Source organism: Gorilla gorilla, chromosome 11 (genome assembly GCF_029281585.2).
Source record: "Gorilla gorilla gorilla isolate KB3781 chromosome 11, NHGRI_mGorGor1-v2.1_pri, whole genome shotgun sequence".
Taxonomy (NCBI): domain Eukaryota; kingdom Metazoa; phylum Chordata; class Mammalia; order Primates; family Hominidae; genus Gorilla; species Gorilla gorilla.
In genome coordinates, this window is record NC_073235.2 from 130,651,134 (window position 1) to 130,939,491 (window position 288,358).

General features: G+C 38.4%; 1 protein-coding gene and 1 non-coding gene across 4 annotated transcripts; one reads left to right on the forward strand and one right to left on the reverse strand.

Moving 5' to 3' along the window:
* Nucleotides 1-25,940: 25,940 nt before the first annotated feature.
* On the reverse strand, nucleotides 25,941-232,798 carry SPHKAP (SPHK1 interactor, AKAP domain containing). 3 transcript variants are annotated; one of them, XM_004033306.4, is made up of 12 exons: nucleotides 232,322-232,798; nucleotides 182,669-182,774; nucleotides 159,543-159,650; nucleotides 79,358-79,417; nucleotides 77,270-77,404; nucleotides 73,598-73,853; nucleotides 68,298-72,048; nucleotides 41,472-41,657; nucleotides 39,498-39,584; nucleotides 37,247-37,299; nucleotides 36,973-37,157; nucleotides 25,941-27,848 (listed from the first exon to the last, which is right to left on the reverse strand). In XM_004033306.4, exons 1-12 carry the CDS (start codon nucleotides 232,351-232,353, stop codon nucleotides 27,705-27,707), a joined length of 5,103 nt encoding a protein of 1,700 aa, XP_004033354.4. In that variant the 5' UTR covers nucleotides 232,354-232,798; the 3' UTR covers nucleotides 25,941-27,704. The 3 variants fall into 3 exon arrangements, with proteins under 3 accessions (XP_004033354.4, XP_030864724.2, XP_018878385.3); XM_031008864.2 differs by lacking the exon at nucleotides 39,498-39,584; XM_019022840.3 differs by lacking the exons at nucleotides 25,941-27,848; nucleotides 36,973-37,157; nucleotides 37,247-37,299 and having other exon boundaries at nucleotides 39,505-41,120.
* Nucleotides 220,538-220,640, forward strand: LOC115933799 (U6 spliceosomal RNA). The gene has a single exon (XR_004069654.1). It is a non-coding gene; the product is annotated as a U6 spliceosomal RNA (small nuclear RNA).
* Nucleotides 232,799-288,358: the final 55,560 nt, after the last annotated feature.

The window sequence follows — 288,358 nt, forward strand, 5'->3', positions numbered from 1 at the left end:
TGTCTAATATGTGGCAAGTGGTTTGTAAAGGTTATCACTTTTAAACTTCGCAGACTGTCTGGAATTTAAGAACCTAGCTAACCAACCCTAAATAACCCAACTAGTGATGACAGAGTGCAGATTTGAACCCTGAAATGTCTGCTTTAAAATCTTATACACTTTCCAATACGCTGTACTACCTCCACTAGTTAAGAATCACCCCTCATGTTGAAATTTAATATAGATGGCCTTGAGATGCCAAAAATGAGATATCTATAACTATGTCTATATCTATAGTTTTTTAGTGTTGAATACATTTTTTCTTAATCTTACAACTTCTTGAGGATAGAGTCAATATTTCATGCTCTTTATGTCTGCTGCAAACATTGATTAGACTTGTCAGGAGCACAGTGCCTTGATGGTATCTGATAGACTAATTGCTTACAGTTCATTGTTAATCCCCAGGCTTCTTCATTTCCTTGGTTCAAATAAGGTCAATGTTAATAATAATTGTTCAAATTCCACTGCCTTCTTATCTTCACTTGTATTCTGAAGGATCTCAATTTAAAATCTCTCCTAATGATTTCTAGGGGCCCCTGGAGATATTTCATGTCAATGCAGAGTTTAGTTAAGATGTTTAGTTCTAGACTGCCTTGATTATGTCCTTGGACTGAATCTGAGAAATACCACTCACTCTGTGATATGGTTTGGCTCTGTGTCCCCACCCAAATCTCATCTTGAATTATACTCCCATAATTCCCATGTGTTGTGGGAGGGGCCAAGTGGGAGGTAATTGAGTCATGGGGACTGGTCTTTCCCATGCTATTCTTGTAATAGCAAATAAGTCTCAAGAGATCTGATGGTTTGAAAAAGGGGGGTTTCCTTTCACAAGATCTCTCTTCTCTTATCTGCTGCCATGTGAGACGTGCCTTTCACCTTCTGCCATGATTGTGAGATCTCTCCAGCCACATGCAACTCTAAGTCCATTAAAACCTCTTTTTCTTCCCAGTCTCAGGTATGTCTTTTTCAGCAGTGTGAAAACTGACTAATACACTCTGCAAATCATTCAGTCACCTGGTATTTTTAATTTTTTTTTCCTTTTTGATCCACCACTAAGAGTCATGGCAGCCAGTATTTGCATGTGTGTTTTTTCTTTTTCTTTTATTTTTTTTAGAGACAAAGTCTCACGCTGTCACCCAGGCTGGAGTTCAGTGGCACGATCTCAGCTCACTGAAACCTCTGGCTCATGGGTTAAAGCAATTCTCCTGTCTCAGTTTCTGGAGTAGCTGGATTACAGGCAAGCATCATCACATCCAGCTAATTTTTTGTATTTTTAGTAGAGATGGGGTTTCACCATGTTTGCCAGGCTAGTCTTGAACTCCTGACCTCAAGTGATCCACCCACCTCGGCCTCCCAAAGTGCTGGGATTACAGGCATGAGACACCATGCCCAGCTGCAGCCAGTATTTTTTAATGCCTCCATAGTATGTGATACAGGTACCAGTTACTGGGAATGGGTAAAGGGTAGGTTTTCCAGAGTTTCCAAAGCTGCAAGTCCTGATAAGTGGCCTTTTCCTTATACTCCTGTGTCTCATGAAACATGAACGTAGCTTCTTCAGCTTTTATCTACAACCTGCCCTCTTCAGGGCTTAAATACCTGTTTGTGAGAAGTAGAGTAAGGAGCAAGTATTTTACTATCCTCTATAAATTCCTCACTCCTTGCAAATCATCTCCACTAAAACTTCACCATTGCATCAGGTACTCTCAGACATGCTTCAGTCTCTAGGTACCTCGGTATCTAGGTTTTAGATATCTAGTATATTAGATCTAGATATCCAGGTATGTAGATATCTAATGTATTGCAAAGGAAAGGTTTCAACATGTTTGACTTGGGGCACCATATTGTTTTATACAATTAAGTTGGCATATGTTTTAATTCCGCCAACTCTCATGTAATATTCCTATCCAGCTTTACAATGTATCTGCCTTCTTCCTATTCAAAGTTTAGCATTGCCTTCATCTAGGAGCTTGTTAAAAATACAGAAATTTGGTCATTACTCCAGGCCTACTGAATTGGAATCTGAATTACTGTTGACAGTTCCACTAGTTAACATCAAAGTAATTCGTATTCATGTTAAAGTTAAGAGGTCATGATCTCTATTAGTCTACCATGCCCTGAACTTATTAGGTAACGATGAGCTAGGTAGTTTGAACAAAACCTCCAATGAAACAACTAAAATGAACTGGATAAAATATAAAATTATCTTAAGGAGGTCTCAGACTGAAAGATTTCTCATGTGCCTGGCAGAAGCAAACAAAATTTGCCACAAGAGAATGGTTTCATCATCACAGGACTAAAATTACTTGTATAGATAGTTTTTAAAGTAGATATCTAACATGCTCTCAAAGATACCAGATGCTCAGAGAACATAGGGGACATGAATGAGGTCCAGCAAGACAACAGGCCACAGCAATAGACTTTAGATCAAGAAATTATTAGACACAAACCAAAAGACAACTGACTATGCTTATTTGAAGAAATATTTAAAATATCTAAACTTGGGTTCAGCCTCCATGAGTCAAATCTGTAATCTTAGCACTTTGGGAGGCTGAGGCAGGCAGATCACTTGAGGTCAGGAGTTCGACACCAGCCTGCCCAACATGGTGAAATCCTGTTTGTACTGAAAATACAAAAATTAGCTGAGTGTGGTGGTGCACACCTGTAGTGCCAGCTACTCAGAGGTTGCAGTGTGCTGAGATCATGCCACTGCACTCTAGGCTGGGCAACAAAGGGAAACTCTGTCTCAAAAAAAAAATCTATACTTGGAAATGTATTTAGTGAATAGAGAGCTGTAATAAAAAGTGACATAATAGATTTTTTAAAGGACCAAATAGAACTTCTACAACTGAAAAACAGTAACTGAAATTTAGACACAATTGATGAGTTTAACAGCAGGCTAAGCTGAAGAGAGAATGTGTGAACTGAAAAATGGTCAGAAGAAATTATCTAGCATGGGGAGATACTAGAAGGGTGGATGAAACACAGTGGAAAAATCTGCCATGTTTAATTGGAGACATGGAAAGGAAGGAGAGAGTGAGAAGGGTACAGAAGTGGATGAGAATTTTTCAGAACTATTTAAGAAACTAACCACAGATTCAAAAAGTTTCTTAAATCCTAAGTATAATTTTAAAAAACCATATCTACACACACAGTAGCTGAAACGTATCAAAGAAAAATCTTGAAATCTATTCTTGAAGAGGAATAAAGGCAAATATTCCTGTTACTATGTGGCATAACACATCACTGAAAACATAATGGCACAAAAAAACAACCTTATGCTAACAAATTCTGTGGCTTAGGAATTTAGATAAGACAGAGCAGGGATAGTTTATCTCTGATCAATGGCATGTGTGAGTGGGATGGATGACTTGAAAGATAGGCTCGCTAGGACTGTCAACAGGAGAGCCTGCTTGGTTTCTCCAACGTGGTAGTTTCAGGCTGATCTGTTTGGTTTTGTTTTTTAAAACATGGCAGATAGATTCTTTCATGGTGAACACCCAAGAGCAACAGGCAGAAGATGTACTGTGTTTGATGACCTAGCTTTAGGAGACACATTACCTCACTTCAACCAAACACTTGTGTGTGAAGAAGTCAGAACCCCACCTAAATTCAAGCTTAGCGGACATAGACACTAGTCAACTGGAGAAGTGTCGAAAAATCAGCTGCATTAAAAAAAAATCACCTTGGGCTGGGCACAGTGGCTCACACCTGTAATTTCAGCACTTTGGGAGGCTGAGGCATGTGGATCATTTGAGCCTAGGAGTTTGAGATCAGCCTGAGCAACATGGTGAGACTCCCTCTCTAAATAAAATAAAAATTAAAAAATCACCTTATCAAAACTAGGAAAAGCTGTATGCACACTAAGGACAAATCTCCTTAGTAGCATGAATTACTGCAATAACTTAACCAAGTTGTCTGATATGATTTTCATGGTGCTTTATTGACCACCTATTTTAATAGATTTATGGAGCTACCGGTTACTAGAGGAGATATCCCGGCTTATGCAAATTTCATTCTGCAGCAAAATACCAAGACTTCTTGGAGAGACTTTTAATCACTTTAACTTAAGCTCCAATATTAGTTGAACTATATAAACAGATGGTCAGAATGATCTTCCCAATATTTAGAAAGAAATACATTTTAGTCCCAGGAAACCCTAATTCAATAGAACCATGTGAAATGCCACAAATACTCAGTGAACAAGTTAGAAAAATGGAAAATAAAAATAAAGAAAAAAGCCCATTTATCCTGACCAATCAATTTAATTAGACCACAGTAGTCAACAAAATCTAGCCCAACCCTCTAGATTTGGTCATATGTTCACTGTTAAATCAACCTCTTGTCCAAAGAAATATAATGCAGTGACTGGTCTAATCTAGGTACGTATCTACCCCTCTAGGCTGGAAAGCCATTAGTTTCCCTCTTAAGCAAGCAGATACATAGATGAAAGTTAGCAGTCATTGGGATGTGACAAATAGACGCGAGTAGAGTCACCTTCAAGTGTCCATGATAGGAGAAGGTGTATTCCAGGCAGAGAAACAGCTTATGTAAGGTTCTGCAAGATCATTGATCATTTGGGGGAAAATGGCAAGGAAATGTTATGACTGGAGTAAATAATATCTAACATCCTTGGCCACTGAAATCACAGGAACCAGACTATAATTATGTCACACTCAAAGGAGATTACCTAATTGTTTCATTAACAACACTTTTTCAAAATAAACCAGAGACCTGTATTCTTATGGAACTGAGATAGGAGAAATCTCATAAATATTCTCTGGAAAAATATAGAGAATGAGAGGGTACAATGCAAACATATTATATAAAGGCTTAATTCTTAAAAACCTTATTTATGTTCTCTAAGATCTTAGTAACTCAGCTTCAAGCTAACGTTGACTACCCTCAATTATAGACTCTATTCATGGGTCCATGAACCTGACACTTGAAAGCTTCCCTTGAAAATTACCTGTCAAAAATATGCTTTATCCAAGTGAAAACTAGGTTTATAAATACTTCAGCCTGTTTTTAACTCTGTCTCTGTAGACTAATATGTCATTTTCTGAGCAGACATCATTTAGGGTGACCGTTTCAAAATAGAGTCAAGGGTTCAGGAATCACATTGGCTTTGCACCTTGCTGCTTACAAAGTGTGTTCGGGAATGTTGTTGTATTGATTACTTACAACAACGCTGTAATTGAGGTATACTGATACCCCTTTTACAGAAGGATAAACTGAGGCTCAGGAAGGTCAATAATTTTCTCAAAGATACACAGATGGTCAGTGACATATGAGAATCAAGGTCACATTTCCTACCCCAAGTCCAACCCTCCTTTGGCAGGTGCTGTTTCATGTCATCAGTAAAGCAGATGTTAGCCGGGCATGGTTGCTTACACTTGTAATCCTCAGCACTTTGGGAGGCCGAGGCAGGTGGACTGCTTGAGACTAGGGGTTCGAGACCAGCCTGGGCAACATGGCAAACCCCATCTCTACAAAACATAGAAAAATTAGCTAGGTGTGGCAGTGCATGACTGTGGTCCCAGCTACTTGGGAGGCTGGGGCAGGAGGATCTTGAGCCTAGGAGGCAGATGTTGCAGTGAGCTGAGATTGTGCCACTGTACTCCAGCCTGGGTGACAGAGTGAGACTCTGTCTCAAAAAATAAAATAAAATAAAGCAGACATCACTAGAGCTTCTCATTTATCAAAGTACAATTTGAATCACGGAACCCACATCATATATTAAGCTACTCTATGTAACTGGAATTATGGCAATAGTTTGTCTATACCCAGAATACTAGAATAATAAAAAATATACATTACCTATTTTTATTGTATAATTGATCCTTGAATAATTCATGGGTCACCAGTGCTGACCCCCAGGACAGTCAAAAATCCATGTATAATTTTTGACTCCCCAAAAACTTTACTAACAGCATACAGTTGACCAGAAGCCTAACAATAACATAGTCGATTAACACCTATTTTGCACAGTATATGTATTATATATGGTATTCTCATAATAAAGTAAGCTAGGGAAAAGAGACTGTTATAAGATAATCATAAGGAGACTTCACAGCCTTTAGAACTGTAAGAAATAAAGCTCTGTTCTTTAAAAATTAAATAAAAAGAAAATTATAAGGAAGATAAAATACATTTACAGTATTGTGCCCTACTTTTTGATACAATATGTTTATGCAATCTGTTTATAAGATGAATTGTCTGTCTGAAATAGTGGGCAACCACAGTTGTAGACCTCCATCTATGATACATATCAAGAAATTCAACTTTTTCTTGTAATGTCATGACTTTTCTCTACTTTTTGCAACCACTTCCAGCATCACTAGTGGCACTTTACATGAGTCCCATGCTGTTAGTGAAGGTTTACAGTACTGAATTAAATACAATGAAAAATCTAAGAGAGATCGTTTTTTACTGTGCTTTGCAATTTGCTGGAGAGATGAACTGCTCACACAGAGATGATTGGCATCACTTTCACACGGCTTTTTAAGAGGCTACTTGCAACACTTGAGCTATCTCAATAACAACAGGAGGTGAACACAAAATTGTTATGGTAGCACAATAAATACTACAGTTATTTTTATGCGGTTATGATTCAATACTGCATCTTTATGTTTGTTTACATTTTTCTTGATGGTGAAAGACATCACGTACAATCTGTGTGCGTAAGTTTTGATAAATTTTTTTATAATAGGTTTGTGTATATTTTATGCTAAACAAATGATATAACAAACTAGTATTTATATATATTTTATGCATTCATAACATACCTGACTTCTTAATTGTGTCCATATTTCTAGGTTATGCAGTTTGCACGCTTTTTCAAATTGTCGCAAAACTCCAAAATAAATATATTTTCCAATATTTTTATCGCATGGGTCCACGTATAAGCGGACCCAGGCAATTTGAACCTGTGTTATTTGAGTCAACTGTAATTTTTAGTTGAACACTATAGTTTCAATAAAGAAAATTATCAAAACACATACACAAAGCAAAGCAAAACAAAAACCACACAAGTGTGAATAAAACACTGCATTGTATGGATGGATCCTACGTTCTTAGTTGTTTGTTCAAGGCTGCCTACATTTAGACTCCAAGCACTTCTGAATCATGAGTCCTCCCATTCTCCCACTCTCTGTGTCCTATATTGTCTCAGCTTTGAGTCCCCCTACTGTGACTTACACTCTTTCTTTTGTATCTTCGCTACACCTCTTCCATTTCTGATTTCCTACATCTGACTTGAGCTTTCAGGCTCTAGTCATTAATAGACTCTAACAGTAACTAATAATAGACTCTAACAGTCATTATTCCCCACTGATCCCTCAAACTATCTCACTGTAACTCTATGTCTAATCTTTGTCTCGGAATGTGTATGTGATGAGAGCAAGGCAGATGGCAGCTTCATGGTTTCTCTGGCGTAATTCATAAATTACCTTTTTATTTGTCTTCAAACCAAGCTTCTTGGCTTAGGTTGCAGAAGTAAGTCCAGCACTGCCAACCAGGCCAGATGGTTCTTAATTGGTTAAATGTAACTTTCTATAAGAGGTATAAAGTTATTTGTTTACGTATCTTAATAATGCTGCCAAAATGTCCCCCAAAGCTTTAGCATTCTGCATTTCCATCAGCATTGCATGAGAGTGCTTGTTTCCCTCTACCTTTGCTAGCACTGAATGTTATCAATGATTTAAATTGTTGCTAATCATATCTTAGTTTTATTTTTATTTGCATTTTCCTGATGGCTGAAGAAGCAGATAATTTTTCTGCCTGCTTTTTGGTCTTTTTCTTTCACTATTTATTAATTGTCATTATTATCTTCTATCCAGTTACTGTGGAGATTTTTTAATTTATCAGTTGTAGGAGCGTTAAATAGCATGATTTGTTTTTGTACAATATGGTATACATTATAAATATAGTGTTTTGTTACACAGTTTATAACATTTTAACTAAATTTACCTAAATATACAATTTAACTGAATTTATTTAGTTAAATATGTGCTTATTCTCTTGTATCATTTAACAGGAGTACCTCTGACAATATAACTCAAATTTAAACAATAACTTCCATTATTTTAAAGATATTTGAAATATTTACATTTTATTCAATATTTTTCATTTTTTATGGATAACTGTGATTTGGTTATCAATTGCTGAGTAACATACTGTTTTACCCCCAAACTTAATGGTTTTAAATAACACCATTTATTTTTTCTCATGATTTGGTGGATGAGGAATTTGAGCAAGGCTCAGCTGATTAGTTCTTCTGCTCCATGTGGCATCAGCTGGTCACTGTGTTGGCAGCATTCAGCTGACAACTGGGCTGGACTGGGATGGAAGATACAAGAATGAGTCCCTCCCATATTTGTCACCTCGGTGCTCCTCCCCATGACCTCTTTTTTCACATGCCCAGCTTGGGCTTCCTCATAGTATGGTGGTCTCAGGATAGTGATACTGTTACAGTAGGTAGTCAGACAGAAGCAGGGCAGGAGACAGCCCCCCTGCCCCCACCCGACAACTCCAAGGGATGTCAGGCAACCATCAGGTGATGGTCAGGTGGTCGTTAAACTGCCTCTCTGAAATAATAGTTGGGTCACAGCTGGTGCCAGGGAAAGGTAGGCTCCCAATAGATAGAAACACCAGGAACGGATGATCAGCAGCTTCCAGATAAGATCTCAGGAAATGGGTGAGTAGGCTCAAGCATATGCACTAAGAGACAAAATGGCGGAGTTTAACTGGTAACTGGTAACTTGACTGGTAAGGGAAAAATGCCTCAAGGGAACACGTGCATAACTTCAGCAAGCACTGTGCACGAGGCCCCTCCCAAGTGCTAGAAGGCCACTGTGCATGTGGACAGCCCACCCTAAGGGAAGAGTCAGGGGAGAAGAGATGCAACCCCCTGCACCCATGCCAAGGTATAAGCCACATGTCAAAGGTCAAACCGTGCACTTGATCTCTCAGGTTGCCCACTTGGCCCTGTTCCAAGAATACTTTACTCCCTTTGATTCCTGCTCTAAAGCTTTTTAATAAACTTTCACTCCCACTTTAAAACCTGCCTCGGTCTCTCACTCTGCCTTATGCCCCTTGGTCAAATTCTTTCTTCTGAGATGGCAAGAATTAACGTGGCTGCAAACCCTTGTGGATTCACCGCTGCTAACATACTTTGGTGCTGCGTGACTCGGATACATTTCCCTAGTGCTAACAATACTTATATTGCTGCTAGTTTTCCCCAAGAGAATATGAAGATTGGCAGGCCTTTTGTAGGCCACAATCAGAACTGTGTAACATCATTTCCATTGAATTCAAAAAGTTACCTCACTGAACTGGTAAGCGAGGGACGAATAAACTTACATTACTTTGAGGTTCATTTTTTAGAGTAGTTAGTGATACTAAAATATATGTATTTCTACTTATAAAACAATAATGAAGACTTTTATGATTTTATATAGGTAGACATAGGGCAGCTCTGAGCAGGGTAAGTTGAGGGTTTAGATCTGATCCTCTGTAGTTTTCTCAGCAGTACCTGTCCCCAAATTTTCAGTCTTGACCCCCTCTACGAACACACTCATGCCCAGAGGAAATTATTTAAAGGCATTTTGTTCTTTCTTGTCTTCCTTGTAATTTGTAGATGAGCTGATAAATTATCTAAAATGTTATCACAAGTTGCATTTCTTAAATGTGGATATTGTCCTCAAACTGATTTCATGCATTTTTAATTGGGTTTATTAAGCAATATGAACTCTGCAGGCTACAAACATACAAGTATTTAATTGTTGTCCATTTACCTTTCCAAACCAATTTTAAATACCTGTCTTACTGCCTCCTCTTATCACTCAGGTTTGATTATGGCCTGAAGGAACTATAAGGAGAAGAGGGCATGGTTTTATTTGTTCCTTTACTTTTCCGCAGGCTTCATGGGTGTGCCGCCCGTGTAGCCACCTAGGCCCTACACTTTGTGAAATCATGCACTTGGTTTAATGCTTTGCTGTTGCCATCTTGAAATTCTTAATAATTTTAGAAAAAGGGGCCCTACACTTTCATTTTGCACTGGGGCTTGCTGATTATGTAGCTGTGCTGTTTTCTTGGTTTCAAATTTCTCCAACAGGTTGGAGGGAAAGGGAGGCAGAAGAAAAAAGAAAAAAATTCTACTTATCTAGCCAATTTTGAAACACTCTGTGTCACGGTTGTCACTGTTTCTCTGACCATTGACAGTCTTCTCTGAACATTGATCCTGTTGACCTAAGAAAGAAACTAAGGCAAAATTAATATAAGTAGAGGGTTTATTTGGGCCAAATCTGAGGACCACAACACAGGAGAAACAGACTCAAATTGCCCTGAATATATTGTCCAATTAGCAGCAGTTACAAGTGGGTTTTTAAAGGAAAAAATAAGGGACAGTTCTCATATTGATTCATTAAAATAGCATAAGCTATTGATTGGCTATACACTGTTCTTTGTATCACAAATTTCAGGAACATGAAGATAATGGGTGAGGGTCACTTTATGCAACTCTAAGACAATAAACAACAAATGCCTTTAAACAATTGACCCTAGGCATAGGTGTGTATGTGGAGCGGGTCGAGATTCAAGTCTCTTACTTATGCCACTCTGGGCATGATACATTTTTCATACCTCATGTAGCTCAGACTGCTTTGAGCTAATTTTCTTTTCTTTTTTTTTATTTATTATACTGTAAGTTCTAGGGTACATGTGCACAACATGTAGGCTTGTTACGTAGATATACACGTGCCATGTTGGTTTGCTGCACTAATTAACTCATCATTTACATTAGGTATTTCTTCTAATGCTATCCCACTCCCTGCCCCCACCCCACGACAGGGACTGGGGTGTGATGTTCCCCACCCTGTGTCCAAGTGTTCTCATTGTTCAATCCCCACCTATGAATGAGAGCATGTGGTGTTTGGTTTTCTCTCCTTGTGATAGTTTGCTCAGAATGATGGTTTCCAGCTGCATCCATATTGCTACAAAGGACATGAACTCATCCATTTTTATGGCTGCATAGTATTCCATGGTGTATATGTGCCACATTTTCTTAATCCAGTCTATCATTGTTGGACATTTGGGTTGGTTCCAAGTCTTTGCTATTGTGAATAGTGCCACAACAAACATGTGTGCATGTGTCTTTATAGTAGCATGATTTATAATCCTTTGGGTATATACCCAGTAATGGGATCTCTGGGTCAAATGATGTTTCTAGTTCTAGATCCCTGAGGAATCGCCACACTGTCTTTCACAATGGTTGGACTAATTTACGCTCCCACCAACAGTGTAAAAGTGTTCCTATTTCTCCACATCCTCTCCAGCATCTGTTGTTTCCTGACTTTCTAATGATCACCATTCTAACTGGTGTGAGATGGTATCTCATCGTGGTTTTGATTTACATTTCTCTGATGACCAGTGATGATGAACATTTTTTCATGTGTCTGTTGGCTGCATAAATGTCTTCTTTTGAAAAGTGTCTGTTCATATCTTTTGCCCACTTTTTGATGGGGTTATTTGTTTTTTTCTTGTAAATTTGTTTAAGTTCTTTGTAGATTCTGGATGTTAGCCCTTTGTCAGATGGGTAGATTGCCAAAATTTTCTCCCATTCTGTAGGTTGCCTGTTCACTCTGATGTAGTTTCTTTTGCTGTGCAGAAGATCTTTAGTTTAACTAGATCCCATTTGTCAGTTTTGGCTTTTGTTGCCATTGCTTTTGGTGTTTTAGTCATGAAGTCCTTGCCCATGCCTATGTCCTGAATGGTATTGCCTAGGTTTTCTTCTAGGATTTTTATGGTTTTAGGTCTAACATTTAAGTCTTTAATCCATCTTGAATTAATTTTTGTATAAGGTGTAAGGAAGGGATCCAGTTTCAGCTTTCTCCATATGGCTAGCCAGTTTTCCCAGCACCATTTGTTAAATAGGGAATCCTTTCCCCATTGCTTGTTTTGGTCAGGTTTGTCAAAGATCAGATGGTTGTAGATGTGTGGTGTTATTTCTGAGGACTCTGTCCTATTCCATTGGTCTATATCTCTGTTTTGGTAACAGCACCATGCTGTTTTGGTTACTGTAGCCTTGTAGTGTAGTTTGAAGTCAGGTAGTGTGATGCCTCCAGCTTTGTTCTTTGTGCTTAGGATTGTCTTGGCAATGTGGTCTCTTTTTTGGTTCCATATGAACTTTAAAGTAGTTTTTTCCAGTTCTGTGAAGAAAGTCATTGGTAGCTTGATGGGGATGGTACTGAATGTATAAATTACCTTGGGCAGTATGGCCATTTTCATTATATTGAGTCGTCTTATCCATGAGCATGGAATGTTCTTCCATTTGTTTGTGTCCTCTTTTATTTTGTTGAGCAGTGGTTTATAGTTCTCCTTGAAGAGGTCCTTCACATCCCTTGTAAGTTGGATTCCTAGGTATTTTATTCTCTTTGTAGCAATTGTGAATGGGAGTTCACTCATGATTTGGCTGTCTGTCTGTCTGTTATTGGTGTGTAAGAATGCTTGTGATTTTTGCACATTGATTTTGTATCTTGAGACTTTGCTGAAGTTGCTTATCAGCTTAAGGAGATTTTAGGCAGAGACGGTGGGGTTTTCTAAATATACAATCATGTCATCTGCAAACAGGGACAATTTGACTTCCTCTTTTCCTAACTGAATACCCTTTATTTCTTTCTTTTGCCTGATTGCCCTAGCCAGAACTTCCACACTATGTTGAATAGGAGTGGAGAGAGAGGGCATCCTTGTCTTGTGCCGGTTTTCAAAGGGAATGCTTCCAGTTTTTGCCCATTCAGTATGATATTGGCTGTGGGTTTGTCATAAATAGCTCTTATTATTTTGAGCTACGTTCCATGAATACCTAGTTTATTGAGAGTTTTTAGCACAAAGGGCTGCTGAATTTTGTTGAAGGTCTTTTCTGCATCTATTGAGATAATCATGTGGTTTTTGTTGTTGGTTCTGTTTATGTGAATGATTTTGTTTATTGATTTGCGTATGTCAAACCAGCCTTGCATCCCAGGGATGAAGCCCACTTGATCGTGGTGGATAAGCTTTTTGATGTGCTGCTGGATTTGGTTTGCCAGTATTTCATTGAGGATTTTTGCATCGATGTTCATCAGGGATATTGGTCTAAAATTCTCTTTTTTTGTTGTGTCTCTGCCAGGCTTTGGTATCAGGATGATGCTGGCCTCATAAAATGAGTTAGGGGGGATTCTATCTTTTGCTATTGATCGGAATAGTTTCAGAAGGAATGGAACCAGCTCCTCTTTGTACCTCTGGTAGAATTTGGCTGTGAATCCATCTGGTTCTGGACTTTTTTTGGTTGGTAGGCTATTAATTATTGCCTCAATTTCAGAGCCTGTTATAGGTCTATTCAGAGATTCAACTTCTTCCTGGTTTAGTCTTGGGAGGGTGTATGTGTCGAGGAATTTATCCATTTCTTCTAGATTTTCTAGTTTATTTGTGTAGAGGTGTATATAGTATTCTCTGATGGTAGTTTGTATTTCTGTGGGATTGGTGGTGATATCCCCTTTATCATTTATTATTGCATCTATTTGATTCTTCTCTTTTTCTTCCTTATTAGTCTTGCTAGTGGTTCTATCAATTTTGTTGATCTTTTAAAAAAACTAGCTCCTGGATTCATTGATTTTTTTGAAGGGTTTTTTTGTGTCTCTATCTCCTTCAGTTCTGCTCTGATCTTAGTTATTTCTTGCCTTCTGCTAGTTTTTGAAAGTGTTTGCTCTTGCTTCTCTAGTTCTTTTAATTGTAATGTTAGAGTGTCAATTTTAGATCTTTCCTGCTTTCTTTTGTGGGCATTTAGTGCTATAAATTTCCCTCTACACACTGCTTTAAATGTGTCCCAGAGATTCTGGTATGTTGTGTCTTTGTTCTCATTGGTTTCAAAGAACATCTTTATTTCTGCCTTCATTTTGTTATTTAACCGGTAGTCATTCAGGAGCAGGTTGTTCAGTTTCCATGTAGTTGTGTGGTTTTGAGTGAATTTCTTAATCCTGAGTTCTAATTTGATTGCACTGTGGTCTGAGAGACAGTTTGTTAAGAATTCTATTCTTTTACATTTGCTGAGGAGTGCTTTACTTCCAACTATGTGGTCAATTTTGGAATAAGTGCAATGTGGTGCTGAGAAGAAAGTATATTCTGTTGATTTGGGGTGGAGAGTTCTGTAGATGTCTATTAGGTCCGCTTGATGCAGAGCTGAGTTCAAGTCCTGGATATCCTTGTTAACTTTTCTGTCTCATTGATCTGTCTAATGTTGACAGTGGGGTGTTGAAGTCTCTCATTATTATTGTGTGGTAGTCTAAGTCTCTTTGTAGGTCTCTAAGGACTTGCTTTTTGAATCTGGGTGCTCCTGTATTGGGTGCACATATATTTAGGATATTTAGCTCTTGTTGAATTGATCCCTTTCCCATTATGTAATGGCCTTCTTTGTCTCTTTTGATCTTTGTTGGTTTAAAGTCTGTTTTATCAGAGACTAGGATTGTAACTCCTGCTTTTTTTTGTTTTCTATTTGCTTGGTAGATCTTCCTCCGTCCCTTTATTTTGAGTCTATGTGTGTCTTTGTACGTGAGATGGGTCTCCTGAATACAGCACACTGATGGTTCTTGACTCTATCCAATTTGCCATTCTGTGTCTTTTAATTGGAGCATTTTGCCCATTTACATTTAAGGTTAATATTGTCATGTGTGAATCTGATCCTGTCATTATGATGTTAGCTCATTATTTTGCTCGTTAGTTGATGCAGTTTCTTCCTAGCATCAATGGTCTTTACAATTTGGCATGTTTTTGCAGTGGCTGGTACTGGTTGTTCCTTTCCATGTTTAGTGCTTCCTTCAGGAGCTCTTGTAAGGCAGGCCTGGTGGTGATGGAATCAGTCTAAACAACATCTCAAAAAGCCAATCTTAGATTCTACAATAGTGATGTTATCTACAGGAACAACTGGGGAAGTTACAAACCATGTGACCAAAGCCACATGACTCCTGAGACTACAGAAACTATGCCTACATTTTAGCAGAATTCTGGCCCCTTCCATAAATCTAATCTTGTGGCCTTTCACTAGTCTTACAAAAGCAATTCAGAACAGGCATGGTGGCTCACACCTGTAATCCCAGCACTTTGGGAGACCAAGGCGGGAGGCACCACTTAAGCCTTGGAGTTCAAGACCAACCTGGGCAACACAGAAGGACCCTGTCTCTCCAAAAAGAAAAAAGAAAGCCAGTCATGGTGGCACACACCTGTAGTCCCAGCTACTTAGGAGGCTGAGGTGGGAGAATTGCTTGAGCCCAGGAGATCAAGGCTGCAGTGAGGTGTGATAGTGCCACTGTACTCTGCCCTGGGTGAGAGAGTGAGTCTCTGTCTCAAAAATAAATATATAAAAAATAAAAATAAAGGTGATTCCAGCTCTGGAAAAGGGAGGTAAATTTTTTTTAGGGAGGGACTTTATTATTCTTGATTCAAAGTTATACTGTAAATTCCTCCCACAGTTAGCTGGGCCTATGACCAAGAATGACCAAGGACAGCTTGGTGGTCAGAAGCAAGATAGAGTCAGCTATGTCAGATTTGTCTGTCATAATTTTGCATAGGTGATTTCAAGAAAATGGATATCTTTCCATTCCTTCACCTTTTTGTTCTATTCAGGCCCTAAATGGATTGGGTGATGCCTGCTCACATTGGTGAGGTGGATCTTCATTATGCAGTCTGCTGATTACAATGCATATCTTTTCCAGAAACACTGTGGCAGACACATGAGAAATGATGTTTTCCCTATCTGCATATCCCTTAATCCAGTCAAACTGACACATAAAATTAACCATCACACTGTGCATGAGAAGTTTTGTGGGTATCCTGCCCAAGAGGGCTGCCTATTGGGTATTGGGGGAAATGGGAGATGGGGATTGCTGGGTCATCAGCTGCAGGGAGAAGGGGTAAAGCTGGAGTTGGGGTAGTGTCTCCCACATCAGAGAAATGGTAAAAAAGTGACCCCACAGGGCCCTCCACAAAATGCATACACATATTCATGAGATGGCAGACATTTCACTTTCCGTCCCAAGGAGAACATTGCCAGCAATTGTATTAACCAGGGAAGCAATAATGGCTATCAGAGAATTGCAGTTGCATTTCCAGATAAAGAAAGAAATATTTGCTCTATTTCCCTTCTGTCCCCCCAGTGCCCAATACTAGTGGAAATAGAACTAGAGAAGGCAGGAGAAGAACAAAACCACAGACACCGCCCCTCTTCCTATTTTGAGCTCCTCAAGCCAAAGCCAGCCGGGTACTTAGGAAAGGGAGACAAGAGCGATAAGCTGCTTGCAAAAGCCAAGTCTATAAATTGGATTAGACTGACTGAAGATTTTAGTAATGCAAGTGACCAGAAGATATGGGATCTGCCATAGATTCATAATACAATGGCAGAAAAGAGATTTGACAGAATACGGTTGGCCTTATAGTTGGTGAAATTTAAAAATGCATCATATTTTTGTCTGCCTCACATAATTCGAGTTGTTTAATAAACCATTTACATTTGCAAGCTGACTGCTGAGGAAATGATTCCCTGTTCAGTATTCCCAGGGAGTTGGAGTAAGAGGGGAAAGAGAGAGAGAGAAACACACAGAGAGAGAGAGAAAGAGTGAAAGAAACAGAGAGAGACAAAGAAAGAGAGAGGGAGAAAGAGCAAGAACCTTCTATCTGATTCCTTCCCTTCAGATCGGGACAATTTAGGTCCTATGTCTATTTCTGGGCTAAATGCTCCGATAAGGGAAGACTCTGGTGGGCTTGTTCCAGCCTGCATCCACCCTGGGAGTTGGGATACAGTCAGCTTCTCTTGCATCACATAGGTTATGTGCAGGAAGGTGGATGCCTACAAAAAAAAAAAGGTAAAAAGGAGAGAGAGAAGGCATGCTGCTGACTAGCGGACAAAAAGCCTCTACTACATGGTGTCACCGTATGTGATAATCATCTGCTTCCATTTTGGCAATGACCCATGTGGCCCTTGGCAGTGTAACCAATTTTCTTTGGATTGCTTCACGCCAAAGATCCCCTCCATTACTCACAGTCACTATGAATGCCCAGATTGGGACAGGACAGTTGTCATTTTCAGTGTATAATTAGTGACCAACAGGTCTGTGTACTGTGGTGACTTTGTGCATACCCTCTTTCCATCGGCCTGTCTAAAGGGAAGATTCCTCTAACTCCTAGACGTGTAATGAATTCACGTTGGCATTTGTTACTTTGAAAAATAACCTCCTGTTACTTTTTCTCTTTTCTCGTTGCCTCCTGGAGTCAAGTTCTAAAAGGAGAATTTGAAAGTCATCTCCCAGTGTGTTTAGGATTCGTTCATTCTTCCCATGCTGAGTGTTTGGCTCACGCACACTTCCTCTGCGATCCACTGAAAAATTCTGCTTTTTGGTTTGCTGCTTAATTTTCCATTTTGAACAGATGAATGGCACAGCATTATTCATTGAGTATTTAATATAATATAGCGTTTTAAAGGATACATATAATATAGCATTTTTAAAATACTTCTAAAAGCATTATGAGGGAAGCCAAACTTTTTTTTTTGGTGCCTTACGAAGAAACTTTTATTTTAAATTGTAAATTTCAAAGTTTTGGATAACATAACCTGGTGTTCTTCCAGACTGTGGGCATCTTTACATGTTGCAGTTAAATGCAGTGTTTGCCTGGAGGCAGCTTATATGAATGGTCTAGAAGTAGAGGCTCCTTCCCTAGGGGTGCTCTCAAACAGTCAACCCAACCGTATAAATAGCCATCAGCTCCACTTTCCCAGCCTTAATTGTGCTCAATGTCAAGTAAGTAACACAGTTTTATTCACTGTTCTCTCTTCTTACTTTAGAAGAGTCACAGTGGCTGAGAAAATACATAATACAATCGAGAAAGAATGATTTGTGGGTTATGACTCTGCTTCTTTTTCTCTCTGCATTGTCCGTCCTCTGACCTCCCTTGCTTCTCATGCCTCCAACTTATGCCAGTTAACAACCTTGCAGCAGAAGCTAAGAGTGCAGCCTCTGAGGCTCATCTGCCTGGGATCGATCCTGCTCTGCCTGTTTCTGGCTCTGTGACCTTAAGCAAGCCACTTATTCTCTTTGTGCTCCAAGTTTTTCAATAACGAAGTGATAATAATAATACCTATTTCAGGGAGTTATGGCGGAGAGTAAATCAGTCAATGCACATACAGCACTTCAAATCATGTCTGGAACATGGAGCAAGTGCTCACATAAATGCTAGTTGTTGTTGTCTCTGCTTCCTTGCTCAGGTCCTCTCAAATCTCTGCATCTTGATTTGCTTACCTATAAAATTACATTCAATTTTTCCCCCCACATTCAAATAAGTACGTGGACCTGAACAAGGAGCACAGAGGAAGAAATCATTAATAAAACACTGGCTAATTAGCATTGGTAAGCTTCTTGTCAAGGCTGTCCTGCTTTCCAGAACTATTAGAAGTAGACCCTTCTCGGACTTCTGTGAGATACTCATTAGCGGATGTCACTGTCTTAACTGAAGGGCTGGCCAAAACTTCCATGCTGAGTCAGGAAACTTCATTTTCTTCCATGAATAAATTTATTTATTTATTTATTATTTTTTTGAGATGCAGTTTTACTCTTGTTTCCCAGGCTGGAGTGCAATGGCGTGGATTCGGCTCACTGCAATCTCTGCCTCCCGGGTTCAAGCGATCCTCCTGCCTCAGCCTCCCCAGTAGCTGGGATTACAGGCACCCGCCACCATGCCTAGCTAATTTTGTATTTTTAGTAGAGACAGGGTTTTACCATGTTGGCCAGAGTGGTCTTGAACTCCTGACCTCAGATGATCCACCTGCCTTGGCCTCCCAAAGGGCTGGGACTACAGAGTGAGCCACCGCGCCTGGCCAAATTTGTTTATTTTAAAATGACGTTTATTCATCAGTCAGGGGAGTTCCAGCGATGATGGTATTGCCCTTGACATTCTGAAGGATGGGACCCCATGACTCAGGCAACCTGCGCTTCTGTGTCACCCACCCATGTGGCAGCGCAGGACAAATGAATGCAGCATTCAGGGACAGAAAGTGCCGGAGACAGCTGGAAAATGTCAGGAGAGAATAAAGGTGGGAAAAATACATCACCAAAGAGACATGGGGCTGAGAGGAAAAACTGTCCAAAGAATAGAGATGTATTGGCTCCGTGTACACTACCGTCCTTTGATATATAGTTTACTCTTTCAACCCCGCTTCCAGCATTGTTCTCACGGTTATAACAAGCAAGCGCAGACCCTCTCAGCTGATGAAGTGCAGGCAATAGCTGGCTTTCTCACCACCTCTTTACTTGGTACCAATAATCGCATGCTGAGATTGACTAGTGAGTCAGTCCTCAGGGACCATCTCAAGTGTCACTCTTTGACTTCTTCAAAAACTTTTACATTTACTCAAAGGCCCTTGGAACCACTGAGGGGAGGCATGACCTAAATGAACACTTTTCACTACCCTTTAAACCTTACTCTGCTTTTAAATTAAAGTTTTTTTTCTAGCATTTTTTATTGTTGCTATATGCCCAACTAAGTTTTATATATTATTTTAATATATTTTTGTTATGGCTCATCATTTATGTCCTTTACTAGAGTGAAAATTCTCAAATGTCGAAAATCCTCTCTGCTCTCCATTGCATTTCTTTGCATCATCTAGAACAGTGCTCAGCATGCTTGGTGTTGAATAAGTATTGGTGGAATGAATGGCTAATGAATGGAATGAGTTTTTCTCCACAACCTTGCCAGCATCTACTATTTTCTGACTTTTTTATTTTTATTTTTTTTGAGATGGAGTCTCACCTTGTCACCCAGGCTAGAGTGCAGTGGTGCAGTCTTGGCTCACTGCAACTTTTGTCTCCTGAGTTCAAGCAATTCTCCTGCCTCAGCCTCCCAAGTAGCTGGAATTACAGGCAAGCTCCACCACACCCAGCTAATTTTTGTATTTTTAGTAGAAACAGGGTTTCACCATGTTGGCTAGGTTGGTCTTGAATTCCTGACCTCAAGTGATCTGCCTGCCTCAGCCTCCCAAAGTGCTGGGATTACAGGCCTGAGCCACCATGCCCAGCCCTGACTTTTTAATAATAGCCATTCTGACTGGTGGTATCTCATTGTGGTTTTAATTTGCATTTCTGTAATGATCTTCATGAGAACATGCTCTACACACACCAAAAAACAAAAATCTTTAAAGTAGCATTACTTCCGTTCAGAATCTGACTTTTTTGATCTGCCATCCTCATAGATGAGGGTGGGGTTTCTTCAAACAAATAAGAATTGATGATAGGAACCAGAGGCAGGGTCTGGAAGGTGAAAGCAAATGAAGAAGACATGAGCCCTACTATTCAGAAACTAGAACCGAGTTATGTAGAAGGCTTGAACAGCTCCCTGAAGTTCTACCAATAACCCCTAAATTTTGTGTATTTGCAGCTTTCCTCAGGTTTTCAAAAGAGCCTTGATATGGTTTGGCTGTGTCCCCTCCCAAATAATCTTGAATTATAGCTCCCATAATCCCCATGTGTTGTAGGAGGGACCTGGTGGGAGGTAATTGAATCATGGGGGCAGTTACCTCCATGCTGTTCTCATGATAGTGACTGAGTTCTCACGAGATCTGATGGTTTTATAAAGGGCTTGTCACCCCACTTCGCTCTACACATCTCCTTGCTGCTGCCATGTGAAGAAGGATGGGTTCTTCACCCATGAAGGATGGGTTCCACCATGATTGTAAGTTTCTTGAGGCCTCCCCAGCCCTGCGGAACTGAGAGTAAAACTTCTTTCCTTTATAAATTACCCAGTCTCAGGTATGTCCTTATAGCAGCATGAGAAAGGACTAACACAAGCCTATGCCATAAAAATGTTAAGAATTATAGCTACATTTTTTCTTTGTCTCACTCAACACTCTCAGAGTTTTCCTCACCTCTTTGGGAATAGTTGTTCAAAATTTGATTTCTCTGCCTCTTGTCCGAGACATTTAGAAAACAAAGAAACAAACTGTTTCTGGATGTTTAGGAGCAAGCTTCTTCTAACCTTCCCGTTGTTTAGACACCGCACCCCAGACAATTGCTTTGTTCCTTCCTTGGTATCATCTCTCTGATAGACAGCAATATACAAAATGTTCAGTTAGAAATGGTCTTATATATCAGATTATTCATGACTTGTTATATTAAAACATACATTAAAAAATGAAGTATCAAAAGCATTTGGTAAATATATTGGAGAGCCTAGAACTCTCCAATACTATATACTTGCAATGAATATTTAAAATAAGATTCTGCTGTCAAAAATGCAGAGGGTAATGACTGATCTAATTCAGTGAGGTGGGTTTTTTTTTTTTCGGCATTTCCGTGCATTTCGTAAAAGGTCATCATGTGGTCTACTGCCCTGATTAGTAAAAATATTGCTAGGTTTAAAATAATTGGGTCCTGTTGCTTGACATAGTCGGCAAGAGTATCCTTCACAAATGTCACACATGGGCCTGGAGAAGGATCCATGGCACTTAAAGCTAGAGGCTGTCTTGGTTTCATCCGCCTTTATTCTGTCTCAACAAAGAGCCATTAATTCTACTTTTCTCTGCAAGAACAGAAACTCTTGTTTCTGCTTTATCTGTCCTGCATGTTGTTGTTTGTGACATACTAATAGAGAGACAGGTTGTGTGTGTATAAATATTTGGGCCAGATGTTCAGCCCAAGGACATCACGATTTGCCATAAAACAATCTGTGCACCTGGGTTTTGAGTGCTCAGAGCATCATTGTAAAATCCGGAGTCCCTACCATGTTCTAGATCTGAAACTGGCAGAATGAAGGGTATAGTAATGGGATGGAGTTTAACAAAGTGGTGGGAATCTTCCAAAAAGGAATAAAAACATGTTGATAATTGTTTAATGGAAGGCCATCTCCAAGGAACGGAAGGGCTTCCCTTAGCTTTTTGCAGAAAAGAGCTGTGAACACTGAACAGAAGAATGGGAAATTAGAGGACTTTCAAGAGGGCATTTTTGAAGGAACTATTCAGGAAAAATTTAGTTGGTTAAAGGATCTCTGCAACAATAAAAATAGATTAACATTTTGTGCACAAACAAGTTTTGCTGGGAGCAAGGGAGGCTCAAAGGATGTTTTTCTTCCTCTGTTAGTTTCATTCAAACCTGCCTGCACTTGATTGGATTCCAAGTTCTGCTGGTAATGTCCTGGATATCACTTAAATTCATTCTAATACCTCTAAAATATTCTCAGTTTTGTGGTATTAAAATATTTTACGTCAAACATTCTTATACAATTCCAACAACATGCAAATGTTTGTAGAACGCTTCACTTGCCTGAATCCAAAAGTAATTTCATAAGAAATTCTGAGCAGCTTTATATGCCAGGTAGCAGTCTCTAATAAGCTAAGAAGAGCATAAAAATAAAACTGTAGTTTTAGAATTAATGGCTGAACTTTATCAGATATAAACCAAGGCCTCAGTTCCCCAAGGTCTATTAGTTTTCCAGGTCTACATAACATCCGCTATTGTGCTAGGGACTATGGCAGAATTCATAGATGAGTAAAATGTGGTTTCATCCTCCAGGAATTCACAATCAGCAATGGAGACCACCTGTACGCAATGTGCCATGCTAGAAGGCAGATGGTGATAAGTGCTTGGGCAGGAAAAGGTTAACTCATGATGCCTGGGTTGTTCCAACCCTGCACATTCCCCAAAGAGGTCTATTTCCAGGACTGACTTTTGGCTGGTTCCTAAGAGCTAAGCATTGAGCCTTGGGAATGTTTTGCCTGGTAAGAGTGTTTTGCACGCCTGAGGCCTTGGACCATGCTGTACAACTTTGGCCACATAATTTACTCTAATAATGGGATGTATCATAAACATCCATTTTTGGTGTGTAGTGGGGGCTGGAGCATGAGTAGCCGAGGTCCGTCACGTGGGTGCTGCATGCCTACATGACTGACCTCCAGTACCAAACCCGGACACTAAGGCTTCCCTGGTTGGCGACACTTCACATGTGTTGCCATGTATCATTATTGAAGAGTTAAGTGCATCCTGTGCAACTCTATTGGGAAGGGACACGTGGAAGCTTGTATTTATTTATCCTGGACTTTGCTCTATGTGCCCTTTCCCCTTGCTGAGCTTAATTCATTCCTTTTTGCTGTGATAAATCATAACCATGGATACATGGCTTCTGAGTCCTGTGGGTCCTTCCAGCATATCATTGAGTCTGAGGTTGGTCTTGGACACCCCTGATGCAGAGTGCTGTATGAGAAGAAGAAATCATGTCATAGAACTGTGGAGAACCCCTCTACCCATGAACATGCCCATGAACAAAGCTGTCTTCCATGGCATTGTCTCAAATATAAGATAAAACTCAGTGGCCCACACATGTATTCACATGTATAATTTTTCTTACATGTACATCTGATTTTCCATCTCCTTTGATTAAAAGGATTCATGCTCAAATAATACATTTTGGGACAAATAGAGGGGCTTATGCTTGTACTCTCTGCACTTTGGGAGGCTAAGGCAGGAGGATTGCTTGAGGCCAGGTGTTTAAGACCAGCCTGGGCAACATAGCAAGACCCTGTCTCTATGGGGGAAAAAAAGAGAATAATATATTTTGGACTCCTTTGCATAGATGGAGAGCCTCTTAAAATGCGGCTTTGATTTCTATTCCCAGCTTCACACCTGGTACCTCCCTCAGCTCATAGCTGTGTTGCAATTGCATCAAATTTCCAGCCGTGTCTCAGGCTGCATATCCAGACTGCTGCTAATTATCTTTCTGCTCTGAATGTCTTCTCTTCAGCAGTTTGGGGTCTCTTCTCCCTACTTATTAAATGACTCCTTCATACCCCAAAAGCTGAGCTGAAATATTTTCTCCACCACATAGCAATGAATATTCCCCAGTGTTCCCTGCCTTGCCAGTCCATATAGAGTTGCATTATAGCCATTATTATGTTGTTCTGTTAGACTTTGATGTGTATATTTCCCCTATAGTCTGTGAGCTCCTAAGTGCCGTGCCGCGTGATTCAGCTCTTCATTCCAACTGTCTAGCATGGTGCCCAGCACCCAGTAGTTCCTAGGAAAATGTTTATTAAATGAAGGGACATGTGCTTACACTGTGAAAGGAAGACAGTGGGCCCCAAGAAGATGTCAAGGACAATGGTTTCCTAAGGACTATCTGCTGAGTCTTTGATATGGACAACTGAGATGCTGGTAAACAGCCATGGTTAGGGAAATTCCCCCAACCAGTATGTTCTAGAAATAGCTTAGTGCAAGGAATCATCTTTCCACAGACGACTTAAGACTCGTGGATCACTCTCTGGTTTAATTCTAACAAGGCCAGACACAGACCCTCCGAATTTTCATTTTTTATCTCATAAAGAATTAGCCAAGCTGTATCTATTGACTAACTGGAACAAACGTTTGTAACGAAACTTTAGTTAAGCTTCTCTCCCTTCCTTGGTTCCCTGAACTTTGGCCCCTTCTCAGTATAAGAAGAGACCCCTCCTGAGACCAGGCTGATCTCAGGATAAAACATTCTCTAATCTACTGTGTGATCACTGGCTCACCCTGTGCATCCCATTCCCCACACCTGGTTCATTGTAGCCTTATTTACTCCTCTTTCTAACAAAACAAAACAAACAAACAAACAAAAAACTCCTTTTTGCCTAACTAACCCTTAACACATTTGCAGATCTTGTGGTTGGAGCATTCTTGTTATTGCAATAGTTCTATTCTCCATTGAAAGAGTCCCCCAACCCCGCTTGCCATAACAAGAGACCCCTCCTGAGACCAGGCTGATCTCAGGATAAAACATTCTCTAATCTACTGTGTGATCATGCCACCTCACTGGCTCACCCTGTCCATCCCATTCCCCACACCTGGTTCATTCTAGCCTTATTTACTCCTCTTTCTAACAAAACAAAACAAACAAACACAAAACTCCTTTTTGCCTAACCCTTAACACATTTGCAGATCTTGTGGTTGGAACATTCTTGTTATTGCAATAGTTCCATCCTCCACTGAAAGAGTCCCCCAACCCCGCTTGCCATAATCTGTTTAAATAAAGCCTCTCTTTGCCAATGTCCAGAGTTTGTTTTTATTTAACAGTATCCCCTGACTGACTGGAGAATTCAAAGCATGTTCATGCCTCCTTATTAGTGAATAAAACAAAGTGCCCATGATTCTCAATGTTCTATTTGCATATATTCTAATAGTTTATTTCCTGAATTCAAAGAGCATCATCCACTTACCTCTATCACTGATGAGTTTACTTTGAGTTTACTTGAGTCTAGGTTAGTTTATCCCCAGGTTTGTAGATTCCTTGTCTGTCTTGTGCCTCTTTCTCCTATTCCCCAGATTTAAGGTAAAAGCCACACTCCATGGGCCTCGGGTAGGGAAATGCCCGGTGTTCAGGCTCCTTATGGGGATTCCCTAGGCGGTTGAAGGCACGTCCTCCTTTAACACCTCATAGAGACTCAGGCCCTGGTCCTTCAATGCATTCTTGACAACAGTGGTCCTCAACCAGTGATGATTTTGGCCTCCAGGAGACATTTGGCAAGGCTGGGAATATTTTTGGTTATCACACCTGTGAGGGGTTAGTTACTAGCATCTAGTGGGTAGAGGCCAGGGATGTTGCTAAACATCTCACAATATTCAGGATAACCCTCTGCAACAAAGAATGAGGTGGTCCCAAATGTCAACAGTGCCAAGTTTGAGAAACTGATTTCCATGAATATTACTGATTTTAACAAATTAAGCCAAGAACATTTACTTTTTCAAAAAAATGAGAGCAGGACAACAAAACTTTTCTAAGGGATATATAGGCCTTTATCCAATTGTACTGGGACTGTTTTTTCTATGAGGTGCTTAAAGCTCTTGCAGAAAAAATAATCAACAATCTGACAACAGAGATTTATTGATTAATTTGCAATGTTAGGTACAACATAGATAACTTCATCACATGGTTACAATCCAGTATTTGTGCTTTGTGAGATAAGTAAACATTTATTTGAGCACAACAAAAGTCTACACACAATATTCTGGGATTGTTTAAAAAATAAGTGTATTCTATTCCATTTGATAGCACAAAGAAGCACATTTCAGCGTGAATTGATGGATATATTTTAAAACTGGGCATTTGGTTAATGTGTCAAATTAAGCATAATAACCTAAATTTGGACTATCTGAATAAGAAATGCCTAATGAGCACTGGGCAAGTATCCTAGGATGGGAGTGGGGAAGGAAGTATGGCTTACAAGGGAGCTTTCTTTGCATTTCAAAATGTAGATGATAGAGAAGGTGAGGCCAGCATTCATGGTATGCGAACTTGTTCACATTTAAAATTACTTTGTGATCTTTAAAAATAGAGTAAAACTATAGTATATCCAGAAATCCTTAATAGACACCTCTTTGATCAAGAAAATAAAAGTCCGTGTAGGTCATTTAGTTGGAAGGAAAGAAGACTTACTAGGGAGACATTAGATACCTTTATTTTTCAAAAGAGTAAATCTCTGTTATTAAAATAACTAAAATGTGTCAAAGTCTTCTTTTCCCCCAATTCAAGGCTAATATCTAAGAGTCAGGGAAAGTCTATGATCTAACTGATCATGTCAAACACAGGACCATTACCCTGCTTCTGTCATTATAAATGTCACTGGAGCGGCATGTCTGCTGTACAGGTAGCAGCACATACGTGATGAAACAGGCCACCGAGCTCAATGTCAATATGTGACTTTAGACAACAATCTCTTCATATTTTAGGAAGCTCAAAGCTAACTCAATATATTATTTAAGACAATAATCTCTTTATAATTTACAATAAAATAAAGTGAAAGTTTGTATTTCATATTATTCAAGACACAAGCAGATTTTATCTGAAAAGACTTTTTTTTTAAATATGAAAGCTTTCTCTTAGGATAAGAATTATGTAATCATGTTACACAAGTAATACAGTGATGGAAACAAGACAATCTTTTATCTTCCTCTTCAGTTGAATGACAATTGACAATAGTTTTCTGCTTAGCTGGGAGTCCACATACTATTTGGGAGAAGTGGGATATTTATCAGTGGGCTGCAGGGAATAAATGAAATCACCTCACTAGAGGACGCTGCTATACTTTTATCAATGTCTACTGACATTGATTTGAAAGTGGAAATCTTTTGTATAAAAGTCTGGGGATTTCTCACCCATATCTTAAGTATTTCTCCGGGCTGGCAGCCCCTTAATATAATCAGAAAAGTAAAATATAGGTTACAGAATACTTTTAAAAATTATTTTGACCACTGAGTTTGTTTATAGTTGATTCATCTAATTAGAGACATTACAAATCATTTTATATGATTAAACTTATGTGAGTGTTGTTTTCCTGGAGATTGGGTCTCATTATAAGCATTCTAATTTGGGCCCCATTGAATTCTCTCTTTGTCCAGCCCTTCTAATCCAAGCTCTTTGGAACTCACCCACAAGTTGTATGAATTTGGACAGACCTATATTTTGCTTTTCCTCTGACTTATTCTGTATGCAGTGGATCTGAGTAGCAGATTTTTTTTACAGTTCTGCTAATGTGATGTGATGTTTTGAGAATGTTTAGAGCATTTAGAACAAACCACTGTAATCTAAGTTGGAATAAAGGGAAGGAATGATCTATACGGCAGACTGCCTTATTATCCCAGTTCCAAGAGCCAGTCAAAGAGACTCAGTCTCCCATCCTTCTGCTCCTCATGCATTTTGCAGTACTGGACAACTGCATGGAAGATATCACCCACTTTCCAGGACTTCCGATGAACCAGCTGCACGACATCTAGAAACTAAAATAAAACGGAGAGTTAGGGCTCACAGAGCACAGAGGGTCCTCAAAGCCACCTCATTCAACCACCCTCGCGAAGCCAATGGCTCTCCAGTCTCTCTTTAAATGTCTCTAGTGTCAGAGGACTGTTTTCCAGGATAATCTATTTTCTTTTTAAGAATTTCAGATTATTACCGAACTTCATCAACTGAATTTTTTTTTTCACAGCAGTTTGCCATTCATTGACTGCAGAGGATTAGGTGGAATGAGACTAATTCTTTTTTTTTTAGAGCCAGTCTTTTAGATATTTAGTGTTTTCTTGGGTCTGCTTTTTTCTCAGTTAGACTTTCTGTAATAGGACTGTGTATTACAGCTCCCAGTCCCTTCTATTTCTATCACAAATAAGATCTCATTAGGTGTGTAAATTTAGGCCAAATAAATCAAGTGGTAAACTTTGAAGCAGGACCACCTATTGGTTCTTCATTCCATCCTGAGAAGCAACTCCCTCACCCTCCAGGCTAAAATCAAGGATCAAGAAAGCCTGGCTTTCCACAGCCACAGGATCAGTAAAGATGGAGGAAACACCTTAGATTTGTCACCTGGGTATTGGTACCAGTTCTATTGGCCACAGCCTAGAGAGAAAGTCTGGACTGCAAGTGAAATTGAGGGCTTGAAGGGAGGAAAAATGGGGAAATAATTATAAGTCATTCTCTTCATGGAACTGATGAAGTCCAGTGTGAAGGACTCTCTAACTCCTTAGGTACTTTTTTGAGGAAAGATGTAATGAAAGCCAGGAACTGTAGGAAACATTTTAACACATGTAATCTCATTCAATTCTGTCACAATTCTATGATGTGAGCATTTGCAATGAAAAAGATGTGGGCTTGAAAGATGAAAAATTGTCAGTAGGATCATGGTCTTCTAACACTTCCGTACAATGCTCTTTCTACCACCGCACCTTTCTGCATATTGGTGGCAAAAGAACTATGCCTGCACATAGTAGGGGCTCCATGCATATTTGCTGAACGACAGAAGGGTTGCAAGACCAAGCGTGAGTCAAATACATTCAAAGATCTCAAGAAGACTGTTTGGAATATGGATAAGTAAATTCTATGTTCTTGATATTTACTTGGAGCACTGGGAGAAAAAATAGGCTGGAAATTTGGCATTGTTTTAGGAGGAGGAGAGCCTTATTTGCTAAAAAGATGAGGATTGTGGTTCAGTTACTATTTCCTCAATTTTTTTTCTAGGATTTTTAAAAATTAATTAATTATTATTATTTTTTTTTTGGTATTTGTTTGCTCAGACTTCAGAGATCAGCCAGGAACTGGAATGCTAATTTCTTTCCAGTTTGAGTATGTTAATTCATTTCAGTTACTGAGAAGTTGTCTCATAGAGATCCGCTGTTAAATGATGTTTCTTCTCCCAGCTGTGATGGTACCAACTATTTGCACAGTTACAGTAATCAGTGCTTTATTGTACTCATTTGGCTTGTATTGGCTGAATCAAAATAAAGCAATTTCCTAGGCTGGAAAATGACATCCTTAACTTTTAATACCTGGAAATATAAACATTGTCTTAAAGAGTGTTAGGATGTTGTGAAAAGGGAGACAGATGGGAGGCAGATGGCAACTATAGACAGCAATCTCCCAGCAGAAGGACATCTTAGCCATCTTTTCATATCTCGTGCCTGCACATAGTAGGTGCTCCATGCATATTTGCTGAATGACAGAAGGGATGCAAGACCAAGCGTGAGTCAAATACATTCAAAGATTTCAAGAAGACTGTTTGGAATATGGGTAAACATTTAGCATCATTGAGGATGAACTTTCACTAAGTATTCATTCTTGAGCTTTAGGTAATGTATTTTCGCATATATAATTTAAACATGCATGTCTTGAGGCCGTTGCTCAATAATTTTCTACTGCAGGAGTGCTCCTCGAAAATGACTGGAGGTTATAGATCTAGGAAAAGGCTGAACAGAGCCTGGAGTAGGAGAGTGGTGGGCAAGCAGCAAAATAAAAGCTGGTCATGGGGCACGTTTCTTATCACGTGGTGACTGAGTGGGAATATACGTTGTGGGGGTGAGATGTGGGGCTGCTTCATGCTCATGGTAACAGCCACGGTGGGCCAGCTCATTCACTCCCATCAGTCTCAGTGTTAGAATTTCAGAGAGGCTGGGCACGGTGGCTCACGCCTGTAATCCTAGCACTTTGGGAGGCTGAGGCAGGCTGATCACGAGGTCAGGAATTCGAGACCAGCCTGACCAATGTGGTGAAAACCACGTCTCTACTAAAAATACAAAAATTAACCGGGCGTTGTGGCGTGCACCTGTAATCACAGCTACTCAGGAGGCTGAGGTAGGAGAATCGCTTGAACCTAGGAGGCGGAAGTTGCAGTGAGCTGAGATCTCACCACTGCACTTCAGCCTGGGTGACAGAGTGAGACTCCATCTCAGAAAAAAAAAAAAGAAAGAAAGAAAAAAGTTTTCAGAGAAAGTATTCATTGCCTGGGACCTCTCACCACCCTTCTTAGCTTCTTGTCTGATTCTTGACATTTTAGGAACAGACTATAAACCCTTTAGGTTAAGGCTTTGTTAATAAGGAAAATACTCTTGGGAAGGGAACATTTCAAGCAGCTATTAGTGATTTATGGAGATACATAAAAATAATTTTGTGAGCTGTTACTTATATCTAAGAGTGTATGTAAGATCCAAGCCATGATTTTGATTGAACAAAGGGATGATGACATGTGGCTTCGGAATAGCGGTCTTGAAGGGAATGAAGGGGAGAAAGGCTAAAATGACAGCTTTTGTATGATTCCACTAAGCAGGCTTTTCCTCACTCTCCAGCTCTTACTGGAAATCTAGAAAGTAGAGTTCCTAGTGCAGAAGGCCTGGACGTTGAGTTTCTGAGGTCTCACTGGGAGAGGCTCACAGGTTGTTGATTTGTTTCTCGAGACTTCTCTAAGGTATCCCCAGTAGTCTTGGCGCCTCCTTTCACTTAGCAAGTCTGTAAAGATTCCACTGATGGAAACATGACATTTGCCTTGGCTCCTTTCTGTAAACCGTGGCTTACGGGACCACCACCTTATCCCCAACTTTTATCTCTGAGTCATTTTCTGGGTGGGGGAAGAATCAAAGCTCTGGAGCAGATGCCAATATTTGCTAAACTCTTCCCAGAATTCTCTCTGCCTCATACCTTTCTGGAAGCCCTAACACCAGTTTCTTTCCATCTATTTGGGGCCTGTGAAGGAGAGTCTCTCCAAAGTTGTCAAAATAACTCACCAGCTAGGCCACTCTGTGTATAGTTTGTGGTGTGGTCACAAGCTGGAATCTGTCATAATTTCTAAGTCCAGGCTGATATCCCAGTAAAGTGGCATTTAAAAATGGTCTGGCCCCACTAAATAGAGCATGCTCTGAGGCCGTGACGACTTAATCTTGGATATTGAGACCTGGAAACATCTTTGGGGCTGATGAGCAAGAAGAACTCTTGTTTTCTTTTCTTCCATTAAAAAAAGGTAAGAATGAAAAAAGATTGTGAAGAAGTCAGAAAAGGACATTCTAGTTCTTTACTGGGCTTTTAAAACCACGTTTTATTTGGCAGCAAGTCCTAGAGCTCTCATTGTGCCTGTTCATGCTATTGCCTGGGTATTTTCACAATCAGCTTTAGCAAGTCACGATCTGAGTTTTTCTTTCCGCTGCATTGAAAAATAAAAATGAAAATAATTTCATTTTCTGCAATTTCACAATCAGTAATAATTAGGTTCCCTTCCCATAGATCATAGTTGGCATTTCTTTGAGCAAATATTTTGTCTTAAGAAACTATATGATGGTATATCATCTGTAGACTCATTTGAAGAAAAGTATAAGATAGGAGATAACTTTTATATTCTTAGGTGCATTTAATAAATTAGATTAATTGTTTACAAAACTATATCATGAAATCTATGGGAGTTGTTGCAAGTTGTGCAATTTTTTGGAAACAGTCAACTTAGATTTCTGAAAGCAACTACCTTCTTTTGCTCCAAGGCAGAATTAGATTGCATTAAGCATAAGTGAGTTGGTCCCTATATTGCTCTGCAATTAAGGCCTGTAGAGCTATCAGCCTGAGCCTTGGCTGCACTCTGGAACCCCAGGCACCTTTACAAAACCCTGATGCCTGGGCAGCATCCCCGGAGAAGATTCTGATCTAATTGGTTGGAGCACTGGAGTTCGTAAAACCTCCCCACGTGACTCTAACGTGCACTAAGTCTGACTAAAGGACTCAGTTTAAGGCACTTTCTTATGATTACAGATGAAGCGCCTCAGTATCAAATTCTTCTAATTTTCCCCTCCTTTCCAATGAGTTTCTTTGAAACTGATAACCTTAACTGTAGTTTTTTTGTCTTTGTATTTGCAAAGGTAAGTCAAAAGTCAATACCATCAAATTGGAGACTATTATTCTAAGTTAAGTAACTCAGGAATGGAAAACCTAACATCGTATGTTCTCACTCATAAGTGGGAGCTAAGTCATGAGAATGCAAAGGCATATGAATGATATAATGGACTTTGGAGACTTGGGGCAAAGGGTTGGAGGCAGGTGAGGGATAAGAGACTACAAATTGGGTTCAATGTATACCGGTCGGGTGATGGGTGCACCAAAGTCTCACAAATCACCACTAGGGAACTTACTCATATAACTAAATACCACCTATTCCCCAAAAACCTATGGAAGTAAAAAAATTTTTTAAAAAGTCAATACCATCAACATTTTCTCCTTCATTTTTCTTCCACCACTTTGTATGTAAAATAGAATAAGAAATTAGAGGGAGGCACTCCTCTTCTGACGCCCACTTTCTTAGGAAGGTAAGCACATACCCATTTCCTCCTTGGGCACATTCCTTTCTCTGCACTGCCCCCATAGAAAGGAAATAATTCTCAATGCAGGCTCAAAGATGAGAAAAATACCAATTTACTGTGAGAGGCAAGTCATCAGCTACCCCAGCTCAGAGAAGCTCACTGAATTCAAACAGAGAAGAGCTGGAGAGCAATGATCTTTGGATCTAAAAAACCAGGACCATTAGCCATGTGCGTGTCTTTTATTGGCCTTGGATTAATTACATTCAAGTTAACTGATGTCAAGGTTTACAAAGTGTTTTAGATTATTGGATGTAGGATTTTCAGCAATCTTTCCCCTGGGATTTAGGATACTTTAAGGCCACCTCAAATTCTGCTGCTCGTCTAAGATATTTCTCTGGAAGGAGGTCTCAAACTTCAGTGTTTATCAGAATCACATCACTTGTGGGAAATTGTTAAAAATGCATATTTCTAGGCTCCACTCCCAGAAAGTGATCAGGTCCTAGAAGGGATCTAGCAATCCAATTTGTGAATAAATGTCTGTCCCACATGACTGTTTCATGCCCACATGGCTCATGGTAACAGTTTGAGAAATACTATTCTCCATGTGCTTCTTATTTCCCTTGTCCAGAAAAAGTCCCCATCATATCTCAAGGTTGCTATTTACCATCTGAGCTTCTCTCCGTTTATATTCTTCTTACCTTTGGTCTGTTCTAAATTAGAATGTAAAATCTAAGAGGGTAGGAAGTGATGTCTCTTGCTCACTGTATCTCCAGGGTGTATAACAGTGCCTGGCATTTGTAGATGCTTAAGACCTGATGAATGTTCTGAATGTATGATTTTCAGGTGCATTTAGCTTTTTAATAACTAGATAAAACACAAGTGAAAGGGAAAATTTGAAAATGAAGTACCATTTGTCACGAGAGGAGTATATTGGGCATTCAGAATGTTTGGAATTTGCCTTTTAAGTTGAACAAAGGATGGAATTAGTGGTGAGTTGCCTTTAGGTGCCCTCCAACTCCAAGGCCAAGTTCCTGGGCAGTGGTGGGAAAGATGAGCTGTTTCATTATGAATTCCTGAGACCCTGTTCCCTAGCACATACCTCTCTTTTCACAAGGCAAGAAGGTTAGTAAATTGGGAACACTGTAAAATAAAACACATAGACTAATTAGCCCCCAAAAATTTTAGGATTCACACAAATAGGAACTCAGGGATTCATCTGTGAATATTGTCCAATACCCTAGTGACAGTGGGAAGATGACATTTTCTGGACTTTGTAGAGACATTTCTTTAACCTTATCTAAGCTGATGAGAAGCTAACGAGACACCGCTGTTCTCGTATGACACAGCCTCCGTGGAAGACGTGCTCTCTTTTGTACACCACTTGAAAATGGCCACTTAACTACCTGGCTAATTAAATAACATCCAGAATAAGGCCCCCAAAAGTACTATTGATAAAAGAAAGATTATCAAAATGTTGCTTAAGGGTTTTTTTTCTTTAACCAGTTCAGTCACAGACAACAAATGGTACTCGTATTCGTGGAAAAGCCACTATGTGCAGAGAGTCTTAGATGACTCAAAAGAAAAATTAGGAGATTATGTTCCTAAAATTACATTATTTAGAATTAAGGTTCTTGAGCTGGTGCTAATTGAATGAGTGAAATATCATTTAATATCCTTCTTAATAACATTAGCGTAATGTCTATTTTCTCAGAAAAATAGTTGTATCCAAAAACAAGCATTCTCTTCGAGAATCGAAAATCATGTCGGGATAAACAAATACCAAGTCAGGGCATGATTTGTGTAACTCAGGTGTTTGTGAGACACCTCTTACCCTTGTACCGAATGGGGATTTATGAGACATATATTCACATAACATTGTTTTTTCAAGAAGATACATTGTACAAACATCTATTCCATTCAGATACCACCTGAAAATCTACCATGTCATGCTCTTATTCAGGGAGTGGCAGGAGATAGAGTTGGAACCAGCTCCTCTTTCATTTTCCCATGAGCCTGGGAATGTATTCCTGAGAATGTTTTTCCCTCCTCTACATAGCAAGGGGTCTTTGGGACAGTGTATGGCATGGGGGTAGGGTCACACATGATTATGCTTTTTTATTGCACCCTTTGCTGCTGAGTTGTAAGGTCAGAGGAGAATTTATCAAATAGTGAACCGCTCAACACCTTGTAAATGAAAGTATGACAAGTATAGGAAGGTGCCTAGAATAATTTTGGGTAGAACAGCAGGCAGACATAGGCATGAAGGGAAGTGTTAATTACCAGTTGGAAAAAGGTTGAAGTGAGAAAGGGTATGAAAAATGAATTAGGTCTCCTTTTCAATTTTTCCTGTAGTCGATCCCATGGACTAGTGATGCAGAAATAGAGAAGCTGTTCTAACTACTGTAAGCAGGGGCAAGAAGGTAAAGAACATTTCATTTCAGGCTGCTAGATTTTGGCACTGAGAATTAAAATGCAATTACACAGTTAAAAAAATCCAGATTGTAAGCCCAAGGTCATTTAACTTGAGAAAGATCCTTTTAAAATAAAGAACTACTGAGAAGTATTTTATGGAGAAAACAGGGCGCAGGGGCTTGGCCTGGGAAATCGCTCATGTACCCGATTTGCTCCTAGTCAAAAAGGGACAATAATATCTGTTCTGTTTTTTCACAGGCTTGTTGAGAAGCAAGTAGGATGAGGCACATGGAGGCACTTTGTGACAATAAGACATGAAAATCCTACCTGGTGGCTTGATAGGCAGGATCCTAAAACAGTACTCAAGGTTTTTCACCCTAATCCCTGGGACCATGAATAGGATGCGATATCATGCCCTTATTACGCTACCTTACATAGCAAAAAGGATTTATCAGTTACCTTTGAGTTAATCAGAAACCTATCAGGTAATTATAATCTAATCACACTTATTCTTTTTTGAGACAATGTCTGACTGCCACCCAGGATGGAGTGCAGTGGTGGAATCTCGGCTCACTGCAACCTCCACCTCCTGGGTTCAAGCGATTCTCCTGTCTCAGCCTCCCGAGTAGCCAGGATTACAGGTGCCTGCCACCATGCCTGGCTAATTTTTGTTTTTGTTTTTTTTTTAAGTAGAGATGGGGTTTCACCATGTTGGTCAGGCTGGTCTTGAACTCCTGACCTCAGGTGATCTGCCCACCTTGGCCTCCCAAAGGCCTGGGATTATAGGCATGAGCCACCGCACCTGGCCTAATCACACAAACTCTTTAAAGACAGAGCTTTTTCTGGCTGGTGGCTGAAGGTATCAGGGAGATTGACACCAAAAGGACATAAAGGAGCCATGTGACAGAGAATGTGGGTGGCCTCTGGGCACTGAGAGCGGCCCTCTGCTGACAGCCAGCAGGGAAAAAGGACCTCAGTCCTACAACCACATGGAACTGAATTAGCACAACAATCTGAATGAGCTTGGACTCTTTCTCTTCCCTGGAACTTTTGGATAAGTGCCCAGTCAGGCTAATGCCTTAATTTCCACCTTATAAAACCTAAAGCAAAGATTACAGTAGAACTCACCCTAACTTTGGACCTACAGAGCTGAGTGCTGTTTTAAGCTGGTAAATTTGTGACAGTTTGTTACACAGCAATAGAAAACTAGTATGTTATTATTAATTTGAAATCTTTTAAAATGAGTCTACTTTTAAATTATGGAAAATTGAGCTTGAAGACATTGGGAGACAGATTCATGCCTTACTCTTAATAGCTAAGATTCTACCGCAGTTAATGGTAGGTCTTAGAGATATAGAATTAGAGTGATAGTTACTATTAATTTTGATGTTGGCCAAGGATCTCTTCCCTAGCTTTATATTTCTGGTAGGTGGAGAATAATAAATAAAAAGTCTTCCTAACACGAACCTGTTTGGAAAGGAATTAAAAATGCCTTCTCTTGGCCTGTTTTAGATGTCAGTGTGGCCTCACTTTGGTTTCTGTTATATATCAGGTTCTTCTTTCTTTCTTTTATTTAAAGGAGTACTATCAAGAAGTTTGTCCCAGAGCAAGAAAACACCAAAAAAATAACAGACTCTAAAAAAGTTCCCATCCCCTCAATTTACTTTTCTCACGACCACCTACTACTAGCCAAGACAAAGTAAGGATCAAAGAAACGCTAAGTATATTATATTTACACAGGTGGAAGATTTCAATGTTCTAGCCACAATTTTAAGATCAAGAACAGTCAGGATCAAATAATTCAAATGGACATAGGTTTACTGAGCATTTACTGAGTTTCCAGTGGTGATGAAATCACAAAGCTTTATTGTGTTCCAAACCTGGTACATGATACCTTTTCAATTCTGTTTTCCTGAGATTTCTTAAAGTAGATGGTGGGAATCCCAAGTTCGGAGGCAGCTATCCACTGCAGAGTGGCTCGGAGCTCGGCATCTGGACACTCTGGTTCCAGGTCAAAGTTGATCACCAGCAGGCTCCTCCGGGGGCTGGCTGTTCCCATAGGCAGTCCAGATGCAGGTGCTGAGAACAGACACAACCACAGCCTTATCCTTCTTTCCAAAGGGACAGCCCAGGCAATTGTGTGTCAAAAGTATGGGAAGGTGGCTTACCCTCTATGCTTTCTGACTGTTCTTTAAGAATCTCCTTTTCTTCTACTAATTCACTTTGGGAGAAAACAACAGTATATGGTTGGTAATGTTTAGAAGAGTAAGCTGTAAATGAAAGATGAGGCGATGGGTCTTACTGATCTAAAAGCTTCTGAAGTTCATTCTGGATTTATTGTTTTTGTAGAGTAGAGTAATGCTGGGAAAACACCAACGTGGCTATTATGTAAGATCACTGGGTCTGCAATAAATGTCCTCCAACAACAACAACAGGCCAGATAACTCAAGTTACTTTAGTTAGGATAGCTGGTGTGGGAGACTGAGAGATGCAACCTTCTCTTCAACCTCCTTACCATAAACCTTCATAGGTTTAAACAATGAAAGAGAGATTTTGTGGGTAACTAGTTCTGATTTGGAGATTTATTCTTTTGCATTTTACTTTCATCTTAATGAATCATATGTTCCCATCTTGTCACAACTTTTTTTCTATACTACAATAGCAACATAGCTTTTATTTAAAAAATAATTTTACATGTATATGGTTCTTTGATCTGAAATAAGAAAAAAGACAACCAACAAACTGCAGAACTTAAATTTGACAGCAAAATATCACAATTAAAATTTTTCTTTTTCTTTCTTTTTTTTGGGGAAGTGTAGCAGGCTGGGTGGTTTAGAATGAGGGACTCATAACTGAAGTATTTCATTAGATATGGTAGAGTTTAATATTGGAGGTGTTTTCATATGGTGTGTACTTATTACAGAACCTTGCATGTAGTGGGAGGACTTGGTAAATGTTTCTAAAGTAAGAACATATGGCCAGCAGCTGAAAGGAAGTGGCTATCCTGGGAAGCCTGTGGTTGTCCTATATTTTTGTCGTGTCTAGAAATTAGAGTACAGGAGCCCTCAAAAATGTGTTGTTTGACGATAGATGATTCTCTCATTCTGCTACTGCTAAGATATGGCTGAAAAATTCCATTGTGTTCCTGATGTTGAGAGAAAGAGTATAGTAATTCTTTCATTCATACCTATTTATTTGCAGAAATGCTAATTTTTCAAGGATCTAGATTTTCTTCTAGATCTCTATGCAAGTGACATAGGGGGTATGACAAATGGGAGGCACAGTTTCTGCTGTTTTGGAGCTGCAGGATGCTGACCATGGAGGTGATTTCTTGGCTTCCTCAGAATACAGATTTTCCCTGGGGTTGTAGGGTCATAGGCTCATATTGCAGAGAAAGTTGGGAAAAGTAGCTAAATAAATGTTTCCTGAAAGAGAAAAATAAATTTACCCCAAGGTAGTTTTTGTTTGTTTTGGTTTTTGGTTTCTCCTTAAAACAAAAGAAAACAAAACAAAACAAAAAAACAAGATAATGTGTATGCTCATCTCTACTTGTGAATAATGGCTGTGTGGAGCAACAAAGGAACCACTGTCACCCTCAATCACTGAGGAGCACAACTAGTTAAATGGTGAAATAAAAGTGCTGTAGTTATAGACAGTGATTGAGAAAATAGGTCAGGGAACAACTTTAGCCTATACTTATTTATCATTGCTCTGAAATTTCAGAAATCTCCAAATCATAAGCTAAATCACAATGGTCAAAAATAGATTTCAATCATTTTAATTTTCCAGAATAACCACATATTCTAGAAGTAGTCCCGACCTCATGCTGCCCTCTCTTTTTGCGCCATATTTTAGGATGTATGTACTTCCTAAAAGTACTTGTCCTTCTCTAAGTCCTTTTTTCCTTTCTTCTTAAGGAAGTCCCCATATTGTGGAGAGCATAGTCACTGGGTGGGAATGACACATATCCATCATGACAACCATGTAATATTAGACACATTTAGTAGTGATAATTCCAGGTTTCTACATGTAAAGGAAAAGCCATTCACATTTGATTTTATTGAAATGATTATGTTTTATAGTGAAGACTATTGAGTAGTCTTCTTTAGTTGGCATGGTATAATTTAAATGGATTCTTGCTTCTGTTTCTAGGTAGGTAAAATGACATACACTTCAGATTATATTGATAAGTTTTATCTGAAATGATTATTTCACAGGGGGCAGATTTGAAACCCAGAAAGCAGGTGGTGGTAGGGCAGGGCCTATTCTAGGCTTGAATTCTTCCTCCAGTGACATGGAACCACAGCAGTACAGACATGATGAGGTCAGTGGTTGGGCACAACCTGAATGATCAAAATGGATTGCCAGATGGAATTGGAGTAGTGGTCTCACAATCACTGCATCTCAGTGGCTACTTACTTAATCATGGGAGAAGATGGCATGCTTTCCTGATAAATGTCCAGATCCATAATGCCAAGACTGCTAGTGGCACTACTGTTGCCATTGCTGACAAAGCAAAAGTTTACATATTAATGCCCATCTCCACCCTCTAACATGCTGCTGACAGTGATGTTCCATTGTTGTACAAGCTCCTTCCTTTGGTCCCCAGAAAAATATCGCTTTGTGCCTAGGACACCTCAATTCATATTTATTTCTGACCAAATTAAGAGAAATCATAATAAGACATAAGCCTAACCAGCTCAGCAGATAATAATAATACTAATAACAATTTGTGAATAATAATAAGTTGTGATACCACTTTCTGAAGTGGTATCACAACTGGTAGATCACACCTAGGGGGTAACAATCAGTCTGCCTCTTTTCTTCATTCTAGTTACGGTGAAGGTATTTATCTACCGGCAAGAGATTTCTTGCTGCTGGGGACACCTGCAGAGATGAAGGAACTTCTGAAAACATGGGCTGGCAGGAACCAGTTTTGACAGAAACCAGTGGACTCATGTTCTCCCTTTGACATTTGGGGGATTTTCTCAGGGACATTCCATAGGATTTCATAGGCTGAGCATCTGGCTTGCTATTTTCCCATGAGACTACAGAACCATAAGAACAAAGCTGGGCAATGTCAATGTTTTATCACTCCTTTATCTTACAATCTTCAAGAAAGAGCAACACCTGGTACCTTTTTTACTGTAGAGAAGGAGGACCGCAGATTGCATCGTGTTCATAGGCTGCACAATCAACATATGGTCTAGTTACTAGCCTGGAACTTACTGACTGAAACACAGCAAAGTTGAGCCAATTTCTAGGCTCTGTTTGTGCTTGTGAAATGAAATATATCCAATTTCACCAAACCACTCAGTCTCCTCACACCTTCTCTGTTTCCAGTGATGTCTCTTTCAAGCAAGGCTTCCAAAGGGTGAGTGGTGGTGCGTCGTGTAGTGGGACAGCTTTCTCCTGGATATACCAAGAGTAGATGGTACTCTAAAAGTAGAAAATATCAACTGGATGCCCTCGAATTTAAATTCTTGTCTTAGCTTTTGAGGGGGGCACCAGGCATATTCATGTATTGAAACCTGATGGCTCAAAATTGCACTGGAGATAATCAACCCCATAAACCTTACTGTTTAGCCCAAAGATTCGAGTTCTCTTTGCTTTTTGTTTCTATCTTGTAATACTTTCTGCTAGTTTTAGAAGTTTTGACAAACTGTTTAACATTGTGAAATGTTAAGTCTAAACAGACTAAACTCCCAGAAATAAAACTTTCCAAGAGTCATACATACACCCAGATGCTGATCCCATTTTCCATTTGGCCTCTGTGCAAAGTTTGTGGTTCAGTATCAAATGAGATTTTGGGCAGAAACACAGGGAGTCTTTTAGAGGTTCCACCTCAGCAAGGAATAGATTTTAGTTAATGTCTCCTGACTGGCTTGAGCCCTTCCAAATCGGATGTCTCTTAATCTCCTCTCTAGCTTTTTGGGAGGAACAATACAGAGGGCAGGGGAGATAGAGGGAGGAACAGTCAGGCCAAACAATACAACACAGTGTGGAAACACTTGCCTCGTGTAAACCCAGCCTGTGTTGCATCTGAAATACAAATGAACCAGAGACAGAGTATCAAACACACCAGGTGTAAAAGCAGCTCACCATTTAAAAACATTTACAGTTGTCATCATTGAATGTTCTAGCTAGGGCTTGCAGGGAAGGGAACACAGCTCATTCTTAATCACGGCCGAAGTAATTTAAGCCATAACTGGATATTAAGATACGTCTCAGCACAAATCATGACAGGCAGGCCCTCGACATAGTGGGAGCTTTCCGTTTTTTGTTCTCTCCTTCTCTCTTTATTAGGGACCCTTTGCAGAGAACCATTAAAATGCATTTTTAGAATCTGTGTTGAGACCAATTTCCCTGGGAATTCAAGGGAAGAGCAGGTACCTCATGGATCGCTCACTGAGCTGGAGAAAGCTACTTGTGTCATCTGGGTTGTCCTCCTCGTTGGCAAGCTGGGTCCAGCTGCCTGTGCTCTCCTCGCTGCTGCTTGGAGGGTTGGGGGCCTCATCGGGGGCTCTGGCTTCTGTGGAGGCTTCAGCCTCTGGTACATCTCTGGTATCAAGGCTGTCACTGTAGAGGGCAAGATATTATTACCAAGAGAGGCAGCACACACACACACACAGAAACTTCACAGAGCCACTTTGTAGAGTCCCAAAAAACAAGATGTCACTGGACACAGGCAGTCTCCCTGGGCTGATCCTTCTGCTGTGCCCTAGGTCCCATTTGCCTTTTCAGGATTACCCCCCATCAGCCAGCTTTTCCATCTCTTCTATTAATCTCTTTCTACTGACTCCCTCCAATCATTTGAAAAACAGGTTGAATGTATGTAGCCTGGCCTACACACAAAAGAATTATTGAGGGACAATGATGTTTAAAAAGAAGATACACAAAGCATTCACCAGAGAGATTATGATTCAGTGTTTCTGGAAGGAGGTCCACAAATCTGCATTTTTATCAATCACTCCTAGTTGATTCTAATGCAAGAGGATCATTAGAAAAATACCTACCCGGTTTCTGGTGCTTTTTACCAAGTCATTTTGCACTGACTTGGTAAAAAGCAAGCTGCCTCTATATTTTGATATGCATGCCTCTGTATTTTGCACTTGCACTATATTTTGTGCTGTATTTTACCCTATCTCCTCCCTCTGAAACCCCTGATTTATATCAGCACCACTCTTCTGGATGAGCACTTGCATTTTTAGACCAAGGAGCTCTCCAGAGCATTTAACCCTTGATCTGACAGGCCTTTGTTCTTGAAGCTTCTCCTCCCTGGCCGCCTGTGAATTTCTGTCTCTCTGGTCCCTTCTTGCCTGGAACCCAGTTCTCTGTTTTTCCTTTAAGTGTAGCTATAGCTGGCTCTGATTGATTTCCTGTCCTCCTTTCCACAGTCGGTTCCTAAGCAATCTCATCCACTTGCCTGTCTGTGAAAATAGCTTCCAAGTCTGGATCCCAGCCAGGACCCTTCTTCTGGATTCTGGGCTCCTTTACAAGCGGGTCTTCTGCATATCTCATTAACATCTCAAAATCAATACATCTAAAACGAATTCTAATTGCCTTCCCACCCTCTTCCCGGGCTTCTTATTTCCATTGACTTTTCTGTGTGCCTAGGCTTAAAATCTTGCAGTCTTCCAATTTCTCCTCTTTGCCCTTTACATTCAATAAATTTCTTTGTTCATTCAGTTCCAACTCTAAAGCTTTTGCAATTACTTTTAATGGCAAAACCCTCAATTACTGTTACACCAACATACTTTAATTTGTCTTTCTAAATTGCTAGAATTCCAGATTTGGAAGGAAGATTTCCTGTAGATGAAGATCCAGAAGCCCAGTGAGATTGGAGGGCTTATCCTGAAACACGAGTTGGTACTAGACATTTAGACCTTGTGTGCTTGCCTGGACTATAGTGCACCAGCCTTCCAACGGTTGTGCTTCAACTAGTCATCCACTTTCAAAACCTTCTTAACCCTGGTGCCAGATTAAAGTTCCTAAAGCATATTGTTGGTTGCTCTTGTCAGGAGCCTTCAGGAACTTCCTGAAGCCAAACTCTGTCAGTCGTGGGCTCCCCCTGCTTATCAAGTTTCATGTGCCACAACCCTAATCACTACTTAACAAACAAAACTATCTACTGTTTTTCAAAAATGCAGGGATTTCTTGCCTCCCAGCCTTTGCCTAGTTGAGTCCTCTGACCAAATGGTGGAGAAGTGTGCTTTGAGCATACTTTCTGCCATCCAACTGCTGTAGATTCCTGTTCCACGACTTGTCACCTGTTCAACTTAAGTTAATAAATCTCTCCAAGAAAAGTAACAACATCTCATAAAGGTTTTTGGAAGACATAAATTAGAAAAAAAATCATTTAATGCATTTAGCTTAGTGCCTGTATATAAGTATCCAATAAGTATTTTTTCTTTATTAATAAATTATATAATTCATTAAGTCTAATAACATGCTTTTGTTAAGAATCACGTCTAATAACTCGCTGTTTTGATCTTTGCTTCTCACTACCCCTCAAGCCTCAACCAAGACACTCCCACCTCCCCAAGGCCTTTCTTAATCTTCTTAGCTGGAGCTCTCTCCCTTGAATGGTTGAAGCAATCTATTTTTCTTTCTTTTTGGTGAAATGGAGGGCTTCCTGAGTCACATTCTAGTACATATAGTTATTTGTGTATATAATATTCGTTATTAAGAATGTTTGCACTTGTTTGTATTTTAAGAACAGAGCTGTGAACACATAAACTATTCTTCAGATGAATATGTTATTGCTAAAAGTGTCTAGTTTCATAAGCAGAGCCACACTCTGAGTCTAGAGAGCTCCACTTGTTAAGTTGTAAACTGTGAAAGATCTGAGATGTGGCACTACTTGCAAGCTGGTAGTTTTTTGTTTGTTTGTGTGTTTGTTTGAGACAAAGTCTTGCTTTGTTGCCCAGGCTGAAGTGCAGTAGCATGATCTCGGCTCACTGCAACCTCCGTCTCCCAGATATAAGCAATTCCCCTGCCTCAGCCTCCCAAGTAGCTGGGATTACAGGCATGTGTCACCATGCCTGGCTAATTTTTTTATTTTTAGTAGAGATAGGATTTGCCATGTTGGCTGGGCTGGTCTCGAACTCAAGTGACCTGCACTCCTGGGCCTCCCAAAATGCTGGGATTACAGGCATGAGCCACCGCGCCCGGCCTTTAGGGTTAATATTCAATCACCCTTTAATTCAGGTATCAGTGCCCTTTGCTCAGGAAACTCTGATGGACAGAAATGTAAACATGTTCATGGAAATTTGTCTGCAGACTACTTACAGGGTCATCAAAAACTAACAGTATTTATGTTTTTGACATTAACAGACATAAATGACTACAAACAAAAAGCAACAGCGTATTTTGCTATTGACAGTAATAATAGTCACTTGATCTAGTAGATGCTGGATTGTTTTACTCCAGGCCATGGTACCCTGACTGTGGAGAACACAGGCTGCTGACTGTACACACTGGGAATTACCCTCAGTGAAGGAATTGCCTTGCCAAGGTTAGACCCTTTCCCAGTGAGGATCCTAATGTCTGGCTAACATAGAGATACAAAAGCCCACTCCTTGCTTCCATTTGCATAAAAACTGACAGCCCATCCCATCTTCGGGGTTTCCTGCAGGATGTGCCGAGGCCTCAGTTGCAGACACACTTGGGAAGGACCTCTCCTCTTGGCCAATCCTGCCTTTCCCACTTCCTTACATGGGTATGCATATATTTCTGCAGAGAACACCCTGACAAATTATCTGCCTGCAGCTCTCCCTCTCAGAGTCTGTTCCCAGGGAATACAACCTAAGACGGGTGGCCTCTTTCATTTAAAGTAAAATATTGGCTGCAGAAAGGTCTATGTAATTTTCCTCAATCTTAGAATTAGTACTGTTATCTGTTCTCTGAGAATGGTTATATTTTAACAATTTAAAAAAGTTCTCATATAGAGAGCAGAGTTTCAAATGCATAACTTTTTGAGTGTGATTAAAAATCTCCTTTTTGATGTGCGAACTTGTCACCTAAGGAATTTTACAAAAGGCTTTGGATGCTTGATCCTGACCGTCCTTCTCACAGTGTTCTGGGTAGGTTTGGCATTGAGGTGTGATTATTTCTAGTATGCTATGCTGCTAACACTTTGTGAAAGAAGGTCCTTGCTTGGTTTTTCTTGTTGAAATATTGAGATTTTTCCAAATCGTGTAGGGAGGAAGGAGGAGAATGGTGCAGCCAAAGAGGCGGCATGGACTTAAATTCAAATGAAAGAAAAGTTCATTGATGACAAATGGAAATAATACACATATCCCTAACACAGTGCAAATGAGCCAAGAACCAGATACAAAGGAGAAGGTTCCCAAACCATTCACTTGCCTAGGTAAAAAGTCATTTCCTGGACCAATTTCTTATTAAGTTAGAATTTCATGTTATTAGAAACATTTATTCCAGGCTATTTCTTACTAAAGAAGTTAAATCTCACTGATTGACATCCAACATCCTTATTAAAAAATGAGTCTGTCAGTGTGTTTTACTTTATCTCAACTTCATGCTCTATTTAAAGTAAATCTCACATTCCATGTCACATAACTAGGAGTTCAGAATGAATAATCATTATCCACAACACTAGTTTTCATTTTGAGAGAAATTGAAATTTATAGTTCTGCTCATTTATTTATGAATAATGCACAGAGGTGTTGTGCAGATGCATGCAAATGGCTTCCCCCTTCTTATCTTACATATCATCCACAGAGATTCAGAAGATTATGTCATATCAAATTCCATCATAGAATCTAATCTCCCAGTTGGCAGAGATTTTAGAGACCATCTAGCCTGTAATTTCCATTAGGGTTCACTCTTGATGTTGCATATTCTATAGGCTTTGACAAATGTATAATGACTAATATCATACAGTATAAGTTCACTGCCCTAAAAATCCTCTGTGCTCTACCTGTTCAACCCTCCTGCCCTCTAACCTCTGACAACCACTGATCTTTTTATTGTCTCCATAGTTTTGCCTTTTTTGAGACTGTCATATAGTTGGAATCATATAGCATGTAGCATCTTGAGATTGGCAACGTTTGGCCAGGAGCGGTGGCTCACGCCTGTAATCCCAGCACTTTGGGAGGCCAAGGCGGGTGGATCACCTGAGGTCAGGAGTTCAAGACCAGCCTAGCCAACGTGGTGAAACACTGTCTCTACTAAAAATACAAAAATTAGTCAGCCAGGCACGGTGGCTCACGTCTGTAATCCCAGCACTTTGGGAGGCCGAGGTGGGTGGATCACGAGGTCAGGAGATGGAGACCATCGTGGCTAACATGGTGAAACCCCATCTCTACTAAATATACAAAAAATTAGCCGGGCATGGTGGTGGGCGCCTGTAGTCCCAGCTACTCGGGAGGCTGAGGCAGGAGAATCGCTTGAACCCACGAGGTGGAGGTTGCAGTGAGCCAAGATGGCGCCACTGCACTCCAGCCTGGGAGACAGCAAGACTCCATCTAAAAAAAATAATAATAATAAAAATAAAATAGGAGTTGGAGAGCCAAGATGGCCGAATAGGAACAGCTCCGGTCTACAGCTCCCAGCGTGAGCGACGCAGAAGACAGGTGATTTCTGCATTTCCATCTGAGGTACTGGGTTCATCTCACTAGGGAGTGCCAGACAGTGGGCGCAGGCCAGTGGGTGCAGCGCACCGTGCGCGAGCCAAAGCAGGGCGAGGCATTGCTTCACCTGGGAAGCGCAAGGGGTCAGGGAGTTCCCTTTCTGAGTCAAAGAAAGGGGTGACGGACGCACCTGGAAAATCGGGTCACTCCCACCCGATTATTGCGCTTTTCAGACCGGCTTAAAAAACGGCGCACCACGAGACTATATCCCACACCTGACTCGGAGGGTCCTACGCCCACGGAATCTCGCTGATTGCTAGCACAGCAGTCTGAGATCAAACTGCAAGGCGGCAGCGAGGCTGGGGGAGGGGCGCCCGCCATTGCCCAGGCTTGATTAGGTAAACAAAGCAGCCGGGAAGCTCGAACTGGGTGGAGCCCACCACAGCTCAAGGAGGCTTGCCTGCCTCTGTAGGCTCCACCTCTGGGGGCAGGGCACAGACAAACAAAAAGACAGCAGTAACCTCTGCAGACTTAAATGTCCCTGTCTGACAGCTTTGAAGAGAGCAGTGGTTCTCCCAGCACGCAGCTGGAGATCTGAGAACGGGCAGACTGCCTCCTCAAGTGGGTCCCTGACCCCTGACCCCCGAGCAGCCTAACTGGGAGGCACCCCCCAGCAGGGGCACACTGACACCTCACACGGCAGGGTATTCCAACAGACCTGCAGCTGAGGGTCCTGTCTGTTAGAAGGAAAACTAACAAACAGAAAGGACATCCACACTGAAAACCCATCTGTACATCACCATCATCAAAGACCAAAAGTAGATAAAACCACAAAGATGGGGAAAAAACAGAACAGAAAAACTGGAAACTCTAAAACGCAGAGCACCTCTCCTCCTCCAAAGGAACGCAGTCCCTCACCAGCAACGGAACAAAGCTGGATGGAGAATGAGTTTGACGAGCTGAGAGAAGAAGGCTTCAGACGATCAAATTACTCTGAGCTACGGGAGGACATTCAAACCAAAGGCAAAGAAGTTGAAAACTTTGAAAAAAATTTAGAAGAATGTATAACTAGAATAACCAATACAGAGAAGTGCTTAAAGGAGCTGATGGAGCTGAAAACCAAGGCTCGAGAACTACGTGAAGAATGCAGAAGCCTCAGGAGCCGATGCGATCAACTGGAAGAAAGGGTATCAGCAATGGAAGATGAAATGAATGAAACGAAGCGAGAAGGGAAGTCTAGAGAAAAAAGAATAAAAAGAAATGAGCAAAGCCTCCAAGAAATATGGGACTATGTGAAAAGACCAAATCTACGTCTGATTGGTGTACCTGAAAGTGATGCGGAGAATGGAACCAAGTTGGAAAACACTCTGCAGGATATTATCCAGGAGAACTTCCCCAATCTAGCAAGGCAGGCCAACATTCAGATACAGGAAATACAGAGAACACCACAAAGATACTCCTCGAGAAGAGCAACTCCAAGACACATAATTGTCAGATTCACCAAAGTTGAAATGAAGGAAAAAATGTTAAGGGCAGCCAGAGAGAAAGGTCGGGTTACCCTCAAAGGGAAGCCCATCAGACTAACAGCGGATTTCTCGGCAGAAACCCTACAAGCCAGAAGAGAGTGGGGGCCAATATTCAACATTCTTAAAGAAAAGAATTTTCAACCCAGAATTTCATATCCAGCCAAACTAAGCTTCATAAGTGAAGGAGGAATAAAATACTTTACAGACAAGCAAATGCTGAGAGATTTTGTCACCACCAGGCCTGCCCTAAAAGAGCTCCTGAAGGAAGCGCTAAATATGGAAAGGAACAACCGGTACCAGCCGCTGCAAAATCATGCCGAAATGTAAAGACCATGGAGACTAGGAAGAAACTGCATCAACTAATGAGCAAAATCACCAGCTAACATCATAATGACAGGATCAAATTCACACATAACAATATTAACTTTAAATGTAAATGGACTAAATTCTCCAATTAAAAGACACAGACTGGCAAGTTGGATAAAGAGTCAAGACCCATCAGTATGCTGTATTCAGGAAACCCATCTCACGTGCAGAGACACACATAGGCTCAAAATAAAAGGATGGAGGAAGATCTACCAAGCAAATGGAAAACAAAAAAAGGCAGGGGTTGCAATCCTAGTCTCTGACAAAACAGACTTTAAACCAACAAAGATCAAAAGAGACAAAGAAGGCCATTACATAATGGTAAAGGGATCAATTCAACAAGAGGAGCTAACTATCCTAAATATATATGCACCCAATACAGGAGCACCCAGATTCATAAAGCAAGTCCTGAGTGACCTACAAAGAGACTTAGACTCCCACACATTAATAATGGGAGACTTTAACACCCCACTGTCAACATTAGACAGATCAACGAGACAGAAAGTCAACAAGGATACCCAGGAATTGAACTCAGCTCTGCACCAAGTGGACCTAATAGACATCTACAGAACTCTCCACCCCAAATCAACAGAATATACATTTTTTTCAGCACCACACCACACCTATTCCAAAATTGACCACATAGTTGGAAGTAAAGCTCTCCTCAGCAAATGTAAAAGAACAGAAATTATAACAAACTATCTCTCAGACCACAGTGCAATCAAACTAGAACTCAGGATTAAAAATCTCACTCAAAGCCGCTCAACTACATGGAAACTGAACAACCTGCTCCTGAATGACTACTGGGTACATAACGAAATGAAGGCAGAAATAAAGATGTTCTTTGAAACCAACGAGAACAAAGACACAACATACCAGAATCTCTGGGATGCATTCAAAGCAGTGTGTAGAGGGAAATTTATAGCACTAAATGCCCACAAGAGAAAGCAGGAAAGATCCAAAATTGACACCCTAACATCACAATTAAAAGAACTAGAAAAGCAAGAGCAAACACATTCAAAAGCTAGCAGAAGGCAAGAAATAACTAAAATCAGAGCAGAACTGAAGGAAATAGAGACACAAAAAACCCTTCAAAAAATCAATGAATCCAGGAGCTGGTTTTTTGAAAGGATCAACAAAATTGATAGACCGCTAGCAAGACTAATAAAGAAAAAAAGAGAGAAGAATCAAATAGGCACAATAAAAAATGATAATGGGGATATCACCACCGATCCCACAGAAATACAAACTACCATCAGAGAATACTACAAACACCTCTACGCAAATAAACTAGAAAATCTAGAAGAAATGGATACATTCCTTGACACATACACTCTCCCAAGACTAAACCAGGAAGAAGTTGAATCTCTGAATAGACCAATAACAGGAGCTGAAATTGTGGCAATAATCAATAGTTTACCAACCAAAAAGAGTCCAGGACCAGATGGATTCACAGCCGAATTCTACCAGAGGTACAAGGAGGAACTGGTACCATTCCTTCTGAAACTATTCCAATCAATAGAAAAAGAGGGAATCCTCCCTAACTCATTTTATGAGGCCAGCATCATTCTGATACCAAAGCCGGGCAGAGACACAACCAAAAAAGAGAATTTTAGACCAATATCCTTGATGAACATTGATGCAAAAATCCTCAATAAAATACTGGCAAACCGAATCCAGCAGCACATCAAAAAGCTTATCCACCATGATCAAGTGGGCTTCATCCCCGGGATGCAAGGCTGGTTCAATATACGCAAATCAATAAATGTAATCCAGCATATAAACAGAGCCAAAGACAAAAACCACATGATTATCTCAATAGATGCAGAAAAAGCCTTTGACAAAATTCAACAACCCTTCATGCTAAAAACTCTCAATAAATTAGGTATTGATGGGACGTATTTCAAAATAATAAGAGCTATCTATGACAAACCCACAGCCAATATCATACTGAATGGGCAAAAACTGGAAGCATTCCCTTTGAAAACTGGCACAAGACAGGGATGCCCTCTCTCACCGCTCCTATTCAACATAGTGTTGGAAGTTCTGGCCAGGGCAATCAGGCAGGAGAAGGAAATAAAGGGTATTCAATTAGGAAAAGAGGAAGTCAAATTGTCCCTGTTTGCAGACGACATGATTGTTTATCTAGAAAACCCCATTGTCTCAGCCCAAAATCTCCTTAAGCTGATAAGCAACTTCAGCAAAGTCTCAGGATACAAAATCAATGTACAAAAATCACAAGCATTCTTATACACCAACAACAGACAAACAGAGAGCCAAATCATGAGTGAACTCCCATTCACAATTGCTTCAAAGAGAATAAAATACCTAGGAATCCAACTTACAAGGGATGTGAAGGACCTCTTCAAGGAGAACTACAAACCACTGCTCAAGGAAATAAAAGAGGATACAAACAAATGGAAGAACATTCCATGCTCATGGGTAGGAAGAATCAATATCGTGAAAATGGCCATACTGCCCAAGGTAATTTACAGATTCAATGCCATCCCCATCAAGCTACCAATGACTTTCTTCACAGAATTGGAAAAAACTACTTTAAAGTTCATATGGAACCAAAAAAGAGCCCGCATTGCCAAGTCAATCCTAAGCCAAAAGAACAAAGCTGGAGGCATCACACTACCTGACTTCAAACTATACTACAAGGCTACAGTAACAAAAACAGCATGGTACTGGTACCAAAACAGAGATATAGATCAATGGAACAGAACAGAGCCCTCAGAAATAACGCCGCATACCTACAACTATCTGATCTTTGACAAACCTGAGAAAAACAAACAATGGGGAAAGGATTCCCTATTTAATAAAGGGTGCTGGGAAAACTGGCTAGCCATATGTAGAAAGCTGAAACTGGATCCCTTCCTTACACCTTATACAAAAATCAATTCAAGATGGATTAAAGATTTAAACGTTAGACCTAAAACCATAAAAACCCTAGAAGAAAACCTAGGCATTACCATTCAGGACATAGGCGTGGGCAAGGACTTCATGTCCAAAACACCAAAAGCAATGGCAACAAAAGCCAAAATTGACAAATGGGATCTAATTAAACTAAAGAGCTTCTGCACAGCAAAAGAAACTACCATCAGAGTGAACAGGCAACCTACAACATGGGAGAAAATTTTCGCAACCTACTCATCTGACAAAGGGCTAATATCCAGAATCTACAATGAACTCAAACAAATTTACAAGAAAAAAACAAACAACCCCATCAAAAAGTGGGCGAAGGACATGAACAGACACTTCTCAAAAGAAGACATTTATGCAGCCAAAAAACACATGAAAAAATGCTCATCATCACTGGCCATCAGAGAAATGCAAATCAAAACCACTATGAGATATCATCTCACACCAGTTAGAATGGCAATCATTAAAAAGTCAGGAAACAACAGGTGCTGGAGAGGATGTGGAGAAATAGGAACACTTTTACACTGTTGGTGGGACTGTAAACTAGTTCAACCATTGTGGAAGTCAGTGTGGCGATTCCTCAGGGATCTAGAACTAGAAATACCATTTGACCCAGCCATCCCATTACTGGGTATATACCCAAAGGACTATAAATCATGCTGCTATAAAGACACATGCACACGTATGTTTATTGCGGCATTATTCACAATAGCAAAGACTTGGAACCAACCCAAATGTCCAACAATGATAGACTGGATTAAGAAAATGTGGCACATATACACCATGGAATACTATGCAGCCATAAAAAATGATGAGTTCATGTCCTTTGTAGGGACATGGATGAAATTGGAAATCATCATTCTCAGTAAACTATCACAAGAACAAAAAACCAAACACCGCATATTCTCACTCATAGGTGGGAATTGAACAATGAGATCACATGGACACAGGAAGGGGAATATCACACTCTGGGGACTGTTGTGGGGTGGGGGGAGGGGGGAGGGATAGCATTGGGAGATATACCACCAGCATGGCACATGTATACATATGTAACTAACCTGCACAATGTGCACATGTACCCTAAAACTTAAAGTATAATAAAAAAAAAAAAAAAAAAAAAAAAAAATAAAATAAAATAAAATAAATAAAAGATTGACAACATTTAATAATATGCACTTAAGGTTCCTCTGTATCTTTTCATGGCTTGACAGTTCTTTTTTGTTAGTGCTGAATAAAATTCTATTGTTTGGACGTACCACACTTTATCCATTAACCTACTGAAGAATCCCCTCTTGCTTCTAAGTTTTGGCAATTCTCACTAAAGCTAGTATAAACATCTGTGTGCAGGTTTTTATATGGGCATAAGTTTTCAACGTGTTTGGGTAAATACCAAGGAGCAGGATTGCTGGGTTGTATGGTAACAGTATCTTTAGTTTTGTAAAACACTCCCCAAATGTCTTCAAAAGTCGCTGTTCCATTTTGATTGGAAAATCAGTAATGAATGAGTTTCTGTTGCTCCACATCTTTGCCAGCATCTGGTTTTGTCAGTATTTTGAATTTTGGGATTCTAATATGTATGTGGTGGTATCTGATTGTTTTGATTTGCAAGTCCATAATGACATAATGTTGAACATCTTTTTATATGCTTATATGCTATCCACACATGTTCTTTGGTGAAGTGTCTCTTCAGGCCTTTTGATCATTTTTCTTTTATATAAACATATATATATATACACACATATATATAAATATATCTATACATATAAATATATCTATACATATATAAATATATATACATATATAAATATACACATATATAAATATATATACACACATATATATACACATATATAAATATATATACTTATATAAATATATACTATATATATACGTATATATATATTATATATATAAATATATATACGTATATATATATACACACACATATATATTTATTATACTTTAAGTTCTAGTATTCATGTGCACAATGTGCAGGTTTGTTACCTATGTATACATGTGCCATGTTGGTGTGCTGCATCCATTAACTCGTCATTTACATTAGGTATATCTCCTAATGCTATCCCTCCCCCCTCCCCACAGCCCACAACAGGCCCTGGTGTGTGATGTTCCCCTTCCTGTGTCCATGTGTTCTCATTGTTCAATTCCCACCTATGAGTGAGAACATGTGGTGTTTGGTTTTTTGTCCTTGCGATAGTTTGCTGAGAATGATGGTTTCCAGCTTCATCCATGTCCCTACAAAGGACATGAACTCATCATTTTTTATGGCTGCATAGTATTCCATAGTGTATATGTGCCACATTTTCTTAATCCAGTCTATCATTGTTGGATATTTGGATTGGTTCCAAGTCTTTGCTATTGTAAGTAGTGCCGCAATAAACATACATGTGCATGTGTTTTTATAGCAGCATGATTTATAATCCTTTGGGTATATACCCAGTAATAGGATGGCTGGGTCAAATGGTATTTCTAGTTCTAGATCCCTGAGGAATCACCACACTGACTTCCACAATGGTTGAGCTAGTTTACAGTCCCACCAACAGTGTAAAAGTGTTCCTATTTCTCCACATCCTCTCCAGCACCTGTTGTTTCCCGACTTTTTAATGATTGCCATTCTAACTGCTGTAAGATGATATCTCATTGCGGTTTTGATTTGCATTTCTCTGATGGCCAGTGATGAAGAGCATTTTTTCACGTGTCTGTTGGCTGCATAAATGTCTTCTTTTGAGAAGTGTCTGTTCATATCCTTCGCCCACTTTTTGATGAGGTTGTTGGTTTTTTTCCTGTAAATTTGTTTGTGTTCTTTGTAGATTCTGGATATTAGCCCTTTGTCAGATGAGTAGATTGCAAAAATTTTCTCCCATTCTGTAGGTTGCCTGTTCACTGTGATGGTAGTTTCTTTTGCTGTGCAGAAGCTCTTTAGTTTAATTAGATCCCATTTGTCTATGTTGGCTTCTGTTGCCATTGCTTTTGGTGTTTTAGACATGAAGTCCTTGCCCATGCCTATGTCCTGAATGGTATTGCCTAGGTTTTCTTCTAGGCTTTCTAAGGTTTTAGGTCTAACATTTAAGTCTTTAATCTATCTTGAATTAATTTTTGTATAAGGTGTAAGGAAGGGATCCAGTTTCAGCTTTCTACATATTGCTAGCCAGTTTTCCCAGCACCATTTGTTAAATAGGGAATCCTTTCCCCATTTCTTGTTTTCATCAGGTTTGTTAAAGATGAGATGGTTGTAGATGTGTGGTATTATTTCTGAGGGCTCTGTTCTGTTCCATTGGTCTATACCTCTGTTTTGGTACCAGCACCATGCTGTTTGGGTTACTGTAGCCTTGTAGTATAGTTTGAAGTCAGGCAGCGTGATGCCTCCAGCTTTGTTCTTTTGGCTTAGGATTGACTTGGCAATGCGGGCTCTTTTTTGGCTGCATGTGAACTTTAAAGTAGTTTTTTCCAATCTGTGAAGAAAGTCATTGGTAGCTTGATGGGGATGGCGTTGAATCTATAAATTACCTTGGGCAGTATGGCCATTTTCACAACATTGATTCTTCCTACCTATGAGCATGGAATGTTCTTCCATTTGTTTGTGTCCTCTTTTATTTCCTTGAGCAGTGGTTTGTAGTTCTCCTTGAAGAGGTCCTTCACATCCCTTGTAAGTTGGATTCCTAGGTATTTTATTCTCTTTGAAGCAATTGTGAATGGGAGTTCACTCATGATTTGGCTGTTTGTCTGTTATTGGTGTATAAGAATGCTTGTGATTTTTGTACATTGATTTTGTAACCTGAGACTTTGCTGAAGTTGCTTATCAGCTTAAGGAGATTTTGAGCTGAAACGATGGGGTTTTCTAGATATACAATCATGTCATCTGCAAACAGTGACAATTTGACTTCCTCTTTTCCTAATTGAATACCTTTATTTCTTTCCCCTGCCTGATTGCCCTGTCCAGAACTTCCAACACTATGTTGAATAGGAGTGGTGAGAGAGGGCATCCCTGTCTTGTGCTAGTTTTCAAAGGGAATGCTTCCAGTTTTTGCCCATTCAGTATGATATTGGCTGTGGGTTTGTCATAAATAGCCCTTATTATTTTTAGATACATCCCATCAATACCTAATTTATTGAGAGTTTTTAGCATGAAGGGCTGTTGAATTTTGTCAAAGGACTTTTCTGCATTTTTGAGATAATCATGTGGTTTTTGTCTTTGGTTCTGTTTACATACCTGATTACATTTATTGATTTGTGTATGTTGAACCAGCCTTGCATCCCAGGGATGAAGCCCACTTGATCATGGTGATAAGCTTTTTGATGTGCTGCTGGATTTGGTTTGCCAATATTTTAGTGAGGACTTTTGCATCAATGTTCATCAGGGATATTGGTCTAAAATTATCTTTTTTCGTTATGTCTCTGCCAGGCTTTGGTATCAGGATGATGCTGGCCTCATAAAATGAGTTAGGGAGGATGCCCTCTTTTTCTACTGATTGGAATAGTTTCAGAAGGAATGGTACCAGCTCCTCCTTGTACCTCTGGTAGAATTCGGCTGTGAATCCGTCTGGTCCTGGGCTTTTTTTGGTTGGTAGGTTATTAATTATTGCCTCAATTTCAGAGCCTGTTATTGGTCTATTAAGAGATTCAACTTCTTCCTGGTTTAGTCTTGGGAGGGTGTATGTGTTGAGGAATTTATCCGTTTCTTCTAGATTTTCTAGTTTATTTGCGTAGAGGTGTTTATAGTATTCTCTGATGATAGTTTGTATTTCTGTGGGATGGGTGGTGATATCCCCTTTATCATTTTTTATTATGTCTATTCGATTCTTCTCTCTTTTCTTCTTTATTAGTCTTGCTAGCGGTCTATCAATTTTGTTGATCTTTTCAAAAAATCAGCTCCTGGATTCATTGATTTTGCGAAGGGTTTTTTGTGTCTCTATCTCCTTCAGTTCTGCTCTGATCTTAGTTATTTCTTGCCTTCTGCTATCTTTTGAATGTGTTTGCTCTTGCTTCTCTAGCTCTTTTAGTTGTGATGTTAGGGTGTCAATTTTAGGTCTTTCCTGCTTTCTCTTGTGGGCATTTAGTGCTATAAATTTTCCTCTACACACTGCTTTAAATCTGTCCCAGAGATTCTGGTATGTTGTGTCTTTGTTCTCGTTGGTTTCAAAGAACATCTTTATTTCTGCCTTCATTTTGTTATGTACCCAGTAGTCATTCAGTAGCACGTTATTCAGTTTCCATGTAGTTGATTGGTTTTAAGTGAGTTTCTTAATCCTGAGTTCTTGTTTGATTGCACTTTGGTCTGACAGACAGTTTGTTATAATTTCTGTTCTTTTACATTTGCTGAGGAGTGCTTTACTTCAAACTATGTGAATTTTGGAACAGGTGTGGTGTGGTTCTGAGAAGAATGTATATTCTGTTGATTTGGGGTGGAGAGTTCTCTAGATGTCTATTAGGTCCACTTGGTGCAGAGCTGTATTCAATTCCTGGATATCCTTGTTAACTTTCTGTGTCGTTGATCTGTCTAATGTTGACAGTGGGGTGTTAAAGTCTCCCACTATTATTGTATGGGAGTCTAAATCTGTCTGTAGTTCTCTAACGACGTGCTTTATGAATCTGGGTGCTCCTGTATTGGTTGCATATATATTTAGGATAGTTAGCTCTTCTTGTTGAATTGATCCCTTTACCATTACGTAATGGCCTTCCTTGTCTCTTTTGATCTTTGTTGGTTTAAAGTCTGTTTTATCAGAGACTAGGATTGTAACCCCTGCCTTTTTTGGTTTTCCATTTGCTTGGTAGATCTTCCTCCATTCCTTTATTTTGAGCCTATGTGTGTCTCTGCATGTGAGATGGGTTTCCTGAATACAGCACGCTGATGGGTCTTGACTCTTTATCCAATTTGCCAGTCTGTGTCTTTTAATTGGAGCATTTAGCCCATTTACATTTAAGGTTAATATTGTTGTGTGGGAATTTGATCATGTCATTATGATGTTAGCTGGTTGTTTTGCTCGTTAGTTGATGCAGTTTATTCCTAGCATTGATGGTCTTTACAATTTGGCATGTTTTTGCAGTGGCTGGTACCAGTTGTTCCTTTCCATGTTTAGTGCTTCCTTCAGGAGCTCTTGTAGGGCAGGCCTGGTGGTGACAAAATCTCTCAGCATTTGCTTGTCTGTAAAGTATTTTATTTCTCCTTCACTTATGAAGCTTAGTTTGGCTGGATATGAAATTCTGGGTTGAAAATTCTTTTCTTTAAGAATGTTGAATATTGGCCCCCACTCTGTTCTGGCTTGTAGAGTTTCTGCCGAGAGATCAGCTGTTAGTCTGATGGGCTTCCTTTTGTGGGTAACCTGACCTTTCTCTTTGGCTGCCCTTAATATTTTTTCCTTCATTTCATCTTTGGTGAATCTGACAATTATGTGTCTTGGAGTTGCTCTCCTCGAGGAGTATCTTTGTGGCGTTCTCTGTATTTCCTGAATTTGAATGTTGGCCTGCCTTTCTAGGTTGGGGAAGTTCTCCTGGATAATATTCTGCAGAGTGTTTTCCAAGTCGGTTCCATTCTCCCCGTCACTTTCAGGTACACCAATCAGATGTAGATTTGTTCTTTTCACAAAGTCCCATATTTCTTGGAGGCTTTGTTCATTTCTCTTTATTCTTTTTTCTCTAAATTTCTCTTCTCGCTTCATTTCATTCATTTGATCTTCAGTCACTGATACCCTTTCTTCCAGTTGGTCGAATCGGCTACTGAAGCTTGTGCATTCATCATGTAATTCTCGTGCCACGGTTTTCAGCTTCATCAGGTCCTTTAAGGACTTTTCTGCATTGTTTTTTCTGGTTAGCCTTTTGTCTAATCTTTTTTCAAGGTTTTTAACTTCTTTGCCATGGGTTCAAACTTCCTCCTTTAGCTCGGAGAAGTTTGACCGTCTGAAGCCTTCTTCTCTCATCTCGTCAAAGTCATTCTCCGTCCAGCTTTGTTCTGTTGCTGGTGAGGAGGTGCGTTCCTTTGGAGGAGGAGAGGTGCTCTGATTTTTAGAATTTTCCGTTTTTCTGTTCTGTCTTTTCCCCATCTCTGTGGTTTTATCTACCTTTGGTCTTTGATGAGGGTGATGTACAGATGGGGTTTTGGTGTGGATGTCCTTTCTATTTGTTAGTTTTCCTTTTAACAGTCAGGACCCTCAGCTGCAGGTCTGTTGGAGTTTGCTGGAGGTCCACTCCAGACCCTGTTTACCTGGGTATAGCAGTGGAGGCTGCAGAACAGCGAATATTGCTGAACAGCAAATGCTGCTGTCTGATTGTTCCTCTGGAGGTTTCGTCTCAGAGGGGTACTCAGCCGTGTGAGGTGTCAGTCTTCCCCTACTGGGGGATGCCTCCCAGATAGGCTACCCGGGAGTCAGGGACCCACTTGAGGAGGCAGTCTGTCCATTCTCATATCTCCAACTCCATGCTGGGAGAACCACTACTCTCTTCAAAGCTCAGTTGGAAATGCAGAAATCATCTGTCTTCTGCATCGCTCACGCTGGGAACTGCAGACTGGAGCTGTTCCTATTCAGCCATCTTGGAACTGCTTTTGATCATTTTTCAAGTTTTGTATTATCTTTAATGGACAAATAATAATTACATCTATTTATGGGGTACAATACAATAATTTGATATATGTATACACTGTGGAATGATTAAATTGGGGTAATAAGAATATCCATCATGCCAAATATTTATATTTTTGATGAGAACATTTAAAACCTTCTCTTTTAGCTATTTTGAGATATATGATACATTATTATTAACTGTAGTCACCTACCTTTCTGTGCAATAGAGCACCAGAACATGTTCTGTCTAACTATAGCTTTTTAGCTATTGACTAGAATCTTCCTTTCTCTGTCCACCTCCCCCAGTCCCCAGCCTCTGGAAATCATCATTTTACTCTCTCCTTCTATGAGTTTGACTTTTTAAGATTCCATACATGAGATCAGACTGTATTTGTCTCTCAGTGCTTGGCATATCTCATTTAACATAACGTCCTCTAGGTTCATTCATGTTGTCACAAATGACAGAATTTCCTGATTTCAAAATATATTACAAAGCAATAGTAATTAAAACAGGATGGCAATGGCATAAAAACAGACACATTGACCAGTGTAATAGGATAGAGATTCCAGAAAGAAACCCACATATCTATGATCAACTGATTTTTGACAAAGGTGCCAAAAACACATAATGAAGAAAGGATAGTCTCTTCAATAAATGGTGTAGGAAAACTGGATATCCACATACAGAAGACTAAAAATGGACCCTTTTCTCACCTCATATAAAAATCAACTAAAAATGGATTAAATACTTAAATGTAAGGACTAAAACTATAAAACTACTAGAAGAAAACATAGCTGAAAAACTCCTTGACTTAAACTGATTTAAAAATGAGTTTTTAAAGTTTTTATCTTTATGTTGTTGAGTTTTAAGAGTTCTTTGTATATTTCAGGTAATAGTCCTTTATTAGATATGTATTTTAGAAATATTTTCTCCCAATCTGTGGCTTATCTCTTCTCATTCTTTTGTCAGTGTCTTTCACAGAGCGAAAGTTTTTAATTTTAATAAAGTCTATCTTATCAAGCCTTTCTTTTATAGATTGTGCCTTTGGTGTATCAAAAATGTCATTGCCATACCCACAATCCATCTAGATTTTTCTCCTACATTATCTTCTAGGAGGTTTTTTTTTTTTTTTTTTCCTGCGAGAGAGTCTTGCTCTGTCACCCAGGCTGGAGTGAAGTGGTGCAATCTCAGCTCACTGCAAACTCTACCTCCCAGGTTCAAGAGATTCTCCTGTCTCAGCCTCCCAAGTAGCTGGGATTATAGGCATACCACCACACCCAACTAATTTTTGTATTTTTAGTAGAGACAGGGTTTCACCATGTTGGCCAGGCTGGTCTCAAACTCCTGACCTCAGGTGATCCACCCACTTTGGCCTTCCAAAGTGCTGGGATTATAGGCTTGAGCCACTGCACCCAGCCATTCCAGGAGTTATATAGCTTTGTGTTTACATTTAGGTCTGTGATCCATTCGTGTTATTTTTTCAAAGGGTGTAATGTGTCTGGATTCATTTTTTTTGGCATGTAAATGTCCAGTTGTTTCTGTACTGTTTATTGAAGAGACTATCTTCTCTTCAATATATTGCCTTTGTTTCTTTGTCAAAGATCCATTGACTGTATTTGTGGGTGTCTATTATTGGGCTCTCTATTCTGTTCCATTGCTTGATTTTGCCAATACCACACTCTCTTGTCTACTATAGCTGTAGAGTAAATCATCATGTCAGGTAGTCTCAATCCTCTAACTTTGTTCTTCCTCTTCAATCTTGTGTTCAATATTCTTGGTCTTTTGCTCTCCATACAAACTTTGGAATTAGTTTGTTGATATCTGCAAAATAACTTGCTGGGATTTTGACTGGGATTGTAATGAATCTATAGATTCAACTGGGAAGAACTGACATCATGAAAATATTGAATCTTCCTATTAATGAATAGCCTTTATTTTTGAAGGAATTTTTGCTGGATAAAGTATACTAGGCTGACAGTTTTTTTTCTCCTTCAGCATAGTATAGTTGTCATACTTTGTCTTTTATCTTACATTGTTTCTGATAAGAAATCTGCAGTTTTATTTGTGCTTCTTAGTATATAATGTTTCTTTTTCTCTGGGCTGCTTTTAAGACAATTTCTTTATGATTTGCTTTTAATAATTTGATTATCATGTGCCTTGATGTGATTTTCTTTCTGTTGATCCTGCTTAGAGTTCGTTATATTTCTTAATTTGTGGGTTTATAACTTTCATCAAATCTTACATTCATGTGTACCTTTAAATCTTTTGGCATATTTATGAGATATTTAATCTCTTTATCATGTTTGTTTCCCTTCACTCAAAGTCCTTGTCTGCTAATTTCATCTTCTCTGTAATTTCTGAATATGTTTCTTTTGATGATTATACTCCTTATAATGAGTGATATTTTTCTTCTTTGTGTAGCATTTTTTGCTTGGATGTTACATTACAAATTTATGTTGTTGAGTACTAGATTTTGTTGTCTTTTCTTTAAACAATGTTGAACTTTATTCCAGGTTAAATTAGTTTCAGTTCAGCTTGATCTTTTGATGCTTGCTTTTAAGTTGTGTTAGAACAAGTGTAGATTAGCCTTTATTTTTAGGGCTAGTTTAGCTTTAATTCTATGATGTGATGTTTTTAGGGTCTCTACTAAGTATTGTGTGTATGTAACATGGATTCTTCACTCTGGCTAGTTGGGACTAAACATCTTCCAGTACTATGCGAGCTTGTGGCATTGTCCAGCTTACAATTCTCTAGCGTCATGGGGCTGTACCTATAGATTCATGCCTCAGTGTCCAGCAACAGGTCAAGGGGCTTCCTGTGCAGATTCCTCTTCTTTCTCTGCATATCTCCCTCTAGTCTGTGTCTCCTCACCTCATTGTGCCCACTGAACTCTGCTCAGGATTTCCCTCTTGGCATTATTGTCTGAAAAGGCAATCCAGATAGAAAGTGAGGGCAATTATAGGGCTAATCATGTTTGTTTCCCTTCGCTCAATGTGCTGCTTGTTGTACAACGTATGAAATCAGTTGTTTAATTCTGACCATTAAAAAAATTATTCATGGATGGGCCAGGCACAGTGGCTCATGCTTATAACCCCAGCATTTTGGGAGGCAGAGGCAGGTGGATCACCTGAGGTCAGGAGTTCAAGACCAGCCTGGCCAACATGGTGAAACCCCGTCTCTACTAAAAATACGAAAGAAAAATTAGCTGGGTGTGGTGGCATGTGCCTGTAGTCCCAGCTACTCGGGAGGCTGAGGCAGGAGAATCGCTTGCAGCTGGGAGGCAGAGATTGCAGTGAGCCGAGATCGCACCACTGCACTCTAGCCTGGGTGACAGAGTGAAACTCCAACTCAAAAACAAAAGAAAACAATTGTTCACGGATGGAGGGCAAGTTGAGTTTCAATAACTTCATTGTGAGTAGAAACAGAAGACCTTTCACATTTATCTTTAAAGCTCTCTCTGTAGGTATGCCATTGTGATTTTGATTTCAATAATTAATATGTTTTTCTATCTAGTGGTTTTTAATTTCATTATACTTTTCATCTTTGCAGTAGTATTTTATTGATTTTTATATCTACCTTATTCTATTCTGATGGTAGTTTGTTTCTTGCTCCTATTTTGTATGTCTCATTTTTTCCAAATATTAAACATAAGTACTTTACATTCTGTATTTAATAATTCCAGTGTCTGAGAACTTCGATAGGGCTAATTCTGCCTCTTCATGTTTGTGCTGAGTCTTTCTTACAGTGCCTTGATTCCTTGTGTGTCTTTCAGTTTAAGACTCTGAGCTTATACTTGATGGGGCTTTATTTGTTGAAATCCTTTAAGACTGGGCTTAACTCTCCAGAGATTTTACTTTTGTCTCTGCCAAGCTCTCACAGGGTTGTTAACCTGAGATTGCTTTAAGGTAACTTACCAGCTTGGGATTTCCTGGACCACAAGTATAATGCAAATTAGAATGACAAAAATGCATTAGGGTAAGCTGTGGTTATAAATTCTCAAGGGGATTGTTTTCTCCTTGTATCCAGAGCCTGAACCCTGAAAGATGCCTTTTTTTTTTTTTTTTTTTTAATCAGTTCACTCTTCTGGTGGGTGAACTTTTTCCATAGTTCACACCTTTACTGAGGTTGTAACCCTTCAGGATGTGGAGGTCTGCCTCAGTTCCAAGTCTTCACCATTCGCAGACCCTCATTTCCTGGTTTCCACTAGCCTTTAGAAAATAAATTTTTAGGCTACAGAGACTGGTAGATGCCCTCAAGGGCAAGCACAGAGTCAGCTTTAATTTACTACCTTTTCAAATTCTTTCTTTTTTTAACCTCTGAAATTTCTATAATTACTATTGTTAAGATTAGCCTTGCAAATAAGGGTAAATAAAATAATTCCTGAGAATATAGAAATGAGGGTAAATCATAAATGGCAGACAGCATTCTGTTTCCATCTCTCCAGATAAGGGTTCTTAGGGGCTGCTGTTTTAGACGGGGGTACCAAACATCCAAATCCATGGTGAATATATCACACTTGCTTGTCAATTTTTTTAATTGACAGTAATTGTATCTATTATATGGGGTATACTGTGATGTTTTCATATAGTTTTACCTTGTGGAATGATTAAGTCATGCTAATTAAAAAATCTAGCACCTCACATACTTATATTTTGTTGTGGTGAAAACATTTAATATCTAATCTTTTAACAGTTTTGAAATATACAGGCCAGGCCCAGTGGCTCACACCTGTACTACCAGCACTTTGGGAGGCTGAGGTGGCAGGATCACTTGAGCCCAGGAGTCTGAGACCAGCCTTGGCAACAGAATGAGATCTCCATCTCCACAAAAAAATTAAAAAAATTGGGCAGGCATGGTGGTGCACACCTATAGTCTCAGCTGCTTGAAAGGCTGAGAAGGAAGGATTGCTTGAGCCCTGGAAGTTGGGGCTGCGGTGAGCCATGTTTGCACCACAGCACTCCAGCCTGGGTGACAGAGACTCTATCTCAAAAAAAAAAAAAAAAAAAAAAAAGAAAGAAATATACAATGCATTGTTATTTATTACATTCACCATTCTGGGCAATAGATCACTAAAGCTTATTTGCTTATCTTCCTTTAAAAAAAAAGATCAGCTTCATACCTAAAAGGATGTTTATTATACTTAATCCAGGGTTTCTAGGTGATTCATAGTGGGAACATTTTTCAGGCTGGCTAGATCACTATAATGCTTAAAATGCAAATCTTTCACTCTCGTTCTTCTCACGGCTGGCACCTTCTCTTCATTTAGGTCTCATCTCAATGCCAACATCCTATCTAAGTAGCCACTTTCCCTACCAGTCATTTGCTACCACATTATTTTTTATTTTTTCTCTCATCACACTGTACAATAATATTTTTTCAAAATGTTTTCCTATGTACTCTCCCTGTCTCTCCCACTAGTGTGTAAGAACTATGAGAGTAGATATCAAGTCTTTCTATTTTCTTCTGTGTTTTCAGCCCCAAGGCCAACTGCTTGTCAGAATAAGCACTCAAATATTTGTTGGATGAATAATTTTTTTCTTGAAGCAAATATAAATGGATACACCACCTAAAATATGTTTCTAAAACTTAAGATTATGTCAGTAAGTATAGCATGTGAATGCCCAGAATTGTCAGTTTGTTGCTTATACTTTGTGGTCTCAACTTATCAAGAAGTCCAATACATTCTGAAGTTGTTATTCTTTTATCAAAAAAGTAAGAAAGTGATTTTTATTTCAGTATATTGAGCGTAAATAACTTTTTTTAAAGTAAGAATCATGAAAACATGCCTAAAGAAAGTAGTCTAAAATTATTTTCAGGACATGACACCTCCCCATCTCCAAACAAAATTAAGAGTGCATATGCCACTTACCTTGTTTGTGTATAAGGGAGTAGAACTGTTTCACAGAGAAGTTAGTTTTGTACTTAGCTATTTGACTAATCAAATCCCATAACATCTCTGAGCTTAGAAAATGTAATCTAAATATGGTTAATTTTCCCTCTAGCAAATCCTGGAAATCCTCGTTTTAATAAGATCTTCGCAGTGTTTGTAAGATATTCCTTTTCCTTTTTTTTTTGAGACAGAGTCTTGCCCCGTCACCCAGGCTGGAGTGCAGAGGCACGATCTCGGCTCACTGCAACCTCCACCTCCCAGGTTCAAGCAATTCTCTGCCTCAGCCCCCCAAGTAGCTGGGAAGGTGCCCTCCACCACACCTGGCTAATTTTTGTATTTTTAGTAGAGACAGGGTTTCACCACATTGGCCAGGCTGGTCTTGAACTCCTGACCTCATGATCCATCTGCCTCGGCCTCCCAAAGTGCTTGGATTATAGGCGTGAGCCACCGCGCCCAGCTTTTAAGATACTTCTTTTGGAAAAAATTCCTGGAATAAGGGTAATCATATACCCTAACTCCAAACAGCAATGACAACAACCAAAAAGCAAGCATTTATTACAACAGGCGAGGCCCTGAGTTGAGAGATTTATGTGCATTTCCTTATTAAAACCTTAAAGATCCTCTTATAATTATTATTCCTACCTATAGGTGAGTAAACTTTGGTAAACAGAGAAGTTGCTCATAGTTACAAGGTTAGTGAAATCCATGTTCTTTAATAACTCTTTATATTGTTCCACAAAGAAAAACATTTTCAATATTTAGTCCTTGTGTTTTGGAAGCAGATGTAGGTCTTGAATTTCTAGGGTGGATGACTCCACATTCTTTCCTGTTTTATTGGTGGAAAACCAAGCCAGAAATCATGATTTGAGAGGGTGTGTTCTTGGGCCATTCTATGTAATACAAACCTAAGTCATTTGGGGACTTTATTCATACATATTTCCAGTATATTTTGGAAAAAGCATTGAATTGTACCTATTTTAAAGATAATATCAGTGACATTTAATTCATAATTGTATTATGAATTTTATTCAACTTCAGTGACAATTGCTATTTGATCTCAGCCTACAACCATAAATCTTGTTGAACTACTATTTCATGAACATTCCCTAACTAGCCACTCTTTGGTTAAAAATCTCAGCTGGGTTTAAGATATCTGTGTTAAAGAAGACTGCAAGTCAGGCATCTGGATTCTCTAAGAAGGGTTTTCCATTTTCTTGTATTTCAGGTTAAGGGAATTCTAAAGAATTACACATGAGCTGATTTGTTGCTTTAAGTCTGATCACTTTAAAAAATTTGTAATTCTCCAAACGACCTAGATAAAATGCTTTGATAAATATTGTCTATAATTGGAGAACTACAAATATTGTCTATAACTGGAGAACTACTGATGTATAAAAATGTGTCTTTTTGGTTAGCTCTGCGTACGTCATTTGATTTAGCTTTGTGTTCTTTTGCTTTTACGTTTTCATGCTTTCTCCTTATTCTTCCAGGATTTCATCCAATTGGAAAGTTAAGTTCTTAGTACTGAGTGGCTAAAAAAGAAATATTTAAATCCACCTAGACACTATGTACCAAATACACTCAACCATAACCACACCAGTAATGATGCCCTCTAATGCGGAGCACTGGTACCTGAGGATGAATCCCTTCTCCTTCCCTGGTGGAAGTGGAAAAGTATCAAGGATTTTCAGAGAGCTGCTGAAATTTGATGAAGGCTGTGTTCAACTTGTTGGCTGCCACTCTTGGTAAATAATAAACAATATAGGCATATGTCTCTGAAAAGACTTCTCCAACTTAGGTTTTCCAAGCCCAGTAGCTTAATTTTTTATTTTGTTTTCCTGTTTTTTTTTTAAATTTAATTTTATTATTATTATTATACTTTAAGTTTTAGGGTACATGTGCACAAAGTGCAGGTTAGTTACATATGTATACATGTGCCATGCTGGTGTGCTGCACCCATTAACTCGTCATTTAGCATTAGGTATATCTCCTAATGCTATCCCTCCCCCCTCCCCCCACCCCACAACAGTCCCCGGAGTGTGATGTTCCCCTTCCTGTGTCCATGTGTTCTCATTGTTCAATTCCCACCTATGAGTGAGAACATGCGGTGTTTGGTTTTTTGTCCTTGAGATAGTTTACTGAGAATGATGATTTCCAGTTTCATCCATGTCCCTACAAAGGACAAGAACTCATCATTTTTTATGGCTGCATAGTATTCCATGGTATATATGTGCCACATTTTCTTAATCTAGTCTATCATTGTTGGACATTTGGGTTGGTTCCAAGTCTTTGCTATTGTGAATAGTGCTGCAATAAACATACGTGTGCATGTGTCTTTATAGCAGCATGATTTATAGTCCTTTGGGTATATACCCAGTAATGGGATGGCTGGGTCAAATGGTATTTCTAGTTCTAGATCCTGTTTTGTTTAACTACAAACCAAAGCTAAAGAAATGATACAATGGTCTCATATTCAAGAATCTTATAAATTTTCTACAGAAAATATAAGGTGTAAAAGGAATGGAGAGTTCTTTAAGCAGCCTCAGAGAAATTATTACCTTGCGTCAAATTCAAAATGGATTGTCAACTATGTCATAATTTTCTGGAAAAAGCTGTTTAAATAACAATACTTCAGTGTTGCTTTGCATTTACACTGCCAGAATTATACCAGGCATCTAAAGGGCAGCCCTTGTGGGACACAGTGTCCTTGGCAAGATCTTTAGAAAAAGACAAAAAACAAAAACAGAAAGCAAAACTTGAAAGGAGAGACTCTATGGAGAAGAAAAATGAGAGGAGAGAAAAATGATGCCAAAATATTTAATGTCAAATGCCAATACTAATATTTATTTAACTGTTTTCAAATGAATAAGTTGCATCATTTATTATTAATACTATTGCATCATATATTATTAATATTATTATTTGCTTAAAAATTGCCATGAATGAATTTTAAAAGGTAGGAAACCATAGGAGATTAATTTTAATGGGAGGAATGATATCTTACTTCTTTGGTTATATAGATGAGTTTAGTTAGTTTTGGAGATTTTAAGAAGAGATTTACTTTCAACTCTCTATCATAAATGCATATTAACCTAGGAGATCTTTTTTTTTTATTACACTTTAAGTTTTAGGGCACATGTGCACAACGTGCATGTTTGTTACATATGTATACATGTGCCATGTTGGTGTGCTGCACTCATTAACTCATGTTTTTTTTTTGGTCTTGAAAATTTAGTTCTTGCACCAATCAAATCCTTTATGTCTAAAATTTAGACTGAACACTGATTAAGACGCAAACTCCAGTCACATGCACCCTATGTAGTCTAAGAGACGATTCACTCACCTATGGATTTGACAAGCGCTCACGGCTGTGTCTCCACCTCTCACCACATCTGGGATGTTTTTGTCATTCGAATGCTCTTCTGCTTCCTCTAGGAGGCTGCTTTTGGAAAGGAAGGGTTCAGGTTCCCCAGCACAGGCTTCTCTCTGATCTGTTTCAATCTGAATCAAAGGCACTTCCCTCGAGCAAAGTGATCGCCTTTTGTGGTTTATTGGTACAGGGTCCTGGCACAAGGAAGTTTCTTTTTTAGAATCTAAAGGGCTGTGGTTTGTAAGAGAAGCAGTTTTGCTCAAAGATGACACTGGGGGCTGTTTACATTCGGTAACAGAGTCTTTCCTCGGGCAATCGAGAGACTCCTGAACAAGCAGAGTTAGCCCACTGCACATCCCGCTCGCAGCTAATCTATTTGCACACTTCTCTGCTTGCGAGGGAGAGCCACCAGAAACAGGCTCAGTGTCAGCTTCCCCTGCATCATCCACAATGATTTTGTTCTTGCGCATGAGAGCCTCGATGGAGCTAGCCCACGTTTCATGAATTAACATGCTGGTGATGTGGTCAGTCCCACCTCTCCGATACAAGCAAGAGTCAGATTTGCAGAGACCGGATGAGGACGCGCTACTGACCGGCTGCACGCTTGGGAAATCTTGTGGGCAGTTCTGAGCAAAGCCATCTAAAGAGTTGGCTTTGATGGGCACATTCACTGTCAGCCTGGAGCATGGGGATCTGCTGTCTGGCATGGACGACTGTCTGTGGCACACTGAGGATCGCAGAGAAGGAGACAGCAGGCCGGCTGTCCAATCCTGGCTGCTCCGTCTGGAGGAGGCACTTTCTCTGCTGTCTCTTTCGATGTCCCTCAGCATGTACCTGTAGAACTCCTCAGTGATGCTCTCTGTGCTGGACTGCTTAGAGGGACAGCTAGGCCTCACACTGAGGTGGTCACTTTTCCGGCACGCCTGTTGCATGGCTGAGTTCAGAATGCTGCTGGCGTTCTTGCCAGCATAGTAATCCAGCAGTAACTCAAATCCTCTCCCTTCATTTTCCATCTGGTTCACCATGAACCTGGAAAACTCATCGGTGATGCTCTCACAGCTCGACTGCTTGGAGACAGAGCTGGCCCTGCTGACCGGCTGGCTCAGCGTGCTCATTAAGCCCAGGCTGTTGACATACGCCCTGGCCTCGGAGTCTTCCTCAGGAATGCTTTCGCAGCTGGAGGCCTTCAGCCGGCTCCACCTGTCGCCACTCAGTAACCGATTCCGGGGATAGCCCTGCGCCTGCCACATGCCCTCCACCACAGAGAACTCCGTTAGGTTCATGATCTTGGCTGCCACTTCATTGGCAAAAAGATTGACAGAATCTGGGACATCTTCAAGGTTCATGGACTCATCCACAACCCTGTTCATCAGCTTTTCTTTAAGCTCAGGGTGCTCGTCCGTCTTCCTCTTGATCTCACTGAGCCGGGGCGGCTTGTGTTTCCTCACAGCGGTCCCGCTCCCCTGGCTCTCTTTCTTCCTCTTCAAGGATCGGCAGGGTACATTGGGTGTCATGAGAAACTCACTCCCTCTTTTCCATGCACAAAACCAGGGTTGTTTTCCACTGGAGTTGTCAAGGCAAATCGCTGCAATTTCAGTTGCCATGGAGACGACCGTGTCTGCTAATTCTTCCGCAAAGTCTGTAATGCAGTAGATGTCTGGATGCTTTGCTTGAAGCGTGGATTGAGCAGGAAGCAGCAAGTCATCCCCTAACAAGGACAGGTTGACTTGAACTTCGTTGATGCGAGATGTGGCACAGTTGTACTTTTCTTGGGTGTTTGGGTGGATAATCTCCTCAGCCTCCTGGGAACCACTTCTGGACTGGCTGACCGTTGGGGACCTTTGTCCTTCGGAAGAGGCTCTGCATTCATTCTCACTGTGATGAGGGCTTTTTGTATCCTCTCCTGCTATTCCTTTCAGATATATTTCCTTGGAGGATGTTGTAGCAGTCGAAGAATCGGGCACTCTGTGACTACGTGATAATTCTGACTGCAGCGTGGGGTTCTTGAAGAAGCCTGGCCTCACTCCACCCTTGTCTTGTTTTGAATACATGCCATCCACAATATTGTTGATGACAAGACTCGTGTTGTGTGAATTGCTAAGTGGAGAGCTGCTGGAGGATTCAGTGGCTTTTGTCCAAGCTTGACTAGCACCCAGATCAGATGGCTGGCAGCTTGGTTCTGTCTCCCTCCTTCTGATGGTCTCCTTAGAAAGGACAGCAGGACATTCACCAAGCCGTACAATATGACTCATCTTCTTGAACGTGAAGCATATCACATCTAAAAGCAGTTGATTTGTACTTTCCATTAAGGTGTCCAGAATTTCAGAGGAATGCCTGTTGTCATTGGGGTCAATTATCATATTTTTGTGGTGAACTTCATCAATGGAATGCTTCAGGATAACATTGGACAGGGTATGTGCCAGTTCATTCCTGAGGACATTTTCTGAGCACAGGGTCTGAGACTTTGAAGCAGTTTCCATGATTCTCCTGTTCATGGAGTCCAGAAAGTCTCCAATGCTGCTGTAGGTATTAGGCCTTGTTAAAACCAGAGCAGCCTCCTTGAGCAATCCCTCGGCAATGGCTTCCTTGCCAAGCTCCATGCTTGCTAAACCACAAAGTGGGGGCATGGCTTCAGAAGCCTCAGCTGCAGGCGGGAGGCTACCACTTGGAGCCACTGAGCATGTCACCTCTTCTCTTTCACCCAGACCACAGACAGCCACAGCACTGGCCACCTGAGTCATGCCACACAAAGCAGATGGAAAGGAGTACTCATTGATGGAAGGTTCCTTGAGTCCTTGGGGTGCTTGAGTTTGCAGTGCACCACTGCCCCCTGGGGGAAAGTTTGAGTCCACTTGCTCCATTTTGAGTCTTTCTGTGGCCTGTGGACTGGAAATGGTTCCAATCACAGTGGCTGCACAAGCTAACGCCACTTCTAGAGCACTCTGGGGTTGTCTGCTGGAGTTCTCTCCAGAGAGGATGCTTGAGGTTTCAACAGAGACTTCCATCTCAGGCCATGAGGAGATGCCTGGCTGTGGGGCAGCATCACTGCCATCTGGACTCTGAACAACGACGATTCTGGGGAGCTCATTCCATGACCGAGAAACCACTGTATCTTTTGTGGAATAGCAACTGGGAAGCAGAGAACTTCCTACAGAAACACTGACTGCAGATTCCTGGGGTAATGTGGACTGAGATTGAGATAATCTAATAAATGCATCCTGCAGCACGGATTCGGCTAAATTTGTAGCATACTTGCCAGTGGTGACTTCTCCATCTTGTCTAGGAGGGAGAGCGTTTCTTGTGTCTTCATGGTCTCCTGGGTTTAGGTTGCTTCTCTGCTCTGCCACAGCATATGCAGAAGGTACATCTTTATCCATCATGGAGAAATAAGCATCTTTTGGAATATACAGTGCCTGTGATTTTTCCATTTGACCTTTAAAAGCTTCTGAATGATAATAATGTGTGGCTTGTCTCCCATTCCCCACAGCTTCGCTTTTCCACTGTGATGGCTTGGCTGAGGGATCTAGACTCTGCAAGGCTGTGTTCTTTGTTAGGTTTTCTGTAGATCGTTCTGTTTTAATCAGTGGTGTGGGATATTTGTTGATGTATTTGTCTTCCAAAGCATAAAGCCACTTTTCCTTGTTGCAATTCCATTCCGCCTGGGTGGCTCCCTTTAGCTGTTTACTTTCCAAAACATTGGCTGAGACATTTATATTTTCATAACCTAGTGAGGAGAGAATGAGGAGCACTATTACTTTTTGAATAGCAGGTTACCATAAGTCTTAAGTAGTAATTACTTTCTAAAAATAAAACATCAATAAAGACACATGCACACGTATGTTTATTGCGGCACTATTCACAACAGCAAAGACTTGGAACCAACCCAAATGTCCATCAATGATAGACTGGATTAAGAAAATGTGGCACATATACACCATGGAATACTATGCAGCCATAAAAAAGGATGAGTTCATGTCATTTGTAGGGACATGGATGAAGCTGGAAACCATTATTCTGAGCAAACTATCACAAGGACAAAAAACCAAACACCGCATGTTCTCACTCATAGGTGGGAATTGAACAATGAGAACACTTGGATGCAGGGTGGGGAACATCACACACCAGGGCCTGTTGTTGGCAGGGGGAGTGGGGAGGGATAGCATTAGGAGATATACCTAATGTAAATGACAAGTTAATGGGTACAGCACACCAACATGGCACATGTATACATATGTAACAAACCTGCATGTTGTGCACATGTAGCCTAGAACTTAAAGTATAATAAAAAAATAAATAAATAAAAAGAAAGCATTGACTTTTTTTCCCCCTTCAAGAATAACAGTTTGAATGGTTTTCCTCAAGAAAAATGAATCTGAAAAGGCTTTCAAATTTCATGATAGAATGCCATCCAACAAAATGGCTTTCCATATGGGATACAAATGCAAGTAGGAGGTGTTTGAGGGCTGAGGGCTGCCACCATTTTTCAGGGGAAAGCAACCCAGACAGTTGCATCTTAGAGCTTCCCATTGGGTACAGAAGGAGAAGGGAGGATGTTTACAGCAACCTCAGTAGTGGGACTTGCTGCAAAGATTTGTTCTAAAGTTTGCATGAGACTTGTCCCAGGGACAGTGGCAACAACATCTGGGGTACCCCTTCCTCTGTGGCTAAAAGTGGGGAGGAGGAACGCATTGTTCATTGAGCTCTGTGAATGGGTCAACAGGAAGAGCTGAATAAATGGGTACTAAGCACTTTCCTGGATTATCTCTTTCTGTCTTCACAAAAATCATTAGCTATAGGCATGATCGTACTCCCAAATTAGACAAACAACTAGGCTAGGAAAGATTAGATAACTGTCGCCAGATCTCACAGCCTCAATGTGGCAGTGCTGGGATTCAAATCCAGGCTGGTCCAACTTGGCTTCAACGAATATATGGCTTTTATGGAAGTCTGAGGGAAGTTAACTTTCCTCCCAGTGATAGCCTCCATCTCTTGGCAGGCAGGAGGATTTTCCTTTAAAGTACACAAATTCCCTTCAGTATGCCTAAGGCATCTTTTGGGAGTCTGGATCCATCCAACCATTAAGTCCGCTAAGTGAGTTTGTCAGTATCTTCACCAGTGTTCTCATATCCTCCTTCCTTCCTTCCTTAAAATTCAGCAAGTAAAGATTGTGATGTGTCAGCCAAACTGATGTGGCCTGGAACTTTTCTGAAATCTCACCCAGACATTTTTATATGGGGACTAATTTCAGGAGGCACTAATTGGAAAGTTCTCACCGTTCCTAGATTCATCCACCTCGCTTTCCTCCTCCAAGTGCTCAGAAGCGGTTAGAAAGTCTTCCTCGATTGAGGATAAGGAACAGTTCGTGTCATCCTCCAGTTTCAAGATGTTTCTTTCCAGGTGGAGCTGTCGCTCCTGCACCAGTTCCAGACCAATCAGAAATTTGTTGATTTCAAAGATGATGCAATTGGTACTGTTTGGTCTGTTCCCTCTTGCACATTGGACCAAGCAGATATCTGGCAGCCAAGGACACTAAAAGTGGAGAGAAAAGAAGGCATTTATTCAAAAGGGAAAATAAAAGAGTATTGCCTCTGACCTTTCCTTTTCCACAAAGCTCTCCTGTTAATAGGAGTGGGGACCTTTAAAATATTTGAAATGTCTTCTGGGATTATATTAATAAACTGCTTGAAAAAAATTCAAGTGATGTTTGGAACACAAGGTACTTAGGAGAAAGCCTGACTTAGGGGAAAATAGATCGGCTGTATCACATATTTTAGTTTCCCTTGGTCAAAGCAAAAATTCAACTGGGTAAAGTTAAACAGGCAAAGAAGATTTTTATTCGAGGCTATTAAAATAGGGAAGAGAGGCCAGAATTAAGTTGGACCACAACTCCACTGAAACAAAAGGCAATAGGGTTTTAAGGGCTAGAGTGATGGGGGAGATCATAGGTCATCTGTGTTTGATAATGGGCTTTACCCAAAGAAACAGTAAACTTCCTTGTATCTTTATGACAGGAGGTAGTTTTACAACCTGGAGCAAGATGCCCAGTGAAGTTACGTTCTCATGCTCCCATAAAGACTGGGGACTTTAAGGGAACTATCTTCCTTGATGATTACATTTCAAAGAGACAGCTCCCAGGTCCTTGAGAAAGACATTTCTGGGTATAAAGCTGGCAAGAGGCTTTTACAAAAGGATTTACATCTCAAAAAGGCATAGGAGGAATTTACAATTATAAATTTTCTAGATTAAATGCTCTAAGAAAAGGGAAGTCAGGGTCTAGAGTCAGGAAGGAGCCTGTCTAAATTTTGGTCAAGCTGAAGGGAATGTCAACGCTGTCTTGGTTACCTCTTCTGATTAAATTGAGTCCCAGATTCTCAGATCAGTATCTTTCCCTGCCTTGAAGATACTCAGTAAAACCTCTACTAGTAGAGGTACAGTAAGTGTTCTATCAACTACAGTTAGATTCTATAATTTGTATTGCTTATCTGAAGAAGCAGTCAACATGAAATTAAATGAAATCCATAGGAAGTGAACTAATTATCTCTAAAAGACCAGTGTATGGGAAAAACAGTGATAAAGAGGCCCAAATTATACAATCATGTACTAGTCAGACCTGTTAATTCTGTTCCGTTCTAGGGTTACAAACCATATCCTCATTCTCCATTACACATTGTCACTATTCATATTATTTATTGCTCATTGGAATCGTAATAAAAGGTTCCAATAATTCTAGGAGAGATGATTATAAAATGAAAAATTCAATCCTTCTCCAAGGGGTTTAGGAATACCCTGGGGGCTCAAAAATAAAATTCCCCTAAATGCATATGTGATTAGGTCTGTTTTTCAAAGAAGGTGGTCCATTGCCTTGCTTTTCTAAGTGTGGATATGGACCTGCAGCCATGGCATCACCAGGGAGCTTGTTGGAAATATTTACTCAGGCCTCAACCCAGATCTACTCAATCAGAATCTGCATTTCCAAGGAATCTGTTGGAGATGCGTACATGCATTAGCATTTGAGACCCACTGGTCTATAGCTTTTATTGAATTCACAAAGTATCTGTGATCCCCCGAATGGAGAGGAACTGCTGTTGTAGAGTAAGCAGAAGTTGGCTTAATTTTCTTTCTACTGAATTTAGACACACTACACTAAACTGAAACTTACCCAGTATTTTCCGAGTGCCTATTGCATGCAAATTATGCAAGGAGGTGCATTTTCCGAGTGCCTATTGTATGCAAATTATGCAAGGAGGTGCAAACATGAATCAGACAATTGCTCTGGGGAGAAGGGCACACTATATTATCAATGAGTCAACCTCATCAGAGTCCAAGTGATTCACATGGAGTTGATTCACCTCCAGTGCCAGGGGTGATCATGTGACTTAAGCCTGGCCAATCTGAACAATGCATTCCTTGGGTCATAGTGATTGGTTCAGAAATGGGCATGTGACATATGAAAGCCAATAGGATGCAATGAGACTTCTGCTGAAAACCACCTGGAAATGACGTCCCATGCACTCTTTCCCGACTTGAACCCAAAAAGATATTGCTTCCTTGTGGGAGGAGCTTGTCTGATAATGGGGCCAACAGAAAGAAAACAGGAAAGAGGCCACAAGAGAAAAATCCATGTCTTGATGACATTGTTTAAGTCTCTAATCTACTCCTGGATTTTTCTGGTTACATGAAACAATATGTTCTCTTTTTGCTTAAGCTAATTTTCTGCCATGTTAAATTAAGAATCCTAACTGGGATTAATCAGGGTCTAGTAAGTTAAACTCAAGGTCAAGTCCAATTAATGTCAATACCAATTTTCATAGAGATATTGAAAGAAAGCTGGAATTTCTCAGTAATACCTGTACTTGCCAAAAGCTAGGAAAAGTGTTCTATAATGCAGAGGCAGTTTTTTTTTTTTTTTTTTTTTTTAGATCTGTGAATTCTAGAAAGAAAACGGGAATAAAGTCTTCACTCTCAAAGACATAATGTACAATTATTTGACAAGCCACAAATTACCTAGGATTCATGTAAAACTTATAGGACACAAGCCTTGTTAGTAGCTACAAAGTCAGGGAGATGTGATTACCTGGAAATAAAGCCTCTTCGTTTATTAATTGGTTTATCACACTGTATTATGTTTCTTGAAATTTGGAGACTTTTGGGATTTTTGAGATTTTGAAGAGTTGAAGGATAAAAGAAGACTTTAAAAATTGACAGTGAAATTAAAACCCAAGGAAGAACAATTTGTGGAAAACAAATGCTCATCATTTTAATCTGGAGCTGTTACATATCACTATAATATACTTTATGTGTATTTTTCTTGTAAATTAATTGAACAATTTTACTTACATATCTTTAAATAAATAATGTTATAGTGATTTATATAATAGGAGTGAACATGAGTGCATGGAATGATAATAGTAGTATTTTAGTTACTGTTTATTTTTAATAACGTTTGTTTTGGAGGAGGGATATTTTATTTATTGGGCCCAAGACACTCTCTTTCCATCCTTGAAGCTGCCATCCTGGATTTACTAGCTTGGCTAGTTTGGTATCTCCTAAGGAATACATAACATCTGAAAGATGATATTGTGGGATTCTGAAATAGAATTTTCATACTGCTCCTAAAAGAGAAGACGATTCTGTTTTTGTTTATCCAGTAGATTTGTAGAAAACCAAGCTAAGTAACCAATGCCTACTCTATCTGCTCTAGTTCAAATACAACTTAGGAATTTGAGAAGATAATAGAAATTAGGAGTTGATGTAAGAAAAGCTCTGTCAAACTCTAAGTGGCGCTATTTAAGAGAAATACAAATGCAGACTTTTCTCAAATATAAAGACACTTTGATTCCTATGTTACAGAAGCTTATGTGTAGCATCTGTTTGGGGTTTACACTGATCTGTGCTGAGCTAACTATAGATGTAAGTGAATGGCTTATCAAGAACTTATGTCTTACCTGCGAAACTTCAAAATCTGCCTGGAGATTTCCAGAGGCTAACCCACTTAGGACAACAATTTCATTTTCTTTTGGTTGTTGGACATTCATGGAACTGATAAGTTTTGGAAGATCTGGTGAAACGTTGACCAGTTTCTGTAAAGCAAGAATCTTTATTAGTTTAGCTGATTTCTTTTCACCAAATACTACTCACAAACTACTTTACCTTCAGAAATAATACTCATAACTGCTCATACATATAGACTGCTTAATCTACTAAGATTCTTACTAGAAGAAATTCTATAAAATGGAAGCATGCAAGTTTAGATTGAAAGAGAAAATATAAGCTTCAAAAACTCTTTAGTTCTACATTTTACAAAAGTAAACATTTTACAAAGTAAACATAAAGTAAACATTATGATAGTAATTACTATCATACCACAGGTATAAACAGTAACTTGGAAAAATTTTCCCTTTTAAGACCTTGCATAAAACATTTTTTGTTTTAACTAATAATCTTCCGATATGGCTTGGCTCTGTGTCCCCATCCAAATCTCATCTTGTAGCTGCTGTAATTGCCACGTGTTGTGGGAGGGACCTGGTGGGAGATGATTGAATCATGGGGGCGAGTCTCTCCCGCACTGTTCTTGTGATAGTGAATGGGTCTCATGAGATCTGATGGTTTTAAAAAGTGGGAATTTTTCCACACAAGCTCTCTCTTTGCCTGCTGCCATCCACGTGAGATGTGACTTGCTCCTCCTTGCCTTCCGTCATGATTGTGAGGCCTCCCCAGCCAGGTGGAACTGTAAATCCAATAAACCTCTTTCTTATAAGTCCAATAAACCTCTTTCTTATGTAAATTGCCCAGTATCGGGTATGTGTTTATCAGCATCCTGAAAATGAACTAATACCTCTTCTTTTCTAATTTTGAATAATAATAATAAAATTGTGACTAGCATTGATTTTACTCTATGTACTAAGCACTATGCTAGAGCCTGTATATATGTTAAATCTGACTACATTTAATCTTCACAATAACCCTACATGGATTAGGTACCATTATTCCTTTCATGTTATACACAAGCAGCCTCAGGACCAGGCCCAGTAACTTGCACAGTTCATGTAGCTAAATCAGTGCCAAGGTGTCTGTATGCTCTTAGCCATAGCAGACAATTATTTCAAATCACTCACGTAAACTCTTCAAACACACTACTCTTAGATGCCAACTTGCTTTGGCCCTCCCTGCTCTCTCTTTGACAGACTCCGCACCATAATTCTATCAAATACAATTGTATGTGTAATTTCTTTTGAAAATCCCATAGTACTACACATATGATGATATTTGGGGCTCGGTGAAAATTTGTAATCAATTAGCTGTGTGGGAAACTGGGTTTGAGAAGCTTGAAGTGCAGCATTGTCAATATGGGAATAACTGTCAGTAACCGAGTAATTGCAGGTCTACTGTTCTGTGAAAATCAAGTGGCAAATCGTGTGCTGTTATACATTAAACAGTATTACACCAAATGGTAAATTCAAACCATTGTCAGGTTTTAGCATGGAATGGCAACCTTATTACAGCACTTAATTCTTCCCACTGTATCAGCAGGCTCTAGTTCCAGAGGACTGAATAGATCTTCAAGTCCTTGCATACTGTCAAGCATTTACATCAGGGACCTCACTGCCTTGGAAGCACTTGGGGAATTTTAGCTGCAACAGGATGCAAAAAGTTCAAGCCAAGGGTACAGGTAAAGCATTTGATGAAAGCAGCAGGAAGAAGTAAATCTGAGAGACAGAGGGGAGGGTTGGCTGGTATCAGCAGGTTTTGGAAAATTCTTAGAAAAGTCATCTACAAATAGTCATTTTAAGGCACTGATGGGCAAGAGGATGTGTGCCTGTTTGGACAGTTCTGCCTACATGGGAGAGCAAGTTTCACAAATGTAAAAAGGGCAAATGGTAGAGGGTAAGTGCTAGGGAAAGGGTTGGGGAAATGGCCTGTAATGAAACTATCTAACTAAAGAGTCTCCTACAAAATGAGCATTATTTACAGATGAAATCAAGTTGAATAGTCCTTGTAATGACCTCCTGGACAGCTTGAGTTTCAAATGTTACCTGTTGCAGGTGCTCTGTGCTGCATTCATCCTTGTTCACATCAAGATTCACAAAGCAGACCTGGGAAAGAGGGCAAAAATAGTACGTTAAAGTCAAAAACCTGACTGTCTTTTTAGAAGAAAGAAAGCAGGAATCAGTTGGGGCAAATGCTTTGGGAGTCTTCCACATCTTAGACAGTTTGGCATAGAAATAGTCATTTCAGGGCGGGTGCAGTGGCTTATGCTTGTAATCCCAGCACTTTAGGAGGCCAAGGTGGGCAGAGCACGAGGTCGGGAGATCGAGACCATCCTGGCCAACATGGTGAAACACTGTCTCTACTAAAAATACAAAAATTAGCTGGGTGTCCTAGCTAATTGGCACGTGCCTGTAGTCCCAGCTACTCGGGAGGCTGAGGCAGGAGAATTGCTTGAACCTGGGAGGCGGAGGTTGCAGTGAGCCGAGGTCATGCCCACTCCAGCCTGGCAACAGTGTGAGACTGCATCTCAAAAAAAAAAAAAAAAAAGAAAAGAAAAAAGAAAGGAATAGTAATTTCACTTTTGAGCCTCTAAATAGCTCTCCAACACCCTGCTCAGCTTCCCACTGGTTACAACAAATGCCCGCTTCCTTTCATGGCCCAACATACTAAAAAAGTCTGCTTGTATTAGAGCCAATAGAACAGTTACAACAAAATCTTCAAGTTTATAAGGTGTTATCAGATCTCATGAAATAGGAAAAATAACTTTTTATGCTCTAAGCCTCTGTTTGTAATTGCAATAAATACTTTTCTCTATTTTCTCCTTTCCTCTTCTCATTTTTGCTCCTTTTCTCTACCCACTTTTAATGTAGTGCATAATAAACCAGGACTCCTCTTTGCCACATTGTTTTAGTTCATTTTACTTTATTTAACCTTGTTATACAATTTGCCTCTTTGTTAGCTATGTTGGATAAACATCTGAATGGGTTAGTCTAAAAACAATAGCCATAATATTAAACAATAAATCTGAACAACAATGAAACATTGTTATAAAGTCATATGTTGCATAATGAACAACATTTTGGTCAAGAACTGATCACATATACAACAGTGGTCCTTTAAGATTATAATACCGTATTTTTACTGTTTTCACCTTTTCTATGTTTACATATGTTTAGATATACAAATACTTAATGATTGTGTTTCAGTTGCCTGCGGTATTTAGGACAGAAACATGCTGTACAGGTTTATAGCCTAGGAGTAATAGGTTATACCATATAACCTACAGGTACAGTAGGCTATGTCATCTAGACTTGTCTAAGTACAGTCTGTGATGTTCAAACAGTGACAAAATCACCTAATCATGCATTTCTCATAACATGTCCCCAACAGTAAGTGACTCATGCCTGTAATTTAAATCCCAAATATATCACATAGTTAGAAAACTACTATGAGCATTCAGATGGGGTTGGAGAAAAGAAAGTTAGAGTTTTCAAAGAGGTTAGCTATGTTTTTGAAAGATAAAAAGACTTTTGTTGGGTAGGGAATGGGTGGGGACCATCACTAGTGGGTTGGACAGACAGCATGATTAATACTTTGAGGTGAGAAAGTGTAACGCTGTCAAGCCACAGGGAATAAGAGAATCTGACTGCAGGCAGGCCTAGAGGAAGGGAAGTGTTGGTAATTAGGTCTAGTTAGGTTTGGGCTAAATGAGAAAATGCAAATGAGGTTCTCTAATACTTTGCTAGCAATCATCCAAAGGTTTTTATTTCTAACTAGTTGATTTGATGTTACAAAACTGAGAACATTAATTACCTGGAATTTAGTTAGACATTTGAACTTTCAGATGCCTGCAAATATATGGGGCTTTCTGATCTTAGTTACTTTTTGGGATCATGGTTTCTTAGTCCATCTTTTTTCTTTTTGAGGTTAAAAAAATAATGGAAAGGTTTTGAGAAAGATCTTAAAAACTGAAATAGAAGTGTAAAGATCACTACTGCTTTAGTCCCAAAGAATAGGAGATTTCTTCAAGTTTCATGGACTCACAAGATCCTTGAAGTGCAACCCTAGGATGCACCATCTGCCTGTTAAGAATAACTTGATGGGCATTAGGGGGAAGAAAGGGCATGAAAGGACCCACACTCCCATTCAGAAGTTCTTTTTGCTCTGGGTTAATAAGATGGAAAAATAGGAAGAAATTGGCATGAGTCCCTTTGCAGACAGTGCAAATGGAAGCATAAATAGAAGATGGAGCTCAGAAGCAGTTCATGATCTAGGGAAGTTTGAGAATATTCATATAATAATTGAAACTTTGCCCTTGGAAAACTAGTTCAATATCCATCAGTCCTCAGGGACTTTTAATAACATGCAGCTGGCACTGGTGGTATTGAATTGATGAGAAGATTTTCCATTCACCTTAAAGAAAGGCCCATTACCTTGCCCCTGGGCATGACAAAGCTTTTATTATCATGCATCACAGTGGCAGAGGGCAAAGCAGAGATCAGAGAGCAAAGAAAGGCCTCTGTAGTAGCAATTTGTCTGCCCTCCAACATTTTCTTTAGTTTTCTGAGGATGAACTCTCTTTTCACCCATTTTAGGCTACTATATGAAACTCTACCTACACCTGGAGGACACTCTCCACATTTGCTAGCTGAACCAAGATAAAAACAAAGCAAGACACAAACCAACTTCTTGCTTATACTTCTCATGCACATCTTGCAATATCTTCATAGTAGGGGATGATCCAGGCTTCTTAAGGCCTGATGTGCATGCAATGCGGGGAGGCCTTCTTTAAGAAATGGAATAACGGCTGCGTACGGTGGCTCACGCCTGTAATCCCAGCACTTTGGGAGGCCAAGGTGGGCGGATCAAGAGGTCAAGAGATTGAGACTCTCCTGGCCAACGTGGTGAAACCCCGTCTCTACTAAAAATACAAAAAAATGCCGAGTGTGGTGGTGCACACCTGTATTCCCAGCTACTCAGGAGGCTGAGGCAGGAGAATCACTTGAAGCCGGGAGGCAGAGGTTGCAGTGAGCCAAGATCACGCCACTGCACTCCAGCCTGGCAACAGAGCAAGATACCATCTCAAAAAAAAACAAAAAACAAAAAACAAAAAACAAAAAAAAAGAATAACAAAATTAAAATATTCTAAATTAGGTGTGAGACTGAATATTTACTTCTTTAGAAGGAAAAAAGGAATGACAAGAAAGCTAGAACTTAAAAGGGCTGGCAAATACTAAAAACATAAAAACTGCCAGGAATATGATAGCTAATTGACTGCCCAATGCACCTCCATAATATTTTTTTTTTTTTACATTTTTGACTAACTACTCTTTGGTCACCTCTTCATGTGAAAGCAATATTGAAATATTGTCTTCTCTAGAGAAACTAGAAAAATAAGCTAGTTTTCCTCTGATATGGTTGACTGATTTTTTAACTTCCAGATTTTTATTGAAAATATGTTTTTCGAGGGTGGAGCCAAGATGGCCGAATAGGAACAGCTCTGGTCTACAGCTCCCAGCATGAGCGATGCAGAAGATGGGTGATTTCTGCATTTCTATCTGAGGTACCGGGCTCATCTCACTAGGGAGTGCCAGACAGTGGATGCAGTGCACCGTGCATGAGCCAAAGGAGGGCGAGGTGTTGCCTCACTTGGGAAGTGCAAGGGGTCAGGGAGTTCCCTTTCCTAGTCAAAGAAAGGGGTGACAGACGGCACCTGGAAAATCGGGTCACTCCCACCCTAATACTGTGCTTTTCCAACAGGCTTAAAAAACAGCACAGCAGGAGATTATATCCCGCACATGGCTCAGAGGGTCCTACGCCCACGGAGTCTCCCTGATTGCTAGCACAGCAGTCTGAGATCAAACTGCAAGGCAACAGCAAGGCTGGGGGAGGGGTGTCGGCCATTGCCCAGGCTTGATTAGGCAAACAAAGCAGCCAGGAAGCTCGATCTGGGTGGAGCCCACCACAGCTCAAGGAGGCCTGCCTGCCTCTGTAGGCTCCACCTCTGGGGGCAGGGCACAAACAAAAAGACAGCAGTAACCTCTTCAGACTTAAATGTCTGACAGCTTTGAAGAGAGTAGTGGTTCTCCCAGCACGCAGCTGGAGATCTGAGAATGGGCAGACTGCCTCCTTAAGCAGGTCCTTGACCCCCGAGCAGCCTAACTCGGAGGCATCCCCCAGTAGGAGCAGACTGACACCTCACATGGCCAGATACTCCTCTGAGACAAAACTTCCAGAGGAACGATCAGGCAGCAGCATTTGCAGTTCACCAAGATCTGCTGTTCTACAGCCACCGCTGTTCTGTAGCCACCGCTGCTGATACCAAGACAAACATGGTCTGGAATGGACCTCTAGCAAACTCCAACAGACCTGCAGCTGAGGGCCCTGTCTGTTAGAAGGAAAACTAACGAACAGAAAGGACATCCACACCAAAAACCCTTCTGTATGTCACCATTATCAAAGACCAAAAGTAGATAAAACCACAAAGATGGGAAAAAAACAGCAGAAAAACTGGAAACTCTAAAAAGCAGAGCGCCTCTCCTCCTCCAAAGGAATGCAGCTCCTCACCAGCAACGGAACAAAACTGGACGGAGAATGACTTTGATGAGCTGAGAGAAGAAGTCTTCAGATGATCAAACTACTCCGAACTACAGGAGGAAATTCAAACCAATGGCAAAGAAGTTAAAAACTTTGAAAAAAAATTAGATGAATGGATAACTAGAATAACCAACGCAGAGAAGTCCTTAAAGGAGCTGATGGAGCTGAAAGCCAAGGCTTGAGAACTACATGAAGGATACAGAAGCCTAAGGAGCTGATGCGATCAGCTGGAAGAAAGGGTATCAGTGATGGAAGACAAAATGAATGAAATGAAGCGAGAAGGGAAGATTAGAGAAAAAAGAATAAAAAAAACGAACAAAGCCTCCAAGAAATATGGCATTATGTGAAAAGACCAAATCTACGTCTGATTGCTGTACCCGAAACTGACAGGGAGAATGGAACCAAGTTGGAAAACACTCTGCAGGATGTTATCCAGGAGAACTTCCCCAATCTAGCAAGGCAGGCAAACATTCAGATCCAGGAAATACAGAGAACGCCACAAAGATACTCCTCGAGAAGAGCAACTCCAAGACACATAATTGTCAGATTCACCAAAGTTGAAATGAAGGAAAAAATGTTAAGGGCAGCCAGAGAGAAAGGTCGGGTTACCCTCAAAGGGAAGCCCATCAGACTAACAGCTGATCTCTTGGCAGAAACTCTACAAGCCAGAAAAGAGTGGGGGCCAATATTCAACATTCTTAAAGAAAAGAATTTTCAACCTAGAATTTCATATCCAGCCAAACTAAGCTTCATAAGTGAAGGAGAAATAAAATACTTTACAGATAAGCAAATACTGAGAGATTTTGTCACCACCAGGCCTGCCCTACAAGAGCTCCTGAAGGAAGCACTAAACATGGAAAGGAAAAACCGGTACCTGCCACTCCAAAAACATGCCAAAATATAAAGACCATCAAGGCTAGGAAGAAAACTGCATCAACTAACGAGCAAAATAACCAGCTAACATCATAATGACAGGACCATATACACACATAACAATATTAACTTTAAATGTAAATGGGCTAAATGCTCCAATTAAAAGACACAGACTGGCAAATTGGATAAAGAGTCAAGACCCATCAGTGTGCTGTATTTAGGAAACCCATCTCACGTGCAGAGACACACATAGGCTCAAAATAAAGGGATGGAGGAAGATCTACCAAGCAAATGGAAAACAAAAAAAGGCAGGGGTTGCAATCCTAGTCTCTGATAAAACAGACTTTAAACCAACAAAGATCAAAAGAGACAAAGAAGGCCATTACATAATGGTAAAGGGATCAATTCAACAAGAAGAGCTAACTATCCTAAATGTATATGCACCCAATACAGGAGCACCAAGATTCATAAAGCAAGTCCTTAGTGACCTACAAAGAAACTTAGATTCCCATAAAATAATAACGGGAGAGTTTAACACCCCACTGTCAACATTGGACAGATCAACGAGACAGAAAGTTAACAAGGATACCCAGGAATTGAACTCATCTCTGCAGCAAGCGGACCTAATAGACATCTAGAGAAGTCTCCACCCCAAATCAATAGAATACACATTTTTTTCAGCACCACACCACACCTATTCCAAAATTGACCATATAGTTGGAAGTAAAGCACTCCTCAGCAAATGTAAAAGAACAGAAATTATAACAAACTTTCTCTCAGACCACAGTGCAATTAAACTAGAACTCAGGACTAAGAAACTCACTCAAAACCACTCAACTACGTGGAAACTGAACAACCTGCTCCTGAATGACTACTGGGTACATAACGAAATGAAGGCAGAAATAAAGATGCTCTTTGAAACCAATGAGAACAAAGACACAACATACCAGAATCTCTGGGACACATTCAAAGAAGTATGTAGAGGGAAATTTATAGCACTAAATGTCCACAAGAGAAAGCAGGAAAGATCCAAAATCGACACCCTAACGTCACAATTAAAAGAACTAGAAAAGCAAGAGCAAACACTTTCAAAAACTAGCAGAAGGCAAGAAATAACTAAAATCAGAGCAGAACTGAAGGAAATAGAGACACAAAAAATCCTTCAAAAAATTAATGAATCCAGGAGCTGGTTTTTTGAAAAGATCAACAAAATTGATAGACTGCTAGCAAGACTAATAAAGAAGAAAAGAGAAGAATCAAATAGATGCAATAAAAAATGATAAAGGTGATATCACCACTGATCCCACAGAAATACAAACTACCATCAGAGAATACTACAAACACCTCTACGCAAATAAACTAGAAAATCTAGAAGAAATGGATAAATTCCTCGACATATACACCCTCCCAAGACTAAACCAGGAAGAAGTTGAATCTCTGAGTAGAGCAATAACAGGCTCTGAAATTGTGGCAATAATCAATAGCTTACCAACCAAAAGAAGTCCAGGACCAGATGGATTCACAGCCAAATTCTACCAGAGGTACAAGGAGGAGCTGGTACCATTCCTTCTGAAACTATTCCAATCAGTAGAAAAAGAGGGAATCCTCCCTAACTCATTTTATGAGGCCAGCATCATCCTGATACCAAAGCCTGACAGAGATACAACCAAAAAAGAGAATTTTAGACCAATATCCCTGATGAACATTGATGCAAAAATCCTCAATAAAATATTGGCAAACCGAATCCAGCAGCACATCAAAAAACTTATCCACCATGATCAAGTGGGCTTCATCCCTGGGATGCAAGGCTGGTTCAACATACGCAAATCAATAAACATAATCTAGCATATAAACAGAACCAAAGATGAAAACCACATGATTATCTTAATAGACGCAGAAAAGGCCTTCGACAAAATTCAACAACGCTTCATGCTAAAAACTCTCAATAAATTAGGTATTGATGGGATGTATCTCAAAATAATAAGAGCTATCTATGACAAACCCACAGCCAATATCATACCGGATGGGCAAAAACTGGAAGCATTCCCTTTGAAAACTGGCAGAAGACAGGGATGCCCTCTCTCACCACTCCTATTCAACATAGTGTTGGAAGTTCTGGCCAGGGCAATTAGGCAGGAGAAGGAAATAAAGGGTATTCAATTAGGAAAAGAGGAAGTCAAATTGTCCCTGTTTGCAGATGATATGATTGTATATCTAGAAAACCCCATTGTCTCAGCCCAAAATCTCCTTAAGCTGATAAGCAACTTCAGCAAAGTCTCAGGTTACAAAATCAATGTACAAAAATCACAAGCATTCTTATACACCAATAACAGACAGCCAAATCATGAGTGAACTCCCATTCACAATTGCTTCAAAGAGAATAAAATACCTAGGAATCCAACTTACAAGGGATGTGAAGGACCTCTTCAAGGAGAACTACAAACCACTGCTCAAGGAAATAAAAGAGGACACAAACAAATGGAAGAACATTCCATGCTCATGGGTAGGAAGAATCAATATTGTGAAAATGGCCATACTGCCCAAGGTAATTTATAGATTCAACGCCATCCCCATCAAGCTACCAATGACTTTCTTCACAGAATTGGAAAAAACTACTTTAAAGTTCATATGGAACCAAAAAAGAGCCCGTATCGCCAAGTCAATCCTAAGCCAAAGGAACAAAGCTGGAGGCATCACACTGCCTGACTTCAAACTTTACTACAAGGCTACAGTAACCAAAACAGCATGGTACTGGTACCAAAACAGAGATATAGATCAATGGAACAGAACAGAGCCCTCAGAAATAATGCCACATATCTACAACCATCTGATCTTTGACAAACCTGAGAAAAACAAGCAATGGGGAAAGGATTCCCTATTTAATAAATGGTGCTGGGAAAACTGGCTGGCCTTATGTAGATAGCTGAAACTGGATCCCTTCCTTACACCCTATACAAAACTTAATTCAAGATGGATTAAAGACTTACATGTTAGACCTAAAACCATAAAAACCCTAGAAGAAAACCTAGGCAATACCATTCAGGACATAGGCATGGGCAAGGACTTCATGTCTAAAACACCAAAAGCAATGGCAACAAAAGCCAAAATTGACAAAGGGGATCTAATTAAACTAAAGAGCTTCTGCACAGCAAAAGAAACTACCATCAGAGTGAACAGGCAACCTACAGAATGGGAGAAAATTTTTGCAACCTACTCATCTGACAAAGGGCTAATATCCAGAATCTACAATGAACTCAAACAAATTTACAAGAAAAAAACAACCCCATCAAAAAATGGGCAAAGGATATGAACAGACACTTCTCAAAAGAAGACATTTATGCAGCCAAAAAACACATGAAAAAATGCTCATCATCACTGGCCATCAGAGAAATGCAAATCAAAACCACAATGAGATACCATCTCACACCAGTTAGAATGGCAATCATTAAAAAGTCAGGAAACAACAGGTGCTGGAGAGGATGTGGAGAAATAGGAACACTTTTACACTGTTGGTGGGACTGTAAACTAGTTCAACCATTGTGGAAGTCAGTGTGGCGATTCCTCAGGGATCTAGAACTAGAAATACCATTTGACCCAGCCATCCCATTACTGGATATATACCCAAAGGATTATAAATCATGCTGCTATAAAGACACATGCACACGTATGTTTATTGCGGCACTATTCACAATAGCAAAGACTTGGAACCAACCCAAATGTTCAACAATGATAGACTGGATTAAGAAAATGTGGCACATATACACTATGGAATACTATGCAGCCATAAAAAAATGATGAGTTCATGTCCTTTGTAGGGACATGGATGAAACTGGAAACCATCATTTTCCGAAAACTATCACAAGGACAAAAAACCAAACACCGCATGTTCTCACTCATAGGTGGGAATTGAACAATGAGAACACATGGACACAGGAAGGGGAACATCACACTCTGGGGCCTGTTGTGGGGCGGGAGGAGGTGGGAGGGATAGCATTAGGACATATACCTAATGCTAAATGACGAGTTAATGGGTGCAGCACACCAACATGGCACCTGTATACATATGTAACAAACCTGCACATTGTGCGCATGTACCCTAAAACTTAAAGTATAATAATAAATAAATAAATAAAATATTTTTCAGCTTATTGTCAAATTCAGTGGGAAACTACTGTACAGTTTCTTTCATATATGAGTTGTTATAGGCATACTCACTCTTTTTAGTACCTTTACAGTTTTGTACTCTAAAGACGTAATTTGGATTGATTCTCTTTGGTGTGATTTCCATGAAAAAAATGCATCATGCATTTCTGATTTTCATTGCTGTACTATCAGCATTGAGGACCAGCCTCTGTCTAGTAGAGCTGGGGAGTGGTGAGCCTGGATTAGGAGGCTTTGATGAGGAGACTGAACGTTTGATGAGGAGATCGAATGTCTTCAAATTGCGTGGTGTCAATGCTGGGTGCTGAGAAGACAAACAATACAAGGCATTGTTTTTGCTCTTAGGAGTTATGATCTGTCTGAAGGCAGGACATGTCCTTAAAGTGACAGAAACATCATGGGCCACGTGTGCTGGAGAAGGGAGTTGGGAGAATTGGATCAATCATGAATGGTATCCAGGAGAAGGCTGAATTTGAGGTGAGCTTGGAGGTCAGGGGACATGTTTACAGTGTTATTACAGGAGGAAACTTTTGGTAGTGGGAAGCTGAAATAAAGTTTTTATTTTTTTTTTGCAGGGGCAGTTAGGGTGAATGTTATGTGTGACTAAAATGATAAAACCTGGAAGATTCTGCATTACGGTTGCATGAGCTGGACAGAAACCTGTCAGTGGGGAGGCTAGGGCTGCATGCTGGAGCCACCAGCCAATGGAGAACAAGGCATAATTACTGTGCTGTTATTGCATTCTCTGTAAAATGCCTGCATGAGCAAATCCAAACATGCCAAATGACCTAGGAAGGGATTTTTTTAAGTATGTATTTTTACATAATTATCCTTTTTTCTTGAACATAGAAGTAGTGGATTTTCCTGCAGCCTTCACAACCTGTTAGTTCATGAGGGCAGGCCCTGTCCATCACTGGATTCCCAGTGCTCAGCATGGTGCCAGGCATCTGGCAGATGCTCAATAAATTCTCGTTGGTGAGTGCAGGTGACAGGTGTACAAGAAAGGGACATTTGTAATAATCATTTCCCTTATTTATAGAATGAATTCCAATGTAGTCAATAAACAGTTTTCTTCCCATAAAGGTATAGGGAATATGTAGAGAAGCTACAGGAGAATGAAATGAGCTAATAACCCAGCTATTGGCTACCATTTCCAGTACTTAGATTGGCTTCTTTTTCTCACAAAGAAGCATTTGCTAAAAAACAGAAAAAGACAAAATGTTGAGAATCATAATTGGTAATAAAGACCCATAAAAGGTGCTAACATTTTTCTTGGAATGGCAGCTCCTTTCTCTTCACATAAAATGCATTTCTTTTGTGTGTTTGTGCACGTGTCCTTACTGAGACCATCTGCAGACATACTTAGCTGAAGCAGATGGAAACACACATCATCCCGAAAGAACACAAGCACTTCTTCTCTTGCTTCCTGAACAGAGCTAATCTTGTGGTTGTACTCCACCTTTTACACTCTATGCTGCTCTTCTATCACTATTATGGTTTTTAAACAAAACATTGCAGGAATAAATGTCACTGAGAAGATGATACCACCTTATGAGTTTGACTTTTATTTAATCTAATAAAATATTCCTCACAACTACTTACATACAATAAAATTTGAATCTCTATAGGAAATACACTGTTTTTTTTAGTATTATGGGTTATTAGCCAAGTAATCACAGTGATTACTCTTATTTATGACTCTCTTTTCATAAATGAAGTTCCATGTAGGCATTTGTAAAACTAAAATTTTGTTGTGAAATTTTATTAACTAGTGATATAAAATATATTTTTGTGAAAAGCTAACGTGAGGAAGAGGATGACATGAAAATCTAGTATTCAATATAAAACACAGTAATTAATTTTTAAGTGGATTGTAATTCACAGCAACTTTTGCGAGGCAACTGTATTTCCTAAACAGTTTTATTTTGACACAAATAAAGTCAGACAAAATCAGTGCTTTTATATAAGATAAAAATGAGTTTGACTGACTTTTTGAATTAAACACATAGAAAGAATTGATGATGACAATTGTTGGGATCAAATCCATATCATAAGTGCAGTTTTATGTTTTCATGTATTAATTTTAGTCAACATTTTAGACTATTCTGATAGTGAAATGCAATCATCAAGAAATGTCATTGTATTCTGCGTCCACTAGGGGGAAATCACTGTGCAAGAGGTCAGATGACAGCAGGGGTTTAGCCTAGGAGGTGAGCCCTTTGATTTCCTCTGCTTGATTTTTTTTCATTTTTCCTTAAGTTAGCTAACATCTACTAAGAAAACCTTTTCAGAAAATATTAACCAAAAGCATGATGTCAAATTGCCTTAAAATCTAGGCATTTGAATGTTGAATATGACCAAATATTTACTGACAGTTTTTCTTAGAAGAAAACCAATTCCTTCTTTGAGCAGCTTCTAACAATGCAGCCATCTGGCCATGTGGGATATGACAGCATCTCTTAATTTGATGGCATCAAAATGCTGATTCACAAAGCGTCTAAAGAAAACATTGCCTCCTTTCTTTTTCTAACCAAAAGGCTTCTGTTAGATTCAGGACCCTGGACCAAAATTACCTTCTAAAGAATATGACATTTTTTTCTGCCTAGTACTGTAGGCAATTTTTTCATCAACGGTGTTATGCCACCCATGCTGTGGACATTCTGGAATACATTTGACTGTTTGAGAAAATACTGTATTTATATCCAGTCATTGCTTTGAAGTGATTGCAACAATTACACAAAATGAAATATAAAGTTTTATTTACATTTAAGACTGTCCAGCTTCTCTTTTTTTATTGTCAACATTAAAAATAATTTTGAACTGCAATTCTGGGGGAAGCTCTTCAAGCAGTTTGTGATAAGAGATACAGTAAAAGGAGTACAAATATCTAAAATACTAGAGATCTTTAAACCTACCTGAAGCCAATTGTATTGATAGCTTAAAAAATAAAATTAAAAAAATAAGTATGCACTCAAGGTAATTACCTATTTTGCCATAAAAATTTAGTGTTTATTGTCTTAGACATTTCATTTGAATCGAGGATACACTTATATGTAATGTCTGATGTACATTTACTAGATATGTAACACATTATATTTATTTTAGATTTCCATTTTAAAGAACTGTTAGTAGCAAGTGTTTCCTTCCTGAAAGTAGGCCCTAAGTAATTATTTGGACTAGATGAAAACTAAAGAATCAGTAGAAAAATGTGTTTCTACACTTCACCTGCTTGGAAAAAATTTGCTCTGGGTTATATAAAAATAAAGTGGTAATAGAAAATTAGCATATTAAAAATACACAATACCATAAGATGTTTTCCTATATGATTTTTTAGGAATAGCTTTCTTGTGTTTTATCAGCCACTGGCAGTTTCTCTAGTGTGACTATTCTCTGTTTTCCATCAATCAGCAATTTTTTGTTGAATTCCACTACATGCTAACACTAGACTCTAAGTTTAAGGCAGATATTCCAGGCACTAATTTTTTTCTCGGGGCTAATCATTTTTACCTCCAAGCGCTCTTAGGAAAGTTAAATCAGGATTCTCCAAGTATTTGTTCAGAAGACAGTTCTGGGCTGGGCACAGTGGCTCACACCTGTAGTCCCAGCACTTTGGGAGGCCGAGGCAGGTGGATCACAGGAATTCAGGAGTTCAAGACCAGCCTGGCCAACATGGCGAAACCCTGTCTCTACTAAAAATACAAAAATTAGCCGGGCGTGGTGGTGCGTGCCTGTAGTCCAGCTACTCAGGAGGCTGAGGCAGGAGAATTGCTTGAACCCAGGAGGCGGAGGAGGTTCCAGTGAGCAGAGATCGTGTCACTGCACTCCAGCCTGGGTGACAGAGTCAGACTCTGTCTCAAAAAAAAAAAAAAAAAAAAAAAGAAGAAAACAGTTCTACATTCTTTGAAATCTTATGATCACTAGAGGGTATAACCTTGGCTTAGAGTAATTGTATTACTCTATGTAATACAGTGCAGATTTGCCGAATGAATCTAGGTGGTCATGTGGAGCGGAGGACACTGGCCGTGGGAGGGGATGTGCAGACGCTGGCTCTGCTCTCAGCTCCTATGCTGTTGTGAGGAAAGGAGATGGGAGCCATGTCCTGTGGCTTGTGAATTGTCAGGTGAGTCTTAGAAACAGAGCAGCTAATCATCTTTACTAGTCGGCAGTCTTAAGGCCCAACCATAACTATGAGGACTACTCTTGTTTCCTGGAAAAGGGAGAAGAAAGTGAAAGTGGAAATTAAAGGGCCCAAGTAGGAAAGAGCAGAAGAAAAAGAAACAAACAAACAACAACAACATAAAAACAAGCAATCGTGCAAACAAACAACCAATGGAGCATCACAAGTACTGGCTTACTCCTGGAAGGAGCTGCATTTAGGTCTGAAGACCAACGGGCTCTGTGAGTAGGAGCACTTAACCTGCCTGCATGGCACATCAGAATCATCTGGACGGAGTTCTTACACTTGTATGTTCCTGGGCTCTGAACCACAACTATTTAATCAAAATCTCTTGGGTTGGGGCCTGAGGATATTTACTCAATTATTTATCAATTCTTACTATTATTATATATTTATTTTTTAAAGATAATGGCTTTATTCAGATCTAATTTACATACCATATGACGTATCCATTTAAAGTGTGTGATTCAATAACTTTTAGTATATTCATCATTTCTAAAAGAAGCTATATCCATTAGCAGTCATTCTCCATTTCCCCAAAATACCCTTTTCCGAGCCCTAGGCAACTATTAATCTACTTTATATTTCTATAGATTTGTTTGTTCTGGAAATTTAATATAAATAGAATAATGTAATATGTAGTTTTTTGGTGACTGAGATAGAATATTTATAAAGAACCGCCATTTCTGAGAACATAAAACAATTAAAATTTGGCTCCTTGCCTGTAATTATTTTTTCTGCCACCCAAATTCTATTTACTTGGCATAAGTATTTATTTCTGTTTAATTATATAAATGTTATCTACTGACCTAAGACATTAAATTGCCTTTTCTAAACCTTTATTACTTACGTATAAGAACCGAACGTTATTTTGTTTTTCAGGGCTATGGAACATTTAATTAAGAAAAGACTTCCATCTTGTTCCCAGAGGCGTTTATGACTTAATGGATATAAATGGGTGCCAGCATTATGGGTGCTGCCTGTTATCATGTATTATAATACCAGGGAATGATTGCAAGAGATGCACAATAGGTATCCAACTACATACATGAAATTACAAAAAGACTGCAATTTAAAACGGAAATATAGACATGTTAAAAATATCAACCATTTCCTAGTCATTACTGCTGATTAAATTTCAAAAATGAATAATACTGAGAGAACTTATAGACCTGCAGACAATAGATCCTTTATTATTAGAGAAAAAAATATTGGATCAGAATGAGCAAATGCCAGCTTGTATGTGCAGATGAAACCCGTGAATCCAAGGCATAATTTCAATTTCTCAACACAATGTATGAAAGGATATATAGGCTAGCTTTATTTTAAACATTAAAAAGAGTTAGTTGAGGATGCACTTTTTTGTTTTGTTTTGAGATGGAGTCTCGCTTTGTCGCCCAGGCTGGAGTGCAGTGGCATGATCTAGGCTTAATGCAACCTCTGCCTTCCAGGTTCAAGCAATTCTCATGCCTCAGCCTCCCGAGTAGCTGGGACTACAGGCACGTGCCACCATGCCTGGCTAATTTTTGTATTTTTAGTAGAGACAGGGTTTCACCATGTTGGTCAGGCTAGTCTTGAACGCCTGACCTCAACTGATCCGCCCATCTTGGCCTCCCAAAGTGCTGGGATTACGGGTGTGAGCCACTGCACTTGGCCAAGGATGTAGTTTTCATTGATGTTAAAAAGCTAATCAAATAATTGACAAAAATCTTCCTCAGGTACAATGAGACAACCTAACTTTGACTATGGTGTAAGAAAAAATGCCATAGACATGATAAATTGAACATAAATATTGCATGCTTTACAATTTTGTAGAATTTTATGTTTTAACTCTTCCACTAAGCTTCCATTAAAGACTTTTTTCACCTTTAAAGTAATAAAACATAGTAACATCTAGTGGTTGCTTTCTCTCTTTTCTGAAAGTCATACACATTTGCACAGAGAAAATATGAAAAAAGAAAAGGTAGAAAGTCATGTGTGTAATCTGAACAGCTCAATTATTTTAGAATAGATAAAAGATAATTTATATACTTAGAATCATGGTGAATAAGTGATAGTGAACTTAATTTTAAAATGCAAATAGTTTATCTAAACCAAACATCTAACGTTCATCTCTCATATGTTTGACAACCAAACTACTAAATAACTCCAAACTTAACCTCTCCAAGAAGCCTCAGGTATAATTGAGCAAACACTTTGTGCATCTTTAATAATTAAGTATGCTGCAATCTCATTGTTATAGGTAAAATTTATTAAAAATCCCAACAACTCAAAGCAATGACTAAAGGCACAACTTGAGTGACTCTACATAGGGAAGTAGAAAAATATTTAGAGGATTTAGTCCTAAAATATAGTTGCAAATGCAGGAGAGGTGCTTCTTTTTTTAACGGAACTATCCAGATTGAATATCTATATTAATAAAAGACATCAAGTGGTTCTTAGTTTCACGGGTACTCTAATAACCACTCTATTTGGCCTGCTCCAGGTCTGCATATGAAAACTTTAGCCCAAGGCATGTATCTGAATTACTGTCCCTATAGATTGGACGCTTTAGGGACTCATTAATTTAAATCTTCTAACAGACTGCCAAATGTTGAGAGGTAACTCACTTTTCAAAAAAAATGACCATTAAATTCAAGCCTTAGAAAAACGGAATTCTGCGAACTATAGTTGACACATAATGAATAAATACATAGAAAAAGTAATTGGAGAAAAACAAAACAAAATACGAGAGGGAACATCTATTACAGTAAGTAGGATAACAACTAGTTTTTCATATTTGTTTCCTTTGACAATGATGCTAATTAGTTACTAAAATAGAATCTGGAGAGTAAACAGGCAACCTACAGAATGGGAGAAAATTTTGGCAACCTACTTATCTGACAAAGGGCTAATATCCAGAATCTACAATGAACTCAAACAAATTTACAAGGAAAAAAACAAACAACCCCATCAAAAAGTGGGTGAAGGATATGAACAGACACTTCTCAAAAGATGACATTTATGCAGCCAAAAAACACATGAAAAAATGCTCTTCATCACTGGCCATCAGAGAAATGCAAATCAAAACCACAATGAGATACCATCTCGCACCAGTTAGAATGGCGATCATTAAAAAGTCAGGAAACAACAGGTGCTGGAGAGGATGTGGAGAAATAGGAACACTTTTACACTGTTGGTGGGACTGTAAACTAGTTCAACCATTGTGGAAGTCAGTGTGGCGATTCCTCAGGGATCTAGAACTAGAAATACCATTTGACCCAGCCACCCCATTACTGCATATACACCCAAAGGATTATAAATCATGCTGCTATAAAGACACATGCACACGTATGTTTATTGCAGCACTATTCACTATAGCAAAGACTTGGAACCAACCCAAATGTCCAACAATGATAGACTGGATTAAGAAAATGTGGCACATATACACCATGGAATACTATGCATCCATAAAAAATGATGAGTTCATGTCCTTTGTAGGGACATGGATGAAGCTGGAAACCATCATTCTCAGCAAACTATCGCAAGGACAAAAAACCAAACACCACATGTTCTCACTCATAGGTGGGAATTGAACAATGAGAACACATGGACACAGGAAGGGGAACATCACACAGCGGTGACTATTGCGGGGTTGGGGGAGTGGGGGAGGGATAGCATTAGGAGATATACCTAATGCTAAATGACGAGTTAATGGGTGCAGCACACCAACATGGCACATATATACATATGTAACAAACCTGCACATTGTGCACACGTACCCTAAAACTTAAAGTATAATAATAATAAAAAAAAGAAAAAAAATAGAATCTGGAGGACATTATGCTAGATGAAATAAGCCAGGCACAAAAAAATAAGTACTGTATTAACTCATTTATACGTGAAATCTAAAAAAGCCAAACTCACGGAAGCAGAGAGTAGAATGGTGATTGCATGGGGCTGCGGGATGAGAAAAATGGGGAGAAATTGGTCAAAGGGAATAAACTTTCAGTTTTAAGATGAATCAGTTCTGGAGATCTAATGCACAGCATGGCGACTATACTTAATTGTACTATATTGTTTACTTGAATTTTGATAAAGAGCAGATTTTAATTGCCTTCACCCCACCCCCTACACACACACACACACACACACACACGGTAATTATGGGTGGTGATGGCTGTGATAATTGGATTGCAGTAATCAGTACACAATGTATACATAGGTCAAATCAAAGTGCATACCCTGAATATATGCAATTTTTGTTTGTTCATTAAATATTTCAAAGTAAACTAAAACAATAAAAATCCGTGTTTCAAAACATTTTCTGCATGCTGAATACTGTTGTTATTCTTTTTTTTTTTTTTTTTTTGGTCTCTGTTGGTAAAAACGATGTATATCCTGAACTTCACTTGTTTTAGGCAATGACTTTTAGAAAAACGGCCTTTACGATGCAAGCAGTAGCTTAAGTGAGCTCAGGCTGCTAAGTTGTGATGAATAAATTTTGCACTTAAATTCCAGTTGTGGAACCAAGTATTAAAAATAAATAGGTGATTCAAAAAGCTTGCCAACACTTCATATTCTTTAATGCTACCAAAAATCATTGACAGCTACAGGATAGGGAACTGAGTTTTTTGTTTGTTTCTTTCATATTTCAATGTTTCTGACTTTATTCCCTGAAGCACTCATTAATCTGGCTTTAGTATATTCAGGAAAAAACAACAACAAAAAGAACAAAGAAAAATTCTTTGTAATATCATTCTATTTTCCTGTCTGAGACTGAGAATTCCAGGAGGTAATTGAAGGATATGTGAACCCTCTATTCAGGGCCTTCAGAAAAGCCTCAAAAAGACCCCCCTCCTTGGGCAAGAAGAGACAACACTATCTGGGCAAGGGCAGCTGAGCGTTGAAGTTTATCCTTTTGGCATTCCCCAACCTCATTATGATTCCACATGTTAACTTCTAGTTAACATTTTCCCACCTGAAAGCAGAATAAAAGCATAAAAAATATTCTTGGGCTTCAAATAGTTCCTGCCAAATACATTTTTAAATTTCAGTATCAGTACATGAATGAGATAACAAACAAAAGTGGAATAACTCTCCAAAATATAAGTGAGTATATGTAGGAAAATGTGTTTCTTGTATTTTTATTTCAACATAAAATCACAGAATTTGAGAACAAGAAGTTACTTTAAAAATTACCTGGTTCAGGCCAGGTGCAGTGGCTAATGCCTGTAATTTCAGCACTTTGGGAGGCCGAAGTGAGCGGATCACTTGAGGTCAGGAGTTTGAGATCAGCCTGGCCAACACTGCGAAACCCCATCTCTGCTAAAAATACAAAAATTAGCTGGGTGTGGTGGCGGGTGCCTGTAATCTCAGCTACTTGGGAGGCTGAGGCACAAGAATCACTTGAACCCGGGAGGCAGAGGTTGTAGTGAGCCTAGATTGCACCATTGCACTCCAGCCTGGGCAACAAGAGCAAAACTCCATCTCAAAAAAAAAAAAAAAAAAAAAAAAAAACCTGGTTCAACTCTCTCATGTTACCTGTAAAGAAACTGAATTACAGATAAGTTAAGCAAAACATGCCAAGCCCCACAGCTACTTCATTCATTAATTTGTGTCCATTCATTCATTCATTCACTTTACTCACTCACTTATCCCTTTAAAGAACACTTAAGGACAGCCCCTCTGTGCTCACAGAGCTAGGTGTGGCATGCAGTGATGAGATGAACGAGATGGTCATGGTTCCTTGCAGTTTGGTGGGCTAAACTAGTCTAACTGTGTGATGATCTGAAACTTGAAATCAGACAGCTGTAAATGAAGACAGACTCCAGTGAGTGCTACAACAGAGGTACAAACTAAAAATTGATACTGAAGTCTGGACAAAAGAAAATGGGTGTGCTCTAAGATACGGAAATTCAGAAAGACCAGCTGGGGTTTTGAATGAGTTAATCTAGGATTCAACGTGGAAAGGAGAGTACACTGGGAGAGAAAGTTGGTAGGTGAAGATTCCATTGTCTTGATAAGATTCTGTGCTTTCCGTTTTAAATACTGGGGAGTGACAGAAGATTTACTTCTAAAGACAGCGAGGAGGAGAAAAAAGTTGTATCTTATTTTTGCCTAATTGTCCGCTGCGGCTGAAGGGGACACCATGCTCCTTGAAATCCCTTTTGATTACCTTTAATTCATCAGTTTGCTGCCACGAAATTGGAGCACCCTCAAAAGATTTCCACAAGGTTAGCTTGCTTACAGGAGATCAACCCTGATGTAAAACTCAGTCACTTCTTTGGTTTACATAGAAAAATAAATCATTCATTTCAAGTCTTTGAGTTTAGCAGGTTATCTGAATACCTTTTGGTGAAAGAGGGGGGGGTGGAGATGGGTGGGGGGTATTTACCTATTTACCATTATCCTTTTTCTCTTTAATCTTTCAACTCCACCTCATCTCTCACCTACTCCCTCCTGGCTAGTCCTTGAGCTCTAAATTCTCCTCTCTTTATCATGTAGAACTGTTTCTTTGCTGAAGTACAGTCATACACCTCATAATGACATTTCTATCAATGACAGAACGCATATATGACTGTGTTCCCGTAAAATTATAATACTGTACTTTTACCGTAATTTTTTTAATGTTCAGGTATCTCTAGACTCACAAATACTTACCATTGTGTTACAATTGCCAACAGTATTCAGAACAGTAACCTGCTGTACAGGTTTGTAGCCGAGAAGCAACGGGCTACAGCGTATGGCCTAGGTGTGTAGTAGGCTGTGAGGATTAGTAATGTTGTTCATTTCTTCATATGTCTGTGGGCCACTTGTATGTGTTTTTTGAGAAGTGTCTGTTCATATCCTTTGCCCTCTTTTTGTTGGGGTTGTTTTTTCTTGTTGAGGTGTTGCAGTTTCTTATAGATATGTGTAAGCGCACTCTATGTTTGCAGAATGACAAAATCACCTAATGACTCAATTCTCAGGATGCATTCCTGTCTATAAGCAACACGCGATTGCACTGACACCAACCCCCAGACCGGGAAAGGGAGTGTGGGACGGTGCTCGAGAGCCCAGCTCCAATCCCAGCTCTGCTCCTATTGATTGTGTAAATTATGCAACCACTAGGAGGCTCCATATCCTTGCCCATAAAATGGGGAAAACAACAGTACCTATCTCACAGGATTTTTGGAAGGGTTTAAACACATACAGCTTACAAAGTCTAAAACACAGGAAGTGCTCAATAAATACTTTTGTTGTGTTACTGTTACTTCTCCAAACACTTATCAATGTATGTTTAAACATAATTAACTTTAAAAAATCTGTGCTATTTAAAATCTTTTAAATAACTATGTAAGTAATACACATGCACAGTTTGCCTCTTAATGAAAAATATCTGCCTTCTGCCCCACACTTTCTAAAGTGTGATTCCCTTCCCAAACTAACTTCTCTTTCTTCCAGTATACTGTTGTTTATTGATCACAAATGTGAGACATTGCTGCATTATAAACAATGAGGTTTTTGGCACTTCAAATTATTTATGTATTTATTTACAATAATTTGGTTTTTATTTCAGATTTAAGGAGTGCATGTGCACGCGGGCTTGTTACATGGGCTTACTGCATGACGCTAAAGTTTGGGGTATGAATCTTATCACCCAGATAGTGAGCATAAGACCTAATAGGTAGCTTTGTGAGCCCTTGGACTCCCACCTCTCTTCCTGCTCTAGCAGTCCCCAGATCTTCCCATTTTTTATGTCCATATGTACCCAATGTTTAGCTCTTACTTGTAAGTGAGAACAAGTGGTATTTGGTTTTATGTTCCTGCCTTAATTCACATAGGATAATGACCTCCAGTTGCACCCATGTTGCTGCAAAAATATAATTTCATTGTTTTTTTATGGCTGCATAGCATTCCATGGTATATATGTACCACATTTTCTTTATCCAGGGTAAACAGAAAACCTACAGAATGGGAGAAAATCTTCACAAACTCCAACATCCAACAAAGGTCTGATATTCAATATCTACAAGAAACTGCAATAACTCAACAAGAGAAAACAAATAACCCCATTAAAAAGTGGGCAAAGGATATGAACAGACACTTCTCAAAAAAACACGTACAAGTGGCCCACAAACATATGAAGAAATGATCAACATTACTAATCCTCAGAGACATGCAAATCAAAACCACAATGAGATACCATCTCACATCAGTCAGAATAGCTACTATTAAAAGGCCAAAAAATAGCAGATGTTAGGGTTTGAAGAAAAGGAACACTTATAAACTGTTGATGGGAAAAATACATTAATTCAGCCACTGTGAAAAGCAGTTTGGAAGTTTCTCAAATAATTTAAAACTACCATTCAACCCAGCAATCCCATTGCTGAGTATAAACCCAAAGGAAAATAAGTCATTCTGCCACAAAGACACATGCACTTGAATGTTCACAGCAGCACTATTCACAATATTTCCTTTAACTACAATTTGTTCTTACCGATTTAATTTTTACCATATGTGGATGGAATCACCCTAGGTGCTCATCAATGGTGGATTTGTTAAAAATTTATTTTTACTGATACATATTAGATGTACCTGTGTTTAGGGTACATGTGATAATTTGATACATTCACATAATTAAATCAAAGTAACTGAAATATCTATCACCTTCAATATTTATATTTTGTTTATGCTAGAAACATTTGAATTCTTTTCCTGTAGCGATTTTGAAGTGTAGAATTGATTAATGTTAACTCTAGTCACCCTACTGATCTATTGAACACCAGGTCTTATTTCTTCTATCTAAGTGATCTAAGTGTATACTTTTACTTATTAATCAGCCTTTTACATTCCCCCACTCCACCTTTATTTATTTATTTATTTTGAGGCAAAGTCTGACTCTGTTGCCCAGGCTGGAGTGCTGTGGTATAATCTTGGCTCACTGCAGCCTCAACTTCCTGGGCTCAGGTGGTCCTCCTACCTTAGCCTCCCCGGTAGCTGGGACTACAGCTGCCACCAACACACCAGGCTAATTTTTGTATATTTTGTAGAGACAGGGTTTTGCTATGTTGCCCAGGATGGTTTTGAACTCCTGGGCCCAAGCAATCCTCCACCTCGGCCTCCCAAAGTGCTGGGATTATAGGCATGAGCCACTGCACCTGGCCACCCACTCCACTTTCTCTGCTTCTTCTCGGAATTGTTATATCACAATTTTGGGCAAATGAATATTTAGTGTTTGCCTTGTTGTGATCAGGTAATTATTGTTCAGTAGGGACTACATTGTATATTGTAATATTTCCTTTACCTAAAACTTGTTTTTATTGATTTAATTTTTGCCTTATGCAGCAGATTGACTTATTGTTCATTCAATATTCATTCTTTTCTATATCCATAGGAAAAAATCTACTTTTCTGCCCCTTAACTTTGAGTTTGGCTGCATGACTTGCTTTGGCTAAGGGGACGTTAGTCCATGAAATGCAAGCAAGAATTTGAAATATGCCTGTGGGGTGGACTTGTCCTCTTTGTGCTTATGCCTGCCATTGCCCTGATAAGAACATGCTCTGAAGCTAGACCACTGGTTCAAGTGGGGTTGAAAGACACACAGAACACCCAGATCCAGAAATGCCTGCCTAGCCTAGGTAAGCTGCTCCCCTGACCCCACTGTAAAACAACCTGAAGACCCAGGTGAAGTACACTGCTGTCTACTGCTATTATTAGAACCCAATGGTTGATTCTTGTCTTAGTCTGTTCAGGCTGCTATAACACAATACCTTACACTGGATAATATTTAAATAAAACAAATATATTTCTCAAAGTTCTGAAGGTTGGGAAGTCCAAAATCAGGACACTGGCAGATTTCCTGTCTGGCGAGGGCCTGGTCCTCATAAATGCCTTCTTGCTTCATCCTCATCTACTCACCTAGCAGCTCCCTTAGGCCTCTTTTGTACTGGCACAAATCCTATTGATGAGAGTTCAGCCTTCATGACCTAGTCAACCCCCAAACGCCCTACCTTCTATCTCCACTGCCCTGGAGATTATTTTGACGTATGAATTTTGGAGTTACACAAACATTTAGACCATACCAATTCTCGCCCAACAAAAGTGAGCTCCAATAAGTATTTTTCTCTATTTTCTGTTTCAATATAATAAAAGGTGGTGTGGATTTGAAGATTATGAGAGCCAAAAATGTAAAATTTAATTGAAGTATTGGAAGATAAAGTCAAGGGGGATTTTCCAGAAAGAACAAAAAAAAAAAAAAAAAAGAGGAAATAATAAAAAATCTAAAGCCCAATTCAAGAAATCCAACATCCAATCTATTTTCTATTGGCAATGGTAGAGTTAGAACATTGGAAATGGAGGGGACAGAATGAATAAAACATAAGAAAATATTTCAGATCTGAAAAGTTTTGCTTAAAAGAGCTCACAAAATAGGTCAATGCTAATTCTTAGCATCATGAAATTCTAGAATACCAGGGATAAAGAGAGGATTATCATGGCTTCCAGTTTAAACAACAGCCACACAAACAAACAAAAAGAATCAGAACAATATAACACTGTTCAATAGCAGTGCTGGAAGCCAAAAGACATCAGAGCAATATCATTGAATTTTGAGTAAAATAATTTTTGCAACCTGGAAGTCTATACGAGTCAACCTATCAATCAAAAGTGAGGGTTAGAATAAGACTCTTTTCAAATAAGCAATACCTAAAGCTGTCTCCCATCCACACTTTTTAAGAATGATAAACATTCTAGATATTTCTTTATTTGTGGAGAGGTTACTTTTTTCCCTAAAACTTTTTCTCTTTCTTTCTTTGGAGTCTTGATGTTTTGTTTTATTCCTTTTATGTTAGAGCGTTTAAAAACTCTGTCCTTTGTTATACATTTATATTTAAGAATGATGAACAGATTTGAGGCCCCTGAGTGGTGCTTGTTAACTAATGGATTTCTCTCTAGGTTGACTGGAAGGGACCCAGTCATATCCTTAGGAGACTTCTTACTATAGTTCGTATAGTAAGAGCTAATCTGTTCAGGCTGCCATACAAAATATAATATATTAGATGAACGGCTTAAGCAACAGAAATTTATTTTCTCATTGTTGTGGAGGCTAGACTTATCAGGGTGCCTGCTGACTTGATTCCTGCTGAAGGCTCTCTTTCTGACTCGTAGACAGCCATCTTCTTGCTGTGTTATCACGTGGTGGAAAGAGAGCTCTTATCTCTCTTCCCCCTGGTGTCTCTTCTTCTTTTCATAAGGGCACCCTCCCTATAAAATCAGGACCCCATTCTCATAACCTCATTTAACCTTTATCACCACCCAAAGACCCTATCTCTGCACTTGATCTTAGACGAAAAGCTGAGAAGCAATAGGCCCTATTTTCGAATACAGTCATGCTGAGATTAGGGCTTTAGCATATTAATTTCACTGGAATGCAAGCATTCAGTCTACAATGTTTAGGTTGTACTTCCTGCAACGAATCTGTTTCTCCAGAGAGGAATTCTTTAATTTATTGCCTGGGCATGGGTGTTAAAATCTGGCTTACAGCATTCTTGGATCTTGGTGGTACACAGGGGCTGGGGGGAGTGTCTTAGTGGACAGATTTTCACTCAAACTCATTTTTCAGGCCTATAATTTCCCCTACTTTTCTCTGGATGCTGGCTAGCATTACTGTGGAATAAACCTTTGGTACCTCTGATTTATTGAAAAACTACTGGTTGAGTCCTGGTTATGTGCCTGCTACTTCACTAAGTCTAAAACCTATTTTCAAATTATTAGTTATTTCCTGGATTTTTAGATGTGAAATGACTTGGCATTTCCCTCTGAAGTCTTGTAATGTATTTAGCATTCTTATCTGTGCTACAATACATTTGGTTTCCATTTTCTGAAAATTTCACATCTCTCATCCATTGTCCCATTTTCTTTGTCCTTTGTGGTTTTATACCTTGTTTGTTCTACTTTAAGTGTGGTTTCAGGAGGGAACAGAGATAAATTAATGTATTTAATCACCTATGTTTAATGCATTGCTTCAAACATTTCTTTCCATCAAAGACAAGATTTCTTCAGAATGGAATTCTGGTGCCAGCTCTTAAGCTAATACATTTTTCCTCATTTATTGCATTGAAATGATTGTCTTGGCAGTGATGGGGAAAAAGAGTACAAAGGAAATCATTGGATATAGGCAGTAGAAGTGGCCAAGGTAATACAACAGAAGAGAGTAAGCAGGCCTTTCAGAGACAACGTGGAGAGGATTTGATTATCACATGGTGGGAGAAAGGAAGGAGTGGTCAAAAAGTTCTATGCATTTTGAAAAATCCTTAATTGTTTCGATAATAATATTTCCCTTTAGATAAAGTGCATATGAGGGTGAGAGTAGGGTATTTTCTCTGGTGGGAGAATCATGTAGATGACAATGGAAGAGCAAAATTTAAGAAAATTGTAGGGTTTGGGCAAGAGACATTGCAATGGGTTGAGGAGTTGCCAGGAGAAAGTGTAGAATGGTATAGAATAGAAGTATAGAATAACATTTTGAGAAGTTTGTCAATAAATCACTTAATTACAGACTTGTAATCAGATAACTTTAGGGAGTAAATAATTTAGGTGTCCTCAACTGGGGAAGGGAAGAGAGGAGATTCAGAATTCTCCAGGGAGATTCATAAAATACACACGTTTGGTTCACTAACCTCCACAGTCAGAATTTCTAAAGGTGGGACTTGGGCATGAGAGCACCTTGGAAAAGGTCCCAGGTGACTCTGATGTGTATTTGGAGTTAAGAGCTTATCTGCTGATAGAAAAGCAAATGGAGGCTTTGAACTATTAAATGTCTTGCCCAAGACTCATTGAGTGTGGGGAGAGTTGGGACGGTTAATTAGTATACTGACGTCTTACCTACCATTCTATTCTAGATGGAGTGAAAACTTATGATATAAAAAGTGGTTTACCTGTAATCTCAGCACTTTGGGAGGCTGGGCAGGAAGATTGCCTGAGGTCAGGAGTTCGAGACCAGCCTGGCTAACATGGTGAAACCCCGTTTCTACTAAAAATACAAAAAAATTAGCCAGGCGTGGTGGTGCATGCCTGTAATCCCAGCTACTCAGGAGGCTGAGGCAGGAGAATCACTTGAACCTGGGAGGCAGAGGTTGCAGTGAGCTGAGATCATGCCATCGCACTCCAGCTTGGGCAAAAAGAGCAAAACTCCACTCCAAAAAAAAAAAAAAAAAAAAAAAGGTGGTTCGAAAGATTGTAGGATCAAGGGACAGATAGAAGATGATTGAAGATAAAGCAAATTTAAGCCTATTTGTTTCCTAGAATGACCATGTCAATGAGGAGAGAAATGGAGAAGATAAGAAAGGGGAAAAATAAATGGTAGAGTAATAAGAGTAACAGATAATGAGCATATTAAAACTAAATGGAAAACAAAGCAAAATGATAGTATGAGTTTGAAATGCCAAGTAATTAACAGCATCACCACCTTTTCCCCCCTCACTGGGGAAGGTTCATTCCCAGGTCCTTGGTTCATGCCATTACTTCTCTTATATCTGTAGAGGAAGCCCTAAGCAATGAAGTGTCTGGTGGGGGAGACTCCAAAAACTAACTGCTGCTTCTGGCACCTTGGAGATTTTTGCTCCTCCCTGCACTCACCATGACTATAGAAAGTATTAACAGTGACGACAACAGATTCTCAAGTGAGAGTTCCAGCTCAGAGGTTAAGGGGAGCTGGCGACCCCTTTCTTAGAGAGTGCTATTGCATACTGATGACAGCTGATGGCACTGGGATTCCCAGTGATGGCAGCCTCAGCTGCCATCTAAAATCTACTACTCCCATGAAAGCTGTGCTTAATGGCAAACCTCCTCCTGCAAATTCCAACAGTATTTTTAAAAACTTAAGCATGAATCTTCAAGACACCAGGATTCCAGATTGCTCCTCCAGTTTCATTGGGCATATTGCTGCTACTGTCTCCAGCAATCCACAGATCCCAGGGGTGAGAAATGGCTGATGCCAGTTTGATGAGATAGTTCTGATGTTGCTATCAGGATGGATTTTTGTGTTGTGCGCAACAGATCCTTGCTCCATCTTCAATGACAGGATGAAGCTTAGAAACGGTGATGCATATATTCCTTCTCATCTTTCGGACCTTCTCTTAAGTGCTATCTCCTCAAAGTAATCTTTCTGAATCACTCTCCTACTATTGTCTCTCACAGCAGCTTGTGCCTCTCCTTCATCACCATTATCACAATTTATAGAAACGGTTGTTTAATTATTTCCTGCTTTTTCTCAACTAGAAGGTGGACTCATGAAGAGAGGGGCCATGGTCTGTCGCTATGTGCCCAGCACCTATCAAAGTCACAGCACCCTGATGATCAGTAAATAACTGCTAATTGAAGAATGGCCAGGTCACAGAGGAACATGTAGAGATATTGAAGTGGCCATATCAAATGTCCCATTTTGGCCCATGTCTGTGTTTTTGGGACCATCCCTTCTGGTTGTCTTTGGTTGGGAGCTATGTTACAGTGAAGTCGTGGCATAACCTGGAGGTACCTGCTTTCCCTAGGCACTGAGCTAGCAATACTCATTCTTTCTGACCTGAGAGGTTCTTAAGTGTTTCTTTTTCAGTTCAAAATCTGAACAAGGGGATAAAGTAAATGAGCCAAAAAAAAAATGTATCTTTGTTCTCCAGGAAGTATTACATAATGTATGAGCACAAGCCAGAGGAAATCACACTTCCACAGGGAGTAAATGCAGTCAACAAAAGCTTGTTTATAGAGTATTGGCAAATGTGCTTTTAAACCAATTATCAGACAACTTTAAAGTATGGATAGATAGAATTACCTTTATACTCTTTGCAGCTTGCATTGGGAAGGCCTCTTTTCTTTTTTGGATGGTTGCCCATGTATATATTCAGGCATAATTTAAAGTGGGTTGGCCTACCAGTGTTCCTGAGAGTAGCCTGGATGGTCTCCAGGTTTGGGAAAGGAAGAAAATCATGAATCACCAGTGCTCAAGAAAGGCATATCTGACTTGTTCAATGGACTGAGAAAATTGCATTAAATATCTGCATTTGACAACTTAAGCATGCACTCTCAAATGCCACTGCACAATAAGGAAGCGAGGCATGGCTGAAAGCAAAACCTGACTTGACATTATCCCTCATTTCTTTCTTTAAAGTTCTCTTCTATACAATGAATGAAGAAAATGTGATGTCCTCTAGAAGTATTCAATAATACCTTAAAAGAGCATAGCATTAAAATCAGATACTATAAATCATACTTTAGCTAATGATTATTAAATAGTTTTTTGTATTCATGTAACTCTTATCTATTATGAACTGAAAATGCCTTGACATAATATCATTGAAGTGATGATATTTTTATTGAGGATAGTAGGCAATAAAATATTCAAATGTGAAGCAAAACTCTATCCTTTCCTGGGGTTCTGTGTTTCTATGTGATTATCTGCATCTCAAAACTTATGCAGTGTTTTATTCATCACTTGGGAAAATATCTGAATGCCTATGAGAGCAATAACTGAGAAATCACAACTACAAGAGAGAGTCTTCAGGGGGTGTGTGCCAGAGGACACTGAATGCAAAAAAGAGGAGAGGACAGGGAAGTTTGAGCACAGGTTTGAGGGTCTTGGAGGCAAGGTGGGGGCAAGGACTGGGAAATGCATGGGGAGCCCATAAGATGGAGAGAGGTTTCCAGGTAGGGAACAAATAGCATTTGCCAAGGCTTTCTGGAAAGAGGGAGCATAGCACATTTAAGAAATTGAAAGAAAGAGTGGTTGAATGCAGGGACTGAGCAGAAGAATGGTGGATATTGAGGCCAGTGGGATGAACAGGTTTCAGATTTTGCTGGGAAATTTCCTACAAGGAAATTTGAAGAGCTTGTCTTTATCTTGGAAGCACTAGGAAGCCAATGAGAAGAAAGGCCCCATCGGTTGGAAGCTCTTATTTGGTTTGGAGCTTTGTTATGATGAATAGTGACATAATCTGGTGGCACATGCTTTCCCTAGGAAAGTTGACATAATTGTGTGGGCAGTTTCTTTTCTCTCCACTCTACTCCTGTCCCCATCCCCAACATCCCATTAATAATTGGTCTTATTTAGTCTCAGTTCCTTGTACATCTACAGAGCTGCTGAGATAGGACTACATTTCTTTTTTTGTTCCTGCTGACTGCTTAATTCAGAACTTCATTCTGTGACCAGAAACAAAAGCCTCCAGTTGACATCCACCACTCCAGCTACCCCATTCTAGCCCATTCTGCATCCTGCATCTCCCAGCCTGTCAAGCTTCCATTTTTTTGGCAATGTCTAGAGAAAACTTAGCAAAGTCACTCTGCATGCTAAACACTCATATGTACAATGTCTCATTATACACACATTAGGTTACATTTAGTATTTTTTAACCCTCAGGTTTATTATGCCATTATACCTGCACTATAACCCACATTATGCAATTGAATCCTCATCTCTTCCAGTCAAGATAGGCATTAACATTTTACTGTACTCTGCTTGTCAACCTTGCACCTTAAATTATAGCCAAACCAGACCAACAGTGTTTCCTGAACACGCCCAGGGTTTTCTTTCCTCTGCACCCCAATCACGCTGTTAACGTTGCTGGAGGGATCTGTTACCTGCGCCCCGCTACCCGTTCACTAACCAGAACATGCATTAAGACGTTAACCAATGTGCTAACTTCTTTAATACCTACACATAGATTTCCTAGCATTCTGTGCTCGCCTTAGCATTCTTTTAAAGAGTTTCTATGTAGCACTGTGGCAACAGATAGAAGAGTCTTTTAAAAGTAGTTCATAAATTCCCAAATAGAAGAATCTGCTTATTCACTTTCAATGTTTTGTTCCATTTTGAATTTACATGTAGCATAGCTCAGCTTTTTGGGCAAACAGTTCTATGAGGTTTTACACTTGTATAGATTCTTGTAACCACCACAGTATACAGAACAATACTAACTCTCCCAAGAATTCTCTGATGCTTGCCTTTCATAGGCAGACCCTCTCCCTACACTTAACCCCAGCAATCACTGATCTGTTCTCTGTTCCTATAGTTTTGTTTTTGTTTTTTCCAGAATGCCATGTAAGTGCGATTGTATGGTATGTAACTATTTTCATACTGGGTTCTTTCACCCAGAAAAATGCATTTGAGTTGTATTCATGTTGCGTGTATCAGTTGATTATTCCCCGTTAGTGCTGTGTGGTATTCTACTGTCTGGATGCACCATGGTTTGTTTATCCATTCACTCATTTGTCTAGTCATTGCATGCAGGTGTTTGCATGAGCATAAATTTTCATTCCACTCGATTAAATACCTGGGAGTGGGATTGCTGAGTTGTGTGCTAAGTACATATTCAACTTCTAAGAAGTTACCAAACCGTTCACCAGAGTGCCTATAACATTTTTCATTCCCTACTTACTCACTTTTGTAATTTTTTAATGTACTTGTAAATAAAAGGACTCTCTATAAACATTTTCTATATCAATTTCTACAAGTAGTGAAGCTAAGCTGCAGTCAAGGTCTTGCAGAGGATACTGCATGGGTTGGCTGAATATGCCAGCCAGTGACTGCAAAGGCTGCTATACCAGGAGAGAGGGAGGGAAAGAAAGATATTTTTTTCTCTGAAAAACAGAATCTTAAAGTGGACTAGGAGAAGTGGGTTTCTTTGCCACTTTATCCTCCAATTCTTGTCTTTAGGTAACACGAAACTTAAATACAGCAAAAAGCATTCATTCAGATGCTACTATATGGAAGTGATGGTACATTTTATCTTACCAATAAAGAATAATGTTTTCGCAGATACAGAAGGCAGTCTGCTCAGTGTTACAGGGAGTACAAAGATGTAGAACATAGGATTCTTTCCTTCAGTGAGTTTGGTTGGCTTATCTTAGTGCCATCTGTGTTGATTATTATAGCGACAGTAGTAATAAGCTTCACAATTTATCGCGCTCTATGCTAAGTGCTTGTATGTAACTTAGCTCACTTAATCCTCATAACAACAAGATAAGCTTGACCCTGACTCTGTACTTACACACAGATGAGGACATTGAAGGGCAGAGAAATTAATTCATTTCCCATGGCCACAAAATCAACAAACAGTAGAACTAAAAGTCTGAAGACAATTCTGATGCTATAGTCTGTTCTTTTAACCACTGCATCACCATGCCTTCCCTATGAGAAAGGGTCTGAAAAGCAAATGAACAGATTAAATAGGATAGAAGGGATATGTCTACTGCTTGTTTGTGTAGAATAGACTGAATAAATTCTGTATTCAATATCAAGTTCATGGCTTTTTTTCTGGAAAAACTGTAATGGGAAATTATTAAACATAAAGCAAAAATAGCAACATTTCTTTTCACTCACGCTGGCAATTCACTCTTGGTTTGCTAAAATTATGGGGTCAGTGACAAAACTCATATTTAAGTTTAAAAAGAATAATCACACGGGTTCTTTTTCGCATGATTGCAATAATTAAGCAGTGAAAGAACCATTACTTGGAAATGAGAAAACAGAAATTTTCATTTGGTTTAAAGTGGACAAATCAATTTTGATGAGTGAAAGAACCTAGTCTCAAATGGTTACGGTGTTTTTAATTTGATTAATAATTGGATACATTTTCAGCATGTCTTTTTCTGTAGCCAAACAAGGGTGTTTTTCTTTGTAACTATGACTTTGTGATAGGAAAGTGATATTTACTTCCATGGTTCTGATATATTTGTAGTCAAATCAATGATATTTGTTGAGGAATGTTTATTCCATGAGGCATCTAAAGTTGGGTTCAAATGGTGGTTTGGGAGAAAGCCACAAAGAGCCTGATGAGGGGCTGACATGGAGAGGCAGAGCTTGGAAGAGGCGTTCCCCAGAGAAAGGGGGAGAGGTGAGGTTTTTCTTAGGAAGAAGCAAAGTTCTCAGAAAGCTCTGTGAGTATAATGGGTGACTGAGAAAGGACCATGGAAATAGGTGATTGAGGAAGAGCAGCCCTTGAAAGGGGAAAGCGATGGCTTCATCTCTAAGAGGAGAACACAGACCAAAGCTGGTGACAAAGGCTCCATGAATCTCACTGGATTTGGGGCCAAACTTGGAACCTTTGGTAGTAGTTCAAAGAACTACTCCATTTCCTTATGTGTGCTCCAGATGTAATATATGTGGGTTTTCTTTTCTTAGTGTTAAACCCCCTCCACAGCATAGCATAGGAATTGGGGATAATAACAGCAGATGTGCTCTGTTGGTTCTAGAAAAGTGTACGCGAGGGATGGCAGGATCAGGGATAAGAACTTAAGTCAATTCACTTTACTATTATTATCATTATTATTTTATTTTCTTTATTTTTTATTTTTTTGAGATGGAGTCTCGCTCTGTCACCCAGGCTGGAGTGTGCAGTGGCGTGATCTCGGCTCACTGCAACCTGTGCCTCCTGGGTTCAAGTGATTCTCCTGCCTCAGCCTCCTGAGTAGCTGGAACTACTGGTGTGCCACCATGCCCAGCTAATTTTGTATGTATTTTTAGTAGAGATGGGATTTCATCGTGTTGACTGGGCTGGTCTTGAACTCCTGACCTCAAATAATGTACCTGTCTTGGCCTCCCAAAGTGCTAGGATTACAGGCATGAGCCACTGCGCCTGACCTAATTATTATTATTATTGGTCATTATTAGTTGGAGTCTCAATTTTACCCATTACTGGGTAAATAGACTTTACGATATGGAATTCATACAAAGATTTTTGCTTGACAATGGCTATAATATTTGGGCTGAGGTATTTATACTCTGAATATCCAGGATATATATATATATATACACACACACATACACACACATATGTATATATATATTTTGAAAATAACATTAGCTGTGGCCATTAAAAAAAACAAAACCAAAATAAAATAAAACTCTTTTCATTTAAAGACTAAGAGCTCTTTTAGCGACTGAATCCAGATTCTGGCTTTATTATCCTGTGAGATAAGGAATATCACCCTATTCCTTTCAGAGGTTACAAACTGGTACCCTCAGTTTAAAATTAGCTGTTAACCAGCTTGGAAATATGTTTAGTGTGGAATCGGTTATGCTTTAAGCAAAATCAAGGTAATATGAAACAATTGGATGATTTCATATAAAGAAACGCGGATTTTTGGCTCAAGAAAACCCAAAACCCAAAAACGACTCTGGGGACAATGAGCTTGCATTTCTGTAGGGCAACCACTCCCCTGACCTTTTTTTTTTTTTTCTATTTTTCTATTTTTTTTTTTAAATCTTGTCTCATTGCAACCTCTGCCTCCTGGGTTCAAACAATTCTCCTGCTTCAGCCTCCCAAGTAGATGGGACTACAGGGGGGTGCCACCACACTTGGCTAATTTTTGTGTTTTTAGTAGAGACAGTGTTTCACCACGTCAGCCAGGCTGGTCTCGAACTCCTGACCTCAGGTGATCCACCTGCCTCGGCCTCCCAAAGTGCTGGGATTACAGGTGTGAGCCACCACACCCGGCCTCCCTAGACCTCTTTAATGCATGTACTCCTCTGTTCCCCCAGTCTCCACCATTTCCTATCACATCTTGCACACTGAAGTCTCATGGCAAATGCTCTTTGTCATTGTTCTTGAACAGTCATTTTTTTTAATAATAGAGAAATATGTCTCCATACCATGTCTCTATTAAAAATGGAAAAATAAAATAAAATGCCAAAGCTGTCTATTTTAAAAAAATGGTAGAGAGCTTTTTTTTTTTGTGAAAGTAAGTCCTGGATCCACATATTGAATATGCAAACTATGTCTGTATTTAAAAGAAACAAAACAAAATCATAATATTAGAAATAATCCATCATGAAAAACCATACAGGTATAAAGAAAAGAAGCATAATGAATCAACTGGTGATCTTACAAAAGAACTGAAATTTTCTAAGCATTTGTTTGTATGTGAGTAAAATAACTGGTGCTATTGCAGAATTAGTTATGCATTAGGGAATTAGTAATGCATTAGAGAAAATAACTTGGTTGGTCAATTGCTTTTTACAGATAGTAGGTTTATTAAAGTCTATTGAGTACAGCAGAAATTATGTGTTCTGAACAGAAACAAGCTTTACAAATAAAGTTCTAGGTGAGAATACTGTTGCTCGGCATGTTAAGTTAGTGCTAAGATTTTACTATTTAATTTATATGGAAAAGTGATTTGTGACATCTGCTGAAAGCATAGATAGATCCCTATCTATCTATCTATCTCTCTATCTGTCTGTCTGTCTGTCTGTCTATCTACCTGTCTATCTACCTGTCTATCTACCTACCTATCTGCCACTCTATTACTGCCTAGTTAATTATATTTGTTTTTGGTGTTGATGTCAACTTTGATTTAACCCAGGAACTTTTGGATATAACACTTCTGATTATATAGTATCATGAAATGACTTATTTTGCATAAAGAGACAGGGTGAATAGTTTACTGTAGACTGGTCAAATTAGTAAGACATAGTGTTGATGCTATGGTTGGTGTTAAAGTCTGATTTACTAACAAACTATACAGTGGCAACATTTTGCAACAATGTAGAATTTTAGCTCATGTAGCACATTATGAACTAGTTTTTGTTTTTATCTTTTTTGTTAAAAAGTTGTAACTGGACAATATTATGAACATAGCAATGAACTCTGTGAGCTCACTATGCTTCTATAACTTTCATCAAGATGATACTGCTGAATAAACTGGATGTGAAACACTACACAGAGTTTAGGTGGCTTTGTTATGACAAAGTGTTGTAGAGAGTTTTAGCTGTTGAAAGACACTGACTTATTCATGCATCTGTGGTTGCAAAGATTACATTAATGATTTGACCACTTTAATTGCCAGTATGACTGGTCTAACCACTGAATCGTTACAGGAATGCATTATTTCAGTGGGCCATTCATCCTGAAATTATGTATTTTGAGATGTCATTTGGGAAGACATAAATTGGTCAGTCTTTAAGTGCTAATATTAGTTACCCAAATGAAACTGATCTACATTCTCCATACTATGGTTTTGAAGGCTGATCTTTAACAGCATCACTCTGGTCAATGTTAAACTTCAAGTAAAAGTAGTTGATATTGCTCAGTTCAATTTCTCTCTCAATATTTAAATTGGGAAGGAAGAACTACCAATAGAGATTACTTAAAGTCAGAATCATAAGTAGTAGAATCTAAAAATGATAAAATTGGAATACCAGAATTCTATCACTCTCCTAGGCATAGCGACCCTAAATGAAAACACATATTAAGGCTTGGCAGTTCTTGTGTTTGGGACCAGCTGTTCCCTTAATGGAAAGTAGTAAAAGTAAACATCACAACCAGGCAGAAGAATCATGACTCAACTTGGTATTTATTGCACATTGTAAATAGAAATATTAAACCTGCCATTAACATCGTGTCTAGAATAAAAAGTTTCAGATCAAGTTTTAGTAACGTATAATGTAACCATTTAATAATGTGATGTTTTTATTTTTTAAAGTCTATAATTTTAAATATTGGATTTGAAAATGTTATTTTCAGTATCACACATGTTTGTATTATGTTAAGTATTTTCATTTCTGTTCAGTAAAAATAACAGCTGAGGATTATATTTCTGGCAGTCTAGCTTTATTCCTGGGGTGTATCCATCATTTACCTTTCTTGCCCCTGTTGGTATTTGGGTTATAGTTCCTGATATAGATGCCAATTAGAGCATGAAATCTTGATGGGAAACAGTATTTAAGGAAGAGAGGAGAGGCTAATGCAGGACTCTTTAAATGGTGACATAAAGGCAGAGTAAGAGAACTGACAAAGAACACAAGTAGCCACAGAAGTTGCCAAAAAACCAGGAAAGTGTGGCACTACAGTAGATGAAGAAAGACACTGTTGGAAGGGGCAAATTGCCATGAGGCTTGAGCATCACTGGATGGCCTTGGGTCTGCCAAAAATTTCACATCTTGACTGCTTATTATCAGGGTCATTTCTCAGCATGGTGTTTGAAGCAAGTAACCTTGAAGGATGGGGTACATTATTTTCCCACCTTCCCAAACAAAAAGCACATTCATTTATGGCTTGCTGTAAATACAGCGATTTCTCCAAGCTCAGGATTTCCTGGCCAACTTAACTGTGAGTGTGGCATATACCTGGGAACCAGCTATGTCACTGCTGTGCTCTTTTGGAGGCAAGGGAAACCAACACAACCAAGCTAAGTCTCTGGCTACTATGTGCTGTGAGTGATAGAGTCCTTGGGTCCTTTTTCTCTGGCTCAGAAGTCTCATGTCTTTTTCCAACACACATGAAACAGCCACAGACTAGTTTATTAGCTTGAAAGTAGAGCAAAATCTCAGCTCCTTCACAGTCCTTGACAGCAAGGAGGTACCAGCATTGCCATGAAGTCAAGTAAGGCAAGGATTGAAAACAAATCTATTGGTTCTTGATAAACTTGGCAAAGAGCAGTTTCTATGGACTGCTGAGAGCTGAAGCTTAATTGCAGTGGGTTTAGTCGCCGCAGTGGAGACCGCAAGTCTAAACTATTTCAAAAAGTTTGGCTATAAAAGGGGGCACTGAGAGTAATCTCTAAAAGAAGAAATGGGGTCAAATTCTATTTTTGACAGTCATTTTCTAGCCATTTCGTTGTGCCTGGTCCCCTTAGGCTTTTGAGTTTGTGATTCCCGATTTAAGGCTACTACTGCTGACGGTTGTGCAAAGTGTGGGCTGCGGAACTCCAGCTGGCACCATTTATTTTCTAGTCATGGAAGAATGGCAGGGTCATCAGAATAATTTTCTAGAGAGAGACAGTGTATTGATTTGAGGGAAGGCTGCTTTTTGGGTCTGTGGCAAGGCTGCCTCTGGACACTTAGGATGAATCCTCCACTGAGCAAACCAGCCCCAGGCTATTGAGATGAATATCCTGCCTGCACTCAACAAAATTATCGTGAGTCAACTATGCACCAGAAATGGTACTAGGTAATGATGGTGCAGCTGTGCAAAAACCTGTCAGAACAATACAAGTGAGAGAAGCTAAGGAGCAGTGGGATGAAGCTTCAAATGGCATCCTTTATTCTGGGGGCAGGGGGGCTGTGGTTTAGCTTTGAAGGATATGGTTCATGGTGGAATTTAATTATGTCCTTAGAGACTAAGAACCAAGCAAAACCCTGTAGAGTTACCAGAAAGAAGAGAGGTTCAGCTATTTTTTTCTAATAATTATACAATGGAATAAGTGTCAGAGAAGCCCCAAATGGTTCTTTTTCATTTTTTAATGTTTTCCCTGTACTTTGTCTCCAATAGATTTTCCAATAAAACACGGTTCATTCTACTGTTGAAATAAGCCTGTGTTCTGAAACTTGAAAGAACTGTGATCCCAGTGCCCATGAACGTCTGACTTCATTGTCAGCCACAGGTCACATTCTTTTTGTACCTTCCAGCCTTGTCTCTCTCTCTCCCTTGGGTCTCACCTTGACACAAGGTAATTCATTTTCTAGAAAATGGTAATTTGTGCCTATTTGAAGTTTATCCTCTTTTTAAAAGGTTATTCAATTACCCTCTGTCCCCTTTCACAGTCAAGCTGTTAGAATCTGCAGATGCAAAGTTCCCCTTCACCTTCCAGAGAGAACACCCAGAGTCCCCTGAGCCCCCCGGCTGTGTGGGGGCAGTGGAGCCAGGGCCCAGGGCTGTAATGAGCACAAAGCTTCTTGGTCGCATATTGCCCAACAGTGACAAATCATGCTCATTGCAGTTTCCATGCAAAAGGGAACACTTTTCTCAGCTACTAGAGCTGTTTGGAGCAAAAGGAATAGCCATTCTTCCATGATAAATTTTCATTACAGCACAAACTTATGGGATCACATAATCTCTTCAAATTTGCCTCTGGTTTTTAGCATTCGTTTAAACTAAGCTCGTAAATGGAAGGGTAATACTTCGGAAACTGTAAATGTATTTTTGATGTCCTGTTCAGTTTGTTAACCTTCTCTTCATTTCTTTATTCATGCATCCTGTTTCATTATGTTTACTCCTTAATATAAAACAGATCCAGAATTGTGTTTCCTCACCTAGTTTGAAAATTCAGCTCCACCGACGTGACTAAAAAAGTGCAGATCCCAAGAATATATGTTGAAAGACTCAACAACTTGGTTTTTTGTGTTGTCGTTGTATGGTGACATCAGGGCAGAAAGCCATTCTACTGCTCTGTTTCAGCACAGAAGTGAAAAGAACTGAGAAATGACAGGAACATTTGCATCTTCTGTCTGAACACTGCAGAAGTCCCAATTATTTGAATTCGATTGACTCTCTGATGACTGCTAAAAACATTGATGGCTGCTCTCAATTGCAACATAAATAGATCTATTTAAAAAAATTATGCAATGAAAGAAAACTAATAAAAGCTCAATATCAAGCAAACAGTTTACAAAATATAAAATTCAATATAGGCTACCTATACTGAGCTAGGAATCTGAAAAGGTGGGTACTTCATTTCATATGCTCTATTACGATCATCTTGACTTGTAAATTGATAGGCTCTCCGGAGGGCTGAACCAGAAACAGCCAGCCATCAGCAACAAGATCAGAGACATCTGTCATGTAACTAGGGGCCTCTGGTTTAGAGCTGTGAGTGAATTTGATTCCAATCAGGGCTCTCAGCTTTCAAATGAGCACTTATGCATGTCTCTGTTTTCTCCTTTTTATATTGAGCAGGTACAGGTAAGATTTTTTTTTTAGGAAAGTATTCTGCTGCTAGAAGAAAAAATGACACTGATCCAGGGCGTAATCAGAGTTTTATATGAATTGTTTACAAACATACACGCATAATCACTAAACATAAGTTATTAAATATACAGTTGGTCCTCTGTATCTGTGGGTCCCTATCACGTATTCAATGAAACATGGATTGAAAATTTGAAAAGAGTCCTAGCCAAAGCAACTAGAAAAGAGAAAGAAATCAAGGGTATCCAAACTGGAAAGGAAAAAGTCAAATTATTCTTGTTTGCTGATGATATGACCTTATATTTATAAAAACCTAAAGACTCCACCAAAAACTATTAGAATTGACAAATTCAGTAAAGTTGCAGGACACAAAATCAACACACAAAAATCAGTAGCAATTCTATATGCCAACAGTGAACAATCTGAAAAAGAAGTTAAGAAAGCAATCCTGTTTACAATAGCTACAAATAAAATTAAATACCGAGGAATAAACTTAACCAAAGAAGTGAAAGAGCTCTGCTATGAAGCTATAAAATATAAATGAAAGAAATTATAAAGGACACACTAAAAATAAAAAGCCAGTTCATGTTCTTGAATTGGAGGAATCAATACTGTTAAAACGTCCATACTATCCAAGGCCATCTACAAACTCAAAGCAGTCTCTATTGAAATACTGACATTCTCCACAGAAATAGAAAAAAAAAAACACCTTAAAATGTATATGGAACCACAAAAGACCCAGAAGAACAAAAGCCGTCCTGAACCAAAAGAACAAAACTGGAGACATCATATTACCTGGCTTCAAATTATACTACAAAGCTATAGTAATCAAAATAGCATGATCGTGGCCTAAAAACAGATACACTGACCATTTGCAGTCAACTTGTTTTCAACAAAGGTGCCAAGAACATACACTGGGGAAAGGAGAGTCTCTTTAATAAATGGTGCTGAGAAAATTGGATACCCATATGCAGAAGAATAAAACTAGACCCCTATCTCTCACTACATACAAAAACAAAATCAAAATGGATTGAAGACTTAAATCTAAGACTGGAAAGTATGATGTGCTTTTATTTTCTAAAGTTAGAGGTTTGGAATTATTTCTTTTGTTTTAGCTCCCAGACTACAAAATTGAATCTCCATAGCAAATGCCCTTTATGCAGCTCATCTCCTGAAATATTTAGTTTTAAAATAATGGTTTTCAGTTTTAAGGATTCACTTTCGTGTGGTGAGTAGGTTTTTCTAAGTGTTTTCTACTGTCCAAGCCTGGCCAGTCTGGAAGCCCCAGCGTCTCCCTCACCCAAAAGAGGCAGTTGGGCTGGGGTTAAAACTGGGCAAAGATCCCAGCACTTTTGGAGGCTGAGGCAGGTGGATCACTTGAAGTCAGGAGTTCAAGACCAGCCTGGCTAACATGGCAAAACCCCGTCTCTACTAAAAATACAAAAACTAGCTGGGTGTGGTGGCAGGTGCCTGTGATCCCAGCTACTTGGGAGGCTGACATGGGAGAATCGCTTGAACCTGGGAGGCGGAGGTTTCTGTGAGCCGAGATCGTGCCATTGCACTCCAGCCTGGGCGACAAGAGCGAAACTCTGTCTCAAAACAACAACAACAACTGGGCAAAGACATGATGTAGGACTCCTGAAGCCACCTTCCAGAAATATTCTGACTTTTATCATTAGTTTGTCCACTCCTTGCACTGTACCTTGTATACAGAAAGTGCCCTATTGACATTTACTAAATTTCTTTTTTTTCTCTTTTTTCTTTCTTTTTTTTTTTTTTTTTTTTTTTTTAGAGATGGGGGGGGTCTCACTCTGTTGCTCAGGCTGGTCTTGAACTCCTGGGCTTCAAGAGAGCCTTCTGCTTCAGCCTCTCAAAGTACTGGGACTACAGGTGTGAGCCACTATACTGGCCTCTTTATTTAAAAGAAGCTTTTTTTTTTTTTTTTTTTTTTCTAAGAAAAAACATTTAATTACTAGAACCATCAAGGTTCTTGTTTGTAAACAACTGAAATGAACTCTGGCTAACACTAACAGCAAATAAATTTAATGCACAGATAACGGGTAACACAGAACCAGATGAGGGAAGCCTGAGGAACCAAGCTTGGAAAATAGGAGCCACAAGAAGCTATTATAAATGGCTGGATCAAATGTGGATTAGGCCATAGGAAGACTCTGATTAGGTCCTACTGCCATTGTCACACTGGCAGTTGTGACTTGCATTACTGCCATTCAATACATCGTGGTGTTGCCAGCACAGAGTAAGTTTTGTGCTGCCCCCACCTCACTGTGTCCCAGCTGGGATCAGGAACACGTGATTGGGCAAGCTTAGGTCAGATGCCTATGCGCTAGCTGGAAAAGGGGGACTTATCTGTCCATTTCAACTTCTAAAGGAAGTACAGTTGACCCTTGAACAATGTGGGTTAGGGATGCCAACCCCTGTGCAGTAAAAAATCCACATATAACTTTTGACTCTCCTGAAACTTAACTACTAATAGCTTACTGTTAACCAAAAGCCTTACTGATAACATAAACAGTGGATTGACACATATTTTTATGTTATATATATTACACAACGATTCATATAATAAAATAAGCTAGAGACATAATTGTCATCTTCATGTCGAATAGGCTGAGGAGGAGGAGGAAGAGGAAGTGTTGGTCCTACTGTCTCAAGGGCATTAAAGGTGGATGAAGTAGAGGAGGCAGAAGGGGAGGCAGGAGGAGCAGGCATAGTTGGTGTAACTTTGTGGAAATGCACAGTAAATTCTGTCTGACTTATTCGCTTTTTCATTTCTGTAAAAATGTTTTGAAATGATACCAATTCTTCTTCCACAGTCTGTCTTAGTCTCGGTGCCTCTATCCTAGAGGGGTCCACGTCATAAAAGAAGTCAAGAGCAGTCTTGAAGAATAGGAACTCTCCTGCCACACTGTCTAATGTCAATTTGTTTTCTGGCACTGTTTCTTTTATAATACATCGTCTTTCTCATCGTCTGGCACTGGTTCAGAAGCACTCATCTCTGTCAAGTCATCTTTGGGCTCAATGGCTTTTACAGCTTTTTCAATAACAACGATGGCATCTTCAATGGCGCAATCATTCCTGATTTTCATGAAGTTCTTTTTATCAGGATTCTCTTCCATAGCATTGACAATCCTTTCCATCGCATACCGTGTGTAATGAACCTCAAAGGTCCTTATGAAACCCTGATTTACAAACTGAGTTAGAGACATTATGTTTGGGAACAAATAGACCACTTTGATTCCTTCGGTGTTGAACTCATGGGGTTCTGGGTGGCCCTGGGCATTGTTCAGTATCAAAAGAGTTGATATTGTCCCTTACTGGCAAGGTACATGATGATTTCAGGGACGGAGCATTGATGAAACTAATCCAGAAGAAGGGATCTCATTGTCTACACCTTCTTCTTGTACAACCAAAAGACTGGAAGCTGGTGTCTATATTTTTTATCCTTCTAGGCTTAGGGGTTAGCAGCTTTATAGTATGGGTAGTCCTGGTCAGAAATTCGACTGCACTTGCAGAAAACAGTAGTTTGCCTATCCCTTCCTGCCTTAAATCTTGGTGCTTGCTTCTTTTCCTTACTAATAAATATCCTTTGTGATGTTTTCCCCCCAAATAGGGCACTTTCATCTATATTAATAACCTGTTCATGCAAATATTTTTTGTCAATGATTTTCTTAATGGCATCTGGGAACTTGTCGGCTGCTTCTTGGTCTGCAGGAACTGCTTCTTCTGTTATCTTGACATTTGTTAAGCCAAACCTCTGTCCCAAATTCTCAAACCATTCTTTGCTGGCACTAAGTTCTCCGGCTTTACACTCTTTGGCTTCCCTTTGCTTTAAGTTGTCATATAATGACTTCACTTTTTCTCAAGTCATATCAGTCTATAGTATTCCTTTCTTGTAAAAGTTGCATTTTCAATACGAAATGAAGAGATATTTCACAAAAAGTGCAAGGCTTTTTTTTTTGTCTGGTGGCATAGCTGCAGTGATGGCTTCACAAATTTCATTTTCTTTCTTTTTAATAATGGTCCTTACACTGGATTTATTTACCTTGGAGTGGTGGGCAACTGCAGCTACAGACCTCTATCTATGGTACATATCAAGCAATTCAACCTTTTTTTTTTTGTAATGTCAGGAAGGGGTTTCATATGCCAGTTAGCTAAAGAATCCCCAACAGCAGTGTGATGGTTGGTTTTATGTGTCAACTTAACTGGGCCACTGGATGTCCAGATAGCTGGTTAAACATTATTTCTGGATGACTGCCTTCTACGGAACCTATCTGTGTCTGTGAGAGTTTCTGGAAGAGACTAGCCTTTGAATCAGGGGACTGAGCAGCACAGATTGGCCTCCTCAATGTGGGTGGGCATCATCTAATTCATTGAGGACCCTAATAGAATAAAAAAGTATAGGAAGGGTGAATCTGCTCTCTGACTGAAACCAAAGAGCTGAAACATTGATCTTCTACTTTTTATCACTCCTTGTTCTCACGTCTTCACACTTGAACTGGAATCCATGCCATCAGCTCTCAGGCCTTTGAATTGCACTACTGGCTTTCCTGGGTCTACAGCCTGCAGATCATGAAACTTCTCAGTCTCCAGAATCACATGAATTCATTGAATAAGCAGTTATCTATAATTGTCTACTATAAGTGTCTACTAATCATGCTTTTATCTAGCACCGTAACTTTTTTTTAATACGAAAAATTCAAGAGGGTGGGAACCATGGAAGATGAGTTTTATTCATGCCAGACCAGACACATTGAGAAGCTACTTTTGCATGATGTGACACTGCATTTTCCAGAGGAGAAGACCCCAGTATACATCACCCCAAATCCATGTTTTACAATGTACTATTGACACGTGTCTATCAGGAGGTGTGGTCAGGGTTCCTTCCCCTTTTCTCTGGGTGGGCTGTGTCTATACTGTAAATAGCCCTAATGACTTCTGAAGATAGGCCATAAAATGTAACATAGCTTCTAGCTGGCTCTTGGAACATGTACCTTGAGAATCCTGAGCCACCATATATGAAGTCTGGTCCATTGAAGATGCAGTGCTGGAAAGAACACTTGAAGAGGCCACAAAGAGACAGAGAGAGATGCCTAGGGATGCCCAGCTATTTGAAGTCTCAGTTTTCCAGCCCAGGTGTCAGACATGTGAAAGAGCAAGCTTCCAGTTGGTTCAGCCCGCGGCCTTCCAGCCAACACAGCTGATGCCCTGTGGAGCCAGGCTTTGAGTCTTCCAGCTGAGTTTCAGACAGTATGAAGTAGTAACAAGCCACCTGCCCTGTTCCCTGGCTGAATTCCTGATCCACAAACTGTGTGAGCATAATGAGAGGTTGCTTTATGCTACTAAATTTTAGGTTAATTTGTTGTTCAGCCATACTAACTGGAACAGATAATCAGAGATGGAAAGAAACTTTGAAAACATCTAGTCAAAGCAGTTTATTTTACAAATGAGGAAATTAGCTGAGAGGGGCAGAATAATTGACCCCAAATCTAACAGCTCATTAGTGGCAGATCAAATGTTCTTTCCCTCCTGATGATGTAAGGAGGGTGCTGGTCTGGCATGGAATGCCACACATGAATTACAGAATTAGGATAAGGGCTTCAAATTGAATAAGTGTTGGTTCATACAATTCCAGATACTTGATGAATAAAGTCAGGGCCAAAGAGCTCTGAGGTCACTAACAGACACTGCCTGCCTGAAAATACACTAGGCAGAAACGGTCTAGAAAAACAGTAATTATACGGATATGTGCAAGTATGTGGGTGTTAGGTAGGGGATAGAAGATGGAAGAATCTTTCCAACTCTGATTCTGCCAGAAGTATTAAGTGGGTAGTCTTGAAAGAAATTCATCCTCAATGTACTGCCTGCCTCTCAGGAAGGGCTAAAAGACTATAACATAAACAGAGCCTGACACTTCAGGAATCTTTGTGTCTGAATGTATTGCTCAGATTTTAAACTGTGCTGCAACCCTTTCCGAATTAAATCAACACATCAATAATCACAGACTTTCAAAGCAGAATGTTCTGGTGAACCCTTAAACCACTGTTACATGGTCACTCCACTTTATCTGCTAACGAACAAACCTGCTGCCCTCAGAACCACATGGACTGAGAGTTTACAAGCATCAGCCCCTCTGCAAGTGATTTTGATTATGTTACGTTTACTTCTATCATCATTTAACATCTTTTTTTTAAAAGCATAAAATCAGTAATTTTGGATCTAATTGTGTCACAGTGTCATGGGGAGGACCAAAGAAAAACTCCCAATGACCTATCAATAATTAGGAGAGAACCACTCTGTGAAATATCAGAGACAATGTAGAAAACAATAAATTGAAGCAGGTTCAACATTCAGTTTTCAAAAGTCACCATATAGGTGGATAAGGATAAACTGCTGCAGACTTAACCTCAAGGTCAAAGTTTCCATAATGTACTCCAAGTAATTGTCTGCATTAAGGCAGGTTGTATTTTTGATAATTTAAAAAGAAGTATTTGCAATGCAAAAAATTACTGTAAGCATATACTGTGATTAAAAAGTGTGTTCAAGTACACAAAATATACAATGGTTATAAATTGACATAATTCCAGATCCATGATCTGTACTTTACATTAATGCCCACGTATTAGTCTGTTTTCACACTGCTAATACAGATATACCTGAGACTGGTTAATTTATAAAGGAAAGAGGTTTAATTGACTCACAGTTCCACATGACTGGGGAGGCCTCACAATTATAGCGGAAGGTGAAGGGGAAGCAAGACACATCTTACACGGCAGCAGGCAAGAGAGGGAGAATGAGTGCTGGCAGGGGAAATGCCAGACGCTTATAAAATCAGATCTCATGAGAACCACTCACTATCACCAGAACAGTATGGAGGAAAACACCCCCATGATTCAATTAACTCCACCTGGCCCCACCCTTGACACGTGGGGATTATTACAATTCAAGGTGGGGTGGGGACACAGAGCCAAACCATATCAGCCCACGAGAAAATTAATCCTGAATTATTTGAAGTCTTCTGAAGTACACCCTTCATAGTTTGTAACTCTTTTATTTCCTTTGAGTCCGCTTTTCTATTCTCCTTCCCTTCTGCCCTCCTTCCTTTGATCTTTCTTCTTTATAATTTTCTTCCTTCCTCCCCTTCTTTTCTTCCTTCTCTCTCTCTCCTTTCTCTCCTGTTTTCCCCAACCCTTCTTTCTCACTCTCTCATTACTTGACAACATGTATTCCTGCCAATCAAGTCTCAACACAGCATGAGATACCCAATGTTATAAAAAAGAAGGAAGAAGAGGAGGAGGAGGAAAAAGAGAAGGAGGAAGGGGAGGAAGAAGAGGGCATTCTATTCCAAGCCAAGAAAATTTTGGTTCTGAAAGGGCAGAGGGTATGTTTATCTTAGTCACCATGGTAGCTCCAGGGAGTAGCACAATGCCTATTAAAGCAGGAAGAACATAATTATGAAAAAAATACAAATTATAGAATATCATCCCCAAAATGGACCTCAAAGATGAGAGGGATTTTATAATAACTGCATTATTTCTGTTGTGCCACAAATGTAGTAACATTTTAGCACATTGTCTTTTGGTATATACAGATGTGTTTGTTTCTCAAAATGAGTAACACCTTAGTTAGGCTCAGGTGTATATGCACCTGCCCTTGTTAACTTATATCCTGAAATCTGAGGCCCAGCAATAGGGAAATGTATACTCTGTTTACCCTTTCTTTGAATTACCAAAGGCTTGCTTCTTTTTTTTTTTTCAAAGGCTGACCAGTGTTTGGTCCTTTCTCAGCATTGCAAACCATGCATCGAATCTTTTGAGTAGCTTTTGAAATTTCTAGTAGGTTGTAACAGGCTACAGTAAAATGGGATGGCAAATTAGGGCTTATAGGACTAAAAATACTGTTAGTGATTACAGTTTAGAGAAAAAAAGCTAGATTTATGTAGGAACCAGTATCATTCTTGAAAATGATGCCGGATTACTCTTCAGAAGGAAAAGAAAAAGCAATGTTTCTCTCTCATTCTCAGATGTAAGTCATGCGGAAATGCTGCAAAACATGTAATTTCTTAGGACACTTTGAGTGGTTAAATTAGAAGAAGCTAATAGATGAAGGAAAGAAAGCCTTTATTAAAGTGAAACTACAATAGGAGGATATATACAAAATTGTTATGAAAAGGTTGTTTTGATAAAAATTTCAAAACAAATCATACACTTAAGTAATGGGAATCAGAAATGACATGGTTTGGCTGTGTCCTCACCCAAATCTCATCTTGAATTGTAACTCCCACAATTCCCTCGTGTTGTGAGAGGAACACAGTGGGAGGTGATTGAATTATGTGGGCAGGTCTTTTCTGCATGTTCTCATGATAGTGAATGAGTCTCATGAGGTCTGATAATTCTAAAAATGGGAGTTTCCCTGCACAAGCCCTCTTTGCCTGTTGCCATCCACATAAGATGTGACTTGCTTCTCCTTGCCTTCTGCCATGATTATGAGGCCTCCCCCACCACTGGAACTGTAAGTTCAATAAACCCTTTTTCCTGTATAAATTACCCAGTCTCAGGTGTGTCTTTATCAGCAGTATGAATATGGACTAATACAGTAAATTGTTACCAGTAGAGTGAAGTGCTGCCGAAAAGATATCTGAGAATATGGAAGCAACTTTGGAACTGGGTAACAGGCAGAGGTTGGAACAGTTTGGAAGGCTCAGAAGAAGACAGGAAAATGTGGGAAAGTTTGGAACTCCCTAGAGACTTGTTGAATGACTTTGACCAAAATGCTGATAATAACATGGACAATGAAATCCAGGCTGAGATGGTTTCAGGTGGAGATGAGGAACTTGTTGGGAATGGGAGCAAAGGTGACTCTTGTGTTATTTTAGCAAAGAGACTGGGGACATTTTGCCCTGCCCTAGAGATTGGTGGAACTTTGAACTTCAGGGAGATGATTTAGGGCATCTGGTGGAAGAAATTTCTAAGCAGCAAAGCATTGAAGAGGTGACTTGGGTACTGTTAAAGGCATTCAGTGCCAAAAGAGAAACCGAGCATAAAAGTTTGGAAAATTCACAGCCTGACAATGCAATAGAAAAGAAAATCCCATTTTCTGAGAAGAAATCCAGCTGGCTGCAGAAATTTGCATAAGTAACAAGAAACCAAATGTTAATCACCAAGACAACGGGGAAAATGTCTCCAGGGCATGTCAGAGACCTATGCAGCAGCCCCTCCTATCACAGACCCTGAGGTCTAGAAGGAAAACGTGGTTTTGTGGGACTGGCCCAGGGTCTCCCTGCTATGTGCAGCCTAGAGTCCTGGTGCCCTGCATCCCAGCTGCTCTAGCTGTAGCTGAAAGCGGCCAATGTAGGGCTCAGGTTGTTGCTTCGGAGGGTGCAAGCCTCAAGCCTTGGCAGCTTCCACATGGTGTTGAGTCTGTGAGTGCACAGAAGTCAAGAATTGAGGTTTGGGAACCTCCGCTTAGATTTCAGATGTATGTTTGCTGTAGGGGCGAGGTCCTCATGGAGAACCTCTGCTAGGGCAGTGTGGAAGAGAAATGTGGGGTCAGAGCCTCCCCCACCCCCACAGAGTCCCTACTGGGGCACCACCTAGTGGAGCTGTGAGAAGAGGGCCACTGTCTTCCAGACCCCACTGTCCACGGACAGCTTGCACTGTGCACCTGGAAAAGCTGCAGACACTCAATGCCAGCCTATGAAAGCAGCCAGGAGGGAGGCTGTACCCGACAAAGCCGCAGGGGAAGAGGTGTCCAAGACCATAGGAACCCACCTCTTGCGTCAGTGTGACCTGGATGTGAGACATGGAGTCAAAGGAGACCATATTGGAACTTGAAGATTTGACTGCCCTGCTGGATTTCGGACTTGCATGGGGCCTGTAGCCCCTTTGTTTTGGCCAATTTCTCCTGTTTGGAATGGCTGTATTTGCCCAGTGGCTGTACCCTCATTGTATATAGGAAATAACTAACTTGCTTTTGATTTTACAGGCTCATAGGTGGAGGGGATTTGCCCTGTCTCAGATGAGACTTTGGACTGTGGACTTTTGAGTTAGTGCTGAAATGAGTTAAGGTTTTGGGGGGACTGTTGGGAAGGCATGATTGGTTTTGAAATGTGAGGACATGAGATTTAGGAAGAACCAGGAGCAGAATGATATAGTTTGGCTGTGTCCCCACCCAAATCTCATCTTGAATTGTAACTCCTACAATTCCCATGTGTTGTGGGAGGAACCCAGTGGGAGGTGATTGAATTATGGGAGCGGGTCTTTCCTGCACTGTTCATGTCAGTGAATGAGTCTCACAAGATCTGATGGTTTTAAAAATGGGAGTTTCCCTGCACAAGCCCTCTTTGCCTGCTGCCATCCACATAAGGTGTGACTTGCTCCTCCTTGCTTTCTGTCATGATTATGAGGCCTCTCCAGCCACTGGAACTGTAAGTCCAATAAACCCTTTTTCCTACATAAATTACCCAGTCTCAGGTATGTCTGTATCAGCAGCATGAAAATGGACTAATAAAAGAGACCAGCCAATTAAAGTCTCAATGACTGTAAGTGAAGTACTTCAAACACTTGATGCAAAAAGGACCCGAGAGATTCCTCAGATTTAGCAAGAATAGTCTTGCGTTTGTCCATACCAAACCATCAACACAGAGAAGTAGTATTTATCTTTCAAAGTGTTGGCTATTTGCTCTAGAACAGATGTTGGCAGACTTTTTTTTTTTTTTTTTGTAAGGGACCATGTAGTAAGTATTTTCAACGTACACACCATAAGGTCTCTGGTGCATTTATTTAACTCTTCTGTGGTGGTGGTGTAGGAGTCGTAGACAATAAGTAAATTAGTGGTGTGACTGTGTCTCAATAAAACTTTATTAACAAAGAGATGCCAACAAGATGGTGGAACAGGACTCTTTAACACTCCTACACCTACAGAAACATCAAGTCAAACAACTTTCCACACACAAAAATACCTTCACAAGAGCTATGGAGACCAGGTGAGAGATTACAGCATCCACATGTAGCAGAGAAATAAGAAATAAGAAAAGACACATGGAACTGTGTAGGAAGGACAGTGTGACATTACTCACATCACCCAACTCCAGGCAGCATAGAGTGGAGAGAGATACCCACTGAGTAGGAGAATGAGAGGGAAGTGAGCACCAGCCTTTGCCTCAGACCTCAAAACCAGGCCCCTCCAAGTAAAACCCCCACAGCCCCAGACTCTAGGCCAGTACCCACGAACGGAGCCTCCAGGCACCCTCCAGAACCTGGCAGGATCCCCCAGCCCCAGGCTTTAGGCCTATGTCACAGACTCAGTGTTTGGGCCTCTGCATTACCAGGCTGACCCTAACGGCCACAGCAGTGATCCCCAACCTTTTTGGCACCAGGGACTGGTTTTGTGAAAAATAATTTTTTCATGGAAGGTCAAGGGGAGGTGGGGCTTAGGGGTGTGGTGGGAAATGGTTTCAGGATGAAACTGTTCCACCTCAAATCATCAGGCATTAGATTCTCATGAAGAGTGCGCAATCTAGATCCCTCGCATATGCAGTTCACGATAGAGTTTGTGCTCTTCTAAGAATCAAATGTTGCTGCTGATCTGACAGGAGGCGGAGCTCAGGCGATAATGCTTGCTTGCCTGCCACTCACCTCCTGTTGCATGGCCTGGTTCCTAACAGGCCACCAATTGGTATGGGTCCATGGCTCTGGGGTTGGGGATCCCTGGCCCACAGCACTAGGCTGGCACCTATGGCCCCAGGCTTCAGGTCTGCTCCAGTAGACCCTAGTGGCAGGCTGGACCCCATGGACTGAGGTTCCAAGACCACTCCTGCAAGATCCAGGCTGCAGGCCTAGACCTATCCCCAGGGACTCAAGCTCCAGGCCTTTCCCATCACTGGGCCAACCTTTGTGAACTCAAGCTCTAGGCCTACCCCAGTGGATGCATGTGCCAGGGCCATTCCAGTGCCTGACCAGCCCCTGCAGACTCAGGCTCAAGGCCCACCAGCTCCAGGTCAGCCCCTGTGGACCTAGGGTTCAGCAAGTCCCCTTGAATTAGGCTGCAGGCCCATCTTCATATACCCAGGCTCCAAACCCATCTGTACAAACCTAATCATCAGGTTCACCCCGGTGGATCCTGGCCTCTGGCCCATCATTATGGACCCAGGCTCAAGGCCTACCTGCCTGCTGATTCAGGCACAGGGCAGCCAGCCCCTGAATGCTAGCAGCAAGGCCTCCCTCAAACCACACCATGTGCATATCCACAGGCAGAATAATGAAATTAGACCCTTATCTCACCCTGTAGACAAAACTAAACTCAAAATGGATTAAAGATTAAAATGTAAGACCTAAAACTGTAAAACTACTTGAAGTAAACAAAAGCGTTGTTACTTGAAGTAACAATTTTTTTTTATATGAACCCAAGAGCACAGGTAACAAAAGCAAAAATAGACAAATAGAATTACATCAAACTAAAAAGCTTCTGCACAGCCAAGGAAACAATCAACAGAGTGAAGAGACAACATATGGCATGGGAGAACATATTTGCAAATCATGCGTCTAATGGGGTTAATACCCAAAATATATAAAGAACGCCAACAATTCAATAGTAAGAAAACAACCTAATTTAAAAATTGACAAATAATATAAATAGGCATTTGTCAAAATAAGACATACAAATGACCAACAGGTATATGAACAAAAAATGCTTAACATTCCTAATAATCAGAGAAATGCATTAAAACCACAATGATGGCCAGGTGCGGTGGCTCATGTCTGTAGTCCCAGCACTTTGGGAGGCCAAGGTGGGTGGATCAGCTGAGGTTAAGTGTTTGAGACCAGCCTGGCCAACATGGCGAAACCCCATTTCTACTAAAAGTACAAAAAATTAGCTGGGCATGTTGGTGGGCACTTGTAATCCCAGCTACTCAGGAGGCTGAGGCAGGAGAATCACTTAAACCCGGGAGGCAGAGGTTGCAGTGAGCCGTGATGACTCCATTGCACTCCAGCTTGGCCAAAAGGAGTGAAACTCCGTCTCAAAATAAAATAAAATAAAATAAAATACAATAAAATAAAATAAAATAAAATAAAATAAAACCACAATGATATATCATCTCACACCTGTTAGAATGGCTATTATCAAAAACACAAAAGATAGCAAGTGTTGGAGAGGATGTGGAGAAATTAGAACCCTTGTACACAGTTGTTGGGAATGTACAGCTATTATGGAAAACAGTATGGAGATTCCTCAAAAAATTAAAAATAGAATTATCATATGATCCAAAAATCTTACTACTGGGTGTGTATCCTCAGAAAGGAAGATAAAAACTCAGAACCCTACTTCACTCTGCCAAAAGGAAAAAAAATATTAAGCTGAAAGCTGAGTCATGCAAGAAGCTGCCTTTCCTTTTGTTCCTAAGCCAACAGCTGCAGAGAAAAGGTTATATATCTCCACAGGTAGCTACTCTATGTTCACCTTATCTTATGTAAAGTGCTGAGTGCAAGAAATACACAATTGACTATTCTCCCACCTACTCCTTTTCTCTTGCAACATGTGGATTATTGTACCCTCTCTCTTTCCCCTCCAGCCTGCTTTTCCCCTTTAAATATTGAAGCCCTCAAAATCATCTTTGGAGAAAGGCACAGACCACAGACTGTTTGATTCCATGTTCTTTTCTCCTAGGCATGTCCTTAACCTTGTCAAAATAAATTTGTAAACTGATAGAGATCTGTTTCATATAGTTTTCGTTCACAATCCAAAGGGTATGAAATAAGTATGTCAAAGAGATACCTGCAATTCCATGTTTATTACAGTATTATTCATGATAGCTAAGAAATGGAATTACCCTAAGTGTCTATCAGTGAATGAATGGATAAAGAAAATGTGGTATATATACTCAATGGAATACTACTCAGCCTTAAAGAAAGAAGGAAATACTCTCACTTGGGGCAAGATGGATGAACCTGGAGGATATTAAGTATAAATAAGCCAGGCATAGAAAGACAAACACCACTTAATTTCACTGATGTGTAGAGTTTTAAAACATTAAATTTATGTAAGTAGGAATTAGAATGGTGGTTACCAGGGGCTGAGAATGAGGGTGGGGTTGAGAAGATGTTGGTCAAAGGACACAAAATTTTAGTTACAAAGAAGGAATAAGTTCAAGAAATCTATTGTAGAAGATGATGACTGTAGTTAATAACAATGTGTCGTATTCCTGAAAATTGCTAAGAAAGTAAATTTCAAGTGTTCTCACTACCAAAAAAAACCCAACAATGTGAGGTAATGTGTATATTAATAGCTTAATTTAGCCTTTCCACAATGTAGACATATATCAAAACAGCACGTTGTACATGATGAATAAGTACAATTTTTATTTACCAATTTAAAAAACAAATAAATACTCTATTTACAAAACAGGTAGTGGCCCAGATTTGGTTCAAGGACTGTATTTTGCCAGCTGCTTTTCTAGAAAATCAAGGATATGAAATCATAAGATTTCATTTTCCTAATTAATCCATTAGTTGGCAGGTGACATGGCCGGGAAGAGATTGCTTGGCATTTGTAACTGGAAGACCTGAGTTCAGGCTCAGATTTCATCGCTTTATAATCCTGGACAAGCATTTAACCTTTCAACAACCATGCACATTTCTTCACTTACAATATGTATTCCAGCTACTTCATGGGGTTGCTGTAAAAACTTAGGGAGAAATATTAGTCAAAGTACTTGTAAACTAAAGCATTATGTAAGTGGATAAAGTTGTTGTTACTAACAGGTGATAAGTGGGCAGAAAAATTCTCAGGAAGGCATCTAAAATGGTAGCAATAAAAAGCATGTACATTTTGAAATCGCTAAACAGTCACTTTTATAATTAAGGGATCCTCTGTCTTTGTATAAAAAGGAACAAGCATATTGTTCAGTCACCACGAAGTCACAGGCCTAAAAATGGGTATAAATAGTGTGAAGACAGTGCAAGAAGGGCTGGGACACTGGACCCCTGGGTGGATTATTCTTGGCTCCACTGTTTACTAGCTGTGTGACTCAGTTGCATCATTCAAGTTAGCCTTCCCAGGAGAAAATGATACTCCTTACCCCACAGAGATGCTGTCGGAATTAATGAATCCACCTAATGTGCTTAGGAGAGATTCTGGCAGACCAGAAGTATTAAGTAAATATCAACTCTTTTTTTAATTGAAGTGATTCATGAAGTCACATAAATTAGGAGTGGAAGATTCCACAGAAGTCATTTAGTGCACCACCCACCACCTCTGTGATATCATGGCTCTGTGTTCACTCTGCCTCTGTTTGAACAATTTCTTTATGAGGAAGCTCATTACTTCATACAGAACTTCTCAGTACAGATAATCTACTCACTATTTCACTTGTTAATATAGGAAAGTTGTTTCCTCAAAGAAAAAATAAACCTCTCAACCCAAGAAAGCTTACTGAAAAACAAAATAAGAAAGAAAAAAAGAAAGCAATAGTTGGGGTATATTACCTCCTTTCACTCTTCCTACACATTTCTAAGCCTGAGTAAAACAATGGGCAGTGTCTTGTCACCTTAAGAAATGATGCCAGAATGGCTGAACTAATTTATATTCCCACCAACAGTGTACAAGTGCTCCTATTTCTCCACAGACTCGACAGCATCTATTGTTTCCTGGCTTTTTAATAATTGCCATTCTGACTGGCGTGAGATAGTATCTCCTTGTGATTTTGATTTGCATTTCTCTGATGACAGGTGTTGATGAGCTTTTTTTCTATGTTTTTTGGCCACATAAATATCTTCTTTTGACAAGTGTCTGTTCATATCCTTTGCCCACTTTTTGATGGTCATCTAGGATCTAGAACCAGAAATACCATTTGACCCAGTAATCCCATTACTGAGTATATACCCAAAGGATTATAAATCATTCTACTATAAAGACACATGCACATGTATGTTTATTGCAGCACTATTCACAATAGCAAAGACTTGGAAACAACCCAAATGCCCATCAGTGATAGACTGGATAAAGAAGATGTGGCACATATACACCATGGAATACTATGCAGCCATGAAATAAATGAGATCATGTCCTTTGCAGGGACATGGATGAAGCTGGAAACCATCATTCTCAGCACACTAACACAGGAACAGAAAACCAAACACCGCATGTTCTCACTCATAAGTGGGAGTGGAACAATGAGAACACATGGACACAGGGAGGGGGATATCACACACCGGGGCCTGTCGTGGGGTGCAGGGCAAGGGGAGGGATGGCATTAGGACAAATATCTACTGGATGCGGGTTTTAAACCCAGATGACGGGTTGATATGGGCAGCAAACCGCCATGGCACACGTATACCTATGTAACAAACCTGCACGTTCTACACATGTACCACCCAGAACTTAAAGTAAAAAAGAAGAAAAAAAAAAAAGAAATGATGCCTACTAGAGGAGGCTTCTAGAATGCAATGGTGTTTAAAAAACCTTCTGTCATCTGCCTCTCAAAGGAATGACTGGAACATCCAAGCCCATTTCATCTTTCATAGGCAGTGCATGTTCATAATGGCCTCCTGACATTAATAATTAGTATTAAAAAGTTATATTCCAAATATTACTATAGTTAATAATGGTTATATCAACAGTAGAGCATGACTACAAACCGAAAGGTCATCTCTGCACAACTGAAAATTGCTAAGTCTAAAGGCTGCATAAATTTTTCCTATAATTATTAACAAACTAAGAAAATAGATCCATTCTCTTCATGTTTTTATACATTTATATATAAATATTGTTTATTATAAATCGGTATAAGTTTTGTTTTGTTTTCAAACAAATGATGTGATGTAAATTTTCATGCACCACAGGAATCCATTAATTTTTTATCATCTTAAATGTCCTGCGGAGCTTTGTTTTAGGCCATCTCTGAAATGTTCACCATTGATTAATTTTGAGAAGTGCTTTCATATGCTAAAAACCCAAGTGAACTTTCCCTAAGCAAATTAATTTCCCGTTTTGTTTCCAGGCACATGAATAAGGCTTGAGTCCAGTGTTTTGGCCATTGCTTGTTCTTTAGATCAAAGGGATCTCTGCTTAGGTGAAGCATGAGAAAGGGCTGGATTGAACAGAGAAAAAATGCATCTTTGCAGACAAATTTACCAAAGGAAGAAAAACAGTCAATAAAATTGGGTTGTCATAAGAGTGGTTTGAAGCCTGTGGCATTGATTGATGAATTTCCTTTGCTGTTACTGAGATAAACCAAAAATACACCTCTAGTTCTTTCGCCTCTTAGGTAATTCAACAGAATGTGTTTTCACAGACTAAGTGCCAGAACAGCAGCGATCTGCTGAGTTAACAGAACACCATGCTGAAGGTCAGTGTAAAATGTATACATAAAGGCAGAAAAATCATGCTGTTCTCATTAATTAAGCAAAATATCACTTTCTTCTGACACTGCACTGTGAAGAACAATGAATAAGCATTTGGAAAGGGTCTTAAAATTTTGAGCTCACATAGTAAAGTCACTTGGGAATTTGTAGTAATAAATATCACTGTTAACTTTAATGTCAGGTTTATTTTTGTTTGCCTGTACCTACCTCACATGACTTATCATTGTTATTAGACAAAAATTGCAGTCAATTTTCTTTGATACAGATATATTCATCCATGGGTTTCTGGTTGAAAATATGTAAACGTTCTGATGACTTCAAGGATATAGGACTAAGCTGTCTTGTAGGCCAATGACATGATTATGTTGGAAAAAATGAAAGGCATCAATAGACAATTTGGTCTTCTGTCCATTTGGTACTACAGAGAATGACTCAGTTTTAGCTATTCAACATTTAACACACTTTGACAATTCTCCTTTAATGTCTAAGTAGCTTTTACCTGACAATTGTATTACAGGTCAACACATGTCATATTAAGGGCAACATTTTACAAACAATTTATTTCATGGGCTTATCTTGAAATTGCATTTTTAAAGTTAAACAATCAATACTGTTGAAAAAGGCTTTTAATGGCTTCTCTGGACATTAAGTGACCTCCGTTACAGGTTTTCAGATTAAGACTAACAAAAGCACCTTTTGAAGTTGGACTCCATGTATTATAAGGAACCCTGAGTTTTTTTTTTCTGAGAGAAAATCTTGCCTCTTTTCACAAATACTCACTTGTCAACTTTATGCAAAAATGAGATGTTCTTCCTCATTGACATTAGATGCCTTAACTTTCATGAAAGAGGTCAGCCATATCCTCAATGAGGCTAAATGCTAAAGGATATTACACTACCTCTAACAGAAGACATGAAACTGTGGACTCTATATTTACAAACCCTGCCTCAGTTATAAAACCAAACATCTCCAAAGGCCAGGCATGTAATATAAAGTGAAAAGAACTGGAAATGGAGAAAGTAGTGAGTTTCAGGTCTGGAGTGACAGTATGAAGAGCTCTTAGGACAAGCTTCCCAGTGAAACAACAAAAAAAAAATTGGCAAAAATTATGAAAACAAGTATTATAATTATCTAGAAATTTCACTAAGGGCATATAGAAAATGAAGAAATATTTATTCAAGAAAATCTACTAAAACTCCGCTAGAAGAGAGAGTCTGTGAAAGTTAAACCACAACCCACTCCCTTCTTTCCCCTGCCTCCCCTCTTCCCAGCACAACTTGACAGAAGCTCCATTTGGGCATCTAAGAAGGTGGTGCTTTCTCTCACCTCAGCTCCCAACCAAGAATTACTGTGTCTCACTGGGAAGCAGAGGCTACTCACATTTCTCATCCCTTTTAGCTCCAAATTGAAGATACTAAATTCTCAGTGAGTGAAGCCAAGAAGCCAGGGACTCCTTTTTTTCATATAGGTCCTACCGATAAGATTGAGGTACCACCCCAGATATTTCAGGGTAAGAATGCCATGACCACCCTCACTCAAATTTGCTCGAGGGAAGAGGTTCCACACTAAGAGAGTCAAATCGGACCTCAGAGGATACCAGTCTACCTCATGACCAGAGTAGTGGTTCAGAGAGTTTGCCCAGGAGGAAAGATAGTCTGTGAAAGAGATCTCTGAAGCTCTCCTCAAAGGAACTAAGTGTATTTGAAACGGAGTCTGGGAAAGTTCAAGCCTAAGGGTTCTCTCAAAAACAATAGCCCCAGTTAATTATGAGCAGCAAATTAAGCCATTGGCCAGCTAGTGCCCTAAAGAGAACCAGGGAATGAGACAGCTAAGAAGAGCCCTCAGGGGGCCAGAACAAAACTCAAAGGCTAGCTCCAAAAGTAACCCTTGCTGAAATTTAATTGGATCAGACTGCTGAGCAATTTATAGACCAGGGCATTGTTGAAAACAATGATAGCGCAATCACCTGGCAAATAGTGAGGTCAAACAATCAGGGGCATAATACCAAATGAACTAGACAGCCAAAAAAGAAAGATGGAGGAAAGACAGTCAAAGAGACCCATGCTAAGACCAGTGTCATCCTAGGTGGTTGTACAAAGTTTCAAGGCTATGTCCTCTGAGGAATGATACCAAAGGCTTCACACTGCATTGGGGAAATAGACTTCACTAAAATAACCTAGCCAAATTACAAAGCAAATGAAAAATTAAGGAACAACAAAACAAGCCCTAGAGAGAACGGAATGGAGTCAGTACCCAGAGTTGTTAGATAAAGACAATATGTTATCTAAGATGTTCAGTTTTTAATCAAAAAAAATTATGAGACATGCAAAGAAATAAGAACATGTAACCCATATGCAAGAAAAAATAGCAGGCAACAGAAGCTGACTGTGAGATGTCAGCTTTAACAGACAAGGACTTCAAAATAGCTGCTACAAATATGTTCAAAGAACTAAAGGAAATGGTGCTTAAAGAAAAAAAGGTAAGTATGAGGGCGATGTTTCATCAGATAAAGAATATATAAATAAAAAGAGAGAAATTATTTAAAAGAGCCATATGAAAATTCTGGAATTGAAAAGTATAATAAAATGAAAAATTTAATAGGAGAGCTCAACAGTAGATTTGAACTGGCAGAAGAAATAATCAGTGAACTTAAAGAGAGATTGATAGGGATATGCAACCTGTAAAACAGAGAAAAAATAGAATGAACAGAGACTTTGAGAAATGTGGCACACTTTAAGTTCACCAACTACATACAATGGGAATATCAGAGAGAGAGGAGAAAGAGAGAGGAGCAGCAAATATTTGAAAGAAATAATATCTAAAACCTACAGACTTACTGAAAAATGCATAGTTTTCTTTTCTCAGCTGTTTCAAAAAGCAATATTTTAAAAAGAATATGCATAAGTTGTATTCTTAGACCTATAACATACACATTTCTATTGTACATTTCATATTACATTTCTATGTAATACATTTGACAAAAACATCACAAAGAAAGGGGATAGAACTGAGTTGTACTGCAGTGAAGAAAATGAGACCAGGTAAAATAAAATCACAAGAAAAGTGAAAGAGACCCACAAATTGTAAATATAAAAAATTCTATAAATATATACTTCCTCTCTATTCTTTTCTTGGATTCTTTAATAGGCATAAAATTATAATAATGTACTGTTGAATTTGGAATATATATAGATGTAGTATTAATAACATTAAAAACACATAAATGAGAAGTAACATTTCTATCTTTCTAGAAATAAGTTTATATGTATCTAAAGTGTTATGTATACCATGTATTCTGGGGTGTTAAATTGTAAATGGTAAGTATTACAGCAACCACTAAGAAAATATTTTAAAAATACAGTAAAAATTGCTCTAGAAACTAAAATGTTACACTAGAAAATATTCACTTCACACAAAAGAAAGAAGTTAAGCAGGAGTACAGGAACAAACATAATACGAGACATATAAAAATCAAGAAGTACTAAGCAATATAGTTTGGATGTTTATCCTCTCCAAATCTCATGGTGAAATGTAATTTCCAGTGTTGGAGAAGGAGCCTTGTTGGAGGTGTTTGGGTCATGGAGGTGGATCCCTCATGAATGGCTTAGCACCATCTACTTAGTGATGAGCGAGTTCTCAGTTAGTTTATATGAGATCTGGTTGTTTAAAAGAGCATGGCACCTCCCTCTTCTCTCTTGCCATGTGATGCACTGGCTCCCTTTTACCTTCTGCCATGATTGTAAGCTTCTTAAGGCCTCACCAGAAGCTGAGCATATACCAGGGCCATGCTTCCTGTATAGCCTATAGAAATATGATCCAATTAAAACCTCTCTTCTTGATAAATTACCTAGACTCAAGTATTCTTTTATGGCAACACAAATGGACTGACACAGAAAATTGGCACTAAGGAGTGGGGCATTGCTATAAAGATACCTAAAAATGTGGAAGCATTTTTGGAACTGGGTAATGGGAACAGGTGGGAAAAGTTGAGAGGGCTCAGAAGAAGACAGGAAAATGAGTTTGGAAAGTTTGCAAGTTCTTAGAGAATTGTTGAGTGGTTGTGACCAAAATACTGATAGAAATATGGACAGAGAAGCCCAGGCTGAGGAGGCCTCAGATGCAAATAAGAAAGTTATTGGGAAATGGAGCAAAGGTCACACTTGTTAAGCCCTAGCAAAGAACTTGGCTGCATTGCGTCCATGCTCTAGGGACTTGTGAAAGTATGAACTTAAGAGTGATGATGTAGGGTATCTGACAGAAGAAATTTATAAGGAGCAAAGTATTCAAGTGGCAGCGTGACTGCTTCTAACAGCCTACAGTTAGATGCAGGGGCAAAGGAATGATTTAAAGTTGAAACTCATATTTAAAAGGGAAGCAGAGCAGAAAAGTTTGGAAAATTTGCAGACTGACCCAGTGGTACAGAAAGAATCCAAGCAGGCTGTGGAAGAACCACCTGCTAAAGAGATTAGCATGACAAAAAGGAAGCCAAATGCTAATATCCAAGGAAAAAATGTCTTGAAGCAATTTTAGAAATCTTTGAGGAAGCTCCACCCATCACAGGCCCAGAGGCCTAGGAGGAAAGAAAGGTTTCAGGGGCCAGGCACAGGGCACCACTGCCCTGCTCAGCCTTAGAACACTGCTCCCTACATCCCTGCCTCTCTGCCCCAGCCACATCAAAGGGCCCCAGGTACATCTCTGGTTGCTGCTTTGGAGAATGTAAGCTGCTGTAAGCCTTGGCAGCTTCCATGTTGTGTTAAGTCTGCAGGTGCACAGAATGCAACAGTGAAGGAGGGTTGCCATCTTCCACCTAGATTCCAGAGGATGTATGGGAAAGCCTGGGTGCCCAGAGGCAGAAGGCCTTACCAGAAGCACCAAGAGAAACTCTACTTGGGAAGTGCTGAAGGGAAATGTGAGATTGAAGTCACCATACAGAGTCCCCACCAAGGAACTGCCTAATGGAACTGTGGGAAGGGGGTTGCTGTCCTCCAGACTCAAGAATGGTAGAGTCGCCAGCATCTTGTAACCTCAGCATGGAAAAACTGTAGGCACTCAACTATAACCTGTGACAGTAGCCATGAGGGCTGTACCCTGCAAAGCCACAGGAGTGGAGCTGCCAAAGGCCATAAGAGCCCACCCCTTGCAGCAGGACATAAAATCAAGGATTATGTTGGAATCTTAAGACTTAATGCCTGCCTTGCTGGGATTCAGACTTACATGAGGCCTATTACCCCCTTTCTTTTGGCCAGTTTCTCCTTTTTGGCATAGGAATGTTTACCTGATGTCTGTACCTCCATTGTATCTTGGAAGTAAATAACTTGTTTTTGATTTTACAGGCTCATAGCTGGAAACAACTTGGCCTTGAGTCTCAGAAGAGACTTTGGACACTGGACTTCGAGTTGATGCTGAAATGAGTTGAGACTTTTGGGGACTATTGGAAAGTGATGATTGCATTTTTCAATGTGAGAAGGATATGAGATTTTGGGGGCTAGGGCCAGAATGATATAGTTTGGATGTTTATCCCTTCCAAATCTCATGGTGAAATGTAATTCCCAATGTTGGAGGTAGAGTGTTGTGGGAGGTGTTTTGGTTTGGGGGCAGATTCTTCATCAATGGCTTAGTGCCAACTCCTTGATGATGAGTGAGTTCAAGTTCTCACTCAGTTCATGTGAGATCTTTTTTTTTTTTTTTTCAAAGGATGAGCACCCCTTAGCTTGTTCTGTCTCTTATCATGCAATGTGCTGGCTCCCTCTTTGCCTTCTGCCATGATTGTAAGCTATCTGAGGCCTCACCTGAAGGGGAGCAGATGCCAGCACCATGCTTCCTATTTAGCCTGCAGAACTGTGAGCCAATTAAATCTCTCTTCTTGATAAATTACCCAGTCTCAGGTGTTCCTTTATAATGACAGAAGAGCAGACTAATACATATGGCAGCTGTAATTCATCTATATTAAAAATAGTAGTAACATGCAGCTAGAGTAAACAGTCCAATCAAAAGTCAGAGTTTGTAATACTGGATAAAAAGTAATATGCTATTATGTGGTGTGAATAAGAGACACAGTGGAGTTTGAAGGATATAAATAGGTTGAAAGTAAAAGGATAAAAACAGATTAAAAATAAAAAACACGCAAAAAGCAAGAATTAGAAAGCTAGAGTGACTATACTAATATCAAACAAAATAAACTTTAAGACAAAAAATGGAGGTCAACTCAAGATGGATTAAGGACTTAAAACTAAGACCTCAAACTATGAAAATTCTAGAAGATAACATTGGAAAACCCGTTCTAGACATTGGCTTAGGCAAAGACCTCATGACCAACAACGCAAAAGCAAATGCAATGAAAACAAAGATAAATAGGTGTGACTTAGTTAAACTAAAGTACTTCTGCACAGCAAAAGGAATAGTCAGCAGAATAAACAGACAAACCACAAAGCGGGAGAAAATCTTCACAATCTATACACCTGACAAAGACTAAAATCCAGAATCTACAAGGAACTCAAACAAAATTAGCAAGAAAAAAGCAAACAATTCCATTGAAAAGTGGGCTAAGGACATAAATAGACAATTCTGAAAAGAAGACATACAAATGGCCAAGAAACATTTTTTAAAAATGCTCAGCATCATGAATGATCAGGGAAATGCAAATCAAAACTGCAATGTGATACCACCTTACTCCTGCAAGAATGGCCATAATCAAAAAATTAAAAAAAAAAAAGATGTTGGCATAAATGTGGTGAAAAGGGAACACTTCTACACTGCTAGTGAGAATGTGAACTAGTACAACCACTATTGAAAACAGTGTGGAGAGTCCTTAAAGAACTAAAAGTAGAACTACCATTTGATCCAGCAATCTCACTACTGGGTATCTACCCAGAGGAAAAGAAGTCACCATACAAAAATGATACTTGAACACGCATGTTTATAGCAGCACAATTCTCAGTTGCAAAAATACGAAACCAGCCCAAATGCCCATCAATCAATAAGTGGATAAAGAAATTGTGCAACATATATATGTGTATATATGTATACATATGTGTGTATATATACATATATACATATACATATATGTGTATATATACGTATATACACATATACATATATGTGTATATATACGTATATATACACATATACGTATATGTGTATATATACGTATATATACACATACATATATGTGTATATATACATACATACATATACGTATATGTGTATATATACATACATACACATATACGTATATGTGTATATATACATACATACACATATACGTATATGTGTATATATACATACATACACATATACGTATATGTGTATATATGTGTGTATACACGTGTGTATATATACACATATATGTGTGTGCACACACGTGTGTATATATACACATATGTGTGTACACACACGTGTGTATATATACACATATATGTGTGTACACACATGTGTGTACATACATATGCATACACACATACATACACACATACACACATGTATACACACACGTGTGTGTGTAACACATATGAGTATGTGTGTGTATACATATATACACACATATACACACATATATACATATATATACATATATGTGCCATACACGTATACATATATGTGCCATATATGTGTATATTATATGTGTATATATGTATATACATATAGATATATATGTGCCACGTATATATACGTATATATATATGTATATATATAACACTACTCAGCCATAAAAAGAAACAAATTAATGGCATTCACAGCAACCTGGATGGAACTGGAGACCATTTTTTGAAGTGAAGTAACTCAGAAATGGAAAACCAAACATCATATGTTCTCACTCATAAGTGGGAGCTAAGCTATGAGGATGCAAAGGCATGAGAACAATACAGTATTCTTTGGGGACTCAGGGGAAAGGATGGGAACAGGTTGAGGGATAAGAGACTACAAACTGGGTTCAGTGTATACTGCTCAGGTAATGGGTGCACCAAAATCTCACAAATCACCACTAAAGAACTTACTCATATAACCAAATACCAACTGTTCCCCTAAACCTAGGGAAATTAAAAAAATTAAAAAGCACAGTGAGTTACTTCACTCACTAGGAAGGTTGTAAGCCAAAAGACAGATAATAACAAGTTTTGGTGAAGAAGTAGGGAAATTGAAACCTTCCTATACCACTAGTGGGAATGTAAAATGGTGCAGCTGCTTTGGAAAACAGTTTGGCAGTTCCTCAGGCAGTTACATATAGAGTTACCATATGTAGTAGTACCAGCAATTCTACTTCTCGGTTTATACCAAAGAATAATAAAATTATATGTCCACACAAAACTTGTATGCAAGTGTTTATAACAGTATTATTCATAACAGTCAAAAAGTAGAAACAATGCAAACCTTCCTCAACTCATGAATGAATAAACAAAACCCACACAATGCAATACTACTTAGCAATAAAAAGAAATACAATACTGATACATAATGTGACATGAATCACCTTGAAAATATGCTAAGTGAAAGAATCCAGACACAACAGGCCACATATTGTATGATTCCATTTTTATGAGTAAACAAATGTATGGAAAGAGAAAATAGCCAGGTGTGGTGGCTCATACCTGTAATCACAGCACTTTGGGAGGCTGAGGTGGGGCGACCATTAGGTCAGGATTTCAAGACCAGCCTGGCCAACATGGTGAAACCCAGTCTCTACTAAAAATGGAAAAATTAGCTGAGAGTGGTGGCGGGTGCCTGTAATCTCAGCTACTCAAGAGGCTGAGGCAGGAGAATCGTTTGAACCCAGGAGGTGGAGAGGTTGCAGTGAGCCGAGATCACTCCATTGCACTCCAGCCTGGGCGACAGGGCAAGACTCCGTTTCAAAAAAAAAAAAAAAAAAGACAAATCTATTGGGACAAGAAGTAGATTAGCAGTTGCCTAGGCCTAAGGAGGATGGTATGCCTGGGAAGTGATGACTAAGCAAAGTGGAGTTTCTTTGGAGGCAATAAAAATGTTCTAAAATTGATACAAATGTGAGAATCTTGAGGGTATTGAGAATAACCAACAATCTAAATATCTAGGTACTTTTGTATAATACTAATTTTAGGTTTTCAGCATGGATTAATAATGCAAATATCTTAAGCCTCAAACATGATAATCTTATAATGAATAAATTGTACCTTATGAAACATTTTCTTAAAATTATAATATTTGGAGCGGGGAACCAACCGGAATATTTTAAAAGTGATGTATTCACTGCTAAGAGCTAGTGGATTTAAGCTTCAGGCCTGGCTCTACTACTAATTTACTCTGTGGCCTTGAGAAATCTCTTTTCTTCATTGCTGTTTTGTTTTCTCACCTGAAAAATGAGTAGAATGGGCAATATATCTTCTCAGGTTTATCATAGCTCTTGGGTTCTGCGATTTCACAAATGGAAGCTTAGTCACTTAGTTTGGCAGAATAGAAAAACACTTGTACATTCTATTTGTTTAGCATATGGTGCAAATACATTCACCAGTTGATATTTTATTTTGGTCCTATCACTAGGATCTGACAGATGATTATTGAAGAGTGTTTCCAATGTCAAAATGTGCCAATGTCAAAGTGTTTTTCATTGGCCTGGCATTTTGCATGCCGTTTAAAAAATTAGGATGAAGATGGTGAATCAGCTCCTTTGGATTTAATATCCAGTTCAATTAAAAAGTAAGAGCCATGGTCTTGAATTAGATACTAGATTGACTCAGCAGCCCCTGGAGGAATTATGTGATGCTGAGGGTGGCAGTTGGGAACTAGGAATGCAGTTACTCATACCACGGTAACCTTAAAATATATCTCGGAATTAGGTGCTGCAGAGGATTTTGGGAGAAAAAGATACCAGCGACTTTTCGAGGTTGCTGGGGTCTTTTTGTTTTTTTCTGTGTTTGTTTGCTTTTGGTTTTTGCATTTTAAATATTGAGAAGAAATATGTGGGGCTTTAAGCAACAAAATAGTGACGCTGGGGCTGAAAACACATAGCCAGAATTGCAAAATCAAAACAGCTTTGATAATCAATTTAAGATGAAGGGTGAGGGAGAAAGTGTGTTTCTCAGGATTATAGATTGGAAAAACGTGTAGATTCCAAAACTGTCAATAGAAATGGGAAATTTGAAAGACAGAACATATTTTTGGACATCTACCTTTAGTCATGTTGAAACAGGACATTTTGGCCATGCGCAGATGGGAATACCTAACAGGCACTTGGGCATCAAGTCTACAGTCCAGAGATCGTAGTTATGAATAAATAGCCGTGGCTGAAACCAGGGGATATGGAGTGAGGGCAGTGAGCGAGAAGCAACCAGGCTTTTGGAAAGATCTTTGGGAAACATCACATTAAAGTGCCTGGTGGGGAAAACAGAAGTTCAGGTTAGAGACAAAAAAGTAATGATCCCAAAGGCAGGAGAAGAATTAAAGAGAGACTAGTGTTTTTAAAGCCCTGGAGAAATAGCTAATTTTCAGAAGCTGTGTGGGGGTGTGAGTTCAGTTCTACCAAGAGCTAAGTAATATAAGCAGTGAAAACATGTCAGTAGATTTGGTGACACTAATAAGAGAAATTTCAGCAAAATGGTAAGAAACGTGAGCTAGAGAGAAGAGATACTATACTTTTTAATTTTTTTTTAATTTGGTAGTAAAAGAAGAAGGGACATAGTGGCAGTTTGACAGGGAGTGAAGGTCAAGAAAAATATTATTTATTTTGTTATTTGCTTTTTAAAGGGCAGTTGGAGAAACGTAAGTATTTGTTGGATGGAGAACTATATGCAAGAATATAAGAGTGTAGTGGTGAATAGCACTTTCACTAACAACGATGACCATCTGTTGTCTTTTGTGATAGAGCAATTTTGAAGGAGCATGATATTAAACTAATTGAGAAACCAGCTGTCAGTTCCCAATAAAGTAAGGGCAGGAAATTACAGTAAGTTTCCAGGAATTAATCTGAATTTAAAAATTTGGTGTGTCTCTCACTGAATTGTCCTGAAGAAGAAATGCTTTAAAGTGTTAAGTAATGTTTAACAATTTTGCATGAACATGGGTGGATTGAAAACATCAGCAAGAACTTATGGGGCAGCAACTGGGTACCAGGGGACTTCAGAGTAATAAAACGTGGGCAAAGGAACATAGATGTTTGAAGAATGGCAAGCATTCTAATGAAACCGGGAAAAGGGCAGTGACTGGGAGTGAGGGCTGATCAGGAGGCAGTGTGGAGAGGGCAGATGTACAAGACTTTGAATTGGATACTTGGGTGCAATTATACATACTGGATTAAGTTTTATCTTTTGGATCACTCTCTTGGTTGAGTTTTCATGAAGTAAACTTCTTGCTTATCAGAGTCACAGTTTCAACAGAAATATACACCAGTCCCTCAGTGTACGTTGGAGACTGGTTCCAGAACAAAACCACCACCCCAACAAGCCCCTCTCCCTGCCTTTGAGCACGCTAATATCTCCTGCATATTCGAGTCCCACAGTTGGCCTGGGAGGAACTTGCCCATACGAAAACTGCATCCCACGAATACTCTATTTTCTTTCTGAGTTTGGTTGAACGAAATCCATTCGTAAGTGGATCTGTTCAATTCAAACCCATGTTGTTCAGGGGTCAACTGTGTGTGTGTGTGTGTGTGTGTGTGTGTGTGTGTGTGTGTGTGTGTCTGCGTGTGTGTCCACTAACATTACAGATGCTGTGGTGCTGCTGGGTGCCGTCTGGAATATGAAATGAAAGCAGTCTCTGGTCTATAAAGAAGTGTAATATGTAAGTTTGCAAAGACAGAAATTTCGCTTCTGCTTTTAGCACTTTCTCATTTCCTAACAAACCACTAGAGTGAGCTTGTCTTATTTTTACAAAAGAAAGAAACCATACTCTGGAGTCTCTAAACTAAAAAAAACATACATCCTGGGGGTGTCACTAGTCAGATCCATCTTTAATTACTTCTATTTTAAAAATTTACCCTGAGAATCTAGGTGTTTTTCTTTTTTAAGCTATCACTTCTAACTAGTTTTCCTAAGATTTTGGAAGAACTGATTAAGACAGACATGTTAATCCAAACAAATAATTTTGCCGAAGAGAAATAGAAAATTATGTAGTCAGTATCCTTGAAGTTTAAAGGTATTTTAATGAGAAACATTGTTTATTATTGTTTTTCTTGATTGACAGGCTTTCCTCTCAGAGGATAATTGCTATAATCACAGGAATTGTATAAAATTTGAAACTTGAAGCTATTCTGAGCTATTTTAATAATGTACTCTTTTGTCAAAATGAATTAAAAAAGTTGAGAAATGGTATAAAAACCCAAGTTTTAAAAACACACTTCGATTTATTCATCTAATTGTATTTCTAGCGGCAAAAATGTCCAGATACATAAAACATTTCATTATGTATTTGAAACTAAGGCTTACATCTCTTGCTATTTTGGGGACCCTGGGACATGCAGATTATTGACTGAGCACTTCTTTTTTACTTTTATTTTGGTGAAATGCATCATTTTTTTTTTCAACTTTTATTTTAGGCTCAGTGGGCACATGTGAAGGTTTGTTACACGGGTAAATTGTGTGTCATTGAGATTTGGTGTGAGAATAATCCCATGACCCGGTATTGCGCATAGTACCTGATAAGTAGTTTTCCATCTCTTGCCTCTTCCCACACTCCATCTCTAGCAGTCTCCAGTGTCTGTTGTTCCCACCTTTATGTCCCTGTGTACCCAATGTTTAGCTCCCACTTCTAAGTGAGAACATGTGGTAGTTAGCTCAGGACAAAGGCCTCCAGCTATATCTGTATCTGCAAAGAACATGATTTTATTCCTTTTATAGCTGTGTAGTATTCCGTGGTGTATATACACCACATTTTCTTTACCCAGTCCACCATAGATGGGAATCTGGGTTAATTCCAGATCTTTGATATTGTGAATAGTGCTGTGATGAAGAGACGAGTACATGTGTCTTTTTGATAGAACGATCTATATTCCTTTGTGTATATACCCAGTAATGGGATTGCTGGATTAAATAGCAGTTCTGTTTTAATTTATTTGAGAAATCTCTAAACTGCTTTCCACAGTGGCTGAACTAATTTGCATTCCCACCAGCAGTGTATAAGTTTTCCCTTTTTTTCTGCAACGTTGCCAACATATGTTTTTTTTTTTAATCTTAACAAATGGCCATTCTGACTAGTGTGAGATGGTATCTTATTGTGGTCTTGATTTGCATTTCTCTGATAATTACTGATGTTGAGCATTTTTTCATATATTTGTTGGCCACATGTATGTCTTCTTTTAAGAAGTGTCTGTTCCACATGCACACATATGTTTATTGTGGCACTATTCACAATAGCAAAGACTTGGAACCAACCCAAATGTCCAACAATGATAGACTGGATTAAGAAAATGTGGCACATATACACCATGGAATACTATGCAGCCATAAAAAATGATGAGTCCATGTCCTTTGTAGGGACATGGATGAAGCTGAAAACCATCATTCTCAGCAAACTATCACAAGGACAAAAAACCAAACACCGCATGTTCTCACTCATAGGTGGGAATTGAACAATGAGAACACATGGACACAGGAAGGGGAACATCACACACCAGGGCCTGTTGTGGGGTGGCGGGGTGGGGGAGGGATAGCATTAGGAGATATACCTAATGCTAAATGACCTGTTAATGGGTGCAGCACACCAACATGGCACATGTATACATATGTAACTAACCTGCACGTTGTGCACATGTACCATAAACCTTAAAGTATATATATATAAAAAAAAAAGAAGTGTCTGTTCATGGCCTTTGCCCATTTTTTAATGGGGTTGTTTTTTGCTTGTTGATTTTTTAACGGGGTGGCTTTTTGCTTGTTTACTTTTTAATGTGGTTATTTGTTTTTTGCTTTTTGATTTCTTTAAGTTCCTTATAGATTCTGAATATTAGATCTTTGTTGGATGTATTGTTTGTGAATATTCTCTCCCATTCTGTAGGTTGTCTGTTTACTTTGTTTATAGTCTCTTTTTCTGTGCAGAGCTCTTTAGTTTAATCAGGTCCCACTTGTCAATTTTTGTTTTTGTTGCAATTGCTTTTGGGGGCTTAGACAAAAATTCTTTGTCAAGGATGATATCCAGAATGATATTTCCTAGGTTTTCTTCTAGGATGTTTATATTTTTAGGTCATACATTTAAGTATTTAATCCATCTTGTGTTAATTTGTATATATGATAAAACATAGGGGTCTAGTTTCTTTCTTCTGCATATGGCTAGTCAGTTACCCTGCATCATTTATTGAACAGGAAGTCCTTTCCTCATTGCTTGTTGTTTTTGTTGAAGACCAGATGGTGGTAGATGTGCAGCTTTATTTCTGGGTTCTCTATTCTGTTCCATTGGTCTGTGTCTGTTTTTGTACCAGTACCATCCTGTTTTGGCTACTGTGGCCTTGTAGTATAGTTTGGAGTTGGGCAATATGATGCCTCTAGCTTTGTTATTTTTGCTTAGAATTGCTCTGGCTATTCAGGCTCTTTTTTGGTTCCATATTAATTTTATAATAGTTTTTTTCTAATTGTGTGAAAAATGACATTGATAATTTGATAAGAGTAACACTGAATCTATAGACTGCTTTGGGCAGTACGGCCATTTTAACGATATTGATTCTTCTAATCCATGAGCATAGGATGATTTTCCCATTTGTTTGTGTCATCTATAATTTATTTCAGCAGTATTATGTAGTTTTCTTTGTAGAGATCTTTCACCTCTTTGGTTAGATGTAATCCTAAAATGTGTGTGTGTTTGTGTGTGTGTGTTGTGTTATTTGGCTCTCATCTTGAGTGTTATTGGTGTACAGAAATGTTACTGATTTTTATACATTGATTTTGTATCCTGAAACTTTATTAAAGTTGTTTATCAGCTCTAGGAGCCTTTTTGTGGAGTCTTTAGAATTTTCTAGGTATAGAATAATATCATCAGTGAAGAAAAATAGTTTGACTTCTTTTTTTACTATCTGGATGCCTTTTATTTCTTTCTCTTGCCTGATTGCTTTGGCTAGGACATCCAGTACCATGTTGAATGGGAGTGGTGAGATTGGACATCCTTGTCTTTTTTGTCTTGTTCCAGTTCTTAAGGGGAATGCTTCCAGCTCTTGTTCTTTTAGTATAATGTTGATTGTGGGTTTGTCAGAGACGGCTCTTATTATTTTGAGGTGTGTTCCTTTGATGCCTAGTTTGTTGAGGGTTTTTATCAGGAAGGGATGTTGTATTTTATGAAAAGCTTTCTCTGCATCTATTGAGATGCTAGTATGGTTTTCTTTTTAATTCTGTTTGTGTGGTGAATAACATTAATTGATTTGTATATGTTCAACCAGCCCTGCATCTTAAAATTAAAGCCTACTTGATAGTAGTGAATCAACTTTTTGGTGTGCTGTTGGATTCAGTTTGCTAATATTTTGTTGGGGTTTTTCTGCATCTATGTTTATCAGCGATGTTGGCATGCAGCTTTTGTTGTTGTTGTTGTTGTGTGTTTGCCAGATTTTGGTATCACAGTGATGCTGGCTACATAGAAAGAGTTAGGAAGGAGTCCCTACACCTTTATTTTTTGGAGTAGTTTCAGCAGGATTTTGGCACCAGCTCTTCATTGTACCTCTGAGAGAATGGCCAAGCACTTTTTATAAGAGTGGCCCAGAGCTCAGCCCAAGCCGCTTTCTCTATCTGCACACTCTCCCTGGTTGGCTGATCTTTACTTTCTGATGGTCACTCTGAAGACCCTCAAATGTCTATCTCTTGCCCTGATATTGCCAATAACTCCAACTTAACACTCAACTATTTTCTTGACTTCTCCATTTGAATGACTAAAGGACATCCAGCATCATCCCCACTTCCTAGCTCCAGCCCATTCTTCCCCTCCTTAGTCTTCCCCTTCCATACACTAGAAGCGTCCATACACCTAGGAACTCAAGCCATAATCATCGTAGTTATTCCTGATTTCTCTCTTTTCTTCACGTAATTCATTAACATATGCTGTTTAACATACATGTACAATTTTGTAGCCTACTTTTTATATACAGTTACATTATTGGCCTTAATTTCCATGTGCTTAAATATTTCTTGCAAATATAGTTTATGAAGGATGCATGAGTCTTCATGATGTAGATGTCCAAAGTTTATTTCACTATTCCTATATTGCTGGGCATGTAAATTCTCTCTTAAGTCTTGCCATCACCTGCTGTTAAGTATATTGAATACTTATCTGATGCTCACTGTGTGTAGGCACTCTTCTAGCATTTTACCAGTGATAACACACTTAATCCTTGAATCTATGAGGTAAATACAATTATTATCTCTATTTTGCAGATAAGGAACCTGAGGCAGAGAAAGACTAAACTCACTCAATATTACATAGCTGGAAAGGGGAGCCTATGGGGTTCAAACCAGTGGTCTGACTCCAGTCCCACGTTCTAAATTGAACCATTCTGTTTCCTTAGACATACCATCTTGTACCATAACCAGATTTTATACCAGTCTGCATGCAACTGTGGTCATTTCTTTAAAATATGTCTCTAGAAGTGGATCAGTAGTCATACATTTAAAATGCTTTGTGTGAAACATATTACAAAATTATCCTCCAGAAAGATTATACAACTTTATCAACTTATACTCCCCCTGTCAGTTGCTGAGTGTCCTCTGTACTGTGCTTACATTAACATTGGGTGTAATAATTTCAAAACTCTTGAGCAATTTACTCAAAATAAATGGTATAATAGATATACTTGCATCTCTTTGATTACCAGAGAAGCTTATTTTTCTCATGTGTATGCTAACAATTGTATCTTTCCATATGGCTTTTGCAAACTTTGCTACTGGAATTTTCATTTTTTCATATTGTAGTACAGAAACTCATTATGTATTGAGATTAATACTTGAGTTTGTCAAATACATTGCTTACCTTTTTTTTAAACACAATTGTCATTTGGTTTTTAAATTATGTTTATGTTATTTACTGAAGTACAGACATTTTAAAATTTGTTTCTGCAGCTGCATGATACTTAAATAGTCATAGAGACAATCACCTATATTTCACTATAAATTAATTTTCATCCTATTAATTATTGGGAGTCTCACTCTACTTACTTAATACTTAGATATATATTGTAATTCTTTGAGCAAGTAAAACAAAGTCGTTGATCTTAATTTTACATGTAGAATTCTACCTACAACCATAAGATCTAATTCGGAGTCCATTTTAAATAAAAATAAATTTGTAAAAACTTTTTCTTTAATAGTTTCAGGATCCAAGATGTTGATAAACATATGGAGTAAGTCTAAAGCCTGCACTCCACACAGTATTTACTGAATATACTCTAAATTAATGCTGCATTGTTTGGCAATCCACTTCAAGTTTAGCCTTCAAGTTGTTTACTAAAAGTTCCTCAATTTTTTTGTTCGTTTGTTTGTTTTGAAACAGGGTCTCACTCTGTCACCCCGGCTGGAGTGCAATGGTGTGATCATAGCTCACTGCTGCCTCGAACTGCTGGGCTCCAGTGATCTCTCACCCCAACCTCCCAAATAGCTGGGACTACAGGTGCTTGCCACCACATCCAACTAATTTTAAAAATATTTTGTAGAGATGGGGCACTCGTTTCTTTTGCCCAGGCTGGCCTCGAACTCCTGGGCTCAAGCAATCCTTCTGCCTCGGCCTCCCAAAGTGCTACGAGTACAGGTATGAGCCACCGCACCAGGCCCCACTCCTCAGTTTCATGTTTCACTTTTCTGGGTTTCTGTTTCTTCCACACAACCTTCACAGATGTTGAGTCACCTGGCTGCTGTGATGAGTGACTCTTTTCTCCACTGATGTTCTGTGTCATACTTTTCCCCCAACCCCCCAGAGAAACCTAATTCATTGTCTTCAAGAGGCTTGATAAAGTTTAGTAGAAATTTCATTTGACTGAAAGTCAGAAAGTTTCCTCTGGGCCTGCTGGATTTGCTGAGGTGCCTCAGGAACTGCTGCAAAGGGGAAGCCACACAGATGGGCTTGGGGTTTCCCACTCTGCCTCACTCAACTGCCTTGCTTTCTGTTTTCTCTAGAGCTGGATTAAGAAGCAAGCCTCCCAAGTAGGTCCCTTCTGCACCCATGTGAGGGGGATGGACACGAAAATTCTTGAAAATATGTTAAAATGGAAGAAACAGAATTTATCCAGGGGTCTCTCTCAGAGCGTGGTACTGGCTGAAGTTGGCAGAAATAAGCCTTCTGTGGTGGGGGCTGGGAGCTGCCTCTCACTTTGCCCTCCGCAGCCTGCTGCTTGCTCAGGTAACTCTTGATGCTTAAACTGATTCCTAAAGTGAGTGGGTCCAGCCGAATATAGGACCTTTATTTTGCTCAGAGGCTGGATGACTTCTGCCATTAGCATTTGATAGGTTCTTACTTTTCTACAGACAGCATTTAGCTCCTCCTTAAAAACTGTTAAATAAGTATTTAAAGAATTAATTCAGTACCCACTGTACAATGGGTACTGAACTAAGATTTCTGCAGGTCTGGGTTCAATCCTGGTTGTATGTATTTACATTCCACACTGAAGTGTGTAGAAATTAAGGAGAATCATGTCTGCAATCCATTCGCTAGTGTTTCCATTAAAAAAAATTATATATGTACATTTTCACAGAAACACATGTACATGCAGAGAAAAGGATAAAGCAAACGTGGAAAAATGTTAAAATTTGAGGAGTCTAGGGATCCTCTGCACTCATTGCAATTTTTCAGTAAGTCTAAAATTAAAGAAGTAATAATTTTGAAACTTGATTTTTAAAGAAAAAAACACTAAAGCCCTCTTGAAAACTTTGTAACTATCTGCACTAGGTAATTTAAAATGTCCTTTCACAGTTCTATAATTATTATATTATATAATGATTAAATATTATATATCATTATATATTATATATTATATATATCATTATATTACATATTATATATCATTATATCGTATATTATATAATATATCATTATATTATTATATAATATATAATTCAAATTATTCAAATTATAATATATTGTAATATTTCTTTGATCACGTGAGTCTAGATTCTTCCATAGAACAACTTATCAACTGTGGTGTTTGTCAAATAGGGCTTAGGTATATTTGGAGAAATAATATAAAATACGAATTATATGAGATGTCATTTGTCATTGTTTCCACTGGATTGCATTAGCACAGAAGACTCACAGAGCAGCTATAAAACATCTCAGTTTTGCAATATCACGTGAGGAACGTTGAAGGCTGCTGAGAGCTTTATTTGCTTGTTTACAAATTTAAGGCAGAAACAACACATTTTTAAATGCTGTGATTCATCAATTAAAGTGCATGCTAGAAAAAAGGTATAATTTGTTTGGAGGATGATAGCTGGTAGTCTTCAAATAACCAATATGAAAACAGGCTGACAGTAACTATGAATAGAAATAATGTGAATGGTCAAGGTAATGTTAATGAAGTATTAAACCAAAAGATGTTTTCTGAAAAGTCAAAAATTAAATTCTAGTAAACATGAAAAAACAGTAGAAGATTTTTAAAGAACTAATTTTGCTTGCTTTCTTTTCTTTTTTTTTCTTTTTTTTGAAACAGGGTCACACTCTGTTACTCAGACTGGAGTGAGGTAGTGGGATCATAGCTAACTGCAGCCTTGAACTCCTGAACTCAAGCAATCCTTCTGCCTCAGCCTCCTGAGTAGCTGGGACTACAGACATGCACTACTATGCCCAGCTAAGTTTTAAATTGTATGTAGAGATGGGATCTCACTATGTTACCAAAGCTGCTCTTGAACTCTTGCCTTAAGAAATTCTCCTGCCTCAGCCTCCCAAAGTGCTGTGATTATTGGCGTGAGCCACAATGCCTGGCCTAATTTAACTTTTAATTAAAAAAAAAGTCAAGAGTACCGACAAGTTCAATTCCTACCACTTACGTGAAGGACCTCTATCAAGATAATGTCTCAGCTGTTGGGTTTTGGAGATTGGCTTCCAATTCCATTATCCTACCCCTCATTTCCTTTCTTTTAAATAATGAGGTTTAAAAAATGCCATGAAGGTTAGTATATATTTTTTCAGAATAGCAAATTAGAAAAAGAAATAAAATTATATTGTTTGATAGGAGACTTTAATTAGAAACACATAAGCACAGTTTTTATATTTGATACTGATATGGTTTGGCTGTGTCCCCACCAAAATCTCATCTTGAATTGTAGCTCCCATAATTCCCATGTATTGTGAGAGGGACCCAGTGGGAGATAATTGAATCATGGGGGTGGTTTCCCCCATACTGTTCCGGTGGTGGTGACTAAGTCTCACGAGATCTGATGTATTTATAAGGGATTTCTCCTTTTGCTCGGTTCTCATTTTCTCTTGCCTGCCACCATATGAGTTGTGCCTTTTGCCTTCCACCATGATTGTGAGGCCTCCCCAGCCACGTGGAACTGTGAGTTCATTAAACCTCTTTTTCTTTATAAATTACCAAGTCTTGGGTATTTCTTTATCAGCAGCATGTAAACAGACTAATACACATAGCTTTTGAAAAACCATTGAAGGTGTCTTCAGGGGGCTTCTGAGCCAGACTTCCTGGATAGTGGCTCCTGTTCCGCATGCCTATCATATTTCTAGCTGCTCCAAACTGCTCCTCACTAAGACTTCTTATATTAACCGTGAAATGAGTGCGGTTTCCCACTGAAGAAATGACTATAACTCATCATTTGATGCTTGAGAACAAACAGGGGTACTGAAATATGCACACAACACTCTGAATATTTTCCAAGTCTGAGATTGTTCCTCAATAAAAATATTATGTGGACATCTTGAATCCAGGAAACTTTGCTACCTCTAACATACTGAGATCAAAGAAACCACACATCTAAACACTAGAAGTTCATTACAGTGAATACCAAACCAATCACAACTGGCTATGAAAACGTTGGCTATTAATTTAGGTCAGGATGAAATAAGTTAAAGAAGCAAGAATAACCTGGAGCTGGGTCCCCCCAGAGTTATGAACCGGTTACAATGCAATAATAACTGAATTACTACAGGTTCCTCAGATTCTCTTGTGATTATATGTAAAGACATTTAAGTTTGGGATGATTTTATAAAACTATTCTTAAAATTAAACTTTAATGAGAATATTATTTTAAAATATAATCTATTTTCCCTCTTTAAATTATACTTTCATTCGCATGCTGGTGTGGAGAACTGGTTTTGAAAAGGAATTAAGTCCTTATTCCTTGACGATTTTGGTCACTGCTTCTGTGTAGCTATTTTGCTCATGAATTCCTTGTCCTAGTCCATGACCTCTGTGGTTTACTTCTATTTCTTCTGTAGGTAATAATTTCCCTCAGGAATGTGCAACTCTGGACATCAAAGTTTCTTCTACCCATCCTAGAAATATGTGCCAAGCCAGAAAGACAGGGGATTTGGAAATTAAGAAAAGCAACTACAGGACAATTTTGAGAGATTAGGGTTAGTTTTTCATAGGGACCCTGAAATTTCCTTTAGGCTTAGAGGCCTGGATACTTTTTAAAAATGTTTTATTTTAAGTTTTAAATTGACAAATAAAATTGAATATACTTATTGTGTACAACAAGCTATTTTGAAATATACAGTGTATACATTCTGGAATGGCTAAATTGAACTAATGAACATACGCATTAACTCACGTAGTTATCATTTTTTTTTTTGGCTGAGAACACTTAAAATCCATTCTTTTGGCATTTTTCAAGAATACAACATATTGCTACTAGTTATCGTCACCACGTTCTACCATAGACCTCTTAAACTTATCCCTTCAATCTAAATTAAATTTTGTATCCTTTGACTAACATCTTCTCAACCTTCCCTGAATCCATTATCTCAGCCCCTGGTAACCACCATTCTATTCTCTGCTTTTATGAGTTCAACTTTTTTAATTCAATTTTTCATTTTTGTGGAAGTTTCAGTTATTACAAACTATTGGGAGCAAATGAATCTTCCAATATGCCTCTTACTTGTGTATAGGTTTTTCCCATTTTAGAAGGACTAGGGAGAATCATAAAGGTGGGATAAACCAGCTGAACCACACTGATACCATCTGACACTATAAAGGGACTACAGATTTAAAGTTAGCATTCTAATTGTAGGTCTGAAATCCAGACCCCCAACATATACTCTTTGCCCTTCACTACACAATTTTTAGTACCTCAACTTTAGTGAGTTCTCCTGAGAGACTTTTTATTAGGAACTGTTCAAATGACAACTTTGACCAAAGCGTGTCTGCTGATAGCTTTTCCTCTCCGTTTTACAATTTATGGCTGTATAACTAGAGATCTGTATCTGCAAATGCCTGAATTTTCCAACTCATCTCAGAACTGAATTTGCAAAGAAGATATCACTTAAATTTTTGCCACTTAATTCTTTGTGTTTTCCCCAAGGAATCCTAGCCAGCAACTAATTTTCTGGACAAGGGATCAAAAGTACTAAAAGTAGCAGAATCATAAACTTTTGCCTAAACAAAGGGATTGACTTAAGTCTATTGAATGGACTGTATTTCTGTGCAGTGTGAAATGTTTAACATCCTCTGTCTGCCAGTTCTGGTTCTTTAGTTCTGCTCATTATATATAAAAAGCCTCGCTATCCCATATTCAGCTTCCTTTTTTGTTTCTTTTAACAGAAATGCTGGCATGCAACTTACCTCCAGGAATAGCTCAGAGCTGATGCTCTCAATTTAGTCATGTGAATTACATTACATTTTTCTCCTCTTTGGAAACACTCTCCCCCAGTCTCTGTAATCATGACCCCATTAGAGCTAGGTGATTTCAATCAAAATGAAACATATAGTTTTCTCTAACATATAGGAAGGAACATATTCTACAATAATATCTAATGACATTCCAAGCTAAAAGAATTATATTGTTTATCTGGAAGAATATCTTTTCCCTTGGAAAAGAAAGTTTTGTATGTAAGGCTCAGCTTCAATATATTAAAATGTATGACTGTTTATTTTTTTAAGTTGAAAAGTTTTTTCAAGGTTTTCAAATAATGACTGTAACATATAAGAATGATGGAACATTTGTAGACACTTTTCATATTAGAAAATACCTACTAGCAGGTGCTATAAAATATACTGAAAAGAATACAAGAGAGTCGTTGAATGGCTTTTTACTTCTCATCATACAATTCTATTTCTGAATCTTTTTCGCAGTCATTTTTGAAAATATAAACATTTTTTCTATTAGATAACTTACCTGTTAAAATGAGCAAAATGGGCATACAAACATCAGCTCTGCATGCTATTTTGTTAACAGTCCATATAAACCCGCTATGTATTTTCAAAGGAATATTTTCTCAACTTGGTATTTAATGAATTATGAAACTTTTGGTCCTAAACATGGGTACATGTGCCCGCTTCCCTGCTTTATCAGACAACATCCCAAGAATTCTGTGTACTTACAGAAGCACAGTTTTCAGACTTGTCTTCTACAAAACCAATTTGGCAGGGCATCCTCTGATTCTGCAACCAGTAGTCTGTTGACTCCAGCAGGCTATTGCTGCGAAGGACCTGGGGGAACCCAGAAAAACTCAGTTCTTATTCGGCAATCCTTTCTATCTAAACAGCAGCTCTCTTTTTTTTTTTTCTTATAAAAAAACCTGTAGGTGTTTTCTTTTCCTCAGAGCTTCTGGGTGTTAGAAAAAAACTTGCAGGATGATAGCACCTCTAAAATGTATAAAATATCCAACCTAGAATTAGCTTGAGAGAAATACATTAATGTTAACACAGATGTTCTCTCATCAAATCCAACACCTGGAAATGTCAATTGTGTCGCTTTTGCATAATTTGCAATCAAATGATTGTTTTGGGGGTATGGCTCTGTGGGCAATGGGGATCAAATTTCATTTAGTGCTAGTGTTCTTTCACACTCCATAAGTATTTTCAATTAACAAAATATGGGGTTTTTCATTGATGGAATATTGATGCTTCACTTCTTTGGTTCTGCTAACATAGCTTTGAACTAGTGTACAATTTTTCTAGAATGCCTAAGGTACTATGTTAAGTTTAAAAGTTGTTAGAAATAACTTATAAACAAATTGCATTAAATACCATTTGCCATTTAGAAATAGCATGGTATGGCAAAAATAATTGGAATACATGAATTAACAAAACCAAATATGACTGACAAATATCTAATGTCTGGTCATGGATTCTTAAAGCAAGGAAGAACAAGCATATTTTGGAGCTCAGATATTTTGAAGATGAAATATTATCAATAACTGCTAATGTCTTTAAATTATCCAAATATTGGCTGGGCGTGGTGGGTTACACCTGTAATCCCAGCACTTTGGGAGGCCGAGGTGGGTGGATCACCTGAGGTCAGGAGTTTGAGACCAGCCTGGCTAACATGGTGGGACCTCGTTTCTACTAAACATACAAAAAGTTGGCCAGGCGTGGTGGCGCGCCCCTGTAATCCCAGCTACTGAGACAGGAGAATCACTTGAACCCGGGAAGTGGAGGTTGCAGTGAGCTGAGATCACACCATTGCACTCCAGCTTGGGCAACAAGAGTGAAACTCTGTCTCAAAAAAAAAAAAAAAAGCCAAATATTGTATAACATTTTCTTCATCTTTTTAAAGATTCCCAGTGCTTTTCTGGTACCCTCTATTTTATCAGGGTATATTTCTGCTAATACTTGACTACTACTTTCACTTAAGCAACATAACAGATTTAATCAGTTTGGTTAATGCCACTAAAATAGGATAGTACTTCAATTACATTTCATTCGTACAACAAAAGATTGTCTTCTCTTTTTCAGTAAAGACAGAAATACATTACTTTTAGTCTCTGAATGCAGTTAACTAAATCTAATTGTGACACATTTTAGATGAGTAATATTACTCATCTAAAAATAATGAAAATTTATTAATGATAAATGTTATCATTTATAATAATATAAAATATAATCATATATCAAAATATCATTTATTATATTAGTGATAAATTTTCATTAATAAATTTTCATCATTCTTTCCCAGAACAGTACAAAGAGACCCTTTGTGGATGAGCAAGTAATTGAATGATAAACTTCGATTATTACTGCAGACTGACGTTGGCTAGGGAACTTCTCAATTCTCTTAAATATTTTACCTAAACTGGTTCTTAAAGCATGGGCTAGGACCTATCAGGGTCCCTGAAATCTTTCAGAGAGTGCAGCAATCAGACTACTTTGATAATAATACTAAGATGTTATTTGTTCTTTTTGCTCTTGTTGTCTCATGTATATTCTGTGGAGTTTTCCAGAGGCTACATGATGTGTGACAGCACAACAGACTGAATGCAGAAGCAGCTAGGACAGCTCAGCTGTCTTGTATCAAGTCAAACATTAAGGAGATTTGCAAACATGTGAATTGAAATCACTCTTCTCGCTAAAGGGTTTTGTTTTGTTTTGGAAAACAAATATTTTTCTTAAAAATATGTTATATAGGATAATGTGTTTATTATTATTTTAAAATTATTTTGTCAAATAACAAATTCTTATTTATTTAATTTAAATTCTGTTTTATTATTTGAAAATAAAATAAAAAATTTTCTTAGCTTTAACTTGTAATATGGAAATTAGCAATAAAACTCTCTAAACAAGAGTTTCTTGAGGTCCCTAATATTTTTCTTAGAGTGCAAAAGAATTTTGAGTTAAAAAAAGTTGAAAACCGTTGACCTAGATGAACTTTATTTAAAGCAGAAAAAGGCTCTAAATCCACTTCACTTTATGCCATTCACATGCCTTTCCCTTGTATTTCCAGCATAGAATAGAGTTTAAGAGCATCAGCATTACTGATCTAACTGGGTTGAAATCCTAACTTGGTCATTAGTAGCAGGATGACCTCAAACAGATGACTTAAACCCTGAGGTTCAGTTTCCACAGCTGTGAATGCAGGTACTACTCATCTGGTGGGATCACTGAGGGTATTCAGTGAGATGATATATGTGAAACACTGTGCCATGGAAACGGTAAGCTATTCTCTCCGAACTTGGGTTTTACTGTTACTATTTGAAGGTGGCTGAAAAGGATAATAGAACATTGGATGCCTTCTGTCTGAAATGACAGGACTGAAAATATTTCAGATGTGTGATGGCAAATTTTCTTTAGCAAATATTCTGGTCTGAGGTGTAATTTTAGTTATGCATTTTGTAGTATTAATAGTTACAGCTACTATTTTTGCATGCTTAGAATATGTTGAAGTTGTGCTAAAATTTTCCTATATATATATTTTTACTTTTTCATTTAATCTTTTTTGCAATGCTCTATGGTAGGAATCATTTTAAAGATACAAATCTTTACAGAAATTTTCAGGTTGAAAATGAAGACCTTGAGTCTCAGAGAGATATGAATTTCTGCCCCAAATTGTTCAGAGCCTGACTTTGGATGTGAAATTACTGAAGAGGGCTGTCTTATATACCCATACAAATGGGTATGATTTGGGGTAGGTTTCCAAAAACTTATCTGCATCTATTATTTTTTTGGAAATAAAACTACATTTTCTTATGGACTTCCATTTTAAAGTTAGTTTTCCATTAATGAAATTCTGAGGTGACAATTTTCTTGAAAGGGAGGAAACTTTTTGTGATGTAAATTATATAATGTAATTAATCTACTTGGCAAGTATTATGAGTATTTTAATTTCTCAAAGGAAAGGATGCTTTTACACCTACTTGAGTTATCTTTAAGCCAACTTATGTTATCATGCTTCTGCTCCTTGCCTTTCTGTGATCCCTAGATTTTGGAACACCCATCAATAAAACAAAGCACTCGTTAACTCTACGTCATAAGAACATTAAAGATTTAAAATACAGGCATCATCGCTTCTTGGCCTTTTGGCTAAGATCAGGTGTAAAATACAGACATCAAATGAATATACTAGTTAATAATGTCTTACAATGCATTCTGACTAAGAATCACTTCTTAGTCATTCTAGAGCTCACTACTCAAAATTATATCCTGCACCTTGTCTACATTCTAAGATATTTAGGACACGTAACACCATGGTTACAACAAAATATTTCAACAGAGAAAAGCAACTGTCACTTATCGGTATCAGCCTTAGGAAGGTGACAGAGTTCAAAACACAATTCACTTGGTGCTTTCAGAAAATTGGTGTGCTGGGTGGGTACATTTTCTTGGTGAAACACAGACAGGCAGAGGGGGACTTGCCAAAAGTCATCAGTCTGAAACCTCCCACTGTGAAGATTCCACAGCTATGAAAGGGGCTGTCTGAAGACGAGGCTAGTTGGGAGAAGAGCTGGCTACCTGTGGGATTTCACCTGCACTTAACTTCTCAAACAGAGAAATGTGCACAGACAGATTAATCTGCCGAGTCCTCAGCAGATATTTTAAAGATTTTTTTGAACCTATTTTAAAAATAAATAACTAAAAATATACAAAGATCTTGCTCTGTCCTATCCTAGAAGTGAGGAAAATGTGAAGTGCTTTAGAGACCTACTCATTCAATGAAAAATTCTAGAAAGATTTCTCATTCGACTCTTCCATTTCCCTGGGATACTGTGCATCTTTCCTAAAGCACATCTTTGCTTTAGAAGAAACGGAAGCAGCAGAATAAGGAACTGGAATTTAAAATAAAACCTAAATCTTGCCGTGCTTAAGAAGAAATGTTTGGACGAGAGCTTCTTTGTTTGGTGAGAATATTCATTTGCCACATACATGCAACTTTAAAATTTTAATTTTATCATCGTTAAAGATTAATCTGATTATATCAGTAATTAAAATAAGATATATTTTTCCATAAACTTCATTAACATTTAGATGATTCATTATTAAATATTTATATTCTTTAATTATTGACCAAATAATAGCACATTTATTGAGAACTGTCTGGGCTAACACCCTAACCTACACTATTATCTGAGTTAAATTTCTAGGCTTGTGAGGTAAATTCTCAAGGCTAACATAGATAAGTTTCTTAAAACAGTGCCTGGTGCATCCTAAGTGCCCGATAGGCATTAGCTATCATCATAGTTACTATTTCCTTTGCCCAGGCTTAGAGGGATCAATACTTTATCTAGTTTTTGCAGAACTAGAATTTCAGTCAGGCTCCCAGACATTAGAGCCTCCACTAAGGCAGTGTTCCATTGAAATTATATAGCTTCTCATTTTCAGCTTCTACCAAATCCCAGTCTATGCATTTACCCATCTCTCTCTCTCTCTCTCTCTCTCTCTCTCTCTCTCTGAGCTCAGGTGTGTTCAGGAGGTTTGAATTCCAGTCCTGACTCCTTGTTAACTGTGTAGTTAAGTCCACTAGCTCCCAGCCTCCCTTTGCCTTTGGTAAACAATTAAAGCAAATGATCTGAAGGCCACTTCTATACCAAATACCATGTAAGTCTCCTCCTCCCTTCCTCTTTTGCTCCTCCTCCCTCTCCCTTTCTCAAATAGTATGCATTGAGAGCCAAATAAGTAAAAGAGAATAAAAATGCAGACTTCAGTAAACCACTTAGCATCATATGTAAAGCAATTTTAGCCTGTGAAAAGCTTTTAGTTTCATGGCTTGGACAAATCATTAGGAAAAGAATGCTTGAAGGAAGAATATGTGCTTGAGAATTCAACAATTTTGAAGCTTTATGAATATATTCTCCCTGCTGAGAGAGTTGCTTTCTGAGAAGGAAAAGAGAAAAACTCACCAGGCTCTCAATGGCTCATTTGTCTGCTATTTTTAGTTATGGACTTATTTTAGATGAAGAGCTAATAATGAATGTTTTGTGTGTTCAAAAATTTGAAATAATAATGGCACATTTTCTTTTCAAATTTCATGAGTTCAGTAAATAATGTTAGGAAGATCCTTTTGCTCTACATTACAGTTACATTTCTTTTTATATAGAGAACCAAGTTGAAGAAATTTAGTATTGATTAGACAGAGAGGGAGAAATAGACTCTGGACACAGCCCCAAACATCACTGAGCAATGTCTTAATATTTTTTAAGTAATTTAAATTGGAGAAGACAGTGACTGGTGATTAATCTTGGAGGTTTGGAAGCAGAACTGAAATTAAATCCCATTTCATCCTACTGAATGAGCTTGGGCAAGTCATTTAACTTCTGTGGGACTTAGTTTTTACGTCTATTACATGAAGATAATTAAAGACATTTCAGAAGTTTATTCTAAGGATCAAATGAGCACATGCTTGTAAAGGGCTAGCCTCAACAGACTATGCAATTGATGCAATAGTGGTTGCTATTAGTAGCAGAAATGCAGGAAAATTTAGACAATATCTGTTTCATCGAACATTTTCTTGGCCTCTTCACAACATTTGACAATTTCTCTTCTTTTATTTCTTATTTGTGATGTGCCATTCTCATTTTTCTTCTCTTACTTCTCTACTCTCCTTCAGTCAGTATCAGTCAACCAATGCTCATTGAGCTTTTTTGATGTCAGCACTGAGAATACTAAGAGTGATAACTCTTCTAGAGAAAGAACAAGTACTCTGACTGTGATAAAGGAAATCTGGTGCTTTGATCCAAGACAATCCAGGTCAGCTATCAACAAGGATGGACTGGTCAGTTCTCCCTGGGGGAGGGGATGGCAAAGGGCTTGGCCCTTGACTAGAGCGTTGAAAGGTGGATCTGTGTTGTCTGGTGTATCAGGGCAGGTGGAGAAGACATGTCTCTCTTTTCCTACCCAGGCGCCATAAATATAAGTATTCCTTATAGTTTGCTCGTCAGTGTGTTGGTGTTTCTACTCCCATCAATCATTTTCCTTATCTCCTTATCATTTGCAGAGTCTCAGGGAATTAATTACCACCTGGAGGGATGACTTGCTGATCTGTAGCTCCAGGTTTAACCTTTCTGTAGAGCTTGGCTTTTCGCACTCCTGTTAGTTATTACTTTTGGATTTCTTGCTGTCACCTTGGACTATTCATGTCTACACACAAACTCCCTCCTTCCCCACTTCCAGTGCCTGAAAGAAATCTGACTTCCTGACTTCCCTATTTGCAGTTGATGTCAGGACAATTCTCCCAGTTACCCTGGCTTGAAAATTCGGTGCTATCTAGAACATCTCTTTATCTATTTCCTGTCTTACAGTCTGCTCTCCAAAGTTTAATTTGGAGAGCAAATTACTTAACAATCAGCAATTATTTAAGTTCTTTCAATTACTAAAAAAATAGCAATTTTTTAGTGCATACCATGGATTACTCTCCAGGTAACACAACAGTGAGTAATATGTAACTGGTCTCCATATTTATGGAACTTAATATCTGGCATGGGGGCCAAACAGAAAATAAGGGAGCATTGAAGTACACACTTAATTACACACTGTGGTGGGTATCACGAAGAAATAAACATAGTGCAGTGATAGGGAATAAAAGGGATGGGGATTGTTATGGTCTGAATGTGTCCTCCTCTCTCCCCACCCACCCCACCAACTCATAGGTTAAAATCGAATCCCCAGTGTGTTAGCATTAAGAGGTAAGGCCTTTGGGAGGTGATTAGGTTAAAAGGGCTCTGCCCTCATGCATGGAATTAGTGCCCTTATAAAAAAAGGCTTGAAAGCTTTTTGCCCTTCTCCCATGCGAGGATATGGCAAAAAGGCACCATCTATGGAGAATGAGCCTTCATCAGACACTGAATCTGCTGTCACCTTGATCTTGAACTTACCAGCCTCTAGAACTGTGAGCAATAAATTCCTGTTGTTTGCAGATTACACAGTTTAACGTATTTTGTGATAGCAGCTCTCACAAACTAAAACAGAGATGATACTTGAGAAAGGAAGTTAGGGAAAGCTGGACACACACAAAGGTCCTATGTGTTCATATTGTAATTCTCTCATCTCTCTATCTTCCTTATCTCTGAAATCCATCTAGCTCACTAAAACCAAAATAAAGAATAAAAATGTAAGCTTTGAAGACAAATCTGATTTCAAATTCCAATTCTTCCATTATTTAACTGTTCAACGCAAGGCAAGTCACTTAACTTCTTTGAGACTCAGTTTTCCCGAAAATGAGAGTGGTATTTCTACTCACAATGAGGAATCTTTTGCAGACATTAGAAATAATGAATGCACATAGTATCTGATTATTTCAAGTGCTCACAAAGAGCAGCTATTGTTATTACTAATATTATTACTAATGTTACATAATTCTCTCATAAGACTTTAACTTCAATTGACTAACTGATCCAATAAATATGACTGAGGACCTTCTAATCCTGTCAGAAACTAAGCTAGGTTTTGCAAAACAAGACAGAGGGACAATATTTGCTATGGGTGAGCCCAAAGTTTTATGGGCTTTTTGCCAAACAATAGGCTAGCATTCAAGACAGAACAGATTCTAATTCAGCTCTCTCTTGCTAATCTTTTGATAAACAAAACTCCAATGTTTAAGATACTGCATTTTGCCCAATTTAGACATTTCCTAGGCTTTGTCTCAGATTATCTCCCTCCATAAATGCTCTGCTATAATCCACAGGTTTAGTAAACAGCTCTACCATATAGCCTTTATGATGCACATATTTTTTTCATATCATTCCACCTGCTCCCTGAAGTTTTCATCAATGTTCTTCCCCAACCCTCAAGATATAACTGAAACTGAGCCTGTCCCAATATAAATATTTCTCTGTTCTTGTAAGGTCTTTGTAATACAAACAAAATTTCTTCCTCAGAATATTGGAAGGTGCATGCTTCCCAGTATCTATGAGTATTATATAAGTATATACGTATACAATTTGTGTCCTACACTTTTCTCCCTACATGCCATTGGTACAGACCAGCTGCTTGCTGTTAGACATCAAAATCTCTTATCAACATATCTCGAATACATTTATTACACTCTATACTTGATGATAACTTTGGACGGTGTGATGTTAACTTTCGAATGAGACACAAAGTATTAATGAATGTGTGCTGGAGATGTGGAGAGAAAAAGCTAGAGGAGCAGTAAAATAAAGGGAGCCAGAGAAGCCCATTGGAAGAGGCATGGGCATTGCTCAGAGGAGACTCTCCAGGCTCCTGTTGTAGTTCTAGGCTCTTTCTAGAGCACTCAGTTACATTTTCTTACACAAGAAGACTGCGATGTGAGTGGCTCATTGGACTTGAATAGCGAATGGTGAAAATGGAGAAGAGATGATTGGAATGAAGGCAAGTACTAAGACACTTTGACCTATTTGCTTGGCAAGATAATGACATCTTTACTCCAGGTAACATTTTCTTAATAGAGATACCGCAATCCTACAGAATTCACCTTTTATGTGTAAAGTTCTATGAGTTTTGAAAAATGCACATGATTGTGTAACCAGCAGCCGAATCAAGATATAGAACAGTTTCATCACCTTCCTCAAATCCATCCTTCTCCTTTTAGTTAAATGTATCCTAAGTCCCAGCCCCTGGCAACAACTGATCTGATTTCTTTCCTTTCCTTTTTTTTTTTTTTTTTTTTCTGTAGAAGGTGAATAAAGAAAATTGCAAAATTTTATCGGTGCATTGAAAAGAGGACCTGAATAAGTGAAAAATAGTGACAAATTAAGGGAAAAAATTGTGACATACTAAGAGATAAAAAGACAATATTTTAGCTTTATTCTAATTTATTGATCTGATTTGTATCCCTACACAATATTATAGCTTTATTCTAATTTATTGATTTGATTTGTATCCCTAAAATATTGCCTTTTCTAAAATGTTATGCAGATGGAGTCCTATAATATGTAGCCTTTTATGACCTGCTTCTTTCTCTTAGCATAATGAGTTTGAGATTCGTCTATATTATCGTATGCATGAGTAGTCACTTGTTTTCTTTTATTGCTGAGTAGCATTCCATTCTGTGGAGATACACAGAGTTGTTTTTTTAAAGCCATTCACTAGCTGAAGGAAATTTGGGTTGTTTCAGTTTGGGGCAAATATAAATAAAGCTGCTATAAACATTTGCCTACAGGTTTATGTCTAAATTTAAGGTTTTGCTTTTCTTGGGTAAGTACCCAAGAATGAAATTACTAAGTCATATGGTAAATGTATAAGAAACTGAAAAAATGTCCTTTAAAGTGGTTTTACCATTTTCCATTTCCACCAGCGAGGTATGAGAGTCCAACTTGTCCCTATCCTTGTCAGTACTCGGTATTGTCAATTTTTGCTTTTACATTTATTTTAGTAATTCTAACAGGTGATAGCGGTATTTCTTTGCGGTTTGTTTTCCTTTCCATTTTAAGATATCTTTTTTCTTTTCAAGATACTTTTAAAATAAAAAATTAAGCATGGATTCCATATTGGCTCATATCATATTCAAAAGTATTAGTTAGACTCTATATTTAATGTTAGCTTTGGAATGCTATTATAAAACAAGGATAATGCCATCCATATTAAGTTTTCATTCGTTCTTTCATTCGACTACTTGTTGAGCACCTGCTGTCTGTACTAGGCGCTGTTTATTTAACTGGAGCATTGGTGCACAAAACAAGAATAACAACAACAAAAAAACCATTTTCCTTTTCATTCTGTTGTAGGAGGACACGTCATAATCACATAAATTATAAATAAGCATATATGTCAGATAATGAAACTACTATGAAAATACATAACTATTATGAAAATAACTAAAGGGATAAGGAAATAAGGGATGCTATTTTGTAAAGTATATCTTGGCAGGCCTTTCTAAGGATGACATTGAGCAGAGATCTGAATGAAGTGAGAAGCCAGCCACACTCCCATCGGAGGGCAGAGGAGCCTCCCAGGCAGAGATTACTGGGGAAAGCAAACGTTCATAGCAGGAGTGTGCCTGGTGTGTTTGAAGGACAGTAAATGGCTGGTGCAGAATGAGTGGTGGAGGAAGTGATGGGAAATGAAGGTTCCCAGTAGTGGGAAAAGAACCTTTTATCCTTCATTGAAAAGACATTCATTGCTGAGCTGGGCCAGATATTCTTTAATGTCTTGAAGCATTCTAAGAGTCTACAAAACATTTTTAGTATGATTTTGCAAAGTTTAGTCACTGGCTTAATTAATGCTTAATTGCTGACTTAAATATTTTATAATAGTTTAAAAGCCTAGTATACACTCTCTCTCTCTCTCTCTCTCTCTCTCTCTCTCTCATGCTGGACTAGAAGTCAGGAGGTTTCATGTAATTTTATACATTTAACTTCATGCTGATTTAGCTTACGCCATAGCAAACTTTCTGAGAATTCTATAGTCTTTTGTTTTCTACTCTGGGATATAAATACTTTTCCATTATTTCACAGGGAAACTGTGAAATGCCTATTTAAAGCACACTGAACTACTAAGAAGAAACAATAAAAGAAAATGGAAATAAAATTATTGTGTGAAAGAAAAAATTTGGCATCAGAAACTGAGTGAGTTAGTCTCCATTTCTCAGAAGGTTTAATTAAATGTTAGGATAACATTTTTCTCTTAATGATGATTTTATTGGATGACTGCCTGAGTCCTTGTGTATTATCCTCCTTTGACAAAAAGGAGAAATCGCTTCCAAAGTATGAATATTATTTTATTATTCATATGACATATTCTGTAATTCTATTTGGTTGGATGTAAAGCATTCATGCATTATACCATTGACACCTAAGAAAATTTAGAAATTTTGTAACTGATTATTTTAAAAGTGTTGTAAAATAATGGAGTTCTTTTAGCTCTTGGAACAAAATGATTCTCCGTTATCAAGAAGAATTTACCAGATCAACGGTATGATTGGTTAGAAGGGTTGGGAAGGAAATGGTTATTAGTGAGCCTACCATTCATTCTCTCCTTTTACTGTGAAGGGGGGTAGGAGGGAAGACTACCAGAGAAGAGAAAAGGTAAACTTGTCATCTTATGATAAACATACAAATGAGTGACCTTCAGATAAACTAATTGTGTTTTTCTAGTAGGAGAGTCCTTATCTATGAAATGCTTTTTGCAATATATACCTGGTCTAAGTTTGCTTCTGGTAAATAAATATGGATTACACTGTTTTATGGAGCATTTATCTCTGACAAATATCACATAAGGATGTAATTTGAGCACAAAATGGAGATGCTTTATGAACAAAAGCCCTCCTTTCTTTGGAATTTATGTCCCCATATATGTAATTTAGAGACTTTGTATGTTACCCTGGGCCAGAACGCATCCTAAGATGGCAAGAAATGACCTGCATAGCTTCCGTACAGTCTCAGATATCTCCCTATTTTTCTTGTGCCACTCAATTACTCATATTCTGGAAGCTACACTGTATCTTAATGTTGTCAAAAGAATAAGAGTACAGAGGACTAGTTAGAGCTTGGGAACTGATGAGGACTGGAAAAGAAGTATCAAGCCACACTACTTCTGTCATATCACACAGATGTCAGCTGGCTGAAGAAGGCTTTGAAAGTTGATCAGAGCTTTATCCACACAAATGCAGTAACTGAGTTTGAGTCTCAAGTATAAAATGCAAGAGTTACAAAAACAGATACACTCAGGAAATGCAAATATAGTATAATTTATGAATGATCAGCAATGGTTTAAGCAGAATCAAGTTAGACACATAAATAGAGGACAGCTGATTAATTGTTATTTAGAGTCAGCATAATGCTATAATATTTATACTATCAGTGAAGGGAATGTGATTTTAACGCTAAGTGAAGGAAAATATAAGAAGAAACACACATGTAGGAAAATATATGAAGTGCATGAAAGCCTTCCATTGACTTTGGATTATTTTGTGTTGGTATGCAAAGTACAGGTAGTGCAGAATTTGCCACTAGACAAAGGGACAATGAATTTAATGGCCACGTATCTCTTGAGTATTGGTGCATGCCTTTGGACTGTGGCAATTAAAATACAAGTGATATGGCTGGCTGCAGTGACTCTGGCCTGTAATCTCAGCACTTTGAGAGGCCGAGGCAGGAGGATGACTTGAGGCCAGGAGTTCAAGAACAATCTGAGCAACATTGTGAAACCCTGTCTCTACAAAATAATAAAAACAAAAAATTAGCCAGGCATGGTGCCTTGCACCTATAGTCCAAGCTACTCAGGAGGCTGAGGTGGGAGGATCACTTGAGCCCAGGAGTTTGAGGCCACAGTGAGCCATGATCACGCTACTGCATTCCAGGCTGGGTGACAGAGCAAGACAAAATAAAATAATAAAATAAAATAAAAAAGAGACAGTTCTCTTTTCTCTGACTCTTCTCTTCTTGGGAAAAAGCTACAGGAAACAACTGCCTTTTAAGATGTATGCAGATGGGCACATAATCTGTGAAGGGATACATCTGTTTCTTGGATGCTTTCCATCCTGGAGAGTATGAGCCCTGATATGAGTCTTTTAGAGTGAGTTCCCTTCTCAAGAGGCAGAGATATGCCTAGTGAATGGTAGCGTGCAAAGGAGAGGGCTCATTGTAAGGGATCATGAGCCAGAAAGTTCCTTGTAGAGACATGTTCCAATTTATCTGAGCCATGTTATTCCTTCCCACTTTGACACTGGCAGGACTGAAAACTGGCACTTTAATCAGAAGGGTGAGTCTGGCAGGATATGAGAAAGACGGATGCTATGAGGACAGGTGGGGAATGCAGTGTCTACTCCAGGCTACTATGCCGGGAACTTTTCTTAGAGGAGGAACTGAAAGAAAACAGAGGAGACCTTGAGGCCAGTGATGGGGAGCAGGGTTGGCTAGTCTTTTTTTTTAAGTACCCAAAGATAAAAAGGAGAATTTTTAATGCCAGATTAGATATATTCAATGTAAACTTGTTGTGTTTCTGGACAGATATATTTAATACGTAATATATAAAAGCCTTGGGGGAATGACCACAGGAATTCAGAAAAACAGATCACTTGCCTAGTTCCAGCAGTGCAGCATCAGCCTCAACTCCACAAAATGTTCTAAGCTATTTGAAGTTTTCAGAGTCCCTCCTTTTGATTTTTTTTTTTTAAAGAAAAAAGTAAAAGCATGCAGGTTCCTTCCAGGGGCTCTTCACACACAGTGAAAAGGATGCTCAAGGAACTGATCTATAGAGAACAGAACAAGGTTGGCATGTTGGACTGTCACCACTGTACAGAAAAAATTGCTGGAGGCAACGAGAAGTGGGTGGAGTTCAGAGTCCAGAAGAGAAGTCCTCAAACAGACTGACTTCGGAATAAGAAGCTGAATTGTATTCAAACTGCAAAACAACCATAACTGGTGGCTTAAAATTTTCCCACCTAGGGTCACCACATTGACATCTTCTAGAGGATGAGCTGTCCATGCAACACAGGCAGTCCCACCTCTCTGTTTCTGCGTGGACCTGGTTGCCTTTAAGGTGAGAGAAGCCATTCTTGACCTGCTTTTGCTGAAGGAAGAGAAAATGAGCCCTTAATCAAAGGTTTTATTACTTGCATTCTGTCCTCAGTACAACCCTGATGTTGATGTGGCTCAGGGCATACAGAGGTTTTCTTAGATGATGAATGAAATTGCCTCCAGAGGGAATGTGGTGGCTGGCTCTGTAGATGCAACTGGGCTGAATCTGAACTCATGGCTTCTCCTCTCTGTCTCCCAGTGCCCCCTTCCCAGTGGTCTCAGATGTACCACCACTCATAAACATCTTAGCCTAAGTAGTCATTCTCCTGTTCAGCCCTTATGGCCAAAGAGTCCTCCTGATCTTGACTGCCAAAGGTATCTCACCCAGGTTTCTTTTTCTCTCCATCCACTACCCCTACACTGGTTCCACCTCCCCTCCCCTCTGCTATCCCCATCCCCATCCAGTATTCCCCTCCTGGGATCCCAGATTGCAAGCTGTCTTTGTTTTAAGGAATTCTCTTGAAAACGATCAGATTAGCTTTCCTTAAATGTCACTTTTGGTAGGATAATTCTCTATTTTTTTCTTAAAAATATCCCCATTTCTTCAATGCTTCTGATTACTCTTGCAGAATGGTGATAAAACAGAACATCCAGCTGTTTTGCAAAAACTGGCTAGACCATTCTCTGGTATCAGAAATCAGCCTGAAGACCACTGACAGGCTGCTAGGTCAGAAGAGAGTGTTTGAGACTTGAGAGTTGTTTATACTCCAGGGGGAAATGCTTGTGTCTTCCTTCTATAGAGATATGAATAAGCTCAATAATGCTGATCTTTCTTTAATTTTATTTATTTATACTTAAAGTCCTTGCTTCTTTGAGAGAAACAGCTTCCACAAATACAGAATATTATATCTATTTTCCATCATGTGAATATCTAGCTTTGAAACACAGTGAAAGTACTTTTTAGCTTCTCAGAATTATTGGTGGGGCTCTTGTCCAAGAGCAATGAAACTCTGACTAATAAAAATGTCTCTGTAGGTTGCCTGTTCACTCTGGTGGTAGTTTGTTTCTCTGTGCAGAAGCTCTTTAGTTTAATTAGATCCCATTCGTCAATTTTGGCTTTTGTTGCCATTGCTTTTTGTGTTTTAGATATGAAGTCCTAATGGGAGAAAATTTTTGCAATCTACTTATCTGACAAAGGGCTAATATCCAGAATTTACAAAGAACTTAAACAAATTTACAAGAAAAAAACAAACAACCCCATCAAAAAGTGGGCAAAGGATATGAACAAATACTTCTCAAAAGAAGATATTTATGCAGCCAAAAGACACATGAAAAAATGCTCATCATCACTGGCCATCAGAGAAATGCAAATCAAAACCACGATGAGATACCATCTTGCACCAGTTAGAATGGCAATCATTAAAAAGTCAGGAAACAACAGGTGCTGGAGAGGATGTGGAGAAATAGGAACACTTTTACACTATTGATGGGAGTGTAAACTAGTTCAACCATTGTGGAAGTCAGTGTGGCAGTTCCTCAGGGATGTAGAACTAGAAATACTATTTGACCCAGCCATCCCATTACTGGGTATATACCCAAAGGATTATAAATCATGCTGCTATAAGGACACATGCACACATATGTTTATTGTGGCACTATTCACAATAGCAAAGACTTGGAACCAACCCAAATGTCCAACAATGATAGACTGGATTAAGAAAATGTGGCACATATACACCATGGAATACTATGCAGCCATAAAAAATGATGAGTTCATGTTCTTTGTAGGGACATGGATAAGCTGGAAACCATCATTCTCAGCAAACTATCTCAAGGACAGAAAACCAAACACCACACGTTCTCACTCATAGGTGGGAATTGAACAATGAGAACACTTGGACACAGGAAGGGGAACATCACACACGAGGGCCTGTCATGGGGTGGGGGGGGAGGGGGGAGAGATAGCATTAGGAGATATACCTAACGTAAACGACGAGTTAATGGGTGCAGCACACCAACATGGCACATGTATACATATGTAACAAACCCGCACGTTGTGCACATGTACCCTAAAACTTAAAGTATAAAAAAAAAAGTCTGTAGAGATATGGATCACACTGTGAAAAAGCCTTCCGATTTGTATGCCTGTGCCTGAACACATTAATTAAATTGCTTTCATTAATTACATCTTATCAAAAAGATATGAGCTTAGATGAAAGTGTATTTTGCAGAGTAAAATGAAACATCCGGGGACATCCATTCTGTCATTCTTCAGATATACCTTTGCCACTGTTTACAGCAAATTTAAGTCTGTTTAAAGGGGGGAATCATGGCCAAGAACGCTCTTGAAACTTCATAAAGCTGTTCAGATATCATGTTAATATCAGACTCTGCCTCTGGGAACCTGAAGTGTTTTCAGTCTGCCGCCTTTGGTAAGTCCAAGTTTAAGGTGGATTTAATTAACATGACATGAAAAGAGAAGGATATTCCAGGTGTTGATTTTTCTCCAACAAGTTTTTCCTCACGTGAATCCTATGCAGAGACTCGGTTTCACTATATCCCAAATGGCAAACCTTCAGTCTAAGTAAAGCAGAGATTGAAAGTGCCCAGCTATTGTGGAAATATGGCATTGAATAATTCATAATGCTTTCAGAGGAAAGGAAAATCTAACAGGTATTCAATATAATGGAGGCACATTGCATGCTACATTTACATCCATTTTTAAATTTCATTTAAATAAAGATTTCCCTTGTCTAAAAGATTATTTATTTAGAATGAACTAATATTCATTGAGCATCCATTATGTGCCAAGGGCATACACAAACCTTTTTGTATGTAAGTATCACACTAACCTTAGAGAATCTGAGTCAGACAGGTTACATCACCGGCCTAACCACATACAGTAAGAAGAGAAACCTGGGATCTAATTCAGGTCTCTCAATTCCAAATCCAGATTTGATACACAATATCCCACCGCAGCCCTGGAGATAACAGTTTTTAAATTTATTATAAAGAGACTAGGAAGAATTTTCACCTAGTTTTAAACAAATATAAAAGAATGACACTTGTAATCATTTAGCTCATTTAGTGTAAAATCCCTAAGATTCAGTTTAGTAATGGTGGTTGTATTTTTCTTATAAGAAGGAGTGGTTGGGTTGGGCATGGTGGCTCATGCCTGTAATCCCAGCACTTTGGGAGGCCGAGGCGGGCGGACCATTTGAGGTCAGAAGTTCGAGACCAGCCTGGCCAACATGGTGAAACCACATCTCTACTAAAAATACAAAAATAATTAGCTGGGTGTCATGGCATCCACCTGTAATCCCAGCTACTTGGGAGGCTGAGGAAGGAGAAACGCTTGAACCCAAGAAGCAGAGGTTGCAGTGAGCTGAGATCACGCAACTGCACACCAGCCTGGGCAACAGAGTGATATGCCTCAACAACAACAACAAAAGGGAGTGGTTGTATGAGATAGGGGCATCAGACAATGCTTAAGATAAATATAATTCAAAGGATTCTAGGGGGAGAACTTTAGGGCTCCCTACCCAGCAGGTCTTTTCCATTTTTTCTTATAATATTTTGTAATTCTATCATTTTAAATGCATTATTTTGGGAAATCATGTTGCATATGTTAAAACTGCCCCTGTGTCTCAGTGCACATTAATTAGGGTGACATAGAGGTTAGCTGACTTTCCAACCTGGATGGATTGAAAGTGTTTGTTTAGAGCTTTGTAATAAGTAGAATTCTGAGGTCATGTCCAGGTTCAATAGGCTCAATTATCAATGTCAGTTAAGGGAGGGGGTAATAGTAGTAGCAAACATAACTTATTTGTCACCACTCCATTAAGCAATCACTAAAACCTCAGTGTGAATTTATCTAACCTTCCTAGCTTTTAAAAAAGAGAGAGGGAGAGAAAAGATAATTCCGAAGCCAGAGATGGGATGACCATATAAGTTATTTGCACACCAAAGCACTTTTGAGAGCAAATGGGGGTCTTTAACAAAATACCAGGACAATATATGACAATTGTCACTGTATGGTATGGTCATCTTAGCTCTGGGGAAAGGCCATCTCTCACTACCAAAAATATATATTGAAGAGTTCCTCCCTAAGCACACCAAAGTCTCTTTCCTGATGCTATGGCTTTTTCAGAGCTGCAGCTTCCAGGGACCATATTTCTCCAATACTACAGAGGAAATTTGAGGAACACAAGCAATTGTGTCTGGGTAGGATTCCTGAAACCCTTAGAGATTCATTATGAAACATGTGAAAGAAATTCAGTCAATTTGCAATTTTTTTCGGAGGCTGATTATCCAACTAATGCATTGTCTTGACCCTTGTTTTATTTCTCTCACCAGTTAATTTAGCAATATGTCAGTTCTAATAAAAAGATTTGATGAGGAAAAAGATGACACGATTACATGAAATGAGTTTGGGGAATTGCCGACAGATTTCAATCATCCGTGTTACTCTCAGTGAAGGCTGATTGACTGTGAAGAGTGGTGATTTATCAGGACAGCCTTGCTACCTCTCAGATGTAACTGTCCTTGTTCTTTTTGCCTTTTTTATACAGAACATACATTGCATGTGCATTTAACACACAGACCTTCACTTTCTCTGTTCTGTAATCTGTGATTAACAAGATTGTAAAGAATTAGCTTGCAATATTATTTAATAATAAAATAATTAATAAAGGCATAAAACCATTCAATGTTAAATGACCTTTTACTGGGTGCTTTTGTTCTGGATACAAAGAAGAAGAAAACATTGGTGAACTACTCTTTTGAAGAGAAGGTAAGCAATGACAGCCCCACAGTGGCATACACAGTTACTAACTTGTCTTTTAAATGCAATTATTATGTAAGCTTGATAGAATATTTGAAATGAAATGAATGCGCTATAAATATTAAAAAATATATTACCAGGAAAGGTACTGACTTCTTCATTAATTTGCAGCAGCCCTTTCCAAGTTTGGGTGTATATTCTCTTTCTCAATTCAAATCTTGATCATCCTTCTGAGTACCTTCTGCTGAACTTGCCGATATCTATTGCAGATCTAAGGATGATCTTGGCTTGTAGCTTTTAATGAAAACAATATCTGTTTTCTATGGATTTATATAGGCACATCTCAGAGATATTGTGGATTCAGTCGCAGACCCCCACAACAGAGCAAATATCACAATAAAGGGACTCACAAAATTTTTGGTTTCCCAATGCATATAAAAGTTATGTCTATACTGTAGTCTATTAAGTGTAAAATAGCATTATAACCAAAAAAGTATGTAGATTAATTAAAAATACATTGTAGCTAAAAAAAAAAAGCTAGCAATCATCTGAGCCTTCAGAGAGTTGTAATCTTTTTGCTGGTGAAAAGTCTTGTCTCCAGGTTGATGGCTACTAATTGATCAAGGTGGTGGATGCTGAAGGTTACAGTAGCTGTTGCAATTTCTTAAAATAAGACAACAATGAACATCGCCACATTGATGAACTCTATTTTCATGAAAGATTTCTCTGGATCATGCAACGCTATTCAATAGCATTTCACCCACAGAAGAACTTTCAAAATTGGAGTTAACCCTCTCAAAACTTTCTGCTGTGTTATCAATTAAGTTTACGTAATATTCTGAATCCTTTGTTGTCATTTCCCAAACGTTCACAGCATCTTCACTAGGAGTAGAGTCCATCTCAAGAAACCACTTTCTTTCCACAAGAAGTAATTCCTCATTCCTTCAAGATTTATCAGGAGATTGCAGCAATTCAGTCATTCTTCAGGCCCTACTTCCAATTCTAGTTTTCTTGTTATTTCAACCACATGCATTGAACCCTTCAGTCATTCATGAGAGTTGGAATCAACTTTCAAACTCATGTTTATGTTAATATTTTGACCTTCTTCCATGAACCATAAATGTTCTTAATAGCATCTAGGATGGTAAATCCTTTCTAGAAGATTTTCTATCTACTTTGCCCAGATCCATCAAAGGAATGATTATCTATGACAGTTATAGCCTTATTAAATGCAGTTCTTAAACATTAACACTTGAAAATCAAAATTACTCCTTGATTCATGGGCTGCAGAATGGAAGTTGTGTTAGCAGGCATGAAAACATTATTAATTTCCGTGTATATCTCCACCAGAGACCTCAAGTGACCAGATTCATTGTCAATGAGCAGTAATATATTTTGATAGGAATCTTTTTTTCTGAGCAGTAGGCTTCAAAAGGGGGCTTAAAATATTCAGTAAACCATGCTGTAAACAGATGTGCTATAATCCAGGCTTTGTTATTCCATTTATAGAACCCAGGTAGTAGATTTAGCATAATACATAGGGGCCCTAGGATTTTTGGAATAGTAAATGAGCATTGGCCGTCACTTAAAGTTACCAGCTGCATTAACCTCTAACAAGATGGTGTGTCCTTGGAGCAGTCAGAGCACATACATTTGTTGATTAAGTTCAACATCTTATTTGGGTGCAGTTCATGGATTCCAAAACAATTATCACAGTAACGTCGAAGATCACTGGTAACAGATCACCACAATAGATATAATAATGAAAAGTTTGAAATATTGAGAGAATTACCAAAATGTGACACAGAGTCACTAAGTGAGCACGTTCTGTTGGAAAAGTGGTTCCAATGGACTTGTTGGATGCAGGATTGACATAAACCTTCATTTTATAAAAAATGCATTATCTGCTAAGTCCAATAATGTGAAGTAGAGTAAAACAAGGCATGCCTGTTGTTATCTCACATAATAGTTTAACTTATGAATTATTATATGACTTTTTACAAGAGAAACCAGTATTATATCCCAAACCATGCTGTGAATTCATTAAGGGTGAGGGTCATTTATGATCTATCTTTGTATTTCTCCCCAAGATCTAACAGAGTTTTGAATGTATTTAGGTCGGGCCATACGAAATTGCCTATATTTGATCATTTGTGATCTGTAAAAAAGACAATTCAATATGGTTCAATTTCCCAGTAGTTATTCCAGAAATAATTGTGAAATGAGTCAGATTATGTTAAAATTTTACATTCTTATTTGTAAATGTATATATTTATGTATACATATACATATTTACACATATGCATACACACAAATATATATATGCTAATGAAGTCATTTAGAATTAAAGATTAGCTTTAGTTTTAATTTTTTTCTTTCTTTTTTTTTTTTGAGACAGAGTCTTACTCTGCCACCCAGGCTGGAGTACAATGGCGTGATCTTGGCTCACTGCAACCTCCACCTCCCAGGTTCAAGCAATTCTCTTGTCTCAACCGCCCGAGTGGCTGGGACTACAGGCACCTGCCACCATGCCCAGCTAACTTTTGTATTTTAGTAGAGATGGGGTTTCACCATATTGGTGAGGCTGGTCTCGAATTCCTGACCTCAGGTGATCCGACCACCTCGTACTCCCAAAGTGCTAGGATTACAGGCGTGAGCGACCGTGCCCAGCACCAGTTTTAATTTTTTGAGTAGACACCCAGGCCCAAATAGCCCTTTCAGTTTAGTAGCTTCTAGATGGTATTTTGTTTTTAAAGAAATAAATGTGACCCCCTCTTTTCCAGGTAAATAACTATAGCTGAGATAACAGATCATAAATCCCTAACTCTCTAGGAATGGTAATACCTATATGGAATTATTTTCTCTGACTGTATGCTTGCTGATAATATTCTTCTGTAGAGTAATATTAGTGATAGAGATCTTTATTTTGAGTGCATGAAGTGTGCCAGGCACTGCTGTAAACATTTCACATCTATTAATTCATTGAGTCCTTGCTTCAATCTTATAAAATAGATAATACTATTTTCTTCATTTTTCACATGAGGAAATTGAGATATGAAGTAAAGTCATTTGCTCAAGATCACACAAGTAATGATGAAACTGGCTGTTAAATTCAGGCAGTCTGGATTCAATTCTTCTTTTAAATACCATACAACCTTGTATCAATAAACATATATGTATTTTAAAAAATTAGAATAAGCTAAAAGTTGTTTAGCCCTGTAAAATGTACAGCATATGATGAACCATTTATAATTTGGAGTTACAGAGTTCAACAGAGTGTACCTAAGGCTTGGAGACCTCTTTTATAAATAGTTTTATAAACTATTAGCTCTTTTATGAATAACTTGAAATCATTTTGAATTATAGTGCCTTAGTTCCCTGCGTTAAAAAGTGGAATTTATAGCACCAATTCCTTTGTAGGAATTTATAAGAGGAGAAAGAATAATAGATCATACAACATGTGTTAATATGAATCCTTAATTAATTAGCCAGTTTTTTCACATTTGGTTATGAATGAATGGATGGAAATACTTTTGTAAAATTATGTTTAATTCTACCTTTCTGTAATAAGTATATTTTTCAGTACAGATTAATTTCTCTAATACTTGAAAACTAGAAACTTATACAAAAGCCACACAAGCAGAGAATTATTAATGCTGCTTAACTGGGTATACATATATATATATATATATATATATATATATATATATATACACACATACATATATGTGTAGATATATATGCATGTATATCATGTATATTATGTATATACACAATACATACACATAACAATATGCTTAGTAACAGCATTTGTGTTAATTTACATCTATAAGAATTTTTATAATTTAATATTTTTGCAATAAATGAAATAACTCACTGTGATTGCTTCTGAATTGGGATGAGAAGAAATATATACTTCCCTGGAATTCAGCAGCAAACAGTGACAAAAGCATTAGATGGGGAACCAGGATCGTGGGCATTCTACTTCAAGTTTTGGGGCCTTAGGTTTGATTGGCTGGGAAAATGAGGTAGTTAAATTCTATGATTTTATGTTGTTCAAGGGTTTTTGCAAGTATCTTAGAGCATAGTTTTTTTTTTTTTATATCAGCTCTTAAGTCTATGTTCTAGAAAATACAATTCTGTTTTTCTTAATAAAATAAGCATACCCTTTGTTTTATGGAAATATCAAAAGCAAAACAGCCCTAAAATTTTCTTAGATACAGATTTAGTAACTTAATATAATATGTTGAGTCATTCAAAATGCACGAACATTTTTCTGAAAGGAGATGCAAGAAACTGTTATTCGTGGCTAAGTTTAAGAAGAAGTACTGGTGAAAAGTCTTGGGTTGAGGTAGTATGGCAGTGGAGGCTTATGATTTTCTATGCCTGAATTTTCTCATCATTTCCATGAATTAAAATTTTAATGTTATCAAGGCTTACTTGGGAAAGCAAACCGTGAGCCATTTTGTTGTTTGTTTTTATTGTTGTTTCTACTTTAGGAAGAGTGCTTAAAATTTCGAATTAAATGAATGTTCAAGTTCAACTGACAAGAAGAAAGTGGCGTAAGGCAAGGTTACCTTCTTACAGGCTGTGATGGAGTTCCCCGGGCCGCTTCCTGAGCTGCCACAGCCTCTGCCCTGCTGCGGTTCCAAAACGTCATACATCCGTGATGACTCCAAGTTGCTGTTTGTGACCCAAAACACAAAAACACATGCCAGTGAGTCATATCTATATTTGGAAATAAATAATAAGTAAATCACAACGTGGTGTATCAAAAATCTTCTTTTTCAGATTGCATTAAACACTGCAAATCCCCCTGCTGAAATGGACATTTCTTTGTTGCATACACTTTTGTAGTTGGCAGAACCACTACAGATGATCCTACTGTGACCATGAAAGTGCAGCCCAATGCCTTCCACAGTGCTTTGATGGACATCATTGCATCTGTCTGACTACTGGCCTTGTTAGCATCTTCTCTTAAGCAAGCAGCTTTAAAACCCAAATAAATTTTTCTCAATTGCCACATTAATTCAGCTCTGAAAACACCAACACATAACAAAATATTCATTTTATTTTTTAAAATGGAGGTAAAATATAATTTTAATCTGGACTCAGAATAGTACCGTTCAAAAGAAATGTGGACTTTAGAAAATGCAGGTAATGTCTTTACCATTCCTGCGGCTGGAGATAGCTCCTCAAATTCTCTATCTCCAAAATTATAGACTTATATCCCTCCCCCTGTCTCTGTCAAATCTTCTTAATGGGCTTGACTACGTACAGAGCTGCATAAATATTTTAAAAATATTTAAAACTGGCTGAGCATGGTGGCTCATGCCTGTAATCGCAACACTTTGGGAAGCTGAGGCAGGCGGATCATTTGAGATCAGGAGTTCGAGACCAGCCTGGCCAACACGGTGAAACCCTGTTTCTACTAAAAATACAAAAAAAGAAAAAAAAAATGAAGCAGGTGTGGTTGCATGTGCCTGTAATCCCAGCTACAAAGGAGGCTGAGGTATGAGAATCGTTTGAACCCGGGAGGTGGAGGTTGCAGTGAGCTGAGATCCCGCTACTGCATTCCAGCCTGGGTGAGACCCTGTCTCAAAAAAACAAAAAACAAACAAACAAAAAAGGCCGGGCATGGTGGCTCACGCCTGTAATACCAGCACTTTTGGAGGCCGAGGCCGGTGGATTGCCTGAGCTCAGGAGTATGAGATCAGCCTGGGCAACGCGGTGAAACTCCATCTCTCCTAAAATACAAAAAATTAGCCGGGCATGGTGGTGCATGCCTGTAGTCCCAACTACTTGGGAGGCTGAGGCAGGAGAATAGCTTGAACCCAGGAGGTGGAGGTTGCAGTGAGCTGAGATGGTGCCACTGTATTCCAGCCTGGGCCACAGAGTGAGACTCCATCTCAAATAAATAAATAAATAAATAAATAAATTACTTCTACATTTTCAACACGTGATAAAAATGAAAATTATTATCAAACTTTTAAAATAATATGACTGAAAACTCAAAATTAAACCTCATGTAAATATAAAAAATTATCTAAATGTTATATGCATTTCTAAATATTCTTCTTCTGAAAATATAATAATTTGGACTTTTAAAATGTACTGATAGCTTAGGTCTATTGGTTTAATATTTGTTCTTGTTGACCACATAGAACATGCACAATTCACTAACATGTACTTTTGGAATATAATCTGATAGTTCTGTATAAAATTTTCAATGCAACATGTAGATGTTTTCTCTTAAAACAAGTGCTAAATAAAAGATCAGTTAAATAAACAATTTATTTCTAACTAACCTATAACTCTCATGTTTCAAGCACTAAATTCATCAATTTTCAATTAGCCATAAGTCAAACAGGGCATTAGTGTAGCCTTTTGGCATTTCCATTATTATGAAATGACATTTTAAAAAATGACCACTGACTGTGTTGTGTAACAAATCATAGATTCAGGCAAAATCTGCACAGAGTAATTAAAATAAAATCTGTTTTGTTAAAATTTTTTATATATTACTTTTTGAGCAATTGTCACTTGAGGGCTAGAGTGAACCTAATGCACATGAAAGGATAACACCCATATTATCTTTGCTTAGCTGAGGAAAGATAAAAGAAAGGAAGGAAGAGAGGAAGGAAGGAAAGAAAAAGAGAAAGAGAGAAAGAAGAAAGAAGTAAAGAAAGGAAGGAAGGAAGGGAGAGAGAGAGAGAAAGAAAGAGAAAGAAAGAGGAAGAAAAGGAAGAGAAGGGAGGGAGAAAGATGGAAGGAGGGAGGGAGCGAGGAAGGAAGGAAGGGAAGAAATAAAGAAGGAAGGAAAGAAACAGAGGAAGAAAGCAGGAAAAAGAAATTAGCTCCATTTCCTGGCTGCCAATCCCGACCTATTCTGCCACCTAGCTTTTCTGAGTCTTAGTCTCATCATTTATAAATGACATGTTTGGACTAAAGTCTGTGGTTCCCTCATGGCTCTGGAAGTCACTTGGCAAAATATCAGAGATGACCTAAGTTTTCAGCCCCTATCTTTACAGGTTTCCTACAATGTGGGCCTATAACTTTTTAGGCTGCCGCTTACTTACCCAAGCGTGAACATCTCTTTGAATGCTTTCTTGTCCACAGGACAGTTTGGCTTTTACCAAAAGGCCAAACAGCTATTATTGTTAGGTTCTAAATAGTTTACATGTGGAAGATAAGGCCATGCACCAAGCTAACTTTGAACTTGACCTCTAAGTCAAGTTATATGACTCCTTCTAGGAGCCAGCCAAGGCCCTGTGTGCAGTTCAGGGAGACAGGATGTAGGGTCCCACAGCTCTGTGTCCTGTTGCTACTGTGTCCTCCAGGCAGCTCTGATGGGCTAGTAGATCCCTTCCATGCAGGCCATCCCTGGACTTATGCCCAGTACTAAGACATCTCCCATGACTTTTCGCAGGGCTGGAGACTGCAGGAGTAGGAAATGGGCAAACTGAGAAGTAAGGCTGACACAGACCTCAGGCTGCTCCTTCCAGATATGAAAAGTCATAGAAAGACCACTTCAAGGCCGGGTGCAGTGGCTCACGCCTGTAATCCCAGCACTTTGGGAGGCTGAGGTGGGTGGATCACCTGAGGTCGGGAGTTCGAGACCAGCCTGACCAACATGGAGAAACCCCATCTCTACTAAAAATACAAAATTAGCCGGGCGTGGTGGTGCATGCCTGTAATCCCAGCTACTCAGGAGGCTGAGGCAGGAGAATCGCTTCAACCCGGGAGGCAGAGGTTGTGATGGGCCGAGATCGTGCCATTGCACTCCAGCCTGGGCAACAAGAGTGAAACTCCGTCTCAAAAAAAAAAAAAAAAAAAAAAAAAAAGCAAAAAAGCACTTCAACAGCCTCTGGTCACTCTAGAAGGAAATCACATCTAAATTGGGCAGAGATGGTTAGGTCCAAAATTGGGGTGATGTAAAAATAGAGAAAACTAAAAGGTCGGCCTTGAAAACTACTTATTTGCCCATGAAGCGCTTTTATTTATGGCTTTAGATAGACAACCTGCTACAGTACTTTTTATGCACCCAAAAGTTCAAGAACTGCTGAGCTCATCTAACAGAAGGAAGTAATGGCAAGTCTACCTACAGATATCTTGGTATGAAAGTTTTTCTGCCTGTAAGGTGACTGTACAATCCTAGTTGAAAACGAAGGTATGGAAGGGAATTAGAAGGTTTTTTTGCTTGCCTGCAAGGCTGATGCCATTTGTTCTAATGCTAAGCCTGTATAGCATTAATAAATAAATTTAACTATATATATGCACATATGTAGTTGTTCATTGTTGTGAGTATTAAACGAGGAAGTTGAGTCACGTGGTGGGGCAAAAATTAATGCATTACTAGATGACAAGTGTAATGCAACTTCACTACACCCATATTTAAAGCAAATGCATCTTCTGAAACACATTGTATACCACTTTAATGATGCCAAATATCGAAGAAAATGTAGGTAGGCTTATGTTTTAAAGCATGCAATATGAGTGTGTGTTTCCAATAGGTGACTTTACAACATGGCCCGGTCTGTTCCCATACCTTTTGGATGGAGAAAGAATTTTTAGAGTATTTACAATGATGCTGTCCGTGATCTCTAGAGAAGCAGAACATTTGCTGTTACAGGATGAGGCAGAGATGGCAGTGATATGAAACTCATACATTTATTAAAATGAGCTGAAATTGACATTAAAAGAATTGCTGTCAAGATACAGTACAGCTTTATAACTTGCTCCTAATGGGTAAGGCGGCAAATTCTTCCCTGGGAGATTTTCCTTTGATTTTGACAAGTGTTAACAATATTTATTAAGCACAACCTTTCAAACTGGTTTCATGCTGAAACCATTAAGTGTGTTTCAATGAGGATGTAGATAAACATGGGAAAGAAGGCACAAAACCGAATTTGAAGTAGTGATTTTAAACCAGACTTCCATAAAGCAGCTTTCTTTATAGAACAATTTCACATATTAATAAATGAGATGCTAAGTTGCCACTGTACTGCTACCACTGCAGTGACTCATGCAGCATGAAGAAGTAGGTCACATCGATAGTGAAAATAGCCTAGGGAATATCCAGTTATTTCCCTAGAGAGAGATGTATCCAGTTACTGGAAACTGAGCTGTCTATACATTGCAATGCAAAGTTTGGTCCACGGACCAGCAGCATTGGTGTCACTTGAGAGCTTGTTAGACACCCAGAAACTCAGAACTACTAAATCAGAATCTGCATATTGACATTAAGCTCAGGTAATTTATACATCCATTAGAGTTTGAGAAACACTTACGTAACATATTAAATTGAATTCACCTTCCATTTGCCTGTGGGACACCATTCTGATACTGAGAAAAATAGATCAGAGTAAAAGAGATTGGGCAGAGATAAAGAGGCTTGGGTGTAATATCCTCATGATATTACTTCATTTAGAAATATTCTACCTAGTCCCCACCTTCCCTTCTTGATAATTCCTACTCTGTCCTTTGGGTCTCAGCTTATAAATCACCTCTGATACCTCCCTTCTCTCTTCCCCCTGCCAAGGAGGCCACTTCTCCTCTCCCACACACCTCCAGTGCCCCATGCACACACAAACACACTTACGCTCCTGCCTCGTTCCCACCCACATATTCCCACCCCACTCCAACCCAGGAAGTGAGACACTCTTCTTGTGTATTCCAACAGCACTCTGAGCCATATCTTGTTTTAGCACTTGTCCAAAAGGCATACAATTTTGTAATATTTGTCTCTTTCCAGTTTAGGCTGTAAGTTCTAAAAGGGCAGGGGATCACTAAGGACACAGGACAGTGCCAGTCAGTGGGAGATGCCCAACAAGCACCTATTGAAGTTGTATGTTCTTATCTTTCTGAGCATCCTGGTCAACCTCAAAAATTAGGCACAAACAAGTGTTTGAATTTAATGCTAAATTTTCTGCAGTGCTGACAGATGGTGAGATAAGCCACATCTGAGAAGATAATTTAAAGAATTTCCCAGGATAGTTCTAATGAAAAGAGATTCTGCTGTTATGCTTGCTAAAATGTCAAGTAAACACAGTGTAAAGTTAAACCATTTTAACAGATTCTAAAAGATAAGATTCGCTCTTGTCTTCTCCCTCCTTAAAGAATGCTCTTGGTGAAATGTAGTAATTATAATTCATTTGATTGTCTCAACCCTATTAGGGATATCTACTCTTGAGCTTTATATTAAATCCTTTAATCCCAACACTAGAAAAAAAAATTAAAACTCAGAGCTACCAGAAGAGATCTTGAGCAAGGAATTGAGATGTTGTCATTAAAATCAATTTAACAACATATGACAACCAAAAATTGAGAGGATTTTAAAATTTGCCTTCACACAGTTCAAAATGAAGGTTTTCTCAAGTGAATGTTCTTATTTTACCCTCTTAAATTACCCAAAGTAATTTACCTGTTACATGAAGCCCAGAGGTTTAGGTCAATTTTTCAAAAGCTGACTTGTTTTAAACATCACGTGAGATGTTAGTGTCTCCTATCTTCCTCTTCTAACCAATCTTGACAAAGACTCTTTTCTTGACCAAACTTTAGTCAAGCTCCTTTGAGACATCTTCTCAGCTAGGCCTGGACCTTGGCCTGCTGAGCCCAGCTGTAGAGAAGAATCCTGCTAAGTCAGTTTAGAAAGAATTCTCACATCCAAATATCTGATCAACTTCCTCATCCGCCCACTTTTGATACTTAAGTCCTTGGCCTGTCTAGTAAGCACCCCGTTAGGACAGTTTAGCAAGAATCCCCTGCTGTTGACATTCCCTCTTAGTAATTTTCTGTTCACTAACCCCTTCACTCTGCCTGTGGGGTATAAATTTCCACTCGTCCTTGCTGTATTAGGAGTTAACCTCAGTTCTGCACCGACAGCTCTCACTCCTACTGCAATAACTTGCATAAAATCTGTTTTAACAATTTAAATATGTATCCAGTACAAAATTTTTCATTTACTGCTTTGTACATTTTTCTGGTTTCATCTCCTAGGTAAGAAGTTTATATTTTTTTTCTTTCTTTCCTAGGTTGGACATGTCATGTCATTCATGCAAATTAAATATGTCACCAGCTCATTGGTAGCTGAAAGACCTACAAAATCCTCATTTATTCTGTAGGATTTTAGAAAATGTGTCATAGGAAACTATTACCAAACCTTGAAAATATTTAGAAGCCATCATTTTATGTTCTGTTTCAATACTTAAAGGTGGCTCCATAGCTGTAAAATAAATTCCAGACTTCTTAATCTCCTAGACCAGTAAAATAAAAATAACCATGGCAGTAATAATGTTATAAAGTGCCCAGCCTTTTATTTTCCCAAATAAACTTCAAGAAAACCCCTTATAGTTCTGCTTTAACCATCATTCTTCAAATAAAGGGCTTTGTAATGGTGTAGCAAGAAACTGTGATGTATTATCCAAGAATGAAGGATATTTCTTTTCAAGAAAAGATGGGTGAGAACATTTTATTACAGCTTTTTGTCTTCAGATTGGTGAAAATGTTGTTGCAGACCTGAGTTTGGGTTTCACTTTTTGAGGTATTGGTAAGTGGCAATAAAGAAAATATAAACAGGTCATTCATTATTAATCATAAAACAAGTGTCCCATTCTTAGAAGAAAGAATGGCCTCAAATTTAGCTGTCCTCTAATTCAATCTTGATTATTAAAAGAAGATGAAAAGCAAAGACACTACTTAGTATTGTTATTTCATTTGAGATGTAATTTGTAAATACCAACGGCGGATAAATTCCCTATTTTCAGTCCCAAAATCTTGTTTCAACAATAGCCAATATAATGTTTTCTCTAAAACACTATGTTGAATATTGTTCAATTAATGCTTTTTTATTTAGGCAACTCTAAATCTATCAGATATACACAGTAAAATGTGAAATCTCTTCTTAAACAGATACTATATAAAATATCTGGATTACATTAGAAAAGACAATCAAATAGTAAACTTCCTAATGTAAGAAAACAGCTGTACTTCCAAATAGAATATTACTGGAGATTATATGACAATATAAAATAACACTTATTGAATAATCTGTGCTTTGTAAATTGATATATTATCTCTCATTAAGAAGACAATAACAAGTTATTTCCTATGGTTTGATCACTACTGTACAGAGTTACTAGTTTTATATCTTTAAAAGCTGTTTCACAATCTCAGGCTTTCCCAAGACGCCAACTATAATCCCTCATTCTGAAAAAGTATCAAGCAAGTGAGCATGATGACTTAGCCTTTTTCTCTTTTCTCTTTCATTTTTTAATGAAGGCTATGGGGGAATTTTTTCAAAATGTGTGCCCTACAAATAATGTGTATAAAAACATTATTTTAATGTAAGATAGAAAGTACACATTCCTGCTGCTAAGTTAATTTTGCATGAATATGTGCATATTTATACATGAATACCACTAGATGGTTACTACAGAAATATTTATCCCTAGAGTTCTTTTTTTCTTTATTTTCTTTCTTTCTTTCTTTCTTTCTTTCTTTCTTTCTTTCTTTCTTTCTTTCTTTCTTTCTTTCTTTCTTTTCTTTCTTTCTTTCTTTTCTTTCTTTCTTTCTTTTCTTTTCTTTTTTCTTTTTCTTTTGAGATAGAGTCTTGCTCTTTTGCCCAGGCTGGAGTGCAGTGGCATGACCTCAGCTCACTGCAACCTCCACCTCCTGGGTTCAAGTGATTCTCCTGACTCAGCCTCCTGAGTAGCTGAAATCATAGGCACCCACCACCATGCCCGGCTAATTTTTGTATTTTGTATTGAAACATGGGGTTTCACCATGTTGGCCAGGCTGGTCTCGATCTCCTGACCTCAGGTGATGTGCCTGTCTTGGCCTCTCGAACTGTGGGGATTACAGGCATGAGCTACTGCACCCGGCCTAGAGTTATTTATTTCTAAAAAAAAAAAAAAATGAGGTATATATTTTTCAGATAGTCAAAGCACACTATGTATATGAACGCATTCTGCTAAATCTAGACTGTAGTTCAGGGACATTCAGAATGTATGTTACCGTAATTGCTTCATATTCCGGTGTTCTTCCATCAAACCACTTGGGCAGGTGTCTCACTCTGATACATGATCTTCTTCATACTACTTCTAACAGAATTTACCCTCATTTAATGCACAGCAGGTACTGAGCACTCTATAGTGTGCTTTACATACTAATTTCATTATACCCATTTTATAGAGGAGAAACTGAGGATTGATGAGGTTAACACGTAATCCAAGTGATATAGTTTGGATATGTGTCCCCTCCCAAATCTCATGTTGAATTATAATCCCCAGTATTAGAAGTGGGGCATGGTGGGAAGTGATTGGATCATGGGGGGTGGATTTCTCATGAATGGCTTAGCACCATCTCCTTGGTGCTGTCCTCACAATAGTGACTGGCTTTTCGTGAGATCTGGCTGTTTAAAAGTGGATGACACCCCCCTCTCGCTCTCTTCTGCTTTTGCCATGTGACATGCCCACTCCCCCTTTGTCTCCCATCATGATTATAAGCTTCCAGAGGCCTCCACAGAAGCAGATGCCAGTGTTATGCTTCTTGTACAGCCTGCAGAACTATGAGCCAATTAAACATCTCTTCTGACAAATTTCCCAGTCTCAGGTATTTCTTTATAGCAAAAAAACAGCCTAATACGACAAGATTATATTGCTGCCAAATAACAGACCTAAGATTTCAGTTGCTGCTCTAGACACCATACCATGTTATTTTCCACTGTGATCTCTAACACTCCTTTAAATGCTTTGCTTCTGTGACCATGTCATCTAAGTGAGTCTAAATAAAGCCAGTTCCTAGTGTGTTGGCATTCAAGAATCTAAGGGCAAATTCCATTTCTACCAGTTACTAGAGAGATGGAGTTGGATCTGTTACTCAACCCTCTCTAAACCTTAGTTTTCTCATCTGTAAAATGCAGATGATAATAGAAGCTTTGTCATGAGATGGTTGTGGTGGTTTCATGGTGCTATTTCCTGTAAAGGAGTCATGTAGCACCTAGCACAGGTAATTACTCAATATGAAACTGAGAAATACCACATGAAGCCCTGTAAATCTATTTACTCTTAAGAGTCTCCTTGATAGGTTTTCAGCACATTTTCATATTCAACATTAATATATGTACATTTTTGAATAAATTGCATAAATATTTATTATAGTGACACTTTTCTTAGAGCTAGGATTTCAAAATATATACAATGAGAAATTTCTATTCTTCTGCTGACTATTAACTATTATCATTAGATTATAAAATGAAGAATAACAAAGGCTTTTTTTAAATCCAAGAGAACACAGAATTTAATCAATTATTCTAAGACAATACAAAGATGCAGCCTGTTCATGCATACAATTTTATATCAATTATCATGGGAAAATATTGAGATCATTAAAGCGAAGCTCTAAAGCTTACAGAAGACTAATCTGATATTAGCAAAAAACATGAATTGAAAGTGTTTCCAGAGAAAAGTAGTGGTATTGCTAAAATGTTAGTTTTATTGGAAAAAATTTAATGGTTACATTAAAAATATATAATAACTATTTGTATTTAATGTATATTTTTCTTTTTCTGTTTGTCTTCTTAATTTGATTGGCAAATCCTTCCCTCTAGGGATTCCGGTAGTTATGGTTCTGTGGAGGCTCTGCCTCACTTATCACAAACACCACCAAATGGAACTGAATTAAGGAAATGTTACTGAAGGTTAGACATGGAATGGGACTCTGGCTTGAGATGTTCATGTTGATCGTTTACAGTTAAAGGCAGTCATATGAAATAGTATAATGAAGTGAAGGGGAGTAAAAGAGGAGAGAGAAGAAACATAGTTGCATGTGAAGAGCATGAGTATACACCATTCTGTTGTGCCCAGGGACTGCTGGGCAGAGTGTACATTTTAAGAAATCTTTGTTGATAAATAAGTGAAGGGATGAATTTTGTTGCTCTCTGAAATTAAGAAAACATATAGTATTCTGTTAATTAAAATAATGTGTTACTGGATGGGAGGCTGAGGCCAGAGAATGCGTGAACCCAGGAGGCAGAGCTTGCAGTGAGCCGAGATGGCGCCACTGCACTCCAGCCTGGGTGACAGAGCGAGACTCCATCTCAAAAAAAAAAAAAAAAAAAAAAAAGGATTATATGATGTTACTCGAATATTATCAGCCATAAAAAATAACAAGATCATGTTTTTTGTGAGAACATGGATGGTGCTGGAGGCTATTATCCTTAGCAAACTAACGCAGGAACAGAAAACCAAATGCTGCAGTTTACCACTTTTAAGTGGGAGCTAAATGACAAGAGCATACGGACACCTAGATGAGGACAACACACACTGGGGCGTTTTGGAGGGTGGAGGGTGGGAGGAGGGAGAGGACAAGGAAAAATAGCTACTGGGTACTGGGCTTAATATCTGAGTGATGAAATAATCTGTACAACAAACCCCCATGACATGAGTTTATCTATATAACAAACCTTCACATGTACCCCCTAACCTAAAATAAAATTTAAAAAATGAGTGTTGCTTTGCATGTTGCTTCTGGGAGTACACATTCTATGACATTTCTGAAAACCACCTGCCCATACTTTCCACAACTCTTATCTGTGCATGCCTATTAGTCAGCAATGCTTTCCACGAGGAATCTATTTTAGATGATAGACACCAAACGAAAGACTTACACACTGAGATATTCAATTCGTTATTCTTAATTAAAAAAAAACCTAAACATTAGAAATACATTCACCAATAAGTACATTGATAAGGTTAGTATGCAGACATGAAGATGATGCCCCTTTGCCCTCAAAAATGTCATGGGAAAATGTTCCCATGTTAACTGAACACAGTTGGGTGCAAAATATTACACTATGTAACTATTGATATGAATGTATTATTTTAAAATATAAGACTGGGCCAGGTGCGGTGGCTCACGCCTGTAATCTCAGTGCTTTGGGAGGCCAAGGCAGGAGGATAGCTTGAGGCCAGGAGTTCAAGACCAGTCTGGGCAACATAACGACACCCTGTCTCTATGAAATATATGTATATAGAGACAGGGCTGGATCCTGTCTCTAAAATAATAATAATGACAATAAAAATATAAGTCCATTCAGGTCATTTCTTTCTTTTTAATTTTTTTTAATTTTTAATTTTAATTTTAATTTTTGAGATGGGGGTCTCACTCTGTCACCCAGGCTGGAGTGCAGTGGTGTGATCTTGGTTCACTGCAACCTCCGCCTCTCTGGTTCAAGCAATTCTCCTGTGTCAGCCTCCCAAGTAGCTGGGATTACAGGCGCATGCCAAGCCAAAACACCTGGCTTTTTTTTTTTTTTTTTTTTGTAGAGATGAGGGTTTCACCATGTTGGCCAGGCTAATCTCGAACTCCTGACCTCAGATGATCTGCCCGCCTTAGCCTCCCAAAGTGCCGGGATTACAAGCGTGAGCCACCATGCCCAGCCATTCAGGTCATTTCTGTTCTTAAGATCTTGCAGGAGCTCTGCATTTTACTTCAAGCAAAATTGTAAGTCCTTGCCATGGACTACCAAGTCCTGCATGCATGGACCGTCTGCTACCTCTGTGACCTTGTCTTTTTGCCTTCTGCCTCTATCAAATCACTCTGGTCACACTGGCCTCTCTGCTGTTCCTAAAACACGCCAGGCACAGTTGCTGTCTTAGGGCCTTCCCTAACTGTTGCCTCTGCTGGAAATGCTCTGTGCGTTGAGATCTGCACATCTCACTTCATTATTTCTTTCAGGACTTTCTCAAATGTCACCTTCTCAACGAGACTTCCTCTGACTCCCCTAACTAGAATTGCCACACAGTCCTCTTTATCTCTGTTTGCCCAGTCTCTCCTACCCTGATCTATTTTTCTCAGTATCAGTATGATGTTCCAATGTTCTATAGAATGTATTTGTTTCCTGTGTTTATTATTTATTTTATGTGCCTCTCCTTGTGTGCTCCCACCCATGCCCTATAGATTATAAATTTCATGAATGCACTTATCTTTTTTGGTTTTCCACGATGTAGTTCCAGTCCAAGAATAATGCCTGGAGTATTGTAGATGCTCAGGAAATGTTTGTTGAATCAATGAGTTCATTAAAACAAATACATACATAGTTTCATATATATAGAAACATGAAAATGTTAATAGCAGCTATCTTTGGATAATGTAGCTATTTGTGATATTTTTTCTTGCCCCTTTCTATATTTTTTATATATTTAATATATACTATTTTGTGACTAGAAAAAGTTCTTTATTTTAAAATGGGTGATATAAAGGTATTTTGAAATCTAGTGCCTATAAACAAATAGGCATGTGAAATGAACAAACAGGAAATGTGAAATTCTATTACACTTCAGAGTTCTGAGGAAATTTTCTGATTATTAAATAATGCTTTCCTTTGAAATCAAAAGAAATTTTCAATCTTAATACATAGGTTACTGCTTTGATGATGAGTTGTCACGGGTAACACCAAAGATAACAGATAATTTAGCTGCCACAGTAAAGGGGACTGATGTGATTGGAAAAAGTGACAAAACCAATAAAGCCAGCAAATACTCCTTAAAGCCAAAGATAACATCTCACGGCAAAAGCTTTAGTCCTGCCTGAGAAGGATCCTTTATCACGGATAATTGTTTATGAGTCTATATGTTGCCTCCCCCATATCTCTGAGCGATGAGGCTGTCAAATGATTTCTAGTTGTATATGCAGATAGGTGGTGAAACGAAATCAAACTTGGACAATCCTATGGAGCACTTCACTGATTCTGGATAATGAGACTTAAACCAAGAGCCAAACCTCTTGGAGTCGGCTGGATAGTTTCTGACATAGTTTAAAACAACATCATCATCATACCACAAAAAGGAATGCTTTTAAAAGCAGTATCTTCTAATCTCCTAATGTGTAAGAATGGCCAATACTACCGGTTTCATTTTTCTGTAACTACTTTAGTGGACTCCAGGATTTATTGAGCCCTTTGTTGGATTTACTGTCCTTTCTATATTTTCTATACATTTAGTATATATTATGGGGAGTATTTAGAAAATATTTAAAGCCTGTAGAAAAATTTTTAAAGAAGAACCAAACATGCAGCATGTTGAAATGGGATTAAAGAATATTCCTTAAGAAAGAGTTGGGAGGATAAGCTTGCCCAGGTGATTTTGGCTCTCATTTTGGCAGGCATATTAGGATTCAATGAATGGCTCTCCAGAATGTACCTGGAGTTTCTATTATTACAATTATAGATTATTTCCACTTAATTTAGGTAACAATTCCCATCATGAATGCATTTTCCTTTTAAGACTTTAAAAAGTACAACTTGTTAGGTATTAAAAAATTATAAATAAAAATCTGTAAACTTAAAATAGAAGTAGTTTTATATCAAAAACATTTAGCAATGAGAGTATAAACAGAACTGAGAAAGCGGGAGCCATGTTGGCCTGCACAGTATTAAATATTTTAAATTAGCTGCCAACAATTGAAGACTGAAAGAATGTACCTAAAAAAGACTGAGTTTCTGTCTTCTCTGGAAAATGTGGTAAATGGGGCTACACTGGGCAGTAATTGGCAAACTTGGGACCCCTCTAAAGTGTGGTTTGTGGGCCTACTCCTTTTCATTACAATCATTGGCCTGGAAAATATTTAATTACATGATCCTCAGATAACAAACATCCCAGACATATTTTTCATCTTAGGTTTTCTCCCCTCAGATTTTTTTGCTTTTGTTTTTGCCTGTCACGTTAGAGAAATTGTTTGGTTTTCTTTTTTTTCAAAACTATGTTTAGAGCAATTTTAGGTTCACAGCAAATTTAACAGGAAGGTCTGGAGAGTTCCCATGTACCCCCTGCTCCTCCACACACATCCTTCCCATTGTCAATATCCCCAACCATAGTGGTACATTTGTTACAACGGATGAACCCCCATTGACACATCGTAATCACCCAACACCCACAGCTCACATTAGCGCTCACTTTTGGCCTTGTGTATTCTATAGGTTTGGAAAAGTGACACATATTCCACCATTATGGTATTAAACAGAGTGAGAGTATTTTCACTGTCCTAAAAATCCTCTAGCAAGCTACTTATTACTATTTTTTCTAACTTTTATTTTAGGTTTGGGGTTGCACGTGAAGGTTTGTTACATAGGTAAACTCGTGTCATGGGAGTTTGTGTACAGATTATTTCATCACCCAGGTATTAAGCCCAGTACCCAATAGTTATTTTTTCTGCTGCTTTTCCTCCTCCACCCTCAAATTAACACCATTGGCTGTTGTTTCCTTCTTTGTGTGAATGTGTTCTCATCACTGATAAGTGAGAACATGCAGTATTTGGTTTTCGGTTCCTGTATTAGTTTGCTAAGGATAATAGTCTCCAGTTCCATGCGTGTTCCCGCAAAAGACACGACCTTGTTCTTTGTTAATGACTGCATAATATTCCATGGTGTATATGTACCACATTTTCTTTAACCAATCTGTCATTGATGGGCATATAGGTTCATTCCATGTCTTAGCTATTGTGAATAGTGCCAGCAAGCTACTTATGCATCTGACAAATAATTGGATATTTTCTTCCTCTTGGGGACAATATCTATAAAAATAAAATTCAGTAATTATATCTTCACCCCTCAATGTTAATATGTACCAATCTCCATCTTAAGGCACATTTGCATTTTAGATTGAAGGAAGGGGGATTTTCCAATTTAGGTGGAGTTGAATTAAAATTGCCATATTTTATTTCTAAATTTGTTATTTAGTTCTTGAGATGAAAAGAATATCTGATTCACTATTGAACTCCACAATATACTTAGTGCAATGCCTGACAATTAGTCAGTGCTCCATAAATGTGGTAGGGTCAATAATGGCACCACTTAAAAGATCTTGTGATTTATCTTTAAGTAAGTTAATAAAGATGATCTTTTAATTATAACTCCATGCTTTTGTCTATGAGAGACTATAGTGCTGAGATACCAATGTTAGTGAATCTATCAGATAAGTAGAAATCATACATATAAACCGTGAGTGGAAATCTCATAATTTCTGTTTTTTAAAAATCAATACAAGATGCATATAGTTTATAATTGCAATATTTAAAACCAGTAGAATTAATGAGGCAATGTATAACAGTATCTACACATTAAATACATATGCCACCTGAGAAGACTGGCAGTTAATATAAATATGTCAAAGTCTGAAAATTTCTTATGCCATAAGGTGTGGTGAAGATACTACTATGCAGAAGTCAGAAGACTGGAACTTGGGTCCCGACTGTCACTTTTACGAGTTCGGCCTTGGGAAAATTCCCTAATCTCCCTGAGCTTCAGGTTCCTCATCTGTTAAATGGAACTCATATGATTCACTTTACAAGCATTGTTGTTACCGAAGGGAGATAACTTCAGTCAATGGTAATAAACATACTTTATAGAGCACCTATTTTGCCCCAGTCATTGTGACAGGATTTTTATATTTGCCACTTTAAATCCCCACAGCATCACAAGAGGGGAGGTGCTATTTGACTATTACATTTCTAAGGAGACTGAGACTCGGGCTTAGCATTTACTCAGTTGCACTTAATCAAGTGCAACTTGATTTACTCAGTTGCACTTAATCAAGTGCAATTTGATTTACTCAGTTGCACTTAATCAAGTGCAATTTGATTTACTCAGTTGCACTTAATCAAGAGGCTTAATTTGGAATCCGAACCTAGACGAAACTGACTCTGGCCTGTGCGCTTTCCTGGACGCCCTGTTGTCCTCACAGAATACAACGTGCTTTTGTCCCATACTGTCTTTAGAACTGTTTTTCTTTGGGGTGCTCTGGTTTTATTGAGATACTGGAGCCCAGAGAAGAGCAATGCAGACAGGAGTGAGGGTTAGCATAAGAAGCTGCCTCTCTGGATGCACCAGGTTGTATGGCTACTCTTGTTGAGAGAAGAGGGGTACTTGGGTCATTGAGGGGTATCCCCCAAACACACTGCCAGTCCTAGGTTTCCATGCAAGTAGAAAACCATCCTCCTTTTGACATTTGAGGAAAGAGGAATGCTCTGCCTAACTAAAAATGTCTGCCACCTGTCTAGTCTTGTGCTGAAATCCCTAATTCCTTACAGTCATCTAAGCTAGAAGAAGGTAGCAGGATCGGGAATTGGCCACAGAATGGGTAAAATTTGATGGTAAAGAAGAGGGAAGGTGTGCAGCACAGTTTGCTGTCTGGCTGAAGTACCCTAAACAAGGACGCTTGCAAGGACAGGGCCAAAACGCGAGACCTGGGATCCCAGAGGGCTCATGGGATGCTGGAATGGAAGAGGAGGCCCTGATCACGACTTGGCTTTATAATCTCCTGGACCCCACACCCCACAACCAACCTGGATTCCTGGGAGTGTCTTCTGGTGGGCAAGGCAGCAGAGAGGAAGGTAGGTGAGTTTGGTTCAACTACCCACATGGCTGACGGAGAGGACCACACCCACAATAAGGGAGTTACAAACACCAGCAGATTTGGAGAGAAAGCAAGAGAGGAGAGGGTAGGGGGAAAAAAAGAAACAGAAGTTTTAGTGTTATTTAAGAGGAAAGATGCAGATCTCACCAGGCTGTTTTAAAAAGAACACAAGTAGCTAGATGGTGAAGATGTAATCATTTTGTTAAAACTCAGGAAAGAGTTGAAAGTTTGCAAATATATTTCCAGATAACATCTGTCTTGGGTAATACGCTGGATTTGTGTCTGATTGAGCTTCATATAATTGATGCGTTAAAGAGGTAATTTACATCATGTGGATAAAACTTGCAGGGCCTTCCAGTTTGTTTTATGAATATCTGGGTAAGAAACACACTTTGTGTTTCTCAGGCTTAATATTCTAATAGAGAGAATTTTAAGACCACATAGTTTATGAACATTTATTTCAGCTTTTTTGTATGACTTGTTTACTTTGACTAAGTCTCTACACAATGCTCACCTGTAAGGCATGCTCTAGTTCTTTTTTGCAATGCAAATCATGCAGATCAATAGGATATTACTTCAAATCTCAAAAGCTAAAAAGTCATTATAATTATGAAAAAATAAAATCAATAATATCAACGTATATAGAAGCAAGAAGTGAATAAGATGTAGTCAGTGAAATTATCTTTACATCTCATTGCCTGATAGTCACTGGTAAATCATTAGAATTCAATACGATTTTACCGTGTGAATGAGAATGCCAGAGAAGAACTAAGGTAGTAAAATATCAGAGACATAAATGCAGGACACCTGCCTTGTGTGGAGGGATTGGGGAAGAGAGCATTAGGGAAGAAGGAGCAACCATCTGTAGTCACAGAAGAGGATCTCCAATCTAAGCCACTTATAATTCTCTCTGGAAAGGTCTTGCATGCTTTTTTTAGATTTACTCCTAGAAATTTCACGTTTATTGATAACATTATAAATGGTTTCCTTTTTAAAATTTTCCCTTTTTGTTTGTGACTCATATGAAAAATTATTTATGTAAATTTTCTGATTTATATTCAGCAAACATCCTAAATTTATTTATTCAGTCTAATAATGCATAATTTATCTGCAGATTATTTTTTTATTTTCTATGTACACAATCAAATAAACTGGAAATGCTCAGATTTGGTTTCTTCCTTTCTAAATGTTTTACTGTTTGTTTCTCATTTTTGCTTTACTGCTTGGGCTAGGACCTTCAGGAAATGTTGAATAGAGTAATGCAAAAATCCTTAAAGTTACACCACCATGTATTATGCTTGCTATAGGTTTCTGTAGATACTGTTTATTAAGTTAAGGAAGTTCTTGTCTGTCTGTGGTTTTCTAGTGCTTTAATTTTATTTGTTAATTTGATTGATTATAATAGTTGATTTTCTAATGTTAAACCAGGCTTGAATTCCTGAGATAAACTCAGTTTTATAACAATATTATCTTTTTCACACGTTGTGGAACCCAACTTTCTAATATTTTGGTTGGGCAGCTGTTCTTTTGATCATGAATGAGACTTGCTATATTTCCTTTGTTCCCCTGTCAAGCTAATTCAGGACATTTCTATTTTTCTACTTGCTGGGAGAATTTGTATACTATTGGAATTACCTATTTATCAAATATTTGGCAGAATTCTCCTGCAAAGCTATCTGGGAGTAGAAATTTTCTGTTAGAAGGTTTTTGATCACAGAATCAAATTAATGTCTGTAGACTATTCGTGGTTTCCATTTCTTCTTGAGTTACTTTAGTAAGTTATATTTGTACTCAAAATTGCCTGTTTTATCTAAATCTTATTTTTATGTATCAACATAACATTTTAATAATGTTATATTATTAATAATACTTTTGTCTGTAATATCTATAATGATGTTTACTTTTTTTTTTCATTTTTATCATTGTTTTATGGGCTTCTACCCCTCTTTTAAAATTAAGGATACCAGGCATTTGTCAATTTGATTTATATTTTCAAAGAACCGACTTTTGATTCATTTATTCTCCATAGTCTATGTTTCTTTTTTTTGGAGACAGGGTCTCTCATTCTGTCGCCCAGGCTGGAGTGCAGTGGTGCCATCATGGCTCATCACAGCCTCGATCTCCTTGGCTCAAGCGATCGTCATACCTCAGCCTCCCAGTAGTTGGCACTACAGGTAAGCACCACCATGCATAGATAGTTTATTTATTTATTTATTTTATTATTATTATACTTTAAGTTTTAGGGTACATGTGCACAATGTGCAGGTTAGTTTCATGTGTATACATGTGCCATGCTGGTGTGCTGCACCCATTAACTCGTCATTTAGCATTAGGTATATCTCCTAATGCTATCCCTCCTCCCTCCCCCCACCCCACAACAGTCCCCAGAGTGTGATGTTCCCCTTCCTGTGTCCATGTGTTCTCATTGTTCAATTCCCATCTATGAGTGAGAACATGCGGTGTTTGGTTTTTTGTCCTTGCGATAGTTTACTGAGAATGATGATTTCCAGTTTCATCCATGTCCCTACAAACGACATGAACTCATCCTTTTTATGGCTGCATAGTATTCCATGGTATATATGTGCCACATTTTCTTAATCCAGTCTATCATTGTTGGACATTTGGGTTGGTTCCAAGTCTTTGCTATTGTGAATAGTGCCGCAATAAACATACGTGTGCATGTGTCTTTATAGCAGCATGATTTATAGTCCTTTGGGTATATACCCAGTAATGGGATGGCTGGGTCAAATGGTATTTCTAGCTCTAGATCCCTGAGGAATCGCCGCACTGACTTCCACAATGGTTGAACTAGTTTACAGTCCCATCAACAGTGTAAAAGTGTTCCTATTTCTCCACATCCTCTCCAGCACCTGTTGTTTCCTGACTTTTTAATGATTGCCTTTCTAACTGGTGTGAGATGGTATCTCATTGTGGTTTTGATTTGATAGTTTAAAAAAATTTTTTTGTAGTGATGGGATCTCATTCTGTTGCAAGGCTGGTTATTTTTTCTTGTATTAATTTCAGGTCTTATTATCATTTCCTTTCTTTACTTTCTTTGGAGTTATTTTGTTGTTTTTAAAATCTCAGAGGATAGGTGCTTATTATATTTAGTATTATATTTAGCCTTTTTTTAAAAAAGTACACTTTTAAGGCTATATGTGTTTCTCTTAAAATGGCTTTATCTTCATTCTACAGGTTTTGAAATGTGGAATTTTTATTATCCTTAAATTCAAATTACTTTCTACTTTTCATAACAGTTTTGTAGCTCTGTATGCTAGTGAAAGGGTATTTTAAATTTGTTATCCATTTAGAAATTTTCAATTTGTCTGTATTTCTAGTTAAATTGTATTGTACTCAGATAACATGTTTCACATGACATTAATCCTTGGTATTTGTTGAGAATTGCTTTACTCTCCACTATGCATGGCCAATTTCTGTAAATGTTACATACTTTCTAAAGGTTTTGGTTGTAGTATTCTATATAGTTGCATTAAGTTAAGCTGGTTGTGATATACAAATCTTCAAAGTTCTTTATAAATTTTTGAATAATTTCTTCTTGTAATTCTGTTTGATTTTGCTATTTTTATTTTTGAGGCAATTTTATTAGGTGCATAGAAACTTAAAATAGCATATCTTGCTGGCAATGTAGGTCTTTACCATTATACTTTATTTTTAGCAATGTCTTTCCATTGTAAAGTTCCTTTTGCCCAGCTGCATGTTTTCTTTGGTTAGCCATTGGATGATATATATTTTTCCATACTTATTAGTATTTCATGTTTTAAATATATCTTATTTTGTTTAATTTTTTTAAAAATCCGGTTGATAGTCGTTGTATTTTATTTGCAGCATTTAGTTCATTTACTGTTAATGTAACTGCTGATATATTTGGGTCCATTTAATGTCTGCTTTCCTACAATCCCATCTCTTCTTTATATTCTTTCTTCAGTTGCATTAGTCAAGTTTTATTATTTTTTGGCCTAGTGTGGAAGTTATACCTTCTTTTTTTTTTTTTAGTAGTTATCCTAAAAATATAATATGTATACTTACCTTATTATGTTCTAAAACTAATTAACATTTTTATCCTCCTCCTGGTAAATACAAGGATCTTAGAACATTTTAACTCCCCTAATATGGTTTGGCTGTGTCCCCACCCAAATCTCATCTTGAATTGTAGCTCCCATAATTCCCATGTCTGTGGTGGGGGGGACCCAGTGGAAGATAACTGAATCATGGAGGGAGTTTCCCCTATAACTGTTCTCATGGTGTTAAGTCTCACGAGAGCTGATGGTTTTATAAGGGGTTTCCCCTTTCACTTGGCTCTCATTCTCTCGTCTGCTGCCATGTAAGATGTGCCTTTCCTCTTCCACCATGATTGTGAGGCCTCCCTAGCCACATGGAACTGTGAGTCAATTAAACCTCTTTTTCTTTATAAATTACCCAGTCTCAGGTGTGTCTTTATCAGCAGTGTGAAAACAGACTAATGCACCCTCCTAACTTACATTATTGCCTACATTTTTATTATTTTTGACCCCACAGGTTATTATTAATATTGTTTTATACAATCATTATTTGCTTAGATTTGCTGAATATTTAAAACTTTCTTCATTCTTTATTTCTTTTTGTATTTCACACATCATATCTGAGATTGTCTTTCTTTGGCTTGAAGTAAATCCTGTGTAATATTCTTCAGTGAGAAGTAACTTTCTCAGTTTTTGTCTGTATAAAAATATCTTTAGTTATTCTTGCAAGATCTCTTCACTGATATGGAATTCTAAACTGCGATTATTTTCTTTCAGCATGTTGAAAGTGTCACTTTATTATCTTTGGAATTCCATTGTTGCTTTTGTGAAGTCAAGTATCAGTCTAGTTATTTTTTAAAAAGGTCATGTATCTTTTATTCTGGCTGATATTTAAGATTTTCTGTTTATCTTTGGTGGTCTGATGATATTTAGCTGGTAATTCCTTATTTTCTTATCAACTTTTCAATACTTTTAAAATGTTAATTTTTTTTTGCAATTTTAGTCATTTTCAGCAAGAGGACTGATGAATAATTTTGTCATATTTCTGGAACAGAAATTCACAGGCATTTAACATTTATCTGACAGTGTTGGGAAAAACACAGAGAAGGATAGCACCAGCGGGCTTAAAGAAAAATGTGGATAGCATAAGAGAGACTTAATAATATTTGTGAGCAGAAAAGACTAAATTAGACAGAACTGGCCTATTGCCTGAAAAGCTTCCCAGAAAGAATCAGAAGTAGTTGGATAGAGGAGGATGGCAAATAGGATGTCAATCTTTGATGACTCCTCACTCTCGCTCAGTTAAAAAAGCAACTTAAAAATGATCAGGTTTTAGAATGAGATGCAAAAATGAAAAATAGAATCAACCATCTACTTTCTCTTTTCTCACATAAATTCTCTCAACCAAAAGTAAATAAATAAATAATTAATAAAACGACAGACAAAATGCAAATCTTCATGTAAGTCCTAAACTGTAATGTTTAAAGACATTGCACTTACAAGGGGAAAATATACCTGCATTTTCCATTTCATGAAAAAAAAGTATGTGAGCCAAATCAACATTTAAAACATTCTTCACTTGTAAATAATATTAGGGAGATTTTATAGAATTCCCCTTAGTTTTTATATTTGAAGAAAAAAATTAGTTAAAAATGTTAGTTTTAATTTGGACAGCACTTTAGAACTTAGAATAGTCAATATTACTTATTAAATTCTATTTTTGTACAATTTGTAAATAAACTCTCTCTCTCTCTCTCTCTCTCTCTCTCTCTCTATATATATATATATATATATATTTTTTTTTTTTTTTGAGATGGAGTCTCGCTCTGTCACCCAGGCTGGAGTGCAGTGGCATGATCTAGGCTCACTGTAAGCTCCACCTCCCAGGTTCACGCCATTCTCCTACCTCAGCCTCCCGAGTAGCTGGGACTACAGGCGCCCGCCACCACGCCCAGCTAAGTTTTTGTATTTTTAGTAGAGACAGGGTTTCATCATGTTAGCCAGGATGGTCTCTATCTCCTGACCTCGTTGATCTGCCCGCCTCAGCCTCCCAAAGTGCTGGGATTACAGGCTTGAGCTACCTTGCCCAGCCGTAAATAAACTATTTTTAAGCCCGTTACCCATTCAAAAGGGTTATTATTTAACTCACCCAAGAAAAACATTTTTAAAAAATGGTATAGCAACATTCCTCCTTTTTCTGTAAGTTATATTTCTAATTACAATGCATTTTCCAGGTACCATTAGGCATTAGCAAGGTGTTTAATTATACTTTTTCATCCAAGTTAACCTCAATTATTGTGGTTTCACTGAAAGTTTTCTTATTTAGTTCCTAGTGTACCTTTGCCCAATTCATTTTCTTTCAGAAGATGAAATCAACACCTGAGACGGGACCAGTACGTCTGTTTAATGGTTAACAATGATTACCCTTTTTATTCATTCAGCAGTTACCATTGTTCATTTTTTTTTTTTGGGGTGAGACAAAATTTCGTGGAGTAAGAATTATTTGCTTTCTAAAGGTAGATCATTAATAAAGTAATTGAGTAATAAAATAATTGAAATGGAGATAATTAAATAGCCATAACCTATATGCAACTATTATTAATGGCAACCTGAAGCATTATGCTCCATATAAATCATAAAAACAGAAAATGTTTACTCACTAAAAAGACCATAAACCGGATATGATATAAGTATGTGTTTCAGGTTTTATAACTCCATATATTTCCAAATAGCCAAGGTTCAAGAAACTTTGACTTGTTCCTGGAAACCACATTTCATCTTTTCTGGAGGAAGCAGAGCATGAAATTTTCCTGAGGCTGAGCAGATGAGGTGTTTCATCATTATTAGGACAATATAGCCATTGGCACAGCAGGTTTATGCTGTTGCCTCACTAGATGCCACTGAGAAAACTCAATTAAGAGCAAAAAGTGAGCAAGTCCAACTATGGTGATTATGTAAAGAGACTTCCAGATGTCTTAGTACTTTAAAACAATGCTTCTCTTATTCCTAAAATGTCCAAAAGTGCTATACATATATCTTTGAGAGAAATCCTATAAATGTAATATTTATTGCAAATTATAGTTGCAAACAGGCAAGAGAGCTTCTGTGTGATGCAAGCAAAGAGGACAAAGCAAAATCTCAAAATTTAGGAGCTGGTGTTTGTTGTAGCTCAGGGAGAAAGCTCAGCAGGTCATCCAGTTTATTAGCCAGCTTCTAGGCAGAGTGGAACTGAATGTGTCCTATATAGAAGAGCATTGTGGTTAGAAATGTCTTCCCTTGTGAAGGATTTAAACTAAAATGTGCCCACTAAGAGAAAAAGACTCTTTTATTTTTCCCTCAAGACCTACTTTGTAATAAGATCTTTTATATATACTTTTAGTGTTTACATGATAATTGCCCCCCAAATCCGACATATATGTTTCACATGTAGTTACATTCCAGTTGTGATAAAATAGCCACAGGAACTGAGAGGATACTTTATTTTTATTAGTGTTCCTAATGTACTGGCTCAATTCTTCTCCACTGTAGTTGGAATGAAGTTTATTGCTTTAAGCAAAATTACCAGTGCAGCAATAAGTTGTCATGGTTATATGTCCCGGGCCTTCTTGTCACTGATTCAAATTTACTTCCGAGCTCCTCATTTTCTAAGGTAAAGTCTTCTATAAATACACAAGCATTTCATTTCTCCTTAAACACTCAATCAAAATGGGATGTCTTTCTAATGATTTGTTAACAGTTCCATAAACAACTTAAAAGTACAACAATCAGAAAGAACATAATCCTTTCTAAGCAATTGTAAAACCAAGTAGAAATCTGTGTGCATGTTCATTCTTTTATTCTTTCAACAAATAGCTACTGATATGGTTTGGCTGTGTCCCCACCCAAATCTCATCTTGAATTGTAGCTCCTATAATTCCCATGTGTTGTGGGAGGGACCCTGTGAGAGGTAATTGAATCATGGGAGTGGGTCTTTTCTGTACTGTTCTTATGATAGCGACTAAGTCTCACGAGGTCTGATGGCTTTATAAAGGGGAGGTCCCTTGCACATGCCCTCTTTGCTTGTCACCGTGTAAGATGTGGCTTTGCTCCTCTTTGCCTTCTGCCATGATTGTGAGGTCTCCCCAGCCATATGGAACTGTGAGTCAATTAAACCTCTTTCCTTTATAAATTACCCAGTCTTAGGTATGTCTTTATTAGCTGCTTGAGAACAGATTAATACAGCTACTGGGCAGCAAGCACTGTGCAAGGAGCTCAAGATACTGCAGTAAATAAAGCAGACAAACATCCCTACCTTCGTGGAGTTTATGTTGTACTGGAGAAGAGAGACAGAAAAGCAATAAAATAAATAAAAGTAAAATATGTAAGATATGAAGGAAAATAACATTTGAATATTACTCTTATAAAGTAAATATTTTCACTTAAGTTGATAGTTTTCTTTGTACACAAATAATAAGAATCAGGTCAGGAAACATTAATAAACACATTCAGAGTAGTCAACTAATTTTGTCAAAGTCACACAGTAGGTCATAGAATATGATCTTAAAACCCAGGTCTTTTCAATTTCACGCCTTGGGATTTTTCCATTACAAAATACTGCCTACACAGCACCAAAAGTAAATTACATGTTTCCAGAGAGCTGTATATTGAATATCATGGAAATAAAAATTCAAATGATCTGAAAGATTGAATGTATATCTGAATATTCCAAGGTTTTCTACTCATAGCCTCAAAAAAGAAAAAGGCAGGACCCAATTAATAAGAATGGAATGGAGCAGCTGGATAATTAGCAATAGTACACCTGTTATTCCTCCTTTTTAGTTGTTGTTTTTTTAATAGACTTCTCTTTCAGAGGGATTCTGAGTCTATTTGTCTCATTGCAGGCACTTCTACTACCTTGGTTTATGAGTATGGGGGTAAAGGAGGTGTCATTTTGCGGGGAAGCTTACGGAGGAAAGCTAAGGGGTAGTACATAAGTCTGTTTTACAGTTGCAGGAAATGCCTTCACTGGAGAGTTTTAGAAGTAAAACATGGAGGGCAAAATATTTTCAGACTGTTTAGATGGCCACAGAGGTGTAGTAGTTGTTTTGTTTAAGTTGGATAATTATGAGTCTTAAAAGAAAAAAAAATGTCACCAAGAAAACAAGGCACCAAGTTTTAGATAGTTTTACTTTTTATTAAGCCATGGTTATTAGCCTGCTGTAGAATGCATGAGACCAATGTGGAAATGCCAGGGGCACAACAGCATGTCAAGCTTAATGAAGCTCACTGTGACTGACACACTTGGAAAAGGTCAAGAAGTGTGCAGCAGAATGGACAACACACAGATTCATTTCTTCCATGACTGTGCACTCAAGCAAAGCAGCATGGAGAATTGAGCCATTATTCAGTGAAATTCATCAGCATTCTGTTCAATGTTGACCATACATTGAAACAACTCTAATTTACTGCCCAAATTGTCCACTATCTGCATTCTTTACCCACTTTGCTCTTTTTAAGACCAGAGAGGCTGTGTGAAAATACAATACACATATATAAGGTAATTGTAATTGTAATTTACTTCTTTCTTTCTTTTTTTTTTTTTTAGCACAGTCTATGTGATTTTACCCCTTACAGTAGTGCCAACAGAGCAATTGCATCCCAGCTCCAGTCTGAAAGTGGTTAAAGTAGCCAGGAGTGGGAAGAACCAGAGACAAGTTTAAATTGTGTCCTTGGGAGTATGAAAGGTCAAAGTCTGAGACACTGAATTCTCTGGCCAATTCTATGGAGTGAACTTAGGGCCCACTGGGAAAATAAGAAAAATATAAAAAGATTCAAAATTCAAGAAGAATAGAATTGGGAATGAAAAAGGGAGAGCTATTCTTAACTAGTTCACCCAAGTGATCCCATACCTCTAAGATTTTCAGTCTAGATTTATATTCTCACTGCAGATCTTTCCCTTGAGCTTCAGATTTGAATACCCAATGGCATGTTGGATGTCTACATCTACATATTTCACATCTATTTCAAATACAACTTATTTCAGTCTGCTCTGCCTTTCCCTAGGACTTTGCTGCTCAGTTTTTGGCATTACAATTAGCCCAAATTATCTAAACTAAAGAAAAATTGAATTTACCCTTGAATCTCTTTTCCCTCACCCCAATCGAATACCAAATACTTCCAATTTTGCTCTCCGAATATGTCTTGCATTCCAACCCCTTCTTTCTGTTCTTAATATCACTGAATGGATTCAGTCCGTCCTTATGTGGCAGAGATGAAGAAACCAAGACTGAGGGATGAAGTAATTTACCAATGGGCGGTGATGGAGTCAGGGTTCCAGTCTGGACTGTAGGGTCCATACTCTCCCCACTCTGAGCTCCCCCCTGCTGTCCCACCCTGCCTTTACCAACTCAGACACAGTCCAGTTTCCTAAATATGGTGTGAAGGCAAAAATTGTACCAAAGTTAAATAGATAAGAAAGACTTTATTTGAGGCTATTGCAATGAAGGAGAACTCCATTTCTTAAATAGGAAATGGAACTCATTTCTGCTTAAACAAAGAGCAGGGGAGTTTTTAAGAGCAGGGTTGGGGGTGAGAATGAAAACCATAGGCCATCTGTGTTTGTTAACTGGCCTTATCTAAAGGAAAAGTAAACTTTCTCGTATCTTCATGAGAGGAGGGGCTTGCAAAACTGCAACTGGAAACAACGCACCCACAGAAGTTAGGCTCCTACCCTCCCACAGAAACTGGGAGATGGGATGCTATCTCCCTGCATGTTTGCATTTCAAGGAGGTGGCTCCTGGGTCTTTAAAGAAAGACATCCCTGGGTTATAAAATTGAAAAGAGGCTTTTAAAAGGATTGATGTCACAAAAGGTTAAAGAAATAACTTACAATTACACATTTTCTAGAGAAACTGCTTTAAGAAAATGGAGGTCTGGGCCTAGAGTCAGGAAGTATATGTGAAGTTTGGCCAAACTGAGGGACATATTAAGGTCATCTTCTGTAGACTACAGGGGGCTTCAATCATCAAGCCCTTCCCTTCCTCTCCGCTCTACTTTCTCACCACAGAGAACTATGTATTTTGCCTCTGTGTCATCATCACTATGTCTGTGGAGCTAATTTTTATGTAAGGGCATCTTTGCAGTCTCCTTCCAGACCAATCTGTGGTTTGTTGACTGCTACTAGGAATCTGTTCTGGGGCTAGGAGCCTGGAGCCAGGAGCTTCTTGTTCATTTGGAGAGGAAGTCAAGGGAACCTGACATTCCCTATCCTCAGCTGCCAAACAAGATGTTTAACAGAAAAACCTCCATCACTTTGAAGAAGACAGAAATCAGCCAAAATACAAATTAGAATGGAGGAAGTTTAGCTTAATTTGGAGTTTTCAATGAACATGAGAATTGATGCTGTCAGTGGAATCTGGCATGGAAGCAGGGGAGGTAGAATATTGTACCAATCATGTCCATCTTCCCCATGATTATGCAATTTAAATGTTCTTTAGCTAGATCTATGAGTACCTTCTGAATGAAATACTTTAATATATTTACTTTGTTAGCGGTAAACTTTTATATACCAATTGTATTAGTCTGTTCTCACACTGCTATAAAGAACTGCCTGAGACTGGGTAATTTATACAGGAAAGAGGTTAAATTGACTCACAGTTCCAAATGGCTGAAGAAGTCCTCAGGAAACTTACAATCATGGCAGGAGGGGAAGGAAACATGTCCTTCTTCACATGATGGCAGGATGGAGAAGTGTCGAGCAAAGAGGGAAAAGCCCCCTTATAAAACCATCAGACCTTGTGAGAACTCACTCACTATCATGAGAACTGCAGCATGGGGGGTAATCGCCCCTATGATTTAATTACCTCCCACCAGATCCCTCCCATGACACTTGGGGATTATGGGAACTACAATTCAAGATGAGATTTGGGTGGGGACACAGCTAAATCATATCACCAATCAAAGATACTTGATGGGACAATGACTGCTTTTAGGTAAACTTTTTCAACATATTTTAAACCTCTGCATATTTGTGAGTTAATAAATACTTATTTTCAGTGCTCTGAACTCAGTGTCCCTTTCCTTATACTGACTTTCTTGGCCTTCCAAATAAGATATTAGCATCTGAGTTCTCTGCGCTCACAGGTAAACTTGGCCCAGATAACATTTATGTTTCATTTATTTGTCTAACGAACATTTGTCAGATCTGACATTGTGTCAAATGCGATGAGGCACTGTAGATGCAAGAGTGACAAAACTTAGATGAATCTTCCTTTCAGCAAGCTCACAGTGAGTGGATAAGGTAGGTGTTAAACAAATAATCACATAAACAAGTACAAATGTGTCACTGTCATGAACTGTGAGGCACTGATACTTAGCAGGGATTTGACTTAGTAAAGGAAGTCCAGGGAAAGCTTCACTGGGAATCTGGCTTATAAAGGATGAATAGGAATTAGCTAGGTAAAGAGACCCAGTAGGTAGGAATGACTAAAAGTAGGTCAGTCTAGCTACCGCGTAGACAGTGAGAGAATGTGAAAATCAGGAAAAGCCTGGACAGGAAGACAGGGTGAGCTCACATGAGACCTTTGAGGTGTTCAGAGTAGATGTAAGTGGGAGGCTGCTGAGTTGGCCCAATCTAGACACAATGATATTTTCATTTGCTGCATGAGTTTCAGCCATCAGTGAAGAAAAAAGGTTCGTAAGATATTTGCTCAGAGAACAGAAAACCAAACACTGCATATTCTCGCTTAAAAGTGGGAGCTTAACAATGAGAACACGTGGACACAGGGAGGGGAACAATACACACTGTCAGAGGGGTGAGGGAGGGAGAGCATCAGGAAAAATAGTTAATGCATGCTGGGCTTAATACCTAGGTGGTGGGTTGATAGGTACAGCAAACCACCATGGCACACGTTTACCTATGTAACAAACCTGCATGTCCTGCACGTGCATCTTGGAACTAAAAATAAAACAGAACAAAATAAAATAAAATAAAATAAAATAAAATAAAATAAAATAAAATAAAATAAAATAAAATAAAATAAAATACATGTTTGCTTAGAAGTACAAATCCACATTGCATCTAATCCACTCTTACAAATTGCCCTTGATTGAAATGTTTGTTTGTTTTTGCCACCTTGGACTCCAAGCTTTTATGTCCTATTAAGTATGTGGTAATCAGTTGAAATGCCTTGTTTATAGCATTGCCAGTACTATATTCAGAAATATTCCTAGGCTTTCTATCTATTGTGTTATTAAATCAGAGCATGGTTCAAGTTCATATTCCTTCAGAAGTACAATTTATTAACAAAATAATCATGGCCCAGAGGAGTCAATAGAAAATAGAAGGCATTTACCAATTACTAGGAATTTGCTTTGTTTTTATTTTTGATAGATGTTGGTTGTAACCTATACATATTCTTTGCTAAGAAATAACCCTTGAGCCATGTAGAGTCAGGAGCTGGGCCCCTTCAGAGGCTGAGGTTTGCTGCTTCTGTGTACTTTCCTTCCAAACAAATGAGGTTGGAGAAACAGGTTGATCTCCAGAATGAGAAACTCTTCAGATGCTTCCTGCCTTTTTATATCTGCATTTCAGAATCAAAAGAGCTAAATTAGAGAATTTATTAATAGTTAAATTTCAGGTATCAATTCTGATATAAGTAATATCTTGTGGAAATGTCTCTTATATTTGAAGTATTCTAATTGGCCAAATCAAGTGGATCCTTCCCCTTAATTACTGATTAGTAAGCTTTATCTTAGTTTAAACTTGAACAAGACCAGTGGTTTGGCAATTTTAAATAAATTATATTCATGCAGCTATTCAAAAGTTGTCAATATACAATGAAAAGTGTTCAATGAAATTAGTTGTTAATACTGACAACAGGGATTATATAGCACACATACATTATATATTGCTATATTAATCTGACTTTGAGAGGTAACAGGATGGGAGGGACACAGAGGTTGACAGAATACATAGGAGAGGAAACAAAGCCCTTCTTTTTATTTATTTATTTATTTTTTTAGATGGAGTTTTACTCTTGTTGCCCAGGCTGGAGTGCAATGGCGCAATCTTGGCTCACAGCAACCTCCGCCTCCCGGGTTCAGGTGATTCTCCTGCCTCAGCCTCCCAAGTAGCTGGGATTACAGGCATGTGCCACCATACCTGGCTAATTTTTGTAATTTTAGTAGAGACGGGGTTTCACCATGTTGGTCAGGCTGGTCTCAAACTCCTGACCTCAGTTGATCCATCCAGCTCGGCCTCCCAAAGTGCTGTGATTACAGGTGTGAGTCACGTGCCTGGCCACAAAGCCCTTCTTAAAGCCAGTACCATGAGGAGGTAGCAAAACTGGGAGGAATAGCTTTGTTACAGCCACAGAAACAGAATTATTAAGCACTGGGGCTCTCAGACAAAATCTTGCTGTCCCACTTTTAAAGTGAGCAGAAAGCAATTGCATGTCAGTGAGCAACTGGATATCGGCAGCAACAATGACAGGCTGGGGATTACCAATACAACCCAATGTTTTTCTGGTAGGTTTTAGATTTTTGCACTACCCCAGTGAATGATTGCAATTATTAAGCCAACTGAGTGGCATGGGGATCCAGGGAGACAGAGAGATGAGAGAGAGAGAGAGAGATTTAATTAGAATAAAGAAATAATATTTATTATACATGTATCAAATGTTAGGGGCAAAAATTTTTTGATTGAATTCCAATAGCTTTTATGCTCACTATGCAAGATGCAGACTAAGGTACTAAGTGACCCACTACCGGCTCATCCTCCTCATCCTATCTGCATATTCTCTCTCTCTTTTACTCCTTCTTATTTTATCCCACTCCGTCCTTTCCTCAGTAATATTGAAGAGGAGCAATTGTACCTATTTATAACGTACACAGGTCGACATGGGTGTTTGCAGGTGTGGGCAGTATTTCCACCTCCCTTGCTATGTGCTGTTGAGAACATGGCAATATAGCAACAAATATTATGAAGAAGCCCTTTGGGATACTCTGGGTTGCCTTCTTATTTGCATGACTTATGACCACCCTGTTGGGTGACTGTTTCCAGATGTCCTTGAAACTCAATAAGATGCTTTTAAAATGTCATCTTAATGACAGCTGCCACTTTTGAATAATCCTATTCTGGTGATCCTGTAATCTTAGCTCTCCCCAGGAATGCCCCTGTGATGGTTAAGATTAGCTGTCAACTTGATTGGATTGAAAGATGCCTTGATGGCTGGTAGAGTATTGTTCTTGGGTGTGCCTGTGAGGGTGTTGCCAGAGGGGATTGACATTTGGGTCAGTGGACTGCGAGAGGAAGACCCACTCCCAGTGTGGGTGGGCACCATCTAATTGGCTTGCCAGCACAGCAAAAACAAAGCAGGCAGAAGAAGATGGGATAATTTCCCTTGCTGAGTCTTCTGGTTTCCTTCTTTCTCCTGGGCTGGATGTTTCCTTCTGCCCTTGGACATCAGCCTGCAGGTTCTTCAGCCTTTGGACCCTTGGACTTACACCAGTGGTTTGCCAGGGCCTCTCAGGCCTTCAACCACAGGCTGAAGGCTGCACTGTTGGCTTCCCTGGTCTGGAGACTTTCAGACTTTGACTGAGCCACTACTGGCTTCTTTCTTCCTCAGCTTGCAGATGTCCTATGGTGGGCCTTTGCCTTGTGATCGTGTGAGCCAGTTCTCCCTAATAAACTCCCTTTCATGTATACATATGTCCTATTAATGCTGTCCCTCTGGAAAGCCCTGACTAATATGGCCCCCAAACATTGTGGTATTGAAATTATAGTTTCAACAGTGATTATTACAATAGTAACAGTTTCTGTTTATGAAGCATTTACAATATGCCACACACTGGGCTACAACCTTTATATGAATTAGGGCTTCCAGCCACCTCTACATTGAAAACCATCAGTGACATCACATTGTTTTTAGGAGGAATACCCAATTGTCCCCAAGACTTAACCTATTCTGGCCCCTACCTTTCAGGTCTCATTGTCACTCATCTCTTCCTCATTTCCTGTACTTCAGGCACACACCTAGAGCTCTTTAAATGCTCAATTGCTCTCCTGCCTCTGGACTCTTCCAACTGCTGGTCTGGCTGCCAGAGCACTCTTCCTCATGGCAATGCACTCTGCCTTGCTCTCTTGCTTAAGTCTTGTTCATTGTCATATGTTCTTAAAGACCATGTTCCTTTTCCTTGGCGCACACATGTCAATTTGCTATATGTCCACTGATGTCATTGTCTTTCTCTCCATTGGTACCATGAGAAGGGGGTGGACTCTACTTGTGTCCATTATTGCATTTCAGCTGATATTATCTGATATACGATAAAGGATCAATATTAGTACTGAATAAATAAAAGGATGAATGGATTCTGTTTTGCCAAGGCTTATATCTATTTTATATTAGACCTTAACTCTCTATAAAGAGACTTGTTTCTGTGGCAGCATTTTTTTTTTTTTACCCATCTCACAGGCATTTGGAACCCACTATAGGGGTCAATGAGTGACTCGGTAACTCTGTCAGACTAGACATGTATCCATTTCCCCAAAGTCCTGGTCACTTCAAACACTGGTAGAAGTCCCACTACACAGTTCTAATCCAATTGATCTATGTGCTGTCTTTTAGACTTTGAATAACACTGTGGTCTTATCCAAAGGGAAGAGAAGGGTATTGATATTTATCAAGGGCCTGCTTTCTTCCTGGAACACCATTTGGTGCTTTTCATACATTCAGTTGAAATAACTACCAGTGCATTAAAAATAGAATAATAATTGCAAGGTATTTTGGAAACATAAAGACCTCTATAATATTAACTACTTTAGAACATTTCTTAGAGGACTGAGTTTTTGAAATATTCAATTGCACCTGCATTGCTTAGTGAGATAACTCACTCCTCTACAGATAACCTTTGTGAAAATAAAAATGATTTTTGGCAATGTCATTCCCTGGAGAAAATCTGATAAACTTAAAGTGATTGCAAATTATCCCCCAAAAGATCAAGTGTCCTTGTTATTGTTAAGCCAGTCTCTGCAATTACAAGATTGTGTAAGAAAGCAAGAGTTGTCTTAACTAATGTACTGAACATTTAACAATTAGTTTCCAGTGAAGTTCTCACCCCACCTACCTTGAATGTCTCTCTGTCCATTGCATCAACATATTTGGTGGTTGTTGCCTGTTGATTCTTTAAGAGGTTGTGATTTTTATTTAAGTAAAATGCTAATCAACTGGAATGGCAAACTTTGAGGAAGATGAAGGATTTCCAAAAAAAGAAGAAAGTAACGTTATGGAACTCTTTAATCACATGTCAAACTACCACCAAATGAGTCTGGCAGAGTGAGAACAGTTAATGTCAGAAGAGGAGAAAATCCATGAGGACTATGACATGATAGGTGCCTCAAAGAGACAGATCTGAGAATCAAAGAATTAAAGGGAGTACTGGCAAAATTGATGAGGCTGTTTATGAGGTGTTTATGATCTTGCGACACAAGGGCCATGTTTACATACAATTTTGAAGGGAAAATTATGATCTATTAATCAACACCTAATTCATTGTTTATTGCATAATTCATATTTACTTAAAAACTATTGACAAAATGAACTAATTTCCCTTATATTATTTTGAAAGAGAAATGCCCAAACATATTAACCTTGTTCAACATTTAGTATGACACCTAGACCTCCTTGTAGTAAATTTACTTCACATGCCTTTTTCCAAGTTTTATGTGCCCACACATAATGAAGACTAAATTCAAGTCGCTAGGTTTTATCTCTTCCTTTCAAATAAGTTAAGTAAGCTGTTCCCCTGATTTTTTGCCCACTCTCAATCATTCATGCCAGTCTTATATAATTAATTTTCAAGGTTAAAACTTGTATCATATCTTCTCCTTTCCTGCCTCATTCTTTATATATGTTCTTATTTATCCTGTGGAAAATGTCTTTGACACAATAGAAATACCGAGGAAAATGTTATCATTAATATTTTCACACATTTCTTCTGCATGATGAATGACTATGATCTATAAGAGCTGAGTGTTATTATGGTTATTATATCATTCTTGCATTGCTATGAAGAAATACCTGAGACCTAGTGATTTATAAAGAAAGCAGGTTTAATTGGCTCACAGTTCTGCAGGGTGTACAGGAAGCATAGAACTGGCATGTGCTTCCAGGAAGGTTTCTGGAAGTTTACAGTCATAGCAGAAAGCAAAGTGGGAGCTAGCACATCACATGGTGAGAGCAGGATCCAGAGAGAGAGGGGAGGGTGCCATACACTTTCGCACAACCAGATTTTGGGAGAACTCACTATCACGAGGACAGCACCAAGAGGATCGTGCTAAACCATTCATGAAAAACCCGGCCCCATGATCCAATCACTTCCCACCAGGCCTCACCTCCAACACTGAGGGTTAAATTTCAGCAGGAGGTTTGGGTGGGGACATACATCCAAACTACATCAATTGTGATAACAACTTCTCTAGTTAGGATGTTCTCTGAATAGTGAATCTCTTTCTTGGATACTTTTTATAATGATCCATGTGATGAAACTGCAGCTAATTTTCTATATTACCTGATTCTCATGAAGTCACCACATTTTTTTCATGTTTGCAAAGACAGAAATACTAATAGTGTAACAGAATGCCAGATCAGATCACCGATCTACTGATAATTAACACAAGTGAAGTCAATGTACCTTTTTAATCACTATATTGAAGCACTGTTGATTCATTTATTTAAAAAGTTGAAGTAAAAATTAAAAATATTCAGGATATATTAAATCCATGAGTCAGCAATGAACACATTATATGGGGCCAAGATTTTGCTTAGAGAAAAATGACTTCAATGGGTTCTTAATTTATTTTTATCTGAGTTTTATTTTTGGTTTGAATTACCCAGATAAATTCTTTAATGTATTTGTCTATGTAAATTAAGTGGAAGAATTATGTATTCAAGTGAAAATAAGTGGGTAAGTCTATTCGTATACGCAGTCTACCAAAAGTAATTTACTGAATTCTTTTTATGTTCTTAGTTCAAAATTATAGGCTTGTAGGACAAAAAGAAATAAGGTATGTTATGTAACTTATATTAACACTGAAGTATATAGAAAGGAAATAATCAATTCTCTTAGTATCTTTGGCAGCAGTACTAAATATTTTAAAGTTTCTACTGTATTATTTAATTCATTGTAATATCTGAGAAAAATACACTAAAGTATAAAATGTACCAACTGAAAAAGACATGCTCATACATTAATACCTTTAGTATACACTGATATATATGCACACATATTTAAAATGTATATGTAATATTACACTTAATGAATAATTTAGGAAAATATCCAACAAAACTTTAGCATTCTATCTTATTATATATTTATTTTAAAACAGCTGATTTACTTTAATGCACTAATCATTTCAAAGAAACTACTTACAACTTTTTATATACAGTTTATCATGAAAGTCAAATTAAATATGAATAGACCATAGTTTTTATGAGCTCCAACTTGCCACAACAAAATTATTTTTTCTGTTGTTTTAAAGAAAATGATTGCTCTATAGACTAATTGATTTAATAATGGATATAGACAGACCTCATTTTACTGCACTTTACTATGCTCTGCAGATACTGTGTTATAAATGGAAGGTTTGTGGAAATTGTGCATCCAGTAATCCTGTTGGCATCATTTTTCCAAACAACATGTGTTCCCTTAATGTCTGTGTGTTACATTTTGAAAATTCTTGCAATATTTTAAAATTTGTCATTATTAGTATTACAGCTATTATGGTGATCTGTGATCAGTGATCTTTGATGTTACTATTGTAATTATTCTGGGGCACCACACACCATGGCTATACAAGAAGGCAAGCTTAATCGACAAATGGTTGTCTGATTGTTGTTCCACTGACTGGAAGTTACCCCTTCTCTCTTCCTCTCCTTGGGTCTCTCTATTCCCCAAGACAAAATAATATTGATGTCAGACCAATTAATGACTCTAAAACGGCCTGTAGATCTTCAAATGAAAGGAAAAGTCACACATATCTCACCTTACGTCTAAAACTGGGTATGATGAAGTGAGGAAGGGATATTGAAAGCTGAGACAGGCCAAAAGCTAGGCCTCTTGCATCAAGCAGTTAACCACATTGTGAATGCAAAGGAAAAAGTGCTTGAAGGAAATTAAAAGTGTTAATCCAGGGAATACACGAATGATAAGAAAAAGAAACAGCCTAATTGCTGATATGGAGAAAGTCTGAGTGTTCTGGACATACAATCAAGCCAACCACAACATTCCCTTAAGGCAAAGCCTAATCCAGAGCAAGGCCCTCACTCTCTTCAATTCTATGAAGGTTGGAAGAGGTGAGGAAGCTGCAGAAGAAAAGTTTGAAGCTAGCAGAGGTTGGTTCATGAGGTTTAAGGAAAGAAACTGTCTCCATATATAGAAGTGCAAAGTCAAGCAGCAAGTGCTGATGGAGAAGCTGCAGAAAACTATACAGAATATTTAGCAAAGATTATTGCTGAAGGTGGCTTCAATAAACAACAGACTTTCAATGTAAATGAAAAATCCTTACATTAGAACAAGATGCCATCTAGGACTTTCATAGCTAGAGAGGAGAAGTCAATGCCTGGCTTCAAAGCTTCAGAAGACAAGCTGACTCACTTTTTAAGTGCTAATAGCTGGTGACCTTAAGTGGAAGCTAATGCTCATTTACTGTTCCAAAAATCCTAGGGCCCTTAAGATTTATGATAAATCTACTCTGCCTGTGCTCTTTAAATGGAACAGAGCCTGGATGATAGCATGTCTGTTTGCAGCACGGTTTGCTGTTTATTTTAAGCCCACTGAGACCTGTTGCTTAGAAAAATATTTCTTGCAAAATGTTACTGCTTATTGACAATGTACCTTGTCACCCAAGAGCTCTGATGAAGTTGTACAAGAAAATTAATGTTGTTTTTATGCCTGCTTACATAACATCCATTCTGTAGCCCAAGGATCAAGGAGTAATTTCGATTTTCAAGTCTTATGATTTAAAAAGTACATTTTGTGCTTGCTTACACAGCATGTTTATTAAAATTAGAATGATACAGAGAAGATTAGCATGGGCCCAGCATAGGAATGACATGAAAATTCTTGAAGAATTCCGTATTTTTGAAAATTAAAAAAAATTACAAGGGTATAGTTGCCATACATAGTGATTCCTATGATGGATCTGGGCAAAGTAAATTAAAAATCTTCCGGAAATAATTCAGCATTCTAGATGCTATTATGAACATTCATGATTCATGAGGAGGCTGAAATATCAACATTAATGAGAGTCTGGAAGATGTTGATTTCAACTTTCATGGATGACATTGAGGGGTTGAAGGCTTCAGTGGCTAAAGTAATTGCAAATTTGATAGAAATAGTAAGAACTAGAATTAAAAATGGAGTCTGAAGATATGACTTAATTGCTGCAATCTCATGATAAAACTTGAACAAATGAGGAAGTGCTTCTTATGGATGAGCAAATAAATTTTTTTTTGTTTGCGATGGAGCCTACTCCTGGTGAAGATGCTGTGAACATTGTTGAAATGACCACAAAGAGTTTAGAAAACTTAATTTTATAAGGTATTCTAAATGCATAAACTTAACTGATAAAGCAGTGACAGAGATTGTGAGGATTGATTCTAATTTTGAAAGTTCTACTATGGGCAAAATGCTATCAAACAGCATAGTATGCTACAGAGGAGTTTTTCATGAAAAGCAGAGTCAATCTGTGGAGCAAGCATTTTTGTTTTCTTATTTAAAGAAGTTTGCACAGCCACCCCAATCTTCAGCAACAATCACCTGATTAGTTGGCAGCCATCAACGTCAAGGCAAGACCCACCACTAGCAAAAAGATCAGAACTCTCTGAAGGTTCAGATGATCATTACCACTTTTTTAATATAGTTTTTTTTTAAATTAAGATATGTACATTATGGTTTTACACATAATACTATCACACACTTTATATACTATACTATAAAGTACACATAACTTTTGTATCCCCTGGAAAACCAAATAAATTTTGTGCCTTACTTCATTATGATATTTACTTTATTGTATTTTTCTGGAACCAAGCCTACCATATCGCTGGGGTATATCTCCTTTCCATCTTGTTTCTCTAGGAATTTGTGATAGTTAACAGAAAAGATATATGCAATAAAGCAGAAAAACACAAGTTAGAACTCAGAGTTAAGAATACTAGAAATTATAATAAGAGGTCAATATCATGGTTGACAACAACACAGATACTCAGGTCATAAACTTCTACACTGTTGTTATAATTGAGCTTTGAATTTGTTTCTAGGACTTCTGGCAGCTGAAGTGAAATAAGGAGGTGAGAAATTGTATAGACATTATTTTTTCTTATGGAAAAGTAAAGAAGGTATTTAGACATTGATGATAGACATGTTTTTCTGTACCAGAAAATTTCAAGTGCTTCCAATTTTGTTTTGGAGATTTATTATTGTTATTTTAAGTAAATCCAGTGCAGTCTTAAGTACAATCTGTTGCATATCATTTTATTCTTGGCTTAACTTCTAAATATTTGTGTGATTTAAGTAATTCCTTTAACTTTTCTTGACTTTGGTTTCTTCATCTGTAAAGGAAGGGGACTGGGCAAGATGACCTACACTCAAGTCCTTTGTAATTCTAATATCCCACATCCAATGGGTTCCCATTTTCCCAACATAGAGAATAGCACTTGCTATTTAAAAAGCCAAGTTTGCCTTTTTATAAGTTTGCTTATATTGTATAGGTGAGTCTCTTCTTAGGAAGAAATAGTTTTAAGTTAGGGGTCACCTGTCAATTATGTCGAATTCTCCTAAGAATTAAATAAGAGAAGGACTGATCAGTTTGGTTCGTTTGCGAGAGATCACAAGAAACGAAAAGTTAATTTCAGAGTGGAATGAGTATCAACTTCTTGGTGTACTGGGTATCTACTTCCTGGCATGTCTCTTTACATCCTTTGATTTGTGGCCCCAGCTGTACTCACTGTGTAATTGGACCCACACACTGTTAATGTAAGGAAGGCAGGAACTGGGTCTTTCTTACTCCATTGAGAGTCTTGAAGGTGTCAGGAGAGAGTGTCTGCTCAATAAATGTTGACTGACAATTGACTCTTGAATCTTCTTACTCCTATTGACATGCTACCAAAGTCAGTGTTTTGTCAACCCCTGAAGTCCTAGCACAGATGCATCTAACATGAGATTTAGCATCTAATGTCATTGTTTGTCTTGAAAATTTTTGGAGTCAAAATAACCTTTGAAAATCTCTTAAGAGGCTTATAAATTATGGTATGTTGGATTTTGTGAAAAAATCTTATAAAGTTGTGTGTGTGTATATCCTATTTAAGAATGTATAATATATAATAAATGTACAAGTTAAATATGTTTACTATATTTTAATCATATGAGGATGAAAGAGAAATGAAAGAATAAAAAAAGGAAAATGATAATGTAGCACCGTATTTGCAAGAGTTAAAAGCATATGATACAACACCATTCCATCCCTAAATAGCAGCAGCTAGCTTGTGGACTATGAAATGGGCAATGTGTGAATTGATAACAGGATAAGTATGATTCCCAGTTCACACTCCATGTTTCTAGGAGAAGCCTACAGGCCATAGTATTTATTGTTATTATCTGGGGCTGGTCCATAGGACATACCTCCTGACTACTTGCACAACTGGTCAGGGTGAGACTCATTTCTCCCTTTTTCCAACTTCATCGTCATATCAATACATCCAGGAATATTTTGTTAGGTAGTGATGAGGGTCTTTGGAAGTCTAGAGCAAAAAGAGTTCTGTGAGATCCTTTGGAAATCTTCACAAGCCAATGCAAAGCCTATCTGATCACCCACCATTTCAACCCTGAGGGTAGCTGGGTCAGGCAGGGTGGTCTAGGTTATACTACAATATCACACAATTCCAAAACCCCAGGGGATTAAGACCACAAAGCCTTATTTATATTTCTTACTCATGCTACATGTCCATCATGGACTGGCTTGGTGCTCTGCTCCAATTCAACCTCATTCTGAAACTCAGGCTGTTGGAACAGCCACAACCTGAAATCTGTTAGTCACCATGGCAGAAAGTAAGAGAAATGAAGCAAGTCACACATAAGATCTTTAACACTTACACTGGAAGAGACACATATCCCTTCTGTGCACTTTGCATTGGCCAAATCATATTATGTCACTATGTCTTATATCAAGGAGAAGAGCAAGTACAATCCTGCCCTATGCTTAGAAGTACAATTGGAAAACTTGCTGAATAGCATTAATGACCACTGCAATAAACATGTGCCAAAGAGTGAATTTGGTAGGGTTTCCAGGTCCATCCTGATCTGGTTTTATGTTCTTGAATAATCTTTAGTTGTTTCAGCTCAGGCACACTGAATGACTCACGTATGGCAGAGGAGGAACAAATAGTCTTGTCCCTCTTCCCTTTTATTTAATAAAGAAAGAAAGAAGGAAACAAGGAGAAAGAAACAAGAAAGAAATTAGTCCTAGTAGAATTTCATGTGTCATTTGATGGCCAGAAAGATCAGTTTTTTGTTCAATTAATGCCTATGGTAGACTGAATAATTAACTCCCTCAAAGACGTCCATATCTTAATTCCTGAAATCTGTAGTATATGTGACATTGTATGACAAAGCAAAATCAAGGTTCAAGATGGAATTAAGTTTACTAGCCAGCTGATCTTAATATAAAGATTATGCTGGATTATCTAGGTGACCTGATGTAATCACAAGGTTTATTAAAATTGAAGGAGGGAGGCAGAAAAGGAGGTCAGAAGTCAGATGGTGTGATAGGAGAAAAGGACTCAACCCTCCATTGCTAGCTTTGTAGATGGAGAAAGGTGGTCATGAGGCAAGCAATATAAGCAGCCTCCGGGAGCTGGAAATAGCAATAAGACCATTTCTCCTGCGAAACCTCCAGAAAGGAATGCAGCCCTGGCCACACCTTGATTTTATCCCAGTGAGATCCATGTCAGACTTCTGACCTACAGAACTGTGAGATGATAAATGTATTGTTTTAAGCCACTCATTTTCTGACAATTTTAAAAAGCAGCAATAGAAAAGCAATACGATGCCTTTATGTTTTTTGAACTAACTTGTACTTCAAAAACCGTGGCTACTCTAACAAGTTCATACACTATTTCAATAATTTGGCTCTGTAATATGTAGTTAAAAGGAATAAAGGAGGCACATTGGTCTGCATGTTATTGTTATTTTCTTTGGAGAAAAACTCTGTTAATCCACGTGGCAGAATATGTCACCTCTTCTACCTTAAGGAGAAATGTGGCTTGGTGTGCAGGTAGAGGCTTTAGTGTCTGAATTCTTAGCTCTATTGGGAACAGATACAAACTTTCTAATTCACATGCTAAACTTTGTTGGCTGTCACTCCCTGTGTTTCCATTGCTTCCTGTGGCTGTGTCAAAGCCTCTTATAGCATCCACCCATCTTTGTAGCTGCTTTTGATTCAGAGACCATATTTTGAGAAAGACTGAATCAAAAGATATTCAGAAAGAAAGTGATATCTTGAGATTACATAGTAAGATAATCACAGGCAGGAACCTTTTTTTTTTTCTCATATGCTTCAATGACGTTCTCAGAATTTGGGGTGAAAAATGTCTGAAATAAACAAAGCTATGTGGCATGAGAAGGTCTTGAAGGACTCCAGAGTGGAAATGTACTGGCATTAGAAAACTGAGAGGAACCGTGATGGAGTTAACATTAGACTTTGAGTTTGAAATCCTAGAGATCAAGTTCTGGCTCGGCCACTCACTACATGAGTAAACTTTGACAAGTCGTTTAACTTTTCTCAGTCTTCGTTCCTCATCTTTAACATGGGAATATGACGCTGACTTCCAGTTTCCATTTGGAGATACTATTATTTTACACAAGATTTTTGGCTTTCAACAAAAAATTACCAGCCCTGTTGAAAAGCAAGGAAAATAGAAAAACACTTCCAAGGGATGAAGCAACCAACAGAACCAGACCTAGGTATGGCAGAGATGTCGGAACTATTTGGCAGGGAATTACAAATCATGATGATAATTTAAATGGTTCTGATGGAAAAGGCAGACAGCATGCAAGCTCACATGAGTAGTTACAGCAGAGAGATAAGAACTATAAGGTAAAACTAAATGTTAAATGGAAATGCTAAAAATGTAAAACATGGTAACCACATGAAGAATGCCTTTGATAAATATATCAGTAGAATGAACTTAGCCAAGGAAAGAATCAATGAGCTTAAAGATAGGTCAATACAAATTACCCATCTGAAAAAAAAAAGGAAAAATAAAGGAAACAAAAACAAAATTAGAACATCCAAGAGCTGTATTCTAATATATGTGCAATTAAAATTCTAGAAGGAAACGAGAAAAGCAGAACAGGATAGGAAAACCATTTTAAGAAATTATGGCTGAATTTTTTTTCAGAATTAATAATAAGCATGAAATCACAGATCCAAGAAGCTCTTTGGAAAGAAGAGAAGTTAATACCAGGCAGAAACTTGGATCTATGCAAATGAAATGTCAGAAATGGAATAAATGAAGGCTTTTTTTTCATATTTCTAATTATTCTAAAAATATCTGATGATTTAAAGCAAAATATATAGTGTGTTTATGACATTTGTAAAAATAAAATATGTGATGATATTAGCACAAAAGATCAGAGGAGATAATTTGGAATGTATACTTGTAAAAACCTCACACTGGATGTGAAGTGGTATGTTAAAATTTGAAGGTAGATTCTGCTTAATAAAAAACATCTTCTAAATCCTGGAGCAACCACACACTTTTAAACAAAAGATAAATTATGAATCAATAAAGAAAGTAAAACAGAATCACAAACAAGTTCTCATTTAATGCAAAGCAGAGCAGAAGTTTTAAAAAGGAATAAAAAACATATGACACGCATAGAAAATAGCTAGTTAATTTATCCCTATCTACAATCTTAACAAATGCGAATGGTCTTAACACATCAATTAAAAAAAGAGATTTTTAGATGAGATAAAAAGGTAAGATACAATACCCTATCTATAAGAAACAACTTAAATTTGAAGAGATAGATAGATTTTTTTAAAAAGATAGAAAAAAATAAGCCAAAAGGAAGACAGGATATCTATGCTAATATCAGATAAAGTCAACTTTATCTCTGAGTTATGTGAGCTATTCACCAGTATTAACTTAAAAAATCTATCATGAAACCATCATATTTAGAGGAGTTCATTCAGCATGATGGGAAGCAATGGCTAAAGACTCACTATTTCTTGTACTTCATAATACTGTCTCAAGCCTCACATCCTTTTCAAATGTTTGAAGTAGTTTTCGCATTTCCCAGATGATGAAAATAAATCACAGAGTAGGTAAGCATTTTGCCCCAGAGTGGATAACCAATCACTAATATGTGACAGAACCAGGATCTTAATTACCATGCTATCTTCTTTACAAAAGAGTTTCTGTAAGTATAATGCTGCTTTCCACCTCTGGGGGAACATTAAAAACAATAAAGCCCAATTCTCGAAGACAAGCTTTCTTTTGGATGGGTGGGTATTGCTTCAGTTCTTTTAAAAGGCCTTGATTTCACCCGCCTCTTTCAAGAGAGTAAGACATTTATCTGTATCATACCCAAGGGAGAGTCCCTGCTACAATACAGGTTGTGGCATTATTGAAGACTAAAGTAGGAGTGACATAGAAGATAAGTATATCCAAGTATATCCATAGAAGATAAGTATATCCCGGATGTCAGCACATCCAGGAGGAGGCAGAGAAGCAACAGGTCAGGTAACTTGCCCAGACAGTCTCAGCCATTAATTTCAGAACAGGACTAAGCACCAGGTCTCCAAATATCAAATACAGGGCTGGGCACATGGCTCACGCCTGTAATCCCAACACTTCGGGAGGCCAGGGCGGGTGGGTCACCTGAGATCAGTTTGAGACTAGCCTGAGCAACATGGTGAAATCCCGTCTCTACTAAAAATACAAAATTAGCCGGGCGTGGTGGCGCATGCCTGTAATCCCAGCTACTTGGGAGGCTGAGGCGGGAGAATCGCTCAAATCCCGGAGGGAGGTGGAGGTTGCAGTGAGCAGAGATCGCGCCATTGCACTCCAGCCTGGGCAACAAGAGCGAAACTCCGTCTCAAAAACAAAAACAAAAACAAAATACAAAACAACAAAACAAAAACCAAATATAATACATCTCTGTTTCCTCTTCCCCTCCTTACAATTATTTGTAGCTGTAACTCTGTAACACCAAGAAAAAACTCAATTCAGATGAGTAGCACTAGCCAAAGGAGGCCACTTGTAAAACAAAATATATCCTAATCATTCATTTATGAGATGATTGTAAGGACCCATTTACAAGATCATGGAGCAAGGGCCCATAAAACTTGCCAGTATCTGAAGTGTAGTTTTAATGTTGGTCTTTTAAGCCTTTTTTTTTTCCTATTGGGAATTGCCTTCAGAATTCCAGTCTCTTAACCAACTATCCACAACCCAGCAACAACGTGGACTCTCAGAGTTTGAGGCACCAGGACTTTCTAATTCCCAGTTCCTTTCTCTATAGGAAATTGTACCTCTTGGGCAGTGTTACCCTGAGAAGAGAGTGAGACTTGGGGAATGTGCCCACAGCTCAGTGCTGGCCTTGAGGACAGTATGCATTCCAAGACAGAGAATGAAGTTAAGTGTACTCTTAAGGCAGTATTTCGTATTTGTCCCTGTTCCTCAACTTGAGTAATGGATTAATCTTTTCTGAAAGTTTTTCATAAATAGGACGAAGAAATTTAAATATTCTCTTAAATTTCTCCTTTTGTGCAAATCTAAAATCAGTTAACCTTTCTATAAAAACTTGGTGATGGAAGATCATAGTCCAGTATACAGTATTGGGTTGTTTGTTCCATTTTAAAAAATCAATTTTATTTTTCCTGGAACTAACATACTGAGGGGTAAAATCTTGAGATTCTGATGAGTTTTAGTGAAATGTGTCTGCATTAAACTTTAAATTGGTTAAAACAAAATGACAGGAAGCCTATGTACATTATTACACATGGAGAAAATAAATCTAAATTGTTTTTTCAAAAGTTTACATTTGATGAGTTTTGATCTTATCATTCGAAGTGCCATATAAAAATTGTATTATTAAAAGAGAATCCAGTAAACCAAGCAAAAAGAACAAAACAGTACAATATAACAATGCAAATGTTTAGAAAACAGGGAACTCTCTTAACATTCAAATTCAAGCTTAGATATGGCCAAGGTGACAAACTATTTCTGTTTGCTAAAAAAGATTATTTTTAGCACTTGTTGGCTTTAAAAGATGGTCTCCTTGCTTTTAGGCTGCCCCCATGTGTTCTGATGGTATCAGTGTTTGTCCAAATTGTGTACCAGAAATTATTTTTCCTTCCATTTAAAATAAAGTATGGATTTTCAATCAGTACACAAGAGAAAACTGGACTTGAAGGCAGAAAAATTTTGTGGATGACCTAGCTCTGCTACATACAATTTATATGGATTTTTTAATACAATTATTTCCTTTATTTAATTTCCTTTGGCTTCAGAGTTTTCAGCTAGGAAATGGAGATGATAGTATCTGTCATGATTGACTCACAAGGATATGATGATCAAATAATTTAATATATTAGATAACACTTGATAACACCTTACGAAACACACACTAGTTACCAATATAAAAGTGAGACTGACTTTTTTTCTGTAAGTGGAAACTACTGCATTGTAATACAGTGTACTATAGAACACACTGGATGGATGTCCTTTGATTCTTTTTTGTTTTTCTAATATCTGATTTTGCGACTTAGCAAATCAAATCAATTTTCCATAAAATAGATGACTAAAGAACCTCTATCAGCACTTTTAGATTAAAAAAAAATCCCTCTTAAATTTTTTTTTTCTTGATGGACTACTAGTCAGAAAACATTTGGATTCCAGGTCTATAACGCAACTAACATGGAAACATTTAATCTCTGCACAGCTTGGTTTCCTTATGGAAGATATCTTCCACCTTTGATAACCAGTGATTTTAAGAAATCTGTGATGCAATCCACAGAATTTACTGCACCTTTAAAAATGAAAATATTCATAGTAAAAATGAATTAGAGTTTTCACAGAAGGAAGGGAATACAGTTTAATAACTCAAAGAACTCAAAACATTTCCTTTAAAAAAAAATCATGTTTTACAGTTTCTGAAGTATATGAGTCAAATTTAGTTTTAATATCAATCATCACAGAATATTGCTTGCTTGAAATTTCAGTAATTTGTATTTGTGTTTAATTGAAAATTCTAAGAAAATGGAAAAGCCAACATAAAATATATTCTATAATTAACTCAATGTTATTAAATCATTTTGTTTTCTCTAATTATTAAGTAGAATGTCTTAAATTGTTTTCTAATTCTTAAGAGAAACAGTGATTTATAACCACCAACTTAATTTTATTAGATACCAAAAATGTTTTCAGATTTGGACATCACAAGCCTTGACAATAACAATTTGATATTTGCTGATCATTGTTGGTTTCTTCAAAAAGCTTATGTGGAATATTCAATAATCAATTCTTTAAAATGTAATGTTTTGTGAACAAGTAGCGTGACTAATACATGATTTGTCTACACCATTAAAAATTTTAATTTACTTTTTGCATCCCAATCCCTATGGCTTTCAATTAAGTCTTATAGAAAAGGAATGGTGTTTCTTGTATACAATGAAATAGAGGATTGAATCAACTCATGTACAGGAGTTAATTTACATGATTAAGAATGCTAATAAAATACCCGAAATTACTACAGTGATTTGTGGATTAAGAAGGCTAATAAAATACCCGAAATTACTACACTGATTTGTGGAAATTGGTGAATAAAAAGTCAGGTTCAAAAAGCTTAGTTTGCTGCAGCTGTTATTAAGCCTTTATTAACATTTTAATAGGCTACTACAAGATACAGAGCAATATCATCAGAGTTGCTTTGCTCTTTATAAGGTCATTTTATAGTACTGAGACAGAAATAATTGTAATAAATTACTGGCACAATGTGTTTCTAGTAATTTAGAAAATGTTCCAGTATTTGAATAGAAATATAGTCAGGATTCAGGCGCAGCTATATTGGTCTGTAAAACCGGATTAAAGCAATCAATCTGTTATCAAAAATCTCTGTCGGAAGATTATTAGGACCACCCAATTCACCGTTTCAATTCTAATGACCATTTGCCCTAGACAGTAGAATAGATAGGTGGAGAAGGTGAGCTTCCAATTTACATGACTTTCCAAACACCTTAATGCCTTTGCTTAAATATCACTGGCAATTTTTTTTAAGTTAAAAAATCGGCAAAATGGAAAGACAGTGGTGGTCCTTTGACCCTGTTCCGCTGGGGCAGGGATCGGGAGGGTGGGGATTGAGACTTCACTTAAGAGCTGCTTCAAGGAGTGCACAGAAACCACAGCGGGCCTTTTCTGAACCATTTGCTATCCCCGCAGCGAAGGGACGCTTAAGGAGGAAGTGCCTGTGGAGCTGAGAAAGCGTTATTTCATCGCGGAATACAAATAATTCAGGTCTCTAGATGGCAGCCTTCAATGCCTTTGGAAAGCAGTCTCTCTCCTCCTCCGCCACCCCCACCTCCCCTCCCACCGCATCTCGGCTCCTTGGCAATGTAGTATCACTCCGTGTGTGCCCTGGCCAGTGGATATTGGGTTTTGCTGCTCTCCAAGAATCCGAACTTAAAGTGGTTATTCTGGGGCCTGGTGCTCTGCTCTGGAAGCTACCTACCTGTTTGCTTGGGGAAAAGAGGGAGTAGGGATGGCACGAAGAGCCACGCTAAGCCGCTGCCGAGGAGAGGTGGGGCTGCGCCGCAGCCAGGGCACCCTCTCCCTGGGAGCAACAGCATCCTCGGCTCCCGGCGCGAGCGCTCCGCGCCCAGCGAGCGCAAAGAGTGCAAAGGCCACCTGCCCGGCTGGGGGAGCAGGCCCAGCACCACCGCCCCGATTTACCCAGACGTTTATGGGAAAGACATAAAAATCTCAGGTTCTTAATTTCGCAAAGGACTGAGTTAGAAGGAGTGCGGAACAGGGGCAAAAAAGAGACAGGAGAAAGAAACACACCCCGAAAAACACGTTACTCGCACCCGGCAGCGCCTGGGGTGGCGTCCGTGACCTACCCTGGTGTGGGGGACGAGCAAAGCCAAAGGTGTTAAAGAAGGAACTCGCAGACTGGCAGGGGGTGTGGGGACGGTGGAGGACTGTGGGACTGCAGGGGACCTAGGTGTTTTCTGCCCTGTCTTAAGATCTCGCTTTGGGGGCAGTCCAGGTGTCGGTCGGGGGTGAGGGACAATCTTCCCCACCCCAGCAGCCCCAGACACCCGCCCAGGTCAAGGTGGAAGGAAAGCGGGGGTACTTTGCCCTAGCCCGGTTCCCTCCTGTTTTAGACCTTGGAATCTGTCTCCCCACAAGGTGTGAAACCTCTCCAAGCTGCGTCCGCGGAAAGTCCGGCTCCTGGCTCCACCTAGGGCAGAGCAGACCTCCGTCCCTGGGCCTTAGAGGCGGGCACGGGGCTGACCCCCAACCTGTGCCACTCCAGCGCACAGGCCCCACTCAGCATCGCGCCCTGTGGGGCAGTTGACAGGGTCCCCTGTAGCTCCAGCGAGGCTGGGCCGGACTTATTTACAAGTGCAGTGACCCCTGTCTCCTCGCTGGGAGCCCCGTGCAAACCGAAGCGCTCTGGGGCAAGTTGGTGAGCGACTCATAACGCGGAACGGAGTTTGATCGACATGGTATTGGGCATAGAAGGAAGCGGGTCTTACCTTGGTACCGAGAGCAGGGAGTTGCCATCCATTGTTGGTGGGCGCCCAGAGAAGAAAGACGAAAAGTGCAGGCGAAGGATAAGTCTGTGGTGCTAGGACCCAGCTCCCAGAGTGCCAGACTGGCGCGCGCCAGGAGAGAGGCGCGCAGTCTGGGGCGGCGGCGGCGCCCACGGAGACTAGCTCCTCCCTGGCCAGCAAGCTCTGTGCGCTGCGACCGCCCGCTGTCCCCTCCCGCCGTCCTCTCTGATCTTGCAGGAGCGCGTGGCCAACGCTCCCACCTTTCTGCCTGGCTCCTGCCTCCTGCAGGCGGGCCCCAGTCTCAGTTGCTCGAGGATCCTGCTCTATCGCTCATTTGTGCTCAGAAGCATAGGTGACTCCGACAAAATTCCTCTCTCCCCAACCACCGTCGTCTCCCCTCCCTTTCTCGCTGGCGTACAGCAGGTCTGAGCCCTGAAGTTGTTCACCCACTTTCCCACATTCACGCCCTCACTCCTGGCAATGCCCACACTCCCCACTGGTTGCGCGCCACTCCTCTGGCTTCCTGTCTCGATTTCATTTTTGTTTGTGGTCTACCATGTTATGGTCGATCACTCAGAACGATGCTGGCTTTGACCTCCTAAGTCTTTTCCCTTTATTTGGACTTTCTCTCTTGGTTTTGGTTTTCACGTTTCTTTAACTCATTTTGCTTAACTGTGACTTAGTCTTCTCTCTCTTCTGTTAGAACCGTGTGCGCACATAGAAATCTCCAAACCTATGAGAGCGGCCATCCATCCGAGGACAGCACTCAGAACCTGGGAGGGAGAGCTGTCACAAACTTCCCCAGTTGACGGCTGGGTATCTCCCTGAGCAAAAAGGACAGTTTTCTTAAGAAGAAAGACACTGATAGTAGCAAATATCTGCTAAAATGAGGGCGCTGTTGAATCTGCTTCTTTTTCCAATTAAAAAACAAATTAAAAATAAAATTTGGGACTTCCACAAATGGGAAGGTTGAGCCAATGTACTTTTAGCTATTCCTCCTAGTAAGTACATCGAAATCCCCCAGAGATTATCTATGAAACAGGCATGAGAAAAAGGTGGACAGAAGAATGCAGACCAGCTAGAGATCCTGGGACTCAAGGCTTGGCATGATGATGGGTTCCTGAGGTTCTCCCAGACTTTGGCTGAAGAAGATGACAACCCGGAAATGTCAAGGGGCAGAGACAGGAAAAGCCTTGACAAAGGACTCCTCTTTCTAGCCAAAGGATCAGGAGAGAGGCAGCTTAGCAACATGGAAAATTTACACACAATAATAGCTCCACTGTGGCCAAACACCATGAGAAAAAACCTGTGGCTGTTTTTCAACTACACCATCAAAGGCCAAGTAGGGAGCCTACATTTCACCATCTGTAGGCTCTAAGGCTGTAAGTCAGTCCCCTGGGCAAGGTGGTGTCAGAGGAGACTAAGTAGGGACCAGGACTTTCATCCCCTCCAAACACTGGCCGCACTCTCCTCTTCATGTCTCGTTTCCCCCATCACGGTGCCAAGAAGAGCTTGAACTTCCACATCCACACAGAAATAATGAAGTCCCCTTCCCATTCCACACATACAGGTGGCATTAAGGCAAAGTAGGGAGCCAGGACTTTTTAAAAAATATTTTTTATTTCCATAGATTTTTGGGGAGCAGGTGGTATTTGGTTACTTAAGTTCTTTAGTGGTGATTTGTGAGATTTTGGTGCACCCATTACCTGAGCAGTATACCCTGAACCCAATTTGCAGTCTTTTATCACTTACCCCCTTCCCACACTTTCCCCTGAGTCCCCAAAGTCTATTGTATCATTCTTATGCCTTTGCATCTTCACAGCTTAGCTCCCACTTATGAGCAAGAACATATGTTTGGTTTTCCATTCCTGAGTTACTTCACAAAGAATAATAGTCTCGTGTTCCATCCAAATTGCTAAAAATGCCATTAATTCATTCCTTTTTATGACTGAGTAGTATTCCATCATATATATGTATAGCAGAATTTCTTTATCCACTCGTTGATTGATGGGCATTTGGGCTGGTTCCATGGGATCCAGGACTTTTAATCCTAACAAGGAGTAGCAGCACCGCTTCTTCACCTTGGTATCAGTGGAGCTTGTACTTTCACATCCACAGAGCAGTAATCAGCACCCCCGCCCCACCCCACTTCCACTCTACACTGAAGCAGTGTCAGAGGAATTGTTGTAGAGAGTCAAAAACCATAGTTCAGAAGTAATAAGGCCCTGTGTGTGTCCCCTGCCCCCCACTCCCAATCACAGAAGGCCACATGGGAAGCAGGAACTAGGTACTCCTACCACTCTTAGCCAGAGAGATATCAGTGCAGGCCTAGTGAGGACCCTGAACTCCCACCCACCCTTGCTTCACAGTAATGAATGCCACTACCTGTTTTTCAAGTGTCAACAAAAGCCAAGTGAGGAGCCCAGACTTCTACCCCCACTTGGTAGTGATGAGGCAGTGCTGCCCTTATTTTCCTTGCCTTACAGGAGAAGTGTCAAGAGAATCCGTCTAAAACAGCTCTTTAAATAAAATTCAGAACGTTCTAACATAATGCCCCAAATAGGCAGGCTTTAATAGAAAATTATTTGTCATATTAAGAATCAGATCTGAATGAGAATCAACACAAAACAAAACAATCAATTGATACTATTAATAACATGGAAATGACAGGGATGTTAAATGTATCTGTCAAAGATTTTAAAGCAGCCATGATAAAAATAATTTAATAAGTAATATAAAAAAATAGAAAGTCAGCCCCTAAAATACCTAAGCAAATATAAGTAGAAGATGTAAAGAAAAACTAAATGGAGATTTTAGAAGTGAAAAATACAGTAACCAAAATAAAACACAAACTGTTTTATTAGTTGGAGAGAAACATCACTTTACCCATAAGGGAAATATAGTTCAAAAACAGTGGATTTCCCACTAGAAGCCATGGAGGACTGAAGTAATTGACAACATTTTTCAAGTGTGGAGGAAGACAACTATGAACACAGAATCTTATGTCTAATAAAAATGCTCATTAGAAATGAAGATGAAAATGGTATAGGATTCCAGCAGAGTTCTCCTAAAAGAATGATTAAAGGAAATTCTCTAGACACCAATGAAACCGTCTTTACAGTTTCAGGCATCTTAGAATATCAGGAAAGAAGAAAACAGTATGAAAAATTTGAAAGATACAACAGAATTTCTTCTTTTGAGTTTCCTAAACTATATTTGAAAATCAAAGGAAAGATTATGACTTTGATATGCTTCTAAATACAGAGAAAACATTTAAGACAATTATATTAAAGGGAGAAGGGTAAAGGGTGTAAGACAAGTAAAGTTTACACATTTTGCTCAAACTGGTAAATTGACACCACCAATAAACTATAAATTTATATATACATATATACATATATACATACATATATATATAACATGCATAGAAATTATAAAGCTATGCACATAGATATACTCAAAAATAATATAGGTTAAATCAATAAAATTGGTTTTATTGATTTTAAAATTTTTTATGTTAATCATTTTAAATGATTTTTATCATTTTAAGATTTTAAAAAATGTTTAACCCGTAGTAAAGGAGGAAAAAGGAAACAAAAACAAAAAAGGGAGAAAACAAACAGAAACAACAAAATAAAACCAAAAAAGGAGAAAACAAACAGAAACAACAAAATAAAACCCTGTCAATTTTGAGCTTAATGTACCAATGAGTACATTAAATGTAAACGGTCTAAATAGAATGATTTAAAGACCGAGATTGGCAGTGTGGATTAAAAATATGACCCAATTACGTGCTCTCTGTAACAAACAAACAAAAGCCCCATAGGAAGATTGAAAGTAAAAGTGTGATAAAAGATATATTACGCAAACATTATTTAAAAGAAAGCACATGTGGCTATATTTATATAACATACAATAGACCCCAGAGCAAGGAAAATTACCAGAGACAGAGAGGGAGATTATTTAATAATAAGAGGGTCAATCTACCAAGTAGACACAGCAACTTTAAATGTATACACAGAAACAGCAGAGCTGCAAAACACATAAAACAACAGAATAATAGAACTAAAAAAAGAGACAAATCCAAAATTATATCTGAAGACTTTAACCACTTTTTCTCAACAGTTGATAAAATAACAAGTCAGAAAATTATTGAGACTATTGAAAGACTCAGCAACACCATCACCCAAAAAGATCAAATTGACATTTATAGAATATGCCACCTAAAAATAGAAAACACTTTTTTTCAAGTGTCCATTGAACATACACCAAGATAAACCATATTTGGGGGCAAAAAGGAAATGTCAATAAATGAAAAATAATTGAAATCATATATGTAATGTGTCCTCCAACTACAATGGGAACAAAAAGGAAATCAAGAACAGAAAGATAAGAGGAATATATTCAAATACTTGGAAACTAAACAACACCCATTAAATCATCCATAGGTCAAAGAGGGGACCTCAGAGAAAATTTTAAAAATACATCTAATTCAATGAAGATGAAGATACAATATATCAAAATTTCTGGGACGTTATTACGCTACATACTAAGAGGAAACTTCTGGAAATTAAATACTTGACAAAAAGACTAGCATCTAGAATATATTTTAAAAGCCTCTCAAAACTCAACTGTAAAAAAAAAAAACTGCCAGGCACGGTGGCTCACGCCTGTAATCCCAGCACTTTGGGAGGCCGAGGAGGGCGGATCACGAGGTCAGAAGATTGCAACCATTCTGGCTAACACGGTGAAATCCCGTCTCTACTAAAAAAAAAAAAAAAAAAAAATTAGCTGAGTGTGGTGGCGGGCGCCTGTAGTCCCAGCTACTCCGGAGGCTGAGGCAGGCGAATGGCGTGAACCCAGGAGGCGGAGCTTGCAATGAGCGGAGATCGAGCCACTGCACTCCAGCCTGGGCAACTGAGTGAGACTCTGTCTCAAAAAACAAACAAACAAACAAAATCCAACTAGAACTTGAGCTAAAGATATAAACAGGCATTTCACTGAAGAGGTTTTACAGATGGCAAATAAGCACAGGAAAAGATGTTCAACATTACTATTAGATAAGTTTTAATTTTGTGTTGTTTCTTGTTAGAACGACAATGATATTTCATTTTATACCTTTCAAAATGGCTAAAATTAAAAATATTTGCACAACCAAATGTTGACAAAGTTCTGGGAAAAATTGAGTCACTCATCCATTACTGGTAAGAATATAAAATATTAAAATCACTCTGAAGTACTTCGGCAATTTCATAAAAGAACTAAACATGCTAGAAGAATACGACCACACAATTGCACTCCTGAGCATTTATCTCAGAGAAATTAAGCCTGTCCGTGAAATATTCTTACTCCAATGTTTATAGCCATTTTACTTGTAATAATCAAAACCTAGAAACAACAAAGACATCCCTCATTGGCATATAGTTAAACAAATTGGTATAGCCATTCCTTGGAATATTACTCAGCAATTAAAAACAACAACAACAAACTATCAATACATGAAATAACATGGATGAATCTCCAGAAAATTATGCTGAGTGAAAATAGTAATCCAGGTGGTTATATAATTGTAAATATATAATAACATATATAAATATATGTATATATTATGTAAATAATATATAATATAGTATATATATTATATATACTATATTATATACTATATTATATATATTATATATAATGATATATATAATATATAGTATATATAAATATATACTATATAATATATGTATATATTATGTAAATATATAATGATATATAATATTTGTATATATTATGTAAATATAATATATGTATATATATTTTACATATATATAACATTTGTAGAAAACAAAATTTTAGAAATGGAGAGCAGATTAATGATTGCTGGAAACTAAGGAGAGGTGGGGAAGAAGGGAAGTGGTTGTGGATATAAAATGGCAACATGATTGATAGATCTTTGTGGTTATGGAAATACTGTATATCCTAACTGTATTAATGTCAATATCCTAGGTGTAATATTATACTATAGCTTTTGCAATGTGCTACCATCGGAGTAAACTGAGTAAAGGGTATATAAGATTGCTTTTTTTATTTCTTACAACTGCATGTGAAACAATAGTAATTTCAAGTAAAAATTGAATTAAAAAACAGAAAGAAAATATTGCTTTTATATTGTCAACTAGTATATTACATAGATTAAGTGCACAGCCTATACAAAAATTTAAAGATTTTTCTCTAGATTATGCTGTCTTCACTAAAGAAAGAAAATGATTGCCTTCCAAGTAACCACAATCAATGGGAATTTAGAGATAAGTAGAAAGGGAACACACACACACACACACACACACACACACACACACACACACAGAGGCTGATGCAAAGCCCTCTTAGCCACAGTGGAATAAAGAGATGTTGTAGCATAACTGCTGCTAATGAAACAATCATCAATATTTTAAAATGCCTTCAGTGCTTTAAAATCAATCCTGAATAGAACAATAGAATAAAATCAATCCTGACTATAATAATAATAGAACTGCTCCATTTTGTTGGAGCAGTTCTCTGAAAGATCAGCGTCATTGTAAGTTGAACGCTAAACGATCCAGGTCTGTTTCTTTCTTTTTTTTCTTTTTTCTTTTTTTTCCTAAGAGACATCTTGGCAGCAGAGGGGTGGAGTGAGGTGCTAAGTATACACACTGCACCATATGGGGACACTGGTTGTACTTACATTTCATTCTACTATATTTTTCTGATCTAAGGCTTTTGTAATCAGTGTATTCATTTTCTATTACTGTTATAAAAATTATCGCAAATTTAGTGGCTGAAAATAACATAAAGTTTATAATGTTACATTTCTAGAGGTCAGTTAATGATGGTTCTCATCAGACTATTACAAATTATCACAAATGTAGTGGCTTAAAACAACATAAAATTTATAATCCTACAGTTCTGGAGGTCAGTTCATTATTGTTCTCATCAGGCTAAAATCAAGTTATCAACAGGTTATGTTGCTTTGGAAGCTCTAGGGAAGAATCCATTTCCTGGTCATTCAGATGGTTGACAGAACTCAGCTCCTTGTGGCTGTAGGACCGAGGTCCTCATTTTCTTGCTGGCTGTAAACTTGGGGCCACTGCCTGCCTCTTAAGTCAGCCGCATTTCTTGGCTTCTAGCCCTCTCTCTCTCCACTTGCACAGACAGCAATAGTGGGTGAAGTCTTTCATAGACACTTATCTCGGGCTCACTTTTCTGCCTTTCTCTTCCACTTTTAATGGCTCACATGATTAGATTGGGCCACTTGGATAATCCCGGGTAATCTCATCTCAAAATCCTTAACCTAATCACATCACCAAAGCCCCTTGGCTCACATAAGGTAACATATTCACAGTTTTGGGGACTGAGGCATGACTCTCTGTCTGTCTTTTGGGTTCTGTTATTCTGCCTACCATGATCAGCCATTTTGGTGGGCTGGCATGGTGGGAAGGGAAGGAAGGCTGTATGTCTCAATTGCACAGCCGTGCCAGGATTGTTGTTTCTTAGGCATGCCCTGCTTTGCAATCATTCCCAGGTTGTCTCTGGGCCCACATCTCCGTGTTGTGGAGATTCTAAAGGATTGCACTTGTTGATTTCTTTCCCTCCTTTCCTTGGTCTATTCATGTTTTCATTATTCAACAATGAATTCTCACGGTCTTACTCCATTTCGGTGGCTGCAACAAAATACAATAGACCGGGTGGTTTACAAATGATAGACATTTGTTTCTCACAGTTCTAGTGGTTCAGAAGTCCAAGATCAAGGTGCTGGCAGATAGAGTGTCTAGTGAGGGCCTGCTTTCCATTTACAGTAATACCTTCTTTCTATATCCGCACATTGGCGGAAGGGATAAAGCATCTCTCTGGGACCTCTTTTATAAGGGCACTAATTCTATTTATGAGGAATGACCTTATTGCCTCCCAAGGCCCCACTTTCTAATACTAATTATATTGGTGATTGGGTTTCAGCATATGAATTGTGTGTAGGGGTGAGGAGGGGAACAAATATTCAGACCAGAGTATTCACTGTGTTCCACGGTTCGGGTACTATTGTAGGTGATGTGCATACTGAGAGGTATTAAAAACAGGAGCAGCCAAGTCCTTGCCTATGCCCACAGAGCATAGTTTCTTTCTTTCTTTTTTTTCTTTTCTTTGTTTCTTTCTCTCTCTCTCTTTCTTTTCTTTTTTCTTTTCTTTTTCCTTCCTTCCTTCCTTCCTTCCTTTCTTTCTTTTTTCTTTCTTTCTCTCTTTCTTTTTCTTTCTTCTTTTCTTTTCTTTTTCTTTCTCTTTTTCTTTTTTACGGAGGTTTGCTCTCATTGCTCATGCTGGAGTTCAATGGCGTGATCTCAGCTCACTGCAACCTCTGCCTCCTGGGTTTAGGTGATTCTCCTGCCTCAGTCTCCCCAGTAGCTGGCATTACAAGCACCCACCACCATGCCTGGCTAAATTTTTGGATTTTTAGTAGAGATGGGTTTTCACCATATTGGCCAGACTGCTCTTGAACTCCTGACCTCGGATGATCTGCCCGCTTCAGCCTCCCAAAGTGCTTGGATTACAGGTGTGAGCCACCGCTCCTGGCCAGAGCTTAGTTTCTGAAGGAGAGGGCAGAGTAAATGGGAGACTTTTAGATAGTGATGTACAGTATAAATGACAGACAGCAGGGTAACTGTGGATTGGCTGGTGGGGAACATATTTCTCAAAAGGGAACATTTACACTCATTTCAGACAGAAAAAGCAAGATGTACACAAGTCTAGAGGCAAGTCTAGAGGCAAGAATGTGGCCAATAGGCAGAGGGAACAAATGGTTACTGGAATAATTTCTGAATCAGGCCTAACTTAAGGATGAACTTGATGTCTTGGCATTTACAAAGAAGGCTGGTGCATACTGTCTTTTTTTGTGATGGTTTCCCTCTTCCACATGTAGGATTTGGCCAGCTAAAGCTTGCACTTCACAATCCATTCTGAGGTTGAGTACAAATCTGAGAAGTGAGTATCATAGTATTCTTCTCATTTTCTCCCCATCATTCTCCATAAGTCTCATGGCATCCTCATGACTATCTCAAATAATAGTCCTGATCACTGACTAACACTGAGGTTTTTCTCCCAAGATATCTGACAGGTATAGTATATGCTTCTTCACTTAAAAATAAAGAGAAAGAAAAAAAGTATCAAGAGAGAAATCACAGTTGTAGGGAAGTGGTTCAGTCTGTAATTTACATGTCACACATCAGAGTATAGTCCTTACCAAGAGACAAGGAAAATGTCTATGTACATTCCAAGTCCTAAAAAATTTTTGATTACTGAGATTCAGAGCCTTACTTTACAAAACAAAATAGAACATTCTTGTGTTTCACAATTGCAATGATCACTGCACCTGCCAAAACAACTAAGCAATGAGGTTCAAACAAATTAATGGGAGATAGTTGCAATTTTTTGTGCAACATGTTAAAATAAAGTCAGAAAATTTATTTTTTTAAAAAAAGCAAATGGAGAATAGAGCATTATGGAACACTTCAAATCATTAGTTTGACTGAATTTTTTCTTCCCGGTTTCTCAGCTTTGCAAAGTTCTCAAATAGTCCCTGTGGCACTGCTCTCCAAAATGTAAGCTTCTACCAATTCTGAGAGCAGGAAGGGGTGGTGCAATTAGCCTGATCATTCTGGTTGGCAGCTGTCAGAATTTGAGCATCTAAAGGTTTGGGAGGGTGGCAGGTGCTTTTCTCTTAGTGTGGTCTCAAAACAGAGTCAGAAGTCAGTAGATTTCATTCTGATTTCTGGAAGAGGTATGAGGAGCTAGAATGTAAGAATTCTGAAGTTTCATATCAAAGATTCAATGATAGTCATAAAACTTGAAGGGATTACTGTACAGGGCCTGAACAGTTTCTAGGAGTAGGTGAAAATGACTAAGATTTACCTGTGTGGGCATAAGGAAATGCCCTACTTAGCTTTAAGGATATAGGCATAGAGAAGGAACAAGTGAGATGTGATATTTATTTAGCAGCTTAAGGAACCGGTATGCTCAGAGGCAGCAGTGATAATGGGAAGAAGCCCTTACATAGTCTAGTTATGGCTACTCTTGTCCATGCGGCCTCCTAATATCCATCCCCAGTGTCTGCAGCATTGATGACACTAATCGAGTCAACAGAACACATCTGAATATGATCAACTTAGTGATCAACATTTAGCTTTAACAGTAAGCACCTGAATACGTTAACTTACACTTTTGGAAGATGGCTTTTGAGCATGGCTGAACCATGTTTTTTGGACCAATGGGTCTCAACCCTGTCTATATATCCATACTTAAGCCCTTCAAAGACTGACCGAGTTAGAATTTTTAGAGATAATGCCCAGGCATCTGTATTTTATAAAGGTTTCTATGGTAAATATAATGTGCAAAGTCTATATGAACCTCTACTAAGTCTACAGAAGACCTTGAAATGATATGTTTTCAAATATTTTATTTTATAGAGCAGATCACAGGCCTAGGGAAAAGACAACTTGCTTAAGATATTATGTAGTGCTGGGCCTAGAATAGAAATATTCTAAATCTTGCCATTTAGAAGAGGCCATGGCTGTTCAAGCGAAAGTGCCAGGTCATATAGGGCAAATACAATTTTGCTTTTACAAGTCTTTAAGGGGTTACTTTATACATCCTTATATTTCCTAGCAAACTTTATAGGTTTTCACAATGTTCAATAATTTATTCAGCCCACACATACTTATAGAGCTCCTTTTCAATAGCAGATCTTTTTTTAGGTACTTGGATTCCATTAGTGAATAAAACATTCACAGACCCTTGCCCTCCTGTTTTTTTTATATGTTCTCCTAGGAGAAGGCAGACAATCAACAACACACATAGAAGTACATGAATTGGTTTAATGGAAGGTGATATGTACTTTTAAGAAGGAAAAGTTGAGCAGAGGTGTTGAGAATACTGGGTACTTTTAGCATTAAGCAGAATGGTGGGGTTTGGCCCTACTGAGATAGTGATCACTGAGGAAAGGATGGTGGGAGTGAATATCAGAGGGAATAGAGAGAATGGTTCCAAGGGAAAGTTGCAGGATAGGAAGGAGGGTGGGGAGGAGCAAATCATAAAAGCCCTTGTAGACCATTTAAGGACTCTGATTTTATTCTCAATGAAATGGGGAGCCTTTGGAGGGTTTTGAGCAGAGAAGTGAAATGCGATTGATGTTGTCAAAAGATTAGCTTGGCTGTGATGTGGGAATAGAGTCCACAGAAATGAGAGAAGATAAGTGCTCCATCTATGGGGGCATCAGGGCAGGGGTGAGAACTAGGAACATTCTGAAGATATTTTGTTGTTTGTTTAAAGGTACATTTTAAAATTTGTTTAAAAACATTTACGCACAGTAGAATTCACTTTCTTTTGAGTGTGTAGAGTTCTGGGTGTTTTGACAAACTTATCAAGTCAGGTAACCACCACCTAATCAGAATACAAGATGATTCCCTCTTCTCCCCCAAACTTCCCCTATACTATACCTTTGTAGTCCTTCAACCATCTTCAACCACCCCTCACCCCTGGAAACTACTGATTTATTCTCCATTCCAAAATTTGTTGTTGTTGGTTTTTTTCCTCAGAATGTCACATAAATATAAGTATGTAGTATGAAATCATTTGTATGGTTTCTTTTTCTTAGCACAATGCACTTGAAGTTTACCCAGGTTGTCGTATGCCATGGTTTGAATGTATGCATCACTCTAAAATTTTTATGCTGGAATGTAAACCTCGAGGTGATGGTATTAAGAGGTGGGCTTTTTTTATTTTTAAAGGAAGTGACTATATCATGAGGGCTTTGTCCTCATAATAGATCTGTGCTCTCATAAAAGAGTTTGAATGGAGTGTTCTAGTGCCTTTTGCCCTTCCATCCCTTCTGCCATGTGAGAACACAATATTCTTTCCTTTTTGCCCTCTTCTGCCATGTGAGGACATAGCAAGAAGGCACAATGTTGGAAGCAGGGAGCAGTACCCACCAGACATCAAATCTGCTAATGCCTTGATCTTGGAATTCCCACCTTCCAGAACAGTGAGAAATAAATTTCTATTGTTTGGAAATTACCTAGTTTAAGGTATTTTGCCATAGCAGCAGAAGCAGACTAAGACATTGTGTGTAACAATAATTCACATTTTTTAATTGCAGAATTGTATTTTGTTGTATGAATGCACCTCAGTTTATCCATTTACTTACTGAAGAACATTTGGTATATTTCCAGTTTTCTGACAATTAAGAATTTGCTGTTATAAAACCAAGGTGGAAGTTTTTGTGTGAATATACACTTTCATTTCTCTAAAGTAAATATGTAGGAGTGGAATTTCTGGGTCATATGATAAGTTTATGGTTTAACTTTATAGGAAACTGCCAAATTATTTTCCACAGTGACTACCATTTTGAATTCTTACCAGCAACTTAGGAGAGTTCTATTGCTCTACATTCCCATCAATATTGGATAGTATCAATTTTATTTTAATTTAATCATTCTAATGAGTGTGTAGTGGTATGCCAACATAGTTTCAATTTGCATTTAACTAATGATTACTGATGTTTAACGTCTTTTCTGTGCTTCTTTTCCATCTACACATCTTCCGTAATGATTTATCTGTTCAAAGTTTTACCCATTTTTCCTTTTTTTAAAAATTGAAACATTGTTGAGTTTTGAGGTTTTACACTCATTCACACACACATTCTAAATATAATACCAAATTTTTCAGATGTATAATTAATAGATATTTTATTTACAGTTTGTAAGTTATGTTTCTATTCTCTTAACAGGCCTTTCATAGTAACAAAGTTTTTCATTTTGTTGAAGTCTAATTTGTCAATTTTTTTCTTTGATGAAGCATGATTTTGGTGTCATTTTCAAGAACTCTTTCCTTAGCCTAATTTTCTTATTTTTCTAAAGGTTTTATAATTTTGCATTTTACATTTAAGTTTATAATCCATTTTGTATTAATTTTTGTATAAAGAATAAGATATGGGTTGATGTTATCTTCTTCATGTAAATGTTTCATTGTTCCAAAACAGTTTGTTAGAAAGAATATCCTTTCTCCATTAAATTGTCTTTGTAACTTTGTCAACAATCAGTTGACCATATTTGTGTATGTCTATTTCTGGACTTTCTATTCTGCTATACTCTTCTGTGTGTTTATCCATTTGTCACTACTATGACAGTCTTCATTACTGTAACTTTATAGTGAGCCTTAAAATCAGTTAGTGTGAGCCCTCCAATTTTGTTCTTCATTATCAAAGTTCTTTCGGCTATTCTAGTTCTTTCAACAAAAAATTTTAGAGATAGCTGACTGATATTGTACTAGTCTGCTCAGGCAGCCACAGCCAAATCCCAAAGACTAGGTGGCTTAAACAACAGAAATTTATTTCTCATAGTTCTGAGGGAGTCTAAGATCAAAGTGCCGTCTGATTTGGTTTTTGGTGAGGGCTCCCTTCCTGGCTTACAGAAAGCTCCTTCTTACTGTGACCTCACACGGCAGAGAGAGAGAGAAAGAGTTAGCTCTGTGGTGTCTCTTCTAATAAGAACAACAATTCTACTGGATCAGGGCCTCATCCTTACGATCTCGTTTAACATTAGGTATCCCCATAAAGGCCGTGACTCCAAATATAGTCACATTGCTAGTTGGGCCTTTAACACATGCATTTTGGAGGTATTTAACACATGAATTTTGAAGAAACACAAATATTCAGTTCTTAACAGATCTCTATGGGAAAGCCTGCTGGTATGATTTAGGTTTGCACTGAATTTATATATTAATTTGGGAATTGTGGTTTTGAATGATTCATTCTCATAAGAAAGATATTATTTCTTTAGCATTTGGAATATTACATTGTCTTATGAGTTGAAATGCACTTTGAATGTTTAATTCTATCAACTTCTAATTATTAGAAACACATATACATGTGCAATAGCTAAGGATATATCTGGTAGTGAGGAAAAAAGCCCTCTTATCTGTGAAGTAATTTCCATAAAATATTGTAAATCCAGATGGAAAAACTATGTAGGTGTGATATTGATATATACAGAAAAGATAGTGAAAATATTTATATATTTATGTAATTGTTACCACTTCTTATTTATGCAGAATAATTAAAATAGATGTATTGAAAGTTCACTGATGAACACTTGATGCCATTTGTTTCCTCTTTCTTTGTTAGCTTTAATTTACTATTTTACAGATGTTTCATGTAATGAAAAATGGCTTTTGTTGATTTTTAAAATCCTCTTTAAAAAGATTATTTGAAATAAAATGATGCATTCTATTTATATCAGATACAAAATCAACTCAAAGTGGATTAAAGACTTAAATTTAAGTCTTGAAACTGTAAAACTTCTAAAAGAAAGTGAGAAAATCTCCATGACATTGGTCTTGGCAATGATTTCATGGCTATGACACCAAAAGCATCAACAACAGAAACAAAAATAAACCAGTGAGATAATATCAAACTAAAAAGCTTCTGTACAATCACGGAACCAACAGAATGAAAAGGCAGCCTGTGTAATAGGAGAAATATTTACACATCATATATCTGATAAGGGGTTAATCTCCTCATTATGTAAGGAACTGCTATAATTCAATAGCAAAAAATGAATAACTCAGTTAAAAAATGGGGAGATTACTTGAATAGACATTTCTCTAAAGAAGACATGCAAACGGCCAAGAGGTATATGAAAAAATGTTCAATGTTACTTGTCATCAGGGAAATTAAAGTCAAAATCACTATGAAATATCCTCTCACACCTGTCAGGATAGCTCCTAAAAATAAATAAATAAATAAATAAAAGACAACAAGTGTTGGCAAGAATGTGGAGAAACTGGGACGCTTGCACGCTGTTGGTGGGAATATAAAATGGTGCAACTATTATGGAAAATAGTGCAGAGGTTTTTCAAAAATATGAAGATAAAACTACCACATGATGTAGCAATTCCTCTTCTGAATATTTATCCAAAAGAATTAAAATCAGGATACTGAGGAGATGTTAGGACTTCCATACTCATTACAGCACTATCTGCAATAGGAGAGATATGGAGATAACCTAAATGTCCATTGACAGATGAGTGGATAAAGAAAATGTGTAATACACATGCAATGGAATACAATTCAGCCTTTAAAAGATGGAGATTCTCACGCCTGTAATCCCAGCACTTTCGGAGGCTAAAGTGGGTGGATCACCTGAGGTGAGGAGTTCGAGACCAGCCTGACCAACATGGTGAAACCTCTGTCTCTAGTAAAAATACAAAAAAAAAAAAATTAGCCAGGCATGGTGGTGGGCGCCTGTAATCACAGCTGCTTGGGAGGCTAAGGCAGGAGAACAGCTTGAACCCGGGTGGCAGAAGTTGCAGTGAGCCAAGATCACGCCATTGCGCTCCAGCCTGGGAGACAAAAGCGAAACTCCATTTCCAAAAAAAAAAAAAAAAGATGGAGATTCTGAAATATGGAAATATTCAATAACGTGGATGAAACTTGAAGACACTATGCTAAGTAAAATAAGCTAGTCATGGAAAGAAAATTACTGCAAGATTCCACTTAGTAGGATATCTAAGATAGTCATATTCATATAATCAGAGTAGAATGGTGGCTGCTAGAAACTGGGTGGAGGGAGAAAAAAGGAATTCCTAATCAACAGGCAGTAAGTTTCAGGTAAGCAAGATGAATAATGTCCAAAGAGCTGCTGTACAACAATGTACATGTAATCAACAATAATGTACGTTTACAAATCTGTTACAAGGTGAATGTCATGTTAAGTGTTCTTACCACAGTGAAATAGCATCAAAAGAGAAATAAAATAGATGAGGTGAATTATGGAAGAGTAAATGATGTAGGAAAAGCACAAAAGTAGGAGCCAAGAGGTTAGAAGCTGGGAGAATTTTCCTCTCCATATATGGTGTGCTGAATAACACTATGCAAGTCCAACTCCCACACAGACACACCCATAACACTTGTGGGACTTTACTATAAAGTTACAGTAATCAAGACTCTTATGTACTAACAAATAGATAAACACACAGATGAGTACAGCAGAATAGAAAGTCCAGAAATAGACATACACAAATATGGTCAACTGACTGTTGGCAAAGTTACAAAGACAATTTAATGGAGAAAGGATATTCTTTCTAACAAACTGTTCTGGAACAAAGAAACCTTCATATGAAATAAATAACCTCAGCCAATATCTTATTCCTTATACAAAAATTAACACAAAATGGATTATTAACTTAAATGTAAAATGCAAAATTATAAAACCTTTAGAAAAATAAGAAAATTAGGCTAAGGAAAGAGTTCTTGAATATGACACCAAAATCATGCTTCATCAAAGAAAAACAAACATCAATACTGTAACAATGGAAACACACAGACCTTCTGTCCCAGTGGCAAGCTACTTAGGGAGCTGTTAAATAAAGCACGTTTGTGGTTGTTGTTGTTTGCTTGTTTTTTTGTTTTTTTGTTTGTTTTGTTTTTGAGACGGAATCTCACTCTGTCACCAGGCTGGAGTGCAGTGGTGTGATCTCGGCTCACTGCAACCTCCGCCTCCCGGGTTCAAGCCATTCTCCTGCCTCAGCCTCCGGAGTATCTGGGATTACAGATGTGCGCCACCACGCCCAGCTAGTTTTTGTATTTTTAGTAGAGACGGGGTTTCACCATGTTGGCCAGGCTGGTCTCGATCCCTTGACCTCGCGATCTGCCAGGCTCGGCCTACGAAGGTGCTGCTATTACAGGCGTGAGCCACAGTGCCTGGCCAATAAAGCTCGTTTTATCTCCTTATTTGATTAACATACTTTCATAAGGTCAGAGAGGCCCAATTCTTGTCTTCCTAGAAGGTTCATAAGCAACCTTGGCAGGTGAAGGGAGAGCTGGCGCTGTCCCGTAGACTCTGGCCCCTTCCTCTGCCCACTCTCCTTGTTGGAGAGCCCATCGTTTTCAAAATCCTGTAGCGCTGCCTTGTGTGTACTGTGCGGGCTGATTTGCCAGAGGGCTTTACTCAGTGCCTTTCCACCTTCGCATTTGCTTCTTCCCTTGGTGCTGTGATTCTCACCGGATGTCTCTGTGCTCTTACAGCTATCCTAGTGCCATTCCGCTACTACTTTATACTCTACACGTTGCTATTTCCGTGGTGCAAGACAGGGAAGGAGGACATTCTCTTAATTCTGAATAAGTCTCAGTCTCGGGCAAGTACTATACTCTTGGGTAAGACTTTCTCATCGCTCCCTCCCCTAGCTGTAGTCCTGATCCCATCACGGAATTCCTGCTCTCTCTCCAGGGGAAAACATTTGTTCTGCTTACTTTCCCAGCTGGGATGGGTTTTACCCAGTGCCCTGAAGATGACAGTGGTACCCTCCCCCAGCCCCGATATTAAGGCTTTGTTTCTTTCTTTTTTTTTTTTTATACTATAAGTTTTAGGGTACATGTGCACAACGTGCAGTTTTGTTACACATGTATACATGTGCCATGTTGGTTGCTGCACCCATTAACTCGTCATTTACATTAGGTATATCTCCTAATGCTGTCCCTCCTCCCTCCCCCCACTCCACAACAGGCCCTGGCGTGTGATGTTCCCCTTCCTGTATCCAAGTGTTCTCATTGTTCAATTCCCACCTATGAGTGAGAACATGCGGTGTTTGGTTTTTTGTCCTTGCGATAGTTTGCTAAGAATGATGGTTTCCAGCTTCATCCATGTCCCTACAAGGACATGAACTCATCATTTTTTATGGCTGCATAGTATTCCATGGTGTACATGTGCCACATTTTCTTAATCCAGTCTATCATTATTGGACATTTGGGTTCGTTCCAAGTCTTTGCTATTGTGAATAGTGCTGCAATAAACATACGTGTGCATGTGTCTTTATAGCAGCATGATTTATAATCCTTTGGGTATATACCCAGTAATGGGATGGCTGGGTCAAATGGTATTTCTAGTTCTAGATCCCTAAGGAATTTCCATACTGACTTCCACAATGGTTGAACTAGTTTACAGTCCCACCAACAGTGTAAAAGTGTTCCTATTTCTCCACGTCCTCTCCAGCACCTGTTGTTTCCTGACTTTTTAATGATTGCCATTCTAACTGGTGTGAGATGGTATCTCACTGTGGTTTTGATTTGCATTTCTCTGATGGCCAGAGATGGTGAGCATTTTTTCATGTGTTTTTTGGCTGCATAAATGTCTTCTTTTGAGAAGTGTCTGTTCACGTCCTTCGCCCACTTTTTGATGGGGTTGTTTGTTTTTTTCTTGTAAATTTGTTTGAGTTCATTGTAGATTTTGGATATTAGCCCATTGTCAGATAAGTAGGTTGCAAAAATTTTCTCCCATTTTGTAGGTTGCCTGTTCACTCTGATGGTAGTTTCTTTTGCTGTACAGAAGCTCTTTAGTTTAATTAGATCCCCTTTGTCAATTTTGGCTTTTGTTGCCATTGCTTTCGGTGTTTTAGACATGAAGTCCTTGCCCATGGCTATGTCCTGAATGGTAATGCCTAGGTTTTCTTCTAGGGATTTTATGGTTTTAGGTCTAACGTTTAAGTCCTTAATCCACCTTGAATTAATGTTTGTATAAGGTGTAAGGAAGGGATCCAGTTTCAGCTTTCTACATATGGCTAGCCAGTTTTCCCAGCACCATTTATTAAATAGGGAATCCTTTCCCCATCGCTTGTTTTTCTCAGGTTTGACAAAGATCAGATAGTTTTAGATATGTGGCATTATTTCTGAGGGCTCTGTTCTGTTCCATTGATCTATATCTCTGTTTTGGTACCAGTACCATGCTGTTTTGGTTACTGTAGCCTTGTAGTGTATTTTGAAGTCAGGTAGCGTGATGCCTCCAGCTTTGTTCTTTTGGCTTAGAATTGACTTGGCGATGTGTGCTCTTTTTTGTTCCATATGAACTTTAAAGTAGTTTTTTCCAATTCTGTGAAGAAAGTCATTGGTAGCTTGATGGGGATGGCATTGAATCTATAAATTACCTTGGGCAGTATGGCCATTTTCACGATATTGATTCTTCCTACCCATGAGCATGGAATGTTCTTCCATTTGTTTGTATCCTCTTTTATTTCCTTGAGCAGTGGTTTGTAGTTTTCCTTGAAGAGGTCCTTCACATCCCTTGTAAGTTGGATTCCTAGGTATTTTATTCTCTTTGAAGCAATTGTGAATGGGAGTTCACTAATGATTTGGCTCTCTGTTTGTCTGTTATTGGTGTATGAGAATGCTTGTGATTTTTGCACATTGATTTTGTAGCCTGAGACTTTGCTGAAGTTGCTTATCAGCTTAAGGAGATTTTGGGCTGAGACAATGGAGTTTTCTAGATATACTGTCATGTCATCTGCAAACAGGGACAATTTGACTTCCTCTTTTCCTAATTGAATACCCTTTATTTCTTTCTCCTGCCTAATTGCCCTGGCCAGAACTTCCACCACTATGTTGAATAGGAGTGGTGAGAGAGGGCATCCCTGTCTTGTGCCAGTTTTCAAACGGAATACTTCCAGTTTTTGCCCATTCAGTATGATATTGGCTGTGGGTTTGTCATAGATAGCTCTTATTATTTTGAGATACGTCCCATCAATACCTAATTTATTGAGAGTTTTTAGCATGAAGCGTTGTTGAATTTTGTCAAAGGCCTTTTCTGCATCTATTGAGATAATCATGTGGTTTTTGTCTTCGGTTCTGTTTATATGCTGGATTACATGTATTGATTTGCGTATATTGAACCAGCCTTGCATCCCAGGGATGAAGCCCACTTGATCATGGTGGATAAGCTTTTTGATGTGCTGCTGGATTCGGTTTGCCAGTATTTTATTGAGAATTTTTGCATCAATATTCATCAAGGATATTGGTCTAAAATTCTCTTTTTTGGTTGTATCTCTGTCAGGCTTTGGTATCAGGATGATGCTGGCCTCATAAAATGAGTTAGGGAGGATTCCCTCTTTTTCTGTTGATTGGAATAGTTTCAGAAGGAATGGTACCAGTTCCTCCTCGTACCTCTGGTAGAATTCGGCTGTGAATCCATCTGGTCCTGGACTCTTTTTGGTTGGTAAGCTATTGATTATTGCCACAATTTCAGAACCTGTTATTGGTCTATTCAGAGTTTCAACTTCTTCCTGGTTTAGTCTCTGGAGGGTGTATGTATCCAGGAATTTATCCATTTCTTCTAGATTTTCTAGTTCATTTGCATAGAGGTGTTTGTAGTATTCTCTGATGGTAGTTTGTATTTCTGTGGGATTGGTGGTGATATCCCCTTTATCATTTTTTATTGCATCTATTTGATTCTTCTCTCTTTTCTTCTTTATTAGTCTTGCTAGTTGTCTATCAATTTTGTTGATCCTTTCAAAAAACCAGCTCCTGTATGCATTAATTTTTTGAAGGGTTTTTTATGTCTCTATTTCCTTCAGTTCTGCTCTGATTGTAGTTATTTCTTGCCTTCTGCTAGCTTTTGGATGTGTTTGCTCTTGCTTTTCTAGTTCTTTTAATTGTGATGTTAGGGTGTCAATTTTGGATCTTTCCTGCTTTCTCTTGTGGGCATTTAGTGCTATAAATTTCCCTCTACAGACTGCTTTGAATGTGTCCCAGAGATTCTGGTATGTTGTGTCTTTGTTCTTGTTGGTTTCAAAGAACATCTTTATTTCTGCCTTCATTTCATTATGTACCCAGTAGTCATTCAGGAGCAGGTTGTACAGTTTCCACGCAGCTGAGTGGTTTTGAGGGAGTTTCTGAATCCGGAGTTCTAGTTTGATTGCACTGTGGTCTGAGAGACAGTTTGTTATAGTTTCTGTTCTTTTACATTTGCTGAGGAGACCTTTACTTCCAACTATGTTGTCAATTTTGGAATAGGTGTGGTGTGGTGCTGAAAAAAATGTACATTCTGTGGATTTGGGGTGGAGAGTTCTGTAGATGTGTATTAGGTCCACTTGGTGCAGAGCTGAGTTCAATTCCTGGGTATCCTTGTTAACTTTCTGTCTTGTTGATCTGTCTAATGTTGACAGTGGGGTGTTAAAGTCTCCCATTATTATTGTGTGGGAGTCTAAGTCTCTTTGTAGGTCACTCAGGACTTGCTTTATGAATCTGAGTGCTCCTATATTGGGTGCATATATATTTAGTATAGTTAGCTCTTCTTGTTGAATTGATCCCTTTACCATTATGTAATGGCCTTCTTTGTCTCTTTTGATCTTTGTTGGTTTAAAGTCTGTTTTATCAGGGACTAGGATTGTAACCCCTGCCTTTTTTTGTTTTCCATTTGCTTGGTAGATCTTCCTCCATCCTTTTATTTTGAGCCTATGTGTGTCTCTGCACATGAGATGGGTTTCCTGAATACAGCACACTGATGGGTCTTGACTCTTTATCCAATTTGCCAGTCTGTGTCTTTTAATTGCAGCATTTAGTCCATTTACATTTAAAGTTAATATCGTTATATGTGAATTTGATCCTGTCATTATGATGTTAGCTGGTTATTTTGCTCGTTAGTTGATGCAGTTTCTTCCTAGCCTCGACGGTCTTTACAATTTGGCATGTTTTGCAGTGGCTGGTACCGGTTGTTCCTTTCCATGTTTAGTGCTTCCTTCAGGAGCTCTTGTAGGGCAGGCCTGGTGGTGACAAAATCTCTCAGCATTTGCTTGTCTGTAAAGTATTTTATTTCTCCTTCACTTATGAAGCTTAGTTTGGCTGGATATGAAATTCTGAGTTGAAAATTCTTTTCTTTAAGAATGTTGAATATTGGCCCCCACTCTCTTCTGGCTTGTAGAGTTTCTGCCGAGAGATCTGCTGTTAGTCTGATGGGCTTCCCTTTGTGGGTAACCCGACCTTTCTCTCTGGCTGCCCTTAACATTTTTTCCTTCATTTCAACTTTGGTGAATCTGACAATTATGTGTCTTGGAGTTGCTCTTCTCAAGGAGTATCTTTGTGGCATTCTCTGTATTTCCTGAATCTGAATGTTGGCCTGCCTTGCTAGACTGGGGAAGTTCTCCTGGGTAATATCCTGCAGAGTGTTTTCCAGCTTGGTTCCATTCTCCCCGTCACTTTCAGGTACACCAATCAGACGTAGATTTGGTCTTTTCACATAGTCCCATATTTCTTGGAGGCTTTGTTCGTTTCTTTTTATTCTCTTTTCTCTAAACTTCCCTTCTCGCTTCATTTCATTCATTTCATCTTTCATCACAGATACCCTTTCTTCCAATTGATCACATCAGCTCCTGAGGCTTCTTTCTGCATTCTTCACATAGTTCTCCAGCCTTGGCTTTCAGCTCCATCAGCTCCTTTAAGCACTTCTCTGTATTGGTTATTCTAGTTATACATTCGTCTAAATTTTTTTCAAAGTTTTTAACTTCTTTGCCTTTGGTTTGAATTTCCTCCTGTAGCTCGGAGTAGTTTGATATTCTGAAGCCTTCTTCTCTCAACTCGTCAAAGTCATTCTCCGTCCAGCTTTGTTCCGTTGCTGGTGAGGAGCTGTGTTCCTTTGGAGGAGGAGAGGTGCTCTGCTTTTTAGTGTTTCCAGTTTTTTTGCTCTGTTTTTTCCCCCGTCTTTGTGGTTTTATCTACTTTTGTCTTTGATGATGGTGATGTAGAGATGGGTTTTTGTTGTGGATGTCCTTTCTGTTTGTTAGTTTTCTTTCTAACAGACAGGACCCTCAGCTGCAGGTCTGTTGGAGTTTGCTAGAGGTCCACTCCAGACTCTGTTTGCCTGGGTAACAGCAGCGGTGGCTGCAGAACAGCAGTTTTTCGTGAACTGCAAATGCTGCTGTCTGATCGTTCCTCTGGAAGTTTTGTCTCAGAGGAGTACCCGGCCGTGTGAGGTGTCAGTCTGCCCCTACTGGGGGCTGCCTCCCAGTTAGGCTGCTTGGGGGTCAGGGGTCAGGGACCCACTTGAGGAGGCAGTCTGCCCGTTCTCAGATCTCCAGCTGTGTGCTGGGAGAACTACTGCTCTCTTCAAAGCTGTCAGACAGGGACATTTAAGTCTGCAGAGGTTACTGCTATCTTTTTGTTTGTCTGTGCTCTGCCTCCAGAAGTGGAGCCTACAAAGGCAGGCAGGCCTCCTTGAGCTGTGGTGGGCTCCACCCAGTTTGAGCTTCCAGGCTGCTTTGTTTACCTAAGCAAGCCTGGGCAATGGTGGGTGCCCCTCCCCCAGCCTCGCTGCCGCCTTGCAGTTTGATCTCAGACCGCTGTGCTAGCAATCAGCGAGACTCTGTGGGCATAGGACCCTCTGAGCCATGTGCGGGATATAATCTCCTGGTGCGCCGTTTTTGAAGCCCATCGGAAAAATGCAGTATCAGGGTGGGAGTGACCCGATTTTCCAGGTGCCGTCTGTCACCCCTTTCTTTGACTAGGAAAGGCAACTCTCTGACCCCTTGTGCTTCCCAAGTGAGTCAATGCCTCGCCCTGCTTTGGCTCATGCACGGTGCACTGCACCCACTGTCCTGCACCCACTGTCTGGCACTCCCTAGTGAGATGAACCCGGTACCTCAGATGGAAATGCAGAAATCACCTGTCTTCTGCGTCGCTCACGCTGGGAGCTGTAGACCGGAGCTGTTCCTATTCGGCCATCTTGGCTGCCACATGGGAAAAATTTTTTAAATGAATTATATGTAGATGTTTAGAATGGTCATTATTTTTAAAAACACTTTTCCCAGTCACAAAAATCTTGATCAAATATAAGTAATCAATTACATTTTTCTGCGTTTCAGCTCTAAAACCTGAAGTAATTGTTGAGTCTTCTTTTGTAGATATAATTTTTTCCTCTAATGGAGGTTGTGATTTCAAGAGCATACTGGAAAAAAATTCTGTGGAATAATTACATAACCCACATATTTAAATTTAGGTATTAAATATTCATTTTTATTCCATAATTATAAAATTAAATTTTAAAATAGTAAATTTTCCTCTATCTTAAAGTGTTTTTTGTTTTATATTTTTTAATATTTCAGTTACAAAACTACCAGCTGTGCAACTGTATACTTTGTGTTCCCAAAGCACCTTGTAGGTCCTCTAGGATAGCTTGACAGTTACTGCTGATATTTTAATATTATTGCTTATTTGATGTCTGTCATCATTGTTACATTGTAAGCCTCCATGAAGACAGCATACAAAGCTATAATATCTTGTTCATCTAGGTACCCACAGTGCTTGGTCAGGCTTTGGAATGCAGTAATCATTAATGAGTGTTCAGTGAATGAATTAATATTAATGGTGACTTAATTTAAAATATTTTTATTTCCATTTGTTTCTTAAACTATTAAATCTATATTTGGACTTTGAGAGGAACTGCTTTAAAAATAACTGCTGTATTTATTAGGTTCTGACTCTGGCTTTGGTGCTATTTTTGACAACAGCAAAGTAATAGCTGATTGATTTATGGGGGAGATAATGGCCATCATTGGTGATGTTCTGTAAAATATCTTCTGAAGTGTCATTCAACAGAAGAGGTGGCATGGGCAGTAAAGAACTCTATTATCTAAGATTTTAGTCACAGGATCGATTACATCTTATGTCTCTCATACAAATGTTATATTTGATGAAGTAAATAGCCCACAGAGTAGCCCAGACATTGTCAATGGTGCTATTTCAACTTTGAAAGCCTGTAAGACAAGGTTGTCAGTTTTCGTGTGCAAAGTGCCATCTGTGCTGTGGATTTTTGTAAGAGATGTAGATACATTGTCTTCCTGGGAAACAAATTTTTGTAATTAACCACAAAAAAATGGTTTTTGATGTAAAGTGATTTGTCACAGAATCTGTATGTTGGTGAATGATTTTAGGTTTGGAAGCATACACTGACATAATTATATTGATTTGGTTTGTTTTACTCCAGAGTTATTCTCAATGATCTATTCGCTTAGATTTAGTCCTTTAACAGATTTTCTGTGTTTGACTTTTGGCATCAAACCTCAAACTAGATCATAGAAGGAACAAGAAAAATAATCAGAGGCAGCTTCTTTAGGCATTAAACCTTAACCTACGTATTTGGCAAACTACTGCCTTCACTATGACTCCAAGCTGGATTTGTGCTAGTTATGTATTGTTTTTCTTCATTGGAGAGAGTAGGATGGGATGTGGCATGTTGGTGAAAAGGCACACACAGTCTCTTAATAGATATATTTTATATGTTATTAATTTAGTATTAATTAGTAAACCATTAAAATTAACATATATAATTAATATGTATCATAATTTGGATAGCAACTTTTATATACTAATTTGCAATAAAATAAGTATCAGGAATAAAATATCCCCTTAAAAAAGTTATTCCATAGTTTGTTTGTTTTTTTATTTTTAGGTCATGTTTGTTTATAAAGAAAAAAGCTGCATAGTGCTAATATATGATATCAGTTTTTATCCTTCCTCATGTACTGCAGCTTGTTTAGTGTTTTTTATTCAACTTTATATATTGGCCTAGTAAATTAGTAAATTGAGTTCCATAAGCACAAACTCACTTGGGGATGCAGTAACCAAGAATCTCTCAACCCGTAAGAAGCCCTTGATTAAATGCATTCAGATTAAAATCATATGTACATCATTTGTTCCCACACTTTTTGTAAAAATTGTGTAATTGATAGAAATGAGAGGTTAAAGTTTGAAACAAAGGCAGGAGTCATAAAAAATGATTTATCATTAATACAATGGCTAGTGGAAGCCCACCTTTTACCAGTGAACCCTTCTTTTTATTCTTCTCAACTGTTTGCCTCCATTTATTAATGGAGGAGATAAGTATGTGTGGGATATTGATGTGGAGAAAACAGTGTCTGCTTACAGGTATAAACATAACTTCATTCCTTACTCTATTACTTTCTAACTGGGTCACCTTGGAAAAACTCATAATGTTTTTGAGCTTGTGTCTTCACCTCAATAATAGGAAATACAACCCTGATAACAATACTGTGAGCTTTAAAAAGTGGGGGTTGCTTGTTACATAACTTACTGCATGCTTTCAAGGAGTAATTCTGAACATACTCTGTGAAGTGTTTGGAAGCCCCTGCAATGTGTAAAATAATTTACATGCTAAGAAATATACAATGGCTGCAACTTGTGAAGGATTCAATTATTTATTTTTTTTTATTTTTGGCTATTTGCAACAATAAAATACTATTGCTATAGCTTAAAAGTTATTGGCTGTTATTACTAATGGATGTATTTTTTTTTCAGGTTTTCACAGAGGCCTTTGTGGAGAAGTATCTTCTAGACTAGGATTCTAGGAGTCTAGACTAGGAGTCTAGAAGATACTTCTTTCTCTTTACAAAAGTAAAGAGAAACATGATTTGTGGGAGGGTAAATACATGGTTTAATATTTTTAAAAATATATGTTTCTATATTTTGAAATACTTGCCGTGTTTCAACTGCAACAGGAGCTTAGAAGTTGCTAGCTCAGATCTCTAATTTCCCAAGGGAAAAAGACGAGACAGATGACTTTTAAAAGTTCCCACAGCTAGAGAGTGTCAGGATATGGCTAAAATACTAGTGAATGCTCTTATGAACTTTGGTAGGCAGAATAATGACCCCCTAAAGGTGTCTATGTTCTAATCCCTGGAAGCTGAATATGTTACTGTATTAGTCTGTTCTCATGCTGCTAGCAAAGACAAACTTGAGACTGGGTAATTTATAAAGGAAAGAGGTTTAATTGACTCACAGTTCAGCATGGCTGGGGAGGCATCACAATCATGGTGGAAAGTGAAGGAGGAGCAAAGGCCTGTCTTACATGGCAGCAGGCAAGAGAGAGTGTGCAGGGGAACTGACCTTTATAAAACCATCAGATCTCGTGAGACGTATTCACTATCATGAGAACAGCACGGGGAAAAACTTGCCCTCATGATTCAATTACCTCCCACTGGGGTCCCTCCCATGACATGTGGGGATTATGGGAGCTACAATTCAAGATGAGATTTGGGTATGGACACAGCCAAACCATATCAGTTATCTTACACAGCACAGGGAAATTAAGGTTGTTGGTGAGATTAAAGCTGCTAATCAGCTGGCCTTGAGATGGCAAGATTATCCTGGACTGTCTCCGAGATCTAATGGAATCACATAGATTTTTATCAATATAAGAACCAGACGAGACAGAGAGAGTCAGAGGGACATCTGAAGACACTAAGATTCTGCCTTTGAGGTTGGAGAAAGGGGTCATGAGCCAAGGAATTCAGATTCCCTGTAAAAGGCAAGGAAGTGGACTCTTCTTTGAGTCTGCAGAAGGAATGCAACCCTGCCGACAACTTCGTTTTAGCCCAGTGAGACCCATATTGGATTTCTGATCCCCAGAACTGTATAATACATTTTTGTTGTTTTTAGCCACTAAGTTTGTGGTCATTTGTTACAGCAGCAGTAGAAATCAAATATATCAAATTATCAATATATCAAATTATTTCCTGGAACATTTCAGTTCAGGAGCTTGAGTCTTTACAAGTTAATATGATCTGGCAAGCTGGATGTACTTCCCTTTTAGACGTAACCACCCAAGATAGGCTTGTTGTTCCAGTCAAATTTTAAATACCATTCCAAGGATGTGTATAATACAATTATAGAAGATGTAAGTACTGTTAAAAAAAAAAAAAAAGAAATTAAACAATGGAAAAAGTTAAAGGCAGACTGAGTGATCAAAGATATATTTGGAAGACATTCTTAGGAAAACAGTACCAAGCAGGAGCTAAAAAATTACTTTCTTAGCATCATAGAATAAGGATTTGAAGACAAGGCAAAGACAGAGGAAATTTGAAATCCCCCTAGGAGAGTTTCACTGTCACTGCTGTGAAGCAAGTTTTTACTGTTAGAGAGTTACTGACCGAATAAACCTACAGCCCAGTTCAGGATGGCTACATGGTTCACAGATTAGCAAGAAGTAGAAACAAGCGACACAAAATCCCAGAAAGTAGGCTGATGGAGCCGAGAGAGGGCAATTTTGCATCAGGGGTAAAAAGGGAATGAACAAGAGTCTGCAAGTTGGCCGGGTGTGGTGCCTCATGTGTGTAATCCAAGCACTTTGGGAGGCCGAGGTGAGCCGATCACTTGAGGCCAGGAGTTTGAGACCAGGCTGGCCAATATGGCAAAACTGCATCTCTACTAAAAATACAAAAAAAATTAAGCGGGCTCAGTGGTACATGCCTGTAGCCCCAGCTACTCAGGAAGCTGAGGCAGTAGAATTGTTTGAACCCAGGAGGTAGGGTTGCAGAGAGCAAGATCACACCACTGCACTCCAGCCTGGGTGACAGAGCAAGACTCTGTCTTAAAAAAAAAAAAAAAAAAAGAAAGTCTGCAAGTTATATTTGAAGTGCATTAGTTGCCTATTGCTATTATAACAAATTACCACAAACTTAGTGGTTTAATACAACACAAATTTATTCCTTTGCAATTTTGAAGTTCAGAAGTCTGCTATTAATCTCATGAGACTAAAATCAAGGTGTTAGCAGGGCTTGTCCTTTCCAGGGGCTTTAGGGGAGACTCTGAATTGATTCCTTGCCTGTTGTAGATATTAGAGATGGCTGTGGTCACATGACTCTAGTCTCCGGTTCTGTTGTCACATCGCTTTCTCCTTCCTTTGACCTTTTACCTCTTTCTTAAGAACCCTGTGTTTACACATTGAGCCCACCCAGATAATCTAGGATAATCTTTCCATCTCAACATCCTTTACTTAATTATATCAGCAAAGCCCCTTTTGCCACACAAGATAACATATTCACAAATCCTAGGGATTAGGATGAGAACATTTTCTGGGAGGCATTATTCAAAAACCCACCACAGAAATGTAGTCACATAGAATTTCCTGTAATTTAGACATATAACTAAACTTGGGTTAAGAGGTTTTTTTGGTCATATTTCAAGTACTTTTTGAAGTCCTGCAAGAGGGGAATATGGAACCTGGAAACAGTCCATGTATTATCTGGAAGAATTCAGAATCTGTTACATGAATTTACTGTGAGGGCTGGATTTCCTCTAGATGGGGTTACTTCACATAGCAACATAGAAGCATTGCTGCAGATGCTGTCAGCATCTAGAAGAAAACCCTCAAGCTCACTAGTGAGGTTGCTATGTAAAGCACCTGTGTCTACAGGAAATGCAGCCCTTGCAATTCAACATACATGAGCAAAAGATGCTGCCACCGGCCAGGCGTGGTGGCTCATGCTTGTAATCCCAGCACTTTGGGAGGCCAAGGTGGGCTGATCATGAGGTCAGAAGATCGAGACCATTCTGGCTAACACAGTGAAATCCCGTCTCCACTAAAAATACAAAAAAATTAGCCGGGCATGGTGGCACATGCCTATAGTCCCAGCTACTCGGGAGGCTGAGGCAGGAGAATCGCTTGAACCTGGGAGGCAGAGGTTGCAGTGAGCTGAGATCACACCACTGCACTCCAGCCTGGGCAACAGAGAGAGACTCCGTCTCAAACAAACAAACAAAAAGATACTGCCACCATCAAGATTCTTGCCATTTGCTGTCCTGTTCTCTATATCTGCAGTCACTGCCTCACTATACTTTCTGAAGCCAAGTGTGTGGAGTAGGAGTTTAAATTGCTCTAGCCATCAAGCAGTTTATCAGCCTTACTGTTCATTTGCATGTAAGCACATGTATATCTGTGCATGTGTAAAGGAAACCATAGAAAATAATGATAACTTTGTTGTCTAGAATGAACTTCTTAAATTTGAATGTTAATTTCAGTGATGACAGTTTACTGACGATTAGTATTTAAAGTGATCCATAACCCAATTCATTTTTGATAAATATTTCATATTTATTATAAAATTTGGTAGCTGAAGTTATTTTATTTTTTATTCAATGTAAATTTGTCAATATCTAGTATATGCAAATACTCATTTAGTCATCGATTGCAGTTGCAATGCACTTGGTACTGTGGATACATCAGTGAACAAAGAAGGTATAATTCATTTTCCTATGGAACTTTTGTCCTAGTTTGGAAGGCAGACAAACAAATCAAAACAAACCTGTCAAATAAATGTCTGTATATACAAATAAATATGTTGAAAAAAGTCATAGTATTAAAACTCATTTCCCATATGCTCTCAGATAAAGAAAATTTTAAGTTTCTATGATTATTGAAGCCATTAAAATTCAGCATGTAATTCTTGTTTTTATTCAATAAGTATGAAATTCAATCTTGTTGTAAATGTCCATTCTTGGAAAATACCTGTCTTAACTTTTCCCTCAGTTTTTGGTGTTTCTGTTTTTAAAAGAAGGCTGTTGGCACTAAGAGATTTCCATACCCCAAGCAGCTACTTCTCCAGTCTTCCACCTCTTAGAAAATGTTATCACAGTTACCCAATACTTCAAGCAAACAACCTGATTGTTACCCTTGATCTCTCCCATTTTTATCCTCTATGAACATAGATAGAGGGTGGTCAGTGAGCAAGGAGGCTCCAGATGGGGAGAGATGATGAAGAGTTGATCATTCCAATGCTATTTTCATAATTTCTTACAGCTCTGGTATGAATGTGCTTGGAATCTTTAAGATGACTATGAGAGCTGTGAAGGTAGAAACATTCTATGTGTTTTTTATTCTGAGCGATTGCAACAGATGAGTAAGCAGGAAATTGAACCAGGATCAAAGACTTCAAGGAGACAAACCAATGCAGGTGTCTAGAAAGACTTAAAGGCATTGGCAGAGAGGAGGTGTCAGCTAGAGGCAAATGGGGCTGGAAAGACTGAATGCGGTATCAGTAGATGCGATGGGGGTAATTCAGCAGAGGCATCAAAGCAGAGTGGCTAAAGAAACAGACTTTGAAATAAAGAGGTACTGCATTCGAATATTAAGTTTTCCACTTGAGATTTGCCTCTCGTAGTCTCATTTTCCTCATCATAATGTGTAGATTATAATACCATTTATCTTACAGACTTGTTGTTTCGGTGTTAAATGAAGTTTTAGATAAGATAATGTATGCAGAGCACTTAGTATGTTGCTGGCATCCAGTTGTCACCAGAGCTGGAGTCACTGTGATGCCAGCAGATCGGAAGCTTCAGCGTCCCTCTCATTCGTGGTCTGTTCCATATCTGTGCAGAAGTCCTAGTAATGTGCTCATGTGGCCATCTTTCGGACAATATTTGTGAAAATAAAATATTTTGACTTCAATTTATTAAGTGTGTTATCTCTTTTCACTCTGACTACTTTTCTGTTCTATTACCCCTTTGTTTCAGAGGGAGAAAGAGGGATCCATGTGACTGCAGAAAAGAATTTTAAAAATAAATAAAAGAAAGAAAGCCATTTCAGAAAAACAAGACTCAAAAAATAGATTACCTAGAAAGTTTAAGAGCATACAAAGACTCAAAAAATAGATAACATGGAAAATGTAATAAGATACATGGAAGGAAAATAGAAGAATAGCCAGAAGAATGAAAATTAGATAAAAGAAAAAGTAATATGGGTGAGAGTAAAAGTGGTTCAAATGGAAGCCAGAAAATGATGTTTCAGCACACATGAAATTGGGGTCTTTGAAGAAGAAAAAAAGCAAACCATTTAAAAAAACAGATAATTAAAATAATTAAAAGGGTATAATTGGGTCATTTAAAACACAAAGGATAAATGCTTGAGGTGATGGATACCCTATGTACCCTGATGTGATTATTATGCTTTGAATCCATGTATCAAAATATCTCATATAACCCATAAATATATACACTTATTATGTACCCACAAAAATAAAAAAAAGAGAACTAATATTGAAAACTAAAATCCAATAAAATCTTTTGGGAAATAAAAAAATGAAACTTCTAAAATTCTTACTAAAAGAGTTCATCTCAAAAAATTGATTTGACAATAAACTGAAATCTTTCTTAGTAAAGTTGTTAGTCTTTAAGGACAAAGAAAAAAATCCACAGGGCCTTCAGGCAAAGAGATCAAAGTACCTTATAAAGGTAAGAAAATTAGGCTGGCATTTGACTCTTCAGGAACTGAATGTAAAGCCAGTGTACTATAGAGCTGCATTTTCAAAAAACACAAAGATAGCATGACCCAAGAATATAATTTCCAGCCAGGCTGTCCTTGAAATATCAAGACTATAGAAAAAAACAGTTTTAAATATGTAACTACAAAGGAAATCCTAAATACATCAACCACTCTCCAAAATTCAAGTATAAGGTGAGTATCATCCTTCCAGGAGACAATTGGAGAAACTTCAGCCAGAAGACTAGTGGTGAACATTTAATATATTTAGTTGTAAAATTATGGCTAAACTGAGAATGGTGACACGGATGGGAGAAAGCCAAGGAAACATTATACGTTCTAAAAAGGTGGAAGGAATACAATTTTAAAAATAGGAAGAAAAGGGAGAGTGAATGGGGAATGTTGCATAAGATCATTGAGTTTTATCATTAGCAAGTGAAAATCAAAGGCACTAGCCAGAACAGACAAACTAGATAGAAAAAGATTAAGTAAGACAAAAGAAGATTAACAACATTATAAAAGGTTTGAATACAAAGATTTCTACTAAAATCAAAACACAAATTTTCCTAAACACTAAAAGACATTTTGAAACATAACAAAGATGATACACCATTTAGAGAGAGACTTAGTAAAAATTACACAATACACATAGTGACTGTATCTTAATATGACAGGAGGATAGCTTCTGGTTCAGATGAAGAATATTGCAATAGAATGTTGCCATCGGTCAAAGAATCAGAACAAGTTGGATGATGTATTAGTCTGTTCTCACATTGCTATGAAGAACTACCGGAGACTGGGTAATTTATAAAGAAAAATGGTTTAATTGGTTTACAGTTCCACAGGCTGTACAGGAAGCATGGCTGGGGAGGCCTCAGGAAGCATACAGTCATGACAGAAGGCAAAGGGGAAACAAGCATGTCCTACAAGACTGGAGCAAGAGGAAGAGAATGCAGGGGAAAATGCTACACACTTTCAAACAAGCAGATCTCATAAGAACTCACTCATTATCATGAGAACAGCAAGGAGGAAATCCACCCCCATGATCCAATCACCTCCCATCAGGCCCCTCTTCCAACACTGGGGATTACAATTCAACATGACGTTTGGGCAGGGACAGAAATCTAAACCACATTAGGTGAGCTATATAATCATATGTTTTTCAAACTCCCAAAAGAATTGAGGACACAAGAAAATCTAAATGAACTTAACTTTAGAAACTAACATGATCTTAACAATAGAGAAGAAAAAATAGTTATCTTATGACTAAAGGAGTGTGAAGAAGGAAAATCCACCATTAGAAGGATGAGAAAACCAGCCTAATCCTTAACACACTTTTAACAGTTGCATTGGAGCTGGCATGACAGTTTGACATTTCATGACAGGTCTAAGAATGGCCACTGCAATATCTCTTAGAGAATGTGATGGCTAATTTTATGTGTCATCTTGACCAGGCTAAGGGATGCCTAGGTAGCTAGTAAGGTATATTTTTGTGTGTGTATTCCAGTGAGGAAATTTCTGGAAGAGATTGACATTTAAATCAGTAGGTTGAATAAGGAATATCTGCCCTCATCAATGTAGCTGGGTGCCATCCAATCTGTTGAGGGCCCAAATTGAACAAAAAGGTAAAAGAAGGATAAATTATCTCTTCTTGTGCTGAGACATCCATCTTCTTCTGCCCTCAGACATTGGAGCTCCAGGTTTGTACTTGGACTAAATTACTAGTGGGACCTCTCAACCTCCATAATCATGTGGGCCAATTGTCATAATGTAATATAATACAAAATAGCTATCTATCTATCTGCCTATCTGCCTATCCATCTATCTGTCTGTCTATCTATCTATCTATCTATCTATCTATCTATCTATCTATCTATCTATCCATCCATCCATTTATCAATTGTCTTTCGTATTGGTTCTGTTTCACTGAAGAACCCTAACTAATACAGAGAGCAACAAACTTCTATGAAGTACTTTTTCCTTCTGGCCTGATAACTGCCATTGTTAGTTAATCTTTTAATTGTTCAATGGAAAATGGGGTGATCTTGCTTCATCATAATGTGCGTGTAATGCTTTTGTCAAATCAGCTGGTTTTATTGCTTTAATGACACAAAGCTTGTTCTCTTTCCTATTTTTTCTAGTCATAGTTTCCTATTGCCAGCCTCTTGACACAAGTTTTACTTTCCCTGTGGCTGTTTCATAGGAATGCTGTAAAGATGAAATGAGATAATGCATGAAAAGAGTTTCCCACAGTTTTTGACATATAGCAAGTGATAACTACAGCAATAATTATTATTAGAGATTTTTTTTTTCCAAGTAGGAGCAGAAAGGAATATTCTTTAAGCTCATTCACCTCCTCTTCAAAACCTACATTTTAAGTTCACGTACTTGGAGCTTCCCTGAGGCAGGAAGCTTTCTGACTGCTGGAGAGAAAAACTGTCACCAGCAATTCACTGATTTTCCTTAAACCCCACAAAGCAAGGGCCTGTTTGCTGGATCTCAGCTCAGTGTGGGGGAAGTACTTGGGCCGAACTAGAAACAATTGATTTAATTAGGACTGGAACATTTTATGTCAATAAATGACAACAGGAAGATCAGGATTGCTTAAGAGGAATGAGTTATGGGTATTTTGTTTGGTTTGCTAAAAAGTGTTTTGATGGTTTAACTATTTTATAAAGATATATAGCCTAAATCATATTATTGCAGTAAAGACCTTCATATCAACCCTGTGGAAATTGTGAGTAGGTCATGTTTGGTGTTCCCATTTCTTGTCTCTCATTCTTACTCTTTATACCATATCTCTAGGTATTCTGAATTCAATTTATAAGCCTCTATCCTTAGCTGTCACTATTGTTTGAGTGTTCCTGTGGCAACATTGGGAGGTGGAATCTTTGAGAGGTGGGGCCTAATCAGAGGTGTTTGCATCATGGAGGCTCTGCTCAGGTAGTTTGGTGCTGCTCTTCTGAGATTAGATTAGTTCTGTCAGGAATGGACTAGTTTCAGTGAGAGTAGGTTGTTATAAAGTGAGGTTGCCTCTCGTGTTTGTCCTTACTGGCATGCACCCACTTCCCATTTCTGCTTCTTCACCGTGTTGTGACAGAGCATGAGGCCCTCCCCAGAAGCCAAGCAGATACTGGTGCCATGCTTTTTGGACTTCCCAGCCTCCAGAATCACAAGCCAAGTAAACTTTTTTTCCTTATTACTCAGTCTTGAGTATTCTGTTATAGCAACACAAAATGGACCAAGACAACTGCCTACTATCCACCCTCTAAAGAGGTGGCTGATAAAGTTTTATAATTGTTAATCATCTCAGTTACATTTGAACTGACACATATTTATAAAACGAAATGAAAAAGACAAGTTTTCAGTTCTGGGTTCCAGAAGGACACCATTAACACACTTGGTTTACACATATTTTTTTTCTCTTTATTTTCCCCAGAAAACTAAACACAACATCTAGGAATTTATATGTAGTTTACAGTAATTCATAACATGTCTCAGTCACATTAGAAAAGGTAATTAAATATAGATGTATGAACTCAAGCAAGTCTCTTACCTTCTTGAGACCATAGGTTAATTCTTTGTAAAATGAATTAATGTCACAAAGTGACATTGAAGGCCACTCACATCCAATATTCTCTAATGAGATGGTCCTTAAAGATTCACCATCTTTAGATGACTATTTGGTGATCTGTACGCTCGAAAGATAAAGAATTTTAAATGCAAAACTTTTTTAAATGGAGAAAGAGAGAGAGAGGTTGCGGATGTGTGTGTGTGTGTGTGTGTGTGTGTGTGTGTGTGTGTGTGTTTGTGTATGAGATATGGTGAGTCATGAGGCCTGTGTGGTGTTGCTCTTACTGATGAAGAATCTTGCCTCTCATAGCCAGGCTCTTCCCAGTTTCAGCATCTATATATAAAATATCTAATGGCAAGTGGAAGGCTTTCTTAACATGACTTCTTAAGAATGAATCAAACCAAATTCTGGAACAAGAGCTACATACATGAATATGTACAACTCTAAATGTGATATTATTTAATATTGTCTTAATTTCCTCCTTAACTTGGACCAGGTTTTCCCTTAGTGTAACTAAGGGGATAGTCTGGACATTCTCTGTCTCTTGAGAAAGTTCTAGAGTATTTAAACTTTTTGGACAAAAAGACTCTTTCCTGCCTGGAGACCAAGGTGAAAATGATTCTGCTATTCCATGAAGTGGCAATTTGGGACTTCAATGTTTAACTATTTCATTGCCACGTGCTTGGAGGCTGCTCTTGCTTCAGGGTGTGTAAAGTCCTCTACATAGAAGACCGGGTGACTTAAGCATCTGGGAGCGATGGTTTGATACCTCAGATGGTTTATATCTATTTCAGGATCACTACAACTATAAGAATCCCCCAGATCTTTGAATCCTGTGACAATTCCCTACTCCCGAGACTAGATCCAGCATTGCTGAGAGCCTCTTTCTTGATCTGACCTTTCCACTTTAGCCTCTTGCTTGCCATCTCTCTCCCTTTATGTTCCTAGTTTCTAACCTCTCTGTTGGACTTATCTTTCAGTGATTACTTTTATTTTTCAGCTACTGGCTTGGTATCTTTCTCACTCATTAACATTTCCTTTCCCTGCTTACTTCAGAATGAGTTAAAGTCACAGAGATGAATGATTCCTTGCACCTGAGACCCTCAGTTCCAGCTATAACGTTTTCTGCTTTTAGCAGGTGTCTGTGATTTCCTTCTGGGACAGGACCCTGCTGCAAACTCTCAATTCCCAGCAGCTAAAAGTTTAGGTTTGGGGTCCTTATTCTTAGCTATTATTGAATTTATTTTATTACTCTTTTTAATGGATTATGTCCCCGCAAGTTCCAAACCCCTGTACTCATATTGTAACATTATTTAGAAATAAAGTCATTGCAGGGAAAGGATTCCCTATTTAATAAATGGGGCTGGGAAACCTGGCTAGCAATATGTAGAAAACTGAAACTGTATCCCTTCCTTACACCTTATACAAAAATTAACTCAAGATGGATTAAAGACTTAAACATAAGACCTAAAACCATAAAAATCCCAGAAGAAAACCTAGGCAATACTATTCAGGACATAGGCATGGGCAAAGACTTCATGACTAAAACACAAAAGCAATGGCAACAAAAGCCAGAATTGACAGATGGGATCTAATTAAACTAAAGAGCTTCTGCACAGCAAAATAAACTATCATCAGAGTGAACAGGCAACCTACAGAATCGAAAAAATTTTTGCAATCTACCCATCTGACAAAGAGTTAATATCTGGAATCTACAAAGAACTTAAACAAATTTATGAGAAAGAAAAAACAACCCCATCAAAAAGTGGGCAAAGGCTATGAACAGACACTTCTCAAAAGAAGACATTTATGCAGCCAACAGACATATGAAAAAATCCTCATCATCACTAGTCATCAGACAAATGCAAATCAAAACTGCAATGAGATACCATCTCACTCCAGTTAGAATGGCGATCATTAAAAAGTCAGGAAACAACAGATGCTGGAGAGGATGTGGAGAAATAGGAACACTTTTGCACTGTTGGTGGGAGTGTAAATTAGTTCAACCATTGTGGAAGATGGTATGGCGATTCCTCAAGGATCTAGAACTGGAAATACCATTAGACCCAGCCATCCCATTACTGGGTATATACCCAAAGGATTATACATCATGCTGCTATAAAGACACATGCACACATATGTTTATTGCAGCACTATTCACAATAGCAAAGACTTGGAACCAACCCAAATGCCCAACGATGATAGACTGGATTAAGAAAATGTGGCACATATACACCATGGAATACTATGCAGCCATAAAAAATGATGAGTTCATGTCCTTTGTAGGGACATGGATGAAGCTGGAAACCATCACTTCTTAGCAAACTATCACAAGGACAGAAAACCAAACACCACATGTTCTTACTCATAAGTGGGAGTTGAACAATGAGAATACATGGACACAGGGAGGGGAACATCACACACTGGGGCCTGTGCAGAGGTGGGGGGCTGGGGGAGGGATAGCATTAGGAGATATACCTAATGTAAATGATGAGTTGATGGGTGCAGCAGCCAACATGGCACTTGTATACCCGTGTAACAAACCTGCATGTTGTGCACAAGTAGCCTAGAACTTAAAGTATGATTAAAAAAAAGAAAATGTAAAAAAATAAAAATAAAAATAAGAAATAAAGTCATGGCAGATATAATTAGTTAAGTTCTGATGAGCTCATACTGAAGTGGGGTGTGCCCTTATTAAGTATGACTGGTATTTGCATAAGACAACATAATACAGATATGTGCAGGGATCACACCATGTGAAAAAGGAGGCAGAGATTGGAGTGATGCATCTACAAACCAAGGAATGCCAAGAATCACTGGCCATCACCAGAAGTGAAGAGATAGGCTTTGTCATGGACTGAATGTTGCCCCTCGTCCTGCAAATTCATATATTGAAGTCTTAACCCCCCAATGTCTCAGAATATAATTTTATTTGGAGATAGGACGTTTAAATAGGTAATTAAAATGAGGCCATTAGTGTGTGCCCTAATCCAATTGACTGGTGTCCTTATAAGAAGAAGAGATTAGGACACAGAGAGGGATACCAGGGGTGTGTACACATGAGAGAATGACCACATGAAGAGGCAGCAAGAAGGTGATCATCTATCATCCAAGTAGAGAGACTGCAGGGGAAATCAACCCTACAGACACATTGATCTTGGAATTCCAGCCTCCAGAACTTTGAGAAAATAAATTTCTTTTATTAAAGTCACCTGGTTCGTGGTGTTTTGTTATGCCCACAGCCCTAAGAAACTAATACAGGCGTGAAATAGCTTTTTAGGTCTCAGAGCCCCCAGAAGTAATCGCCTCAGCTGATACCTTGATTTCAGACTTCTGGCCTCTGGAACTGTGAGAGAATAAATTTCTGTTGTTTAAGCTGGCATGAAACCATCCTCTCGCCATTTTTATCACCCTCTTCTTGACCCATATCTGTTGTCAGTCCATTCCATAACTTATTTGACAAGTATTTACTGACCTCACATTTTATTTGGTGACCACTGTGTCTGTCTTTAGCAGGATATTTGAGACTAGACGAATAATGATTAGTAAGATTCTGTTTGCATTAGCTATCCATTTTTCGAAAGTCCTATATAACAAACAACCCCAAAATTCATGTCTTAAAACAAGAAGCATTTATTTTTCTTTGAAATGATTAGTGAGTGTACTTGATAATGAAAGAAGATAAGGTACCATTGGAAGGATTTGAGTTTGCTTGCACTAGCATAAAGATTGCCTTAGTAAGAATATTCCTTCTGCTATGAATAGCTGAAAGAGCCTAATGTGATATCATGAAAGGATTGAATGCTTAAAATTCCTATCTATTGTCAAAACAAATTGATTTTCTAAAGCTTGGACATTTCTGCAATTCAATTCCAATTCCTTAGAATACAGGAAACGGTGACAGAATATAAAATTATAAGGCTTTCTCTAGAAAAATTCAAACTTAAAAGAGTATAAAACAAAACAAAAAACAGTAGTATACATATCAAATACTTGAATGGTATTTTGTTGTTGTTGTTGTTGTTTTTTAAGTTGAGAGAGTCTCACTTTGTTGCCCATGCTGGAGTGCAGTGGAGCAATCTCGGCTCACTGCCACCTCCACCTCCCAGGCTCAAGTGATCCTCCTGCCTCAGGCTCCCGAGTACTGGGGCTACAGGTGTGCACCATTATGTTCAGCTAAGTTTTGCTTTTTTTTTTTTTTTTTTTTGTAGAGATGGGATTTTTCTATGTTGCCCAGGCTGGTCTCAAACTCCTGGACTCAAGTGCCTCCCAGAGTGCTGGGATTACAGGCATGAACCACCACACCCTGCTTTAATGGTGATTTCAACTGTGAATGAGAATTTTCATGAATGGCTTCAGAGTCTAATTGTGCTTTTTTATAAAGATGCAGCAAATTGAGATGAAAAGGAGAATGATAATTAGAAACTTTTTTTTTTCTGGTACATTTGTATCAAGAGTTGTTTCTAAAGTCCATAAAGTAAATAAAAGATTTTAGAATGATGGGATCTCTCTATATTCTTGAGGTGTTAGGAGAAACCACACGTGTTTACAAAGGCAGAGACGGTGAAATAGTTTTAACACAGAAGTCCAAATGAGTATGAAATATATCTTCGTTGTTGATATGCTTATAGCTACACAGAAGAATATGATATATTATAGAAAAAGTAAGCCCAAGTCCCATCTCTAAGAGTTTGTAATAAAAATAATAGTAGGTTTATATTTCCTGATCCTGTATCTCAAAATTGAAGAACTGGGGCTTTAGGATTTCCTGCCAAAGCTTCCATTAGATGGATACCTTGGTAACAAGATTTGTGTAATTTTTTTAATCTCCTAAAGCCCTGCATTTGGAATTTACTCCATATGTAAAATATTTGATAAAACAAATGGAAAGAAAAGAAAGCAACGGTTTAACACATCAAAGCAGGCAATTTTAGCCTTTCTCTTTCATGGGGAAAATACATGCGGTCCTGTCTTATTATTAGTGATATTAAATCAGCAACAGTGTTTTTGGTATGAAGCATTTGACAGCACACAATTTGCCCACTGACACCAAACATAGCAGAGGAGGAAGAACCCACCAGAACCTTCAGTTCTGCTCAGTATGAGGGCATGTCAGATACCCTGGCACTTTTAGTGACCTATTCGGATCCAACAAAGATGAAATTGAATTTAAAATCAATTATTACTCATTGTAAGGTAGAGATGAAAACAATAGAATTTATCTGTGTCCATTTTCTGTGAACATCTTCAGAAAGGAATGTGGAATTCTTGGTAGCCACTCTGAGATTTGGAAAGTGCTGTTAAATACAGAAGTCACTGATCGGGCCCAATAACATGAGCTGGATTGTGGGCTGTACTATTCAGAAGCCTTTCATTTTGGGGTTAGTGACAAAATGCACCATGATAACTTTTGAGTCAAATCATCTCTGTGCTAATAAATAAAACATTACTCCTTATTACTTTCCCATTTCCTTCTCTTGCCCGTGAGCATTTTGAAATACTTGGATTCTTCCAACATATTAAACTAGAAATTTGTTTTGATTGAAATGTATTAGCCATTTAGTTCACACAAATATTATCTAAAATTAAAATGTATTGCTCAATAATGCAGACAGAGGATTTGGATAATGAATACATATAAATACAATTATTTTTCCGCACTCTTGATTGAAAATTGATTTTACACTCATTGCTGATTTTTAACTATGCTTTCATAAGGACTTTCTCTATTTATCCTGACCCTAAAATATTGTAGAACATATAAAACATGCTATAAAGAAAGTACGCAGCAATAAAATAGAAATGATTTATAATCTCAACAACTGGAATTAGTAGTAAAAGTGTAAATCCTGTCCTGGACTAAAAGTGAAAATCAGCTTGGACTGAGAAAGAAAACAGTAGTCCATGAATGAGGACAGACATAAAGCCCACTGCAATGTTAAAAGGAAACATGGTTGCTCCTGGGTCAAGCAGCAGCTATGAAATGCCAAATAATTCCCTCTTTCAGTTTTTTTGAGCTACTACTACTTTCTTAACAATGACACCCCTCACCTGCCTTGCTTTCTTATCATTATATGATACCATTGCTAAACTACCCTTATCTCATGTGGGCACCCACTTCCTAACGGCTATGGTCTGAATGTTTGTGTTTTCCGAAAATTTATATTTTGAAATCCTAACACTTAAGGTGATAATATTAGGATTTGGGGCTTTGGGCGTGGGGGGTTAGATAAGGAAGGCACAGCACTCGTGAATGGGAATAGTGCCTTTATACAGGAAGCCACAGAGAAGCCTTTCATCCCTTCTGCCATGTTAGGTTACAGTGAAAACGTGGCTGTGTATTAATCAGAAAGTAAGTCTTCGCCAGAGCCTGTGCCTGGATATTGGACTTCCCAGCTTCCAGAACTATGAAAAACAAATTTCTGTTGTTTACAAGCCACCAGTTTATGTCATTTTGTTACAGCAGCCTGAATGGACAAAGGCAGCAGTTAACTCCTACTTCTAATCCTACTTCACAAACAGCAGCCACTCCAAAGTGGATTCTATTCTTTAGACCCACTGCTGAATCTTTGAGTGGGAACCCTGATATGGTTTGGCTGTGTCCCCACCCAAATCTATCTCAAATTGTAATCTGAATTTTATCCCCACGTGTTGAGGGAGGGACCTGGTGAGAGGTGATTTGCTCATGGGGGTGGTTTCCCTAAATGCGATTTTCATAGTAGTAAGTTCTCACAAGATCTGATGGTTTTATAAGGGGCCTTCCCCACTTTGTTCTCTCTCTCTCCTGCCACCTTGTGAAGAAGTTTCCTGCTTCCCCTTCACCTTCCACCATGATTGTAAGTTTCCTGAGGCTTCCCAAGCAATGTGGGAACTGTGAGTCAATTAAACCCCCTTTCTTTATAAATTACCCAGTCTCAGAGGAGTTATTTATAGCAGTGTGAAAACAGGCTCATACAAACCCATACCTGACAAAAATCACCTTCTTCTCCCTCTTCTTTAGTGTCATTTGCAGTTATCCTGGAGTTCCCCTTCTCACTGCATTAAGGGAAAACAATCTGCTTTTGCATTCTTTTCTTCTTCTGTGCAATGGATTCCAGGCTGATCTTCTATGACAAGATATAAATGACATAAATGACTGAAAGTTTATTGCGAATGTAAGGTAGATTCTTGACTTCACCATTAGGATGGTTTCTACATAAAAAGAAATCATACTTGATTTTTAAATAATGCAGCAACGTAAGACCTCATTAAAATATCAAACAATAGTGCCACATATGGGAGATGCATATTTCTCTCAATGAAAAATATATGGTTGATCTTGTTATAAGCAAAGCAGTTAACAGGAAGGAATAACAAGAAATAGTATTACAGAGTGAGGACAAAGTCTATAGGATTGCTCAAGCCTGGATGTGAGTCACAAGTAGGAAACTCATTAACTGTGTGATTTTGGGTTCAGTTTCCCTTTAGGTAATATCTGCTTCTCAGGATGGATTGTGAAGCAGAGACTATAATGCCAGTCAACCATTAGGGAATTGATGAATGGTAGACGCTATTGTTTCTTCTGTTGTAACCACCAGGTTAGCAATCATTTGTGCACAAGTACACACGTCTTTATGTGCATTCACATATATACATCCTCAGACATTTGTTCTCGATGATCTCCTTAACTGAGCACACACACCCATGTTCATATCTTCTATCTGACATTTGAGGATATTGTTCTCATTTTCATAAAAGTTAACCTTTATGAGAACCCAGTTATGTTAAAAAGCAGAGAGATGTGAAATAGAACATTCTGTTATACAGATTTTTGGGCTTCACCTATGTAATGATGTAAATTATGTGCAATAAGTCAAAAATCCCAGATGGTGCTGGGATCTCTATTTTTGGACTTGTTTTAGCACCTGGAAACCTACACTACTTGCATAACAAGAACTCAACTTGCAATAACAGTAGCATTATCAGTAAATATTTTTAACTAAATATAATCATATATTAATTATACATCAATTAGCATGTGGTCTTCACATTTCATATCCTGTTGACAATCTTTTAGTTTCTGTGAACCAATGTCTTAAAGTAAGTTTGTCTTTAGTCATAGGTGAATAGATACAATTCTCAGGGTGTGTGGGGAAGCATCTGTCTACCTCTCAGCATTGAAAATTCTTTTGCTCACTCCATATACCTGGTGCCTACAAAAAATTTGCTCATTTCCTTTAGAGTGTTGGGCCCTTTTAAAATGGAAATGTTTGTGGGAAGATAACTCTATAATATGTTGGAAATTCTTTATACATACTCTTAATTTGATATTGGAGAGTAAGCTTTAATTGGAGAAAAGGTGAATTAATGTGTGAAGATACTGGCTATCAGAGAATGGTGAACTGGTTCTCCAAATAGTAAAAGAAAAATTTTACCAAATCAGTATAGTAGTAACCCTGGAGTACAATCTTGACTATGTCATAATTTACTGGTGAAATATTGCTTCTACCCAATCCACACAGGCCTTAGATTTGCCTGTATGGCATACATATGTATTGCCTAATACAAGTGAATAGTGATTGTCTGTGTGCAATGCTACAATTGGTCCTCAGACACCAGCCTACGTTGATTTTCATTGTTTAAAACTTCTACCAACATCGTCATACTTACAGACAACATTTATTCAGTGTTTACTATGTTACAGCGATTATAATCACCATGATATATATCTTTTGTCAATTAAACTACTTCCGAACAGTTCATTGAGGAAGGTGTATGTTGCTCTTATTTTACAGATGTAGAACCAAATACAGAACATTTATATAGCTTGCCATTATTATTAGGGCTACTAAGTGGCAGAACTAACCCAGTTATGTTTGAATCCGTAGCTTATGCTTTTTACCACTTCAATGTACTGCTTTACCCGCTCGGATGACTTCCTTCAATTTGATCTCATCCGTTTTAACCTAAAGGTGTTTCTCAGAGTCTGTGCATGGGAGTTGGGGTCTGGAAGTCTATTGTTACCATGCAATCATGCTAGGAAGTCTACTTCATTCTTTTCATGACATAATACTCTCAGACTTACAAGGTACTTACTTGCATAAATGTTTCGCTTTCTAAATGAACAGTGGCAGGGACTGAGTGTTGTTCAAATGTGTCTTTCATCTAGAAAGAAGACTTGAATATAGAAGGTGCTACAGAAATTCATTTCTATTTATTCATACATATTCATGTGAACTCCAATGACAAATGGATCTAGGTAAGCCTGAAATTTTACCTAGACTGAGGACACTATAAACATACAAAACCTTAAGCTATATAAGTAGCTTGATTATGCTCATCTTCCCTCAGGGAAAGTCCCCTAAATAGGATGAATGGGACTTGCATATAAGTAGACATAAAACAATAAATTATTTTAAGGTTCTTTTTGAGGGTAAGCCCAGAAACTGACAGTGAATTACTTTCAATTGAACTAACCAGCCTTTTATAGAATGTATTAACATTTTATTCTGGTAAAACTCAGAGTAATCAGTTGTTCTTAAGTGATTGCTGGAAAATTAAAGAACAAAGTATGCAGTGACTTTGCCAAGAACAATCTGTTAAAACAGTCTTTGAACAAAACATAGTTTATGAGTGATATATCAGTGTAAAGAATATCATGAATATATTAGTTTGGCTTACAATGTGTCAAAAATTCTAAAAAAAGGATACAGGAGTTTTTATATAATCACATGTCTTTACACATGTAATAATTTTATAGATAATAGATAAAAGCAATTTGAATTGAAGAACTGGAAAAAAACAATTACTGTGATCTCTCAATTTTCAGGTGGGAAACTGAAGTCTTCAGATTTCAAAGACTGGACCAAGGTCATATAATTACTTACGGGCAGAATTAGCATAACAAATCACAATTTCTGACCTCAAATTCCTTGTGCTTTTGGCCATAGCAAATCAAAGAGAAAATATTATGAAAGAAATGTTTTTACTTGTAGTTTTACTTTACTTTGCCTGTAATACATTTTAACTGTATATGCCATTAGAGTACTAATCTTATTTGTAGATAATTACTGAGTTTTCCCTTCATTTTGAATATTTCTTGAAAATGTGCTATTTACCTCTGGGTTTTAAAATCTGGCTTTTTCTTTGTGAACTCACTAAAACATTTTTTATAATAACTAATTATAATATTTTGCATTTTAATAATGCTTTTGGCCTTACAAAAATGCTTGTGCATAATATAACACTTAAGCAAGCAACAGTCCTGTTGGGAAGGTATGTCTTTTGATAAAGACCAATCTTGATTTTGTCACCTTCCCATTTAAAATGATTTAGATACTATTCCAGCCCCAGTATCAAATTATGTGAAGAAGCCAGGGACTGACCAAGCTTCCCCCGACCCATCTCTCCATCTCTCTCTTTCTTTCTTCCCATGGATTTTCCACATGGCTGGCTCTGGGTTTCCTCGTAAATGGTAGCCTCAGGGTAGTTGGATTTCTTACAAGGCGGACGCAGGATCCCACAAACAGATGCTCCAAGAGACAGAAACTGGAAGCCACCAGACTTTTGAAGTCTGTGTGTTGGATCTAGCACCACATCTATTGTATTCTATTGGTCAAGCGGTCGAAAAGCCTACCCAGTTTCAAGGGAAGGGAAATCAACTCCACTCTGCAATGGAAGAAAGAGTTGAGCACACGGGGAGGTAAAAAAATCAATGATGGTCACCTTGTTTGAGTCACCATTTTATCATTAGTGTCTATCACCATACCTGGCCTGGAGTAAATACTCAATGAATATTTGCTTACTAAATTAATGAACAAATGAATAAATGAGAAAACTGAATATTAGAGCAGTTATGTGAACTGCACACCTGGCAAATGGTAGGGTGAGGAAAATCAGCCTTTTTCCTTTAAGTCTAGTGCTATTTCCACGACAATAACTTGTATGGCAAAGGAGTCAAAGACATTAAGATAATCTAAAATAATTTTTAAGTATTTTTGGGAGATAAAAGGTGGGACTGGGATTTACCTTAGACTGCCCAGCACAGGAAGAATAAACTAGAAAGAGGCCTGGAGAAAACTCGACTTTCAGAAGACATTCAGCACAGTAGTAATTCCTTAACTTCCCCCCTCTTTCACCGAAATTAGTGTGATAGTTACTACTCTGAAATTCCTCTAGATGATTTCCTATTCAAAGGAAATTAGTGAGATGTTATCTATAAAACAGTTCAAGTCTTCACACTGGAACCCGGAGTGAAGACATTGTTCTCCCCCGTCTAGGTAAAAGGATGTGTTACCCACTCTCAAATTCATATAGTGAGCCGTAAGCACAGTTGGATTCCAGAGGGAAGGAAAGAGTATAATATGCTGTTCTTACATGTGATGCATGAACTTAGGAGCTGTCTTGGCAGATTTTCCCAATTCCTTCAAATCTGGAAGTGTAAGAAACCTTTCCAAATATCCTGTCACTGAAAGATTTCCAGCATAATTTGTAAAAAGCACTTCATTTTGTGAAGTTTTCAGCTTCATGAACAATAACCAAATCGAATTTTCTCCCAGGAGATTATCTTGTGGCCAATAAGGGTTCATTTTTCTCATGAAGTCTTTTGTTGGGGTCAGGGGAGGTGGGATAGTAGACCTTAAGTGAACAGTGCTTGTAAATCACCACACTTGACACCTTGAAACCTCCTCTGACTAATCATGCCAGAATTATTTACAAGATGCAAAAGTTAGTCTCTGTGAGGAGCAGAGTTACGTGGCAATAGAGGTCCAGAGAAGTTGCTCTAATTTGCTCAAGCAGAAACTCTTCTTAGTCTAAGCATTGACTGGGGAGCATTTTATTTTATTTTATTTTATTTTATTTTATTTTATTTTATTTTATTTATTTATTTATTTTTATTATTATTATTATACTTTAAGTTTTAGGGTACATGTGCACAATATGCAGGTTAGTTACATATGTATACATGTGCCATGCTGGTGAGCTGCACCCACTAACTTGTCATCTAGCATTAGGTATATCTCCTAATGCTATCCCTCCCCCCTCACCCCACCCCACAACAGTCCCCAGAGTGTGATGTTCCCCTTCCTGTGTCCATGTGTTCTCATTGTTCAATTTCCACCTATGAGTGAGAATATGCAGTGTTTGGTTTTTTGTTCTTGGAATAGTTTACTGAGAATGATGGTTTCCAGTTTCATCCACGTGCCTACAAAGGACATGAACTCATCATTTTTTATGGCTGCATAGTATTCCATGGTGTATATGTGCCACATTTTCTTAATCCAGTCTATCATTGTTGGACATTTGGGTTGGTTCCAAGCCTTTGCTATTGTGAATAATGCTGCAATAAACATACATGTGCATGTGTCTTTACAGCAGCATGATTTATAGTCCTTTAGGTATATACCCAGTAATGGGATGGCTGGGTCAAATGGTATTTCTAGTTCTAGATCCCTGAGGAATCGCCGCATTGACTTCCACAATGGTTGAACTAGTTTACAGTCCCACCAACAGTGTAAAAGTGTTCCTATTTCTCCACATCCTCTCCAGCATCTGTTGTTTCCTGACTTTTTAATGATCGCCATTCTAACTGGTGTGAGATGGTATCTCATTGTGGTTTTGATTTGCATTTCTCTGATGGCCAGTGATGGTGAGCATTTTTTCATGTGTTTTTTGGCTGCGTAAATGTCTTCTTTTGAGAAGTGTCTGTTCATGTCCTTTGCCCACTTTTTGATGGGGTTGTTTGTTTTTTTCTTGTAAATTTGTTTGAGTTCATTGTAGATTCTGGATATTAGCCCTTTGTCAGACGAGTAGGTTGTGAAAATCTTCTCCCATTTTGTAGGTTGCCTGTTCACTCTGATGGTGATTTCTTTTGCTGTGCAGAAGCTCTTTAGTTTAATTAGACCCCATTTGTCAATTTTGGCTTTTGTTGCCATTGCTTTTGGTGTTTTAGACATGAAGTCCTTGCCCATGCCTATGTGCTGAATGGTATTGCCTAGGTTTTCTTCTAGGGTTTTTATGGTTTTAGGTCTAACGTTTAAGTCTTTAATCCATCTTGAATTGATTTTTGTATAAGGTATAAGGAAGGGATCCAGTTTCAGCTTTCTACATGTGGCTAGCCAGTTTTCCCAGCACCATTTATTAAATAGGGAATCCTTTTCCCATTGCTTGTTTTTCTCAGGTTTGTCAAAGATCAGATAGTTGTAGGTATGCGGTGTTATTTCTGAGGGCTCTGTTCTGTTCCATTGATCTATATCTCTGTTTTGGTACCAGTACCATGCTGTTTTGGTTACTGTAGCCTTGTAGTATAGTTTGAAGTCAGGTAGTGTGATGCCTCCAGCTTTGTTCTTTTGGCTCTGGATTGACTTGGCAATGTGGGCTCTTTTTTGGTTCCATATGAACTTTAAAGTAGTTTTTTCCAATCTGTGAAGAAAGTCATTGGTAGCTTAATGGGGATGGCATTGAATCTGTAAATTACCTTGGGCAGTATGGCCATTTTCACGATATTGACTCTTCCTACCCATGAGCATGGAATGTTCTTCCATTTGTTTGTATCCTCTTTTATTTCCTTGAGCAGTGGTTTGTAGTTCTCCTTGAAGAGGTCCTTCACATCCCTTGGAAGTTGGATTCCTAGGTATTTTATTCTCTTTGAAGCAATTGTGAATGGGAGTTCACTCATGATTTGGCTCTCTGTTTGTCTGTTATTGGTGTATAAGAACGCTTGTGATTTTTGTACATTGATTTTGTATCCTGAGATTGCTGAAGTTGCTTTTCAGCTTAAGGAGATTTTGGGCTGAGACAATGGGGTTTCGTAGATATACAATTATGTCGTGTGCAAACAGGGACAATTTGACTTCCTCTTTTCCTAATTGAATACCCTTTATTTCCTTCTCCTGCCTAATTGCCCTGGCCAGAACTTCCACCACTATGTTGAATAGGAGTGGTGAGAGAGGGCATCCCTGTCTTGTGCCAGTTTTCAAAGGGAATGCTTCCAGTTTTTGCCCATTCAGTATGATATTGGCTGTGGGTTTGTCATAGACAGCTCTTATTATTTTGAGATATGTCCCATCAATACCTAATTTATTGAGAGTTTTTAGCATGAAGGGTTGCTGAATTTTGTCAAAGGCCTTTTCTGCATCTATTGAGAAAATCATGTGGTTTTTGTCTTCGGTTCTGTTTATATGCTGGATTACATGTATTGATTTGCGTATATTGAACCAGCCTTGCATCCCAGGGATGAAGCCCACTTGATCATGGTGGATAAGCTTTTTGATGTGCTGCTGGATTCGGTTTGCCAGTATTTTATTGAGGATTTTTGCATCAATATTCATCAAGGATATTGGTCTAAAATTCTCTTTTTTGGTTGTGTCTCTGCCAGGCTTTGATATCAGGATGATGCTGGCCTCATAAAATGAGTTAGGGAGGATTCCCTCTTTTTCTATTGATTGGAATAGTTTCAGAAGGAATGGTACCAGCTCCTCCTTGTACCTCTGGTAGAATTCGGCTGTGAATCCATCTGGTCCTGGACTCTTTTTGGTTGGTAAGCTATTGATTATTGCCACAATTTCAGCTCCTGTTATTGGTCTATTCAGAGATTCAACTTCTTCCTGGTTTATTCTTGGGTGAGTGTATGTGTCGAGGAATTTATCCATTTCTTCTAGATTTTCTAGTTTATTTGCATACAGGTGTTTGTAGTATTCTCTGATGGTAGTTTGTATTTCTGTGGGATTGGTGGTGATATCCCCTTCATCATTTTTTATTGTGTCTATTTGATTCTTCTCTCTTTTTTTCTTTATTAGTCTTGCTAGCGGTCTATCAATTTTGTTGATCCTTTCAAAAAACCAGCTTCTGGATTCGTTAATTTTTTGAAGGGTTTTTCGTGTCTCTATTTCCTTCAGTTCTGCTCTGATTTTAGTTATTTCTTGCCTTCTGCTAGCTTTTGGATGTGTTTGCTCTTGCTTTTCTAATTTTTTTAATTCTGATGTTAGGGTGTCAATTTTGGATCTTTCCTCCTTTCTCTTGTGGGCATTTAGTGCTATAAATTTCCCTCTACGGACTGCTTTGAATGTGTCCCAGAGATTCTAGTATGTTGTGTCTTTGTTCTCGTTGGTTTCAAAGAACATCTTTATTTCTGCCTTCATTTCATTATGTACCCAGTAGTCATTCAGGAGCAGGTTGTTCAGTTTCCATGTAGTTGAGCAGTTTTGACTGAGATTCTTAATCCTGAGTTGTAGTTTGGTTGCACTGTGGTCTGAGAGACAGTTTGTTATAATTTCTGTTCTTTTACATTTGCTGAGGAGAGCTTTACTTCCAACTATGTGGTCAATTTTGGAATAGGTGTGGTGTGGTGCTGAAAAAAATGTATATTCTGTTGATTTGGGGTGGAGAGTTCTGTAGATGTGTATTAGGTCCACTTGGTGCAGAGCTGAGTTCAATTCCTGGGTATCCTTGTTGACTTTCTGTCTCGTTGATCTGTCTAATGTTGACAGTGGGGTGTTAAAGTCTCCCATTATTAATGTGTGGGAGTCTAAGTCTCTTTGTAGGTCTCTTTTTAGGTCACTCAGGACTTGCTTTATGAATCTGGGTGCTCCTGTACTGGGTGCATATATATTTAGGATAGTTAGCTCTTCTTGTTGAATTGATCCCTTTACCATTAAGTAATGGCCTTCTTTGCCTCTTTTGATCTTTGTTGGCTTAAAGTCTGTTTTATCAGAGACTAAGATTGCAAACCCTGCCTTTTTTTGTTTTCCATTGGCTTGGTAGATTTTCCTCCATCCTTTTATTTTGAGCCTATGTGTGTCTCTGCACGTGAGATAGGTTTCCTGAATACAGCACACTGATGGGTCTTGACTCTTTATCCAATTTGCCAGTCTGTGTCTTTTAATTGCAGCATTTAGTCCATTTACATTTAAAGTTAATATTGTTATGTGTGAATTCCATCCTGTCATTATGATGTTAGCTGGTTATTTTGCTCGTTAGTTGATGCAGTTTCTTCCTAGCCTCGACGGTCTTTACAATTTGGCATGTTTTGCAGTGGCTGGTACCAGTTGTTCCTTGCCATGTTTAGTGCTTCCTTCAGGAGCTCTTTTAGGGCAGGCCTGGTGGTGACAAAATCTCTCAGCATTTGCTTGTCTGTAAAGTATTTTATTTCTCCTTCACTTATGAAGCTTAGTTTGGCTGGATATGAAATTCTGGGTTGAAAATTCTTTTCTTTAAGAATGTTGAATATTGGCCCCCACTCTCTTCTGGCTTGTAGAGTTTCTGCCGAGAGATCTGCTGTTAGTCTGATGGGCTTCCCTTTGTGGGTAACCCGACCTTTCTCTCTGGCTGCCCTTAACATTTTTTCCTTCATTTCAACTTTGGTGAATCTGACAATTATATGTCTTGGTGTTGCTCTTCTCCAGGAGTATCTTTGTGGCGTTCTCTGTATTTCCTGAATCTGAATGTTGGCCTGCCTTGCTAGACTGGGGAAGTTCTCCTGGATAATATCCTGCAGAGTGTTTTCCAGCTTGGTTCCATTCTCCCTGTCACTTTCAGGTACATCAATCAGACGTAGATTTGGTCTTTTCACATAGTCCCATATTTCTTGGAGGCTTTGTTCGTTTCTTTTTATTCTTTTTTCTCTAAACTTCCCTTCTCACTTCATTTCATTCATTTCATCTTCCATCACAGATACCCTTTCTTCCAGTTGATCGCATCGGCTCCTGAGGCTTCTGCATTCTTCACATAGTTCTCGAGCCTTGGCTTTCAGCTCCATCAGCTCCTTTAAGCACTTCTCTGTATTGGTTATTCTAGTTATACATTCGTCTAAATTTTTTTCAAAGTTTTCAACTTCTTTGCCTTTGGTTTGAATGTCCTCCCGTAGTTCGGAGTAATTTGATCGTCTGAAGCCTTCTTTTCTTAGCTCGTCAAAGTCATTCTCCGTCCAGCTTTGTTCTGTTGCTGGTCAGGAACTGCGTTCCTTTGGAGGAGGAGAGGCGCTCTGCTTTTTAGAGTTTCTTGTTTTTCTGCTCTGTTTTTTCCCCATCTTTGTGGTTTTGTCTACTTTTGGTCTTTGATGATGGTGATGTACAGATGGGTTTTTGCTGTGGATGTCCTTTCTGTTTGTTAGTTTTCCTTCTAACAGACAGGACCCTCAGCTGCAGGTCTGTTGGAGTACCCGGCCGTGTGAGGTGTCAGTCTGTCCCTGCTGGGGGATGCCTCCCAGTTAGGCTGCTTGGGGGTCAGGGGTCAGGGACCCACTAGAGGAGGCAGTCTGCCCGTTCTCAGATCTCTAGCTGCATGCTGGGAGAACCACTGCTCTCTTCAAAGCTGTCAGACAGGGACATTTAAGTCTGCAGAGGTTACTGCTGTCTTTTTGTTTGTCTGTGCCCAGACTGGGGAGCATTTTAACTACGGCTTTTATGTTTACGGAAGACGTACAGACCCACCCATGGGAGATCACAAGCCGAATGTTTCTGCTTGGGACTACAAAGACCAATGGTAGCTCTAGCATCTTTGTAAACTACTTTCTTTCTTCAGTTCACAACCCAGTTTTGCTTCAGAGAACAACCAGTTAAATCCTGGACATAGATTCTTTCCTGGCAAAGAAATAAACACCAGGGCATCAAAGTGTCTTTTGTGGCTAAAGAACAAGAAGAAGACACAGGAGAGTGATTTCCATGAGGCAGGTGGATCCTAGACTAAAGGACACTTCCTCAGCTTGCATGCAGTTTCTGATTTTCAATACCTGTCTGAGATATTTCTAATATTTGTAGTGACATGAATAGGTTGTATCGGGAACACCCTGCTGAACAATATACGTAACTTTCCGCACAGATGGTAGTCTATTGGGCCAACAGTGGTAAAGCTTTTTACCTTGCAGTGAATTGTTAAGAGACCAGCATGTAAACATTTATGCTCCACATAGGCAGTCTTGCTCCTGTCACAGCTAGGCATGGGCATGCCTTCGAGATTGTGTCTTGATAGGAATATTTTTTAGTTTACCTAGAAAAAAAGGAGAGGAAATGAATGAATGTTTTCATTGGTTTATAGAAACATCATTTGATCGATATGATGCAAACTTTAATGTATCGTTTTATACATTTTTAAAAGGCAGATGTAACTAAGGGGTTCCTTTAAATCATATTCTGTGGTGAAGAGGTGGGGAAAACAGAGGCTGGCTTTTGCAAATGTTGAAAAGATGCAGCAACTTCATAAAATATTTTTGAAAGTAAGTTCAGCACTGAAACGCCCACTGGGCATGAATAGCCAGGTCTAGTAATTGGCTGCACCAAATAATAGAGCATGAGTTGTTGGCCTGGATGCTGTATTTAAAGTGATTGTGATACTTTTGCAAGTCTGTGAAAGGTTTGTATAAAATCACTAAATACAGGAGTTTATGGACTCCTGGAATTTTGTTACTGTGAGTGGGAGCCCTCTTCAGTGGCTTCAAGACCCAGGCACATACCTTGTCACAAACCCAACTGACAGCATCAAGGAAGCCATTCTCCAAATTCAATGTCCCAGTTGCAGTGGACTTTGAGAGCAGCAGTGGCTTCAGTTATGAAGTGACAACGCTCAGCTGTCACTCCTTAGCCAGAATCCTCAACATTTGGACAACTTTAATAAGGAAGAGGCATTGCTATGGTTTGCAGAGATTCTTTTTACTTCTTTTCCAGGAAAAGAGGTACATATTTGTTTTCTAATGGAAATGAAAGATAACTTCTAGAGGTGTTATTTGTAAAAACAAACAAACAAACAAAAAACTTAGTGACAGTATTCATTTGAGATTTGAAGAGACCCTGAGGTATCATAAAGTTTTTAAGGCAATAATTTACTAATACTTTTCCAGATAACTTTTCTTTTCCCTGCTCATGTACCTCAGCATTACTTAGAAATACACAGAAAATAAGTTTCTCTGTGTGCATTTGTGGCGAGAGAGAGAGAAAGAGATATTTCTATTTCTGCCTAGTGTTGAATGAATGGCCCCTTCTGGTCTTTATAATCAATTTTCATTTTGGACAACTGAATCCTCACTGCTATTTTTTCTTGCCCTTTTTCTCTAAAGATGAAAAAGATTGGCTAAGGAAGGTCCAATTATTTTCCCCCATGCTCATCCTTTTCCTTATCCAAGTGCATTTGTTTCAGGGACAAATCACCTTGTTAAGTCTACGTGCATGTGTTATCTGCTCAAGTAGAATCTTGATTTGATTAATGTGTGTATTTGCTCTGTGCCTACCATGTTCCTTGGCAATAGCTGGTACTCAGTTTATACCTCTTTAACTTATTTAGTCAACAAATATTTATTGAACACTTAGTATATGATGACTCTGTTATGATAGTTGCTGGAGGCTACAATGTGAATAAGATAAAGCTTCAGAAAAGACAGGGTTTATAGACTAATTAGAGCACTAAATGTGTTATAAATTTAAAGTTGAACATTGATGAGGTACTTTATAAAGTTGTTTCATGTATATTATTTCTTGTGATATTCACAACTACCTTGTAATGTTAGTAAAGCAGATACAATTCTCATTTTATGGATGAGGAAAGAGTCAGAGATTAACTTCACTCATGATGTCAGAACTGGAATAAAGATTTAGTTTTTCTTTTTGTCTAAAAATTTCCTCTACAAGTTTTTTGTTGTTGTTGTTGTTTTATTTTTTTTGAAGGAGTCTTGCACTGTTTCCTGGGCTGGAGTGCAGTGGCATAATCTTGGCTCACTGAAACCTCTGCCTCCTGTGTTTAAGCGATTCTCCTGCCTCAGCCTCCCAAGTAGCTGGGATTACAGGCAACTGCCACCATGCCCGGCTAATTTTTTGTGTGTTTCTAGTAGAGATGGGGTTTCACCATGTTGGCCAGGCTGGTCTCGAACTCCTGATCTCAAGTGATCTGCCCACCTCAGTCTCCCACAGTGCTGGGATTACAGGCGTGAGCCACTGTGACCAGCTCCCGTCTTAATCTCCTACCTTCCCATTACCCTTCCAGGCCTCTGACAACTTTCATTCTATTCTCTATCTCCATGAGTTTTTTTTTTTTAATCTCCCACATAAAAATGAAAACATATTTGTCTTTCTGTGCTTGGTTAATTTCACTTGAGGTCTTCCAATTCCATCTGTGTTGTTGCAAATGACAGGACTTGATTCTTTCTATGGCTGAATGATATTCCATTGTATATATATATACCACATTTTCTGAATCCATTCATTTGTTGATGGACATAGGTTGATTCTGAGTCTTTCCTATTGTGAACAGAGCTGCAATAAGCATGGGAGTGCAGGTATCTCTTCTACATATTGGATTTACTTCTTTTGGGTATGTACCTAGCAGTGGGATTTCTGGATCCTATGGTAGTTCTGTGGTTAGTTTTTGGAGGAACCTCTGTACCGTTTTCCATAGTGGCTGTATTAATTTACATCCACACAATGAATAAGAATTTTCCTTTCTTCACACCCTTGCTAGCGTTTGTCTTTTCGGTAATAGCCAATCTAACTGGGATGAGATGATATCTCATTGTAGTTTAGATTTGCATTTGTCTGGTGATTAATGATGTGGAAGAGTTTTTCACATACCTGTTGCCCTCTGTAGGTCATCTTTTGAGAAATGTCCACT

Bases quoted from the DNA above. Each gene is read 5' to 3' on its own strand.
- SPHKAP (XM_004033306.4), bottom strand. From the start codon at position 232,353: ATGGATGGCAACTCCCTGCTCTCGGTACCAAG. The intron at 72,049-73,597 runs GTGAGAACTTTC...TCTCCTCACTAG, and splicing joins GGTGGATGAATCTAGGAACG to GTTATGAAAATATAAATGTC. The intron at 41,658-68,297 runs GTGAGTGAATCG...TGCCCTCTACAG, and splicing joins AGCGCTTGTCAAATCCATAG to TGACAGCCTTGATACCAGAG.